This window comes from Scyliorhinus torazame, chromosome 13 (genome assembly GCF_047496885.1).
Source record: "Scyliorhinus torazame isolate Kashiwa2021f chromosome 13, sScyTor2.1, whole genome shotgun sequence".
Lineage (NCBI taxonomy): Eukaryota > Metazoa > Chordata > Chondrichthyes > Carcharhiniformes > Scyliorhinidae > Scyliorhinus > Scyliorhinus torazame.
In genome coordinates this window covers 64665341-64937099 of record NC_092719.1, presented here as the reverse complement: position 1 = coordinate 64937099, position 271759 = coordinate 64665341, and the positions used below count along the sequence as shown (strand labels likewise).

Sequence of the window (271759 nt, the reverse complement as noted above, 5' to 3'; positions counted from 1 at the left end):
TCCCAACTGGTGGCTTTACGGTTGAAAGACACTTCAAAGAATTAAGCTATAACAGGTCAAGGTTGTTCTGTTAGAAGCTAGTGGTGTTATTCATGGGGCTTGTCATACTTATAAGTCTGTAACAAGTTAATATACTGCATTGGAATTCAATGCGTTATGGATTTCATTCCATAGATCACAACCTAATTGGAAAATAAATGTGCTTCCTCTTTTATTGCACTGGTTGCGTCTGGCAGACATGAGTAAAATACAAAAAGTGATGAATTAATAAACCACTTCAGTAATTTTGTTTTGTCCCCGACAATTGGAAGGGTGACACGGGCAGCATGGTAGCACAAGTGGCTAGCGCAGTGGCTTCACAGTTCCAGGGTCCCAGGTTCAATTCCCCGCTGGGTCACTGTCTGTGCGGAGTCTGCACGTTCTCCCCTTGTCTGCGTGGGTTTCCTCCGGGTGCTCCGGTTTCCTCCCACAGTCCAAAAACGTGCAGGTTAGGTGGATTGGCCATGCTAAATTGCCCTTACTGTCCAAAAAGATTAGGAGGGGTTATTCGGTTACGGGGATGGGGTGGAAGTGAGGGCTTAAGTGGGTCAGCATACTCAATGGGCCGAATGGCCTCCTTCTGCACTGTATGTTCTAATAAATTTAGAGTACCCAATTAATTTTTCCAATTAAGGGGCAATTTAGCGTGGCCAATCCACCTACCCTGCACATCTTTGGGTTTTGGGGGCGAAACCCATGCAAACATGGGGAGAATGTGCAAACTCCACACGGACAGTGACCCAGAGCCGAGATCGAACCTGGGTATGTTCTATGTTCTGTGACACACAACAGTGAGCTGGCCCAGTGAGTGGGACAGATTAGACGATGAGATTTTGGGGATGTCGCTGGTGAGGCTGAAACATGTCTGGAATTTCTATCAAGAAGCAATCTGGTAACTAAGGTATTTTTTGTTGGTGAGCTGTTTATACTGTTTATACTGTTGACAAGGTTAAAGAAAAAAAGATAGAGAGGAAAAACTCAAAGGCCCCATTAGGAATTTTAGCCAATTGTATTAACTGTTTGGCACCTGGATCCTTTGGCATAATTTAAAATTCAGCAAGGTAGAAACAAGTTTTCAATTCGGATTTTTGAAGGCCTTCAATCCTCCAACTAGAGTGATCTTTAAGGCCCAGAAACCTTCAAGGACTGAAGCTTCCAAGTTTTCAAGCTTTGGGAGAAATGGAAGCCGGAAAATGAAGGCATGGAAATGGGCAGGAGCAGGTAAAAGGGAGATGGGATGAGTATGAAAGATATGAAGGAATTGACAAATATTTGAAGAAATACTTAATATTTCTCTGAATATACATTCACTTTTGGGATAAAACCCCCACTGGAATAGTGGTCTAAATGTGTCTAACTGGTAGAAGTTAATTGAACTGGCATTCAATTAAAATAGGGGCTGGTTTAGCACAGGGCTAAATAGCTGGCTTTTAAAGCAGACCAAGGCAGGCCAGAAGCACGGTTTAATTCCCGTTGCAGCCTCCCCGAACAGGCTCCAAAATGTGGCGACTAGGGGTTTTTCCACAGTAACTTCATTTGAAGCCTACTTGTGGCAATAAGCGATTTTCATTTCATTTTTCAAAAGAGAAAGCTTGCAATGTAAGCCTGAGGTTTGGGAGTGTTTTAAAAATCAGCAAAAGATGACCAAGGAACTGATAGTGAGAGAGAAAAGAATGGGAATAAACTGTTGTAATATGCCTTTAAGGCATTGCAGTAATATGCCTTTAAGGCATTGCAGTATGACATCATCAGAGGAAGTGTGGCATGTGATCAAGTTTTAGTTTCACTTTTGCTTTCAATAGAGCGGGCACACACACACGGGTCTGCAGCTCTGATGTCTTCAAGCTTTATATCCGTGTATATCTTTTCACACATGCCTCATCTTAATAAATAAGTCCACAGTGTGTCTACCCAATCCCTAATGAGTGACTGGTAACTTTCAATCATTATAAAAGCACAACATGGTGTGCAGCAGTGATTCCTTCTAAACAACATGGTGCTCAGCCTGGCAGCAAAATCAAGTACAGATACGAAATGGTGAACTGGTTTAGATCGTTCTACATAGCATGAGTCAAGCCTTGAAGTGATGAAAACACAGAATGGTGACTGCGCAGCAAATCTTTGCAGATATAATGCCCAAATACAAAGCTGATAATCAGATGGATACCTCATGGTGAGATTTCTGCACATAACCTAGCAATTCAGAAAGTCGAACAACACCTCACAGAATCGCTACGGTGCAGAAGGAGGCCATTCAGTCCATTGTGTCTGCACTGGTTCCCTGAATGAGCATTATGACTGTGTCATTCTCCTACCTGTACCCTTGCACATTGTTTCTATTCAAATAGTCATCTAATGCCCTCTTGAATGCCCCAACTTAACCTTATAGAATCACAGAAAGCCTACAGTGCAGAAGGAGGCCATTCAGCCCATCAAATCGACACTGAAAGAGCACCCTCCAGTTGCTTTTCCTCACCCTATCCCTATAACCCCAATTAACCTTTGGACACTAAGGAGAAATATAGCATCGCCAATCCAGCTAACCTGCACATCTTTGGAATGTGGGAGGAAACTCATGCAGACATGGGGAGAACATGCAAACTTGACAGTCACCAAAGGCTGGAATTGAACCCAGGTCCCTGGGGCAGTGAGGCAGCAGTGCTAATCACTGTGCCACCGTGCTGCCCAACCTGCCTCCATCACACTTCCAGGCAGTGCATTCCAGAGCCAGACCATTTGTTGTGTGAAAAAGATTTTTTTTCACATCACATTTTCTACATTTGCAAATCACTTGTAAATCCTGCCCTCTTGTTCTTGATTTTTTAATTATCAGGAACAGTTTCTCCCTATCTACTCTGACCAGCCTCCTCATGATTTTGAACATCGATAACAAATCTCCTCTTAGCCTTTTTCTCTCCAAGGAGAACAGTCACACCCTCTCCAATCTAACCTCATAACTTCTCATCCCTTGAACTATTCTTGTAAACCTCTTCTGTTCACATCCTTCCTATAGTGTGGCACCCAGATCAGTACCTAATATTCCAGCGGAAGTCTAACTAGTGTCTTGCATGAGTTCAGCGTAACCTCCTTGCTCTTGTACCCCATGCCCCTATTAATAAAGCCCAGGATACTATATACTTTAACTGCTCTCTCCACCTGTCCTGACAACATAGATTATCATAGAATTTACAGTGCAGAAGGAGGCCATTCGGCCCATCGAGTCTGCACCGGCTCTTGGAAAGAGCACCCTACTCAAGGTCAACACCTCCACCCTATCCCCATAACCCAGTAACCCCACCCAACACTAAGGGCAATTTTGGAACTAAGGGTAATTTATCATGGCCAATCCACCTAACCTGCACATCTTTGGACTGTGGGAGGAAACCAGAGCACCCGGAGGAAACCCACGCACACACGGGGAGGATGTGCAGACTCCGCACAGACAGTGACCCAAGCCGGAATCGAACTTCAATGATCTTTGCACATTTACATGAAGGTCCTTCTGCTCCCTTAAGAATTTTGCCCCTTGTTTGATATTTTCTGTACATGTTCTTTATACCAAAATACATATCCTCACTCGTCTCCACATTGAACTTCATCTGCCACTAGGGGGCACTGCCCATTGGCAAGGCATTGACCGGGCATGACCCTCTCTCTGCTTCTGGGGCTTGTTATTACTTGTGCGCTTCCAGCAAGTTCTGCTCACTGGGGACATGTTGTGGGGGACCTGTTGTGAATAGACAATTAACGTGAGGGGACTATCAGGCGTATAGTCCTGATAATGGCATCTAAATTGATGCAAATGGGGAACCTGACTTTTAAAGTCAGGATTCCCGTTACATCATATGGGGGGAGGGGGGAACAATGCAGGGAATATTCAGCAGGTTAGGCTGCATTTGTGGAGATAAAGAGTTAACGTGTGCGATTTAACACCAGCAGCGCAGCCGGTGTGATCCGTGAGAGCCGGTTAAATCGTGGGCAAACTGAAATCAGGATTTGCGCTTGGCGCATACTGGTTCACAATATAACAAGCCTGCTCTCATTGGCAGGTTCCGGACCCTGCCCAGATGTGACGAGACACCAATTGAGACCAATTAAGGGCAATCTCCATCTCATTAGCGGAACAGACGCCCAATCTAACGGCCTCCCGGGAATGAACTGGCTGACCAGCGAGAGTTTGGGATGGCGCCAGTTAGCACTCCTAGTTAAAAACGAGAAGCTAGCGCGATGGCTGCTGGGCTGCTGAGGGAAGCTGAGGAGGTGAGTAGCCATTTCCATTGCCCGGCATATATCCCAGGGGGACTTGAACTGCTGCCCCAGTGCTCAGGGAGGGCATGGGGTCCCCCCAGAGAGCCCCTCCTGGCCTGGTCGGGAGGCTGGGCGCCACAGGTCGGGGGTCGCCCTGGGTTGGGGGGGGGGGGGGCGCTCAGCATCTGTGGGGCCTACAGGCCATCCTCCAACATTGTGCATACCCCTAACAGGGGAAGCTACAACTGCTGACTCTCTGTCCTGCCCAACACTTCCAGGACAGAGGTTATTCATGATTATATGCTGACGATTATATGTGAGCACTCGCTGGGGAGCCGGTTAGTTCCCGGGAGGCCGTTAGATTGGGTGACCATGGAGCAGGTCTACGTGGTGCCATGGTCTTGTGCCACCTGGGAGTAAGATCGGAGAGAGCCTTTATTAGCAGCTCCCCCTTGTTGGTGTGGAGCTAACGGATGCAGTTCCAGTGATTCAGCTGACGGGACTGTCAGTTCCACTGTGAAGCTTGTCGGCATTGGCAATCATTTCTGGCACTAGGTGCCATTAAATACGGGTCATGGTCTCACCAATACGGCCGTTGGGAAGCACCCGGGAAGTCACACCTGATATAGCACTCAGAAATTTTCCCATTAAATCACGCCCAACATTTCAGGTCACTGACCTTCATCAGAGCCAGGAAAAGCTAGAGATGTAATAGGTTTTGAGCAAAGGGTAGATGGAAAAAGGGACAAAAAGGACTGTAATAAGGTAGAAGACAGGAAAGATTCTCTGAGAAAGCCCTTTCACCTCTATACATGATGGAACATGATGCCCTGGCAGTACCCCGGCACTACCTGGGCATTTCCCCGAAATGGCAGATGAAGTTCAATGTGGAGAAGTGTGAGGATATATATTTTGGTAGGAAGAACATGGACAGATAATATAAAATAAGGGGTAAGACTCTTAAGGGGGCGCAGGAGCAGAAGGACCTAGGTGTATATGTGCATCAATCATTGAAGGTATCAGGTCAGGTGGAGAAAGCTGTTAAAACATATAGTATTCTGGGCTGTATGAATAAGGGCATAAGACACAAGAGCAAGGAGGAGATGCTAAACATATAGAAGACTAGAGCATCTGGTGGGGTCAATGCTCACTTAAGTCACATATCGGGAATGGCCTCAAAATGGGGTCATACCTGAACCATCCCATTAAAACCAACTAAGAGCATAGTGACATTTTGAAAGGGCCAACTATTGGGTGCCTGACTCCAGCAGTAAGCTCCTTTTCTTCATACATTTGGATTCCAGGAGATAGTTGAAGTCTGAATTTGTCAGTATCAGTAGGTCCATTGGTCAACTGGTTTCATATGGATGTTACTGTAGAGTCCCAGTCACACTCTGTTCAGAATCTTTTACTTTTGTACGGCCCAGTGGAGTAGGATTATCATAACCTCGGCTGGAAACCCTCGTCTTCTGCAACCACAACAACCCCTTTACCCAGCTGGCAGCAGGAGTGATCAGAGCCCAAAGTCTTAGCCGTGCATGCAGTTGAAATGAACTCTAGCCTCTACTGATGTTTCAGCTCAACACTGAATGAATACTACACTGTCAGAGGTAGCAGCTTTCAAATGAGATGTTAAACCTTGCCTGCCCTGTCACAAATGATCCATAGTACTTTCCAAAGTAAAGCAGTAGTGATCTCCTCATGTCCTTACCAGCTTTTAACCCTCAACCAATTTCACTAAAATGAACTTTCTGCTCATTCATCTCATTGTTGTTCTTGGCTCCTTACAATAGTGTTGGTCATTCATGCAGTATAAATTGTTGCTCCCCTGTTACTGTCGGGAAAAATCTTGTGAGCTATCCTCTAATGAGTGCCAGACGAAAAGCTTTGATCGCATCTGTCCTTTTCCAGCAATACAGAGGTACTGTAATTCATTGTCGTTGAAACATTTTGTGTTGCTTGGAGATATTTCGCATTAGCCCACGCCTTCACAGCAACATCATATTTAAACATGCTTTAAGGGCTATTCGATTATGTTATCCTTGCTATTTGTTTATTGTGTTTAACAATTCACATGTTCGCATAAATCACAAATAATGGAATCATAAGATTATTTCGTGAATATGTTAGATACTCGTGAAAGGAAGGAGGTCATGGAGAAAATCATTATGGGCCAAGGGCAGGTATCTGAAGTTAGGCCACAGATCAGTCACAATCTCATTAAATGGTGGGGCAGGCCTATTCCTCTTCCTATGTCCTAATTAAGGAGAGCACTCTGTCTTACAGCAAGGTAGGATTTCCATTTCACTCCACTCATCCCCCTGTACTGTTTGACTGGAAATATAAATGTTTGTGCTGTAAAGTGACCTTGTCTTCGAAAAGGCCAAGTTTGTTTTACATTGGATCCTTCAAGCAAAGAGGGCTGGATTCTCTGTTATTGGGACTATGTCCCCACACCGGTGTCAGAACTGTGGACTGTCACGTCAGAAAAACTGCCGTGAAAGGGCCACATATTCCTAGCATTGCAGGGGGCTAGCAGGGACCCGACGTAGATCTAGCAGCATTTGTTACAGATACGGGCCCCCGCACTTCCAGGTCGGAGGCGGTGTATGCGCACAGCGGCCTCGCCGTGCTCCATGGCGGACTTGGACAGCAGAGCAGGACCCTGGAAATAAACCCCCGATTGGCTGCGCGCCCGACCCTCAACGCCCGTATACACATTTCCCGGCCCCCCCTGCCCTCCAATCGGCCCACCCCCGACCAGGGTGGCCGCAGACTGATAGTTTCCCGACTGGCTGGCCACATTAGATTCACGTCGTCGGGACTTCGGCCGGTCGGGGGCGGAGAATGTCGCAGCCGGCCTCCATCAATGGCCCCAGGTAGGTGCTCGGCGATGCTTTTCGGGGCGAGCAGAATCGGCGAACTGCCGCCGGTCCCGATTCCGTGCGGGGAGATGGATTCTCCGCCCCCGCGTCGGCCGCGATTTCAGCATCGGGGTGCGGAGAATCCAGCCCAGAGTTCTTCGTCCCACCAGTCAGGGCAGGTCTCAAAAACCAGTTCAAAGAGGTGAAAGAATCATATGCTAGATGCTAGCACCGCTGCATAACTTATCCTGTTACAACATGAACTTTATTTGTTTCAGGGTGGCGGGGGGTGGGATTACTGTATTGTGGAGTTTGCCCGACCACCGAACACACTGAAAAATAAGTAGATATGGATTCAATGAATCAAAAATTGCAGAGTTTGATGGTTGGAAAGCTATTGAAAGCACTAAGTACGTAAGCTATGCCACAATAAATTTGTCCATGAAAATCTTTGGAAGCGACTGAAATGTTCTCGTGCCAGCCTGGCTTACTTTGCAAACTAGCGGTGAAATCATGGTGCAGGAATGTGTCAATGTGTCTCCACAAAGAGCAAGTTATTTCATGCAACAATAGACATTGGAATGGGAGGGAAGTGATTTGCTGATGTGGCTTAAATGAACATAGTTGATTTATGTTGCTTCACTTCAGTAACTGTGGTTTAGCGAGTTTTATTTGAACAAGCTGGGTGAGATCTTTTACGTGCGGCAGAGGCTTCATCATCCAAAATATTGTGGAATCTCTAGGTGGTTCATTTTGAAATTTGAAGAATGACAATGTGAAAAATACTTTCAGATCTATTGTAATATTCTGTACTTTGCAATATCTGGATGAATATACGGATTCAGAATTATAGGCCCTTCTGGTCAGTGTTGGAACCCCGAACGGAATTCTCTGGCCCTTCCCGCTGCAGGGATTTTTGGGTCGCAACAAAGTGATTGGACACTTGAATAGCTCGCTGCATTTTCCAGTCCCGCCCCTGCTGAGACAGGGCCGGAAAACACCGCCCCTTTGCCTGTTGCTGATCAGAGAGAAATTTACCGACATACCTGCCTACGATTTATCGGTCCAAACTTACAGTGGATGATCCTGCAGAACTCCTTCAGCACAGGGGTCCACTGAGAGAGCAGCAAAGAATCTGTGTCGAAGCCATGACCCGTTTTCAAAGCAGCCATATTCTGGTAGGTGTTTAAAGGTCCCCCGAACTTTCAGTGTGTTAGTAGGTGAGCATATGAGTGAATGGGTGACTGTTTAGTGTCGGTGGGGGATGTGGGTAAAGCAAGTGGGCACATGAGTAGGGTGGAAAGTGGGTAGGGAAGCAGTTGGGTAAGACGGTAGGTGGGTAGGGTGGCAGCTGGTAGGATGGTAGCTGGGTAGGGTGGCAGCTGGTACAGTGGTAGATGGATTGAGCGGCATTTCGATAGGAACATAGGAGTGTAGGAGCGGGACCATTCAAACAGATCATCAACCTCGATGCAATTTTTCCCCACTCTCCCCATATCACCTGATATTATTCCAGATGTCTATTGATTTCTGAGTCAGATGTGCTCACTGATCGAGTTTCCACAGCCCTCTAGGGTCAAGAATTCCAAAGATTCAGCACCCTCTGGTAACAACTGGATAGGGTGGGCAAGTGGGTATGTAGGTTAGGGGGAGTCGTGGTTTGGGATGTTGTGGTGAAGGAGTGAGTCAGCAGGGAAGAGGGATCAGTGTGAGAGATTGAGGGGGAAGGGTTCAATTTTATAGTTACCCAGGAATTCAACTAGGATTTTCCGGTCTAATATTTCCTGGGTAACCATTCAGGTTAGGTAGTTGGAACTGTCCAAAGTCTCCGACTTTAACTCAGAGTTGGAGACCTTTTCAGAATGTCCCGGAGGGCAGGGAATTGCCCATCGAAAGTTGGTAACTTCCCAGGAAATTCCCACAGAGTCAGTGCATCGGGAAATCAGCTGATGACCGGGAGACGGGAAGATCTGGATCACTACCTCTTTCAACTTAAGTTTAGTTCAATTTGTTGTACATTATACATGTAAGCATATTATCATAGAATTTACATATACATATACTGACCACAGACCTATAGGATGGGATGTTACCCATTGCATGTGGTTCAAAGAGGGATAGTGGGATTGCGAGGTTAGTGTGGCAAAGGTTCGGGCCTGAGCCAAGTAACCCCCACTGAAGAAAGGAATCCTTAATCATAATATGCAACTGAGGCTTTGTTTCTCAGAGTTTGCCATTTACCTTTAAGAGCAGTGGCATGATTTCCCAAAACTCACCAAACCACTCCACCATCCTCCAATCTTCTCCGACTGCTGGGAACCACTGGAGGAAACACTGGTTTGGCCTTGAGCCACTCGCTTCCTTGCCCAGTAGATGGTCATCCCCAAGTATGAGGCTGTCCACTTGGGTAACAAAAACATGAAGGCAGCTTATTACCTGAATGGCGATAGATTGAGTGAGGGGAATGTGCAACAAAACGTGGGTGTCCCCGCACACCAGTCGCTGAAAGTAAGCATGCAGGTGCAGAAGACGGTCAAGAAGGCAAATGATGTGTTGGCCTTCATAGCGAGAGGATTTGAGTACAGGAGCAGGGATGGCTTGCTGCAATTATATAGGGCCTTGGTGAGGCCACACCTTGTATATTGTGTGCAGTTTTCATCCCTTCATCTGATGTTCTTGCTATAGAGGAGTGCAGCGAAGGATTACCAGACGCAATCCTGGGATGGCAGAACTGACATCTGAGGACAGATTGAGTCAGTTTGGATTCTCTGGAGTTTAGAAGAATGAGGGGGGCTGACATAGAAGTGTATAAAATTCTAACAGGACGAGCAGGGTAGATGCAGGAAGGATGCTCCTGATTGCCCGGGAGTCCAGAACCAGGGCTCACAGTCTAAGGACATGGGGTACACCATTTAGGATTGAGAGGAGGAGACATTTCTTTACCAGGGACTGGTCGGCCTGTACCACAGAAAGCTATTGAGACCAAAACACTCTGTTTTCAAGAAGGAGTTAGATATAGCTCTTGGGGATCAAAGGCTGTGGGGGTTACTGAGCTGGATGATCGGCCATGATCATAATGAATGGCAGATTAGAGTCGGAGGGCTGAATTGCCTCCTCCTGCTCTTATTTTCTATGTTTCTATCTACCTGACCAGCTGCTGGGAAGAAACAGAGTCAAAAAAAGTCTCTTGAGTTTTTGCTGTTCCAAATCAGCAAGAATTTCTAGAATTTTCTGATTTCTCATCACTCTCTCCCCACCATCGTATAAGTATCGGGATCACATGATCTAAGCATTTCTTTCTGCTTTCTGCAAGTGAATCTGATGTGTATTTGATATTGAATTTTTATTACCAATACCAGTCTTGGTTTGATAAAATGAATAGGAGGCCTGCTCCAGCCCGCTGCTAGCTCTCGTCATTCCTGTATCTGGGATCTTGCCGTGCTACACGTTGGTTCCTGTGTTTCCTACATTGGGACAGTGATTGTACTGCAAAAGTCTGTCATTGGCTGAAAAGCACTCCTGGATATCCTGAGGTCATGAAAGATGCTATATAAATGCAAACACTTCCTTCCTTTCAGAGAACCCCTACAGTGCAGAAGGAGTCTGCACCGACCCTCCAAAAGAGCACTCTATCCATGCCCACCCACCTGCTCTGTCCATGTAACCTAACCAACAGATCTTTGGACACTAAAGAGCAATTTAACACGGCCATTCCATCTAACCTCCACATCTTTGGACTGTAGGAAGACACTGGAGCATCCGGAGGAAACCCATGCAGGCATGGGGAGAACGTTCAAATTCCACACAAGCAGTTACCCAAGGCCGGAATTGAACCTAGACCCCTGACGCCGTAAGGCAGCACTGTTCCCCTCCTTCTTAATGTGGGCTGGTTTGGCCCACGTGGCTACACAGCTGGTTCGTGATGTCGAGCAAGGCCAGCAGCATGGGTTCGATCCCTGCACAGGCTGAGGTTATTCAAGAAGGCCCGCCTTCACAACCTTGCCCCTCGCCAGAGATGCGGTGATCCTCACCACCAGTCAGCTTGCCCCCTCAAAGGGGAAAGCAGCCTACAGCAGCTTTACCTAACCTTTATCTGCCCCTCATTCTTTAGCCAGTTGCTCGGAGATGTTCAAAGCTCAAAGGTTCAATCTCCTGCCACCTCCCCCACCCCAACCTTTTCCTGCGCCTTGTGGGACTAATCTGGGCCTTGCTCCTACAAAGGGAACCAGCCAAATGCATAAATTATGCTCTTCACAGCACAGGACCTTTCAGGGCTGCACCTGAAGTGAACTCACTGGTAGCAGTTTCAATAATGTGAAGGTAATGCACACTGAATAGCTACTGTACTGTGGTGTTTAGGAACGGTTCAGATACAAGGCAGCTTCATTTGGAGAATGCAACATGATATAAAGCTTAAAACCACAATCTGCTCTGAAGCATCAGTGGCTTGAGATGTGATTCTACACAGATAAGGTCTGATGATGGCCACCAGCCCTGCAGTACGATTGGTTGAGAAGCACGCAATGATTATGCTAATCAGCAATGACAGTTTGTAGGAGCCTTCAGCCAGCAAAAGCCTAATTAGAGCTGAAGTCGTTACCTGAACCAAATGTTCCTCCAAACAATACCAAGTTTAGCAATGAGCAGGCAACAGTTGCAGCCTTAGCACCAAGCGATGGTAATCCGTAGCATCTGGTAGAATAGGACTATGGCCGTTCTGTTTCCCCTTGCTTGTGATAGAAATGTTTTTAATTAACGTTTGTTTCATTTGTTCACTTTCACGGGAGTCCAGGAATCTAATAGCAAAACGTTTTTTTTTTGGTCATACCGCTCTGAGGAACAAACTCATGCTGGCTCAGGTTCACGGGGGCTTTTGGAAGCAGAAATGCACAAAGCGCAGGTTTCCAGCACTTGCTGGATTTTGTGACCTCCGCTGGGGAGGCAGCTCTGTGTCACACAGCCCAGGAACATAGTTTACCAACTTTGCATCTGTTAGCGTAAAGGTAATTGGTCTGGGTTGATCTCAGCAACAAACGAACATGAGGTAAACGAACATTAGGCATTCATCGCACTCAAAGACTTGCCCACAGGCTTTTGAGGTGCAGGAATGTGTTGCTGAGAAAACAATTTTCAGCAGGGTGGGGGTATGAAAGGGTGAGGGTTGGGGGTGTGGAGGGGGTGGGGGTGTGAAGGGGTGAGGGGATAAAGGGGTGAAGGGGTGGCGTTGTGGAGGTGGTGAGGGGGTAGGAGTGTGGAGGGGGGGTCGGGGTGAAGGGGTGTGAGGGGGTGAGGAGGTGGGGGTATGAAGGGGTGAGGGGGCGTGGAGGTGTGAAGGGTAGAGGGGGTGAGGGTGAGATGGGGTGAGGGGATGTGAAGGTGTGAGTGGGGGTGTGTGAAGTGGTGGGGTAAGGGGTGAGGAGTTGTGGGTGGGTGGTGAGGGGTTGGGGTGAGGGTGTGAATGGGGTGCGTTAGATGGGACCTGATCATTTCAAAAATCTCAAACTTGGCCGCAGCCCACCTCCAATCTGGCCGCTTCCGATTTAACAGAGGCCGGACGGAGCGACCGGAAATTCAGCCATTAAGCAGACAGGTCCCTCGTTTCAGTATTATAATGAGGCCATGCACCTTGGGCGGGATTGTCCGTTCCTATAACAAGTGTTGACTCCGACACAGGATCCATGGAGTTCCACCGACAACAAAATGGGTGCCGCACCTGGACAGGTTCAGGGACTGTTGAAGAATAACACCGGCACCACGTGGAACACAATCGATTCCAATGAGAAACGGTGTTGGATTCGCCAGATTTGTGATTGACACTCAGGAGGCTGACAAGCTGCAGCCGCATATAACAATTCTCCCCCCCACACACACCATCCCAGCTAACAAGATGGCAGAAGCACGCGCGACCCCACAATTTACAGACACCAAGCTGGAGATCCAGATGGACGTGGTGGAGGAGAGGCAGGTCACTCTGTACCCCGGCCTGGGAAGGAGATTGCCACCCACCACCATTCGCCGTGCCTGGCAGTGAGTGCCACCAACCACACTGTCCGGACACCCGTAACCTTATTCCCCCCCCCCCCCCCCCAGCTGCACACTCCAGGGCTGCATGTGTCGGACTGTCTAACACTGTTGTTTTCTGTTCCCCGCTGTCATGATATTCAAACACACATCACAACACACACATCATGATAGACAGACCACATAACACAACAGCCAATTACAGACAAGAGCAGACACAGTATAAGACAAGAAACACGACACCTGCTGGCCAGTCCATCTGGAGACAGGACAAGGCCAGGACCTCATTAACAAGACACTCACACAGTCACCACGTGCTGAGTACCAAGTCTGATGTGTAAATAACTAGTTGGAATAAAACTGCGTTGTACCAATCGCAACCGTGTTGGTTCGTCTGTACCTCAGAGCACCCAACACCACACCCGCCACCCAGGAGAAGGCCACCCATAACCGCCGGGAGCGGGAGAAAACTGGAGGGGGACCGCCGGACCTGGTGCCCTTCACAGTGGTGAGCAGACGGCCTGAGATTTGGCCGTCGCCCAGAGGAAAGGGAGGTCACTAGGGTGGTGATCGGCCGCGGGCAAGGAAGTGAGACCCTGCTTAGTTGTGATTCCCCGTCCCAGAGGGAGAGGGAGGTAGTGTAGTCACTGGCTGATGTGAGACAGACCCAGAAGATGGTGGCACAGTCAATGGGTGAGGCGGCGCAGTCCCAGATGGTGATGGTCCACTCCCTGTGCTCAATGGCCGCCAGCATACAGATCCTGGTCGAAATCAGAGCAGGCTTCCAGGACTGGCAGCGCCAGGTGGCAGAGGAGCCTCAGGGGATAGCTCCTCTTGCACTCCTGTCCCATAGAGTAGCCCAGTGGATATCGGGCACCCCGAAGGAGGATGAGGTAATGGGTCCCGTGCCGGTGACTCCCACAGGGGAGGTGTCGGAATACCGCAGGACCTCGGATTCCCCTCCCCCTCCTGTCCCTGGTGCACCTGGTGGGTAGCAGGCAGAACAGGGTGGCACCACACCACCTGGGACACCCAGCAACAGCCGAGCCCATCTGGGCCGGTCACCCTGGAGACGGCCAACAACAGGGACCCAGGTCACAGGGCAGGAAACACAGCAGGCCGCCTCCACTCCTGCTGTACTGTCTGGGGATCCACATAGACTTAGAGCGAGGGCCCGTAAGGCCAGAAAGTTAGACACCAGTTAAGTTGGCACAGATGCAGGGCACAGTTTAGTTATAGGGGCTAGGGCACATATCTGTAAATAGTTGTGCACATTAAACAGCTGTTACTGTTACAACCTGCCTCGGTGCTCTGTCAGATGGGTGTGAGGGTTGGGCTGGTCTGATCTCGCCAGAGAGGGGGTGCGGGAGGGGGGCGGGGGGATGTGCAGACATTGTGGGTGGGCTGGGCCTCCCGCCCTCCCCTGTAGTGCGGCAGGTATGTCCCGTCAATCTTCGCCTGCCCCCGCATCCTCCTCATTGGACAATGACTGGTGTTCATCCTCCTCCTCCAGCACATCGACCCTCTGCTGCTTGATGTTGTGGAGGATGCAGCAGGCCACCATCATGCAGGCAACCCTCTCAACGTAATACTGGAGGGCCCCTCCAGAGCAGTCCAGGCATCTGAACTGCGTCTTCAGGATGCCCAAGAACTACTCTATCACACCCCTGGTCACGGTATGGGTGTATTTGTAGTGGGTCTCGACGTCGGTCTGTGGCCTGCGGATAGGTGTCACTAGCCACGAATGCAGCGGATAGCCCCTGTTTTCCTGGAGCCAACCCTCCAGCCTGTGCATACCCCCGTGCCCAACCAGGTTCAACGGGCTACACAGTAGCCCCGGTTAGCACTGTGGGCTCTGCTCCTATGTGTCCCCTCATCTCTGCACCCCTGGCCCTGTCGGTGGGATGCCTCTGGCCTAATCCAGTCCCTAATCCCAGGGGTACTGTCGGCTGGCACTACCCTCACCAGGGGTATGCTCCACGGCCCCTGCCCGGCACCCCAATAGGGCCTACAGTGGGCTTTGCCCTTGAGTGGGCCATGTGATGCCCCGCCGGTAGGTAGCAATTGGTTGGGTGGTGGGGGTGTGTGGCAGGGGGTGCGGGGTGAGGGCTGGGGTGTGGGGTGGGGTGGGCGGAGGGGGGGGGGAAGGGGGACACCCATACTGCTGGTGTCACTCTGCAGAACCAGGGGTTAAGGTGGGTGGTAGGTGGGATGTGCAGCAAGATGGTTGCCTTGTAGGTCGCGGCAATGGTGGTCCGTACCTGGACACGGCCCCATTCCCGTGGGGGGGTCACCCCGGCCACTCTGCCCGCTCCCCTGTCACCCCCTCCCGGCACTGGCAGGGGCCCCCCACCACAACCAACCCAGCCGCACCCCCCACCACAGCCAACCCCCCTGACCCAAAAGCCCACAGTTGCGTCTCTCTGCTTCCTACCTCCTCTCTCTGCCTCATCAGCCACAATGCCGGTTTCATGACTTTTAAAAGCACATGTGAACTGCGTCAGGAATTCAACCCATAGGAGGCGGAGAATCACGGAGGGCCTGGAGAATACCGGGTCAGGCTCGCCAATAATATGCAAACGGTGTTTACTGTACAATGCGTTCCGGAACGCATTGGCGCCACTGTCAAGGTGACGGAGAATTGTGATCTGGCATCAAATTGGTGCCCGCCGCGATTACGGCGTCGGAACCGATTCTCCACCCAATCTGTTTCCTGATTTAGGCATCAGCCGACAGAGAATCCGGCCCCATGTATTATATGGGTTTTATTGAAGCCTCGGTGGGGGAGGCCTCACGGAGGCCTAACTCACCTCATTTTCTGCATCGACAAGCTCAGCTGGTGCGTGTAGGAAGATGACTCATAAATCGGGGCGGCATTTCAAAATGGCGGCCTATTGTTTCCACTCTTCTGCCCCTCCCCCCCCCCCACATTCCACCACAGCCTCCAGAACCTCCTGCCCTCCCCACTGCCCCGAAGTGCCTCCTAGAGGGTCCTCAAGCCCCCACCTTTCTAGGGCAGGGAACTCGTGGATCTGATCCCTGGCATGGGCAATGTGGCACCTGGGCACCTTTACATTGTCAGCCTGGCACCCTGGCAGTGTCTGTGCCAGCCTGTCAGTGCCATCCAGGTGCCCTGATAGTGGCAGGTGGCATTTCCAGGATGCCTGGGTGGTGGTGCAAGACTGGCAGTGCCAATGTGCCTGGGTGCTAGCGTGAGTGCCAGGTACCACCCTGCCCAGAACCTGACCACCCAGAAGCCTCCCCCCCACCAGGTGCCATTACACCTGGTCCACGTTTGTGTGAGCCTGTGCTAAATGGCACCATAGCGAGGTCTCCCAGGTGAGGCTGTTAATACCTGGGCCTCGGGAGGATCCGGCATAGGCATATTTAAATGGGCCTAATGGATCATTTAAATATGTTAACCTAGATCTCACCCAGTGAGGACAAGGTCCAAATTGCAACGTCTCACGAGAACTCGTTAGATCTTGCAAATCGCTTGGAGCTTCGTTAATCTTGCAAGATTAAACAACGTCTTTGCATCACCAATTCGGGCGTGATGAGGTCATTAAATCGCATCCAAAGGGGTGAACGTTTATCAGGTTTAGACAGGAGGTTATAATCAGATCAGCCAAGATCTTATTGAGTGGTGGAGCAGACTTGCGGGACAAAGGGACATGCTCCTGCTCCTGCTCCTAACTTGTATGTTCCTTGTGGGACACCTGCTGGAAAGATGGTACATGCTGTGGAGATAAACAAAAATTACACATAGATTTGTAGGATTCCCAACTCCGCAGAACTCTATTGTCAAAGCAAGACCTGAAAGTGAAATATAAGAAAGAAAGGTGGGACTAAGAGAGAGAAATAATAGTAAAAAAAGTGTTTTTTTTTAAAGATCAATTGTCAAAATCAAACTGGATGAAACTCAATGCTCATTACAGTTATTTTTTAGAATCAGATGGGTTGCTTGGAAATAATTATTACTTACTTTGGCTGGAAAAGACAAGCCTTAATGTTCTCTGGCAAATTAAGTGGGTATCTGGTAGATAGATGCAGCACTGACACATGTTTCATATTTGAATGCAGAAGCGTTGAGAAAGACAGAATTTGCACTTAATTTCTAAGGGAGGAGGCCAACTCGGACATTTAACGGCACATGTTTGGTTGCTGGAAGTTGTTGTCTGAATTAATCTTCAGTACTTTTGCGTGTTGACAGCCTCACAAGCGGCTTTACCGCAGCACTTGAGGAAGTGCCTGACACAATTGCTAGACACCAGCTATGTTTATAAGCAGTTGAATAGTCACTGCATCTTTCTGTGTCCATAATAGTCTCTCTCATTTCTTTAACTAAAACTATAAGCTCACTAGAATCATAGAATTTACAGTGCAGAAGGAGGCCATTCGGCTCTTCGAGTCTGCACCGGCCCTTGGAAAGAGCACCCTACCTAAGCCCATAACTCCACCCTATCCCCGCAACCCAGTAGCCCCACCTAACCTTTTTGGACACTGAGGGCAATTTATCGTGGCCAATTCACTTGACCTGCACATATTTGGACTGTGGGAGGAAACCGGAGCACCCGGAGGAAACTCACACAGACACAGGGAGAACGTGCAGACTCTGCACAGATAGTGACCAAAGCTGGGAATCGAACCTGGGACCCTGGAGCTGTGAAGCAACAGTGCTAACCACTGTGCTACTGCGCCACCCCACGATTTGCAAGGTATGATATGCATCCCAGTGGGAACTTGCTAAATATATTTGCAAACATGAATTCCTAGCTAGGGTTGTTCTTTTGTTGCATGTATAAAATGCAGACTTAGAAAATGCATTCATGAACAACAAACAACACATTCACTCTTCAGTAAATGTAAACATTGGCATAGTCCCAGAGGACCATAGGCTGCTCTCCCCTTTGGGAGCTGACTAGTGGTAATTGAACCTAAGGGTCACCATATCTCAGGCGAGGGACAAGGTTGAGCCTTCAGGAACAACCTCGGTCGGTACGGGAATTGAACTCATGCTGTTGGCATCACTGCATCACGAACCAGCCGTCCAGTCAACTGAACTGGAAGTAAATGGATATGTATTTGGCTTGAAGGCTCATTGGAGTTTTAAAATGCATTTGTCTACCCACCTTCACAATTATTGCAAAGATCTTTTTCACTTTGCACTACTGATTATCCTGTTGTATGGATATAAGATTAAAGTGCATCTCACAAATTTAATTTGACACAGTTTGGAGCTTAAAGGTAGTGCAGTATCAAACCAAGTTGAAAATGTATCCGAAGAGCCGTGGACCACTTGGATTCTGTTTAAATCTGACTATAGTTACCTTTTAATTTGGTAAGCATGGACATTGGTCCAATACTCTTTAAAACAAAAGTTTAACTGTTAGGAGAAGAGTGTATACGTGGTAGAACCATATTGGTACAGAATTCTCTCCTGGGTACAAGTCAGGTGATATTATAAGATATGAATACAGCAATAAATTAGTCTTAGAGTTTCTGTCAGTGATTGAAAGGTTGCAGCAAGGTAGATAGGTAGAATTGTCATTTCTTATTTTACCAAATTTCCAAAACCTACTATGATTTTAATAGTGTGGGTAAGATCCAGGATATTGGGTAACTGCTAAATTTTAATTACCCTTTTCGGGAAAGCAGCACAATTCGAATACTATTCCACTCTTTCTAGGAAATCTCACTCTTCTGTTCCCTTCATTGCAATGGTGGTTAAACATCAAAAGTAAGACTAGGAAAGAGGACCTGTTTGGGGATTATCAAACACTAGGGACTAAATTAACGAACAGGTCCTCCAGGGTTATAATCTCTGGATTACTACCCGAGCCACGTGCCAATTGGCATCGGGTTGAGAAAATTAGGGAAGTTAACACGTGGCTAAAGGAGTGGTGCGGGAAAGAGGGATTCCATTTCATGGGGCATTGGCATCAGTACTGGGGCAGGAGGGACCTGTACCGTTGGGACGGTCTTCACCTGAACCATTCTGGGACCAGTGTTCTAGCGAATAGGATAAATAGGTTGGTCACAAGGACTTTAAACTAGCAAGTTGGGGGGAAAGGAAGTGTAAAGCTATGGACAGGATAATGGTTAATGGAGATCAAGGCAGCAGGTTACGTGATAGGTTATTATGTAGAGATATAGGTTCAAAGACAAGGAAAATTAGGAGAAAGGGTAAGAGGAAAAGTAATTTGCGAAAAGTTACTGATCAAGGTGTTAGGATTTATAACAAAGACATAAAAAACAGCATAAGTGCACTTTACCTGAATGCTCGTAGTATACAAAATAAGGTAAATGAGTTGATGGTGCAAATCATCGTGAATGACTATGATTTAGTGGCCATTACTGAAACATGGTTAAAAGATGGTCACGACTGGGAGTTAAATATCCAAGGGTATCAGACTATACGAAAGGATAGAATGGACGGTAAGGGCGGTGGTGTAGCTTTGTTGTTTAAGGATGGCATCTGGGCAATAGTAAGGGATGATATTGGTGCTATGGAGGACAAGGTTGAATCAATTTGGGTGGAAATCAGGAATAGTAAGGCGAAAAGGTCACTGATAGGAGTAGTCTATAGGCCACCAAATAGTAACAGGATGGTAGGGCAGGCAATAAGCAAAGAAATAACGGATGCATGTAGAAATGGTACAGCGGTTATCATGGGAGATTTTAATCTGCATATCGATTGGTTTAACCAGGTTGGTAAAGACAGCCTTGAGGAGGAGTTTATAGAATGTGCCCGGGATAATTTCCTGGAACAGTATGTAATGGAACCTACAAGGGAACAAGCGGTCCGAGATCTGGTCCTGTGTAATGAGGCAGGATTGATTAATGATCTCATAGTTCGGGATCCTCTTGGAAGGAGCGACCACAATATGGTGGAATTTAAAATACAGTTGGAGGATGACAAGGTAAAATCAAACACTAGTGTTTTGTGCTTAAACAAAGGCGATTACAATGGGATGAGAGAAGAACTAGCTAAGGTAGACTGGGAGCAAAGACTTCATGGTGAAGCAGTTGAGGAACAGTGGAGAACCTTCCGAGCGATCTTTCACAGTGTTCAGAAAAGGTTCATACCGACAAAAAAGAAAGACGGTAGAAAGGGGAAAAATTGACCGTGGATATCTAAGGAGGTGAGGGAGAGTATCAAATTGATGGAAAAAACATACAAAGTGGCAAAAATTAGTGGGAGACTAGGGGACTGGGAAGTCTTTAGGGGACAACAGAAAGCTACTAAAAAAGCCATAACGAAGAGTAAGGTAGACTATGAAAGTAAACTGGCTCAGAACATAAAAGCAGTTAGTAAAAGCTTCTACAAATATAAAAGACAAAAAAGAGTGGCTAAGGTAAATATTGGTCCTTTGGAAGATGAGAAGGGAGATTTAATAATAGGAGACGGGGAAATGGCTGAGGAGCTGAACAGGTTTTTTGGGTCAGTCTTCATAGTGGAGGACACAAATAACATGCCAGTGACTGATGGAAATAAAGATATGATAGGTGATGACCTTGAGATGATTGTAATCAGTAAGGAGGCAGTATTGGGCAAGCTAATGGGGCTAAAGGTAGACAAGTCTCCTGGCCCTGATGGGATGCATCCCAGAGTGTTAAAAGAGATGGCTAGGGAAATTGTAAACGCACTAGTGATAATTTATCAAAATTCACTAGACTCTGGGGTGGTCCCAGAGGATTGGAAAGTAGCAAACGTGACACCACTGTTTAAAAAAGGAGGTCGGCAGAAAGCGGGTAATTATAGGCCGGTAAGCTTAACTTCGGTTGTAGGGAAAATGCTGGAATCTATCATTAAGGAGGAAATAGCGGGGCACCTGGAGGGAAATTGTCCCATTGGGCAGACACAGCATGGGTTCACAAAGGGTAGGTCGTGTCTGACTAATTTGGTAGAATCTTTTGAGGACATTACCAGTGCAGTAGATAACGGGGAGCCAATTGATGTGGTATATCTGGATTTCCAGAAAGCTTTTGACAAGGTGCCACACAAAATGTTGCTGCATAAACTAAAGATGCATGGCATTGAGGGTAAAGTGGTAGCATGGGTAGGGGATTGGTTAACTAACAGAAAGCAGAGAGTGGGGATAAATGGGTGTTTCTCTGGTAGGCAACCTGTAACTAGTGGGGTCCCTCAAGGATCAGTGTTGGGCCCGCAGTTGTTCACAATTTACATAGACGATTTGGAGTTGGGGACCAAGTGCAATGTGTCAAAGTTTGCAGACGACACTAAGATGAGTGGTAAAGCAAAAAGTGCAGAGGATACCGGAAGTCTGCAGAAGGATTTGGATAGGTTAGGTGAATGGGCTAGGGTCTGGCAGATGGAATTCAATGTTGCCAAGTGTGAGGCTACCCATTTTGGGAGGAATAACAGCAGAATGGATTATTATTTAAGCGGTAAGATGTTAAAACATGCTGCTGTGCAGAGGGACCTGGGTGTGCTGGTGCACGAGTCGCAAAAAGTTGGTGTGCAGGTGCAACAGGTGATTAAGAAGGCTAATCGAGTTTTGTCTTTCATTGCTAGAGGGATGGAGTTCAAGACTAGGGAGGTTATGCTGCCATTGTATAGGGTGTTGGTGAGGCCGCATCTGGAGTATTGTGTTCAGTTTTGGTCTCCTTACCTGAGAAAGGACATATTGGCACTGGAGGGAGTGCAGAGGAGATTCACTAGGTTGATCCCAGAGTTGAGGGGATTAGATTATGACGAGAGGTTGAGTAGACTGGGACTGTACTCATCGGAGTTTAGAAGGATGCGGGGGGGATCTTATTGAGACATATAAAATTATGAAGGAAATAGATAGGATAGATGCGGGCAGGTTGTTTCCACTGGTCGGGGAAAGCAGAACTAGGGGGCATAGCCTCAAAATAAGGGAAAGTAGATTTAGGACGGAGTATAGGAGGAACTTCTTCACCCAAAGGGTTGTGAATCTCTGGAATTCTTTGCCCAGTGAAGCAGTTGAGGCCCCTTCTTTAAACATTTTTAAGAAAAAGATAGATACTTTTCTAAAGAATAAAGGGATTCGGGGCTATGGTGCACGGGCCGGAGAGTGGAGCTGAGTCCACAAAGATCAGTCATGATCTCATTAAATGGCGGAGCAGGCTCGAGGGGCCAGATGGCCTACTCCTGTTCCTAGTTCTTATGTTCTTATAAAATAATCACCATTTACTAAATTTATCAGGAGTTTACAATCTCTGTCCTCGGTAAGAAATGTTGTGTGATGAATGTAGAAAATGTTAGATATTGTATTTTATATTTATTGCAGTAATGTATTGAAAGCCTGGGTTAAGGTATATATTTGCTGCAGTAATATTATTAAAGAATCTCCGTTGAGGTATCCAGACTGTGTGTCTTCTAAATCTGTAATTAAGAAGTCATAAAAGGTGAAGTCATGATTGATCCTAACCGTTTACTTGTTTACATATAGAGGGATAATGGAACATTTTTATGATTTCTCGAGCTTCCCTGGAGAATAGATCATTTATAAGGAGCTGTATTCAGTCCTAGCTAAGCAAATCATGTGACATCTTAGTGGGACAACTAAAAATGAGGTTCCAGCGTCGTGATGGTACAACACGGGACTACCTGCATGCCAAACAGCATTAGCAGCAAGTAATAGACAGAGTTAAGCGATCCCACAACCAATTACATAATAATAATAATCTTTATTGTCACAAATAGGTTTACATTAACACTGGAGGTTTCGAGATGCCAGTCTTCTGCCAATATGATTAGCCCCAAAATGATATCAAGAAACATCTGAAGGCACTGGATACCGCAAAGACTGTGGACCCTGACAGTATCCTGGCAATAATACTGAAGACTTTTTCTCCAGAAATTGTGACACCCCTAGTAAAGCTGTTGCAGTACAGCAACAACACTGGCATCTACCCAGCAATGTGGAAAATTGCCCAGGTATGTCCTGCACATGAAAAGCAGGACAAATCCAACCCAGGCATTTACTGCCCTATCAGTCTACTCTGAATCATCAGTGAAGTCATCAACAGTGCTATCAAATGGTATTTGCTTCGCAATAACCTGCTCAATAATTTGGGTTCCGTCACTTAACTCCTGACCTCAGGTTTGAACATGGACAAAGAAACTGAACTCAAGAGGTGAGGTGAGAGTGACTGTCCTTGACATTGAGGCAGCATGTGACTGAGTGTTGCATCAAGGAGCCCTAGCAAAACTGAAGTCAATGGCAATCGGGGGGAGGGGAGGGGATGAGGAAACTCTATTGGTTGGAGTCATGTCTAGCACAAAAGAGGATGATTGTGATTGTTGGAGGTCAATCATCTCAGATCCAGGATATCACTGCAGCAGTTTCTCGGGGAGTGTCCTAGGCCCAACTGTTTCAACTGCTTCATCAAAGACCATCTTAAGGTCAAAAGTTCTGATGATTGTACAATGTTGAGCACCATTTGCGACTCTTCAGATACTGAAGCAGTCCATGTCCAAATGCATCAATATCTGGGCAAAATCCAGTCTTGGACTAACAATTGGAAAGTAACATTTGTGAGACATAAGTGTCAGACAATGGCCATCTCTTGCTTGACATTCCTTGACATTCAATGGCATTACGATCACCAAATAGTAATAATCTTTATTATTGTCACAAATAGGCTTACATTAACAGTGCAATGAAGTTGCTGTGAAAATCCCCTAGTCGCCACATTCCGGCACCTGTTCGGGTACACAGAGGGAGAATTCAGAATGTTTAGTTCACCTAACAGCACGTCTTTCGGGACTTGTGGGAGGAAACTGGAGCACCCGGAGGAAACCCCCGCAGACACAGGGAGAACGTGCAGACTCCGCGCAGTGACCCAAGCAGGATTCGAACCTGGGACCCTGGAGCTGTGAAGCAATGGTGCTAACCACTGTGCTACCATGCTGTCCAAATCCCCCACTATCAACATCCTGGGGTTACCATTGACCAGAAACTTAACTTGACTAGCTGCATAAATACTATGGCTACAACAGCAGGTCAGATGGTGGGAATTCTGAGAAGAGTAACTCGCCACCTGACTCCCCAAAGCTTGTTCACCATTTACGAGGCACAACTCAGGAGTGTGATGGAATATTCTCCACTTGCCTGGATGAGTTGCAGGTCCAGCATCACTCAAGAAGCTTGATACAATTGAGGACAAAGCAGCCTGCTTGATTGGCATCCCGTCCACAAACATTCACTTCCTCCACCACCGATGCACAGTAGCAGCAGTGTGTACCATTAACAACATGCACTGCAGGAACTTACTGCAAAACTCGTTAGACAGCACCTTCCAAACCCATGTAAAGGGCAGCAGAGATACGGGAACACCAACACCTGGAAATTCCCCTCCAGGCCACTCACCATCCTGACTTGGATATATATCGCCGTTCCTTCCTCTTTTGTCAGGAAGCAGATACCGTCCTTTCCCCACCTGCCGTCCCAGGGACTACAGGACAATGTGGTGTCAAAAATGGGGGCAGGTGAGGGTAAAGTATCGGAAATTTATAAGGAATTGATGGATTGGGAGGAAGCCCAGATAGGGGTCGTGAAGCGTAAGTGGGAGGAAGAGTTGGCGAGGGAGGTGGAGGCTGGGATGTGGGAGAAGGTGAGGAGAGTCAGCGCATCCTCCTCGTGTGCTAGGTTTAGCCTTATTCAGTTCAAGGTGATTCACAGGGCACATATGACAATGGCCAGGATGAGCAGGCTTTTCAAAGGGGTGGAGGATGGGTGTGTGTGGTGCGTGGGTGGGCCCACAAATCATGTCCACATGTTTTGGGCCTGTCCGAAGCTTGGGGGATTCTGGCCGACGTTACGTTGAAGGTCTTGAAAGTGAAATTGGTCCTGAGTCAGAAGTGGCGATCTTTGGAGTGTCAGTATACCCGGGAGTCCAGGGGGCAAGAGAGACCGATTTCTTGGCCTTTGCCTCCCTGGTAGCCCGGAGATGGATCTCATTAGAGTGGCGAGACTCAAACCGGGGGTTTGAGTGAGAGAACTAGCAAAGATCCTCAGGCTAGAAAAAATTAAGTTCGTTTTGACGGGGTCTGTGGCGAGGTTTGCCAGGAGACGGCAGCCATTCATCGACTTCTTCAAAAATATTTAAGATGTCAGCAGTGGGAGGGCGGGTAAAAAGGAGGTAGGGGAGTTGGGGAGTGGGAAGCGGGATGGTGGGGGTGTTAGGTATTTAGTTGTTTTGATTTTTTGCAGCCCTGTCTGCTTGTTTTGTTTTATGGTTGTGTTTGATGTATATATATATATAAATGCATCAACAAAATCTTTTTCAGAAAATAAAATCCTGGAACACCCTCCCTAATAGCATGTGGGTGTACCTACACCACATGAGCTGCAGCAGCTCAAGGGCACCACCTTCTCAATGGCAATTAGGATTGGCATTAAATGCTGGCTTAGCCAGCAGTGCCCACATCCCTTGAATAAACTTTAAAAAAAATCTTGGGCGGGACTCTCCAACCCCGCACCGGGTCGGAGAATCGCCGGGGATGCTGTGCGAATCGCGCCCTGCCTCTGGGACGCGATTCTCCACCATTTGGGCCAGCGTGGTCGGCGCAGCGGCGGTCGGGGGCCGCTCTACGTGGCCCCCCCGCAATTCTCCGGCCCGGATGGGCCGAGCGGCCGTAAAAAATAAACCGAGCCCCGCCGGCGCCGTTTTAACCTCCTCTGAGACGGCGGGACCTCGCCATTGAAGGGTCAGGTGAGGGGGGAGGGGGGACCGACCCCGGGGGGGCCTCCGATGTGGCCTGGCCCGCGAACGGGGACCCACCGATCGGCGGGCCGGCCTCTCTGTCTCCCGGCCTCCTTTCTTCCGCGTCGGCACCTGTCCTGCGCCATGGTGGGTCGGGGCCGGCGCGGACAAGGGAGACACTGCGCATGCACGGAAATCGCGCTGGTGGGACTGCGCATGCGCGGGTTCGCGCCGGACACACTGCGCATGCGCGCATCCACCGGCGCCCATTCCACAGCCGGATCAGCAGCTGGAGCGGCGTGAACCGCTCCAACGCCCTGCTGGTCCCTTTAGGGGCCAGGATTGCTGATCCTCGGGCCATGTTGACGTCGTCGAGAAATGCGACGGTGTTTCCGACGGCGTCAAGACTTCGCCTCAGGATCAGAGAATCCCGCCCAATGATTTTTAAAATCTGGGCCGGGATCCTCCCCCAACCGGCGGGCAGGCCGTACCGATGCAAAGAGTGGCTTGAACCACTCTGGCGTCGGGCTGCCGGATGTTGCAGAATCCTCCGCACTTCCGGGGGGCTAGGCTGGCGCTGGAGTGGTTGGCGCTGCGCCAACCAGCGGCGAAGCGCCTACGCCGGCCAGCGCGATTTGGCGCATGTGCGGGAGCACCAGCGTGTTCTGGCACATGCGCAGAACCGCTGGCGTGTTGCCAGCACATGCGCAGGAGGTTTCTCCCCCGCGCCGGCCATGGTGGAGCTTTACAAAGGCTGGCGTGGAGGGAAAGAGTGCCCCCACGGCACAAGCCCGCCCGCAGATCGGTGGTCCCCGATCGCAGGCAGGGCACCGTGTGGGCACCCCCAGGGCCGGATCCCCCTGTGCCCGCCCGAGGACCCTGCTAACCGCCCTCAGAGCCAGGTCCCGCCGGTATGGGCCTTGCGTATTTCACGCCGGCGGGACCGGCCGAAAACGGTTTGCCGCTCGGCCCATCAGGGCCTGGAGAATCGCCGGGGGGGGCCACTGCCAACGGCCCCTGACCGCTGCAATGTGATCCCCGCCCTCGCCAAAAAACTGGCGCCGGAGAATTCGGCAGCCTGCGTTGGAGCGGCAGGGCAGAATTCACACCGCTCCCCCCCCCCCCCGGGGATTCTCCGACCCGGCGGGGGATCGGAGAATCCCGCCCCTGATATTTACTTTAAAGACCCTTCAGGGCCTTAGACCCACCCTCACCACCAACCCCTTGTCTTATTTCTGTAATCTTGTCCAGCCCCACACCCATCTGAAATGTCTGCACTCCTCCAATTTGGCCTTTTGTACATCCTTGATTTCTAAGCTTTAGAGCTCTATTCCTAGACCTCTCCATCTCCATATTTATCTTTGTTCTTTTAAGATGCACCTTATATCATTTCCCTTTGATCAAACTTTTGGTCAGCTGTCCTATATCTTCTTACGTGGCTTAGCATAAAATTTTGTTTGGTAACACTCCTGTGACGTACCTCAGAATATTTTACTCTATAAATGTAAGTTGTTACATCCCAAACAATCTTTACAGTGGTTATATTTTGCAAAGTACACTTAAAATGTGATAAGCACTTAATGTTGTCTTTGCTGGAATCAAGCACCCCAACTGGTGTCTTTGCTGTTAATCAAGTCTACATATATTTTTGAAGCACAAATAACAATTTTGATTATGAAAATAATTTAACTCCAAAAAAAGGATATGCATTTATATAGTGCCCTTTATGACCACAGGATGTCTCAAGGTGATATACAGCTAATTAAGCACTTTCAAAGGACAGTCACTGTTGTAATGTAGGAACGTGGCAGCCATTGTGTGCACAATGCCAATATTATCCCAGAAAATAGACCTGTCACGTTTTGCCAAAAATAAATACTAGTATTCTATTCACAAAGGAGATTGGAATTCAGTACAGGACCAGTTTCTGACTGCTATTTGATGTGATATTTATGTGTTAAATCCCAGTCCAAATGGTGGCTCAGTCTTTTGAAACTGAAGCAAGCCTTAAATTGGCATTGTGCACACAATGGCTGCCTCGATCTTAAATTACAACAGTGACTGTCCACTGCACTTTCTATGAGGATTAATCACCCTCAGTGAGTTAAACTTATACCAGAATAAAATGGTATGGATGATTAAAAGGTTAGGTGGAGAATATTTCATATCTAGATTCATTTTTAAATTTTACTTGTTACAGGAAATAGCACAAAGTGGTTCAGAGAGCCTGATTAATTTGAGATGTACAATAAAATATTTCTGAATCTTTGTCTTGCAAATTGACAAGCCTCCCCACATGTGGTGGGCAACTCAACTAGGTAATTTTTAAAAAAATTAAAGACTTCATTTGTTATCATAATGTATCCTAATTCATTGTATATGAAAATCCTTGGGACCTTTAAGAGATATACGTTAAGGAGTTATACCAAAAATGAATCAATATTCTTTGTAAAAGATTGGTATAATTCGAACAGAATGCAGAACTTTAAGTGTACATTTATATTTTTTTCTTCTTTCATTTAACTATAATCAGAACACTAAGCCAGCTCAAATGTTGTTTGTGCGTCAGGTTGAAATATTCGGGATAGAGTTTTGTTAAGTTGGGGTGTGACAGAATGATGGAGCAGAGCCAGGCCAATGGGATTGAGGTAGTAGAGCTGATAGTCTGACTGAATTTCTCCTCACAGGACAAGTCGGCCATTCAGGCTCCACAGTCTGCTCACTGATTTGTACCTCAATTCTATTTACTTGGATTGGCTCCATCACCTTTACCCAGAAAAAATCTATCCAATCAACCTCTGAAGAAGCCAGAAGAACTCTAAACGTTAACTCTTATTTCTCTTTTCACAGATGCTGCCAGACATGTTGAGTTTCCTCAGCATTTTCTGTTTGTATTTCATAATTCTATATCCCCCCACAAAAAGTTTTAATGGTCTGGTGATTCACAGCTCTTTCATGGGGGGGGGGGGGGGGGGGTAGTGGTCAGGACTCTAGGTTTCCTGATGGTGAAGATAATTTTATTGTTTGTTTTTGATTTCACTTCTGAGTACTTTGACACTAATTTGAAGAAAAGTGAAAAGGGAGGTTATCTAGGGGGCCTTAATTTAAGGCGATTAAGCAAATGGAAGGTTCGCCACCCAGGTCCTCCCCTCCAGCACACCACATTTCAACCGGGACCCGGCGATACTAGCTGCGAGAGTCTCTCGCACATTGACCCAGTCCAAACAGACAGCACACAGTGGGACAGCCCCACCGAGACAGATTAGACCTGGATCAGATCATCTCCACACACCCTGATCCTGCCCCTGTCCCAACATGGCAGATCGCGGGCGGCCAGAACCCGGTAGGTGTCTGCTTTACATTTATTGTCGAGGACAGAAAGGGGCGATGGGGTGACCTGGTGCAAATTGGGCTGGCACTTCTTGGAGATTGTGTGTGTTCGGCCAGTCTGGTGCAATGTGTTGTATGAGTTGTTCGGAATAAGGGTCAAGGTGAATAGTTCTTGCAAGTGGCTTAACACACGCTCAGTGGAAATTAATTCCAGATCCCTCTCCAAACACGCTGAGGCCCATAAATGTAACTTAACAAAAATAACATTTAAATATGTGCGCCTCTAATACGTGTGAAACGAATACATTTCTAACAGCATAGTGGGTTCTCTGCACTGAATTGCTTCAGACCGTCTGCAAAAGTGGCTATGATCTGTCGCCAGTATTTATTTGCCTTGGTTCCACACCAATCATATATTGGCTTTTAGTTAAAAACACTCCATTGCGTTAAGTGTGTAGATTCTCAGGGATTGCCTCAAGGCGGACAATATGCTGAGGTTACAGCGGGACTGTCCCACTTTCTAGTGACAGGAATTTGCACCGAGGTTTTGAGTTGCTTTCCCAGCGGGATGCCTGCCCTCAGTTGCTTGGTTGGTTTTCGCGCGTTGTGAGGGGGGGAGCAATGGACAATGACGGTGGGCTATTTTGTCTCTCAAACCATTCCTATTCGGATTTACAATGTATGTGTTCCGAAAAACTCGAAACAAAATAATGAAGTAAAAGTTTAAGCAGCAAAATTGAATTTGTTAATCATAGGGGTGGCACGGCGGCACAGTGGTTAGCACTGCTGCCTCACAGCACCAGGGACCCGGGTTCAATTTCAGCCTTGGTTGACTGTGTGGAGTTTGCACTTTCTCCCCGTGTCTGCATGGGTTTTCTCCAGGTGCTCAGGTTTCCTCCCACAGTCCAAAGATGTGCAGGTTAGGTGGATTGGCTATGCTAAATTGCCCCATTAGTATCCAAATAGTTGGGTTATGGGGATAGGGTGGAGGTGTGGGTTTAAGTAGGGTTTCCAAGGGCTGGTGCAGACTCGATGGGCTGAATGACCTCCTTCTGCACTGTAAGTTCTATGATTCTATTTAGATGTGAGCAGAGAAGGACAATATTGATCAGTTCATGATGGGACTGACTGTTAAACTGCTGATCGGCTTGTAACACTGCTGAGGTTGATTTTCAACCATGGTTCAACTGGGGACTTTCTTAACTTGAAGCTTGTGGCTTCAAAGCCCGCTTTTCAGACGCCAGGACATTATGTTCAGACTGATACAGAGGGAGTCCTGGCCTCTAACCGAGTCCCCAGCAATAGCTTCAGGTAGACAGAAACCACCCAGTTGAAGATGATCTGGGGAGTTAACTGGTATCCCGGCCAATATTTCTTCCTCACATCAATGGCTGAAACAGATTGTCTGATAGGGTTGCCAACCCCTCCAGGATTGGCCTGGAGGCTCCAGAAATTGAAGTTCAATCTCCAAGATGTGCAAACCTTGAGCAAAATAACCAGGACAATAAAAAATGATTTTTAAAAACGTTTCTTTGACCATTTCAGAGAGAAGAACGTTTAAAAATTGTTTTTTTTTTGGGGGGGGGGGATGCTGTTCGGCATCATCTAATTGGGTAATGAGTCTTTTTGTCTTCCGATTGGTGTGGGAAGGAAATGGATGTGTTGGCTGGTTGATGTCTGGAGTGGGGGAGGGGGGCAAATCATGTGATGAAACCTCCAGGAACATGTTTAATCACAGTTGGCAACCCTGTTATCTGCCCATTACTTTATTACTGTCTGTGGGACCTTATGTGAAAGTTGACTGCTTTGTTTCCTATATTAAGACAGTAACTGCTTTGCAAGACATCTTGTGCCTCGATGGGGCACCTTTGAATGTTGCTGTCAGCAGTGCTGCAGTATCACAGAGTGAGTTGGTACTTCATGGCACGGTGGGCAGCCTTGGTACCTCATTGGCACCACCTCTCCTGTACCATCACAGTGATATAGCTGTAGCCTGACTTACGGGAGACAAACCTATCGGGTAGTTCTCAGACATCAGGTGAAACCTGGAGGCTTGGGTTTTCATTTGGTACTAATATAAACAAATCTGAAAATATTGATTTGCAAATTTAGCCTCTGTTGCAAACATATCAGCAATAAGCATTTGTACTGATATTTTATAAAGGCCAAATTGATGCATACCTTCAATCCTTTCTATAGCTGACATAAAGACACAGTCATCTTTTCAAAGTGGACGGGACCCTGACCCGGGACACAGAGGTGAAGCAAACACAAACCCCATGTACCATACATTCACCCTCTGTTTAGAATGCTTGTTCCAACATTTCACTGTGTTTGAGGCTTACCTGGTTTGAATTGAATGTTGGTTGTGATTATGTTGTTCCTGTTAGTTACCCTGCTCATTTAAATATACTGTCATGCCATTCTCCCAAAGGTGACCTCCATAATGGCATTTAGATTTCTTACTTTCTTATCAATCTGCTAAAAATGTTTAATCCATGCAAAACTTATATAGACTTGATAATGAGGAGGATTGCATGCTAATATGCTCTTATTAAATGCATGCAGCAAATGTGGTGGCTATAAATAGATCTTTCTAATCCCTTAGCAAGCAGATAACCTTGTAATCCTTTTACATTGCCAGTACAAAGACTGCACAAGCAACAGGTGAAACACAATAGCAGGAGGCTCAAAATCTCCGTGTTTCTTCTCTAATATCATTGTCTTCCAAAGCAGAGTATTACTGAGCCACATGACGCAGTAATTACTCTAACTTTATACTTCGTCTACACTGACTGAGCTAATTTCATTAGGACCATTTGCCACTCTGAATTAGGGAAAATAATACAGAGCAGATTTTCTCATTCCTGATCCCTTGCCATATATGGGTAAACATGCTTGTCTGACAATGTCTGGTGAAAAAAACATGACTCGGAACAGCTTTAGTGCCCTCTGCAGTTGAATAGCTTAATAATTGCTGTCAGTTCCCACATTCACATGGCGAGCATTCAGTGAGCTGCAGGAGGGAACCCAGCAACATTGGAGTCAAAACCCAGCAATAAATGAACACCCTCTGAGGGGAAGGAGAGTAGTGAAATGGACAATTGATATATGAGCTGCTGCCCTGAACCACTGCAGACTATATTGCAATGCACCCACAGTGCTGTTTGGGAGGGAGTTCCAGGATTTTGACCCAGCGGCAGTAAAGGAACACTGATATATTTTCAAGTCAGAATGTTGTGTGACTTGGAGGGGAACTTGCAGGGGATGGTGTTTATGTTGTTCATGCCCTTTACTGAAGAATGACAAGCAAACCTGAAATAAGCAACTGATCGTCATTTGGAAAATATTTTAATTAAAAAATGTTGGGCTCTCAGTGCTGTGTTCTGCTGGTTTAAGTGATCATGTGGATTTTCATATGGGACATTTGCAGTTAGCATATTGAAGAACCTTTTATCACAAAGTGTATTGAAGGTGAAGAAACCTGTGGGACAGTAATGACACAATAGTCTTTTATGATATAAAGAAGAAGAAATACTTACATTTATAAAGCGCTTTTCATGACTACCAGATGCCACAAAGCACTTTACCGGCCATGAAATACTTTGGAAGTGTAGTCATTGTTGCAGTTAGTAGGGTCATTTGAGTGGGTGGTAGTTCCTGTGGTTTTATGAGACTTCCGAGGCTGGCATAAGTCTCCCATGCTCAGGGTCATAAGCCATGGCCTTCAGGGGAACCAGCAAAGTCTTGGTGATGATGGTTAAAGAGCTAGAATTGAGGGACAATGGCTGCTTACAGGCGGAAGATCCTTCAGGAAGAGGATCTGTATTTTCTTTGAGCACACACAAGGAAGTCAATACAAAATCACCTTATGTATCTGTTTCTCTCGACACATTGCTGGTTACTCACTAAAGCTGAATGTGGGAGGCTCATACAAGGAATTGAAAAGGAAAGAGATGAACCACGAGACATGGAGAAATGAGCAAAGGACCTTCCCTTAGGCAGACCACCACTACACACTGTTGTGATGTTGGAAATGCAACAGCCAATTTACGCTCAACAAAATCCCAACAACAGCACCACACACAGTAATTGGGGCTGAGCACCACACGGAACAAGATTGGGGTCAGGTAATTGAGGGATAAATATTGACCATGGTGACAGGGATCACTCTGGTACACTTCTTCATGGGATCTTTTATATCCACCTGACCTGACAAGTGAGGTCTAGGTCTAACACCTCATCCAAAAACCAGCACCTCCCAACGGTGGAGAACTGGACTGTCAGCCATGGTTTTTGTGCCCAAATCCTGGACTGGAACTTGAATCCAGAACCTTGGAACTCAGAGGGAAGAGTGCTTTCAACTCAACCATGGTAGATGTTGGTTAGTATACCGAGTGCAGTCACCGGCTTCATGTAGCTTTATGGGACCTTTGTTGTCACCTGTGATGGTCGCCAGGATCTTCATTTAGCATCATGCTAAAAGACAGTACCTCAACAGAGGAGGATTCCCTTAGTACTGCACAGGAGTAGGGCTGGGACCCTCAATCTTCTGACTTGGATGCAAAAGAACGACCAGTGAGGCAAGAAGTGGCTTTTTACAGGAAACAGTTATAAATGGGATTCTCTGGCATAAGCTATCGAAGAAGCATTATTCCAAAGTGCTTTAAAAGGGTATTATTCAAAAAAAGAACTATTTAAGGACATGGAAGAGATCAGAAGATTGGGATTGCATTTGGTCATGGAGAATGTAGAGAACAACTCTGGCGCAGGCTTGACCTGTTCCAGAACATTCTCAGATTCTACTTAACATGTTTTACATTCTTCCTTGAAGAAATTACCTAGTTTTTAAAATAGCTTTTATTTTGTGAATTTTTACAAACTTGCCTTTAAATAAATTAGTCTATACAAAACATTTGATCCTATAAAAAACGTGAAGGGTCATTTGGAAGAGATAATAACATAGACATAAAATGTGAAGGTTATTTTTTTGGAAGCACGTTGCGAGCACAGTGGGTTTTAAGAGACATTTGTACTTTCTCACTGGCAGGTACACCTATAATTATTTCACATCATTCATTTGAAGAGCCCAGAGAAGTAAAAAGGGGCAGACCAAAAGAATTTGAAAAATATCTTACAATTCCACGATATTTACCACGGGCAAATTTCAGCTTGGCCAGTGGCATTTTGGACAATTCAACATCAGCATCACGCAGTGACGAGGAGTCAGAAAGCCCAACAGTAAGTATGTGTGTGTGTCTGAGTTTAATGTGGGTGTGTGACTGAGTTTAACGTGGGTGTGTGAGACTGTTTTAATGTGTGTGTGTGTGCGACTGTTTAATGTGTGTGTGTGAGACTGTTTTAATGTGTGTGTGTGTGAGACCGTTGTAATGTGTGTGTGTGTGACTGTTGCATGTGTATGGTGCATGTGTGAGTATCTTGCTACCAGGGTTGTCATGGTGATCTTAACTGGAAGATTTCATCTCCCTGGGGCTGAGCACCACACACAGTAATTGGGGCTGAGCACCACACGGAACATGTAAGCCAGGACAAAACAATCTTTAACGTTTGGCTCCTCGTAACTTTAGGTGTTCCCTCTTTAGTCTGTTTTCTGTACCTAAAACATTGGTTAAAGTAAAAAAAAAAGGCAGTTACGTTGACCCACAGGCTGCTGGAATGAAGTGGAACATCTTCTTTACCAAGGATGAGATGCTAAATCTTTCTGTGCTTGCAATCTTAAAGTTGACTTTTCAGCAAACATTTTGAAGTTGCCTTATGGATTTTGTGATTTCTTTTGGTAAGTGAGTATCTCAGCAAAATGCTATAATTTAATTATAATGGGTAGTTTAATGATGAGGCAGGTCACAATTTTATTTGGACCTCTACCTATTGCTTGTTAAGCTCTTTGGGAACGTATTCGGTATTTACTGGGTGTTGAATTAAATTAAGTAAGTAAGTATTAAATCTATCTTTTTTTTGTGGATCCTAATATCAAAAATATTTGAACCATACCTACGGTTAATTTTGAGCGTACTGGGCAGCACGGTAACACAGCGGTGAGCACTGTTGCTTCACAGCGCCAAGGTCCCAGGTTCGATTCCCGGCTTGGGTCACTGTCTGTGCGGAGTCTACACGTTCTCCCTGTAGTCTCCGTGGGTTTCCTTCGGGTGCTCCAGTTTCCTCTGACAAGTCCCGAATGACGTGCTGTTAGGTGAATTGGACATTCTGAATTCTGCCTCTGTGTAAGCAAGACCATTTTCGTTCTCGATATTAGTTTGTAACAGTTATAAAACAGTCTAGAAAACCTAATGTATTTTACCGTTTTTGCTTCTTCTTAGGTTATTAACAACTACTTTGAAGGCGATGAAGAGGGAGACACCAAAAAAGGCTTGTATTTCAGTGATGGGAAGAGAAAGATAGACTATGTTTTGGTTTATCAAAACAGAAAACACGCTTCTCTGTCCACCTCTCAATGTTCTGGAGCTCCTCTCCCGAACGGCACTGCAACAGATCCTCACAGGAGTAAAGCCCGCAAGCAGGCGTCAGAGCATCAGCAGGACGTTGTGCTGGAGGTTGACAGCCCTCACGAATCTGTGGAGGAAGAATGGAGAGCCCGTCGAGAGGAGTTTGAGAAGAACGTCATGGAGAATGGACTAGAGATAGAGAAAGACAAAGAGGTGAGAAAGCAAACTGTCTTAAACTCTGCGATTATTGCTCATTGCCTTGTGGTTACCTTGCAAAGGACAACGTTGGAGTAAGTTTAACAGACAAGCAAATAATTAGATAAAGATAAAGCTTCTTTGACCAAGCTTTTGTTCACCTGTGTAATGCCTTCTTTGGCTGTTAGGTGTCAGTTGTCTGATTGTGCTACTGTGACATGCATCTGGATGGTTTACTCTGTTAGCAGTGATGTATGGATGCAAATTGATGTTGTTGTTAGTGTGAAGATGTATCTTGTATATATCATATCGGTCATTAAGATAAATAATTATATTTAAAGAAAACTGTCTTCGATTATTTCATCTCATCAGGTTTTAGTTTTACTTTTCCTTCCCTCCCTTGATTTTTCCACGATGCCTGTCCTCCGCTTTGCTGATAAAGCAGTGCAATCTTGATGTGGGAGCTGGCAGATCCCATTGCGAGCTGCAGCGACCACATCTGCAGTAAGTGTTGGCTGCTCGAAGAGCTCCGGCTCAGAGTTGATGAGCTGGAGTCTGAGCTTCAAACACTGAGGCACATCCGGGAGGGGGAGACTTACCTGGACACTGTGTTTCAGGAGGCAGTCACACCTGTCAGAGTAAGTAGTTTAAATCCTGCCAGTTGCCAGGGACAGCAGGGTGTGACTGCAAGTCAGGCAGGTAAAGGGAACCAGCAGTCAGGAACTCAGGAGCCTCAGCCCTTGACTCTGTCCAACAGGTATGAGGCACTTGCTCCCTGTGTGGATGGCGAACAGGGCTGCAGGAAGGATGAGTCAGCTGACCAAGGCACCATGGTTCAGCAGGCCATTCAAGGGGAGGGAGTAAATAGGCAAGTTGTAGTTGTAGGGGATTCTATTATCGGGGGATAGATAGTATCCTTTGTGAGCAGGATAAAGAGTCCCACATGGTATGTTGCCTGCCCGGTGCTAGGGTGCGGGACATCTATGACCGGCTTGAAAGGATACTGGAGAGGGAGGGGGAGGATCCAGTTGTTGTGGTCCATGTCGGTACCAACAACATAGGCAAGTCAAGGAAAGAGGACCTGTTTAGAGATTATAAAGAGCTAGGATTCAAATTAAAAAACAGGTCCTCAAGGGTCATAATCTCCGGATTACTGCCCGAGCCACGTGCAAATTGGCATAGGGAGGCAAGAATAAGGGAAGTTAACACATGGCTGAAAGAGTGGTGTGGGAATGAGGGGTTCCTTTTCATGGGACACTGGCATCAGTTTTGGGACAGGGGGGACCTATACCGTTGGGATGGTTTCCACCTGAACCTAGCTGGGACCAGTGTTCTGGCGAAAAGAGTAAATAGGGTGGTCAATAGGACTTTAAACTAAAGATTGGGGGGGAAGGGAAAGTCAGGGAACCAAGAGGTGAAGTAATCAGTGGGGAGCGTAGCTGCTTAGGAATACAAAAAAACACGAACAGACAAAACTCAAGAGTGGTTACGATTGTCCCCATCCCACAAAATATGACACAGTGTGTGGAAAGGCTCAGTAAACCAAGGTCCACCACACTAAGAAAACAAAAAGGGACGGTCAATAGAGAATTAAAGGTGCTATATTTAAATGCGCGCAGCGTACGGAACAAGGTAGATGAGCTTGTGGCCCAGATTATGACTGGCAGGTATGATGTGGTAGGCATCACAGAGACGTGGTTGCAGGGGGTTCAGGACTGGCATTTAAACATCCAGGGATTCACAACCTATTGAAAAGACAGAGAGGTGGGCAGAGGGGGCGGGGTTGCCTTGTTAATTAGGAATGAAATTAAATCAATAGCACTAAACGACATAGGGTCAGATGATGTGGAGTCTGTGTGGGTAGAGTTGAGGAACCACAAAGGCAAAAAAACCATAATGGGAGTAATGTACAGGCCTCCTAACAGTGGTCAGGACCGGGGGCACAAAATGCACCACGAAATAGAAAGTGCATGTCAGAAAGGCAAGGTCACAGTGATCATGGGGGACTTCAATATGCAGGTGGACTGGGTAAATAATGCTGCCAGTGGACCCAAGGAAAGGGAATTCATTGAATGTTTACAGGAGGGCTTTTTGGAACAGCTTGTGATGGAGCCCACGAGGGAACAGGCCATTCTGGACTTAGTGTTATGTAATGAGCCAGACTTGATTAAAGATCTTAAAGTAAGGGAGCACTTAGGAGGCAGTGATCATAATATGGTTGAATTCAATCTCCAATTTGAAAGAAAGAAGGTAGAATCAGACGTAAAGGTGTTACAGTTAAATAAAGGTAACTACAGGGGCATGAGGGAGGAACTGACGAAAATCGACTGGGAGCAGAGCCTAGTGGGAAAGACAGTAGAACAGCAATGGCAGGAGTTTCTGGGAGTAATTGAGGACAATTGAGTACAGAGGTTCATCCCAAAGAAAAGAAAGGTTATCAGAGGGGGGATTAGGCAGCCATGGCTGACAAAGGAAGTTAGGGAATGCATCAAAGCAAAAGAGAAAGCCTATAATGTGGCAAAGAGTAGTGGGAAGTCAGAAGATTGGGAAGGCTACAAAAACAAACAGGGGATAACAAAGAGAGAAATAAGGAAAGAGAGGATCAAATATGAAGGTAGGCTAGCCAGTAACATTAGGAATGATAGTAAAAGTTTCTTTAAATACATTAAAAACAAACGGGAGGCAAAAGTTGACATTGGGCCGCTCCAAAATGACGCTGGTAATTTTGTGATGGGAGACAAGGAAATAGCTGAGGAACTAAATAAGCACTTTGTGTCAGTCTTCACAGTAGAAGACATGAGTAATATCCCAACAATTCCAGAGAGTCAGGGGGCAGAGTTGAATATGGTAGCCATCACAAAGGAGAAGTGCTAGAGAAACCATAAGGTCTAAAAATTGATAAATCCCCGGGCCCAGATGGGCAACACCCTAGAGTTCTAAAGGAGATAGCTGAAGAAATAGTGGAGGCGTTAGTTATGATCTTTCAAAAGTCACTGGAGTCAGGGAAAGTCCCAGAGGATTGGAAAATCGCTGTTGTAACCCCCCTGTTCAAGAAGGGAACAAGGAAAAAGATGGAAAATTATAGGCCATTTAGCCTAACCTCGGTTGTTGGCAAGATTCTAGAATCCATTGTTAAGGATGAGATTTCTAAATTCTTGGAAGTGCAGGGTCGGATTAGGACAAGTCAGCATGGATTTAGTAAGGGGAGGTCGTGCCTGACAAACCTGTTAGAGTTCTTTCAAGAGATAACAAATAGGTTAAACCAAGGAGAGCCAATGGATGTTATCTATCTTGACTTCCAAAAGGCCTTTGATAAGGTGCCTCACGGGAGACTGCTGAGTAAAATAAGGGCCCATGGTATTCGAGGCAAGGTACTAACATGGATTGACGATTGGCTGTCAGGCAGAAGGCAGAGAGTTGGGATATAAGGTTCTTTTTCGGAATGGCAACCGGTGACGAGTGGTGTCCCGCAGGGTTCAGTGTTGGGGCCACAGCTGTTCTCCTTATATATTAATGATCTAGATGACGGGACTGGGGGCATTCTGGCTAAGTTTGCCGATGATACAAAGATAGGTGGAGGGGCAGGTAGTATGGAGGCGTTGGGAGGCTGCAGAAAGATTTAGACAGTTTAGGAGAGTGGTCCAAGAAATGGCTGATGAAATTCAACGTGGGCAAGTGCGATGTCTTGCACTTTGGAAAAAAGAATAGAGGCATGGACTATTTTCTAAACGGTGACAAAATTCATAATGCTGAAGTGCAAAGGGACTTGGGAGTCCTAGTCCAGGATTCTCTAAAGGTAAACTTGCAGGTTGAGTCCGTAATTAAGAAAGTAAATGCAATGTTGTCATTCATCTCAAGAGGCTTGGAATATAAAAGCAGGGATGTACTTCTGAAGCTTTATAAAGCATTAGTTAGGCCCCATTTAGAATACTGTGAGCAATTTTGGGCCCCACACCTCAGGAAGGACATACTGGCACTGGAGCGAATCCAGCGGAGATTCACACAGATGATCCTAGGAATGGTAGGCCTAACATACGATGAACGTCTGAGGATCCTGGGATTATATTCATTGGAGTTTAGGAGGTTGAGGGGAGATCTAATCGAAACTTACAAGATAATGAATGGCTTAGATAGGGTGGACGTAGGGAAGTTGTTTCCATTAGCAGGGGAGACTAGGACCCTGGGGCACAGCCCTAGAATAAAAGGGAGTCACTTTAGAACAGAGATGAGGAGAAATTTCTTCAGCCAGAGAGTGGTGGGTCTGTGGAATTCATTGCCACAGAGGGCGGTAGAGGCCGGGACGTTGAGTGTCTTTAAGACAGAAGTTGATAAATTCTTGATTTCTCGAGGAATTAAGGGCTATGGAGAGAGAGCGGGTAAATGGAGTTGAAATCAGCCATGATTGAATGGTGGAGTGGACTTGATGGGCCGAATGGCATTACCTCTGCTCCTATGTCTTATGGTCTTATCTCAGTCATACCTTAAGCAACATCATTAATTGTATATTTTGAAATGAAATATTTAACTAAAGTCTGACAAATCATGTCATTCCATTTAATTCAATTTTTCGCACAGCGCAGCAGCTTCTGTAATACACATTGTGTTTTGTGTATTGAAAAATAAAACATGCTTTGGAACCTTTTCTTCTTGCATTCACCAGGACAGAATGAAAGAGTATCAATTGTAAAAGGAACAACAATTTGTATTGCATGGGAAGAGATTGTCGATTGGTTGGCAAGTGGACTCTAATTGGTCAAGGGTTTGTCATGGCAAATGCACCAGGGAACATTTAACTGCCAAGCTTTTGTTTGAATTCCAACCAGACAAGTTGCATCTGATTGGCATTTTGATGGGCAATAAACCAGCGAGTGACTGCCTCCCAAGGTTTTGTTTCGTTGAAAAAGATTGAATGCGTAGACATGCTGTCTTCTGTTTGCAAAGGCAGGCCCTGTGTTTGAAAATATGTAGCTTCCAGGATGCATAAGTGAGCCATAATGCAGGCCTGCCTGTTAATCTTAAATTGGTTGACAGTGTAATTCTCGAGCACAATCAGGATTGTTTACCAAGTGCTGTCCAATCACAGAATCACTTATAATGTTGGGCACTATATCTTGAGCTTTGAAAGAATGAGCTGGTTGGATACGGTCAGTACTTTGCAGTTACGAACAACCAAAGGGTCATGCTGTTTGATATGATCTGCCAGTCATTGCTCAGAATCCATTTAACTGGTTAGAATTTAGACAAAAGCTGGGCAGTTAACTGTCCCCCTGTACATTCTCCATGGCAATGTCTCTACCAATCAGAGTTCACCTGTCAATCAATTAGCACTCTCTTCTCATGCAATATATATAAATTGCTATCATGGCCAATCCACCTAACCTGCACACCTTTGGACTGTGGGAAGAAACAAAGCACCTGAAGGAAACCCACACAGACATGAGGGAGAATGTGCAAACTCCACACAGTCACCTACGGTTGTTATGCAATTTTATTTTATTTTGCATTTGTTAATTTTAAACCATTTCAAAGAAGGTTGACACAAATTTCCCATTTTACAAACTGCTAAATAAATTGTTAATAAATTCCCAAATAAAAAGGCGAAACATCCTTCAAATGGTATTTGGTAATGATAAGGTCAATTTTTATGTGCCTCATTATGAAGTTATTCAATGGAAAATCAAGGTTCATATACATGTAGGTATGGGATTAGGTAATTTCGTCCATCAAACCTCTTCTGCCGTTCAATGGTATGATGGCGAATCTGACTCCACATACTGGCCTTTGCTCTATATCCCTTCCTATGCTTCAATCTCAACTTTACAACTCATTCAGCAACCAGTGGAAAGGAATTCCAAACCTCTACCAGCTTTTTATGAACAATCAAGTTTCCATTTCCAAATTTCAATCCTGAAATATCTGGCTCTAATTTCTGGGCATTTAAAAAAATTCTTTCACGGGATGTGGCCGTCGCTGGATAGACCAACATTTATTACCCATCTCTAATTTCCCTTGAGAAGGTGGTGTTGAGCCCCCTTTTGAACAGCTGGAGTCCATGTTGTGTAGGTACATCTATAGTGCTCTTAGGGAGGGAGCTCCAGGATTTTGCCCCAACGATAATGAAGGAACAGTGATTTAGGCCAAGTCAGAATAGTGAGTGACTTGGAGGGAAACCTGCAAGTGTTGTGTTCCCATGCATCTGCTGCCCTTGTCCTAGGTGACAGAGGTTGTGTGCTCATAAGGTGCTGTGTATGGAGGGAATGAATGTTGAAGGTGGTGGATGGGGTGCCAATGGGCTGCTTTGCCCTGGATGATATTGAGCTTCTTGGGTGTTGTTGGAGATGCACTCATCTAGGCATGTGGAGAATATTCCATTACACTCCTGACTTGTGCCTTGTACATGGTGAACCGGCTTTGGAGAGTCAGGAGGTGAGTTACTTGCTGTAGAATTCACATCCTCTAACCTGCTCTTGTAGCCACAGTATTTGTATGTCTGATCCAGTTGAGTTTCTGGTCAATGGTAACCCCTAGGATGTTGATAGTGGGAGATTCAATGACAGTAATGTCAGTTAATGTCTAAATTCCAAGGTATTGAACCTTAGTTTCTGTAATCGCTCCTCATAATATAACCCTTTAAGTCAAGGTATCATTCTAGTAGATCTATGCTGTATCTCAGGGAAGGCCAATATATCCTTCCTAAAGTATGGTGCCCAGAATTTCTCACAGTACCCCAGATGTGGTCTAACCAGAGGTTTGTATGATTCTAACATAACTTCTACCTCACCTAGTATTCTAGAGATATAAAAGCTGGCATTTCATTAGACATTTTGATTATTTTCTGCACCTGTTCATCGCATTTTTAATGATTTATATACCTGGATCTTCAAGTCTCTTTTGATTCCATTGTTATTGGTTTTTCAATATTGAGAAAGTACTCTGTTCAATTCCTTTTTAGGTCTAAAATGGATAACCTCATATTTGCCTACATTGAAATCAATTTGACAGTTTTTCCCGTTCACTTAAATGCTTCCATCTACACTCATTACAATCCCAATTTCTTAAAGCGCCAGCAAACCTAGATATGTGTTTTTTTTATTCCATCATCTAAGTCATTAATAAAAATAGTGAATAGTTGAGGCTCTATCACAAATCTTTGCAGGATGCTGTTCGTCACTTCCTGCAAATTAGAGTAGCTTCCCATTATCCCTACACTTTGTCTCCTGCCACTCAGCCAATTGCCTAACCACAGGTCAATAGTTTCCCTTCAATTCCATGAGTTTCACTTTAACTATCAGCCTCTTATGAGTGAGTTTATCAAAGGCCTTCTGGAAATTCATATGAATAACATCCATAGATGTTTCCCTGTTCACTATTTAGTTGCCTCTTCAAACATTTCAATCAGGTTCAACAGGCATGAACGACACTTTACAAATCCCCATTGGCTCTCTTTGATCAGCTGAACAATTTCGGTTACTCGTTCCTTAATTATACACTCTTAGAACATCCCGCCAAGAGACGTTACACTAATTGTTATATAGTACCCTGATTTCCCTCTTTATCTTTCTTAAATATTGGAGTGACGTAAACAATTTTCCAATCTATAGGAATTTCCAATCTATAGGAATCTTGAGAGAACTTGACGATTTTAGTTAGGACATTTAATATGTTCTCACCTCTTCTGATGGAAGTGTTCTACTCTCAGGGATTTTGTCAAACTTTAATGCCATTACTGACTTCATTGCTGTTATTTTGCTTACATTAATTTTGGTGAGTTCCTGTTCCTGATTCAATACTAGCTTCCTCTGAATGTAAGTGGTAAGTCATGATCCCAAAACAGAGCAACACAAGATGGGAAAAATAGGTGCAGAGAATGGATTATCTATTGTAACTGAATCCAGTTTTCCAATAGGGAGAATGTGCAATAGGCATTATACTCTATGCTCAATAATGTGACATGTGCTCCCAACATACAATGTTGAAGTAGATATTTCCCTCCAATTATTTCCATATCTACTTCATGAAATCAAATGGAGTTGCATTGAATTTATAGGCTCACTTTTAAAAATATGTTATTTAGGTATGACTGCTTTTTACTCATACAGGTCAGGACTCACATGTTGTGGTTATGTCAAGTGAAAGTAATGCTTCTTAAAAGTAGATTCAAGGCTTATAAATGCTCTGTTTTACTGAAAAACGTTTGATGATAATATCACTGGATTATTCTTTAAATACTTCCCATTACTTCAAACTAGATATTCATATGGGGGTTCAGCTCCACCAGTAGATGTGACTCCTTTGTACCTCAATCAAATAGACATTGTAGATGTGGGGTGCCAGAATATTCACAGTGGAACCCAGTCCTACACTCACCTGATCTCTATGTACTCCCACTTGATGTAGGTGTCACCGGAAAATAATGAGAACAGGAACCCAGTCTGATTTATTTTCCTGCCCAACCCCAAAATGTTTCTTCCATTAACCGAACCGTGAATGTTGAGACCATTTGTCGAACATCCCTTGGCTTGGCTAACATAGTGGAATTGTACAATGGACCAATTCCTGGTCTATACAGTTCAGAACCATGCCTGTTTGAGGGAATAGGTAGCACAATGCTTATTTGCTAATAAAAATGAAAAGCAGAATTAAAAATAGATTAACAGTTGGAAAAATAATGAGTTAAAACACTGAATTATTTTGGATTTATAGAAAATTCAGTACTCTGATTACAGTAGAATGGGAGGCAGTAATGCAATACTGGTGTTGATATTAAACCCTCCTGCAATCAGCAGGATAAATTTGGGGAGGTAAACGTTAAAAATAAAGAATGTGTCTCCAACATTTGCATTCTTTCCTTTGGCAGCAGGTTGCGAACCATTCAAGTGCCCTCTTTTGAGTTGTGGGACGCTTAAGATTGAGATGATCTACGTTATTTTGGGGAGGGGACTATGGTGGTATTCTGTAAAGAAGGCTCTGTGTGTGTGTGCGCCCATGGTTAATTAAACTGGGAAAGGTTAATGGAGATAACTTGGCTGTGAGAGCTGAGAGATAGAAGGGTAAGGTGTTCTCTTCCTGCATTTGTTATGAGAGGCTATGATGAGGTTGGATTTACACAAAATAGATTGGGGTTGAAATGTGCATTTGAAGAATAGGTAGGGGCTTGTTTTTTCAGCTATTCAATTTCAAAGGGAGTTTAGAGGTGACAAGGGACTTTTACATCTCACAAGGTTTTCATAAATAAACAGAGGAAGCTTTTTAAACGTATTGGCCTGGAAGTGGAGGAAATCAGAAAACCTGAAAATATTTTCTATTTTGGAAAAGTTGAGTTTAAACACGTGATTGAGGACAATGTAACCTGAGATGAAAGGGGACAACAATATATAAGGAAAGAAGTTGAGCTGAGTTACTCATGCTGCGTGGGTGAGATATCTTGATACCAGCTCAGTGCTGGGAGATGGTGTTAAATTTGAAACAGCCATCCTGTTGAGACAGAAAAATCATTGGCTGGAATTTTCTAGCAGCACCCCCCCCCGACTTTGCCGTGATCAGAAGATCCTGTTGGTGGGAAGGTTGAGAAGATTCTGATCTTTCTTGGATTTCCACAGCAGAGTGGAAGATGTTGTGAAGTGATGTAGTACACCTTTACTAAAGTGACAACGTTTTTTGCCTTGTATAATCTTACTGGATTTTTATGGTTAGAAATCTATAAAGGAATTATTAATACACGTGGTTTACTCGTGTGTTCTGACCAAGTGGATTTTTTTTTAGGGATGTTTTGAGAGACTGTTTTAACCGTCTAACTTTAATCTTAGATTAAATTTCTTCTTGTTTATAAATCTTTTCATTTTTAAAATCCTTAAGGTGTATTGAAGTTCTGTGCTTCTGAGATCAGTAGCAGTTCCTCCTCATTATCAAAAGACAAAAAAAGGTTATGATCAGTCAGAGGTATCCCTATGGGAGCACAGTTGCTCAGCAAATAACATCTGCTGTGGTTATAACAATATATAATCTAGGTTTACCCAGTGCATTTCAGTTTAACAGATGCCGACTGGGTTTCTCAGGGTTCTGGAAACCTGGGAGTGAAATAGAAACAGGAGCAGCCAGTTGCAGGAAGTAAGTGCTTTTTAGAGCACTCCTTGTGGGTCAGGAAGATTAGGAGTGTTCCCTCTGACTCCTCGAGCAAACATTTGGTTTCCTTAATGACAATTGCGGCCTCCCTTCACTGCTGCAATTGGCTGACCCCCACCTCTGTACACCCAATCCTTGACTGCTAGTTGTCTGCCCTCATGATCAATCAGCTACCTCAACTCTGCAAACCCCAACCTTTCTCTCGCAGTTTCTAATTCTGACTCCCGTAACCCCACCATAGTCTGATCTTTCTGGACGGCTTGGGAGAGTCCTCCACGATCCTTGGCTGTGGCCTCCTGCCATTGGTTTTCCGACCTGGAAGTTGGCCAATATATCAATTTGGCCTGATGCTGAGCAGGAAATAAAATGCATCCGTGATAACTAAATTTGGCTGAACCTTTCTGTCCTTAGGATTTCTGCACCTGCACCCTGCTATTGTGCTCCACTATTCCCTTCAGACCTTACTGTAAACACTTGGGGATCATGAGCTTCACAGATCAATCCTATTATTATGATACTGAACTAACTTAGTGGCCATCCAATCACATCAGTGTATATGCCTCCTCTAATAGGGTGTGCCCCATACACCTCCCCCCTCCTTCCTAACGCTCCCCAACTCCCAAGCCAGAAAAAAAAAGTTCTCCTGGCTCCTGACCATATGAACTTTAGCAGATTTAACAGGGTGAATAGCGACACCGTGGGACATGGAGATGCCATCACTAACACTGAGACTATCGTGTTCGAGTTAAAGCAATTCTGATTGACACATGATGCGAAATTTCCACGAAATGACACAAGGATTTTTACCTCAATTTGCGGCGTCCCTAGATTGGTCTGTTTGAACATCACAGATCATTTTTTAAGCTCTAATTAGCAATTCTACAAAGACTAAATGCTGCTGAAACTGGATTGAGAAATGTGACTGTGCTGCTAACTAATCCACCAACTGTTACATGTGATTAATATAAACAGGCTAGGTTAATGATTAGATTCCAGGACGACTCTTTATCGTCTCATCCCTGACAGCAGCTAGAGATAATTATTCTCTCCCTGTCAACAAATATCATGCAATATTTTTGTTACTGAAAATACATGGATTCGTATTCTTAGACACAAAGGGTTGAATTTTCCAGCTACCCTGTGGTGGGCTTTGCTGCAGCAGAGTTGACTGCCGGTGGGGGCCTTCTGATCCTGCCGTCCCTGCGGGAAGGGCTAGAGAATTCCACTCAAAGGATGACAGAATGGTTACAGCACAGAAGGAGGACATTTGGCCTGTGATGTCTGTGCTGACATTCTGCAAGAGCTACTCTGCTAGCCTCACTTATCCATCTCCTTGTAGCCCTGCAATTTGTTGTTTCTCTCAGCAGGCTTATCCAATTTCCTGTTGAAAGCCAGTATTGAATCTCCTCCACCACAACGTCAGATAGTGCACTCCACCTCCTAACCTAGGGGCAGCACGGTAGCATTGTGGATAGCACAATTGCTTCACAGCTCCAGGGTCCCATGTTCCATTCCAGCTTGGGTCACTGTCTGTGCGGAGTCTGCACATCCTCCCCGTGTGTGCGTGTGTTTCCTCCGGGTGCTCCGGTTTCCTCCCACAGTCCAAAGATGTGCAGGTTAGGTGGATTGGCCATGATAAATTGCCCTTAGTGTCCAAAATTGCCCTTAGTGTTGGGTGGGGTTACTGGGTTATGGGGATAGGGTGGAGGTGTTGACCTTGGGTAGGGTGCTCTTTCCAAGAGCCGGTGCAGACTCGATGGGCCGAATGGCCTCCTTCTGCACTGTAAATTCTATCTATGTAACCAATCGCTTCACAAGTCGGTGTCCTCTTTGCAACCCTTTCACCAATGGCTAAAGTTTCCTCAGTCTTTCCCGTCTGGACTCCTCATGATTTTGAAAACGTCAACTAAATCTCCTCTCAATCTTCTTTTCCCTTAAGGAAAACAGCCCTAGCTTCTCCAAACTATCCACATAACTGATATCTTCATCCCTGGATCTATTCTCGTGAATTTTTCTGCACCCTCTCTAATGCTTTCACATCCACCTGAAATGTGATACCCAGAACTGGATGCAATATTCCAGCTGAGGCTGAATCAGTGTTTTAAAAGGATCATCATAACTTCCATGCTTTGGTACTCCATGCCTCTTTTCAAAGCCCAGAGCCAAATGCCATTCAACCTGTCCGGCCACCTTCAATAATTTGTGCACATATGTCCCAGGTGCAGAAGGAGGCCTTTTGGCCCATCGGGTCTGCACCGACCCACTTAAGCCCTCACTTCCACCCTATCCCCATAACCCAATAACCCATCCTAACCTTTTTTGGTCACTAAGGGCAATATATCATGGCCAATCCACCTAACCTGCACGTCTTTGGACTGTGGGAGGAAACCGGAGCACCCGGAGGAAACCCACGCAGACACGGGGAGAACGTGCAGACTCCGCACAGACAGTGACCCAGCAGGGAATCGAACCTGGGACCCTGGCGCTGTGAAGCCACGGTGCTATCCATTGTGCTACCGTGCTGCCCTATTTTATATGTCCTCCTACTTATAGACTGTTGTGTTCCATGGGCGGCACTGTGGCACAGTGGTTAGCACCAGGCACCCGGGTCCGATTCCGACCTTGGGTCATTCTCTGTGCAGAGTTTGCATGTTCTCCCCGTGTCTGCGTGGGTTTCTTCCTGTTGCTCCCGCTTCCTCCCACAGTCCAAAGATGTGCAAGTTAGGTGGATTGGCCATGCTAACTTGCCTCTTAGTGTCCAAAGATGTGTGGGTTACTTTAGGGGGTTGCAGAGATAAGGCGGGGAGTGGGCCTAGGTAGGATGCTGTTCGCAGACTTGATGTACTGATGACCTCCTTCTGCAGTGTCGGTATTCTTTGGCATAAATGCACATAACTTCATTAAAAAAAAAAAATACTCAAAGCCCAGCTTGCTCAACAACGCTGAAGTTAAAAAAGCAAACTGCAATATTTTGTCTATCATGTAGAAATGTTACCTTTTTAAAAAATAAATTTAGGGTACCCAATTCATTTTTTCCAATTAAGGGACAATTTAGCTTGGCCAATCCACCTACCCTGCACATCTTTCGGTTGTGGGGGCAAAACCCATGCAAGCACGGGGAGAATGTGCAAACTCCACACGGACAGTGACCCAGGGCTGGGATTGAACCTGGGATCTCAGCGCCGTGAGGCAGCAGCGCTAACCCACTGCGCCACCGTGCTGCTTTAGAAATGTTACCATTTTAATATCATACTGAGCATTAGACAAGCCTAAGTAACTTACTAAGATTCTGGGGTAATCTCTTGCAATGGCTTCACACCCATATTGTCCTGAAAGTCTATACTCTGTCCCTTCTATTAGGCACAAACACTAAACCTTGTATACACAGTGGATCTATCCATTTTGATTCTGGTCTCGGGTGACTGTCTGTGTGGAGTTTGCACTTTCCGTGTCTGCGTGTGTTTCCTCCGGGTGCTCCGGTTTCCTCCCACAGTCCAAAGATGCGCAGGTTAGGTGGATTGGCCATGCTAAATTGCCCCTTAATGTTCAAAAGGTTACGTGGTTGTGGGGATAGAGTGGGGGTGTGAGCTTATGCAGGGTGCTCTTTCCAAGGGCTGATGCAGACTTGATGTGCTGAATGGCTTCCTTCTGCACTGTATATTCTATGATTCTGTGTGATTTGGAGGGGAACTTGGAGGTGATGGCATTCCTGCTCCATTTTATTCCAGGTTGTAGAGATCATGGATGGGATTCTCCGACCGTGTCCACCCGGTGACCAGAGAATCCCGCCCGAGGTCAATGGAGTTGTCCATTGTATGCGACTCGCCCGTGGCGATCTTGGAGCAGGAGAATCCAGCCCCATGGGTTTAAAGGGCGTTCTCAAAGCCAGCTTTGTGATTTGAAGCAGTCGTGTAAATATTATAAAGTGTAGTCACCGGTGTTGGGTTTGGAGGGTATGGATGTTCAAGTTGGTAAATGGGGTGCTGATCAAATGGACTGTTTCAACTTGGATATTATTGAGCTTCTTGATGTTGTTATTGCTGTATCTATCCAGGTGTATGCAGGGTATTCCATTACACTTTTAAATTGTGCATTGTCCATAGTGGAGAAGCTTTAGGGTGGCAGGATATGGACCACTCTCTGCAGAATACCTAACAAGTCTCGTAACCACAGCATTTATTGCTGTTTTGGTGGGCTGCTATGTCATTCACAATTACACTCTTTAGAAAGGTTTGAGGGTTGAGGAGGAAAATGTGTCAAAAGGTGAACCTCTTTGCCATACAAACATGAAGAGGACACAGCAAGGATGCAGATAGCTACTGAGAGCTTGGAGGCAAACTCACAAGAGACATTTTCACCGCAGCACTCTGGCACAGTGGTTAGCACTGCTGTCTCACAGTGCCAGGGACTCGGGCTCAATTCCGGCCTAGGCTGACTGTAGGTTAGGTGGGATTACAGGGATAGGGCGGGGGTAGGGCGTTCTTTCAGAAGGTCAGTGCAGACTCGATGGGCCGAATGGCCTCCTTCTGCACTGCAGAGATTCCAATACTGATCATTGGATAGCTACACAATATGCAATAAATGGGCCACTCTATTGAAATTAAATGCACAAAGCTGGTTTATCAGCTCATCAGATAAATGAAATAATAATAATCTTTATTATTGTCACAAGTAGGCTTACATTAACACTGCAATGAAGTTACCGTGAAAATCCCCTAGTCGCCACACTCCGGCGCCTGTTCGGGTACACTGAGGGAGAATTCAGAATGTCCAATTCACCTAACAAGCACGTCTTTCTGGACTTGTGGGAGGAAACCGGCGCACCCAGAGGGAACCCATGGGGAGAAAATGTAGACTCCGCACAGACAGTGACTCCAGCCGGAATCGAGCCTGGGACTCTGGTGCTCTGAAGCAACTGTGCTAACCACTGTGCTGCCGTGAGCAAAAATAACAATTGATCCTCCATCAATAAAGGGAAAATGCAGCACAGAGAAGCTCATAGTGCACAATGGAAACATTTATCCACAAAATTCACTAAGAATCTACAGTGTGTCCACTGAAATGCCTGCTTTTACTATTACCTAACCAAATGGGCAAAGTAAAGATAACAATACATAAAGGAGTTATTTTGTGAGGTGCTGTTACCTGCATAAAGACTTGCTAGCAATAGGCATGGTGAGAAAATCAGCTGCCTTCTATACACCACCATCCCTCTGATTTCCAAGAAGTAGCTATTTCTTATCCAAGTCTGTGATTAAGTCTCTGTTTCGAGAAACATTTTGCAGCAAAGTTCATCAGCCTTCTTCGGCACATGTTAAGCCCCTCCCTGCAGAATAGTCTTAAGCATCAGATGTGTTGGTGTGGCGTCCCGTTATTTGCTTAATGAGGCGCCTGGTCTGTATATGTCTGTTATTGTAACTGTTCCCTGCTGAGACATGGAAGTTATGCAGAGGAGTCTCTGACAACAACTGTACTACATAGCCCATATCTGTGAGGAACCAGCTACCCATTCTTTCTTCTTCTTTATAGATCTATGTTTGAGTGTCTCAGAATGGAAGTATCATTTGTACATTAACATGCATGATATTCTGTTTGGAGTAATAAACTCTTTGAAGTCAATTACTAGGAAACACATTGCACAGACTACCTTGGTGGGAAGAGGTCCACATAACTGGGATAAAATATTGTAAAATCTGGATATAACATTGCCAACACAAAGAGCCACACAGACACGTCCTATCATTACCCTAGTTGATATCAACTTTGCCTGATTTTATGTGCCTAGCTTTCTGTCACTCTCTCTGTTTTGTTGTGTGGTTGGGATGTAGACAAGAAGTTTTGGTGATTGCGTACTCTCCGAAAGTATGTTCCTCGAACCTGTAGTGTTTAAAAACCATTACTCTTTATTTACAGCATTATTTACACATTTAGACTGCTACACAAGGATAGAGCTTCTCCTCCTTCCAGCTCTCTCTTACTTCTCAGTCATATGATCTGACATCTTTGTTGCATGAGTATCATGCCCACATCTGATGTTAACCCTTTACTCTACATTTTCTCCAAAGTCTTTATCGTTACTATATTTACATCCTCTTCCATCTCCCCCAAAGTGTCAGACATCACAGGATTAGTTTCTGAGGTGCTTAAACCAACCTCATCGGTTTTCGTCTGAACTGTTTGGTTCTAAGTGGCATTTTCACAATTCCTTTCATGTTCAGAAGGGTGACTCTGAAGGCAAAAGGGCAGGTTAATAGGGTGGTGAAAAAGGCATATGGGACACTGGCTTTTGACAATCGGGGCATAGATTATAAAAGCAGGCAGGTCATGTTGGAGTTGTATAGAACTTTGGTGAGGCCACAGCTGGAGTACTGTGTGCAATTCTGGTCACCACATTATAGGCAGGATGTGATTGTACTGGAGGAGTGCAGAGACGATTCACCAGAATGTTTCCTGGGATAGAACTTTTTAATTATAAAGAGTGGTTCAATAGGTTTGGAGCAGAGAAGACTGAGGGTTAGCCTGACTGAGGTGCACAAGATTATGAGGGGCGTGGACAAGGTGGATAGGGAGCAGCTGTTCCCCTTCATTGAAGGGTCAGTCATGAGGGGATACAATTTCAAAGAGAGGGGTGTGAGGTTTAGGGGAATTTGAGGAAAAACATTTTTACCCAGAGAGTGGTGACATTCTGGAATGCACTGCCTGGGAGTCTGGTAGAGACGGGATGCCTCACATCCTTTAAAAAGTATCTTGATGAGTACTTGGCACACCATAACATTCAAGGCTATGGGCCAAGTGCTGGCAAGTGGGATTAGGTGGGCAGATTAGGGCCTTTCATGCATCAGTGCAGGCTCGATGAGCCAAATGGCCTCTTCTGCGCTGTAGTAGTCTATGATTCTGGTACTAGTGGCTGATGATCTGTTTCGATTTTGAAACGCAATCCCATAACAGAACATAAATTTCTCTTACGGCCACATTGCTGCCAGTACCTTTCTTTCTATCGCGGTGTATCGTTGTTCTGTTTTGTGGCATATCATTGTCCTGTTTCTAGAAGCATAGTAGACTGGCATTCGCTTGACATCTCTCTGAACTTGAAATAAAATGCCCCCAGCCCCCCACCTGCTACCACCATGGTCGGTAGTTCGGGTCACAATGTGCCAAGATTTCAGAAGAGATTAAACAGAACAGATTAAACATTGATTAATCCTTTCAAAAGCATTTTACTGGACCACATTTCTACACATTTGACCTTGACTCAACGGCTCAATGTATCAAGGGCTCAATGACTTCTGCTACATCTGGTAGGAACTTGTCTACTTGGTTGACCATCCCAAGGAATCTTTGAAGTGTGACGAGAGATTTTTATTTTTAATACTTTGTGGGTCTATTTTGTTTTTCTCTGAAGCAGGCCTGTGGGTCTGTGTGTGTATGAAACTGATTTAATTAAACATAAGACTGATTGTCTGCTAGGTTCAGGACATCAAAGGACTGTAGGTGCTGAAGGCACCTATTTTCCTGAAGGAAAATGGATTTCTGTAAGTAAATAAGCATTGGGTAGAAATTTGTGTTCGGAGACAGAGAAAGGTTTGGGTTTGCAGTTGTTAAATTTCAATGGAAAGTAAAATTCTGTACAACTTGCAAATGGTCATAAGCTAACGCACTGCTGCCTTACAGCGCCAGGGACCTCAGTTCAATTCCGGCCTTGGGTGACTGTGTGGAGTTTGCACATTCTCCCCCTCTCTGTGTGGGTTTCCTCCAGGTACTCTAGTTTCCTCCCACTGTCCAAAGCTGTGCTGGTTGGGTGGGGTTATGGGAATAGTGCAGGGGAATGGGCCTAGGTAGAGTGCTCTTTCAGAGGGTCGGTGCAGACTTGATGGGCCAAATGGCCTCCTTCTACACTGTAGAGTTTCTATGGAGGTGCTGAGGACAATGGAATTGGAGATAAAAAGGGAAAGGATATTTAAGGAGAGATGTTGAGCTCCGTTGGGTGGTGGCTATGTGAGACCTCTTGGGGTACAGCACTATGTTGGAAAAAGAGCTGTGAAGGTGCAAAGTTTGAAGTAGCCATTCCAGCCAAGTCAGAAGGTGTCAGTTTTTCAGAAAGCAAGATTTTGATTTTGAAATCTCTTGCATTTCCATGGCAGAAGTGGAAGGGAATTTTAAAAGTTCTGTGTTATATCTTTCCCACAGCAACATTTGATTTATTGTCACGAGTACTGAGGTACAATAAAAAGTATTGTTCTGCATACAGTCCAGATAGATTGTTCCATACATGAAAAAACAAAGGACATACATAAATACACAATGTAAATACATAGACACAGGCATCGGGTGAGCATACGGAGTGCAGTACAACGCAGTCGAGAAGGTGTGTGAAGAGATCAGTTCAGTCCAGAAGAGGGTCATTCAGGAGCCTGGTAACAGCGGGGAAGAAGCTGTTTTTGAATTTGTTAGTGCATGTTCTCAGACTTTTGTATCTTCTGTCCGATGGAAGAAGTTGGAAGAGAGAATAACCCGAGTGGGAGGGGTCTTTTATTATGCTGCCCGTTTTCCCAAGGTGTAGACAGAGTTGATGGATGGGAAGCGGGCTCATGTGACCGACTGGGCTGTGTTTACAACTCTCTGTAATTTCTCACGGTCTTGGGCCGAGCAGTTGCAATAACAAGCTATGATGCAGCCAAATAGGGTTCTTTCTATGGTGTATCTGTAAAAAGTGCCGAATTTCCTTAGTTTCTTGAGGAAGTATAGGCGCTGTTGCGCTTTCTTGGTTGTAGTGTCGATTCGGGTGGACCAGGACTGATTGTAGGTGATGTTTACACTTAGGAATTTGAAGCTGTCAACCATCTCCACCTTGGCACCATTGATGCAGATGGGGTGTGTACAATAATTCACTTCCTGAAGTCAATGACCAACTCCTTAGTTTTGCTGACGTTGACGGAGTAATTGTTATCGTTACACCATACCACTAGGTTCTTTATCTCCCTCCTGTACTCCGACTCATTGTTGTTCGAGTTCCGACCAACCACGGTCATGTCATTTGCAAACTTGTAGATGGATTTGGAGCCAAACGTTGCCACACATTCGAGTGTGTATAGGGCGTATAGAAGGGGACTAATTACGCAGCCTTGCGGGGCCCCAGTATTGAGGACAATCGTGGAGGAGGTGTTGTTTATCCTTACTGGGTCTATGGGTCAGGAAGTCGAGGATCCAGTTGCAGAGGGAAGAGCCAAGTCCTAGGTTTTGGAGTTATGATATGAGCTTGGCTGGGATTATAGTGTTGAAGGCGGAGCTGTACTCATTTAATAGGAGTCTGCTGTAGGAGTCCTTGTTGTCGAGATGCTCCAGGGATGGGTGTAGGACCAGGGAGATGCCGTCTGCTGTGGACCCGTTGTGGCGCTATGCGAATTGCAGTGGATCAAGGCATTCTGGGAGTATGGAGTTGATGTGTCTCATGACCAACCTCTCAAAACACTTCATAATGATAGATGTCAAGGCCACCGGGCGGTAGTCATTGAGGCACATCGCCTCATTTGTCTTTGTCACTGGTATGATGGTGGACTTCTTGAAGCAGGTGGGAACCTTGGAACGGAGTAGGGAAAGGTTGAAGATGCCAATGAACACATCCGTCAGTCGGTCTGCGCAGGATCTGTGTGCATGGCCAGGGACTCCGTCAGGACCCGTTGCTTTCCGAGGGTTCACTTTCAAGAAGGCCTATCTGACTTTGGAAGCTGTGACGTTAGGTATGGGCGTGTCCGAGACCGCTGGGCACTTGACAACCGTTTGATGGTTTCCAGCTTGAACTGAGCATAGAATGCATTGAGTTCATTGGGGAGGTGTGTGCTGCTGCCGGAGATTCTACTCAGCTTTGCTTTGTGGTCCATTACATTGTTTAATCCTTGCCACAACCGACGTGAGTCCATGTCGTTAGTCTGTGACTCTAGATTAGTCTAGTATTGTCTCTTGGCATCCCTGATGTCTTTGCGGAGGTCATACCTGGATTACTTGTGTAGGTCAGGGTCAGACCTGGCCTTCAGGAGGGAGTGAATCTCCTGATTAAATCATGGTTTCTGGTTGGGGAACGTACAAACTACCTTCCTTGGCACTCAATCTTCTACACACTTGCTGATGAATCTGTGATGATGGTGATATATCCATTTAGGTTGGCCGCTGAGTTCTTGAATATAGACTGTCCACTGACTCCAAGCAGTCACATAGGAGCTCTTCAGTTGCCTCAGACCAGCATTGCACGACCTTCTTAACTGGAGTCTCCCGCTTAAATTTCTGATTGTATGCCGGGAGAAGGATCACTCTCTTATGGTCTGATTTTCCGAACTGCGGTCAGGGAGTGGATCAGTAGGCATCCTTGATGTTTGTTTAGCAGTGGTCGAGGATGTTGGTGGCCCGGGTGGGTTAGGAGATGTTTTTGTGGAATTTTTGCACTCTTGAGGTTGGCCTGGTTGAAGTCCCCGGCCATGATGAAGAAGGCCTCTGGGTGTTCTGTTTTATTGTTATTTATAACAGTGTACAATTCGTCAAGTGCCTTCTTCACTTCCGCCTGGAGTGGGATGTAGACCGCCGTGATAACGGCAGAAGTAAATTCCCATGGAAAGTAGTATGGGCGGGACTTCAGCAGTCTAGTATTCCAGGTCCAGGTCCGGTGAGTTTGCCTTGTGGTAATATTATTGGCATTTTGTAGTTAAATATCAACAAAGGAGAGTTGCCTAGATGGTACTTAACTGTCTGTCTAACCAAGTGAAGTTCTTTTGAGTAATGTTCTGTGAAACAAATTTTAACTGTGTAACTATAATCTTATGTGCTTAAGTTTTCTTTAGTTAATAAATTGACTGTTTAAAATCCCATAGACATTGCTGAAATTTGTGGCTTCTGAATCCAATAGACCTTTCTTCTTGTTGTCAGAATGCAAAAAAAGCTTCTGATACATGGACCAAGGTTCCCTTTGGAGTTGTTTTGTGCAGCAATTAACAACTTTGGGGGCTCGTCCGAAATCATTAAAATTCCTTAATTGGTTTGGAGTTTTTAAATCCAAGTCTACGAGGAGAATACTGAACTCGGAACTTTTGTGTTCAGGGACTTTAAAGTGGTTTGATTGCGAAATGGCTTTGACAATTGCTAAGAAATTCTGAGTGTGGAACATTTGACAATGGAGTATTTGAAATCTCTAAATAATACTGCAAGAGTTAGCAGATTTAGTACAGGCGAAAATAAAAGTAGATTTTGGTAAGACTGATAGAGTTAAGGGGCGGGATTCTCTCAGCCCATGCCGGGTCGGAGAATTGCCGGGCCGGGCGCGATTCGCACGACGCCGCCCCGACGATGATTCTCCAGTCGCGATGGGCCGAGTGGCCGCCCAACAAAGCCCGAGTCCCGCCGGCGCCGTTCACACTGGTCTTACCCGGTGGGACCTCGCCATCCATCCAGTCTGGGGCGGCCTGGTGGGTGGGGGGGTTCCGACCCTGGGTGGGGGGGCTCCACCGTGGCCTGGCCCGCGAACGGGGCCTACCGATCGGCAGGCCGGCCTCTCGTGGTGGGGGCCTCTTTTGCTCCGCGGCAGCCCCTGTAGCTCTACACCATGTTGCGTCGGGGCCGGCGCGGAGAAGGGAGCTACCACGCATGCGCGCATTCTCGCCGGTTGCAGTGCGCATGCGCGCATTCACGCCAGTCGCAGCGCGCATGCGCAGACCTGTGGCGTCCATTTGACGCCGGTATCGGCTGCTGGAGCAGCGTGGGTCGCTCCAGTGCCGTGCTGGCACCCTGTAGGGTAGAGGATCGCTACACATAGCGGTCCAATGACGCCGTCGTTAAACTCCAGTTTTTATGATGGCGTCAACACTCTGCCTTCAGATGTGAGAATCCCGCCCAAGGTATTTACCCAGCATTTAGAGCTGAAAGAATGAAGTTTTTATGTCAAAGCTGAAAGTAGTAAAACTTCAGTTACAAATAAAACAGTTTGAAATAGGAAGAGGTACAGGAAGACACGACTGGAATTGGAAGAAAATGAAAAAGAAAGGGAAATGAGACAACTTGAATTGGAGAGAAAGGAGAAAGATAAGGATAAAATAATAGATGTAAATAAAGAAACTTGCATGGGAAAAAGCAGCAGGAGAAATAAAAGAAGAAATGCAAAAGCTTCAGAGAACTTCAGAGAGAGAGGTTAGTTAGGAAAGTGATTGAGAAAGAAATGGACCGATTCAGAGATAAAGAAGCTAAACAATATGAACTCGTGAAAGTGATAATTAAAATATAGGAAGAAAGGTGAAATAGTGATTCATATGATGACTTTGATATCTTTGATATCTTTGAGGAATTTGATTTCACTCAGAATCTAAGGTTAGTGCCGAAATTTACCAAGGAGAAGTTCACAGAATCACAGAATAATACAGTACAGATTGGCCCATCGCGTTTGCACCGACACATGAAAACACCTGGGGCGTCATTCTCCGACCCCCCAGAGGATCGGAGAATGGCCGTTGGCCGCCGTGAATCCCGCCCCCGCCGGTTGGCGAAGTCTCCGAAGGGAGAAAAGTCGGCGGGGCGTTAATGTCGCCGCTGCCGCGGAGAATGTCACGGGTCTGCGCAAGGCAGCCGATTTTCGGCCTGCCGATATTCTCCCTTCCGGATGGGCCGAAGTCCCGTCGACGTGATGACCGTTCACGTCGACGTAAATGAAACCTCCTTTTCATCGGTGTGACCCGGTGCTCCAGGTTCACGCCGACCAGCGTGGAGGTGAGTGACGGCCTGGGGGGTTGGCTCTGGGCAGGCGATGGCGTGGCCGCAGTCTGAATGCGTGAGGAGAGGTGTGTCTCGGGTTGTGTGTGTGTGTGCGGCAGGGGGGGGGGGGGTGGTTAGAGTAGGCTGGGCTCCGGGGAAGTGCCGGCAGGGGGTCCGTGCCGGGGAGGGGGATAGGGGGTCCGTGCCGGGGTGGAGGTTGGGGGGGGGGGTCCGTGCCGGGGTGGAGGTTGGGGGGGGGGGGTCCGTGCTGGGGTGGAGGTTGGGGGGGGGGGTCCGTGCTGGGGAGGGGGATGGGGGGTCCGTGCCGGGGTGGAGGTTGAGGGGGGGGTCCGTGCCGGGGAGGGGTTGGGGGGGGGGTCCGTGCTGGGGAGTGGGATGGGGGGTCCGTGCCGGGGTGGAGGTTTGGGGGGGGGGTCCGTACTGGGGAGGGGGATGGGGTCCGTGCTGGGGAGGGGGATGGGGGGGGGTCCGTGCTGTGGGGGGTCCGTGCCGGGGTGGAGGTTGAGGGGGGGGTCCGTGCCGGGGAGGGGGATGGGGGGGGTCCGTGCTGGGGAGGGGATGGGGGGGTCCGTGCCGGGGTGGAGGTTGGGGGGGGGGATTCCGTGCCAGGGAGGGGGATGGGGGGGGGGTCCGTGCTGGGGAGGGGGATGGGGGGGTCCGTGCCGGGGTGGAGGTTGGGGGGGTCCGTGCCGGGGAGGGGGATGGGGGGGGGTCCGTGCTGGGGAGGGGGATGGGGGGGGTCCGTGCCGGGGTGGAGGTTGGGGGGGGGGGTCCGTGCCGGGGAGGGGGATGGGGGGGTTCCGTGCCGGGGAGGGGGATGGGGGGTCCGTGCCGGGGTGGAGGTTAGGGGGGGGGGGGTCCGTGCCGGGGTGGATGTTGGGGGGGGTCCGTGCCGGGGTGGAGGTTGGGGGGGGTCCGTGCCAGGGAGGGGGATGGGGGGGGGGTCTGTGCCGGGGGGGGGGGGATGGGAGGGCAAGTGAGTTGGTCCAACTGGCCAGGTGTCAGCCTCCAACAGTTGAACCCATGCGGACCATACCACCTGGCTGGGGGGAGGAGGGGTTATGGGCAATGATGACATGTCGTCGTTTCCCTCCCCCCACCAGGCCGTCATGTTTTCAGATCATCCAGCGATGTTGGCTGCCGTGGCGGCAGCCGCTCATGTATATGTTGCCTTGGATGAGGAGGAGGAGGAGGAGGAGGAGCGTGCCAGAGAGGCGGCGCAGGCTGCCGCAGAGGGGCAGGCGGCAGCCGCCCAGGCTGGAGGGACACCTGACCGACAGGACGAGGAGGGGGAGGAGGACGTCGCGGCCCCACGGCAACGGAGGCACCCGAGGGCGCCCCGTGTGTACTGGCCCAGGCAGTCATACCAGGACCTCACGGACCGGGAATGCAGGAGGAGACTCCGGATGAGCCGGGAAACCGTGGCACACATCTGCCACCTGCTGGCACACCTGTCACCGCGTGGCACTGGCGGGGGACACTCTCTCCCCGTGTCCGTCAAGGTTACGGTGGCCCTGAACCTTTATGCAACGGGGTCATTCCAGGCACCGAGTGGGGACCTGTCCGGCATATCGCAGACATCGGTGCACCGGTGCATCCGGGCAGTGACAGATGCCCTATATGCCATGGCGCACCGCTACATCCGCTTCCCCGTGGACCGGGCCAGCCAAGATGCCCGGGCCGTGGGCTTCTCTGCCGTGGCCGGGTTCCCCATGGTCCAGGGCGCGATCGATGGGATGCACGTCGCCGTACGGCCACCTGCAGATAACAGGGCCGTGTTCACTAATAGGAAGGGGACCTATTCGATGAACGTACAGGGGGTCTGCGACCACCGCATGATGATCCTGCACGTCTGCGCCCGTCACCCAGGCAGTGTACACGACTCATTCGTGTTGTCGCAGTCATCCATCCCCGGCATGTACGAGGGACGCCATCCCCGGCTGAGGGGCTGGTTGCTGGGCGACAGGGGCTACCCATTGCGATCGTGGCTGATGACGCCTATACGGAGGCCACGCAATGAGGCGGAGAACCGCTACAATGATGCCCATGTAGCAACAAGGGGAGTGATAGAGAGGTGCTTTGGCGTGCTGAAGATGCGTTTCAGGTGCCTGGACCTCTCCGGGGGCGCCCTCCAGTATCGGTCAGGTAGGGTCGGCCGCATCATTGTGGTGAGCTGCGTCCTGCACAACATAGCCCAACAGAGGGGCGATGTGCCGCAGGCAGAGGAGGGCGGAGTGGAGGAGCAGCAGGAAGAGGCGCAGTCCTCCCCAGATGAGGGGGATGGGGGTAATGGTCAGGGCAGACGGGGTAGACACAGGCGGGTGGCTGTCCACCGTTACCGGCTGGCCCAGCGGGCACGGGACAGACTGATAGATGCCCGCTTCACTGACTAGATGGGCGTGGGAATCGGGTAGAATGGCCACAGACCGCACACCATGGCAACAGCCGACCACCCACACCCCCACCCATCCACCCACCCAGCACCCTCACTCCCCTCCCCAACCCCACCCACCCCACCCGCATGCACACCACCACCCCCCCCCCCATTGCCGATCCACCTGCGGCACAACGGGCCGGGCTCACACAGTTGCGGGTGGACGCGTGTCTATCGCAGGCCATGGAGGATGATGACAACCCGTCCTGCGGTGAGCTCCTGGCTCTACATCATTGGACTATGTCTGACTCATGGCCACAGTACCATCATCCACCCGGACCATCCCTGCATGCGGCTGTGACACTGCAGCGCACGGTCCCGTCCTCTGCCCGGGGGATGTTGATGGCGGCCCAGGGGGAAGGGGGCAGACTCACCTGGGGCTGAGGTAAGACTACCACTCACACACACACTTGCGCTCAACGTACATGACACCCCCGCACACTTTGGACAGAGCACAAAGGCAGCTTCTGTAGGTGTAACATTGACTTTAATAACCAAAGGAGTTCATGCACGTGCCCTAGCCCCTAAAACTCATCTGTGCCTTGCAACCGTGCCAACTTACTCAGTGTCTAATTGTTTGGCCTTACGGGCCCTTTGACTACGTCTACGTGGTTCCCCAGACGGTACAGCAGAACTGGAGGTGGACTCCTGTGATTCCTGCCCTCTGACACTGGATCCCTTTGGCGGCCGTTTCCTGGGGCGTCCTGGCCTAGATGGGCCAGGCTGCGGCCCGGGCGACTGGGATGGCGAGCTGCCAGCCTGTCCTGCCCGTTGCCCACCCAATGCACCTGGGACGGAAGGGGGGGGGGAGTCCGAGGTGTCGCGGTGTACCGGGACCTCCCCTACAGAGGGAGCCGGGACGGAACACACCACCTCCTCCTCCCTCGGGGTGCCCGATGGCCCCCAGGCCTCTACATGGGTGGGGGATGCGAACGGACTGGCCATCCGACGCCCTCCCGACATCTGGCGCTGCCAGTCCTGGAGGCCCGTGCTGGTATCGACAGGGGTCTGCAGGTTTGCAGCCATGGAGCCCAGGGGGTTGGCAAACCCTGTCTGTGACAGTGCGACGCCGGCTCGCACATGGCCACTGGCGCCGATGCCCTCAGCGATGGCCTGCAGAGACTGGGCCATGGCCTGCTGAGACTGAGCCATGGCCTGCTGAGACTGGGCCATGGCCTGCTGAGACTGGGCTATGGCGTTGAGCGCCTCTGCCATCTGGCGCTGGCACTGGCTCCTGTGAGAGGGCAGCCATTTGCGAGCCGGCTCAGAACACCACCTCCAGTTCTGCTGTACCGTCTGGGGAACCACGTAGACGTAGTCAAAGGGCCTTTGCATATAAAATATTTACATATCTCTGTAACCTGACCTTCAGAATTCCCTTGGGTAGGTTGTGAGCATATTCCCACTTCTCTAGCTCCTTTTCCTCCTTTTCTACTTGTACAGATGCTTTGTCTTGTCTTGCATCAATGCCTCAGAGCTCACACTACTCCTACTCACAGAACACTTCTGAGTCCCTATTACTGCAACAGGTTTCCTATTTAGCCTCCAACAATCTGGCCTTGTATATCCAGCCTTTTTACAATGATAACATGTTACCTTTTTTCCTTCAGCTTTATTTTTCACCGTTCCATCTTTAGTAGACTGGTGTCCTTTGGCTTGTTCCTCATGACTGGCAATTTTACCCTCATTAGGTTTCCTATATCTCCAATATCCTCCCTGAATTCCATATGACCTTTTTCCTGCACCCATCTGTCCGTGTGAAATATCATACATGTCAGCTAAAGCAGCAGCTTCCCGGATCTCTGTATTTTGTCTTTCATCTAAATATGTCTTGATGTTTACTGAAAGCCATTTCTAAACACTTCCATAATCATAACCTCGCTTACATTTTCAAAAATATATCCATGTGTGCAGTGAAGAACAGGAAAAGGTGTTAAGATTTTAAGGGACTCGGGGGCTAGTCAATCATTAATCTTCTGGGATAACGTTTTCTGTTGTCCAGAAGAGTTATTGCTGGAAAGAATATTAATTAGTGGAATTCACTGGGGAGTCAAACCTATTTCATTGTGTAAGGCAAATTTAAGAAGTCATTTGAAAACAGGAGAGGTGATTGTTGGGGTAGTAAAGAAATTGCTCATTGCAGGGGTTAATTTTACTCCAGCGAATTATATAGCTGGTGCACAGATGTGGACAATGCCTACTATAGTAGAGCAGCCAATTGAAACATAATCAACAGAGATTTTGCAGGAAGAACATCCTGGATTTTTCCAGGTTGTATGGGAACGAGATCCCAGGTACATAATCTTGAACAGGCCGAGGGGAGGATGTTGAAATTCAGTTGACTGGATCTGTCTTTAAGATTACTCAGGTGGAGAAGGTTGGAGAGAATGCAACTGAAGTGTTTAGTTCATGAAATGAGTAGAGTCACAGCAGTCAGATGCAGACCTAAGGCAGTTATACCAGACAGCTTATGCTGAAACAGAGGCAGAATGCATTTGCGAGTGTTATTACATTAAAAGTAAAATGTTAATGAGGAAATGGAGGCTGCCTCATGTGCTGGCAGATGAAAAGTGGGTGGTATACACCAAATAGCGATACCACCGAGTACCAGAATGAAATTTTGACAATGGCTCTTCAAATTCCAGTGGTTGGATATGTGGGAATTCGGAAAGTTCAAGTTAATATACAAAAACATTTTGATTGTCCTGGACTACGTAAAAATATAGTCAGATTTTGTCAAACATGTCACATATGTAATGTGATATAAAAACCTCAAGCAGTAATTAAACCTGCACCTTTAATTCCAATTTCAGCATTTCAGGAATGTTTTAACAGGGCCCTGGTTGACTGCGTAGGTTTGCTTCCTAAGACTAAAAGTGGAAATCAGTATTTGCTGACAATCATTGATATGCCCATCTGACTTCCAGAAACAATGGGCGGGATTCTCCAGTCCACCATCTGCATTTTCCTGCGCGGCATGCCCCCGTCAGCAGCGGGAGTCTCCATTCCGGCATCCAGCAAATGGGGTTTTCCCCACCCCACACCTTTGGGAAACCCACGGGTGTGGGTGCACTGCCGGCGGACCGGAGAATCCCACTGATGGAAAATTCCACTGAATACTTTCAGGAAAAATTATAGAAAAGGTGATTGTAGAGGAGTTGACCAAATTATTTACAAGATATCGATTACCAAAAGAAATGCAGTTGGATTAACTTTGTTATACCAAATCTGATGACAGAGGAATGTCAAATATTGGTAGCAGCCAAATGAAGGATCTGGGGCGAGATTCTCCGACCCCCCCGCCAGGTCGGAGAATCACCGGGGGCTGGCGTGAATCCCGCCCCCGCCGGTTGCCGAATTCTCCACCACCGGATATTCGGCGGGGGCGGGAATCGTGCCGCGCTGGTTGGCGGGCCCCCCCCCGCGATTCTCTGGCCCGGATGGGCCGAAGTCCCGCCGCTAAAATGCCTGTCCTGCCGGCGTAGATTAAATCACCTACCTTACTGGTGGGACAAGGCGGCGCGGGCGGGCTCCGGGGTCCTGGGGGGGGCGCCCACGGTGGCCTGGCCCGCGATCGGGGCCCACCGATCCGCGGGCGGGCCTGTGCCGCGGGGGCACTCTTTCCCTTCCGCCTTCGCCACGGTCTCCACCATGGCGGAGGCGGAAGAGACTCCCTCCACTGCGCATGCGCGGGAATGCCGTCAGCGGTCGCTGATGCTCCCGCGCATGCGCCGCCCGGAGATGTCATTTCCGCGCCAGCTGGCGGGGCACCAAAGGCCTTTTCCGCCAGCTGGCAGGGCGGAAATTTGTCCGGCGCCGGCCTAGCCCCTTAAGGTTGGGGCTCGGCCCCCAAAGATGCGGAGCATTCCGCACCTTGGGGAGGCGCGATGCCCGACTGATTTGCGCCGTTTTGGGTGCCAGTCGGTGGACATCGCGCCGTTTCCGGAGAATTTTGCCCCAGATATGTAAACGTAGATTTAAGAGGAAACACCATCGAAAAGATGCTTGCTACGTGCTCTGACTGGAAAAATCAGGAACAGTACAGAGGGCACTGTGAGTAACAAGTACCCTGCAACAATAGTTTAGACTGGGGATGTTCCAAAACTTCGAAAAAAATAGGCTGAGCTCAGAGCTTGTTTTTAAAAAGAAGCAAAGCAGTACTAAAGATTTTGTGGCACATTTTGTTTATGCCCTTTCCATCGTAAAAATGATCGGAATATTTGGTGCCATGGGACAGCATGAAGAGAATACTGAGCGGTGGAGCTAATTTACTGATAGTTTTGATTATTTTGTCCAGGTGAATAAAATTGCAGTAGATATTGCAGTCCCAACTTTTCTGAGTACAATTGGGGTTGGGGGGAGCGGTGCAGTGCGTGTGTGTGTGTGTGTGTGTGTGTGTGTGTGTGGAAATTTAACCTCCTGCAAACTCTGGTGCAGCCAGAAAAAACAGGCTTGAAAACCTATGATGAGATTGTGGAGATATTGCAAGGCCACTTCTCACCTAAACCTTGAGGCATTGCCGAGAGGTTCCATTACCAAACCAACAAGAAGATGAATCAATCACACAGTTTGTAGCTACTTTAAAAAAATTAGCGAAAATGCTGTGAATTAGAGAAACCTTGAATGACAACATTAGAGACAGACTAGAATGTGGGTTAAGAAGCAAAGTCATCCATTAAAGGCTGTTAACAGAAACAAACATAAACCTAAGAAGGCTTCAGAAGTCGCAATCTCGATTGTATTAGCAACTGAGGAAACTCAGCAATTAAATTTGAGCACTAAAATCCATAAAATGTCGGCTGAGACCCGAACATAGATAGAGGTTCGAAATTGCCGCCCGAGTGCAAAAACTGGAGGAATTGTGGCAAAAAGGGACATATCAAACATGCGTGCTGTGGAAAGAAACAACAAGTTCAAAACAAGAAATATTAAAAGCAAGAACCAAGTGTACCAAATGGAAAACCAAGTAGAGGGAAAAGGAGACACATGATACAAAATGGGCATGGAAAAGGACCAGAGTCAGTCAGATGACAAACTGTCAGTGAACGTACTGGTCATTGTGGCCGCAACAAATCTGATACTGGGTCACTCCTTTGCTGGATTGATAACCCGTGGAAACAGATGGACACTGGAGCAACAGTTTCGTTGGTACCAGAAATAGTTTTCCAAGAAAAACTATGACATACCACCTTAAAACCCTCAAAGGTAATACTAAAACCTATACTGGGGAGGTGGTTCTGTTGAAGGGCTGTATCGATGTAAATGTGCAGCTCAACAGACAGACCATAGACTTGTCCTTGCAAGTCGTTATAGGTAACAATTCAGCCCTATTGAGGAGGACCTGGCTGGAGAGAATCAAACTAAACTGGGCTGAGGTGAATCTCATGTCGGATTCCGAAATATGTCTACTGAAGATTTTAAATAAACATGACATTGTCTTTAATGGAGAGCTGGGAAGCATGAAAGAGATCTCAGTGTCAAGCTAAAGAGTAAGGATGAAAGTTTCTTTCTGTGTCTGGCCACCATGGGCCATCAGATTTAGTGGTCTCACCTCAGGAAGTTTGGCTAGAATTCCTGCTCATGCTGAGTCTGTACGAATCAACATGGCCTGATCCGGAAATATGGCCTCAACATGTGCCGCCAGTGCTTCAGACAATACACTAAAGACATCGGCTTCGTCAAGCTGAATTAAATTACAAAAGGAGCAAGAGTACATTCTATTGCAGTACGAAATGGAAATGTAGCATTTGTCGAACAACTCTGTCTGCATTTGGAAGAAGCAAACTTTCGTGATGCTCCATTTTTGTAAGCAAAATTTAAATGTCATTTGTGCTCAAAAACAAGAACGAAAAGACAAGCAAGATCCATAAAGGTGTGGTTAGTGCTGTTTGTCACCAGGCCCAAGGTTGAGGCAGAACAAGAGAGGCTGGTCAAGACTGGTGTCCTCGAACCTGTTAATGTGGGTAATTGGCCACATCAACACCCAAGATGAATAAAGATGGTTTGGTACGCCTATGTGGCAATTTTAATGTCACTATCAATCTGGTACTGTGTGCAGAACACTCCTCTTTGCCTATAATTGATGATTAATTTGCTGGGTTTGCTGGAAGCCAGCATTTCAGTAAAGTTGACCTTAGTCAAGCTTATCTCCAGATAATCATGAATCCAGATTCCCAACAATATTTGACAATTGTGACATACTAAGAACTATTCAGATATAAAAGACTTCCATTTGGCATCACATCTGCACCTGCATTGGCCGTGATACCATTCTAAGATCATTAGGAGTCCAGCCACACCCCCATCCCACGGCATAGCCCAGAGCCATTGGGCACCCGGAGGGGGCAGCAGATTATGGGACCTGTGCCAGTGACTCCCACAGGGGAGGTGCTGGAACACCGCAGCGCCTCTGAATCCCCCCACCTGACATTGGTGAATCTCATGGGCAGTGGGAAGAACAGGTTGGCACTTCATCGCCATTTACACCTGAAAGTCGGCCGGGCCCATCCAGGTCCAGGCCCTCCAGAGGATAGCTGCCAAAGTAAACCCAGGTCACAGGGTGAGATAGGCAGCAGGCTGCCTCCATATCTGATGTGCCATCTGGGGACCTACCTAGAAGGAGCATTAGACCATGAAAGATTAGAAAGTTAGACACCAGTTAAGCTGGCAGGGTGCAGCACACAGGATAGTGTTAGGGCACAATTATCGTATATAGCACTGTTACAGTTAAACACCTGTTTACCGACATTCCGAATCTCTATCTGAAGGGTGTGAGGGATGGGCCAGGCTGGGTGCAGAGAGGGTGTGCTGGAGGGGGTGCATGTGGGAGGCCGATGGAGGAAGGCCTGGGCCAGGCTGTCCGGCAGTCCGTTCCCGACCGGGGTTGCCCTCAGAGGTGGCAGAGGATGGGGCCAGAGGTGTGGGGGCCTACCTGACTCACCACCCCAAAACCGCCTCCCACCACCAGCCCCCTCCTCACCCCAACCTGCTCAGAGGGTCTATGGACCTGTGAGATGGAATGGCCAGCACACCTGCAGTGATCATCCGGGCAGATGTTAGAAAGTGATACCGAAGGCATTCCGTAGGGCGCATGGCGTCGGCCTCGATCTTTGGGCGATTCTCCGCCCGATTGCGTGTGTCGATTCCGGCACTGCTGGATGGAGAATCCGGCCCCTTGTGTTTGTCAGAGAATGGAATAAATGGAACTCCATCAACATTCATTGTAAGAATACAAAATTGGCTTTGTGAAGAACAAAGGATTTGGTCACCTCAAAGATCTGCAGGTGGGAGAAGGATTCAGACTGTGATTGAAATTACCACAGTACCTCACCAGGGACTACGCCTCAACACTGATGTGAGGTCACATGGTACAGTGGCCCACTTAGGAGACGGACTAAATTCCATCAGAGACAAAGGAGTCCAATCTACGCAGCTATTGGACTGCTGGTGTCAATTAGACAGCTAAAGTGCCGCACTGTAGTACCTTGAAAGAGAAATGAGGACCCTCTCTCCTATCATGCTCTAATTTTCAAGGTCACCTGGGAAACCAGCCTTCAGCAGATCAACTTTAGGAGCCAGCACAACTGCTGAGATACCTCTGCAATTTCAAAACTTCAGATAAATCATCGAATCATAGAATCCCTACACTGCAAAAGGAGATACGTCGAGTCTGCACCGACCCTTCGAAAGAACACTCTACTCATACCCACTCCCCTGTCCATCCTGCCCTGTCCCTGTAACCTAACTTGCACATTCTTGGACACTAATGGGCAATTTAGCATGGTCAATCCACCTAATCTATACATCTTTGGACTGTGGGAGGTAACCAGAGCACTCGGAGGAAACCCACGCAGACACGGGGAGAAAGTGCAAACTCCACACAGACAGTTACCGGAGGCCGGAATTGAACCCGGGTCCCTGGCGCTGAGAGGCAGCAGTGCTAACCACTATGCCACCCCAGTAGCAACAAAGTAGCAAGACAACTACAAAACAACAGGCCTGCAGCAAAACAGAGATCAAGTTAAATTATTTTTTAATAATTCTTGATCCTATGTTCATCTCTACCCAGTTTCAAGTGAGCGAGAGATTGAGTGAGATGTTGTCTTCTTTATTAACCTCCAGGGCAAGGGCGTGAAAAAATAATCTAGACTTTTCCTTTATAAGTACAAAAACCGTCTGCGAATTGAAGCTGACTCGATCACTGTGAGGGTACGAAATACACATATCCACAAACAAATATATATGATCATGTGCAATAAAAGGGGAACACCGTAACATTTCTGTGACAGTAACTTTATGAACTAGGAGGATGGGGGTTGTGAGAGTTAGGTAAATGATGAGCTAAAAGTCGTGACTTTTTTTTTCATTGATAGGATTTAAAAAACACTGTAACTGGTTTAAAAAAGTCAATTATATTTCCTTAATTTACTTCTTGCAATTTATCTTTTCTTTTCCAGACTAAAATACAAGGCACTGGTTATGTCAGGATACATGCTCCTTGGCATGTCCTCAGTCGAGAGGCTGAATTTCTAAAAATAAAGGTCCAGACCAAAAAGGTGAGTTTTAATCTGATGACAGCTCTACTGTCAGTTCCCCTGTTAAAAATAAGTATAACTATCGGAACTGTTTGGTTCTGTAGTGGGATGGCTAGTGACCCCGATTGTGTGAGGTTTTTGAATTACATACAGAGCTCATACAAGGGATTAAAGTATTCATGTAATTATCGAAATATTATAATTTTGGTATTGTAATGTAGCAATATATGATGGTGATATGTAATGTTGGTGTATTATGATATTGTAACGTTGGCTGTTAAGTGGGGTATTTTGATATTGGGATATGGCACATTGTATGATATTGTTTGGTTGGGGCTTGTGTTTGGTGTTGTGAAACTGAAATTTTGGAATATTGTGATATTTAAATGTGGGATATTGTGATTTTGGAGTATTGTGATCTTGGAATGTGGGATATTGTGTTTGTTGTAGATGTATTAGAATACTTGGGTATTGTGATGGGATTGCAATTTTAGGGTTTTATAATACTGGGATATTAGGACAATTTAAAAAATAATTCTGACACTATTATTAATTAGTGGAAATGGCATTTATTGTATTTGGAGATCTCCTTTGAGTGTATTGTTGTGTCATTTACTGTTGCAATTAGGAGTTAGATGTTTTTTTCATCATCTCAGAAAGGACAGCTGACATTACAGATCTCCACCATTGGATTCTTTTATTTTATGATGGCTAATTGTGATGACCAAATTCATTGTGGAAATAGATTTCTAGTTTTGCTAAAATGTCAATGTAAAAGAGTCTCACTGTATGGAATATTCATCTGATTTCACAGCTATTCTTGGGAATGGGTTGTTTGATAGTTTTCCTAAATTACGTCCATAGTGCTTTCAGAGAGAGTTTAATGGCTTTATTTTCAAAATGCACAATTACATAGAATTACATAGAATTTACAGTGCAGAAGGAGGCCATTCGGCCCATCGAATCTGCACCGGCTCTTGGAAAGAGCACCCTACCCAAGTCCATACCTCCACCCTATCCCCATAACCCAGTAACCCCACCCAGCACTAAGAGCAATTTTGGACACAAAGGGCAATTTAGCTTGGCCAATCCACAAGATATGTTACAATTTAGAAAGATACACAAGAATCGATTTCAAGATGTGTCACAATTGTTAATCTTATTATATTATTGTTGAATCCACGATAAGCAGGACGCATAGGTGATTGTAGAAATTAAAGAACAAGTTTTATTCCAACACACTTACAGTACTCCTCCACTCCCTTAAGAGTCTCCTTCCCCGGCCTGCAGCTCGGTCGGGGTTTTTATACAGCTGGGCTCTCCTTGTAAAGGGGAAACCCCTTAAAGGAGAAGTCTTGACTGCCTTAAAGGGGAAGTTCATATTCCAGGCGGTCATGGGAAATTGTGTGGTCCTGATCCCGGGAGATCCATTGGGGTTATATCAATTATATAAACAACGGTACAATTGCACTCACTTTTCACCCAACGTATTCCCTTTGTTGGGTGTTAGTGCTGAGTTCCCAGCTGTTGCTCAGTGATGGCGTGCTTGTCTTTGAGTTTGAAGGTTGTGGTTTCAAGTCTATCACCATATTCTTGAAAGCAAAAATCTAAACTGACAGTCCAGTGTAGTACTGAGGGACTGCGACACAGCCGGATGTGCTGCTTCTCAGGCATGTCTGCCCCTATAGATGGGCATAAATTGTTACTTTGAAGAAACAAATGAGAGTTATTCCTGATATTCTGACCAATTAACGTCACAAACAAAAAGATTTTCTGGACATTGTTACATTGCTATTTGAGAATCTCCATGTTTCCCACATTACATCATCACAGTGATGAAAGTACAAACAGACTTAGTTGGCTGCAAAGTGCTTTTGGACATCCTGAAGGGCACTGTATCACTGCGACTCTTTGGGACGGATCCTCTGGTCCCCCCGCTGCATGTTTCCCGGCAGTGCAGCATTCATTGGCGGTGGGATTCTCTACTCCGGCTGCTTGTCAGTGGGAATTCCGATTGAGTTCACTCCACGCTGCCAGGAAACCCACAGGCAGGGGGTGGGTGCACTGCCGGCGGGAAAGGGGTATCCCAACGGCCAAAGAATTCCGGCCTTCCTTTTATATGTATGATTCAATCAAATTTCATATTTAACATATCAGAAATCAACCGTTTAGTGGTACAACCAAAATGTACAAATAAATTAAAACAGAACTTTGCCAAGCCAGTCACTTAAATTTCCCAAACCATTTTACTTGCACCCAATCAGATCCCAGCAAACTACGAAACTGAACAAAAGCTATCAATCAAAAGGAAAGAAACTGAGCCAAGTAAATTTCTGTAAACTATGATTATTTTCCTTCCCCTTCGCATGCCAACTGAAATGAAAAATTAATGTATTTTAAAAATTTGCAAAAGCATTTTAATTTACTCATAAAGTTTCCAAACTCTTTTTTCAAATGTTGCCCCTGAGGCCTGGCCCCATTTAAAGGGGCCTAGGACTCAAATTGGGATCCATTCCCAATTATTGTGAACAGCCGCTGCTGGATGTTGTCAGGTTCCTGGCGCATATTGACTTATTAAAGCTCACAATTGCCCACACACTTTTCATTTGTCATTGTTGCCTACACATTTGTTCCTTCTGTTTCTCGCACTTTTACATTGAATAAATAAAAACCTGTTTAATGATGAAAAACCGCCTCAGAATTGTTCCGGCACAGAAGGAGGCCACTTGGCTCATCGCGTCTGCAAACTGTTATACTGATAGATTATTCATAAAGAGCAGAGGAACTAATTGTTATGCAAATATATATCCCAGGGTGCCACATTCACTGTCACATTGTGGTCATGTGTCGAGTAACAATGTATCAATCTATCAGTCCACCAGCCACATGGAGAGCAGGAAGACATGCACTCAGTGAAGTTCCAGTTTTTTGACTCTAAGGATGGAATCTTACCAGAAAATGGCCAAGTGTCAGTTCTGGCAAGCAAAATGGTGTGAATCCTGCCAACAGCATCAGTGGGATTTCTCACGGAACTTTGAGCATCTTTGCCAAAAGAAAAGTGTGGCCATGGCTTATGCCATCACTCTGGCAGACATGGCCAGTTAGAGTCAGGAAACGGCTACAGACAAATGGAGGTGCCATCTTAAAACAGGGTCCTGACTAGTGCTGCAGTGTAACAGCCCCCAGCCCACATTACGGAGGTCTCGGGGGCGCTCCCTTCCTCACTGCCCAACATTCATTGCCGGCATCCTCCTCACGACATTCATCGCCGGCAAACAACCCCCCGCCCCCCCCCCCCCACCTCTCGCCTGACATTCATTGCCGGCATCCCCCCAACAATGCACGCTTCGTTCAACACATATATATGCACCACCAGCCACATGGCATTCTCACAAGAGTCCACCCTGGCACTGCTCCCTGGCACAGTTTAACAGTGACAATCTGACAGTGGCAACCTGACAGAGCCATCTTATGCTGGGAGCAGGGCTAGAGCATTTCCCAGGAATGTCCATCTAGCCCCCAGGACTACACCGACCTCTGTGCTCCTGACGACGTTTCCTAAACTGCCTCACACCTGGCCAAACCTATTGTAAATGATGCCGGCGTGACACCCGATTAATATTTGGTCAGATGGGGAGGACTGGAAACAGTGCATGCTAAAGACATGCTCATGTATTATAATGAGGTTTCCAGGCTCACACAACACCATTGGACTACTCCACCGGACCGGGCAGGGCAGGTGGGAAAATTGCAAAACCTAATCATGGCGGAGAGATTCGCGTTTTTTGATTCTCTCCAGATTTTGAACCCGCCTTGATTTTCTCACGGACAGAGAGTGCGGGCTCAGAATCGTCTCCTAAAGCGTGCTTATTTCTAACTTACGGGAGCCAAAATAAAAAACATGGCAGTGAGCGTCTGTGAGTAAAAAAACAAACAGTTTAAACAAATGTAATGCTGAATTAGATTAATAGCCAACCCAAAGAGAGAGAGAATCTGAGTGAGTTGTGAGAAAATGAAATGGCCGCTGCAGTAATGAACACACAGCTCCAGCCCGTGATAAATTAGAAAGCTGATAATGTTGTATGGGCATTTGTAAAGTTTAAACAAATTCTGACATTCAGTAACTTTCTAAAAGGCACGAGTAAAGAGGAAAGGGTCAGTGATATCTTTCTGTGGCCAGGAGATCAATGTAATATTTGTTTAATTGCTGGGTGGTCAGTGAAGGTGACAGCAGAATCAGGTGAACCTGTTGACAATTTTATGACTAGATCGGAAAATGTGGCCTGAAAATGAAAATGTAAGATGAACGGTGCGAGATCAGCTTATCTGCGGCTCTTCACACCCTGAAGTAAGAAATTGATTGGAAAGGACAAGTTCACAATATCACAGGCTATATACAGTGCCAGAGTACATGGTGCTATGAGTAGACAAATGAAGATGCTGACTACTCAAACGGTTAAGTTTTACTTGAGTCATGAGAAAGGCATAGTTGGTGCAGTGGAACAGCAACCAAAGAATGGATTGGATTGGATAGGATTTGTTTATTGTCACGTGTACCGAGGTACAGTGAAAAGTATTTTTCTGCGAGCAGCTCAACAGATCATGAAGTACATGAGAAGAAAAGGGAATAAAACAAAATACATAATAGGGCAACACAACATATACAATGTAATTACATAAGCACTGGCATCGGATGAAGCATACAGGGTGTAGTGTTAATAAAATCAGTCCATAAGAGGGTCATTTAGGAGCCTGCTGACAGTGGGGAAGAAGCTGTTTTTGAGTCTGTTCGTGCGTGTTCTCAGACTTCTGTATCTCCTGCCTGATCGAAGAAGTTGGAAGAGTGAGTAAGCCGGGTGGGAGGGATCTTTGATTATACTGCCCGCTTTCCCCAGGCAGCGGGAGGTGTAGATGGAGTCAATGGATGGGAGGCAGGTTCGTGTGATGGACTGGGCAGTGTTCACCACTCTCTGAAGTTTCTTGCTGTCCTGGGCCGAGCAGTTGCCATACATGGCTGTGATGCAGCCTGATAGGATGCTTTCTATGGTGCATCTGTAAAAGTTGGTAAGAGTCAATGTGGACATGCCGAATTTCCTTAGTTTCCTGAGGAAGTATAGGCGCTGTTGTGCTTTCTTGGTGGTAGCGTCGACATGGGTGGACCAGGACAGATTTTTGGAGATGTGCACCCCCAGGAATTTGAAACTGCTAACCATCTCCACCTCGGCCCCGTTGATGCTGACAGGGGTGTGTACAGTACTTTGCTTCCTGAAGTCAATTACCAGCTCTTTAGTTTTGCTGGCATTGAGGGAGAGATGGTTGTCGCTACACCACTCCACTAGGTTCTCTATCTCCCTTCTGTATTCGGACTCATCGTTATTCGAGATCCGGCCCACTATGGTCATATCGTCAGCAAACTTGTAGATGGAGTTGGAACCAAGTTTTGCCACGCAGTCGTGTGTGTACAGGTAGTAGAGTAGGGGGCTAAGTATGCAGCCTTGTGGGGCGCCGGTGTTGAGGACTATTGTGGAGGAGGTGTTGTTGTTCTTACTGATTGTGGTCTGTTGGTCAGAAAATCGAGGATCCAGTTGCAGAGTGGGGAGCCAAGTCCTAGGTTTTGGAGCTTTGATATGAGCTTGGCTGGGATTATGGTGTTGAAGGCGGAGCTGTAGTCAATAAATAGGAGTCTAATGTAGGAGTCCTTGTTTTCGAGATGCTCTAGGGATGAGTGTAGGGCCAGGGAAATGATGTCTGATGTGGACTGGTTGCAGCGGTATGCGAATTGCAGTGGATCAAGGCGTTCTGGGAGTATGGAGGTGATGCGCTTCATGATCAACCTCTTGAAGCACTTCATTACGACTGAAGTCAGGGCCACTGGTCGGTAGTCTTTGAGGCACGTTACCTGGTTCTTCTTTGGTACCGGTATGATGGTGGTCTTCTTGAAGCAGGTGGGGACCTCGGAGTGGATTAGGGACAGGTTAAAGATGTCCGTGAATACCTCTGCCAGCTGGTCCGCGCAGGCTCTGAGTGCACGACCAGGGATCCCGTCTGGGCCCGTCGCCTTCCGAGGGTTCACTTTCAGGAAGGCCAATCTGACTTTGGAAGCTGTGATGGTGGGTATGGGTGAATTATGGGCTGCTGGGGCACTCGCCAGCGGATTGTTGGTTACCTGCTTCAACCGAGCATAGAATGCATTGAGTTCATCGGGGAGGGGTGCGCTGCTGCCAGAGGTACTGTTCGGCTTCGCTTTGTAGCCCGTTATGTTGTTTTGTCCTTGCCCCAACCGCCGAGAGTCTGTCTGTGACTCTAGCTTGGTTTGATATTCTCTATTGGCATTCCGGATGGCTTTGCGGAGGTCGTGCCTGGATTTCGTGTATCGGTCAGGGTCGTCTGCCTTGAACGCCTCAGATCTGTCCTTCAGTAGGGAGTCAATCTCGCGATTGAGCCATGGTTTCCGGTTGGGGAATGCACGTACTGCTTTCTTTGGCACGCGGTCGTCCACACATTTGCTGATGAAGTCTGTGACGGTGGTGGCATACTCATTTAAGTTGGTCGCTGAGTTCTTAAATATGGACCAGTCCACTGTCTCTAAGCAGTCACGTAAGAGCTCTTCTGTCTCCTTGGACCAGCACTGCACAACCTTCTTAGCTGGATTCTCCTGCTTGAGTTTCTGCCTGCATGCCGGGAGAAGGAGCACCGTCTTATGGTCTGATTTCCCAAAGTGCGGTCGGGGGATGGAACGGTAGGCGCCCTTGATTTTTGAGTAGCAGTGGTCAAGAGTGTTGTCGCCCCTGGTGGGACAGGAGATGTGCTGGTGGAATTTTGGCAGTACACTCTTGAGGTTGGCCTTGTTGAAGTCTCCGGCCACGGTGAACAAGGCCTCCGGGTGTTCTGTTTCGTAGTTGTTTATTACTGTGTATAGTTCGTCCAGCGCCTTCCTCACTACTGCCTGGGGTGGGATGTAGACCGCTGTGATAATGGCTGAAGTGAACTCACGTGGAAGATAATATGGGCGGCACTTCACGGTCAGGTATTCCAGGTCTGGGAGCAGTAGGTCGCCAGAGTCGCCACATCGAAGCACCAGGAGGAGTTGATGAGGAGGCAAACCCCTCCACCCTTCTCTTTGCCTGATGATGCCGTGCGGTCCGCCCGGTGAATTGAGAAGCCTTCAGGTTGTATGGCACAGTCCGGTGAGGCAGAGGTGAGCCATGTCTCTGTGAAACAGAGCACACAGCAGTCTCTTACTTCCCTCTGAGAGGTAAGTCTGGCGTGAAGTTCATCCAGCTTGTTTTCGATCGCTTGGACCACGAATGCAGACCAGACAGAGGGAAAGATACATAAGATTGTGGGCAGCCACACGTGTTCATAGATAGAAGGAAATGCCTCACGTATAGATCAAACAAGAGAGTTGTTGAAAGCCCAACCACTGGGAAAAGATATGCAGAATGAAGAAAGAAGATAACAAATGTGTTATAAAAGACAGAACAACAAAGCAAATGAGAGGAGAAATAAAGCAAAACATTCTTACCCTGGAAGGTGACAATGGGTTTGAGGACACAATGGGCACAGGGACCATAAAATGGGCCGATGCTTCATTTCCCAGAGAAATTCACACAACCATTCAGATCAGGAAGGGCTGTGGAAATAATCTCACAACCATAAATCTGAAGCAGAAACTTATAACACACAGAGTAATATCACCCTACTCACACTAAACCAGGGGCTGGATTCTCCGAGCCTCCGCACCAAAATCGCGTTCGGCGCAGGGGCGGAGAATGGACGTTCGCGTGGGAATCATGGCTGGCACCGCTCTCGCGATTCTCCAGTCCCCGGAGAATCATTCGCGAATCGCGGGCGCGCGGCCTACTCTGCACGGGTAGGGGGCTATTGACAGAGGCCCCCTCCCGCGATTCACCGAGGGTAACTGGCCACGTTCTCGACCGCTTGGTCCTAACCACGTATCAGCCATCGGGAACCTTGGGTGGCGGCTGCGGACTCAGTTTGCAGCTGCCCTGGTGGGGGCCGGGGGATCCTTCACTGGGGGGGGCCTCATGGATGGCCAGGCAAGCGATCGGGCGGCACCGATCCGCGGGCGCACGCGATCTCGGGGGGGGGGGGGACCTACCTCTTCCATCCCGGTCCGCGGTGCTAGTCCACCATGGCGCACGGGAGCGGGGCGCAAGTGATTTCTGGGAGGTAAGTTTCTCCTTTAAAAACATTTACCTTCACAGGAGCAGGCCTTTGGATTTCGGCGGGAGCGGGGCGCAAGTGATTTCTGGGAGGTAAGTTTTTCCTTTAAAAACACTTACCTAGTCCCGTTTCTGTTCTTCTTTTCTGTTTTATTTTTTTACTTTTATTTTTTCAATATAAGGCGGGAACCGAAAGTTCGACCCGCGGACCTCTGGGAAGGCCCCCCCCAAACCAATAAATTCTGGTGGAGAGGAAATCCGAGACACTACACGTGTAGTGTCTCCCACCCACCCTCCTCCTCTAACCTAATAATAAGATCCATTTGTGTGAGGTAAGTGCCATATTATATTATTATTATTAGCATTATTATATTATATTATTAGCATTGCGTAGGTCAAGGAGACACAGCCGGAGTGAGAGAGATACAGACAGTGAGAATTTGGTAGTTTGGTGCAGTGAGGTAACCAGGAAAGGTAAGTGGTTAATCTAATTGTGCTGTTTTTCAGTTAAAAGTGCAGTGTAGATTAGTGTCTGATTGGCTGAAGCTGCCCCCACCATAAACTTAAATTAAACTAATTAATTAATTAGTGATGGCTGGTCAGGTGATGTGCTTGAGCTGCTTGATGTGGGAGCTGGCAGATCCCATTGCGAGCTGCAGCGACCACATCTGCAGTAAGTGTTCGCTGCTCGAAGAGCTCCGGCTCAGAGTTGATGAGCTGGAGTCTGAGCTTCAAACACTGAGGCACATCTGGGAGGGGGAGACTTACCTGGACTGTGTTTCAGGAGGCAGTCACACCTGTCAGAGTAAGTAGTTTAAATCCTGCCAGTGGCCAGGGACAGCAGGATGTGACTGCAAGTCAGGCAGGTAAAGGGAACCAGCAGTCAGGAACTCAGGAGCCTCAGCCCTTGACTCTGTCCAACAGGTATGAGGCACTTGCTCCCTGTGTGGATGGCGAACAGGGTTGCAAGAAGGATGAGTCAGCTGACCAAGGCACCATGGTTCAGCAGGCCATTCGAGGGGAGGGAGTAAATAGGCAAGTTGTAGTTGTAGGGGATTCTATTATCAGGGGGATAGATAGTATCCTTTGTGAGCAGGATAAAGAGTCCCGCATGGTATGTTGACTGCCCGGTGCTAGGGTGCGGGACATCTCTGACCGGCTTGAAAGGATACTGGAGAGGGAGGGGAGGATCCAGTTGTTGTGGTCCATGTCGGTACCAACAACATAGGCAAGTCTAGGAAAGAGGACCTGTTCAGAGATTATAAAGAGCTAGGATTCAAATTAAAAAACAGGTCCTCAAGGGTCATAATCTCCGGATTACTGCCCGAGCCACGTGCAAATTGGCATAGGGAGGCAAGAATAAGGGAAGTTAACACGTGGCTGAAAGAGTGGTGTGGGAATGAGGGGTTCCTTTTCATGGGACACTGGCATCAGTTTTGGGACAGGGGGGACCTATACCATTGGGATGGTCTCCACCTGAACTGAACTGGGACCAGTGTTCTGGCGAAAAGAGTAAATAGGGTGGTCAATAGGACTTTAAACTAAAGATTGGAGGGAAAGGGAAAGTCAGGGAACCAAGAGGTGAAGTAATCAGCGGGGAACGTAGCTGCTTAGGAATACAAAAAAACACGAACAGACAAAACTCAAGAGTGGTTACGATTGTCACCATCCCACAAAATATGACACAGAGTATGGAAAGGCTCAGTAAACCAAGGTCCACCACACTAAGAAAACAAAAAGGGACGGTCAATAGAGAATTAAAGGTGCTATATTTAAATGCGCGCAGTGTACGGAACAAGGTAGATGAGCTTGTGGCCCAGATTGTGACTGGCAGGTATGATGTGGTAGGCATCACAGAGACATGGTTGCAGGGGGTTCAGGACTGGAATTTAAACATCCAGGGATTCACAACCTATCGAAAAGACAGAGAGGTGGGCAGAGGGGGCGGGGTTGTCTTGTTAATTAGGAATGAAATTAAATCAATAGCACTAAACGACATAGGGTCAGATGATGTGGAGTCTGTGTGGGTAGAGTTGAGGAACCACAAAGGCAAAAAAACCATAATGGGAGTTATGTACAGGCCTCCTAACAGTGGTCAGGACCGGGGGCACAAAATGCACCACAAAATAGAAAATGCATGTCAGAAAGGCAAGGTCGCAGTGATCATGGGGGACTTCAATATGCAGGTGGACTGGGTAAATAATGCTGCCAGTGGACCCAAGGAAAGGGAATTCATTGAATGTTTACAGGAGGGCTTTTTGGAACAGCTTGTGATGGAGCCCACGAGGGAACAGGCCATTCTGGACTTAGTGTTATGTAATGAGCCAGACCTGATTAAAGATCTTAAAGTAAGGTAGCACTTAGGACGCAGTGATCATAATATGGTCGAATTCAATCTCCAATTTGAAAGAAGGAAGGTAGAATCAGATGTAAAGGTGTTACAGTTAAATAAAGGTAACTACAGGGGCATGAGGGAGGAACTGACGAAAATCGACTGGGAGCAGAGCTGAGTGGGAAAGACAGTAGAACAGCAATGGCAGGAGTTTCTGGGAGTAATTGAGGACAATTGAGTACAGAGGTTCATCCCAAAGAAAAGAAAGGTTATCAGAGGGGGGATTAGGCAGCCATGGCTGACAAAGGAAGTTAGGGAATGCATCAAAGCAAAAGAGAAAGCCTATAATGTGGCAAAGAGTAGTGGGAAGTCAGAAGATTGGGAAGACTACAAAAACAAACAGAGGATAACAAAGAGAGAAATAAGGAAAGAGAGGATCAAATATGAAGGTAGGCTAGCCAGTAACATTAGGAATGATAGTGAAATACATTTAAATACATTAAAAACAAACGGGAGGCAAAAGTTGACATTGGGCCGCTCCAAAATGACGCTGGTAATTTTGTGATGGGAGACAAGGAAATAGCTGAGGAACTGAATAAGTACTTTGCGTCAGTCTTCACAGTAGAAGACATGAGTAATATCCCAACAATTCCGGAGAGTCAGGGGGCAGAGTTGAATATGGTAGCCATCACAAAGGAGAAAGTGCTAGAGAAACCATAAGGTCTAAAAATTGATAAATCTCCGGGCCCAGATGGGCTACATCCTAGAGTTCTAAAGGAGATAGCTGAAGAAATAGTGGAGGCGTTAGTTATGATCTTTCAAAAGTCACTGGAGTCAGGGAAAGTCCCAGAGGATTGGAAAATCGCTGTTGTAACCCCCCTGTTCAAGAAGGGAACAAGGAAAAAGATGGAAAATTATAGGCCAATTAGCCTAACCTCGGTTGTTGGCAAGATTCTAGAATCCATTGTTAAGGATGAGATTTCTAAATTCTTGGAAGTGCAGGGTTGGATTAGGACAAGTCAGCATGGATTTAGTAAGGGGAGGTCGTGCCTGACAAACCTGTTAGAGTTCTTTGAAGAGATAACAAATAGGTTAAACCAAGGAGAGCCAATGGATGTTATCTATCTTGACTTCCAAAAGGCCTTTGATAAGGTGCCTCACGGGAGACTGCTGAGTAAAATAAGGGCCCATGGTATTCGAGGCAAGGTACTAACATGGATTGACGATTGGCTGTCGGGCAGAAGGCAGAGAGTTGGGATAAAAGGTTCTTTTTCGGAATGGCAACCGGTGACGAGTGGTGTCCCACAGGGTTCAGTGTTGGGGCCACAGCTGTTCTCTTTATATATTAACGATCTAGATGACGGGACTGGGGGCATTCTGGCTAAGTTTGCCGATGATACAAAGATAGGTGGAGGGGCAGGTAGTATGGAGGAGGTGGGGAGGCTGCAGAAAGATTTAGACAGTTTAGGAGAGTGGTCCAAGAAATGGCTGATGAAATTCAACGTGGGCAAGTGCGAGGTCTTGCACTTTGGAAAAAAGAATAGAGGCATGGACTATTTTCTAAACGGTGACAAAATTCATAATGCTGAAGTGCAAAGGGACTTGGGAGTCCTAGTCCAGGATTCTCTAAAGGTAAACTTGCAGGTTGAGTCCGTAATTAAGAAAGCAAATGCAATGTTGTCATTCATCTCAAGAGGCTTGGGATATAAAAGCAGGGATGTACTTCTGAAGCTTTATAAAGCATTAGTTAGGCCCCATTTAGAATACTGTGAGCAATTTTGGGCCCCACACCTCAGGAAGGACATACTGGCACTGGAGCGGGTCCAACGGAGATTCACACGGATGATCCCAGGAATGGTAGGCCTAACATACGATGAACGTCTGAGGATCCTGGGATTATATTCATTGGAGTTTAGGAGGTTGAGGGGAGATCTAATAGAAACTTACAAGATAATGAATGGCTTAGATAGGGTGGATGTAGGGAAGTTGTTTCCATTAGCAGTGGAGACTAGGACCCGGGGGCACAGCCTTAGAATAAAAGGGAGTCACTTTAGAACAGAGATGAGGAGAAATTTCTTCAGCCAGAGAGTGGTGGGTCTGTGGAATTCATTGCCACAGAGGGCGGTGGAGTCCGGGACGTTGAGTGTCTTTAAGACAGAAGTTGATAAATTCTTGATTTCTCGAGGAATTAAGGGCTATGGAGAGAGAGCGGGTAAATGGAGTTGAAATCAGCCATGATTGAATGGTGGAGTGGACTCGATGGGCCGAATGGTCTTACTTCCGCTCTTTTGTCTTATGGTCTTATGGTTATCCAAGGAAAAGTGCTCAGAAACCGAGCAATGTCATGCTAACAGCATACGGGGAACTGAGATCCAACAGCTGTAAGCAGCCTAAATCAGAGGGATACACAACTGAAAAGAAGTTAACTGTCATGTTCCAAATCTCTGAAACCAGGTTCCGCTCTGTAGTGGTTGAGCAGTTGCAAAGAGCTGCAGTTTACCTCAGTAAATCATGAGGAGATAAAGGCAATATTAAGGGTTGAAGATAGTGCAGCCATTGAAAGTGCCCACTGTTCAGAAGGAAAGAAGATTTGGTCCAAATGTACACAGGATGTTTTGTAAGGTGGCTGGATGCTTTAAAGATTTTGTGTATCACTTCGCTATCAAACCAATGAATCGGCCACCGCATGAAGTACCGAAAGAACAAAAAGCAAAGCTTAAAAGAGAGCTCCCAGAGATCAAACAAAAGGTGATAGTACAGAGCCTACATTTTGGGCAAATGCTATCATAGAGAAAGAGAAGCCAAATGGACATCTAAGAATTTGCCTGGATCACAAAAGTCCTAATCAAGCAATAAAGAGAGATCATTTTTTTTATTGTTCTTGGGATGTGGGCATCACTGGCTGGGCCAGCATTTGTTACCCATAACTATTTGCCCTTGAACTGAGTGGCTTGCTAGACTATTTCAGTAGGGACAGTTAAGAGTCAACTGTATGGATCTGGAATCACATGTAGGCCAGACCGGGTAAGGATGGCAGATTTCCTTCCCTGAAGGACATTAACGAACCAGATGGGTTTTTATGACAATCGGCAATGGTTTCATTGTCATTGTTAGACATTTAATTCAAGATTTTAATTGAATACAGATTTCACCGTTTGCCATGGTGGGATTTGAACCCGGAATCCCAGAGTATCACCCTGGGTCCCATGATTACTAGTCCAGTGACAGTACCACTATGCCATCACCTCCCCATTACCCTATTCCAACACTGGAAGAGAGTACACGAGCACTGGCAGGGACCAAGGTTTCAGCAAGTTTGATGCCACAACCGGCTACTAGGATGTGAAGCTTGACCAGGAATCTTCACTGTTGACAACATTCAACACACCCTTTGGCAATTATGAATTCCTGCATTTATCTTTTGTCCTTAAAGTGAGCCAGGATGTGTTCTGGCAGGAAGTAGACAAAGCATACCGAGGCTATAAAAGAAAGGTCTACATAACTGATGATATCCTGGGTGGGATTCTCTGATCCTGAGGCTAAGTGTTGACGCCGTCGTAAATGCCGTCGCGTTTTACGACGGCGTCAACTGGCCCCCGGGAGCAGCGATCCTGAGCCCTACAGGAGGCCGGCACAGCACTGGAGCGGCTCACGCTTTTACTGCCGCCAATACCGGCGTCAAATGGGCGCCGTGAGTCTGCGCATGCATGCTGTGACCGGCGCGAACACCCGCATGCGCCATAGCTTCCTTCTCCGCGCCGTCCCCGGTGCAATATGGCGGAGAGCTACAGGGGCCGGCGAGGAGTAAAAGAAGCCCCCACAAGGAGAAGCCGGCCTGCCGATCGGTACGCCCCGATCGCGGGCCAGGCCATGGTGGAGGCCCCACCCTGGGGTCGGATCTCCCCCCCCCCCCCCCCCCCCCCCACCAGGCCGGCCCCGACAGGATGGAAGCAGAGGTCCCGCCGGGTAAGACCACATGTGAACGGCGCCGGCGGGGCTCGGGCTATCTTGGCGGCCACTCGGCCCATCCCCCACGGAGAATCGCTGGGGGGTGGGGCCCGCGTAGAGCGGCCTCCGACCAGCGCACCGCCGACCGCGCCGGTGCCAATGGCGCCGATTCTCCGGTCACCGGAGAATCGGCGGACCGGCGTCGTTGCTTGAATCTCGCCCGGCCCGGCAATTCTCTGACCCGGCCCCGGGGTCAGAGAATCGCTGCCCCCTATCTATGGTGTAAATGAAAAACGACATGACCACCCTCTGCAAGTAACCATGGAGACAACCGGGAAAACTGAGATCAAACTAAAAATAGAGAAAAGGATTGTGAAGATGGCAGAATGTCAGTCCTTTGGTGAACAGACCTGATGGTACAAGCCAAGTCCCGAATAGGACACAGTAATCTCTGAGCTGGAAGCTCCCAGAGGGAAGAAAGAGTTGAGAAGTTTCCTCCGCTCGATCCATGACTGCTTTCATACCTCACAACAAACATAGGGGAATAGGTATAAGGTGTAAAGTACCAGTGGTCTGAGTCACATGTAAAACGTTTAAAAAACCAAAGAAGTAGTATGCAAAGAGACAACTCTATCATACTACAACAGAGGGAAACCTATCACTCTACAAGTAGATGCTTCCACAAAAGGACTGGGAGAAACTCCTGGTATCACAGAATCACAGAACTGTTCCAGTGCAAACTGAGGCCATTCAGCCCATCATGTCTGCACTGGCTTTTCAAATGAGCATTATGACTTAATGCCATTCTCCTGCCTTTTCCCATAGCCCTACTATTGTTTCTAATCAAATAATCATCTAACGCCCTCTTGAATGCATCAATTGAACTTCCAAGAGTACGTCCCAGGCCCAAACCACTCGTGCGAAAATGTTTTTCACATGGTATTTGCTACTTTTGCAAATCATTTGAAGAGGAGGTGATGGCTCCTTCAGTACCATACTATGGTATACTTTGAACGTTGTCTTACTCACAACCAAGAATGGTGTCGCATTGTTGTGGAATTTTACTCAAAGTTTCCTTTTATCTGAAAGATGGAAGATTTGGGAGCTACAACAATCATCTCAGCAGTCCGAGTTCAGTTTTTCTTTGAGCAAGGGACGTCCTCTGAAAGAATAATATGTGACAGTGGATCCCAATTCACCTCCAGAAAATTCAAGGGATTTTCTGAACAGTACGTGTTCAGTGTCAAAGAGCAAAGAACAAAGAACAATAACAGCACAGGAACAGGCCCTTTGGCCCTCCAAGCCTACGCCGATTATGTGTCCTATGTAGATCAACCGTCTGTATCCTTTTATACCACATCTGTTCATGTGCCTATCCAGATAAATCTTAAAGTTCGCTAACGTATCTGCCTCAACCACCTCACTTGGCAGTGCTCCAGGCCACCACCACCCTCTGTGTAAAATATCTCCTCTGAGCCTTATCCTCCTCACCTTGAACTTGTGGCCCCCCTATAATTTTCAATATCGCCCTGAGAAAAGGCCTCCAACTGTTCACCCTATCTATACCCTTAATAATTTTATAAACTTCTGTCAGGTCACCCCTCAGCTTCCGTCTTCCTAGGGCGAACAATCCCAGTTTATTCAATCTCTCCTTATAACTAATACCCTCCATACCGGGGAACATCCTGCTAAACATTTCTGTACTCTCTCCAAAGCCTCCATATCCTTCTGGTAGTGTGGTGACCAGAATTGGACACAATATTCCAAATGTGGCCTAATCAACGTTTTATATAACTGTAACATAATTTTCGAGCTTTTATACTCTATACCCCCGTCATCAATGAAGTTCAAGATGTCCTTAGTGGAAGCTTGTCAAAAAAACAATAATTTGTTACTTGCTATTAGATTAAAAATTGAGCAGTAAAGATAAAAATGACAAACCGAATACCATTTTTAATGTAAAGCTTGCTCACAGAAATTGTTGCAGGCCTGAAATTGCTTGGGGCTACAGGAATGGCATTTGAAAGGATTGTGCACAGTACAAAACTTGGTGCCTGATCTCCATGGCAGCAACTATCCCATAATTTCAACCCAGCAATTGTTTATGCAAAAGAGAAAAATAATAATTAAATAAAATTGTCCCAGTCATTGGTTCCCTGGTATTGGGGGAAAAAACTTGTCAGAAATATCTTTTAAAATAATCATTGTCAGGAAAAACGCATTCTTCAGAGTAACCCCACTACAGAAAATAAATCTGGGATTTTCTAACCCCTGCCCCCCCCCCCCGCGCTGTGTGGTTTATGGTGGCGGAGGCAACCCTGTATTGGCCGGTGGCGGATCTTCTAGTCCCGCTGCTGTCAACGCGGTTTGTCGTTGTTCGCACCCTGGAAGTCACCGTCAGCGGGACCAGAAGATACTTCCAGTGGGAATGGCCAGAAAGGTCCATCCCTGGTCTCATCAACATTTGTTTCCTCTTCAGTCTCTCAATGCGTGTTTATCTTATTGGGATATTTCTGTCCCCTGTCACTGGTGGAATTCTGGATGTACCTACAGCTCAGATTAAATACCCATACTCCAGTGTATCCCGTCTATTTCAGTTTCATCCTGCAGACTTCAATGCAATCCTGTTTTACAATAGGCAAACTTTGGGAGCCTGCCTTGACTTTTTCAAAGCTGTTGTCAGCTGCTACAAATGTACAAATGGTCTCCTTCAGTGGTTTTCAAACATTTTTTGGTGAAGGAATCCTATATCGTGAAACTCTGTGCAGCTCCAACCAAAGTGAAAAACTACCACATATTTGAAATGTCGGTTGCGACTTACTGGCCTCATCACGCCCGACTTGCTGACGCAACGAGGCCCTTGAATCTTGCGAGGGGCCTCACTGGACGTGATGCAGATCAGCATATTTCAATGAGCCATCAGGTTAATTTAAATATGTCTGCGCCGGTTCTCCCGGCGCCCGGGACCTAATGGCCACACATGGGAGACCTCGCCAGGGCATCGTTTAGCACTAGTTTCCACAAATGTGGTCCAGATGCTACGGCACCTGAGGGGGGGGGGGTCTCCCAGGCCATGAGAGACCACGGGATGGTTGGGCATTGGGCAGGGTGGCACCCTGCCACTCCAGCTGTCATCTAGGCACCTTGGCACTGCCACCCTTGCTCCTTAGCACTACTATTATAACCTAGGGTTTAGAGAACACCAAAGTGTATCATGGAGTTCACCTGACCCACAACTTTTAATAGATTTTGGTTGTGGGGAGCACAAGGGCCCACTTTACAGGCGTGATGCAACAGAGATCTAAAGTATTTTTAAACAAAAACATTGTTTATTCTATGATTCCAGATAACATTTTATAAACACACAGTAAACACCTTATCAACCAGCAACACTGATTGCCCCCACAGATACTCTATAGTTAACCCTTAATAACTTTCCTAATAACATCCATAAGTCAAAAACCCTTTGTAACAAAGACAGTAGGTTTGCATTCCTTACAGAAACAGGTATTACATTGAAATCATCAAGTGATCTTGAGACATTCTTTAGCATGCAGAGAGAGAGACCTAAACACCTCCTTGGTTTGAATGCAGCTCCCCAACTTAAAAATGAAACTAAAACTCAGAGCCAAAAAACAGCTTCCAGCTCAAACCGAAAGTAAAAAGCCAGAAACCCAGCTCAGCTCCACCCACACAATGACATCACTGCAGCTATTTGATAAACACACTTTTCTTAAAGGGATCCTCACATGACACTACCACATTGGCATCCTGTCAGTGCAACCGTGACATTGCCAGGGTGCCTGTTTGGCATATCTAGGCTGGCAGATGCACTGGCAGGGTGCCAGGTTGGCAGTGCCAAGGCACCACGTTGTCCATGCCATGGTTTGGGCTTGTGGTGCCTTGCCCATAAGAGGTGGGGTTGGAGGAGGCTCAAGGACCCCAGAAGATATAAGTTGGATGCAGTGGGGGGGGGGGGAGGGAGCTTCAGAGGCTGTGGTGGGGTCACTTAGTAGGGTCAGAAAATCAGGATTGCCTTTATAAATATTGCCCTGATCTGTGAGTGCACTTCCTGTACTGGTGAGCTGAGCTCGTCAGTGCATGAAATTATGAAGGTTCAGCTTCGACGGGGCATTCTTTGCGGAGGCCAAAAAATCCAGCAAAATGCCACTGAATAGCGGGGTCCCCCTCGCCAGCTGTGCGCCCAAAACTGACTCAGTTTTCTTCTGGTTGAATTGCACCCATGCTATCATGGATTGTACAATGCTAGCATATTATGAATATTTTATTTTAGATATTAGTGTAAAGTTTGAAAACAAATTCTGCATTTCAGCAATTTTCAAATGATCGAGCAATTTCGGAGAAGCCTTGAGGGTTCCCTGGTTAGAAAACACAGTTCTATGTTGACTTGAATGCGAAAGACTCCCATATGATTCCTATGAATGAGAAGGTAAATTTTGACGCATAACTAATGTGCAAAGAGGTGGAAGCATCAGTTAACAAGTGCTTTCAGTTCAGGTGCTTTGCCAGGAATTGTTGTACTGTTGTGACATATTTTAGAAATCTCAGTTGGAATGGCTGTTCAAGTCCTGAGCTGCCGCTTTATTTGTTATTGGATCACAAAGGTAGACCTCTAAGCCGCTTGTGGCAATTTGTGCAATAAAGATGTAGGTCAGCTCTCATGGGCGATTATCTCTGGACTGAACCAGAAATCTGTTCCCAGAATCCATTGGGGAATTAGCTTCTGTATTACATAGCAATGACAAGCTGCAGCACAATGTTAATGGATTAAAGCTAAGTTGCCTCGCACATTTCAACCTCTTAAAATATTTTTTTGAAGTATTTGCCACCTAAAGGCATTGCTATGTTTGAGTTTGACTGTTTAAATGAGAGTGATAGACAGTAAAATACACCGTTAAAAATGACAGCCAATGTAAGGTTTATTGTGAATAGTCCTAGCTATTTGCACGACTTAAGAAGATAAGACCGTAAGAAATAATAGCAGGTGTAGGCCATGGAGCTGCTCAAGCCTGCTCCGCCTTTCAGTAAGATCATGGCCTCAAGATCTTGACTACTTTTCTGCCTGTTTCCGAGAACGTTTGACTTCCCTATCGTTCAAGAATTTGTCTGTTACAACTCTGAATATATTCAATGACTCAGAATGGGAATTTCCAGTCCAGCATGCCGAGTGCCCAGAAATTCTCATCCAAAGTCCCGCTCGTGATAATTCCAGGCTGAAAGGAATGGAAAGTCCCGCCCTCAGACTGCACAATGCTCTGGAGTAGAGAATTCCAAAGGTTCATGGCCCTGAGTGAAGAAATTCCTCATCTCTGAATGGGCGATGACTTATTTTAACATGGTGCCCTCTAGTTCTACATACCCCAGGTGCAACATCCTTTCAGCATCTAAACTGTCAAAGTCCCCATCTAACCTCAGCTCGTTCAACTTGGGAACTCATATTACAACACCCACGAGGAGATCAATCTGCGATTCCCCCGTTGTCTTCGTGAGGGTTATAACTTCCCTACCCCCTCATCCCCTTCACTCCCGGAGTGATGGGGCCTCTTCCGCATTTTGGCACTCGGTCACTGTGGCAGATGGAGTCAGATGGGGGAGCGTGAAGCAGACTAGGGACCTGCTCCTTCCTCACTGAGCACTTGAGGGTTAATGAAGGGGCCTCAAGAGACAAACCATCTCGGATACCTAGTCTTCGCTGTCAGAGGGAACAATCTTAGGGTCCCCCATGGGCGGGGGTCCTCTGCCGGAGGTAGGTGCGACTGACAGTGGGGACGTAATTTCCACAGATGGAGGTTCCCAACTCCTCAGATGTGCCAGGTACATTTTCACAGCCTTTTCTTGGACCATGACCTTATAGGAGACAGGTCCTGGCCTGGATTCTCCGAAATCCCGGCCAAGTGTTGACGCCGGCGTCAAAACCAGCGCGAGCGGCACTGGCGCCAATGGGCCTCCAGGCCCAGGCATTCACCCCTTCCTTGGGGGCTAGAACGGTGCTGGAGTGCTGTGCACTGCTCCCACGCTGATAGCCGGCCCGCCACGGCCGGCACGGGGGCTGGCGTGGGTCCGCGCATGCGCGCCACGGCCGCCTCCGTGCCGGCCTCCGGGCAATATGGCGGAGCCCTACAGGAGCCCGGTGCGGAGGAACATAGGCCCCCCCGCCCCGGAATGAGCCTGCCCGCCGATCGGTTGCCCTCCCCGATCGCGGGCCTGGCCACCGTGGAGGCACCCCCCAGGAGTCGGCTCACCCCCCTCCCCCACCAGGATAGCCCCCGCAGCCAGAACGCCGAGGTCCAGCCGGGTAGGACCATACGCAAACGACGCCGACGGGACTAGGCAGGCACTCAGCCTGTCGAGCGTGGAGAATCGCCTGTGGGGGCGCTTTCAACGGCTCTCGACTAGCGCCGTGGCGACTGCGCTGGTGCAATTGCCGCAGATTCTCCGGTTGCCGGAGAATCAGCGGCCCAGCGTCGGAGTGGCATGGAGGGATTTGTGCACCCCCCCCCCCCCCCGGCCGATTCTCCGACCCGGGGCGGGATCGGAGAATCCCAGCTCCTGTCTTCTCCAACACGACCCCAGGAATCCAACTGGAGCCATCCTTGAAGTTCTGTATGTATACAACATCTCCCATTTTAAATGTTCTCTTGGGCCTCCTGGCATCATAATTCTACTTTTGACTCTTCGACTTGGACTGCACCCTCTCAGCTAAATTAGGAAATAGCAAGCTCAGCCTGGTGCACAGTCGCTGTCCCATCAATAATTCCTTCGGGGAAACTCCCGTCGTGGTGTGGGGTATGGTTTGGTAGTCAATTGGAATTGAGCCAGCCTTGTGTCCATAGAACCTGTTGGCTGTTTCTTCATTCAAGTCTTGAACATCCATACCACCCTCTCTGCCATCCCTTTGGATGATGGGTGGTAAGGTGCCATCCGGATGTGCTTGATGCTGTTCGACTTCAAGAATGCCTGGTACTCCCCACTGATAATGACGGTTCCATTCATCGGATGCAAGGATCTCTGGCAAGTCGTGGGTACAAAAACTTTGTTGGGAGTTATAATTTAGTTACATAATGAGGCATGGAGGCCATGCAATGTACTTCCAGCCTTTAGAATGGGCGTCGACTATAATGAGGAACATTGATCCTATGAACAGACCACGATGTCGAGATGCACCCATATCCATGGTCTATCTGGCCATTCCCATGGATGTAAGGAGACTGATGATGGGAGCCTCTGATTCTCCTGGCACAAGGAGCATTGCTTCACCATGTCCTTGATACCTGCATCAAGCTCGTGCCACCAAACGTAGCTCCTCATGAGCATCTTCAACTTGGATACCCTGGGCTGAACATTGTGTAACTACATCAGAATTGGATTCCCACCTGGGCTGGGGGGTCGGGGGAGAAACGACCACTCAGGATTCGCAGAGGATAATACCATCTTCAACACTTAGTTCTTGTCTTTTGTTGAGGAAGGGCTCCATGTTGTCGTGGATTGCACTCGGATTCCGCCACTGAGGATCATGTGCCGTAACTTGGACAATGTTAGGTCTTTCTGGGTCCAAGCTTTGATCTGTTTTGTAGATATTGGCAGGGTATCTAAAGCGTTTAAAGCCATGATGACTTCTTCCAGAGCTAGCAAAGGGGCTAAGCTCGTGGGCAGTGGGAGGTGACTCAGAACGTCCGCATTGACAATATGCGCTCCAAGGGGGTGCTCAAGCGAGTATTCAGAGGCTGTCAGTAACACGGCCCAAAGTTAGATCCAAGCCAAGGTGATGGGAGGAATTGTTTTATCTTTTTTGAAAATGCCCAGCAAAGTCTTGTGGTCTGTTATGATTACAAAATGTCAGCCGTAGATAGAGTGATAGAATTGTTTGAAACAAAAAACAGCTAACGCTTCCTTTTCAATTTGTGAATCATGTCAGCCAGCGTCCACCAGGTCCCTGGACGTGTATGTACTGGACTTCTGCGTTCCATCATCCCATCAATGTGAAAGGACTGCCTCCAACCAGGCGGGGAGGCATCACAAGTCAGTATTAGTTATTTTCTGGGGTTGTAATGGGCCAGTATATTCAAGGACAGCATTTGTTGTGTTATGTTCACGAAGGCTTCATCCTGCGGTGCTGTCATGATCACCTTTGATGTTTTTTCAGTCACGTGCTGGGATGACAACAAAGTAGCCAATTGGGATGAATTTCTCATAGTAATTTATCAGGCCTAAGAAAGATTCAGCTTTGTTCTATTTCACGGGGATGGCACCTCTTTGATGGCCTTGACTTCATCCCCCACGGGATGTAGACCTTTCCTATCTACCCGGTACCTGAGATAAGTTACTTCACAAGCCTGGAATACACATTTCTCTCTCTTGAGATGTATGCCTGCTTTGGAAAATTACCTCTTCCAAGATCGGTCGGTGGTCTTGTTCAGTGGGCTCTGTAACTAATATGTCGTTGAGATATATTCCCACACTAGACAGCCCTTGGAGAATATTTTCCATGACACGCTGAAAGATGGCACATGCCGACGAGATTCCGAAAGGCAGGCATTGCAATTCCTCTTTTGGCTTTCCTGCTTGGACTTCACTTTCCCTGCCCAATTGGGAAAGAGAAGGTTCAGCTGCCCATTCTTGTTGCCAATGTAATAATTCCAGGAGGTGCAGGATAAAAGGCAAAGCAGTTTATTCTCCCACACAATTACGGCAAACACAGCAAATATTCCAGCCCGGGACTATCGGGAACTACTGGAGATCAACCAGCAATTCACCGTGGTCTTCGTGAGGGTTATAACAATTAACCCTCAATCTTCTGAACCCCACAATGACCAGATGACCAATCTGCTTAATCTTTCCTAATCTTTTCATAAGGCAACCCCAGGAATCGACCTTTTGGACCTTCTTTTAACAGCCTGCAATATAAGTACATCCGTCCTTATATCAGGAGAGCAAAACAAGTGCTCCAAGTGTGGTCTCACCAACACCCTGTATCATTGTAGGAAGACTCCCCTGTTATTATACTCTATTCCCCTTTGCAATAAACACCAACTTTCCATTTGTCTCACTAATTAGCTGCTGTAGCTGCATGCTAATTCTTTTCTGTTTCATCCATGAGGACACCCACATCTCCCTGTTCCCATAGCTTTCTGTAGTCTTGCCCTATTTAAATAATAGGGGTGGGAGGAGGTGGGGGTACATCAGGCATACAACCACCTGGAGGTCAGATATTTTGGATCAAGGTTCAGTTGCTCCCAGCTGGAGCAAGAAGAAGAATATATTTCTCGTCTATTCTGGAGAAATGTTGGCACAATTGCAGTCTCGATCTCTACTTTTCCCCTACATTGGTCTGCCAGTACACGGGAAATGTGTGTGGATTGACATGACCATATGCTAGATCTCAATAAATGATTGCAGTATAGGAACGTTGGTGTTTGGCGGTTCCTATGCCTTGTTATGATCACGGTCTTGGAGGAGGTGACTTGTGGTTTTAGCTCCAAAAAGCAATAAAGGTACTTAGAGGAATGGTTCATTCTTGGAATATTAAAGGGCAAGGCCCACTTTCAAATCAACCCAGCATATTCCCAACTGAATTAAAACAGGAGATCCTGAGAACAACAAGGATTTTGCTTAACAGCTGGGAAACACAGTGTGCTGGATTCTCCATTTGGAGACAGTGGGCGGGTTTCTCCGTCCCGCCCCCAACAGATTTCTGATTCAGCACACCATTGGGAATCTCCGTTTCGCCGGCTGGTCAATGGGGTTCCCCATTGTGGGGCATTGTGGAAACCCCCGGGCTGCCGGCAAAATGGAGAATCCCGACGGCGGAAAATTCAGCCCTGTGTTCTCCCGCTGGAGCTGAAGTGCACCAATTTTATGAACCCCTTGCGGTCGTAAAGCGGGGTGCAGTTCAGTGTTCCATGCCATGCAAATTTATGCACGGCGTGGAATACGAGGGATTACCAAGGTATTCCCACTCTTGGGCCGCCATCTTGAGCAGATGGCCCGATAGCGAGGTCCCGCAGTCAGCATCCCCTCGCACTGCAAATCAACCCCAACCTCCCCCCTACACCACAAATCAGCCTCGACCTTCCCCCCGCACAGTAAATTGACCCAAACCCCCTCACCACACGGTAACCCCCACCCCCAGATTATATAAGTGCCCCCCAACCACAAATACAGGGATGTCCCGATCCGCCCCCCTGCTTGGGTCCCCTGTAGTAGGGGAAGCACCCACAGGGACCCGCTGCCTAAAGGAACCCTCTCCACATAGGCCCCATGCATATAGATCCTTCCCCCTTGCCTGGAAGCTAGCGAGCAGGCCAGACAGAGGCAGTGGGAAACATTACAGCTGTAATACTTACCTGCAATTCCATGTTTCTATTCCTCAAAGAAGAGCAGATGTGCCACTATCTGCAATGTTCGTAAACATTGATCACATCAAAGAGAGGTAAGTACAGTGAAATCACATGATTGAATGATTGGAATGCACTTAGTGCACTTACATCTCTTTGATGTGGTCAATGTTTACAAACATGGGGTTTCATCATGTAGGCCGCTGAAGCATGAAAGAATATGAATGGATCAAAGCTGCAGATAGGTTTTACGAACTGTCAACCACAGACCACTAAAGCAATGAATGGCAGATAGTGAATCTGTGGACACAACTGCTCTCCTTCGAGTAATGGACATGTGGATCTGCAAGGTAATTCCTACAGTTATAATGCTTACCACTGACCTTGTCTGGGCTGCTCTATAGCTTCCAGACAACTGTCCTTCTACTGGAGGGGGGGAGGGGGTTACTTCAGGCAGGGGGTCCCTGTGGGGGGAGGGCATTCCCCCAATAAAGGGGTCCCTGGCAGGTCCCCCATTACAGGGGTCTGAGTGGGGGGGTCTCCCTATTTCAGGGGTCCCAGGGCAATGTTGGGTCACCCCTGTATTTGGAGGAGAGGGGCACCCAGGCAATTTAGGAGTTTGGGGCACCTGTGCAGTGTGGGGGGCGAGGGTCGAGTCTGATGGTGGTGCAGGGTGGGTGGGGGGTGCTGGTGTTGGGCCTCGGATAGGCTCGGAAGGTCTCTACCATCGTGGCCTTGGCGTGGTGGATCTTGCGGGTGTCCACCAAGTCGATCACGCAGGGACACGACTGTAGAGATTACAAGTGAACCGTGCCCACATGATTCCCGGCTGCGGGAACCGGAGCACCACGGGACGGTGGAGCATGAGGCGCTGGATCCACTAAATAGATGCAAATGGGTCATTACAAGTTATTTTCATTTATTTACATGATCCCACTGGTGTGCTGTGTGGAACTCATGCCATCATGGGGGGGGGGGGGGTCGGGGGTCGGAGCTTCGGTTCAATTTTGCCCCGTCGCCCGATTCTCCGTCCCATCGGGGAACACGGTCCAGGCATCCAGGGATTGAGTATCCAGCCCAACATATATGACTACTTAATAATAATTACATTGTGAATAACTGCAAGATTGTAGCTTAAACCCAACTTTGTTCATCACTTAGTCCTTTTGGTATGAGGGATGGGAGCACTTGTTAATGAAATATTTGCACCCAGTATCAATGTCCCGGACTGCATGCCGAGTTGGATATCATCGTAATGTGAAACTTTCTCTAATTGTGCAAATGCCATCCTTCAAGTGAAACTGGGAATAGTATAACCATTAAAATACTCCCGGCTGCTCTTTTTGGTGCGAGACTGTCGATTTCTGTAGAAATGTAAGGAATTTTAAGGTGTGGATTTATGCCCAACAAAAGCCAATTTGAGATTACTGTGACATATTTTAATGCAGTACTTTACAGACAGCAGAGAGAGATGTGTTTCATCCATTCCAATGAACTGGACCTCCCAAATACAAGTGATTGCACTGATTAGTGGTTTTTTTATTCTGCTGAAACTGAAATTATGTAACTGTTTACTTCTAGGATTATATGGTACCAAAGCATTCTGTGGTGCTTCAAGTATTTCAGGAAGTATGCATGTCGCAATAATTTAAAATTGTACCTGTAGTGCCAGGAACTTCTTCACTTAATGGAGAACCTTAGAAATGAATAAAAATCATACAATCTTACAGCACAGATGGAGGCCATGCAGACTCCCTGCACGTTCTCCCTCTGACTATGTGGCTTTCCTCCAGGTGCTTCAGTTGCCTCCCACAGTCCAAAGATGTGCATATTGTGGATTGGCCATGCTAAATTGCCCTTAGTGTTCAACGTTAGGTGGGGTTACTGGGTTGCAGGGATGGGGTGGAGATGTGGGCTTAAGCAAGGTGCTCTTTCCAAGGGCCGGTGCAGACACAATGGGCCGAATGGCCTCCTTCTGCATTGTAAATTCTATGATTCTATGACTACAGTGCCTGTGCCAGGTTTTTAGAAAGCGCTAACAATGACTTTCACTGCCCTGCTTTTGCCGTTATCCCCAAAACATTTTCATTTTCCAATTTATCTCAAGTTCCCTTTTGAAAATGATTATTGAATTTGTTTCCACCACCATTTCAGACAGAGCGTTCCCGATGGTAACTCACTGCAAACATTTTGTTTTCCTCTCATCTCTCCTCAGGCTCCTCTGCCAATGATCTTTAATCAATATCCTCTGGTTAACAACAGTCCTGCCAGTATAAACAGTTTCTCCTTAATAACTTTCTTAAAACCCCTCTGGCACATACTAGATATTATTGTGGCTATATTAGTACATCAAATGAAATAGTTAAACAAAATATTTTAGTTTCCACGATATATCAGTCATGTTATATGACTGTTGCTTTAGTTTAGCAGCCTTGCAAAGCCCTGGATACAGTTATTACTTTCTCAACTACCCCTTAGTTCAAAGTCAACTCATGTCAATCACTCTTTAAATAAAGAGCTTTAGGGAAACCTAAATATCCAAATACATATCGCAGAGACATCTGTCAGGGTGAATCACAGCACCTTGGTAAGTGGTTAGCACAGTTGTTTTACAGCTCTAGGGTCCAGGTTCGATTCCCGGCTTGGGTCACCGGATGTGCGGAGTCTGCATGTTCTCCTCGTGTCTGCGTGGGTTTCCACCGGGTGCTCCGGTTTCCTCTCACAGTCCAAAGATTGCGCGTTAGGTGGATTGGCCATGCTAAATTGCCCCTTAGTGTCCAAAAAGGTTAAGTGGGGTTACTGGGTTACGGGGATAGGGTGGAGGCGTGGGCTTGAGTAGGGTGCTCTTTCCAAGGGCCGGTGCAGACTCGATGGGCCAAATGGCCTCCTTCTGCACTGCAAATTCTATGATTCTATGATAGTTCCAGATGCTCTACAAGTTTTCTAACTAAACTCTCACACAAATGTCTAAAAGCAAAATTGTGAGGACTTCTGACAGTTCCCCTCCAAGTCACATACCATCCAAACTTGGAACTATATTGCCATTCCTACACTGTTACTGGATCAAAATAGCACTCTCATAATTCAAGATGTTGGCTCTCCACCACCTTCTCAAGATAATTAGGGATGGGTGATAGATGCTGATCTGGCCAGAAATATCCACATCTGTGAACAAATAATTTTTAAAAGTGTCAGGACCCTCACAAAAGTCCCATTTAATGTTTAAACAAGTTGCTGCTCAGACATTGTTTAGCACTGTTGCTTCACAGCGCCAGGGTCCCAGGTTTGATTCCTGGCTTGGGTCACTGTCTGTGCAGAGTCTGCACATTCTCCCTGTGTCTGCGTGGGTTTCCTCCGGGTGCTCCGGTTTCCTCCCACAAGTCACAAAAGATGTGCTGTTAGGTAATTTGGACGTTCTGAATTCTCTCTGTGTACCTGAACAAGCACCGGAATGTGACGTCTCGGGGCTTTTCACAGTAACTTCATTGCAGTGTTAATGTAAGCCTACTTGTGACAATAAAGATTATTATATTACTAATTCAGACCAAACCTCTGAATCTGTTTCTGTGTATCTCCAGGTAAGGTAAAGGTAAAGTCGCCATAGTCCCAGATGACCATAGGCTGCTTTCCCCTTTGAGGGTGGTGATTTAACCTGAGGATCACCAAACCTCAGGCGAGGGAGAAGGTTGAGAAGGCGCGGCCTTCATGAAGAACATTAGCCAGTATGGTATCTCTATCCACACAATGACAGACAGATAACATTGCCTTGATGCAATGATGCAACAAATTGTTCTGATCCCAGTTGATGTTGCACTAGACAAGTCACATCCCAGGGTGGAACCTGGCTTAATAGATCCTAACTTTTATTTTTTGTTTGGATATTTGGCAGGCAGTTACTGAACAGAGCCTCAAGAGTCAGCTGTTGAACTTTTAACAACATAATAGAACATTTATTAAACAAGAAAAAATAAACTATAATAAATTAAACTTTCACCCCAACTATACCTTTACAGCTACATACAGATTTATAAGGATAGCATAAGTTATAAGTACCTATCTTGTACTCTGAAGTTCTCAGTAAGTCCACAGTTTTTATAATCCAACGGGCAAACTGTGGGTAGATGCCCCACACTTTGTAACCAAGTGGCAGATGCCATCCAAATAACTCTATGAATTTCTCATCAATTCCCCCAGACGCTTATCACACTGTGAGCCAATCGGTCTCACTGGAACTCTGTCTTCCGCACAAGGGTTTATAATTTTCACTCTTGAAGTACACGTCCTGGAATCTTCCTCCAAATAACATTTTCTTTTGGTTTCCCTCACCAAGGACTTACCTCCAGGGTTCGAACTGCTCCTTCTGGTATTCCTCTGCCCTGGATTGCCAAGTGTGTTCAAGATTTGCCTTTCACCCACTCTCTCAGACAACCAGCCCTGCCCACAGAACACCATGTGCTGGATTATCTGCTATTGGGACTATGTCCCCACATCGGTGTCAAAACTGTGGAGTTTCACGCCAGAAAAACTGGCAAGAAAGGGCCACATATTCCTAGCCCTGCAGGGGCTAGCAGGAACCAGGCGTGGATCTAGCAGCTTTTGCTGCAGTTACGGGCCCCCGCACGTCCGGGTCGGAAGCCGCGCATGCGCATGGCGGTGGCCTCCAGCGGCTGCGGTGTGCTCCATGGCGGACTCAGACCGCAAAGCTGGAGTCGAAAATTAAACCCCCCAATTGGCCATGCGCCCGACCCTCAATGCCCGCGCAGACATTTCCCGGCTGTCTATAAGGCCCCCCTTGGCCTCCGATCGGCCCGCCCCTGACCAGGGCAGCCGTGGATTGAGTCTGAAGCCGCCATGCGAGTATCCCGACCGGCTGGAGCATATTAGATCCACGCCGTCCGGACTTCGGCCAGTCGGGGATGGAGAATGGCTGAGTGGGCCTTTGTCAATGGCCCCAGGAAGGTCCTAGGCGGCGTGGTACTCCCCGAGTACATCGCTGTTCAGGGCCCCGCAGAATCGGGGAACCGGTGCCGGTCCCAATTCCTTGCGGGAAAAGGATTCTCCGCCCCCACACCAGCCGCGATTTCGGTGTTGGGGTGAATTCAGCCCCATAGCTTCACAGGGCTGTAGTAATAAGTCAACAACCTTCTGGTCACCTTGAATATCTGGCTACAGTCATGAGACTGTCGCTTTAAGAAATGGTCAGCTGCTCATGTTACTGCAGTGATGTCAGAGTGTGGGTGGAGCTGAGCTCTGGTTCTGTTTTTAGTTTCACTTTGAGAAAAGCTTGGGTGTGTCTGTCTGTCTTTGGTATCGTTTTGCAGTGTGTTGCAGCTGAAGTCAGCCAAAGCAGCTGTACTGTTGATCTCTCTGCCATGAAGGACTATCCCTTGATCATTTGGTGAATTCAGAAATGTAAATGTTTTCAATATTGAATGTAAACCCTGATGTGCTTCTGTTTAAAGGTTATTAAGTCTTTTGGATGTTAAAAGGAGAGCTTAAAGGATTACTTAGTGTTGTATTCTTTGGGCATTATCTTTAAATTAATGGTTGCTAAGATATACACTGTTTTAAAAAGGTTAACTTGAGTTCATAGAATGAACATTGTTTTGTTTAAAAAAAATACTTTTCCATTTCTGCTGTACCATACCTGTAGAGTGGACCGTGTGCTCCCCATACCACAATCTATTAAAAGTTGTGGGTCAGGTGAACTCCATGATACACTTTGGGGGTTCTCTGAACCCTGGCTCATAACACTTCTCACAAACCAATGTCCCCAGGTCTGCTCCATGCAACCCTGTCTTTAACTGGGAGTCTCTCAGAACATTTGTTTCCTCAGTTTCCTGTTTTTTTGTTCCTTTGACAGGAAGCTCTTCTTGGAACTTGCTTCTGTCCCTCTTCTTGTTTTTTGAGACTTTCTTCTTCATTTCTGGGACTTGCTTTCTTGCATTGTTCTGGCAATGTCTGTGGAATTCTGCTTCCAACTTCTCTCAACTCATCTAACTGCTTTTACTTTTCTATGTGGGTCCCTGGTTGCTTATCAACAGCCCAATTTCTTTTATACTCCATGTTTGTTTTAGGGTTGTTAAAATGTCATTACAGTGCAGGTATCTAAACAAAACCACAGACTTGAAGCAACTTTTAATAATGAAACAAACACACAAAGCCATGGGTTATATCCTACACGCATAAATACAAATATAACTTTCTTAAAACTATATCTCGTTCCTAACAACATACATTTGTCAATAAGAAAAATGGATGTAAAACTTGAAGTAGGCAGACATTTGATTTTTATTTGGAATATATGAACAACATAAAAGTGTTAAAACTTAGCACGATACATTCAGTGGAAAGAATTACCTTAGAGGCTTATTACATACTCACATCTTTATAATTTTTTCAATAATTGTTTTCTCGCGAGACCTCAGGTTTTGGTAATTGTCACTTGATGGGGTGAGAAATGTACGATCCTGACGATATTAATGTGTTTACCACTATAGTGTAGCTCAAGTTTATCAAGAAGGTTCATAAGACTAACTGACATTGGCTCTATAGCAGTTGCCAGAAATACACTCTTTTGGTAAGAACTAATACCGAGATAATTTATTTACCACAGTCAAATAAGTGTGAGAATATGATATGAACAGCAAGTGTTTTGCATGAATTTGAGTTTATATAGCATGGAGCTGAAGAGAGGAAGGACCACAGAAATCAAATTTAGGGGCTGATTCTACTTGTTTCCTACCGATCGGGAGATGAGCATGGAATAATATTCTTGCATTATTACATGATGGCCTTTTGGGGATCAATGAGAAATGTGCCGGATCTTTAGCTGTAAAATTCAGCTTCATGGCATGTATTGTTTGTGTTCTATGGGTGTCAGCTTGCTTCTAAAATGGTGTCCGCGACAGGCATGCACACTCACAGTGCAGACTTTGTTAATGCAATATTAGGTATGGCATGAGTGTTGGTGTCGGGAGCTTTTACACAAATCATAAAAGAATCATTGGTGCAGAAGAGGCCATTCGGCCCATCGGGTCTGCATCGAACCTTTGAATGAGCAGTCTATCCATGTCAACTCCATTAGTAGCATTGTGGATAGCACAATTGCTTCACAGCTCCAGGGTCCCAGGTTCAATTCCGGCTTGGGACATTGTCTGTGCGGAGTCTGCACATCCTCCCCGTGTGTGCGTGGGTTTTCTCCAGGTGCTCCGGTTTCCTCCCACAGTCCAAAGATGTGCAGGTTAGGTGGATTGGCCATGATAAATTGCCCTTAGTGTCCAAAATTGCCCTTAGTGTTGGGTGGGGTTGGGTGAGGTTACTGGGTTATGGGGATAGGGTGGAGGTGTTGACCTTGGGTAGGGTGCTCTTTCCAAGAGCCGGTGCAGACTCGATGGGCCGAATGGCCTCCTTCTGCACTGTAAATTCTATGTAAAAAAAAAAACTCCCACGTCCACCCTGACCTATACTCGTAACCTAACCTGCACATCGTGGACACTGAGGGCAATTTATTATGGCCAATCCACCTAACCCGCACATCTTTGGACTGTGGGAGGAAACCGGGCACCCAGAGGAAACCCACGCAGACACGGGGAGAATATACAAACTCCATACAGACAGTCACCCAAGATCGGAATCGGACCCGGGTCCCTGGAGCTGTGAGGCAGCAGTGAATCATAGAATTTACAGTGCAGAAGGAGGCCATTCGGCCCATCGAGTCTGCACCTTGGAAATAGCATCCCATTTAAGCCCACACCCGCAACCCAGTAACCCCACCTAACCTTTTTGGACACTCAGGGCAATTTAGGATGGCCAATCCACCTTTCAGGACTTGTGGGAGGAAACTGGAGCACCCAGAGGAAATCCACACAGACACGGGGAGAACGGGCAGACAGTGACCCAAGCCGAGAATCAAATCTGTAACCCTGGAGCTATGAAGCAACTATGCTAACCACAGTAGTAGTCACTGTACCACTATGCTGCCCATGGGTTAGATACCTGCCTCAGAAGTATGCAGATTCGGCAGATTTTAACATTAATCAGAGTGTAATGCTAATTAATGCCAATGCTGCCATTTTGGAGCTCAATGCTCCAGCTAACACCTTCTCCTTAACTTGAGCATCTGAACATCTGCTGAGTAGCAAGAAGGAAACCCCAGGCGGGATTCTGTGATCCTGAGGCTAAGTGTTGACGCCGTCGGAAACATTGTCGCGTTTCTCGACGGCGTCAACATGGCCTCAAGATCAGCAATTCTGGCCCTTACAGGAGGCCAGCACAGCACTCGAGCGATCCACGCCGCTCCAGCTGCTGATCCTGGCATGAACTGGGCGCCGCAGGGTCCGGGCATGCGTAGTGGCAATGGCGGCAACGCACGCATGCGCAGTGGCTCCCTTCTCCGTGCCGGCCCCAACGCAACATGGCGCAGGGCTACAGGGGCCGGCGCGGAAGAAAGGAGGCCCCAGCCAGAGAGGCCAGCCTGCCGATTGGTGGGCTCCGATCGCGGACCATGCCACATCAGAGCCCCCCCCCCCCTCCCCCGGGGTCGGACCACCACCACCACCACCCCCACCACCCCCACAGTCCGCCCCCGGATCCTTCCACGCCGAGGTCCTGCTGGCTTAGAGCAGGTGTGAATGCCGCCAGCGGGACTCGGGTGTTTTTACGACGGCCGCTCGGCGCATCCCGGGCGGAGAATCGGCGGGGAGCGGGGGGCGTGCTCTACTGGCGCCGCGCCAACCACACCTGCGCCAATGGCTCCAATTCTCCGCTCTGCGGAGAATCGCTTCCCGGCGTCAGGACGGCGTGGAACGATTCGCAGAGGCCGCGCGGATTCTCCAGCCCGGCCCCGGGCTGAGAGAATTCCGCCCCCACCCCCTCCCCCACCAATGCCAATTAAAGGAATCATCAAATACTTTAAGTTTGGTTGCTGATTGATTTCTACTGGTTGTTGCTAAGTTTGGTTCTTTGTACTGTTATTTAAAGTTGCTGAAGTCAGGTGATGACTGGATTTTTCCCAGGCCTCAAAGATTCTGCACAAAACCCACTCTCCTCCTAATGCTGGTGTGGTAGGTTTTGTGTTCCCCTTGGCCTACAGCATGACAGGGAGAGTGAGCAGAGGTGTCCATCTGGAGATTGGAAAATCTGGGCCTCTGTATCTTCTTTGCCACTGTCCTTCTGTTCCTGTAGGACAGCCTGGCCAGGAGGCAGTTCTTGAAGATCCGAAAGGAAAAAGACACACGGGTCGGGTTGTGATGAGGGGAGAAGGGATAGCAAGAGGTGTATGCTGACACCATGTGCAACTTGTAAATCAGAAGAGATTGTGAAATAAGGGGGAACTGAGATGTTAGAAGGAGTATTGTGCATAAAGATACCATTATTTTTGGTAGTTTCAACTCTGCCACTGACCATGTCTTTCCTCTTGGTCAAACCAATAATGCTGAGCACCACCTCCTCCATGGTGGCTAAGGACATACATCCAATCTTGTTCCTTGCCAATTAGGGGGTGCTGCTGTCTAATTGTTGTTGTTGCAACTGTACAACGTACAAAGTCTTACAACACCAGGTTAAAGTCCAACAGGTTTGTTTCGATGTCACTAGCTTTCGGAGCGCTGCTCCTTCCTCAGGTGAATGAAGAGGTATGTTCCAGAAACACATATATAGACAAATTCAAAGATGCCAAACAATGCTTGGAATGCGACCATTAGCAGATGATTACATCTTTACAGATCCAGAGATGGGGTAACCCCAGGTTAAAGAGGTGTGAATTACATCAAGCCAGGACAGTTGGTAGGATTTCGCAGGCCAGATGGTGGGGGATGAATGTAATGTGACATGAATCCCAGGTCCCGGTTGAGGCCGCACTCATGTGTGTGGAACTTGGCTATAAGTTTCTGCTCGGCGATTCTGCGTTGTCGCGCGTCCTGAAGGCCGCCTTGGAGAACGCTTACCCGGAGCTCAGAGGCTGAATGCCCTTGACTGCTGAAGTGTTCTCCGACTGGAAGGGAACATTCCTGCCTGGTGATTGTTGCGCGATGTCCATTCATTCGTTGTCGCAGCGTCTGCATGGTCTCGCCAATGTACCATGCTTCGGGACATCCTTTCCTGCAGCGTATGAGGTAGACAACGTTGGCCGAGTCGCACGAGTACGTACCGCGTACCTGGTGGGTGGTGTTCTCACGTGTAATAGTGGTATCCATGTCAATGATCGGGCACGTCTTGCAGAGATTGCCATGGCAGGGTTGTGTGGTGTCGTGGTCACTGTTCTGAAGACTGGGTAGTTTGCTGCAAATAATGGTTCGTTTGAGGTTGCGCGGTTGTTTGAAGGCAAGTAGTGGGGGTGTGGGGATGACCTTGGCAAGATGTTCATCGTCATCAATGACGTGTTGAAGGCTGTGAAGAAGATGACGTAGTTTCTCCGCTCCGGGGAAGTACTGGACAACGAAGGGTATTCTGTCGGTTGTGTCCCATGTTTGTCTTCTGAGGAGGTCAGTGCGGTTTTTCACTGTGGCGCGTTGGAACTGTCGATCGATGAGTCGAGTGTCATATCCCGTTCGTACGAGGGCATCTTTCAACGTCTGTAGATGTCTGTTACGCTCCTCCTCGTCTGAGCAGATCCTGTGTATACGGAGCGCTTGTCCATAGGGGATGGCTTCTTTAATGTGTTTAGGGTGGAAGCTGGAGAAGTGGAGCATCATGAGGTTATCCGTGGGTTTGCGGTAAAGCGAAGTGCTGAGGTGACCGTCCTTGATGGAGACGAGTGTGTCCAAGAATGCAACTGATTTTGGAGAGTAGTCCATGGTGAGTCTGATGGTTGGATGGAACTTATTAATGTCATTGTATAGTCGTTTCAGTGATTCTTCGCCGTGGGTCCAAAGGAAAAAAATGTCATCAATGTATCTGGTGTATAACGTCGGTTGAAGGTCCTGTGCGGTGAGTAGGTCCTGTTCAAACTTGTGCATGAAGATGTTGGCGTATTGGGGTACGAATTTGGTCCCCATGGCTGTTCCGTGCGTCTGGATGAAGAACTTGTTGTCGAAGGTGAAGACGTTGTGATCCAGAATGAAGCGGATGAGTTGCAGAATTGCGTCTGGAGATTGGCAGTTGTCGGTGTTGAGTACTGAGGCTGTTGCAGCAATGCCGTCGTCATGGGGGATGCTGGTGTAGAGTGCCGAGACGTCCATTGTGATGAGGAATGTTCCTGGTTCAACTGGTCCATGGGTGCTGAGTTTCTGTAGGAAGTCCGTCGTGTCGCGACAGAAGCTGGGCGTACCTTGTACGATGGGTTTCAAGATGCCCTCGATGTAGCCAGAGAGGTTCTCACACAAGGTCCCATTACCTGAAACGATAGGGCGGCCTGGTGTGTTGGCCTTATGTACAACTGTACAAGGCATTGGTGAGACCACACCTGGAGCACTGTGCACAGTTTTGGTCCCCTTATTGGACGAAATATGTAGTGGCATTTGGGACAGTTCAGAGGAGGTTCACTAGATTGATTCCAGAGATGAGGGGTGAAATTCTCCGACCCCCCCGCTGGGTCAGAGTATCGCCGGCGGGCTGTGCAAATCACGCCACACCGCCCCGATGCCGGGGCGCGATTCTCCGCTATCGGCATTGGGGCCGGTGTGGTCGGCGTGGTGCCAGTCGGGGTATGCGATGACTCTCCGCCGTGGGCCAGCGCGCCGATTCTCCGGCCCGAATGGGCCGAGCGGCCGTCATCAAAACGACGAGTCCCACCGGCGCCGTTCTAACATCCTCTGAGCCGGCGGGACCTCGTTGTTGAAGGGGCCGGGGCGCAGCCTGTTGGGGAGGGGGGTGGTGGTCCGACCCCGGGGGGGGGGGGCCTCCGTAGTGGCCTGGCCCATAACCGGGGCCCACCGATTGGCGGGCCGGCCTCTCAGCCCCCCGGCCTCCTTTCCTCCGCGCTGGCTCCTGTAGCCCTGCGCATTTGGCGTCGGGGCCAGCGCGGGAAGAAGGCCACTGCGCATGTGCTAGTTGGCGCCAGCCCAACTGCTCATGCGCGGACCCCGCGGAGCCGGGTTCAGGCCGGGATCGGCAGCTGGAGAGGCGTGGACCACTCCAGCGCCGTACTACCCCACTGTGAGCTGCAGAATGGGGCCCTGGAACGGACGCTGATGCCGGAGTAAAACACTCCCATTTTTACGCCGGCATCGCCGCATAGCCGCCCGATGGAGAATCCCGCCCGAGGGGTTTGTCTAATGTCGGGAGATTGAGCAGTTTAGTTCTATATTCTCTAGAGTTTAGAAGAATGAGTGGAGATTAAATTGAGGTATATAAGATAATAGCAATGGATAAAGTAGATGTAGAGCAGATGATTCCTATTGTGGGGCATTCTAGAACAAGAGGTCATAGTCTCAGGATAAGAGGTAGCAAATTTAAAACAGAGATGAGGAAAAATATTTGTCTCAAAGGGTCGTGAATTTGTGGAATTTGCTACCCCAGAGTGCGGTGGATGCTGGGACAGTGAGTAAATTTAAGGAGGAGTTAGACAGATTTTAATTAGTAATGGGTTGAAGGGTTACAGAGAACTGGCAGGACAGTGGAGTTGAGGCCATGACGAGATTACCCATGATCGTATTGAACGGTGGAGCAGGATTGAGAGTCTAAATTGCCTACACCTGCTCCTAGATTTTTGTTCTAAGAAAGGACTATTCTGTCTAATTTCTAGGCGGCATGGTAGACCAGTGGTTAGCACAGTTGCTTCACTAGATCCAGGGTCCCAGGTTTGACTCCCGACTTGGGTCACTGTCTGCGTGGAGTCTGCACGTTCTCCCCGTGTCTGCGTGGGTTTCCTCTGGGTGCTCCAGTTTCCTCCCACACGTCCTGAAAGACGTGCTGTTAGGAATTCTCCCTATGTGTACCCGAACAGGCACTGGAATGTGGCGACTAGGGGCTTTCCACAGTAACTTCATTTCAATGTTAATGTTCGCCTACTTGTGACAATAAAGATTATGATACACTTTGAGTCAGATTGGTCTGTAAACTCAGAAATTAAGCCATCCAAAGGAAGCTTTTGACTGAAGATGCATTAACCCTGAAATCTGTTGTGGAAATCGCTCCTTCCATGCAATTTGCAGCATAAGAGGCTTTAGTGGTTGGTGACCGAGCAAAAATTCCTAAGATGGAGCCTGCTAAAAGTAGGTCTGAGAAAAATCCACCGTGCCATTGCTGTACTCAAGTGGGACATTCAGCAGGAGAAATTTTTTGGTAAGGAGAATAAATACAAAAAATTGTGGTGAAGTCGGCCATATTGTATGTTGGTCACATCAAATTTCACCAGCGCAAAAGAAACGTACCAAGAAAAATACAGCCATGTCTGCTGGTTGAGTTTATCAGTTAAGTGATAAGTAACCCACCAGGGGATAATGTGCCAAGTCAGCTTAAACAATTCATGCTTGGTGAATTCTTGGTATCAGCAACACTTTTGGCAGGAGTTTTTGGGGGTTATTCAGGAGGCACAACAGAAGTTCATCCCAAGGAGGAGGAAACATGCTAAGGGGAGGACAAGACATCCATGGCTGACGAGGGAAGTCAAGGACAGCATAAAAGCAAAACAAAAAGCATACAAAGTGGCTAGGATTAGTGGGAAATCTTTAAAAGTGAGCAGAGGACAACTAAAAAAATAATAACGGGGAAAAAGATGAAATATGAGTGCAAGCTAGCTAGTAATACAAAAGAAGATAGGAAGAACATTTTTTTATATATAAAAGGCAAGAGAGAGACAAAAGTAGACATTGGACCACCAGCATTGCTTAACAGCGATGTTACTCTTCAAGAGGAAATTGAGAAGGCAATTCGATCTCTTGACAGCACCTATAATTTTGGAAATTGTCAGGCCACAAGATCAAACACAAATGGTTAGAAGTGAGCAAAACTCAAAGAGTAGAATTTTCAACGGTGGAGGATGAGTTTTAGCTAGGAACTATACCATGAATAAAAAATGGACTCCAGCCATCATTCTAGCCAAGACAGGTCCGATACCTTACACAATTCAAACAGGCGACGAACGAGTTTGGTGTCAGCACACTAACCAGTTATTAGCTTCACAAAGTGTACACACAGAGTCTTCACCAGGAAAAATTCAAATCGGAATGAATAGACAGTAGTACATCAGAACTGATATCTATTACAGAAGAAATTATTAAATCCATCACTGCAGAATCTTCAGTACCAACAGAGACAGATGCTGAATTAGTTTCTCAATAAGTACAACCAGCAAGTGAACAGGAAGGCACTTCTGTGAAGAGCCAAATTCCTGAACATCGGACATTACCCAAACAAGCCAGACGTTCGCCAAAGAAACTGCCTTACTGATTTATATATGTATAAATATCATAGAATCATAGATTCCCTACAGTGCAGAAGGAAGCCATTTGGACCATTGAGTCTGCACCGAGCTCTGAAAGAGCACCCTAATCTAGGCCCAATTCCCCATCTTGCAACCCTTTATAGGGGCAGTTTAGCATAGCTAATCCACGTAACTAGCACATCCTTGGACTGTGGGAGGAAACCGGAGCACCCGGAGGAAACCCACGCAGACAAGGGGTGAACATGCAAACTCCACACAGACAGTCGCCCAAGGTAGGAATCAAACCCGGATCCCTGGTGCTGTGAGGCAGCAGTGCTACCTACTGTGCCACCGTGCTGCACCGAAATAACATGATGTAATGTACCGAGTTTAAAAGAAAAGTTGTTGGCACTGAAGGAGCAAAGAGAGAGGGGTTCTATATATTCAAGTAGCACTATTTGCTGATAAAATACCACATTACATGTAGTGACGTCAGCAAAGTGTTTGCACGGGCTTGGGGTGTCCACCATCTTACACTGAAGACGCAACATCTCCTAATAAACCCTGCATTTTGTTTTTCTGAAAGTAGAGCGTGGCACCTCTACTTCTTTTCCTCTTTTCGGCAACCGAAAATAAAGACAGTGTTGAAGGTATTTGTTTGACTGACCCATAAGAATGATGAGACATCCCATTTCACATCAAAATGAGCCAAGCTTCCTCACAACTAGATTTTTTTAAATTCAAAACATGGGCACCATTGTCTGGGCCTGCATTTGTTATCTACCCTTAATTACCCTTGAACTGAATGCGTGCGAGGCCATTTCAGAGTCAACCACTTTGGTGTGGATCTAGAATCAATATAATCTAGGCCGGGTAAGGGCGGCAGATTTCCTTCCCTAAAGGGCATTAGTGAACCAGATGGGTTTTTATAACAATTGACCTTGGCCACCATTAGACTTTTAATTCCAGATTTTTTTTTAATTGAATTCAATTTTCACCATCTGCCGTGGTGGGATTTGAACCCAGGTCCCCAGAGCATTACTTGGGTCTCTAGATTACTAGTCCAGTGACAATATCACCACACCACTACCTCACTGTAAGATAAAGCCTTATTAGAATTAACATAATATGCTTCTTATATTTTTCCTGAGTTAGTGATAAAACATTTTCAGCAATTTTGGTCATTTATGAGAATCCATTTGGATTAAATGCTGCAATCTCTCATTGGCAAAACTGAATTCTGGTGTACTTCAGTATTCCCTATCAGCACTCACTGATTTGTGCAATTCACCAAAATGCCAATGTTGGTATTTTAGATATATATCAGGGGTGCAATTCAGCTGCCTAACCCCCCCTTGGGGAGGCTCTGGATATCCCTCTTCTATTATGTAGCCCCCCCCCCCCAACCCAGCCAAACCCCTGGTAGTGTCAAGCAGGCACCTGGGCACCTTGGCACTGCCAACACAGCATGCTGGCAGTGCCACTGGCACCCTGGCAGTGCCAGGGCAGCACTGTCAGGGTGCACATGTGGCATTGTTCAGGGTGCTATGCTGGTGGTGCCATTGCACCCTGGTGCCATGGGCAGTGCCAGGGTGCCACCCCGCCCTTTCCCCAACCATCTGGGTGGGGGGTTTCCAATGGCATGGGAGTCTACGCTTGTGTGGACCGTACTAAACGGCGCCCTGGTGAGGTGCCCCAGTCACAGCTGTTGAGTCCCAGGCACCGGGTGAATCCGGAGTCCGAGTATTTAAATGAGTCATTAGGCTCATTTTAAATATGACGATCTGGATCTTGCCCAGCGAGGAAGAGATCCAGATCATGCCGGGTGGAATAAGTCAAAATGAAATTTCCAGTTTGGGAGAGGGTATCCATATTATGGAGGTGCTCTTAAAGGTGTTTGCAGGGAACAGGGAGAAACAAATTAAAATGAAAAAAATAAATTAAGGCCTGTTTTCATAACAGACTATTGGAAAGTGGTGGGCAAAGAAAAACACTTCATACTGTGGGGAAAGGGATAACAATTTTGGATGACCTGACTTGGCTGTCATTAATTTGAGGGTCGTGCTTTCATTCTTTCTCAGGCTTTTGAAGTCAATCAGGAGGATGGGATCACAGCAAAGGTGAACTCAATCTGGCAAAAGTTCACAAAGCCTTTACAGCCTCAGGTTGGACAGATGACCCAGACAGGCAAGCACCTGTCACATCCCTTCACCAGAGACAAAATGCATTTGTAAGTAGTTCACACAGAAAAGCATTATTTTGGAAAGCGCATAATTTAGAAAAGGTTAATTATTGCTTACTTTTAGATGTTCTGATGCATACATCAAAGGTTAGAGAGGCGCAAAAGAGTGACCATTGCACGAGTCAAATAATTCTGGAATCTATTATCAAACTCTATATTTAAAATCTGTGTCAAAATTTATCACGTTACCCCCTAAATCCTCCTGGAGTAGTAGAGCCAGGAACAGTTTTACATAAGTAATCAATCTCGGATGAAAACAATATTCCAAAAGGTCGCAACATTATATTTCTATGAATACTTTAAGAATTGTTTTATCATCACCCTGAATGACCCTGGAATCAAAATTCATAGTTTGCCATTTGTCTTGAAGTATCAGCTGCCGTGTATAAATAATTTCAATACATTCTTGACCTTGTAGGTTTATTAATTGTCTCTGGCTATTAAAATTGCATTTGTAGAAAACAATTGGGCCTCATTTCATCATAGGCAAAATGGGCTTAATTCAATATGCAGAGAATAGAATAGAATCAGACAAATTTTACAGCACATTCTTGTGGCGCCTTTCGAAAGGGTTCCTTGTCCTGTTCCCTCTCTGCACACCTGTTTTTTTTTCTCGAATATTTATTCAATTAAATTACAATAATGTATAAAATATTGCGAGACAATTTATGCAGGTGAAATAAAGTGAAAATAGAAGCTAAGATAGAAGCAATGAAGGAGTGAACAATGGAGCATGGGCTGGTTGAAATAATTTTTGTTGGAGTTGGTTAAGGATTTAAGCAGGGGTTCCCCAGAGAGTAGGTTTGAAGATTCTGTTCCAAATGAAATGGGTGGGGGGAGGGGAGGTTGAGTGAGGGGAGAATGGGGCAAGGGGAGTGGAGGGCTTGTAGGGAGACGTAGTAAAGCAATGTGTCGGAGGATGGGGGAGAGCACAGACAATTAACCCTGTCTCTATGTTTTTACAGGTACAACATAACGAATAAGGAAACCTTTTTCGACAATGCAACCCGCAGTCGAATAGTAAGTCAGACAGTCAAATTGTTAGGAGTGGAGTTACTTGTAATTACTTTGACCATGAAAACACCTATAGATGTGCCATCACAATATTCAGTTGAGGCAGCCACATGGTATCTGTAAGAACAAGGAGAAGTATGGCGGTGCAGAACCTTACGCCCTAGAAATCGGTCCCCCTTGAACTTGTTTAATGCCCAAAAAATCAAATGGGATACATACCAATTTCTACCCCAGCGTCTAAATAATTTTTGCTCAATGTGGCTCACAAAGAGTGACAGGATGATGGGCGGGCCCGCCATCCAACTGGAGTTTGACACTTCCTGGTACAGTGGTTTCCTGAGCTGCCATGAGGTTTAGCATTAGAAAAATTCTTCTTCCTTCTCTGTTCCTGTTTTCTTGAAATCCAATGTGTGGTTCTGCCAACTTAGTGATCAAGAATGGATTTTTTGGGGGGATCTTTATGAACAAATTTATTGTAATTGGTAAAAAAAAAGTGCTGCAAAAAGTACACATTATTTCAAAATGATTGAAACAAATTGAACCCCGCTTCCCCCATCCCGCTTACCTGCTGTACTGTGTACATCTCGTCAAAAACGCTGCACAAAGTCTATTCCTCTTTAAAAATGTCTTTGCACACAGAGGTTCCTTGTGGAAATGACAAATGGACTTTCAAGGGAAAATGTGCAACCTCCTGGAACTTGCGCCTACTATTTATTAACATTTACTTCCCTGCATTCTGGGGCCTCACTGAGGGTATAAAACATGTAAACATATTTAGGACTCAGTTGCCTGGGGTCCAAGGGTTGTTTGAGGTCCATGGATATCAGTTTACGACAGCCCTACTCTCTCACGTAGATGTTCAATTCTGGTTGTGATCCTTGACCCTTTATTTCCCCAATTTCTTTTACAGGTTTATGAAATTTTAAAACGAACCTCCTGTCCAACAGCCAGATACAATATGGGTAAGCTCACTTCACAAGCCATTACAGTGTCATTCAGGGTGGTTTTCAAACAATTCTTTAAGTATTTATAGAAATGTAACACTGCGACCTGTTAGAGTATTGGTTTCTTTAGTCAGATAGTGACAATTTACATTAAAACTGTTTCTGGCTCTGCTGCTACAGGAAGAGTTTTGGGGAAAAGTGATATTAAAAATGTTACTATTTAATTAAAAGGAGTTCTCAAGGGATTCAATTCATAGAACAGCAGGGCTGGAAAATGTAAATTAGGATTCCGATGAAGGATCTGAACTCGGGTAGTTTAGATAATGAAACTTAAGGGGCGAATATAACCCTGGCTGAAACTGGGCAGTTATAATCATCTGGGAGGCTTACCCATCAACAGTCTACCCCCGTCCTCCAGTTTTCAGTTAGTAGCTGAACCCCTGAGTAGGTGGTAAAAATACCTGCCTAATGCTGGCGAGGTTTACTTCATTTCATTTAACCTTTATTTAGATAGCTAAGTCAATTGAGAACCAATTCTCATTTACAATAGCAGCCTGGCCAAGAGGCTAACATCACAGCAACAGAAATTACACATCAGTATAATTCATTTAAACACTAAAAGCAATAATTAGCAGTCAAAAGAATTGACAGTTTAGCAAGTACAATTATCAGAGCCTTATCCCTTTGGCAAAAGGCATCCACGGTGGTAAAATTAATTAGCTTCAGCTTTCGTTGTAACTTGTCCCATTCAATGGTAGCCACAAACTGAAATGATTTATAATTGAAGACTGTGCTCATTCTTGGAGTGACCAATTTGATCAAGCACACGACCTCAGATTATAAGATGGGCGGGATTCTCCGATCTTGTCCATGGTGGTACCCGTTGCAAGCGAGAACAGAAGATTTTGCATTCCAGCCAAAACTCAATTCACTTTAAGGTTCCTGGAAAATCCCAGCCGAGAACGAGGCAGAAGACAGTGAAATGTAACCGACTTTTCAAATAGGTGCTTTCCCTCGCAAGGTTCGACAAATTAACAGAAGCCAGAGGAGTGGCGCCTTTCGTGTAATGAGATCCAGTTAACATGGTGTAGAGGCCACAGTGATGGGTGTGAAAAGGGGCTCCAGTCACAAATCTAATTGCAAAGAGAAAGAGGACCTTTAACTTCCCAAGAGCAGTTTTGGAATTAACTTGACAAATAAGGTCATCTTAATCAAAAATGGACAGGATAGGCATCTGAACATCGAATCATAGAATCCCTACAATTCAGAAGGAGGCCATTTGGCCCATCGAGTCTGCACCGATGCTCTGAAAGAGCACCCTACCTAGGGTCATGCCTCCACCCTATCCCCGTAACCCAGTAACCCCACCTACCCTTTTGGTTATTAAGGGGCAATTTAGCATGGCCAATCCCCTAACCTTCACATCTTTGGACTGTGGGAGGAAACCAGAGCACCCGGAGGAAACCCACGCAGACATGGGGAGAAAGTGTAAACTCCAGATGGACAGTCACCCGAGGCCAGAATTCAACCAGGTCCCTGGCGCTGTGGGGTAGCAGTGCTAACAACTGTGCCTCTATGCCGCCAAAAAGCACAAAAGCAATAATGCAATGATGACCCCAGTGAGCTATCGACAGCAATCCGCTCACTTACATTTAGTCATGGTGGTTGGTCAGGTTAATGAGGATAATGGGGCATGACTGGTTCTAGGAGATCAAATTAAATTGTCTAGAAATTTTAGAAATGGTCCACACAAGATCATCAGCAAGTCCAAAGATATTTTCCACAAAGAACCGGGAAAAATAAAAGGAGTCAAGGCAAGAATTCATGTGAACACTTAAGCCACCCAAGATTTTTCAGGGCGAGACCTGTGCCCTATGCGTTATTGGAGACGGTTGAAATGGAGTTGAAAAGGCTGGAAGATCGAGGCACAATTCAATCAGTGCGATTTTCAGAATGGGCAGCACCCATTGTGCCAGTAGTGAAACCAAATAAAAACATTTGCTTCTGCAGGGAATACAAGCTGACGGTGAACTAGACAGTGAAGCTGAACAAGTACCCCATCTCCAAAGTTGAAGATCTGTAAGCGAAACCAGTAGGAGGTCAATGCTAATCAGTTGGATATGAGTCATGCCTACCAGCAGCTGGAGCTGGACAATGCCTCGAGGGAATATATGACCATATACATCCATAAGGTGCTGTACCAGTACACATGCTTGCCATTTAGAGTTTCATCAGCTTGTGCTATATCCCAAAACACTAAAAAGTTCCATCAATATCTATACGGAAGACATTTCACTTTTGGGACAGACAACAGGTCACTTGTTGGGTTGATTCAAGGAAGATAAGGCAATTCCACCAATAGCTTTGGTCCATATGCAGCGTTGGGCGTTGTTCCTATCGACTTTTGAGTACACCATTGAACATCATCCAGGGTCACAAATAGGCAATGCAGATGCCCTGAATCATATTCCTTTGCCAGAGATTGGTGCAACCCCCACACTACCAGAAGAGATAAGAATGGCCATGAATTTTCTGGACGATTTGCCAGTGTCAGCTCAATAGGTTAAGTACTGGCCAAACAGAGACCCAGTGTTGCTGAAGATGAAACATATAATATTGTGTGGATGGCAGAATGAGAGAGCTTCAGAGGAAATGAAGCCTTACCAGATCAGGAAAGACGAGCTCAGCTATAAGGTCGTCCCCAGGCCAAGAAGAGAACTAATCCTGGAAGAGTTACATAGTACCCATCTGGGCATGTCTAAAATACAATTGCTAGCGAAAAGCTATTTCGTGGTGGTCTGACACTGACGCTGCAATTCAAACAGTGGTAAAGCACTGCGATCAGTGCCAATTTCAGCAGAGGTTACCTGCTACAGCTCCGTTACATCTGTGGGAATGGCCAGGTTGACCCTGGGTTAGGGTCCATGTCGAATATGAGGAGCCGTTACAGGCACTTGTGAATGCCATTCAGAGTGGATGGAGGCGTTTGAGATGAGAGCCACGACTGCTTAAGTGACAGTTGAGATGTTGGGACAGTGTTTTGCAAACCATGGGATACCAGAGGTCCTTATTTCGTACAATGGAACAATTTTTACCGGTGCCGGATTTCAGACATTTATGACTGTTAACGGAATAAAACATATCAGGCAAATAAACATGGGATACAGGGTAATTTGGTATGGTGGATTCAAAATTGGCTTAGTTGTAGGAGACCGAGGATGATCTCAGAAGGCTGCTTTAGAGACCGGAAGCCAGTGTCCAGTAGCGTACCACAGGGATAATGTGTTGGGTCCCCTATTATTCATCATTTATATAAACAACATTGATGACTATGTGGGGGGATAGGATCAGTATGTTTATGAATGACACAAAGATTCGTTGGGTGGTTAACAGTGAGGTTGAGTGTCTTGCGTCACAGGAAGATATAGATGGGATGGTCAAATAGGCAGAAAAGTGGCAGGAATTTAACCCTGAGAAGTGTCAGGTGACATATTATGGAAAGAGAAATTTGACAGGGAAGTATTCAATGAATAGTCTGACACTCAAAGGTTCTGAGGAAAAAAGGAGCCATGACATGTTTGTCCATAGCTCTCTGAAGGCAGAAGGGAAGGTTAATAGGGTGATGAAAAAGACATGGGACACCGGCTTTTATCAATTGAGGCATAGATTACAAAAGCAGGGAGGTCATGTTAGAGTTGCACAGAACTTTGGTGAAGCCACAGCTGGAGTACTGTGTGCAATTCTGGTCACCACATTATAGGAAGGATATGATTGCACTGGAGGGGGTGCAGAGGCGATTCACTAGGATGTTGCTGGGATGTAACATTAAAGTTATGAAGAAAGGTTGGATAAGCTTGGGTTGTTTTCGTTCGAGCAGAGAAACCTAGGGGCACTCTGATCGAGGTGTACAACATTATGAGGGGCATGGACAGGGTGTATAGGGAGCAGCTGTTCCCCTTGGTTGAAGGGTCAGTCACGAAGGGACACAGCTTCAAGGTGAGCGGCAGGAGATTTAAGGGGGTTGTGAGGGAAAGGGTTTTCACTTTTTAGGCTCAGGACGAGATTACGTTTTGTGTTCCCAAACATAGTGGGGCGGATGGAGACAAGCCAGAGGAACCAGAAGAGGAACCAAGATTTGTTTAAATATGCAAGGGCATCCGGGATCGAGATCCAGTGTTTGTGAAGAATTTTGGTAATGGACCAAATTGGGTTCCAGGAGATGTTGTGACCAGAACAGGGCTGGGGTCCTATGAAGTTAAAGCACAGGACCATGTGATGTGCATGTGATTTTAATATAGCATGTGATCAGTTTTGTGGGCGCGAGTCATCCCAAGAGCCAGTGTTGCGACCTGATCCGATTGTGCCAGCAGGAAGCATTGTGGGTTGCCCGAGGAGTGAACTGACAGATCAGCCAGTAACAGGCCAGTGTGTCATTCCCCCAGGAAACAGTAGAAACAGGAAGGTGAAATGCTGGTACATGGAGCGAGTCCTCGTGAAATAAGACCAACAGTAACTATCTCAACAGAAGAACCTCATTCACTTGAGCCACGTGGCTCTACGAGAAAGAATAGGTCACTGGCAGACTAAGTTATTGATGGACTAGTGTAAAAATGTTGATTATAAGTACTGTCTCGGCAATTGTGTAATTTTAGTTATTCCAATGTGTAAAAGGAGACATAAAGGAGAGGGATGCAGTAACTGGCCCCTTTAAGTGATGTTCTCTGAGGGAGGAGTCATGTGATTTGCTAGTCCAATCAGGGACGGAGTTGGGATTTGGCTGGGACGTGTTGGATCTTGTCCCAGCAGTTGGACTATAGAGCTGACAATGTAAAGACCATTTTCGGCACTGTAAATAATTGTTCATAGTTGTCAATGGCACTTTTTGTGGGTCTTGAAGAGTCTCTCCCCGGTCGAGGCCACACTTTGAAATTTTTTCCGGGGAGCTGAACCTGCCAGCAGGACTGGCACCTCACAGATCAAGCCACTATTTTGAAAGGCTTCCCCGATCACTACCCTCCCCGCCCCCAACACACTTTCAGGACCTCCCTCTTCACCCCCCACTGAACCTTTCTGAGGCTCCCTCAAATCTCCCTCTTTCATTGGCATGGCCCCCGATGCCAATGCCAACTTCACACCCATGCACTTTGGCAGTGCCTGGCTGGCACTGGGTGATCCCTGCGTCGCCGGCCACGCGGTGGGGTCTAATTGCTCCCGAGACTCCCGAGATGCCATCATGCTTGGTCCACGCTTATGGAAATCAGTGTTAACAGGTGCGGCTGTTTACTCCCGGGCGCCGGCTGAATGCGTTGGCAGATTATTTAAAGGAACCTAATGGCTCATTGAAATTTCATTATCTGGATCCAGATCACGCCGGGCATAGCAAGTAGGGTGGCTCGCGATCGGCCCGGCACAAAGCCCGATTTGGGCTCTCCCAGGATTTCCTCATCTCACCCGGCTCCGTGCCAGGCACAATGCAGTGACTGAGTAACGCCCAAGATTACTGTTGTAAGCTGGGACACTGGTAAATCTTTGACTGGGAGCTTTTGGTTATAAGATCAGATGCTGCTGAGTTTTTGACTCCATTATAGGCTTGAATGTGGTGGCGATTTTTGTCATTCTAACTATAAATTTGTTTTCAGGTATCACCACTTTAATAGCAAATGGAGTTTACGATTCAGCTTACCCTCTTCATGATGTAAGTCTGATATTTACTGTGGTATGTTGTTTTCTAAAGAGGGTAATGTAAAACTACACAACAATCTGTGGCTTGGTGCCAGATCATTGAGTTGCTCCAGTGAGTGATAGAACATCATTATAGGCAAACGACGATGAAAATAAGCAAGGGAACAAGATCAAGAGATATTTAATTGCAAATAATTCTGACATTGGAGAGAATGTAGAAGTGGTGTTTAGGGATTGATGCATGATCAATTGCACAAAGACTAAAGTTGGATACAACTGTGGCTTTATTACAGTCAGATGCGTGGCCTCCTGCTGCAGCTGGCGAAATGGCAGGGCATTGGAGGTCATGCATATTTATACAGTTCTCCATGGGCGGAGCCAGCCGGCAGGAGCTACCGGCGAACCTGTAGTGCAGGTCCTACCTTACAACTCCTATTACAGTGGTTCACCACAGGGATTATTATTTCTTTGAAGTGAAAGATCTGAAGATGGGCGGCACGGTAGCACAGTGGTTAGCACTTTTGCTTCACAGCACCAGGGACCCAGGTTCGATTCCCAGTTTGGGTCACTGTTTGTGCAGAGTTTGCATGTTCTCCCTGTGTCTGTGTGGGTTTCTTCCGGGTGCTCCGGTTTCGTCCCACAAGTCGCAAAAGATGTGTTGTTAGGAAATTTGGACATTCTGAATTCTCCCTCCATGTACCCGAACAGGCGGTGGAATGTGGTGACTCGGGGCTTTTCATAGTAACTTCATTGCAGTGCTAATGTAAGCCTACTAGTGACAATAAAGATTATTAAAAAAAAGAGATGGGGAAGCAAGAAATGAGACGGATGTATAATGGACAGTAGATTTGATATCGCCCATTTCACATTATCAGCTAAAGTCAGAATGATCCTCGGAGAGTCCAAATTAAGACCATGACTTGGCAGAGAAACCTAGGACAAATTATGAAATGGTGCATGATGCTTGGAGATTTAAAAAACTAAGAAAATGAAATTGTTTTGGTAAGGTAAGAATTATATATAGGGCAAGCAACAAACATTTACCCGGGCCAGTATGGCCATTAGATATATTGGGCGGGATTCTCCGCAAACTGGCGCGATGTCCGCTACCCGGCGCCAAAAACGGCGCGGATCTCTCCGGCGTCGGGCCGCCCCTTAGGTGCGTAATTCTCCGAATCTTTAGGGGCCAAGCCTTCACCTTGAGAGGCTAGGCCCGCGCCGAGTGGTTTCCGCTCCGCCGGCTGGCGGGAAAGGCCTTTGGCGCCACGCCAGCCGGCGCCGAAAGGACTTCGCCGGGCGACGCATGCGCGGGAGCATCAGCAGCCGCTCACGTCATCCCCGTGCATGCGCAGGGGAGGGGGTCACTTCCGCCTCCGCCATAGTGAAGACCATGGCGAAGGCGGAAGAAAAAGAGTGCTCCCACGGCACAGGTCCGCCCGCGGATCGGTGGGCCCTGATCGCGGGCCAGGCCACTGTGGGGGCACCCCCCCGGGGCCAGATCGCCCCGTGCCCCCCCCGGGACCCTGGAGCCCGCCCGCACCGCCTGCTCCTGCCGGTAAGGTAGGTGGTTTAATCCACGCCGGCTGGAGAGGGTTGACAGCGGCGGGACTTCAGCCCATCGCGGGCCGGAGAATCGCCGGGGGTGGGCCCGCCGACAGGCGCGATTCCCGCCGACCGGCGCGGCGCGATTCCCGCCCCCGCCAAATCTCTGGTGGCGGAAAATTCGTGAAACGGCGGGGGCGGGATTCACGCCAGCTCCCGGCGATTCTCCGAACCGGTGGGGGGTCGGAGAATTGCGCCCATTAACTCAGTTTAAGTCAGATACTTATGGCTAGGATTCCGATGGGCTCAAAGTGGTCACACCCACTGGTCAGAGAACCAGTGGGGCAGCCCCTCTATCAGTTCTGTCGGGAAGGCCCAAAGGAATCAACGACCCTTCGGGCACTTAACTAATCAGCTTCAGGAATCCCAAAAAGCAGAAGTCCCAAACATGAGGCTGGCAGATCTTTGTGCCTTCAACACCAGAAGGAGTGGTGGCAGCTGGAGCCAACGCACGCACCCGAGGTCCAGGATCTTTGTGGGTCTCCAGACCAGGATGTGAATCGTGGGAGAAGGAGGGGGGGGGGAGGGGAGGGAGGGGGGTGGTGGTTGGGGGGTTGGTGCCAAAGGGAGGGCGGTGAGTTTCAGTAGCTGCCACCCCCACTCCTTTCCTGGTGATGGGTCCCTTGATTGGGTGCAGATCAATTCCCCTCCCCAGGAGGCCATTGGCAAACTTGGGAAGCCTTCTGAGGGCCCAGGAAAGGCACGAGGTCCCCATTTAACCCCTTAGCCACCATTAAATTGTGGTGGGCTCATGGATAAGGGGTGGCAATCGACTCATCATGAGCCTAATTGACATCCCATTGTTGGTTACCAGTAATCGTGTGGCAGCCTGTTCATCCCTCAGACTTAATCAGGGGCATTTTTGTCATCAATGGGAGTCAGAAGCAGAACCTTTCCATGATTACTTGGGCCCATCTGCCATGTTTCTCATTGCAATGTGCTGCATTAAATCCAACCCAATATTTGGATGTGGAAGCCACGAGTGAATGTGAAACATACTCCCATGAGGAGTATGTAAGGTCAATACCATAGATAAGTTTAGTGGAAAGCTAGATAAATAAAAGAGGGGGGAAAGAGTCGAGGGTTTTACTGATAGGGTTAGTTGAAGAAGAATGACAGGGGGCTTGTATGGAGCAGTTGGGCTGAATGGTCTGTTTCTATACTGGACATTCTGTGTGATTTCATGTGACATTTGATTTTTTTCAAAGGGTGATTGTGAAGGCACTGATACAGAAGAGAACGAACGCAAGGTAAGGTAGCCAACAAATCAACTTAGTTATCATCACATCTCTAATGTGTTTTCAAAGATGCAGAGGCAAAAATATGGACGATATTTGAATCATTTTGTGCAGCATTTTGCTTTACAATACTGTGGAAGTATTTCGCCATTTAGTGAAAGACACCAGCTGAAAGAAGTCAGAATTATCTGAATTGTACCAGTGTTTGCTATTTCTGATGCCTAATTTTAGTCAGTTTTGATTTGCATCTGTTCTGAAGAGTATTTTAAGAAAACCTATTTTGCATGTGGATAACTACCAAATTCTCCTGAAATAATGAACAACTGTATGGAAGGCAAGTGTGGGTATTTAATTTGCAATCCTTTCCTCATCATTTTCTTCCCTGAACACTGGGTCCTTACCGGTGTTTAAGAATGGTCAGATAAATCTTGTGTCATTCAGTTATGATTTCAATGCTTTCCCATGTTTTATTTGGGAGTTTCTAACCTGTGCCAGAGATGCCACCAGCAATGTGCATCAAACACAGCCAGTATTATGGTTCTTTGGCACATGTTTCACTAACAACTTATTGTGGACAATTAACCTTTGAGTGTGTGAAGGCAGCAGGGAGACAGACACACAGAGAGAAAGTAAAATTAGAAAGAATATGAGAGGCATATCCAATTGGGAATTCAAAATAAACTTCTTAATCCAAAGAGTGGTGAAAATATGGAACTCACCACTACAGGAAGTGGTTGACATGAATAGTATAGTTGCATTTAAGGGAAAACTAGACACGTTTATGAGGAAGAAGACAACAGAGAGTTACATGACAGATTTAAATGCATGGGAGGAGGCTTAAGTGGTGCATAAACCTCAGCAGAGGCTGGTTGGGGCTGAATGGTCTTTTCCTGTACCATATATCCTATGTAATCCATAGAGAATAGGAGAAATACAATCAGTATTATATTTACAGACAAATAATGACGAGAGGAAATCAGAAGCCAGGCTCAACTTTAACTAGCAACATGTTTTAAAATGCCCATATTCAGCATCTCTCAGCCTGTCTAATGTTGAAGTAAGTTTTCACTTGGTTACTGTAACAGCTGATCCTTGAATGGGCAACTTTGTTCATCATTGTTCAACACAACTGTTTAGTACCCATTTATCAAAAATCATTTGGCTAATTGTTGCAATGTGTGGGCATTCAGTAGACATGGTCAAAATAGAATGCTGGCAATATTCAGCATTTCCAGCAATTTTAGATTTTGCTCCTGATTTCCGGAATCTGCAGTACTTTCGCAGCTGGTGGGTTTATTGGCTAATTTGGCCCTCTATGGTTATAATCCATTCTCTCACTCGCATTCCCATTTAATAAATCTCTATACCAGAAGCAAAGCCTCTCACAATTCAAACCTTTTTTACATTGGGCACCAAAGGGCCTGACCTCCTAAAACATCATCACCTGATAAATAAGGGCCGAGAATGGATTCATTCATTTTGGAAACTGGATTCAAACTAGTCAACAGCCAGAAACTTGAAAGTACCGACTTCGTGCAAATGGAGACATTGAGTGTTTCAATTGATCATAACTAGCTATTTGTGAAGGTACCAGAAATGTACTCTTATAATCTATTAATGTCTTTAATTTACCTTATAGCTGCTGTATCGAGAATGGGCCCGATATGGAGTGTTTTATAAATACCAGCCAGTTGACCTGATAAGGTAGTTTTTAAAATGTTATTCCTTTGGAAATAACTGAGAAACATTTCTTAATTCTAATGATTACATGGTTTTAAAGTATCACACAATGGTACAGTTGTGGAATATTGGGAAGGTAATAGTTTACTGAAAAGACATTGGCACAAAGGTTAGAATTAGATGTTTACACAGTGCTCTGTGTAACAGGAGCACAAACCCAGAACTCATTCATGGAGCTTAACTGATTACTGGCCTACATAAATTTCTGCCAACTAAAATTAATGACCCTTAAAAGTTGTGGCCAGCACTTTTTGCCCATCCCAGATTGTCCTTGAGCAGGTGCGGTGAGCCGCCTTCTTGAACCTCTGCAGTCCATGTGATGTAGATAAACCCACAGTGCAGTTAGGAAGGGAGTTCCAGGATTTTGGCCGAGCAACAGTGAAGGATCGGTTCTGAGTCAGGATGGTGTGTGGGTTGGAGGGGATCGTGCAGGTGATGGTGTTCCCATGCATCTGCTGCTCTTGTTCTTTTAGGTGATAGAGGTTGGGTCCAGTGGAAGGAGCCTTGGTGAATTTCTGCAGTGCAACTTGTAGATGGAACATGCTGCTGCCACTGTTCAACTGTGGTGGATGGGGTGCCAGTCAAACGGACTGCTTTGTCTTGGATGGTGTTGAGCTTCTTGAGTGTTGTTGGAACTGGCACTCGTCCAGGCAAGTGGAGAGTATTCCTTTACAGTCCTGACATGTGCCTTGTAGGCAGTGGACAGTCTTTGGGAGTTAGAGGTGAATTACACACTGCAGATTTCTCAGCCTCTGACCTGATCTTGTAGCCACAGTGTTTATATGTCCAATTGAGTTTCTGGTCAAGGGTATTGATAGTGGGAGATTCAGTAATGGTAATACCATTGAATGTCAAGAGGAGATGATTAGATTCTCTTTTGTTGGACATAGTCATTGCCTGGCAATTGTGTGGTGTGGAAGTTACTTGCCATTTACAACCCCACAGCTGAATGTAGTCCAGGTCTTGCTGCATACGGGCATGGGCTGCTTCAGTATCTGTGGAGTTGTGAATGGTGCTGACATTGTCCAATCTTCAGCAAATATCCCCACTTCTGACCTTATAATGGAGGGGATGTCATTGATGAAGCAGCTGAAAATGGTTGGGTCTGGAACACCACTCTGAGGAAGCCCTGCAGTGATGTCCTTGAACTAATATGATTGACCTTCAACAACCACAACCATCTTCCTTTGTCTCCAACCAGTGGAGATTTTACCCCGATTCCCAGTGGTTTCAATTTTTCCACAGCTCCTTGATGTTACACTTGGTCAAATGCTGCCCTGATGTCAAGGGCAGTCACTCTCACCTCACCTCTTGAGTTCAGTTCTTTTGTCCATGTTTGGACCAAAGCTGTAATAAGGTCAAGAGCTGAATGACCCTGGTCAAATCTAAACTGAGCATCAATGCACAGGTTATTTCTGAGTAAGTGTTGTTTGATAACACTGTCGATGACCCCTTCCATCACTTTACTGATGATCGAGAGTAGACTAATGGGGTGGTAATTGGCCAGGTTGGATTTGTCCTGCTTTTCACGCACAGGACATACCTGGGCAGCTTTCCACATTGCTGGGTAATTGCCTATGCTGCAGCTGTACAGGAACAGCTTGGCTACGGACGCGGCAAGTTCTGGAGCAAAATATTCAGTACTATTGCTGGAATATTGTCACGGCACAATGTACCCAATGCCTTCAGCATTTATTGATATCATGTAGAGTGAATCAAATTGGCTGAAGACTGACATCTGTGATGCTTGGGACCTCTGAAGGAAGTTGAGATGAATCATCCACTTGACACTTCTGGCTAAAGATGGCTGCAAATACTTCAGTCTTAACCTTTACACTGTTATGCTGGTCTCCCCATAATTGAGGATGGGGATATTTGTGGACCCTCCTCCTCCTGTTGGGTTCTTTCAAACTGGATGTGGCAGAACTGCAAAGCTTAGCCATCTGTGAGTTGTGGGATCACTTATCTCCGTCTATTGTATGTTGCTTCCTCTGTTTGACACAGACATAGTTCTGTGTTATAGCTTCACAAGGTAGACACTTCAGTTTTAGGCCTATCTGATACTGCTTCTGGCAAGCCTCCTGCATTCTTAATTGAACCAGGGTTGGCCCCCAACTTGATGGTAATGGTAGAGTGGAGGATATGCTGTGCCGAGAGGTTACAGATTGTGGTTGAGTAAAATTCTGCTGCTGATGGCCCACAACACCTCATAGATACCAAGTTTTGAATTGCTATATTTGTTCAAAATCTGCCTCGTGTAACAATGTGTTACTGCCACACAACACTATGGAGAGTATCCCCAATGGGAAGATGAGACTCTACCCCCACAAGGACTGTCACTCCTACCAATACTGTCATGGAATCTCAAGTAGGTTTTTCCCTTTTGTTGGTTCCCTCATCACCTGCTGCAGACCGAGTCTAGCAGCTATGTTCTTTAGGATTTGTCCAGCTCAGTCTGTAGTGATGCTACCGAGCCACTCTTGATAATGGACATTGAATCCCCCACCCAGAGAACATTATGTGCCTTTGCCAACCACTGTGCTTCCTCCAGATGATGTTCAACATGGAGTACTGATTCAGCAGTTGATGGGTTAGGGGCGGTGCTGGAGAGGGGGAAGTAGGTGGGAGGTTCCTTGACCAAGTTTGACCGAATGCCATGAGATTTCATGAGGTCTAGAGTTAATGTTGAGGATTTCCAGGGGACTCCCTCCCGACTTGAGATTCCATGACAGTATTGATAGGAGTGTCCACCAGACAATCCTTATGGAGTAAAGTCTCATCTTCCGACTTGGGATATTCTCCATAGTGTGTGGCAGTAACGCATTGTTACTTGAGCCAGAATTTGAACAAATATAGCAAATATAGCTACCTCTGGTGGATGGATATGGTGGTGCCTGGGTATTGCCTGGTAGGCAAGATTTTGAGTATAATGTTGTTTTCTTAATCTGTGGGACAGTTTTGCCAATTTTGGCTCAAGCTGCTGTCTCATAATAAGGAGGATTTTGTAAAGTTGCCAAAGTTGGGTATGTGCCATTGATGTGTAGCCATCTCAGATGGCCACCTGCAAAGGACCATGGGAATTATGACCAACCCAGGACTTAGACACACTCAGAGCTTGTGTGTGTATTTGCAACCCAGGTAGCTAGACGCGATCGAAACCCCCGCTTGTTTGCATTCTAATGGCCCATTTCCCCAGAACAAAAGGACTGGACTCAGGTAACCGATACAGATGCAGACTAACCGGCGCCACTCCCTTTGCTAAGAAAGCTCACACAGCCAAGGTCAATGACCGCTCAGGACACGCCCAGTCATCAAGGCACCCGGCCCTGTATTGGCCAAAATCGAAAGCAGTGATCAAAGCCTGCCGAATTATTGGGTCCAAAGCTAAGGACCGCCCCAAAGAGCGCGGAATCCCAGAGGGATAAAAAGAACCATGTGTTCGGTCTCTCTTGACCCCGGCCTACGCCTAAAACCAAGTGTAGCTTACAACCAGAAGACAAGTTCAAGACCAACGAGCGCTACGAGACGGATGAGCCCAGTAGAAACTAAGCTTCTACCCAGCCACGCAAGATCCAAACAAAGGCTTTGTTCATCTGCAAAGAGCCGGTTGCCCTGAAGTTAAGTATAGGTTATTGTAGTTGTTAGGTGAGTTTAACTTGTAGTGTTTTATGTTGCATGTCGAAGTAATCCTTGTGAGTGAGTAAATAAACTATCTTTGAACTTGAACTGACTAACTGGTTGTTTGGTCTTTGGTCGATATCCGGTAAAGCCTTGTGGTGGTGTCATTTGATAGCTGGCGACTCTGAAAAGCAATATTATCATTAATAACTGCCATATCTAGTTATTTGGCAACATTATTGGTGCCGATTGGCAACATTATTGGCGACGCTGGTGGGATAGTATTCCACTCATTAAAAAGAGCAACATTATTGGCGACCTCTGACGGGACTCGAATTAGAAGTGATTTTGTCACTCCGAGAGAACCCACAAACTTTGAAATCCAATTGAGGAAAATTGAAAGAAGCCACAAGTGTAAGACCCGTATCGGTCAAATCACCAAGATTCGGAAGTGTGTATTAACCTGCATGCATACTAACAGGAATATAAGGTAAACTTGTTAGATTTTGCGTAAAAATATTGGGAGTATTGTGAACCAGAAAATAGCCGAGGCCATACCCCTTGTTCGAATCACCGCCTTATTCCCCCTGTCCCAAATTAACGGTAGGAAAAGAGAAGTTAGAAGCAGAGAAAAAAAAAAACCTAGAAGTAGGAAAACAGAGATTAACGGTAGGAAAACAGAGATTAACGGTAGGAAAACAGAGATAATAGTAGCCACAAAACAGAGATAATAATGGCCACAAAAGCGATGGAACGCCTAATGAACTCGCAGGAACCCGAGGTCGCAGCGACCAACAGAGCAGAGCAGTGCCCCATGTGGGAAGAAGAGTTGAGAAAGTATTTGAAGGGGAAAGGATGGCCCCTTCGGTCCGAGTTTTGTTCAAATGATGAGTCAAGTCCAGGAAGCATAGGACAAACCTGGTGGGACAACCTAACCGAGGTACATAAGAAGAATGCATAAAAGTTCATAAGCCGATGGCAATAGTGTCCTGTTTGGCACAGTTGCGAGGCACAGAGGAGGTCGTGAGGACGTTCCGCAGACAGCTAGTTGAGAATGGGAGAAGAATGAGGGAAACTATAGTGAATGTGAAAAGATTAATGAGCATCTCCGGGAACAGTTGGCAGCTAAAGATAAAGAGATAGCTGATGTCAAACGGGTACACCAATCTTGTTTAGTTCACCTTAGCAGCTTTCAGACCCAGAATGATAAAGCCTACCAAGATACACAGCGCGCAGTCTTGCTACGAGAAGAGACGGAACAGCAGGTAGCACAGTTAACAAGACAATGCGCGGATTTAAAGGCAGCTTTACGCGTGCTCCAAAGCTCCACTACAGAACAAAAACAGAGCACAGTAGATCACGCGAAATGTAGACGACAAATAGAGAAGTTGCAGTCACTGCTGTCAGTGCAAAACGGATTCAGAGATACCTTTGGACAAGATTTAGATGAGGAGAATGGCCCCAATTGTCAAGAACTAAATGAAACCACCCATAGATATGTGGAGGATACCGAAAATCACAATAGAGCCCCCCCAGGCCCCGAAAAGGAAAGCACCCGCACCACCGGCTGCACAGGCAGCACACACCCCCATGAATCCGGTCACCACACAGCGCAAGTCATCAGATCGGGATGAGCCTGATTTCGTTTACACCACCCCACTAACCATCACCCAACTGAGAGATGCCTGCGCCAAAATTGAACCATTCAAACCCACCGCAGACCCACATAATTTTTTGAGAGAGTACGACAGCAAACTGTTATGTATGGTCTGGACGAAAGGGAGGGAGTTAAGCTTAGAGTCATGAGCCTTGACCCGTCCGTTAGCTCAGCTTTACCAGAACCCCAGAATGTAGGAGGAGGAACCCTACAGGAGATGAAAACGGCTATTTTAATTGCGATTGGGTACAACAAGTTTGTAGACCCCGTAGAAGGTTTGAACAGTTGTAGGCAAAAGAAGGGAGAGCATCCGACTGCATTTGCAGGTGGCCTTTGGATCCATTTCAAAGCAGTATTTGGGGATTTGAACCGCGCACACTTAGGTAATGACGACACAACTAAATGGGCCCGCACTTTAGTCTCCCACGCCACAGAAGCAGGTCAAAAGGCTTGTGTGAATTACGACAACGCAGGCGCCACACATAATGAAGTTTGGGTTTTAAAGTGACTCTCCAGAGCTTGGGAACAATCCCTACATAGGAAGGCAGGTCAGGAAAAGGCAGAGGCGAATATGCACCCAGTCAGGACTAATCAGGACCCAGAATGGGTAAATGAGGGCAGATATTAAGGACAGCACCCCAGAGCACAGGCACCAAGAGGTTTCTATAATTGTGGACACATGGGACATTACACCCGCGAATGCAGACAAAACACCCCCGAACCAGCAACGGCACCAGCAATCGAACGCCCCACCTAGGAACAATGTTATGCCCATACATAGCATTAGTGCCCGAACAAATAATGCAGTAATCAACACCACAGATTGATGGTGTTCCGACTCCCCAACTTGGGCCTGCGACACACTCTGGGACAAATCAGGCAGACCAGTAGTCACAGGCACAGTCCGGGACATCCAGTAGAGTTCCTTTGGGACACTTGAGGGTCCCGCACCACTTTAAACTCCTCCACAATGTTCCAGCATGACAAATGGCCCACCACAGTCACCACCACCCTTAGTGGATTTACCGGACACGTACAGCAGCGATACATTACAGCCCCGTATCCAGATAGGAACCATAAACACCAGGCACCCCGTTGTTTTAGTCGACTTGCCCCAAATAGCCTAGCACATTCTAGGAATCGACTTTATGAGCTCCCACAACCTTTCCTTTGACCCCGTGAATAGGTGTGTATAGAAAATGGCCAAAACAGCGAGAGCCCCCGCTATACTCACAGTAGGAGACTACGAATATAGGATTTGCTCAGTAGGAGACTATTGGTTTGATCCGCAAACAATTAGTACAGACCAGACAATTAGAGAGGTCCTCAGAAAACATAAAGCAGCCTTAGCCCAACACAAACGCGATTGTGGGAAGATCCCAGGCATGGTCACATTTTCAAGTCCCAATCCCAAGCCCCATAAGCAATACGGTTTCCCACAGTGAGCCAAGGGTGAGATCTCAAAAGTCATCAATAGCTTACTAGATCAAGGAGTAACTCGGCCCGTAGCCTCAACAACCAGTGGCCCAATTTGGCCGAAAAGAAGCCCGACGGTTCATGGAGATTAACCATTGACTACCGCGAGCTCAACAAGATCACCCCATTAGCTGGCCCCACCATTGCCATGAGTCCCGAAACCATGCTCAAACAGGGAGTACAAGCAAAGTACTTAACAGTGCTGGACATTAGCAATGGCTTCTGCTCCATTCTCTTGTATAAGGCCTGTCAATACAAGTTTGTGTTCACATTTCAAGGGCAACATGCCTCCCGCAAGGTTTCCACAACTCCCCCTCCATTTTTCACCGACAATTGGCCAACGGACTTTCCAAATTTTCCCGCCCTGAATGCCATATTCAGTATGTGGACGACTTACTCCTACAGACGGACACAAAGGAAGAGCATGTTAAGCTTCTTTCAGAATTGCTAGGTCTCTTACAGTCAATTGGATGCAAGGTTAACCCGAGAAAAGCCCAGATCCTAAAAGAAAAGGTCCTTTATTTAGGTACCATTATCACCCACGGGAAGAGTGACATTGAACACAAACAAATTGAGTCAATAGTTAAATTGCCCCTGCCCCACAATGTCACTGCACTCCGGTCATTCTTAGGATTAGTTGTATATTGTAGGAACCATATAGATGGTTTTGCCATAAAAGCAGCCCCACTCTCAGAGCTCCTTAAAAAGAACGCCCCATGGGAATGGCTTCCTCAGACGCCATCGATGAATTAAAAGGCGCCCTAGGCACAGCCCCTGCTTTACTAGTTCCAGACCCACACTCTCCCTACGCCATAGACGTAGCGACCACCGACCGAACCCTCCCAGAAGTACTCCTACAGGAAAGACATGACCGATTAGGACCCGTAGCCTATGCCTCACGAATTTTGGATCCCGTAGAGCAAGGATTTTCAGCCTGCGAATGGCACTTACTCGCAGTCTTTTGGGCAGTACAGTATTTTGCATACATCACAGGCCTTAACCCAGTAACGATTTTAACCGAGCACACCCCAACACAGCTATTGTTAGATGGTAGGTTAAAGGACTGTTCAGTCAGCCAGATTAGAGCAGCTCGCTGGACACTGTTATTACAAGGAAGGGACATTACAGTTAAACGTAGAAAGACCCACACGTTTTAGCAGACAACCTTCAGTCTGCAGGAACCCCACATAAGTACCAGATCATTGCAGCCAAGCACCACATAGGACCCTTTATTCCGAAGTCACTACACACACGAGCAGACATCCAGACACAGAATCCCCAGACCACGGGCAACGCTTTGAAGATTTATGTCGACGGTTCCTCCACCATAGAGAATGGAAAGAGAATAACTGGTTGTGGAATTTATGTGGAAGACACACAGGGACGCGCATTAGAGGAAATAGCTTTAAAATTGCCCGGCCACCTAGGATCACAAGCAGCCGAATTAGCAGCTATAGCATATGTAGTACAACACCCAGATTCCTTTCCAACACCTGCAGACATACATTCAGACAGTTTATATGTCTGCAATAGTTTGACCGAATTCCTGCCCCTGTGGGAATCTCGAGGATTCGTATCCGCTGATGGTAAACCCCTACCCTCAGCCCCATTGTTGAAGCATATCCTTAAGGCAGCAAAAGACCGCACATATGGCATAATCAAAGTGAGAAGCCATCATCGTTCCTCCCCACCCGGTAATGTAAAGGCAGACGCCTTAGCCAAGTCAGGGTCATGCCACGGACACTTTTGGCAGCCCCCCAAAAGTGAACCGATACACGCAGTCCAGGTTTCTCAGACCAATATCGAAGATTTAGCCCAGGCCCAAAAGGCAGATAACACTCTTAAGCAAGTTTTAGACGGTAACTCCCCAGTCCCCTACGACAATTTCAAGGACTCACTGATGGTACAGGACGTTATAGTTTTGAAAAATGGAATTTATGTGGTTCCCACCCAGGACAGAAACCAGGTAATTTACCAGTTTCATGACGGACACGGACATCAGGGGACAGACAATACCATTGCCCATTTCAGACCTTTGTGCTGGTGGCCCGATTTAAAAGCAGACGTCACGCATTATGTTGAGAATTGTTTAATCTGTGCACAGAACAATCCTGAAAGGTACTCCAAGAAAGGACAATTGAGACATACCCGACCTGTTAATGGTCCATGGACAAATTTACAGCTCGACTACATTGGTCCCCTCCCCCCCTGCAGAAATGGTTTTCAATATGTATTAGTAGTAATCGACACCTTTACAAAATGGGTAGAAGCATTTCCCTCCCGGACAAACACAGCGAAAGCCACAACTAAGATTTTGACCCAACAGATATTTACATGCTGGGGTCTTCCCCGCAGCATTCAGTCAGACAAAGGTTCCCATTTCACCGGCAGAGTCATGCAAAATGGCCGAACAGTTTTTGGAATCCAGCAAAAATTTCACATAGCGTATCACCCCCAATCCAGTGGCATTGTTGAACGAATGAATTGCACCTTGAAAGCGACCATTAGAAAAATGGTGCAACAGCAAAACACCACATGGGACATAGTCCTCCCATTCGCCCTTATGTTTATTAGGAACACAGAATCCAGTTCCACAGGTTTCACCCCCCACACTCTCATGACCGGACGGCCCATGAAAGGAACTGAATATTTATTAGGACTCGATTTGGCAAACCCCACAGTCACCGCCCTCACCCATGAAAAAGCAGACCAACAAGTCACGGAAAATATTAAAGCAGCACAGCTCGCTGCAGCTGTCCAACTAGGCGCTAGGAAAAAGCAAAGTAAGGCCTGCTTTGATAAAACAGTCCACCCCGTCGAGTATACAGTTGGTCAGCAAGTTATGGTTTCCCTGTACAATCCCAGTTCGTTCGTCTCCCCTAAATTTGCAGGACCCTACTCAATTTCAGCCAAAGTGAGCCCCTCTGTGTACAAGATAACGTATCCCAATGGTAAAACTGGTTGGTTCCACATCAACCAGCTCAAAGTCTATGGAACCCAATGTAACCACTCCCACCACATCTCCCTGGCAATAGCAGACGATTCTGCCCCGCCCATCGACAACCTAGTCCAACCCTCCCCCAGCCATGACAGCACGTCCACGCCCACAGACCCGACCTTGTCTCCGCCCACAAGTACAGCTTTCCACCTTGAGCTTGATTCAGACGATAGCGCCAGCCTCCCCGAATTGACCACGATCACTGACCACTGGTACAACCTCCCCGGTCCCAGTCACTCCAGCCCCTGGAACCACGACCAGGACATGTTTGGCCCCAATATCCCCTTCCACAGCCAGAGCCACCGCCACCGCACAACAACAGTAATTTTCCCTTCACTGCCACCGTCCCTACGCCTCATGACAAACGAACCCCTTTTTGGCACAGCGACAACTCTTGTAGATTGGTAAGACATGACGATTCAGATTCCACGACGGCCAACGCGGCCACGGCACAAAAACGGCAGACAAGAGTCTGGCAACCGGGAGATGGTGACGATTCCGAGTCTGACTCCCATTACGGTAACCCTTTACAACGCTTTTCGATACAGAATCCTGAGGTGTCCAGATGATGAGAAAAAGGAGCCGCATAAGAATTACGGTGTCCTACTTACTGATGGAGCCTGCTCGCCTTTTATTTTCTTCTTTCTTTCTTATTGCTACGTGGTTTTAATTAATGTCGGCCTGACACCCAATTTCTTGATACAGTCATAGTTACTCTCCGAAGCTATTTACTGACCAATGGCCGTTAAAGGAACAATTGTTGGATCTCACACGTGTTACAAATTCTTTCCGCTCGTTCAGGTCACCCAGGTAGGGAGTAACGGCACTGATCCCCGCCCTGCCTGAGGACCCCAAATGCATCCAGTCAGCTAAGCTCGGGTAGTGGAGCAACGGCACTGTTCACCGCCCTACCATGGAATCCCACCCATTCTTGCCCTGCCGCAAGAATGCACCTCATGTTCCCGTCACTTTGAGTACTCTGGAATGGTTCTTTACACTTTCCACTGTCTTTGGCAGGTCTTAGTTTTCCCTTCTCTACTCTTATTGCGGTTTAAAGAATGCCCTTCGCCACAGTCTGTACACTCATCCCTTTACCTTCCGCGACTCTTTGGTCGCTTCCCCACCTGCTATTTACATGTTGCATACTTGGTTGCCACATATATGCTGCTATACGCGAACTACCTCTGGTCCCTGGGACGAAGAAACTTTACAAAACCGGCTGCCCTAAAATTCGACTACTTAAAGATAAGCCTCAACCTTCCATGGTTGTGATTTAAGAAAGACTGGTCGAAGAAATTGTCCGCCTACTCCAAGCATTGACCACAAGCTGCGACAGTCTCTGTACTTGTCCTCCCTAAAAAAAGGTTATTTAAAAAAAAAAAATGAGGGAGTCACACATGTGTTGATTCTAATGGGTAATTGAAGTTAAGGAGAGAAAGACGAACAAAACAAGATGTTAACCAACGATAACAGATATTATGCTTGCAACCCCAGGAATATACGAAGAACGAAGACCAGAAGACAGGATGAAGAGAGAACTGATGATCTACATTATGATCATTGCTGAACTCCTACAACTGTGCGCGTTACAAGCCTCTGTATCCTACACCACACCAGCCCCGAACATGACCACAAAACATGATACCCCTAGCCCAGACAGCACGCCACACATAGAGATAAACACTGATACCCCCACTTGGTGCGAAAACATTGTTAAATGGTATTCCCTTTCCTACACAGTAGAGGCCCTTCTGGTAATAGCGATAATCTGCAGTGTCATCCAGACACTTAGACTCCGCAAATGGCAAAAAAGAGCCTCCCGCTCCCCGATATATACACTCCCAGCCCCCTTCTTTGGAATTCACCCAACCCAACAAACAATGTAACCACTAATAAAGTGGCAAATAAAGATTGTACACTTCTGTAATGCTGATAAGTTAAGTAGAAATGTGATGCTGCCATTGGTTTAAAACTTTTGCATTGTACATAAGTTCCTTTATATATTTGCCAGCAGCATGAGAGTAGCTTAGATAGTGATCGTTAGATATTCCCTTGTGCGAATAAGTTAAATGTGTACTAGTTGAATGTTTTATAGTGACCCCTTAGAGATTATGAATGTATGATGTGTTAATAAAACTTAGGTAAATGCTCCAAAACAAAGGACAGAGTAGTGTAGAACCTATCCTTGACCAAGGGTAACTGGCACACCAAGGACGGATGAGGATCAACAGTGTGATCCACCACGCTTCGCGTTCAGGATCAAGAAGACGGGATGTAGCCACCTCAGATGGTCACCTGCAAAGGACCATGGGAATTATGGACAACCCAGGACTCAGACACACTCAGAGCTTGTGTGTGTATTTGCAACCCAGATAGCTAGACGCGATCGAAACCCCTGCTCGTTTGCATTCTAATGGCCCATTTCCCCAGATCAAAAGAACTGTACTCAGGTAACCGATACAGATGCAGACTAACTGGTGCCACACCCTTTGCTAAGAAAGCCCAAACAGCCAAGGTCAATGACCACTCAGGACACGCCCAGCCATCAAAGCACTCGTCCCTGTATTGGCCAAAATCGAAGGCAGTGATCGAAGCCTGTCGAATTATTGCGTCCAAACCTAAGGACCGCCCTAAAGAGCGCGAAATCCCAGAGGGATAAAAAGAGACACAGCCATGTGTTCGGTCTCTCTTGGCCCCGGCCTACGCCTAAAACCAAGTGTAACATTACATAGAACATAGAAAATACAGCACAGAACAGGCCCTTCGGCCCACGATGTTGTGCCGAACCTTTGTCCTAGATTAATCATAGATTATCATTGAATTTACAGTGCAGAAGGAGGCCATTTGGCCCTTTGAGTCTGCACCGGCTCTTGGAAAGAGCACCCTACCCAAACTCAACACCTTCACCCGACACCAAGGGCAATTTGGACATTAAGGGCAATTTATCATTGGCCAATTCACCTAACCCGCACATCTTTGGATTGTGGGAGGAAACCGGAGCACCCGGAGGAAACCCACGCAGACACGGGGAGGACGTGCAGACTCCGCACAGTCAGTGACCCAAGCCGGAATCGAACCTGGGACCCTGGAGCTGTGAAGCAATTGTGCTATCCACAATGCTACCGTGCTGCCCTTGAGAACAAATAAATCTACACTATATCATTTAACCGTAATCCATGTACCTATCCAATAGCTGCTTGAAGGTCCCTAATGTTTCCGACTCAACTACTTCCACAGGCAGTGCATTCCATGCCCCCACTACTCTCTGGGTAAAGAACCTACCTCTGATATCCCTCCTATATCTTCCACCTTTCACCTTAAATTTATGTCCCCTTGTAATGGTTTGTTCCACCTGGGGAAAAAGTCTCTGACTGTCTACTCTATCTATTCCCCTGATCATCTTATAAACCTCTATCAAGTCGCCCCTCATCCTTCTCCGTTCTAATGAGAAAAGGCCTAGCACCCTCAACCTTTCCTCGTAAGACCTACTCTCCATTCCAGGCAACATCCTGGTAAATCTTCTTTGCACCTTTTCCAAAGCTTCCACATCCTTCCTAAAATGAGGCGACCAGAACTGTACACAGTACTCCAAATGTGGCCTTACCAAAGTTTTGTACAGCTGCATCATCACCTCATGGCTCTTAAATTCAATCCCTCTGTTAATGAACGCGAGCACACCATAGGCCTTCTTCACAGCTCTATCCACTTGAGTGGCAACTTTCAAAGATGTATGAACATAGACCCCAAGATCTCTCTGCTCCTCCACATTGCCAAGAACTCTACCGTTAACCCTGTATTCCGCATTCATATTTGTCCTTCCAAAATGGACAACCTCACACTTTTCAGGGTTAAACTCCATCTGCCACTTCTCAGCCCAGCTCTGCATCCTATCTATGTCTCTTTGCAGCCGACAACAGCCCTCCTTACTATCCACAACTCCACCAATCTTCGTATCGTCTGCAAATTTACTGACCCACCCTTCAACTCCCTCATCCAAGTCATTAATGAAAATCACAAACAGCAGAGGACCCAGAACTGATCCCTGCGGTACGCCACTGGTAACTGGGATCCAGGCTGAATATTTGCCATCCACCAGCACTCTCTGACTTCTATCGGTTAGCCAGTTCGTTATCCAACTGGCCAAATTTCCCACTATCCCATGCCTCCTTACTTTCTGCATAAGCCTACCATGGGGAACTTTATCAAATGCCTTACTAAAATCCATGTACACTACATCCACTGCTTTACCTTCATCCACATGCTTGGTCACCTCCTCAAAGAATTCAATAAGATTTGTAAGGCAAGACCTACCCCTCACAAATCCGTGCTGACTATCCCTAATCAAGCAGTGTCTTTCCAGATGCTCAGAAATCCTATCCTTCAGTACCCTTTCCATTACTTTGCCTACCACCGAAGTAAGACTAACTGGCCTGTAATTCCCAGGGTTATCCCTCGTCCCTTTTTTGAACAGGGGCACGACATTCGCCACTCTCCAATCCCCTGGTACCACCCCTGTTGACAGTGAGGACGAAAAGATCATTGCCAACGGTTCTGCAATTTCATCTCTTGCTTCCCATAGAATCCTTGGATATATCCCGTCAGGCCCGGGGGACTTGTCTATCCTCAAGTTTTTCAAAATGCCCAACACATCTTCCTTCCTAACAAGCATTTCCTCGAGCTTACCAATCTGTTTCACACTGTCCTCTCCAACAATATCGCCCCTCTCATTTGTAAATACAGAAGAAAAGTACTCGTTCAAGACCTCTCCTATCTCTTCAGACTCAATACACAATCTCCCGCTACTGTCCTTGATCGGACCTACCCTCGCTCTAGTCATTCTCATATTTCTCACATATGTGTAAAAGGCCTTGGGGTTTTCCTTGATCCTACCCGCCAAAGATTGTTCATGCCCTCTCTTAGCTCTCCTAATCCCTTTCTTCAGTTCCCTCCTGGCTATCTTGTATCCCTCCAATGCCCTGTCTGAACCTTGTTTCCTCAGCCTTACATAAGTCACCTTTTTCCTCTTAACAAGACATTCAACCTCTCTTGTCAACTATGGTTCCCTCACTCGACCATCTCTTCCCTGCCTGACAGGGACATACATATCAAGGACACGTAGCACCTGTTCCTTGAACAAGTTCCACATTTCACTTGTGTCCTTCCCTGCCAGCCTATGTTCCCAACTTATGCACTTCAATTCTTGTCTGACAACATCGTATTTACCCTTCCCCCAATTGTAAACCTTGCCCTGTTGCACGTACCTATCCCTCTCCATTACTAAAGTGAAAGTCACAGAATTGTGGTCACTATCTCCAAAATGCTCCCCCACTAACAAATCTATCACTTGCCCTGGCTCATTACCCAGTACTAAATCCAATATTGCCCCTCCTCTGGTCGGACAATCTACATACTGCGTTAGAAAAGCTTCCTGGACACACTGCACAAACACCACCCCATCCAAACTATTTGATCTAAAGAGTTTCCACTCAATATTTGGGAAGTTAAAGTCGCCCATGACTACTACCCTATGACTTCTGCACCTTTCCAAAATCTGTTTCCCAATCTGTTCCTCCACATCTCTGCTACTATTGGGGGGCCTATAGAAAACTCCTAACAAGGTGACTGCTCCTTTCCTATTTCTGACTTCAACCCATACTACCTCAGTAGGCTGATACTCCTCGAACTGCCTTTCTGCAGCTGTTATACTATCTCTAATTAATAATGCCACCCCCCCACCTCTTTTACCACCCTCCCTAATCTTATTGAAACATCTATAACCAGGGACCTCCAACAACCATTTCTGCTCCTCTTCTATCCAAGTTTCCGTGATGGCCACCACATCGTAGTCCCAGGTACCGATCCATGCCTTAAGTTCACCCACCTTATTCCTGATGCTTCTTGCGTTGAAGTATACACACTTCAACCCCTCTCCGTGCCTGCAAGTACTCTCCTTTGTCAGTGTTCCCTTCCCCACTGCCTCATTACACGCTTTGGCGTCCTGAATATCGGCTACCTTAGTTGCTGGACTACAAATCCGGTTCCCATTCCCCTTCCAAATTAGTTTAAACCCTCCCGAAGAGTACTAGAAAACCTCCCTCCCAGGATATTGGTGCCCCTCTGGTTCAGATGCAACCCGTCCTGCTTGTACAGGTCCCCCCTTCCCCAGAATGCGCTCCAATTATCCAAATACCTGAAGCCCTCCCTCCTACACCATTCCTGCAGCCACGTGTTCAACTGCACTCTCTCCCTATTCCTAGCCTCGCTATCACGTGGCACTGGCAACAAACCAGAGATGACAACTCTGTCTGTCCTGGCTTTTAACTTCCAGCCTAACTCCCTAAACTTGTTTATTACCTCCACACCCCTTTTCCTACCTATGTCGTTGGTACCAATGTGCACCACGACTTCTGGCTGCTCACCCTCCTCCTTAAGGATCCTGAAGACATGATCCGAGACATCCCTGGCCCTGGCACCCGGGAGGCAACATACCTTCCGGGAGTCTCGCTCGCGACCACAGAATCTCCTATCTATTTCCCTAACCATTGAATCTCCTACAACTATTGCTTTTCTATTCTCCCCCCTTCCCTTCTGAGCCCCAGAGCCAGACTCAGTGCCAGAGACCTGGCCGCTAGGGCCTTCCCCCGGTGTGGCATCCCCCCCAACAGCATCCAAAACGGTATACTTGTTTTGAAGGGGAACGGCCACGAGGGATCCCTGCACTTTCTGCCTGTTTGTTTTTTTCCCCCTGACTGTAACCCAGCTATTCTTGTCCTGTACCTTGGGTGTGGTTACCTCCTTGTAACTCTTCTCAATCACCCCCTCTGCCTCCCGGATGATCCGAAGTTCATCCAGCTTCAGCTCCAGTTCCCTAACACGGTCTTTGAGGAGCTGAAGTTGGGTGCACTTCCCGCAGGTATAGTCAGCGGGGACACCGGTGGTATCCCTCACCACCCACATCCTACAGGAGGAGCATGTAACTGGCCTAGCCTCCATCCCCTCTTACCTGACAGAATATAGCTGCCCTCTGGACTAACTAGATCTCCGCCCTCCGACCCTGCTCCCAGTCAGCTACACTTTCTGTAAACTCCTGGCTCTCTTCGCACTCTTTGCGGAAATGTCGGAAACAAAATGAAAGGAGCGCCTTACTCCCTCCTCACCTAACTCCCTCGGTCACCAAACTCTCACTATCGCACTCAAATGCACCAAATTCAGCACTCAGTGCAAATTTCTGCAGCTGTTATACTATCTCTAATTAATAATGCCACCCCCCCACCTCTTTTACCACCCTCCCTAATCTTATTGAAACATCTATAACCAGGGACCTCCAACAACCATTTCTGCCCCTCTTCTATCCAAGTTTCCGTGATGGCCACCACATCGTAGTCCCAAGTACCGATCCATGCTTCCACGGTACATTATGACCAGAAAACAAGTTCAAGACAAACGATCACTACCAGACGGATGAGCCCAGCAGAAACTAAGCCACTTCTTCTACCCAGCCACGCAAGATCCGAACAAAGTCCTTGTTCATCTGCAAAGAGCCGGTTGCCCTGAAGTTAAGTATAGGTTATTGTAGTTGTTAGGTGTAGTTTAACTTGTAGTGTTTTATGTTGCATGTCGAAGTAATCCTTGTGTGTAAATAAACTATCGTTGAACTTGAACTGACTAACTGGTTGTTTGGTCTTTGATCGATGTCCGGTGAAGCCTTGTGGTGGTATCATTTGATTCCTGGCAACTCTGAAAAGCAATATTATCATTAATAACTGCCATATCTAGTTAATTTGGCAACATTATTGGTGCCGATTGGCAACATTATTGGCGACACCAGTGGTATAGTATTCCACTCATTAAAAAGAGCAACAGATGTTTCCGGTGCCTTGATTGATTCCATGTAATTTATTTCGTTTCACAGTGGCTTGATACGACCAGGCCATTTCGGAGGGCAGTTAAGCGTTAGTCAAATAAAATCAGATAATTATTGGTGAATAAGTTCTCTGATCCATGTTCCTATCAAAGGACCACTCTTGACGGGTGGGTGAGTCAGAGACAAGACTACATTGTCATAGTGATAGAGTAATGGAAGTCTAAGCACAGAAAAGGCCCTTCGGCCCATCGTGTCTGCACCGGTCGAAAACAACCACCTAACTATTTAACTAACCATTTACCAACACTTCGCACATAGCCTTGTATGCCTTGACATTGCAAGTGCACGTCTAAATATTTCTTAAATATTATGAGGGCCTCTGCCTCCACCACTCTTCCAGGCAGTGAGTTCCAGACTTCCACCACCCTCTGGTGAAAAAGAGTTTCCTCACAGCTCCTCTAAACTCCTGTCCCTTACCTTAAATCAATGCTCCATGGTCATTGATCCCTCCACTAAAGGGAAAAGTTTCTTCCTGTCTACTTTATCTATGCCCCTCATAATTTGATATGTCTCAATCATGTCCCCCTCTGCTCCAAGGAAAACAATCCAAGTCTATCCAATCTCTCTTCACAGTTAAAGCTCTCCAGCCCAGGTAACATCCTGGTGAATCTCCTCTGCAATCTTTCTAATGCTATCAGGTCCCTCTTATAATGTGGATTCCAGAACTGCACACCATATGGCAACTGTGACCTAACCAGCATTTTGTACTTTTCCAGCATTATCTCCCTGCTCTTAAACTCTATTGACACAATAGACCCCGCCCGTGGGATCTACCTGGCTCGCAATTCCTCGCGAGATCCAATGCGATCTCGTGAGATGTTGCGCTGTAAATCACGCCCATTGTGGGCAGGATCACCTTTTGGCAAATCTGCATATTAGAGTGAGACTAACTGTCTCACTCTAATGTGCAGATTCCCGCGGTACCTGAGGCTTTGGGATTCAACCCTTTGCCTTGGAGACCTCAGGCGAGCACCATTCAGCAGTGTTCCTCACAAACATGGACCAGACAGAAAGGCACTCGTGGGGACTCCCAGGGGATTGGAGGCCCCCAGCTGCATGCCCTTTGGTCAGGGTGGTGCCCTGGCAGTGCCACCTGGGTGTCTTCCGGGAAATGTCAAGCTGCCCAGGTGGCACTGCCAGCTGGCATGGCACTATCAGGGTGCCAGGTTGACACTGCCAAGGTGCCAGGCTGCCAATTTTTGCACGCACGTAATTGGGCCAGTGGTGCTCTGTTTGGGTGTTGGGGGCGGGTTTGGGTTTGGGTTTGGGTTTGGGGCTGGTTCTGGAATCCACATTATAAGAGGGATCTGATAGCGCTGGAAAGACCGCAGAGGAGATTCACCAGGATGTTACCTGGGCTGGAGAGCTTTAACTGTGAAGAGAGATTGGATAGACTTGGATTGTTTTCCTTGGAGCAGAGGGGGACATGATTGAGACATATAAAATTATGAGGGGCATAGATATAGTAGACAGGAAGAAACTTTTCCCTTAGTGGAGGGATTAATGACCATGGAGCAGTGATTTAACGCAAGGTACAGGAGGTTTAGCGGGGATGTGAGGAAAATCTTTTTCATCCAGAGGGTGATGGAAGTGTGGAACTCACTGCCATTGTGTGTTTGGGCTGGGGGGTCGAGGCTCGCTATGGGGGCCTTGGAGATCGGGACACCATTTAAAAATGTTACCAGTCTACAAAACGGCGCTACGTGTGGCCTCGGCCATGCATTGCCCGCTGAGGCCCCGTATTTAATGCGAGTCGCTGCGAGCGCCGGGAAACACACGGCTAAACGTGCTCGCTTTGGGACTTTGTTCCTAATTGGTTAAATCCAGCCCTATGCCTCGGACAATAAAGGCAAGTATAATTTATGCCTTCTTCACCACTTTATCCACCTGCTCTTCTACCTTGAGGGACCAGTGTACAAGCACACCAAGGTTCCTCTAATCCTCGGTGCTTCCCATAGTCCTGCCCTTCATCATGCATGCCAGTGCCATGTTTGTCTTGCTCAAGTACATCACCTCACACTAATCCAGATTTAATTCCATTTGCCACTGATCAGCCCATCTGACCAGCCCATTTATATCCTCCTGGAGTCTAAGGCCATCCTCCTCATTATTTACCACCCCACCAATTTCCGTACCAGTCGCGAACTGTAGAATTGAGGAAGTGATCCTTCAGTGTGTGGTTACTTTGTGCACAGTTGCTTACTGGAGCTGTGGGGTTGGTGTATTTAATTCAGACTGTTTTGTCTTAACTCCGACTGAATTACAGAATCTTTATAATGCAGGAGTAAGCCATTTGGCCTATTGCGGCTGCACTGGTCCTCTGAAAGCCCATTCTACCTCGTCCCACTCCCCTCCCTTTACCAGTAACCCTGCACATTCTTTCTTTTCAGATAGCAATCCAATTCCCTTTCGAATACCTCGTTTTAACCTGCCTCCAACACCCTCTCACGAGGTCTGTTCCAAACTCCATCCTCCAATAAGTAAAAATGTTGTTCCTCACATCACATCTACTCCTTTCGCTCATTACTTTGAATCTACACCCTCTAGTTCTTGATATACTCTTGAGATGGAAAAAATTCTCACTATTTACCCTGTTAATACCCCTCAAGATCTGAATAACTCTATGAAGTCTCCTCTCAGCCTTCTTTCCTCCAAGAAAAACAGTCCCAACCTCTCCAATCTTCCCTCAATCTACAGGTATTTACCCCTGGCATCAACATTGGGAATCGCCTCTCTTCAAAGCTTTCACATCGTCCGCAAGAATGCCGCTCAAAACTGGATGTGGTATTTCAGATGAGGCTTAACTTATACAAGTTCAACATTACTTTCCTACTCTTGTACCCAATGCCCCTATGAATAAAACCTGATAAAAACAGATGCTTTATAAACAGCTTTCTGAACATGCCCTGTGACTTGTGCACATATACACCAAGATTCCTTTTTCCTGCACCTTCTTTCGAGTTCCTCAGTTTATTTTATACTGTACCTCCATGTTCATCCTGAATGGAATTTCATCTCCTACTTGTCAGCCCAATGCAGCAAATCATCTATGTTCTTTTGAAGTTCAAGTCTAACCTCATCAAAGCTGGGGCTAGATTCTCCAGGCACCCAGCCATGTCTCACTTAGTGGCTCGCCATTTGCTGGCAGAAGGATTCTCTGCTCCCACTGCTTGTCAATGGGATTTCCCATTGAAACCACCTCACAATGCCGTGGGGGTGCTCTTCCGGCAGGAACAGAGAATCCCACCGGCCGGAGAATTACGGCTCCTACAATGCTTCCAATTTTTGTATTATCCACAAATTGTGAAATCATGCTCTGAAAACCCAAGTCCAGATCATTAATATGTGTCAGGAAGAGCAAGGGTCACAAACTGACCCCTGGGGAACTCCACTTAAAAACCTTTGTCCAATCTGAAAAACAACTATTTATCACTCCTTTCTGTTACCTGTCACTCAGTCAATTTCTCATCCAAGTGCACACTTTCCCTTTTCTTCCATGAGCTAGAATTGTGCTCACAAGTCTTTTGTGTGGCACTGTATCGAATGTATTTTGAAAATCCATATACACCGCATCAACAGCATTGCCCTTATCAACCTTCACTATTACCTCCTCAAAAAACTCCAATGTTAGTTAAACATGATTTTCCCTTAATGAATCCACGCTAGCTTTTCAAAATTATCCTGCACTTATCCAAATGAATACTGATTTTGTCCTGAACTATAGTTTCCAGACATTTCCCTACCATTGACGTCAAACTGACCGGTCTGCAATTGCCAATATTATTCTTGTACCCGTTTTTGAACAAGGATGCAAATTTGCAACTCTCCAGTCCTCTAGCACCATTCCTGTGCATAAGGAAAACTGGAAGACTATCACCAGTGCCTCTGCAATTTCCACTCTCACCTCCCTCAGTATCCTTGATGCATCTCATCTGGCCTCGGTACCTTATCAATTTTAAGGAACAAAAACTTTTTGAACACTGCCTCCTTTTCGAATGCAAAGCCCTTGAGTATACTATTTACCTCCTCCCTCACCTTGGCCTGGGTAGCATCTTAGAAAGGAAGAAAGTGTTTAATGGTATTTTAATTAGAATAAATTGTTTACTAATATTTTTAACATTCTCGTATTTTATAGGAAGTACTTTGGAGAGAAGATTGGGCTTTACTTTGCATGGCTGGGGTTGTACACTCAACTGCTGATGCCAGCGTCACTGGTTGGGATCATAGTGTTTTTTTATGGTTGTGTTACGATAGACAAAGATATACCGAGGTAAAATTTTATTTTAATTAAAAAATGAGAAACTGTTTATAATTTATTATGTAATGACTGAAAATAAGAAATGCTAATTCTATAAAATAATGCAATTGCAATCTATTGTGTGGATTTAAAGCCCTACAGTTCTATAAGAATAATAATTCTTATGGTATCCACCAGGAAGTATTATTACATACAATTGCATATGGCTGAATCTTCCAGCTCTTCCCACCAGCAGGATCTTCCGGTCCTGCCAATGGCAATCTCCAGGTGGGGAGTGTGAGCCACGCAAAACACCATAGATATCGGCGGGAGTGGGAGCTCCCATTCGCGGCCAATAGCAGGCTGCCTCCACTGCTGGGAAGCATCACGCAGGGGGGGCTGGAAAATCTCACCAGTTGTATTTCTAGCAGAGAAATAGGCCACTTAGCCCAACGCATGTTTATGCTCCACCCAAGTCCCCTTCCATCCAACTTGATCTCATCCTATCAGCATAACCCTCTATTCCCTCATGTTCTTAGCCAGCTTCCCCTTAAACATATTTATGCTGTTCACTTCAACAGCTCATGTGTCAGAAGTTTCTACATTGGCATCACACTGTGGGTAAAGAAGATAGTCCTGAATTTCTCATGATCCCATATACCATTCACATTTCATGCTGGCTTTACTTAATGACCAAGAAACTGGTCTGCTCAGCCTCTATTTTTCAGGCCCTGCTTAGAATACTAAGGTCCAAGTATGGCAGACAGTAAGCACATGCACATTCCCAGTTGGAAACGTGCTGACTCCTATAATACCTGTGCCATATACTGCTACTAATTGCTAACAGCAATGAATTTGAAAATAGCAGTTTTAAGTACGGGCATTAAACTAGAACAAAGATATAACAAATTAAAGCCATCTTAGTCAAGATTGCAGAGAAGCAGAATTGGGTAGAATATTGGTGTATTTCTGCAATACAGGTTAGGCAGGCGAGGCAGCTATAAGATGTGTAATTGAGCCACTACAGTATTGCCAATGGCAGGAGATTGTAATTATAGCCTGAGCAGTTTAAAGAAGAATTTTTGGTATGGATATGAGCATATGCATTTATCATAGCAAAGTTGACCACAAGAAGTAAAGTTTTGTAGGAGGCAAAATATAGTCTTCTAATCTTCTGTAAAGTGTAATTTATCTAATACACATCTATTGTCTGCATAAATGACCTGTCTCCCAAAACTTACATTGTTACCATAGCTGTTATTTTCCTGTGAGAATATATTACCCTGTCATTGTGCAATCTGGCCACCCGATTCCCACAAATTGCTGAAAATTATTAGCATTTTTCTGCCGTCCGATTTTCACCCCCACCGTTGTATTCTTAACAGTAAGGTTGCACATTTCACAATTTAATTACAGTGAATTGTCTTTTGCATATTCTGATGCTGTCATATATTTTTTAATTGAGCTTCCTCAGCCTCTCTTAAAAACTCTCTGTTTAATCTTTGCGGGCTCCTCATGCCTTTCCTAATTGCCCTTTTACTGTTATGGGCAGCAGGTAGCACAGTGGTTAGCACTGTTGCTTCACGGCACCAGGGACCCGGGTTCGATTCTCAGCTTGGGTCACTGTCTGTGCGGAGTCTGCACGTTCTCCCCGTGACTGTGTCGGTTTGCTCCGGGCCCTCCGGTTTCCTCCCATAAGACCCGAAAGAAGTGATTGTTAGGTGACTTGCACATGGTGCATACTCCCTCAGTGTACCCGAACAGGCGTCGTAGTGTGGCGACTAGGGGATTTTCACAGTAACTTCATTGCAGTGTTAATATTTTAAAAACATTTTTTATTCTCCTTTTTCACATTATCTCCCAAATTTACACCCAACAATAAACAATAATCAGTAACGAATGGAATGTCAATCCCCATATTGTCATGATATCCATATTAACATATCATGGTGCAATCACACACACACACTGATGTAGTCTTCTAATCTTCTGTACAGTGTAATTTATCTAATACACATCTATTGTCTGCATAAATGACCTGTCTCCCAAAACTTACATTGTTACCATAGCTGTTATTTTCTTGTGAGAATATATTACCCTGTCATTGTGCAATCTGGTAGATGGACCAACCAACACACACACAACATCACAGCCAATCACCAGTGAGAGCACACGCAGTATAAAACAGGGAACACCACAGTTCCCGCTCATTCCACCAGGAGATAGCTCAGAGCACAGAGCTCACAGCGTGCCACTCAGACATACACCATGTGCTGAGTGCCTCAATAAGATAGGGCGAAGGCTGGGTCCACAGGTTAGCTGGTGAAGTACGAACCACAGCCAGAAGTTAATAGTTATTACTGTACAGAATAATAAAACAGAGTTGTACCATCTACAACCGTGTTGGTTCGTTTGTGTATCGGAACACCCAACACGACATGATACCAGGGCTGGAAACTCGCCAGCGACTGTGAGACCTACCTGCACCTCTTCAGAAATCTGCCATCCTGTGCCATGGACACCATCAGCGAGCCGCAACTGCTCCAAATCGCTGGAAATCTCGGCGTCAACTGGAAGCTGTTTATCAGCGCTTCCAGATCTCCCTAGAAGCCACAGACAGGGAGAATGCATCGGACACCAGGAAGATCGCCCTCCTCCTCCCCACGGCGGGGCAACACGCCATCCACATCTACAACTCCCTGGCATTCGCGGAAGGCGAGGGCAAGACGAAGTACAAGACGGTCCTTCTAAAATTTGAGGAACACTTCAGCGTGGAAGTGAATGAGAGCTTCGAGAGCTACCTCTTCCAGCAGCGCCTGCAGGGTAAGGATGAGCCTTTTCAACCTTATTTGACACACCTCCGTATCCTCGCACAGTCCTGCGGCTATGAGGCCACCTCCGACTCCATGATTCAGGATCAGATAGTTTTTGGGGTCACCTCGGACACCCTACGCCAGCAGCTCCTCAAAACAAAGCGCCCCGCCCAAGCCACCGCCATCAAAACCTGCGTCCTCCACGAAAACGCAACCAGCCGGTACTCCCAATACCACGCGGCCGAATCAGCACGGCAGGGGTCCTACGAGGCCGAGCGGGTCCAGTCGATCGAGTTCCTCCCGGCCCGCGGCCCGGACGAGGGCGGCCATTTTGCGCGCTTTCTGAGGCCTCCCGCGCTTGTACGCGCCAAAAGAGGTGACGTTGACACAGAGGGACGTGATGCGCAGGCGCGCTCTACGCAGGACCGCACCGCGCATGCGCGGTGGCGCAATGAACGGCATGACATCACGACGTGCGGCAACTGTGGATCCGCACACGTAAAGCGGCAATGTCCAGCCAAAACGCGACAATGTCTCTGCTATGGCAGGATGGGCCACTACGCTGCCTGCTGTCGAGCAGCTCAACCTGCCAACTCTCCACAATTCCACCAGCCTCGCAGGGACGTGCGGGCCATTCAGCCACCATACACCGAGTCATACCCTGACGATGTGCAGACCGGTGATACCGACGACCGGGAACCCTTCCGCGTTACAGTAATAGACGGGAACCGGATGTCCCCAAGTAGGACCCACCAGCCGATGCCAGTGCACAGCATTAATCCGTGTGCCACCCTAACGGTCAACCCGAATTTGTCACCCACCTAATAGACTGGACTTATGAGCCTGTTTGCACATTGGACTCACTGAATTGTTGTGCAATAATGTTAACGTGTTTCTTTCTTGTTGTTCCAGGAGTTCTCTTTCAATATTTGATGGTTGCACTTGTTTTGTTTGTGGTACAACCTCGTTGCTCTGTTGTACCTGACACCTTCCTATGTATATAGTTTAGCCTCATGTACATGTTGTAAATATTGTACACACATACTCAGATGCACTCAGTACACACCAATATTTATTACATGTAGGCACATATCCTTGTGAAAAGGGGGAATGTCATGATATCCATATTAACATATCATGGTGCAATCACACACACACTGATGGACAGGTAGATGGTCCAACCAACACACACACAAGATTATAGCCAATCATCAGTGAGAGCACACGCACTATAAAACAAGGAACACCACAGTTCCCGCTCATTCTACCAGGAGATAGCTCAGAGCACAGAGCTCACAGCGTGCCACTCAGACATACACCATGTGCTGAGTGCCTCACTAAGATAGTGCTAGGGTTGGGTCCACAGGTTAGCTGGTGAAGTACGAACCACAGCCAGAAGTTAATAGTTATTATTGTACAGAATAATAAAACAGAGTTGTACCATCTACAACCATGTTGGTTCGTTTGTGTATCGGAACACCCAACACGACACATATAAATAACAACGATCCCATCCTCCCACCAAACAGCCAAGCATTAGCCCACATGTTAATATAAACAAATGACAAAGAGGAATCACCCATAGTCACCATTAACACATACAGTCCCCGCTCCCCCTAACCCTCCCAGCACCCAACGCCCCTAATGTTTGATGTGATCCAATTCTCGAAAGTGCATAATGAATAACGTCCATGAATTATAGAATCCCTCCATTTTTTCCCTCAGTTCAAATTTGACCTTTTCAAGCGTCAAGAATTCCAGCAGCCCCCGCCACGCCAGGGCACAGGGTGGAGAGGTTGATCTCCTCCCGAACACAATCCACTTCGGGTGATCAACGAGGCGTAAGCTACAACATTTGCCTCCACGCCTGTTTCCAACCCCCGGCTGGTCCGACACCCCGAATATGGCCTCCCGAGGGCCCGGGTCCAGGTTCACGTGCACCACTTTAGAGATTACCATAAACACCCCCCCCCCCCCCCCCCCAGGCAACGTTCACACACATCTACCCCCTCAAAGAGCCGGCTCATCCTTGCCCTTGTAAGGTGCGCTCTATACACCACCTTCAGCTGTATCAGTCCCAACCTCGCACACGAGGTGGAGGCGGTCACCCTCCGGAGCACCTCACACCACAACCCCTCCTCCATACCCTCTCCCAACTCTTCCTCCTACTTTGCCTTGATCCCTTCTAGCGGTGCCGTCTCCTCCTCCAAAATAGCCCCGTTGACCGCCGATACTATCCCTTTCTCCAGTTCCCCTGTCGTCAGCACCTCCTCCAGCAATGTCGAAGCCGGCTCTACTGGAAAGCTCTGTATCTCCTTTCTGGCAAAGTCTCGAACCCGCATGTATCTTAATATTTCCCCTGCTCCACCCAATACTTCGCTCCCAGATCCTTCAATCCCGCAAAACGACTCCCAAGAAACAAATCTTTTAGTCTCCTAATTCCTTTCTCCTCCCATCTCTGAAAATTTACATCCCACTTCCCTGGCTCAAATCTATAGTTCCCCTGAATTGCCATTTTCCTTGACCCTGCCCCCAACCCGAAGTGCTGTCGAAACTGCCTCCAAATTCTCAACAAAGCTATTACTACCGGACTCCCTGAGTATCTCTCCGGGGCTGTCGATGGCGTCGCTGTCGCTAGCGCCTTCAATCCTGACCCCCTACCCAAACTCTCCTCCATTCTGACCCATTGGAAGTCAACTCCTCTGACCCAGCCCCGTACCTTCTCCACATTTGATGCCCAGTAATAATACATCAGGTTCGGAAGACCCAAACCCCCTACCTGCCTTCCTCTCTGTAGTAGTACCTTTTTAATTCTAGCCACCTTCCCTCCCCATATGAACGAGGTAATCATCCCTTCAATCTCTCTAAAAAATGCCTTTGGCAGGAAAATCGTCAGGCATTGAAAAATAAACAGGAATCGCATTTTAAGCGCGTGTACCCAACCCGCCAGTGACAGAGGGAGACCATCCCACCTTGCCAGATCAGCTTTCACCCTCCCCCCTAATCTCCGGCAACCTGCACCCCCAGGTATCTAAAGTGAGTCCCTGCCTTACGGAATGGCAACCCCCCATCCCTGTCCCCACCCCTGGCCAAGACACCACAAAATATTCACTCTTGTCGAGATATAATTTGGACCCTGAGAAAGACCCAAACACCCGAAGCAGCTCCAGTATTCCGCCTATTGACTCACTTGGTTCTGAAACATATAATTGTCATGTGAGAGTACCTTTAAGAAATGGGTGTTTATAAATAGATGTGTATATAAATATCTATAGTGAGTGTACCTTTAAGAAATTGGTGTTTACTACTGCAGTGATGTCAGAGAGTGGGTGGAGCTGGGCTGTCTGTCAGCTTTTTACTTTTGTTTTTGAGCAGGCTGCAGGGTGTGTTTTAGTTTCGTTTTCAGAGCTGGATAGCTGCAGTCACAGCCAGAAGGTGTATGAATCTCTCGCTGTAATCCAAAGACTGTAAATCGATCCTGGTGATTTAAAGCTAATAACAGTTGTGACTTTAACCTGATGTGCTTCTGGTAAAAGGTGTTTTAAGTCATATGGATGTTAAAAGGAAAGCTTAAAGGATTAGTTTGTGTTGTATTCTTTGGGGGTTGTATTGGAATTAATGGTTGCTAAGATGTTCATTGTATGTTTTAAAAAGGTTAACTTGAGTTCATAGAATAAACATTGTTTTGCTTTAAAAAATACTTTTATATTTCTGCTGTACCACATCTGTAGAGTGGGCCGTGTGCTCCCCATACCACAATCTATTAAAAGTTGTGGGTCAGGTGAACTCCATGATACACTTTGGGGTTGTCTAAAGCCTGGCCCATAACAAATTGAGGGATCGAGGGGGATAAAAGTCTATCTATTGGATTGGCTTAGTGAGCTTAAAGACAGTGAGGGGTGAGCATATTGTGGTTGTTTATCAGGTGTGGTATTTTAGTTTAAGTGGGGAGTGTGTTGTGGACAATGGCTCTTTCAGAGGCTCTGACGTTTTTGGGGGTGGAGACGGTCACACGCAGTACCTTACGGACAAGGACTAAAAGCAGACTGTTAGATTTGGCAAAAACATTGCAGTTAACATTACCTGACAAAATGCGAAAAGATGAGGTAATTATGGCGGTGACTAAGTATTTAAAGTTGCCTGAGATACAGTCTGACTCATTAGCAATGGCAAAGATCCAGTTGCAGATGAAGCAACTTGAACATGAAATGAGAGAAAAAGAAAGAGAAAGGGAGATACAGCTCAGGGAAAAAGAAAAGGAGAGAGAAGAAAGAAACAAAGAAAGAGATAGAGAGGAAAAGGAAAGGGACAGAGAGGAAAGGGAAAAAGTGAGAGAGTTTGAACTTCAAAAAATGGCTATGAAACATAACAGTCAGTTAAAATTGGCAGACATAAAGGGAAACATACAGTTGGAGGATAGTGATGAGGATAGTGAGAAAGAGCGTCATAGTCGAAGGCTTGGTGGGGATCTATTTAAATATGTCCAAGCACTGCCAAGGTTTGACGAGAAGGAGGTAGAAGCCTTTTTCATTTCATTTGAGAAGGTCGTGAAACAAATGAAATGGCCACGTGACCTGTGGGTATTACTGATTCAAACAAAGCTGGTAGGTCGAGCTAGTGAAGTGTTTGCATCACTACTGGAGGAGTATCTGGGACGTATAAGGACGTGAAAAAATCCATCTTAGGTGCATATGAACTAGTGCCTGAAGCCTACAGACAAAGGTTTAGAAATTTAAGGAAAGAATTTGGTCAAACATACAGGGAGTTTGAAAGGCTCAAACAGAGTAATTTTGACAGGTGGATAAGGGCTTTGAAAATAGACCGAACGTATGAAGCTCTCAGAGAAATTATACTTTTGGAGGAATTAAAAAATTCAATTCCTGTTGTAGTGAGAACTCATGTGGAAGAACAGAAGGTTAAAACTGCGAGATTAGCAGCAGAAATGGCAGATGATTATGAATTAGTTCATAAATCAAAGCTTGGTTTCCGACATCAGTTTCAGCCTGTGAGGAATAGAAACTGGGGGCATGAGAAACACTCAAGTGGGAAAGGAAAATGTGATCTGATGGGTGATAATAAGGAGGGTGTACCTCAGATGAAAAAATAAATCCAGGAGGGTGGAAGAGAAATTAAAAGTTTCAAATTTTTTCATTGTAATAAACTAGGCCATGTAAAGTCACAGTGTTGGTGGTTGAAGAAAAGCACTGGGAAGGCTGATGTGGTAAAACAGGATAAGACAGTGGGGTTTGTTAAAGTGGTAAAGGAAAGCCCAAGTGAAGCGAAGGAGGTGCAAAAGATTGTACAGCCTGATGAAGAGATAGTTGATAAGAAGGTGCCAGATCTCTTTAAAGAATTTACTTGTGAGGGTAAAGTTTACTCATGTGTATCGAGAAGTAGATAAAGAAGTCACAATTTTAAGAGATACAGGAGCTAGTCAATCTTTAATGGTAAGAGATGTGGAGTTACATAGTTTGGGAAGAATATTGCCAGAAAAGGTGGTTATATGTGGAATTCAGGGTGAGAGGAGCAGCGTTCCATTATATAAGGTAAGGTTGGAAAGTCCAGTGAAGAGTGGTGAAGTGGTAATAGGAGTAGTAGAGAAACTAGCTTGTCCAGGAATACAGTTTATCTTGGGTAATGATATAGCTGGATCGCAGATGGGAGCGATGCCTACTGTAGTTGATAAGCCAGTGGAAAATCAGACAACGGAAGTGTTGAAGGATGAATATCCTGGGATTTTTCCGGATTGTGTAGTAACAAGGTCGCAAAGTCACAAGTTAAGACAAGAGGATAAATCAAAGAGTGAAGATAAAGTTGAAGTGCAATTATCAGAAACGATTTTTGATCAGATGGTTGAAAAAGAACAAGAACAGGTGGAGGATGAGGCGGATATTTTTAGTTCAGGAAAATTGGTGGAGTTACAACAAAAAGATCTCAAAATAAAACGGATGTATCAGAAAGCATACACAGAAGAGGAATATGAGTGTATACCAGAGGGTTATTACCGTAAAAGTGCTGTCTTGATGAGAAAACGGAGACCGTTACATATGCAGGCAGATGAAAAGTGGGCAGAAGTTCATCAAGTAGTATTGCCGGTAGGGTATAGAAAGGAGGTGTTGCGAGTTGCACATGAGGTACCAGTGGGAGGTCATTTGGGAAAAGGGAAAACTCAAGCTAAAATACAAAATCATTTTTATTGGCCTGGACTACAAAAAGATGTAGTTAAATTTTGTCAATCATGCCACACATGTCAAGTGATAGGGAAACCTCAAGCAGTGATAAAACCAGCACCCTTAATACACATTCCAGCATTTGAGGAACCTTTTACAAAGGTCCTAATTGATTGTATAGGACCGCTTCCTAAAACGAAAAGTGGGAATCAATATCTTTTGACGATAATGGATGTGTCTACTAGGTTTCCAGAGGCCATTCCTGTATGTAATATTACAGCTAAAAAGATTGTGGAGGAGTTACTTAAATTCTTTACTAGATATGGACTACCCACAAAAATACAATCGGATCAAGGATCAAATTCTACCTCAAGGTTATTCAAAGAAGTTATGGATAGCTTAGGAATGAAACAATTTAAATCAACTGCATACCATCAAAAATCGCAGGGAGCGTTAGAAAGGTGGCATTAGACATTAAAGACAATGTTGATGGCTTATTGTCAAGATTATCCAGAGGATTGGGATAAAGGAATTCCATTCGTACTGTTTGCAATTAGGGATGCACCTAAGGAGTCAACCAAATTTAGTCCTTTTGAACTACTTTTTGGTCATGAGGTAAGAGGGCCATTTAAATTGATTAAGGAAAAATGGTGAGTGAGTAATCAGAACTTGCATTATTGGATTATGTGTCAAATTTCAGGGAACGATTAAATAGAGCAGGTGAATTAGCTAGACAACATTTGAACGTTGCACAAAATGTGATGAAATGGGTAGCGAACAAGAAATCCAAAGTTCATAGTTTTGCCAATGGAGCTAAAGTTTTAGTGTTGTTACCAGTGGTAGGTGAACTTTTAAAACCAAGGTTTTGTGGACCTTATCAGATTGAAAGGAAATTAAGTGAGGTTAATTATGTGGTACAAACATCAGATAGGAGGAAGAATCACCGAGTGTGTCATGTGAATATGCTTAAAAGGTACTTTGAAAGGAAGGAGAGAAAAAGGAGGTTTTAATGATTCTAACTCAAAGTGACGAACCAAATCCAGATGACTGTGAATTTGACATACCTCAAATTAAATTGGAAAACGAGGATGGTCTTAAAAATTGGGATAAATTGTTGAGTTATCTTCCAGAGGAAAAATGGACTGACCTGAAAGAATTATTGATATCACGTGGGCAAGTTTGTGGAGATAAATTGGGAAGTACTAAAATGGCTATACATGATGTAGATGTGGGAAATGCTCTTCCAATCAAACAACATCCATACAGACTTAACCCTTTAAAATTGGCACAGGTTAACAAAGAGCTTACAAATGGCATAATTGAAGTGGGTTGCAGCCAATGGAGCTCACCCATAGTGATGATACCAAAACCAGACGGTACCCAACGGTTGTGTGTGGGCTATAGAAAGGTTAATGCAGTTACAAGAACGGACTCTTATCCTATCCCACGTTTGGAGGATTGCATTGAGAAAGTGGGACAATCAACTTTTATTTCCAAACTGGATTTACTTAAAGGTTACTGGCAGGTACCTTTATACGAAAGGGCAAAGGAGATTTTAGCTTTTATGACTCCAGATGGTATATACCAATTCAAAGTTATGCCATTTGGCATGAAAAACGCACCAGACACATTTCAACGGTTAACAAACAAAGTTGTTTCAGGATTACCCAATTGTGCGGTATACATCGACGATCTGGTAATTTTCAGCTAGACATGGGAAGAACATTTGAAACATCTGATGGAGTTACTTGATCGACTTCAGGAGGCGGGTTTGGTGATAAACCTAGCCAAAGGTGAATTTGGAAAAGCCCAAGTCACTTTCCTTGGCCATACAATCGGACTGGGTCGAATGGTCACACGGGATGTGAAACCAACAGTTATTGAGGAATTTCTGATGCCCTCAAGTCGAAGGGAAATAATACGATTTCTTGGCATGAGTGGATTTGATCGAACATTTGTGCAAAGGTCATGCAGTGTGGTTGCTCCACTGATGGACTTGCTGAAGGAATGTCGAAAATTTCAATGGACAGCGTGCTTTCAACAGGCATTTGTCTGTGTTGGAGAATTGCAAGGGTCTCTGTGATCAGATTGAACTAAAGTATCTGACTTTAAAGATAAATGGCGAGGCGTAGAGAAATGGACAGATTGTACAAAGACCTTCTTGTTCAATGAGACTGCCAATTGAGACGAATTTCAGTTGGTGGAAGAAGAACAAAAATGGACTATATTATTGTACCTGTTTGCGTGTGTTGTTTTTTTTTTAAACAAAAAAGTATATTTACTATGTGCATTTCTTATAGGATAGTGAAAAGGTGAAAAATGAAACTATCTTGAAGTTGATGGTTTATTTATTTTTTCTTGGGGGCGGTTTCATGTGAGAGTACCATTAAGAAATGGGTGTTTATAAATGGGTTTGTATATAAATATCTGTAGTGAGAGTACCTTTAAGAAATGGGTGTTTACTACTGCAGTGATGTCAGAGAGTGGGTGGAGCTGGGCTGTCTGTCAGCTTTTTACTTTAGTTTCTGAGAGGCTGCAGGGTGTGTTTTAGTTTCGTTTTCAGAGCTGGGTAGCTGCAGTCACAGCCAGAAGGTGTATGAATCTCTCTGTAATCTAAAAACTGTAAATTGATCCTGGCGATTTAAAACTAATAACAGTAGTGACTTTAACCTGATGTGCTTCTGGTAAAAGTGTTTTAAGTCGTATGGATGTTAAAAGGAAAGCTTAAAGGATTACTTAGTGTTGTATTCTTTGGGGGTTGTATTGGAATTAATGGTTGCTGAGATGTTCACTGTATGTTTTAAAAAGGTTAACTTGAGTTCATAGAATAAACATTGTTTTGCTTTAAAAAATACTTTTCCATTTCTGCTGGACCACACCTGTAGAGTGGGCCGTGTGCTCCCCATACCACAATCTATTAAAAGTTGTGGGTCAGGTGAACTCCATGATACACTTTGGGGTTCTTTAAACCCTGGCCCATAATATAATAACAAGCCATTGGCATATCAGGACACCCTATGCTCTATCCGCCCCCCCGCACTATCCCTTTCCATACCCCCAAACTTCTTAATGCGATGGCCAATGGCTCAATTGCGAGTGCAAACAGCACGGGGGACTTAGGACATCCCTGCCTAGTCCCACGGTGGAGAGGAAAGTATTCTGAGCTGATGTTATTTGTGCGGACACTGGCCCTCGGCTCCTGATATAATAACTTTACCCAGTCCACAAATCTGGGTCCAATGCCAAACCACTCTAGAACTGCCATCAAGTACCCCCATCCTACCCGATCAAACGCTTTCTCAGCATCCAATGCCACAACCACCTCTGATTCCTTCCCCTCCACCAGTACCATAACCACGTTCAATACCTCCTAATGTTTGAAAAGACCTGCCTTCCTCTCACAAACCAAGTCTGATCTTCACCGATCACCTTCGGGAGGCACTCCTCTAGCCTACCTGCCAGTACCTTCGCCAATATCTTTGCAACCACGTTTAAAAATGATATTGGCCTATACGACCCGCACCCCATCTGCAGACTACAAAGATCCTTATCTTTCTTAAGAAACAGGGAAATCGATGCCTGCCCCAAAGTTTGTGGTAACACCCCCTTCCCTATCGCAGTGTAAGTATAAGCCTACTTGTGACGCTGTTAAAGATTATTATTATTAAAGTAGTGGGATTGAGAGTCAACAAGGCGACTGTCTCAGCCATCATTTCAGGCAAGGAATAGCCCACAGCCAAAGAGAATTCAAATGAGAATTAAACAACGTTTAAACTGGAGGAGACTGAAAAGAATGTTCTTTTTATTCATTTCCAACCTGTATCAGAGACTGCCTATTTAATTCAAAATCATATTTATAATTAAGCAGAGGTTTTCAATATTCTTTCCCTTTTTGTATTGTTTCAGTCTAGAGATGTGTGATGAGCAGAATAACTTCACCATGTGCCCGCTCTGTGACAGATCCTGTGACTACTGGTACCTCAGTACTGCTTGTGCCACTGCACGTGCCAGTCATTTGTTTGACAATCCCGCTACTGTCCTTTTCTCCATCTTTATGGCTCTCTGGGGTAAGAAAAATGTTTGTTCGTGTTCAACTTATGGCTCAGAGCGTGATGGCTGATGTTTGGACTGTCCTTTCCGTAAGACCATAAGACATGGGAGCACAAGTATGCCATTCGGCTCATTGAGTCATGTAGCTGGAAGTATATTTATTGGGCAGTCGTGGGAGAGCGCGTTTGCGATTTCCTAACACATCTTCACAGCGGGTGAGGTGGAGTTGGATGGTTGGTTTATCTATTATTACCATTAAATTGCTATTGATTAAAAGCATTAAGAGAGAGTATTACAGTTTCTCATACACCCACATTTTGCTTTCTTTACAAACTACTGCACAGTCAGTGATGTTGAAACCTATCCCATTGTAGTCTGCAGAATGCATGCACTGACTGACACTTGCTCATTTTTCAAAATCTCACCTGCAGCTTTGTCAAATCTATCAGTTTGGCTGGTTGAGTAATAGCCTTGAGAAGCTTCCTGAACTGTACGGAAGGAACGTCCTAAGATGGTTTGGTCTGAAGCACGGTGGCACAGTGGTTAGCATTGCTGCCTCACGGCGCCGAGGTCCCAGGTTCGATCCCGGCTCTGGGTCACGTTCCGTGTGGAGTTTGCACATTCTCCCCGTGTTTGCGTGGGTTTCGCCCCCACAACCCAAAGATGTGCAGAGTAGGTGGATTGGCCACGCTAAATTGCCCCTTAATTGGAAAAAATGAATTGGGTACTCTAAATTTATTTTAAAAAAGATGGTTTGGTCAAAGCAAATATTCTATTGTGTTCAGTCATGCTTCTGATTGAACTCAAGTTATTTGCATTCTGCCTCGGGTATTGTTGTAAACCAGGTAACAGAATGTCCTTCCTTACATTTTGGGTTCAGTTAGCCAAGTGACAGGCTCACGACCAGACATGAAGGTGTGCCAGTTTATCTTCTGAAATAATTTTCTATCTCCCCACCCCATTTCCTCCTTCCCCACTCCTCACCAGTTTGGTGTCCCACACGCATTGCAAGCCAACCAGAGGGGCAGGCACAAAGGTCATCAGTTCTCATTTGCGGCAGCATTCTTGCTTTTGCAGATCATAGAATCACAGAATGTACCATGCAGAAGAAGGCCATTTGGCCCATCGAGCCTGTACCGGCCCTTAGAAAGAGCACCCTACCTATGCCCACACCTTCACCCAATCCGTACACCTCCACCCGATCCCTGTGAACCCACCTAACCTTTTTGGACACTATGGGAAATTTAGCATGGCCAATTGACCTAACCTGCACGTCTTTGGACTGTGGGAGGAAACCGGAGCACCCGGAGGAAACCCGCGCAGACACGGGGAGAACATGCAGACTCCGCCCAGACAGTGACCGAAGCCGATGTTCATTTTAATGTCTGTAAACTCTGGAACACCAGGGGTGGGATTCTCCGACCCCCCGCCGGGCCGGAGAATTGGCAGGGGGCGGCGTGAATCCCGCACCGCCGCTGGCTGCCGGATTCTCCGGCGCAGTTTTTTTGGCGGGGCGGGAACCATGTCGCGCCGGTCGGGGGCTGGCAGTGGCCCCCTCAGCGATTCTCTGCTCCGTGATGGGCCGAGTGGCCACCCGTTTTCGGCCAGTCCCGCCGTGGTAAATCAAACAAGGCCGTTACCGGCAGGACCTGGCTCTGCGGGCTGTCTGCGGAGTCCTCGGGGGGGTGGGGGGGGGGGGGGATCTGGCCCCAGGGCTGGCCTGGCCCGTGATCGTTGCCCACCGATCTGCGGGCGGGCCTGTGCCGTGGGGGAACTCTTTCCCTTCACGCCCGCCACTGTAACGGTCCGCCATGGCCGGCGCGGAGAAGAACCCCCTGCGCATGCGCTGGGATCACGCCAGAACACGCTGGCGCTTCCGCGCATGCGCCAACTTGCGCCAGCCGGTGGAGGCCCTTTGGTGTCGGAGGATTCCGCACCTTCCGGGCGGCCCGACGCCAGAGTGGTTCACGCCACTCCTCGGCACCGGTACGGCCCGCCCCGCCGGATACCGGAGAATCCCGGCCCAGGTATTGGTCCTTCTGACCTCTGGGCCCAGATTCTCCTGGTGAAGTAAACTCTGCTCTTATTTTGTCTGAAAAGTCATCCCTCACCAAGCATAGTTATATTTCAAATGTTGTAATTACCACAGCCAGCCCAGTTCAAAATGAACTGCAATTAGTTAGCTAATTTAAAAGTGCAAGGCTGCAGGGTAGTGGTTGTCAGTTGAACACACATCTGCTTAGAGCACAAACTTAAATCATAATAATTCCCCATCAGTAATTTTGGTGTTTAAATATTGAAACCATATTGTAGCATCATATTTTCATAAGGTCTGTTTTTCATGCGTTCAGAGAGCGTGTTTAATACGCATTATTTATAAAGTTGACAAATTACAACATTACAAGAATAATCATTTGGTTTTGGAAGTCCAAAACTACATTTTGCCAGCACCCTTCTCCCAAGCTACATTTAGTTTGAGTTTTGACAGCCAGAGTCTCCCTCCATTTATATATTACTGTTCATTATCTTACCTTCCTTTCATAAACCCTTGAACATGTTGCTGTCTCCCAAATCACCTTTCATTTTCTCAGCCCTTCATGTTTGACTCTTTCGTACCAATTTCCCACTCCTGCTTAAATACTGAAATACCTCACTCAAAGATGAAAATGGAATCCTCTGTGACTGTGACCATTGTCCTTGTTTTTCACCATACTTCCGCTGTCTTGGACACGACTGATCTCCAGCCTTCTGCAATGCCTCTCTGCTATTGTCCACTTCAGTGAAACTGTTGTCTCTTAATTTCACTTCTACCTCTCCACTGACAGCATATCCAGTTTCTGTTGACAGCATCCAGATCTATACCTCCACCAACTCTCTTGATCCCTCCTTGGTTTCTGTGTCATCCAGCTCTGGATGAGCCACAACTTCTTTTGGTCCCTGCTGTCAAATCTACATCTTTTATTTCTCCTCCCGGCCAATGTCTCTGGTTGAACGGGATTGCTCACAAACTTGGCCTTCTCCTGGACCCCCATACCTTCTCCATCTCAAAGACCAGCCACATCCACCTCTGTAGCGTCATCTTGCTCCGCTGCCAGCATGCTCATCCATTCCAAGATCATCTTGAGACTCAACTATTCTAGTGCTCAAACTAAAACAGAAAGTGCTGGATAAATTCAGCAGGTCTGGCAGCATCTGTGGAGAGAGAAACAGAGGGTGGAATCTTAGCAGAATTGGGCAGAGTGTCAGATTCAGACAGAAAGCTGATGTGTACTCTACAGTTGCACAGACCAGTTTTCTCTCCAGATCTTGAGCCTCCTTAAAGAAAATAATAATAATAATCACTTATTGTCACAAGTGGGCTTCAATGAAGTTACTGTGAAAAGCCCCTAGTGTTGCTCTTTTTAGCCTTAGTTTATTAGCTCTGATTACGTCACCTTTGCTCACGAGTCGCCAGGTATCTTTCTGATACCGCCACATGGTTCAAGTTCAAGTTATGATTAATAAGTCAGCACACCGCTTAGTAAGATTGAAATCAACGGTCATTTATTATATACAACAAGTAATGTTTACACAATAATCCTACTATCTATATAATAAACCTATCACTACTGGCCAATACTTAACTTTAGGAAGAGCCCAACAGGTCAGGGAAACAAATGGCTTATCCAATCGGATCTGGCCCGTGGGATTCAAAAGGCTGCTACAGGTTGATGGCTAGGAGTCTTTACCGGATAGCGATCGCTGGATTCAAACTTACAGTTGCCGGTTGCTGTTCTTGCGAAGGTCTCGAGCAGGCGAGGAAGGGAGAGGGAGAGAGATCTGAACTTCGCCCCTCACTTTATAGGGTCCAGGGGCTTCCCGCCTCCCGGGTCGGCCCTTGACCCTGAGTCCCAAGTGATTGGACTTGTTCCCAATCACTGGGTTCGATATGTCCAATTGCGAGGCGATTCCCCGATCGGGAGTTGGTCGTTCACCTGCCTTTGTTTCGGCCACTGCAGGCGCCGACAGGTCTGGCCCGGTATTCAATTGCTAATATGTTGCAATTGTTCCCGGGGATAGCTGATTACACTGCAGATGTCTGGGTGGATGGGCTGTTAATAGCCCTGAGTATCGATCTGGGCCAACTTCCCCAGAGCCGAATATGCTATTTTGTCTGCAGCTGTCCGTTTCTGTCTTGTTACCTGCTTTTCCCAGCAGCCTTTCCGGTTAGCCATTTTAAATCGGGTTTTGGCCAAATTAATCGGGACGCAGCCATTTTACGTGGCTACACTAGTCACCACATTCGCCTATTCGGGGAGACCGGTACGGGAATTGAACCCTCACTGCTGCCTTGCTCTGCATTACAAGCCAGCTATTTAGCCCACTGTGCTAAACCAGCCCCTTAAAATACTGGACAAATCTCAGCAGGTCTGGCAGTATCTGTGAGCCATGATGTGAAGATGCTGGCATTGGACTGAGGTGGGCAAAGTAACCTGGTGTTTAAGACGTCTTGCAGCATCTGTAAGGTGAGAAAAGAGCTAACGTTCCGAGTCCAGATGACCCTTTGTCAAAGCTAAAAGACATAGAAAGTGGGCGATATTTATTCTATAGGGTGAGGGAATTAAAGATGAGTCATAGCCACAGAAACCAAGGGGAAAGAGTGTTAATGGCAGTCCCCAGAGAGAATAAAAGGTGTGAAAGGCCAAACAGCAGAGAAACTAAAATCAAAGCATAAGCTGTGACAGATGTAGATGTGGGGAGAGCGGGGACATGGGTGGGAGGGAGGTAAAATGAGAAAAAGGGGGGGGGAAGGGGGAAGAAAAGGGGAGAAAAGGTAAGGAAAGGAACACATTTTAGAAGCACCACTTTGGAAAGTGGCATCATCGGAATAAAGTGGTGCTTCGAAAATGTGCTCCTTCTTCCTCAACCGCGATTTCCCACAAGGCCCTCAACAGCGTGCGGTCCATCTTCCGCATCACTACCCTTGCCTCCTCGCCTCCCTCCCAGAACAAAGATAGAGTCCCCCTAGTTCTCACATTTCACCCCACCAGCCTCCATATCTTCCGCCGTTTTTGCCAACTCCAGCATGATGCCACCACCAAACACATCTTCCCTTCACCGCCTCTTCCAGCATTCTGCAGTGACCATTCCCTCTGGGATAATCTAGTCCACTCCTCCACCATACCCAACACCTCTCCCATTACCCATGGCACCTTCCCATGCAATCGCAGAAGGTGTAAGACCTGCCCCTTTACCCCTTCAATGCTTAACATCCCAGGCCCAAAAACATTCATTCCAGGTTAGGCAGCGTTTCACTTGCACCTCTTTCAATTTGGTCTATTGCGTTCGCTACTCCCAATGTGGTCTCCTCTATATTGAAGAGACCAAACGCAGACTGGGTGATCGCTTTGCTGAGCACTTTCAGTCTGTGCGCATTCAGGTCGCTGACTTTCCCGTTGCTTGCCATTTTAACACAAGATCCTGCTCCCATACCCACATGTCTGTCCTTGGCCTGCTGCAATATTCCAGTGAAGCTCAACAAAAATTGGAGGAACAGCATCTCATCTTCCTGTTAGGCACGCTACAGCCTTCCGGTCTCAACATCGAATTCAACAACTTCAGGTTCTACCCCACCTCAACCCCTTTGTTTTCATTCCATTTCATCTTAATTGTCTTTTACCTTTTATGTATTTCTTGTCTTTCTTTAAATATATATTTTCTCCTATCGTATCCCCCCTTTCCTTACCTTTTCTCCCCTTTTCTTCCCCCTTCCCCCCCTTTTTCTCATTTTACTTCTCTCCCACCCATGTCCCCACTCTCCCCACATCTACATCTGTCACAACTTATGCTCTGATTTTAGTTTCTCTGCTGTGTGGTCTTTCACACCTTTTATTCTCTCTGGGGACTGCCATTAGCACTCTTTTCCCTTGGTTTCTGTGGCTACGACCCATCTTTCATTCCCTCACCCTACAGTATAAATATCTCCCACTTTCTATATCTTTTAGTTTTGACAAAGCATCTGGACTCAAAGTAAGCTCCTTTCTCTCCTTACAGATGCTGCCAGACCTGCTGAGATTTTCCAGCATTTTCTCTTTTGGTTTCAGATTCCAGTATCCGCAGTCATTTGCTTTTATCCGGTATTTTATTCCAATACATTCAAACCTATTTAAATGAAATTCATGCCAGTTGTGGGTATGAACCTCATGGCGCTGCCGGCGAGGGGTGGGGGAAAATCAGGAAATGCGATTCTCTCCGGATTTTCCTCCGCATCGCCAGTCCCGCGCATGGCAAGTGCGTGTTCAAAATCCCCCCCAGAGTTACCTGTTCGAGCCCAGATAAACGTATTCTGGCTGGCCTTCTGGCTGGCCCTTCTGGCTGGCTCTTCTGGCTGGCCTTGTACCCGCCACTTTCCATAAACCTGAGCTCATCGAAACCTCTGCTGCCCACATCGTAACCTTCACCAACTTATCCCCCCTGTCCTTTATTGATTCCGGTTCTCCAGCACCTCCACCTGAACCCCACCACCACAGCTGCATTCCCAATTTTTGAGACTCAACAAACTGGAATTCCCTCCCAAACCTCTCTTTGCAGCTCCCCTTCCTCCTTTAAGATCCACCTCGAAACCAACTGCTTTCATCACTATTTAAGCTTATTTTACCTAATTACAGCTCTGTGAAGCATCATGAGCTGTTTTCGTAAAGTAAAGACGTTATAAAATTGAAAATGGTTGTTGTTTGTGATTACATAATGTTTGCGTTTTTGAAGTCCATGGAAAACACGTGTTAAAGCACAGACGCCTCAATAACATTTCTGCACCAGACACCACAGTGCAATCTGATGAAAACCAATGGAAGAAGTAGTATGAATTTGGACAATATGCGAGGCTGACATTTGAACCTCTGGTTTTCCCTAAGTTTGCCACTGCATTGAAAGAACCTGCATTTGGATAATGCTTAATCATGCCCTCAGTACACCAGAAAATATTTTAAAGAGTGACCCTCCGAGTTTGAAGTGCAACCATGATTGTTCAGTTAAATACAATGGTTAGCTTGCAGGCAGCAGGATACTTTGAATAGTAAACAAGATAAATCACAAGTTAGCCAATTTCTGGGGGAGGAGGGGCGGTGATAATTGAAAAAGGAATGTTAATGTAAAACAGATCTATTGAATATATTTTAAATTTGACTACTTACTGTTAACACCTTTCATTAAAAATCTTTCCTCCACAGCAACCTTGTTCCAGGAATCTTGGAAGCGTCGACAGACAAGGCTATGCTACCAATGGGATTTAACTGGCCTTGAAGAGGAAGAAGTGAGCAAACATTAGTATCTTTTTTTCTTTGACTAGATATATGTTTGAGACATCTACGAAGATATTTTATAATTCAACACCTTGTTTGACAGGACTTTGGCCTGTGATAGGGCTACAGCGCTATAACACGGAGTGCACCCAATTCAGCAAGATTTCCCATTGGAAAGATTAGTAAATAAAATAGGAGTGACCACATGCAGACCCTGTACCTCATAACTCATAGGGTGTCTTTATGTGCCAAATAATGAGGGTAAGAATAGCCTCAGTGATAGCTCCCACAGCTTTCATGGAAATTCAGGCTTCCTCTTGGCTCCAGTGTCTAGTATCTCCTCCGGTTTATAAAGATTAAAGGGCAGTGTGGATAGTAGCATTGAACACCACCAGGAACATATGCACTCCATTCCCACAAAGCGTGGTGGGAGTGCTGAGGTTTAGTGGCATTGCCGAGGTTCAGGCTGCTGAGAATGTCATTGGTTCCATGGTAGAGGTACCTGCTGTTCTCTCTCAGGATGGCAGTCCTCTTGCTCTCCCACCAGCCTCTTAATCAGTGGCCCTGATGGTGCCAGACAGCCCTGGCCAAACTGCGATCCATCAGTCTGCCGATGGTCAGAGGTTTTTGAGGTAATCAATTATCTATCTCAAGCGCCCTCAGTGGAAATTCTTCAATTTTCCATCTCCCAAACTACAGCTGCTTGAGCGATATGTCATAGAAACCCTAAGACAGGCACTAAGGCTTTTCACAAGATATATGACGATATACAGCAGTCATGTATCCATTTGTGAGATCAAGAATGGCATCTGTTGGAAGTAAAGATTTTTTGTTTTGGTATAGCCGTTGGTTTTCATAATTTTCATGATGTAACAGGAACCACCATAAAATTGTGTTGTTTAAGTGGCTGTCAGGATTGGATGAAATGGAAGGAAGCAGTGGTTGGTACTTTGAGTATGGGAGGGATTGTTCAGGCAAATCGCTCCTCAAGTTTCTGCCATACAGCTTGAGAAGCTTGAAGTACTGCTGTGTCCTCCTCTTCTGCATCGTACAGCTTCTCATCACTTTTATTTTAACCTTCCTGCTCCAAGTTGCCTTCTGATGCAGCGACAAGGCAACTCGCCTTAGGATAGCAAGACTGCGGAGCACTCAACAAAAGATAATGAATTCTGAGGATACTGAAGTGGTTTGTGTTAAGGGGACTGTGACAAGTGGGCGCATGAAGGTGCAGTGAACAAAAGGACTCTGGGAGGAAGGAATAACCCTCCTCCATGGGGGATTCCCCTTATGTGAGGTGGTGGTGGGGAGAGCCCCAATGTGTGCAAGGAGGGACGGGGACGGGATGCCCTGATGGTGGCATTGGAGGGGAGAGGGGAGTGCAGGGGGAGGACCTTAAATGTGACCTTGAGATTGGGGTGCTGTTTTCTCAGAATCTTCATTTTGCAGGTGCGTTTGCAGACACCACCCCCCCCCCCCCCCCCCCCCCCCCCCGCCAAAGTTGGCTGAGTGATCCTCGCCCGCACTTTGAAATTGCAGAGTGCTGTTTAATCAGATGAGAAAAGGCAGCTGATCCAGTACCCTGGAATCGTGGAAAAATTCCATCAAATCAACCAAATGTAGGTTTCAGCTATTTAAACATAGTTCAGAAATCTGAATGACTAAAGAGAACATTAACCTTTCACCTCTAAGAACTCCGATCCATTCCAGACTAATGGAATGAAAGCATCTTGTTACAATCAGTTAACAGGATTTCTATGCAAAATAAGAATTAATCCAATTCCTAATGGATGTTGATCCCCATCACACATCTAATCACAGTCCACTACCAAGTGATACTTAATTGACATTATCACTTTAGTTACAAGAGTGATGGTATTAGGAATATGAAGACTTTTGGGGAGGCAGTGACATAGTGGTATTGTCACTGGACTAATTAACCAGAGACCCAGAGCCGTGCTCTGGGGACCCAGGTTCAAATCCCGTCCCCTGCAGATGGTGAAATTAAATTCAATAAAAATCTGGAAATAAAAGTCTAATGATCACCACAAAAACATTGTCGATTGTCGTAGAAACCCATCTGGTTCACTAATGTCCTTTAGGGAAGGAAATCTGCTGCGATGCCCATGTCCCATGAACAAAAAAACCCCACAAACACAGGTTAAGTAAGGTGAGTTATTCCAGGATTTGGGTTAGGATATGTGCTGCAAAATGGATGGCTTTACTATGTGTCTTGCTATGCTGTACCTGAAGTTGGCAGATCTTGAGGGTGGCACGGTGACACTGCTGCCTCACAGTGCCAGGGACCTGGGTTCGATTCTGGCCTTGGGAGACTGTGTGGAGTTTGCAAATTCTCCTGGAGTCTGCATGGGTTCCCTCCAGGTGTTTGGTTTCCTCCCACAGTCCAAAGCTGTGCAGGTTAGGTAGACTGGCCATTCTAAATTGCCACTTGGTGTTCAAATATGTGCTGTTAGGTGGATTGGCCATGATCAATGCGTGGGATTACGGGGATAGGTGGGGGAGTGGGCCTCGGTAGAATGTTCTTTCAGAGGGCCTGTTCAGCCTCTGTGGGCTAAATGGCTTCCTTCTGCACTGTAGGAATTCAATGGATTCTTCCATGTACAAAGTTATGCCTCAAACAGTTGCTCATCATAGTGCGAACATCTGTCCATCAGGCCTGATATTCACATCAAAGAAGAAAAAAATCCATCAAAAATTAACATACAAAAGTCTCTGAGAAACTGAAAGAACGTTTGCATTTCTCTTTTATTCTACTTTGCAAATCTGTGTCCTGATCTCAAGACATAAATAAACGACTATGCTGCGATTAGTACTAAGAATGTCAGCTGGAGTATAACTCGTGATAGCAAGTGTCAATTAAGTATTACAGAGAATTTAAGAGTCAATTACAACATAAATTAAAATTCAGGCAAAAAACAGATGAGTGGAAATTAGTGAAACTCCGCATGTTTGTGCGATATTTCTCTGTACAGTTGATTTTCACAAACCATCCAGGTTAAATATTGGCTGAAAATTATATATGTGGGATGATAGTATTAGTGCATGAACTTTATCAAACTTAATTCCTACTCTTTGTGGCCTGTTTATGCAATGTCAGTGTTGTAGCTGTCACAACTAGTCTAACCCATCATGGTGCTCAAAATGGGGAATTCTATTTAAATGTTTGAAAGTTGGTTTTAATGCATTTCCCTTCCTTCTTTTGTTGACAATAATACATCAAGGAACGCATGCAGGTTTGACATCTTTTGAATGCAGCTATCAAGATTGGCTTTTTTTGCACCTTAATGCTTATAAGAGAAGAAAAATAGTATTTTGCAGCATTACACTGTTAATAACATGCCGGAGTATCTATGCTGCACTCCTTTCTAGGCTGATATACCCTTTCTGAGGTGCATACCTGGAATTGTATTAAGTACTCCAGATGTGATCTAACGAAGGCTTTGCGTAGCAAAACTTTCTCTCCTTTATAGTCTAGCTCTTTAAATGTAACGTTACATTAGCCTTTTTGAATCTGACCACTATATTTTAGTGATCTTTATACATAGACCCCTAATTCTCTTTCGATCTTCACTATGGCCAGCTTTTCCTCATTGAATGTATGCAATTTTTAAAAATCCACTCTTTTATGGACCAAAATGGATAACCTCACACCCGCCTGCATTTTGATCCAGGGTTACTGTGCATGTAGAGTTTGCACATTCTCCCCGTATCTGCATGGGCCTCACCCCCACAACCCAAATAGATGTGTAGAGTAGATGAATTGGCCACAATAAATTGCCCCTGAATTGGATACTCTAAATTTATTTTAAAAAAGTACTTGCTGCATTGAAGTCCATCTGACACCAATTTGCTCAGTCACTTAATGTATCAATGTATTTTCATATTTTGATGATGCTATTTACGTTAATTACTACGCCCCATATTTTGGTGCCATCAGCAAACATGGATACATAGCTCTCTATTGTGTATCTATAATTATTCAATAAAGACATTGAATCGTTGAGGCTCATGACAGAGTCTAATGGGATACCTGTAGCCACTTTGAGCACATTTGCATTATTACTAATCTCTGCCTTGTATCCCCGAACCAATCTCCCAAAAAGGTCAATAATGTGCCTTCAAATTCCATCAAATTTATTTTTAGTTCTACTTTGAAACCTTATCAAATGCCTTCTAAAAACCTGTTAAAAATGCTTCAACTGTCTACTGTTTCAGTTATTTCCTTAGACATGACCAAATCTTTACAAATCCATGCTGTATCTCTCATCAGCGCCAATCTATTTAAGTGCTCAGCCATTTTGCTCTCAATTTTAGATTCCAGTAACTTCCCCACATTAGATGTGAGAGTAATGGGTTAATAATTTCCTGGTGTCTCTCGCTCCCCTTTCAGAAATGATTGAGTTATCTTTCCAGTTTTCCAATCCAAAGGGATAATCCTGAATCAAACGATTATAGCTAAAGCATTGCAATTTTCTCACCTACTGTCCTTAAAATCCTAGGGATCTTCCAGTCTTTAGTGAGATTGCTTTCCCCAATTCTTTGTCTTGCTTACATTGTAAGTGCTTTTACCAGAAGAGGCATAGCATTTGACAGAATTTTAGTACGTACACCAGAAAAAGATTTCATCAGTTGAGTCTTCTTGTGCTGTCCTTACCCATGTTGTCTGTTTCTAGGAGCATCCAAGACCAGAATATGAAACCAAACTTATGGAGAAGAAACTTTTAAAAGAAGAAAAGGATCGAAACGTAAGTTAGTTTATGATATTTGGACCATAATTTTTTTATGGTCTTTGTAGGTTCGACATCTGTACATTGGGAAAATTAATATCCATATTATTGTCGAACGATAAAATGGATCATCGGGTGGTTACAGTACAGAAGGAGGCCATTCGGCCTATCATGTCCGTGCTGCCTCTCCACAGGAACAACGCAACGAGTCCCACTCTCCCTCCATTTCCCCGTGATCCTATTGAAATCAGTGCTTATCTTATTGTGATCAAGGCTTGTCCAGTTGCAATAAATACTTGTCTTTTTGCAACTAATATTTAATGTACTTTTACTTGTTGTTATTGTGATCACAGTTTCTCCTATTATTTATACAGCAAATGGAAGAGCAGGAGAACCATGAAAAAGGCAAAAACAAATGGAAAGACAAAGTCTTGTCAGCCATAGGTGGAGGAAACGTAGTAAGTAGAATCCTTTATAAAGACCATACTCTGTGCTAAGCCACAAACTTAATTTACTATCATGTCTATTGAGTCATATTTCGGATCCTATGTTTTAGAGAGTAAAGGCCAGGAAACTGGAAATTTGATTTTGGTTTACGAAAGACTCACCCATGATAACAATCCAAGATGCATTGAGATGAACAGTTATGTAATTACACCAGTGCTCTCATGTTTGGGGCTGTCATTTTTTTGTCTTAATTTTAATCAAATCAAGATAAAAAGAAAGCACAAAATTTGACGTTCGAGGGGACAGAAGAAAACGTTCAATGAGGCTGGACTACCAGAATAGTGGCCTGGATTTTCGCTGAGTTGGGGTTCCTCGAGAACCCTTTCAAAATGGCGGTTGGGTTCAAATCCCAAGCCCATTCCCAGGCTGTACGATTTTCAGGAGTGTCTTTTAATGGTGTGGGCTTGTTTGGATCAAAAGTCCACAGCCAGCATTCCTGACCTAGCCAGCCCTCTTGTGGAGATAGGTATGTCCTAATCCTTCTCCATTTTCAAGGAGTTGGGTCAAATTTTTAAGTAGTCTCGTTTATGGCAGGTCAGAGGTGTTGTAAACCATAGTCTGCATTAGGGGACTTTTAAAAAGGTGTCACCAGATGGCCCTCCTCATGTATCCCTGGGTTAAGTGTACATAATGAGACTTGGCTGAGAGCACAGACACCCATTACTCTGATGAAGCACCTGACCTCAGCAAAAACATTGCTTGATTAACAGTTCTGGCTCTCTAATCTCTGCTGTCAATTGCACAATTTATTTTCAAAAGGTTAAGAGGTTTCAAGCACTTGCAGTTGCAATTACTAGTACTTTAAATGATCTGAATGGTTGATCTTTACTGGGCTATTATGTAAAATATTTATTTTTAAAATCATAGTGGAAAGCAACAAATGAATGTTAGTCTTTAAAAAAATACTTAATTACACTCCCTATTGTCATTGTGTGGTTCGTTGGTTCTATACAGTATATAGTGGATTAATGACCATGGAAGTGCCATAGCTTGGCATTGGGAGTATGAAGGTGGGTGGGGGGCATAGGCTGGAACGGCTTGGATGGGACATTGGGAGTGTGTCAGGAGGTGTGAGGGTTGGAGAGCCTGTTTTTATTTTAACTGGGACGGTTCCCCAGCACTGAGTCGGACATTTTAAACAGCATGCCTCTATACCCAGCAGCTACCATGGCTGCCTCTAATCTCTTTCACGGATCTGCTGGCCCAACTTTAGCCCACAGCACCCCCTTCTACCCCCTCCCGCCGCCCGGAAGGAAAAAGCAGTTTAGGTCAGTATTCGTATTTCTCTGTTTGACTGTTCATTCCTTCCGGACGCCCCCTCCCACCCAGAATGAAGATCCTGTCATTGCGGGCACTTTCACCCAAGGTGGGCGAGCCGAGCACTTCCGCTACCTCTCTCCGTGATGCAAATCCAGGGCAGTGACTCGTTGGATGCGAGCAGGTTTCGGAGAAAGGCCTATAAACACCATACTTGGAGCTGTGCACTCATCCAGCCAGGCTCAACTCCAGCAGTACTGCCACTGTGATTTGCAGATCGGAGGTTAGGACGGAAATGTTCCTTTCTGGTCCATGTGCAATTAAATTGGAATCCTCTCCTTTATGATTTTACTTAGGTTGAAATTCACAGAAAAATTTCAAGGCAGCCTGTTAAAGTTTGCCTGAGGACCTTCACTGACATTTGCTTTGTAAAAACCCCCACGAGGGCTACGGGGTACCTAGTTTGGTCTCCCAGTGGGACTTGTGGAATATGAGTTTCCCACTAGTGGGCGGAGGCCTGCCCAGCTGGGGCTCATCATAATCTCGTATAAAGGCCGACTCAGGCAGGGACTGGCATTTTGGTTGTCCCAATGGAACTTATATGTGTATTTACTGCCCGAGGCAGATTTCTAGTGGCCATGAATAAACCAGCATTCATCCTACCGTTCAGCTTCCTGGGTCTTTATAGGCTTCTTTTGTTCCCCCTCATAAGTATTACCCTTGGGGTTATTTAGTTCACTGCCTCCACATTATAAGATCTCAATCTATTTTCATGATGTTCTAGGTTTACACCCATCACCCATGAAGCATTTGAATGACGTGGTGTGTTACAGTTTAGTCAGGTAGTGTCCGGGTTTCTATGGCAACATACACTTATCCTGCTCTTACCACCTGCCATTGGCGTACGTTGGAAGGATTTGCAGGTTGATGCTCAATCTTAATTAGCCGCGTTATGAATGCACCTTCCTTGGTCTTCCAGCCCTGGGATGGGAATTAAATCTGGAGCTTCTGGCTCAGAGGCAGGGATGTTACTTACTACACCGCAAGTCTTTTTTGAGTGGTATAAATGCCAAATAAGCGGCATCAAAATAGATTTCATTAATCAAAGGGCCTCTTTCTGTGCTGTAAAACTCTTATGTCTGTATGCCTATGTATGAGGTTGGGAGACGGCCATTTTGAAGGTCTGAAGCAATGGCTGAGGAACAGATATTTTTTAAAAGGCCTGCATTTATACAGTAACTTTCACAACCTGAGGACTTCTCAAAGTCAATGAAGTTATTTGAATATGCAGACATTGTTGTAACATAGTAAACACCAGGAACTCATAAAACCTACAATCTAACTTCTTGAGCACAACCCCCAATTAGGGAAACAGTGCTGTAACCTTTGCCTAGTTTTTCCTTTGATGACGTTGTGATGCACACAGTTATTCAAAGGTTGTGGGAAATATTCCACCAGGGAATAGGCCTCACAGCCGAAGAGTGAAAAAAATCACCTGCAGATTATGTAGCCAGGTAACTTGTGTATTGTTTTCAATATTTTTAAAATCTAATTTCTAATGCAAATACAAGCAGCCATATGTGGCTGTGGCCACTCCAACTGAGAGAGTCAGACAAAATTTGCTGTTGTGGTGAGCCACTTTCTTATTCAGAACAGCCTTTGAGGGTTATAAGGTTGTCAAAGCCCAAGAGCTTGGCTAACATTCTTCGTTAGTTCGGAAGCCGCAGAGAATAGATGGACTGTCTCCTCCAGGCAGCAAGAAGCTGGGAGCAGATGGCATGAAACTGTGAGTATTATGGGGAAGGGGACATAGGTGAAAGGAAATGGCCCAGCAAGAAGCCTAAGAGAGTAACCTCTACCTACGCCACTTAGTGGGGCAGCTAGGTTGCAATTTAGTCGAGTAGATCATCTGCCCATACTGGAACCAGGCTAATTATTTCTGTGCCCCCCCCCACCTGCAGTATTATTCTTGAAGCTCAGCAAAGAGGTAAATTTTACGATTTAATGCACTCTGCCGCAGGAGAAATTTGGATATGGAGCTGAACTGTTTGATGTTCATCCACTGGCGGGTGAAAGCAGAACTAGGGGGCATAGCCTCAAAATAAGGGGAAGTAGATTTAGGACTGAGTTTAGGAGGAACTTCTTCACCCAAAGGGTTGTGAATCTATGGAATTCTTTGCCCAGTGAAGCAGTAGAGGCTCCTTCATTAAATGTTTTGAAGATAAAGATAGATAGTTTTTTGAAGAATAAAGCGATTAAGGGTTATGGTGTTCGGGCCGGAAAGTGGAGCTGAGTCCACAAAAGATCAGCCATGATCTCATTGAATGGCGGAGCAGGCTCGAGGGGCCAGATGGCCTACTCCTGCTCCTAGTTCTCATGTTCTTATGAAAAATGAAATCTCATCAAGATGTACATTTTACTGGTATTTATGCCTGTATTACATTCCAAGTCTGCATTTTGTCTACTGTCGCTCTGTACTGGGAGCACTAAGTTACAACGTTCACCCCAATAAAGCAGCCATCTAAATGTATAAAACATTGTAGTCAGGAGAAATGTATTTTAGGTCTGAGACAATGGGTGGGATTTTCCCACATATTTTCAGAGCGTCAGACTCTGACTGGAACCCGGTGTGTAGTTCCCCAGCTGCATAGCTGAGTATTTAGTCCAGAATTTGAGCCTCTCGGAACAAAAATCCAGGGGGGGGTGTTTTATGCCATCACTGTGGCTTGCTCCACGGCACCCCAATCAGCAAAGAAAATAAAAACCCCACAGCACCATCCCCCCTTCCAATGTACATGGGGGACCCACCCCCAATAAGCATCAGGTGCTCCTCCACCCAACCCCACTGCCAGCCCCTCTCACTCCCATCAACAGTGGGGCTCTACCCCTCACCTCCCACCACCATCCGCATCGGGGATTCACGCCTCCCCACCACCATCAATATCTGGGCTCTCAATTACCCCTCCACCACAAGGATCAGCATCAGGGGTTCCGCCTCACCCCTGCCCTCTCCACTACCATCAGCATCGGGGGCTTCTTCCCACCGCTGCCCCCTCCATGGCCATCAGCATCGGGGCTCCTCCCCACCTTTCCCCCAACACCACAAGCATCAGGGGCTCCTCCTCCTCCCCAACAAACATAACACAAACCCCAACTCCAATGGTTCACCACAGAGGGTCCACCCTTGGCACTGCCTCATGGCACAGGTTGGCACTGCTGCATTTACCTTTATGCCTCCGGGGATGGGGAATCCCCCCAGCTGATTAACGCTTTTTGGAACCCGTTGGAAACCCTGTCCACGTGTCGTTATGTTGGCACGGTATGACTATTCAGTGACGGGGGACCGTGTGGCGCGGGTGCCTGGCAAGTATGTTAAAAAGTATTTAAAGATCTCTGCCCTTTCTGGGCGTGAACCTCGCACATAACCGGCGAGGGGGGTGGAAATTCGGAAAACGAGATCTCCCCACCAGTTTCCGATTCTCATGGGATTTTCTGTCCACGGCGCTGTTCTCGCTGACAGCTAACGCGGGGTGAAAATCACAGCCCCATGGTGATGAAAGAAAGCTCCCCTAGATTGCTTTGCAGGAAACTGAAAGTATGGTGCCCTACACAAGGAAATTGTCATGATATTCAAACACACACATCATGATGGACACACTAACAGGCAAATCAGAGTACACAACACCACAACCAATCACAGACAAGAACACCAACCACATAAAAAGCACGAGCACGACACCTGGAGGGCAGTAGGTCTGGGGAGAAGGAAACAAGAAAGAGCTGTTGAAACACCACAAGCAGGGAGCCCCCCACGTGCAGAGTGCAAAGACCAAGTTGTAAATAGTGAGTTTAAATAAAGAAGCGTTGTACCATATGCAACTGTGTTGGCTCTTCTGTGTGTCAGAACACCCAACACCACATGGTACAGGAGTGGATCGATACCTGCCTACCAACCTGCCATTCTGGACATGGACCACACCGGCAAACCGCAGCCGATGCAAGTCACGGGGAACCTAGGCACCAACTGGAAGCTCTACAGGCAGCGATTTGACCTGTACATCCGTGCCACCGAAAAACAGAATGTCTCGGATGATTCGAAGATTGCAATGCTCCTATTCTACACAGGCCCCCACCCAAACGATGTCTTTAATTCACTGGTGTTCGAGGAAGGCGAAAACCAGGCCAAATATGACACGGTCATCCTTAAAATGGACCAGCACTTTCAAACTGAAGTAAACGAAACTTTCGAAAGATACATCTTTCAGCAACGCCTGCAAGGTAAGGAGGAGCTTTTTCAACCCTTTTTGACGCACCTCCGGATTCTAGCGCAGTCCTGCGGTTACGGCACCACCACAGAGTCCATGATCAGGGACCAGATTGTTTTTGGCGTTGCCTCTAGTGGCCTACGCCAGCAGCTTCTTAAAATAAAGAGCCTCACCTTAGCGTCTGCTGTGGAAGCCTGTGTCCTCCATGAAAATGCTGCCTGCCGTTTTGCCCGATTTCAGGCGTCCGAGTTGGCACGGAGGGGGTCCCCAGCCGTCGAATCGGCAAGCCAGGCCGCCCACGACGTTGAACGCATCCAGGCCGTCGATTTCTTCCCGCCCCACGGCCCGGCCGACAGCGGCCGCTTCCCGCGCTTTTCGCGGTCTCCCGCGCAGGTGCGCGCCAAGAATAACTGCCACAACGAGGGACGCACTGCGCAGGCGCGCCCACCGCAAGATCGCACTGCGCATGCGCAGTGGCGCAACGAACGTCGTGACGTCATGACGTGCAGCAAGTGTGGAGGTCTACACTTAAAAGGGCAATGTCCTGCAAAATACCGACAGTGCAACAGATGTGCCATGATGGGCCACTACGCAGCCCGCTGTCGTGCGGCTCAACCCATGGATCCGGCGCATCCTCGACAACCTCGCGCACGAGTCAGGACCGTCCAGCCCACGCATCACGACTTCCAGTTAAGTGATGCAGATGACCAGGATGACTTCCGAGTTGCCGTCATTGATGTCAACAAGGTCAATGCCATCAATCCATACGATGAGTGGTGTGCCACCCTGACGGTCAACCGATCGCGCGTCGCCTTCCGTCTGGACACCGGCGCATCCGCCAACCTGATTGCTTACTCTGCAGTCCAGGCCATGAAGGTCAAACCACTCATCACACCATCCCGGCTTAAGATGGTTGACTATAACGGGAACGTTATCCCGTCCGTAGGATCTTGCCAGCTACAGGTGACTCACAAGAGGTACACGGCCACACTCCCCTTCGAAGTTGTGGGCTCATCAAAGGACTCGTTACTGGGCGCACAAGCGTGTAAGGTCCTTCACCTGGTACAGCGCATCATGTCTCTCTCTCCAGATGAGATATCCGACTTCCCGGATGCTGAGTTCCACGCGAATCTCCATTCCCTCCTTGCTCACAACCAGGAGGTTTTTGAAGGCATGGGGACATTGCCACACACGTACAAGATTCGACTCAGACCGGACGCCATCCCTGTCGTTCACGCACCTCGCAGGGTTCCTGCGCCTCTCAAAGACCGCCTCAAGGCACAACTGCAGATTCTTCAGGACCAAGGGGTCCTATCCAAGGTCACGGAGCCCACGCCATGGGTCAGCTCCATGGTCTGTGTAAAGAAGCCCTCTGGCGAGCTCCGTATATGTATAGATCCAAAAGATCTGAACAACAACATCATGCGGGAACACTATCCCATCCCGAAACGAGAAGACCTCACCAGCGAGATGGCGCGAGCCAACATATTCACTAAATTGGATGCGTCCAAAGGATTCTGGCAGATCAAACTGGACCCGGCCAGCCGAAGACTATGCACATTCAACACCCCTTTTGGCAGATTCTGCTACAACCGGATGCCATTCGGCATCATTTCGGCATCTGAAGTATTCCACCGCATCATGGAGCAGATGATGGAAGGCATCGAAGGGGTACGTGTATATGTGGACGATATCATCATTTGGTCCACCACTCCGCAGGAACACATGCATCGTCTTCGACGTGTCTTCACCCGCATACGGCAAAATGGCCTGCGTCTCAACCGTGCGAAGTGTGCTTTCGGCCAGACGGAGCTGAAATTCCTCGGGGACCACATCTCAAGGTCCGGGGTCCGTCCCGATGCAGACAAGGTTAGCGCCATCACAGCCATGCCACGACCGGCTGACAAGAAGGCTGTCTTAAGATTCCTGGGCATGGTCAACTTCCTTGGGAAGTTCATTCCCAACCTGGCTTCTCATACAACAAACATGCGCCATCTCGTAAAAAAATCGACGGAATTCAACTGGCACCAGTCGCATCAGCGGGAATGGGAGGAGCTCAAGCACAAACTGGTCACGGCACCAGTGCTGGCCTTCTTTGACACGACTCGCCCTACAAAGATCTCAACAGACGCCAGCCAATCTGGTATTGGAGCGGTACTCCTGCAAAAAGACAGCACGTCATCATGGGCCCCGGTTGCGTATGCCTCACGAGCCATGACCCCTACCGAACAGCGCTACGCGCAAATCGAAAAAGAATGCCTGGGCTTGTTAACTGGACTGGACAAGTTCCACGACTATGTGTATGGCCTGCCACGATTCACGGTCGAAACTGACCACCGCCCCCTGGTCAACATCATTAACAAAGACCTGAACGACATGACTCCTCGCCTCCAGCGCATCTTACTTAAACTCAGGAGGTACGATTTTGAACTGATCTACACTCCGGGGAAGGAACTCATAGTGGCGGACACTCTTTCCCGAGCAGTGAGCACACCACCAGATGCGGAGGGGTTCGTGCGTCAAATTGAGGCACACGTGACTCTGACAGCAGCAAATATGCCAGCTGATGATCCTTGTCTGGCCCACATACGCGCAGAGACGGCGACTGACCCTCTGCTGCAGCGAGTGATGCGCCACATGACGGAAGGGTGGCTAAAAGGGCAGTGCCCCCAGTTTTATAATGTGCGAGATGATCTCACCAATATAGACGGGGTCCTTATGAAATCGCATAGGATCGTCATTCCACACAGTGTGCGCCAGATGATTCTTCGTCAACTACACGAAGGCCACTTGGGCGTCGAAAAATGCAGACGAAGGGCCCGGGAGGCGGTATATTGGCCGGGTATTAATGAAGACATAGCCAACATGGTGCTCAACTGCACAACCTGTCAGAGGTTTCAGCCAGCGCAACCTCCGGAAACACTTCTACCACACGAGATGGTGACGTCCCCCTGGGCGAAGGTGGGTGTTGACCTATTTCACGCGCTCGGCAGAGATTACATTGTTATTATAGACTACTTCTCAAACTACCCGGAAGTCATGCCTCTCCATGATCTGACGTCGTCCGCAGTCATTGGGGCCTGCAAGGAAACGTTTGCTCGCCACGGCATTCCAAGGACTGTCATGTCAGACAATGGACCTTGTTTTGCCAGCCGTGAATGGTCGTCCTTTGCCGCAGCATATGGTTTCACTCATGTGACATCCAGCCCTCTGCATCCACAATCGAACGGGAAGGCTGAAAAGGGTGTCCACATCGCAAAGCGGCTCCTGTGCAAGGCGGCTGATGACGGATCGGACTTTAACCTTGCCTTGCTGGCCTATCGATCGGCCCCGTTGTCCACGGGCCTCTCGCCAGCGCAGCTACTAATGGGTCGCTCCCTCAGGACGACGGTACCTTCCGTCCTGGCACCGACAACAGACCATGAGGCGGTTCTTCGGAACATGCAACTGCAGCGTGATCGCCAGAAAGGTCGGTACGACACACGAGCGACGGACCTGCCCCCCCTGTCCTCCGGAGACAAAGTACGCGTCCATCAACCGTATGGTGGCTGGTCAGCACCGGCCGAAGTCCTCCGACAAGTGGCTCCCCGCTCGTTCCTGGTTCGCATGCCGGATGGTTCCGTGCGTCGCCGCAATCGGCGCGCCCTTCGCCGACTTCTACGCTCACAGCCACACAACACGCCAGATCCTCAACAGGCTTCCGAGGATGACTTTGTGGAGCTGCCGCACATCACGCCCTTTCCATCGCCACCCATGGCCATGCCTGCACAGCAGCCGGTGGTTCTTGATCCACCCTTAAGGCGGTCAACCCGAATTCGTCGCAAACCCATTAGAATGGACTTATAATACAGTTCATATGTTTAATAAGTTGGACAATTTTACATGATAACCTGTTGTTGTTTATCGTTCCAGATGTCGTCTGACTGGACAACTGTTCAAATTTTTTTTCTTCTTCTCTCGTTCGCATTTCTGTTATGTTATGGTACAACTGGATTCATGTGACGCACTCGACATCGCCCCATGTACATAGTTCCGTCATAGACACATGCTGCACACGACACACACACACTCTTAGATGCACTCACGTCACGATCATATTTATTACCACGTAGGCACATATCTTTGTAAAAAGGGGGGATGTCATGATATTCAAACACACACATCATGATGGACACACTAACAGGCAAATCAGAGTACACAACACCACAACCAATCACAGACAAGAACACCAACCACATAAAAAGCACGAGCACGACACCTGGAGGGCAGTAGGTCTGGGGAGAAGGAAACAAGAAAGAGCTGTTGAAACACCACAAGCAGGGAGCCCCCCACGTGCAGAGTGCAAAGACCAAGTTGTAAATAGTGAGTTTAAATAAAGAAGCGTTGTACCATATGCAACTGTGTTGGCTCTTCTGTGTGTCAGAACACCCAACACCACAGAAATCATTTGTCAGTAGGTTTTTGATTGGCATGTGAGATACAAGGTTGTCAGAAAGGCATCTTTAACCTTACATTTGAAATGGCAATACAACAATGAAAGCAGTGAACCTGTTATCAAGTCACAAACTAGTGAACTGGAAAAGCAAACGTGGATCAACTGAAAGTATCCATGAAACTTCACTAGTCTGCATAAGTGCTGCAAGCAACCTGCTCCCAGAAAGCACATGTAAAGAGAGAGAAGTCTTTATTTCCCCAATACCTCCTATTTACACTCATCAGAGAAGTGAGCGTCTATAGACAAACTCACACAGTGAACTAATATATAACTTAGTGCATGAAATATATAGCACGGTGCTATAGGGAGAACAATGACCACTTTCACTTTGGGGGAACAAGAAATCACAAAGCCTGCCCGTATGGTCAGATCGCTGGGTGATAGAGCTAAACAATGTAGCTCAGGCCAAAAGCTATGATGGATGTGACTAAGGGTAAAATGATACAGCGGCAAAAGTAGATAAGTGATCTTATGGTGATGCTTTCTGAATTTCTGAATCCATTCTAAAGATTTCAAGGCTTTAGTGTCCTTTTAACAAACTATTACCAGTACTTTCTGGAAACTTAATTATTGGCACTTCTTGCTCCATAAGGTCTCACCAACATATCCAAATCAATGTGGAGTTAAACAGAGAACTCATGAATTGAAGAAATTGGCAGCAGGTCGTGCACAAGCTCTTGCTCAAGCTGAGGTGCCTTTGGTGACAGAACTGTCCACGTTCAGAACAAAGACACAATAGCAGGGCAGACTCCCATACCATGTTGATAGACAACGGGCTGGATTCTCCGCCCCGCCACGCCACTTTTCAGCCTTGACCCGCCAGCGGGATTCTCCGTTACGCCGGCCGGTCAATGGGGTTTCCCAGTGTGGGGCGTCGGGAAACCCCCGGGCTCTGGCAAAGTGGAGAATCCTGGCCAACTAATTTTGGCATCCGCTCAAACTAGTGATGTCAGTTCCAAAATATTGCACAGCTATTAAGGGCCGAATGAGAAGTACATGTCCTCTTCAAAGGACACTGGTAGGTTTGGAAACGTTTCTCAATTCGTAAAGCCCACAAGCCGTGTTTCAGAAACCTCAGTGCCGAAAATTGCTTCTGAGTAAAACCAGCTGCACGTTTTAAACATGCAGCTGCCTCTGTGAACTGCAGGTTTGTGAAATATACCCCTAGTCTTTCCACCCATCCGGCCAAAATGGTGGGTGCCGAATACAGGGGCGGGACTTCTGCTCTGGTGCCATTTTGGCTAAGATGTGGAGACGGTCGTGTTCTGCTATACAAACGAACCAACACGGTTGTAGATGGTACAACTCTGTTTTATTATTCTGGATAACAACAACTGTAAACTTCTGGCTGTGGTTCGTACTTCACCCGTGAACCTGTGGACCCAGCCCTAGCACTAACTTAGAGAGGCACTCAGCCCATGGTGTATGTCTGAGTGGCACGCTGTGAGCTCTGTGCTCTGAGCTATCTCCTGCTGGAATGAGTGGGAACTGTGGTGTTCCCTGTTTTATAATACGTGTGCTCTCACTGGTGATTGGCTGTGATGTTGCGTGCGTGTTGATTGGTTCGTCGATCTGTCCATCAGTGTGTGTGTGTGTGATTGCACCATGCTATGTTAATATGGATATCATGACATCCCCCCTTTTTACAAGAATATGTGCCTATATGGTAATAAATATTGGTGTGCACTGAGTGCATCTGAATATGTGTGTGCAATATTTACAACATGAGGCTAAACTATATACATAGGAAGGTGTCAGGTGCAACATAGCAACGAGGTTGTACCACAAACAAAACAAGTGCAATCATCAAATATCGAAAGAGAACTCCTGGAACGACAAAAAAAAAGAAACACATTAACATTGTTGCACAACAATTCAGTGAGTCCAATGTGCGCACAGGCTCACACGTCCAGCCTAGTAGGTGGTCGCCGAATTTGGGTTGACCACCTCAAGGGTGGGTCACGATCCACCGGCTGAGGAATGGGCCTGGCCACGGGCGATAGAGGAATAGGCATAGTGACAGGAAGCTCCACAAAGTCGACATCAGGGACAACAGGAGGGCATGGCACCGCTGCATGATCATGTAGCGAGCGCGGAAGCAGCTGAAGGGCCCGCCGATTACGCCGGCGAATGGAGCCTTCAGGCATGCGAACAAGGAACGAGCGGGGAGCCACGCAGCGGAGAACTTCGGCAGTTGCCGACCAGCCACCCTCTGGTAGGTGTATGCGGACGCTGTCTCCAGGCGCCAGGGCATGAAGATCAGTTGCCCGATTGTCATGTGCCACCTTCTGCTGAGCATGCTGCTGTTGCATCCTTTGCAGTACTGGAGCATGGTCGGGTTTGGGACATGAATGGACGGTACAGTGGTCCTGAGGGCGCGACCCATCAACAGCTGGGCTGGTGAGAGGCCTGTGGACAGTGGGGCCGAGCGAGAGGTCAGCAGGGCTAAACAGAAGTAAGATCCGGCATCAGCAGCAGAGGAGCCGCTTCACAATGTGGATGCCCTTTTCCGCCTTGCCGTTTGACTGGGGATGCAGAGGGCTGGACGTCACGTGTGTGAAGTCGTATGAAGCGGCAAAAGAAGACCATTCTTGGCTCGCAAAACAGGGCCCATTGTCCAACATGACGGTAAGCGGAATGCCGTGGCGAGCAAAGGTTTCCTTACATGCTCTGATTACAGCTGATGATGTCAAGTCATGCAGGCGTATGACCTCCGGATAATTGGAAAAATAGTCAATTATGATGATGTAGTCCCTGCCGAGCGCAGGAAAAAGGTCTACACCCACCTTCGCCCAGGGGGACGTTACCAACTCATGGGGCTGAAGCGTCTCAGGGGGCTGCGCCGGCTGAAACCTTTGGCAGGTGGGGCAGTTGAGCACCATGTTGGCGATGTCATCGCTGATACCCGGCTAGTAGACAGCTTCTCGGGCCCTCCGCCTGCACTTTTTGACCCCGAGATGGCCTTCATGCAATTGTTCGAGGACAAGCCGGTGCATGCTGTGTGGGATCACAATCCGGTCCAACTTTAGGAGGACACCGTCAATGATGGCCAAGTCATCCCGGACATTGTAAAATTGTGGGCACTGCCCATTGAGCCACCCTTCCGTCATGTGGCGCATCACACGTTGTAGAAGGGGGTCAGCCACAGTCTCACGGCGAATACGGGCCAGACTTGCATCAGTAGCTGGCAGATTGGCTGATGTGAAGGCTACATGTGCTTCGACCTGACAGACGAACCCCTCTGAGTTGGGCGGTGTGCTCACTGCTCTGGATAGCGCGATGATGAGGTCCTTTCCTGGTGTGTAGACCAGTTGGAAGTCGTACCTCCAGAGCTTGAGCAGAATGTGCTGGAGGCGACGGGTCATCTCATTGAGGTCCTTTTGTATGATGCCGACCAGGGGGCGATGGTCGGTTTCCCCGGTGAACTGAGGGAGACCATACACATAGTCGTGGAATTTATCTATGCCGGTTAACAAACCCAGGCACTCCTTCTCAATCTGCGCATAGCGCTGTTCTGTGGGGGTCATGGCCCGTGAGGCAGAGGCATCCGGGGCCCATGATGCAGTGTCGTCCCGTTGCAGGAGTACCACCCCAATGCCGGACTGGCTGGCATCAGTCGAGATCTTTGTATCTTGAGTAGTGTCGAAGAACGCCAATACCAGGGCTGTGGTGAGCTTGATCTTGAGCTCCTCCCATTCCTTCTGGTGTGCGGGCAGCCACTGGAACGCCGTAGTCTTCTTCACCAGGTGGCGAAGAGCCGTTGTGTGGGAGGCAAGGTTGGGAATAAACTTCCCCAGGAAGTTGACCATCCCGAGAAAGCGTAGCACTGCCTTCTTGTCTGCTGGCTGTGGCATGGCTGCAATAGTTGTCACTTTGTCTGCATCCAGCCGCACCCCTGACTGGGATATGTGGTCCCCCAGAAACTTTAGCTCAGTTTGGCCAAAAGAACACTTGGCTCGATTGAGGCGCAGGCCGTGTTCTCGTATCCGTGCAAAGACGCGCTGGAGACGACTGATGTGCTCCTGTGGTGTGGTGGACCAGATGATGACGTCGTCAACATAGACGCGCACCCCTTCGATGCCCTCCATCATCTGTTCCATGATTTGATGAAACACCTCGGATGCCGAGATGATGCCAAACGGCATCCTATTGTAGCAGTATCTGCCAAAGGGAGTGTTGAAGGTGCACAGCTGTGTAGTTCGGTTCTGCGTAGAGTGCGCCTGCACGTCACGTCGCTCTGCGTCGACGTCTATTTTGGCGCGTACAAGCGCAGGAGGCCTCGGAAAGCGCGCGAAATGGCCGCCCTCGTCTGGGCCGCGGGCCGGGAGGAACTCGATCAACTGGACCGCTCGGCCTCGTAGGGTCCCTGCCGTGCCAATTCGGCCGCCTAGAATTGGGAGTACCGGCTGGTCGCGTTTTCGTGGAGGACGCAGGTTTCGATGGCGGTGGCTAGAGTGAGGCTCTTCTTCACAATAGTGCCATGAGAGGGGCTGCTGGAGTAGGGTGCCCGAGGTGACCCCAAAAACTATCTGGTCTCGAATCATGGAATCGGAGATGGCCTCATAGCCGCAGGACTGCGCGAGGATACGGAGGTGTGTCAAAAAAGATTGAAAGGCTCATCCTTACCCTGCAGGCGCTGCTGGAAGAGGTACCTCTCGAAGCTCTCATTCACCTTGATGCTGAAGTGTTGCTCAAGTTTTAGAAGGACCATCTTGTACTTCGTCTTGTCCTCGCCTTCCGCGAATGCTAGGGAGTTGTAGATGTGGATGGCGTATTGCCCTGCCGTGGAGAGGAGGAGGGCGATCTTCCTGGTGTCCGATGCATTCTCTCTGTCTGTGGCTTCTAGGAAGAGCTGGAAGCGCTGTTTAAACAGCTTCCAGTTGACGCCGAGGTTTCCAGCGATTTGGAGCGGCTGCGGCGGGCTGATGGTGTCCATGGCGCAGGATGGCGGGTCTCTGAACATGTGCAGGTAGGTCTCACAGTGGCTGGGTTCCAATCCTGGTACTATGTTGTGTTGGGTGTTCCGCTATACAAACGAACCAACACGGTTGTAGATGGTACAACTCTGTTTTATTATTCTGGATAACAACAACTGTAAATTTCTGGCTGTGGTTCGTACTTCACCCGTGAACCTGGCTGTGGTTCGTACTTCACCCGTGAACCTGTGGACCCAGCCCTAGCACTAACTTAGAGAGGCACTCAGCACATGGTGTATGTCTGAGTGGCACGCTGTGAGCTCTGTGCTCTGAGCTATCTCCTGCTGGAATGAGCGGGAACTGTGGTGTTCCCTGTTTTATAATGCGTGTGCTCTCACTGGTGATTGGCTGTGATGTTGCGTGTGTGTTGATTGGTCCGTCGATCTGTCCATCAGTGTGTGTGTGAGATTGTACCATGATATGTTAATATGGATATCATGACCGAGACCTTCCGTCTTTGCGAAAACCCAAGCCTTAGCTTTTTGAAAAACAAGTTATTTCTGATCGACCTGCGAATATCTGAAACGATGACACCTCCTTTCACGGTGCCCATCTTATATACCTGAACAAATTACAGTCCAAAGATATCTGACTGACCAACCTAGATTTTGCAGAACAACTGTTGGCAAGAAGACAAAAAAAGACTTGCAAGTGCTCCCACACAACACCACACACACACACACACACACACACACACACACACACACACACACACGTTGTTTTAAAATTGTTACATTTTCCTGGCTCAGCAACAAATTTCTATTGAAATAGATAATGCATAAAATATTGCACCGAGGAACCAGACATATTCCTGGGTCCGTTGCAAAGTCCTTTAATAAATCATAAGCCCCCAACGGATGTGGATGCTAAATTCTACATATTTAAGATATGAAGGTCAATGTGCGTCAGTGGTTGGGTAATGTTTGGAAGTAGAATACGGCACTTTCCCCAGAATGAACCGCAATGTGCATTCAACTCCATGAAAACAGGAATTCCTCAACACTGAAGTTGCACTGAATAGCTTTGACCAATCTGTTTAAAGCTCTGTTCCAGTGCAGACATGACAGTTATTCCAGAATCCCAATTTTCTCGACAAGATGGTAAGTGCGCGAGAGGATTTGATCAAAATAAGCTTTATTAGCTTGTCCAAATTCTCAGATCAGTGTGTCTGATTGGTAGATAACATCTTAAACCCGGCTAGGAACAGTAAACCTTAAACTTTTGGCTTCTTTTGTTTTTAGAATTCCTACAGTGCAGAAGGAGACCATTCGGCCCATCGAATCTGCACCGACCCTGTGAAAGAGCATCCTACCTAGGCCCACTCCCCCGCCTATTCCCATAACCCAACCTAACCTACACATTCTTGGACACTTAGGGGCAATTTAGCATGGCCAGTCCACTTAATCTACATATCTTTCGACTGTGGGAAGAAACCCACGCAGACACGAGGAGAAAGTACAAACTCCACACAGTCAACCAAGGCCAGAATTGAATTCTTGCGCTGTCAGGCAGCAATGTTAAGCACTGTGACTCCATGTTAGAAGTACCGCTGCCGTTATCGCCATCATAAAGCTGTCAGCCATCACTCATTGATAGCACTTTTGCCTCTGAACAAAATGCATGGGGGGGGGTTTAAGTATTCATTCCTGAGACTCAACCCCAAAACCTGCCTCACATGCCAGGGTAGTACCGAAGAGTGCTACACTTTCTGCTGAGACATTAGCATTGGAACCCCATTCGCCCCTCTCATGGCACTATTGTGAAGAAGAGCATGGAAGTTCTCCCAGGTGCCTTGGTCAATATTTGTCCCTCAACCAACATCAATGAAACAGATTACCTAGTTACTATCTCATTGCTCTTGGGTCTTGCTATGTGCAATTTGACTGCCCTGTACCCTACACCACAACAGGGGAGACATGTCAAAAAGCACTTAATTGACTGTAAAGTTCTTTGAAACATCCTGAGGTTGTGTAAGACGCTATTTAAATGCATATCTGATATATGAACAAAATCTTTTACAACGAGGAATGGAAATAAGGGCAGAGACAGACCTGGAAAATTCCACTCCCAACCAGCCTGGGGGTGAGTTACATTCCAGCCTTAGTGAACACTTAAGAAGCTTAAAAATAAACCAACTCAACAGCTTGAATTCAGCTCAGAGCATTTATCCCTCCACCTCCAATCCAATTCTCTGTCTGCACGCCTACTGTACCTGATCATTTGTGGCCCATTTCAGCTTTTCCTTTATGCCCTGTCAAACTTGTCTTCGGCGCCAAAGGTATTCTTTTTCACAGAAGTTCACATTATAGGTTTTGACGAGGGAAGTGCTTTCAAAATGCCTTTTAAATTGGCAATGGGTTATGACAATCAGACCAACTATCCTCACTCTTTGAGACATAAATACTGTTTTTCTGATTTATAAATGTAATCCATTTTGATACCTACATACAACTTATCACAATTCTAGCTCCTTGAATAGGTGTGAATTAGCCAGACTCTATCTGATTACATTTGTAAGCAGTCAACAGCTCTGCAATGGCTTTTATTTTTACTTTATTTTTTTATAATTTAGAGTACCCAATTGATTTTTTTTCCAATTAAGTGGCAACTTAGCATGACCAATCCACCTACCCTGCACATCTTTTGGGTTGTGGGGCCGAAACCCACGCAAACACGGGGAGAATATGCAAACTCCACATGGACAGTGACTCAGGGCCAGGATCGGACCTCGGGGCTTTTATTTTAAACTGCTTCCTTTGTGTGTGTTTTTCTTTCTCTGCTGTTGAACTGAGAATCCTTGCCAGGTGCTTTCACACCCAAGAACAAATTAATTATGGGAAAATTTTCATTGCGTTGAGGGTATGGGGCCTATTGCAAGAACAGGGGGCGAAATTCTCCCCCAACGGCGGGATGCCCGCCGACTGGCGCCAAAGCCGGCGCCAATCAGACGGGCATCGCGCCGGCCCAAAGGTGTGGAAGTCTCCGCATCTTTGGCGGCCTAGCCCCAACATTGAGGGGCTAGGCCGACGCCGGAGGGATTTCCGCCCCGCCAGATGGCGGAAATGGCGTTTGTTGCCCCGCCAGCTGGCGCGGAAATGCGGCGCATGCGCGGGAGCGTCAGCGGCCGCTGTCAGTTTCCCGGCGCATGCGCGGGAGCGTCAGCGGCCGCTGTCAGTTTCCCGCGCATGCGCAGTGGGGAGAGTCTCTTCCGCCTCCGCCATGGTGGAGGCCGTAGCGGAGGCGGAAGGGAAAGAGTGCCCCCACGGCACAGGCCCGCCCACGAATCGGTGGGCCCCGATCGTGGGCCAGGCCACCGTGGGGGCACCCCCCAGGGTCAGATCGCCCCGCGCCCCCCCCCCAGGACCCCGGAGCCCGCCCACGCCGCCTGGTCCCGGCGGTAAATACCAGGTTTGATTTACGTCGGCGGGACAGGCAATTCCTGGGCGGGACTTCGGCCCATCCGGGCCGGAGAATCCAGCGGGGGGTCCCGCCAACCGGCGCGGCCCGATTCCCGCCCCCGCCCAATCTCCGGGAGCGGAGACTTCGGCGGGGGCGGGATTCACGGCGGCCAACGGCCATTCTCGGACCCGGCGGGGGGTCGGAGAATGACGCCCAGGGATTTTAGTGGAAGGAAATGTTAGAAATAATTGTTAAATCAGATCTTGCGTCCTGTCATGTCCCCTCCCCCTGCCTCCTGGCACTCCATGAAATCATGGCATCTTTATTCCTATCCACTTCCAACATCATGCCTTCAGCACCACATTCATCACAGTCGGGCGGGAGCTGTGCTGCTGGCTTGGGAGGCCTCTGCGAGGGCTGGGAAGGCTCGTGGAGGGTGGACATTACCAAATCGGTGTCAGGGAATGGAGAATCTCGCCAATAGTCTCCCATACGGAGAATTTTGCAGTACGTTTTCCTGGGTGAGCAAATCAGAGGCAAGTATCCACAGGGGCACTGTGAATCACATGGAAAAAAAATCACTTTGTTAAAGAGGGGGTAGCGAGTGGGTGGCCAAGGGGGCAGTATCTCGCAGGTCGGGTCTGCTCACGGCCGGCCCCATGTTTTATGGCGCGACCACCATTCTCAGGCCGTTTACATTGTGGAGGCCGGGAGTTTTACGTGGCACGACTGCTAGCCCCTCACCGGTAGCAGGATCAGTGAGGGGGGCGCCGCCAATTTTTTTACACATAAAACACCACAGATCCTCCGCACTTAGCCTCAGAAACGGAGAACCTGGCCCTATGTTCTACCACTGGAGGAGGATTACAACTGATTTACATTCCCCCTGGGAGTGCAAATCAAGAAGCAATCCCTTATCACTTGCCATGCAGATTTATGCATGGTGAGGAATATGAGGGATTCCCGAGAGAATCCTGCTATTGGTCCACCTTTCTGAGCACGCAGTCCGATAGCGAAATTCCGCGGCTGGCCACTTTTGCTCCCCACCCCGCACCGTAAGGCAGCCCCCAGCCCCGCATTGCCGGTGCTCCCACCTTCCCCCAAGTACGGTGGTGACCCAACCGCCACCCCCCCCCCCCCCCCCTCATCCGGGAATCCCAAACAAGGGAGATACCCCTTCCCAGGACTCACAAGAAAAGGAAGACCCCTTAGGGACCTCAACTATAGTGCATCTCTCCCCATCACCCCTTGAATTGGGAGACCCTCCTTGAGGGAATCCCTTTTTAAGGGAGACCCCCAAGGATTCTTTAATGGGGAGATTCCTCCCATATAACCTTTAATGGGGAGCCCCCCCCCCCCCAAGGGACCCAATGATTAGGGAGAAACCCCCCCAGGTCCCCCTAACTGAAGTAACCCCTCACAGAGACTCCCTAACTGAAGGGACCTCCCACAGGGACACCTTTACTAGAGGGACCGCCCACAAGGACCCACTAACTAGAGGGATCCCCAATGGGATCTCCTAAGTAGAGGGACCCCCCACAGGGATCCCCTAATGAAAGGGACACCCCACAGGGACACTCTCATTAGAGGAGCCTTCCCTACAGAGACCCCCTAACTAAAGGGATTCTCCACAGGGACCCAAAGGAGCTACAAAGACAGTCGCGAGAATTAGGAAGGGATGACAGCATTCCTTCCTCAGGATGCAAAGCCGAAGTGGAGGAGTCCCAGTGCCTTCAGTCCGAGGAGATGGTGTTGTCACTCCTACACTAAGATGCCAATACTGTGAGGGTGGCAACGCAGTAGAGACCATGGTGCAGGATGCCCACCCCACGGTGCGGGATGAACACCCCACGGGGCAGGATGCCCACCCCACGGGGCGGCATGCCCACCCCACGGGGCGGCATGCCCACCCCACGGGGCGGCATGCCCACCCCACGGGGCGGCATGCCCACCCCACGGGGCGGCATGCCCACCCCACGGGGCGGCATGCCCACCCCACGGGGCGGCATGCCCACCCCACGGGGCGGCATGCCCACCCCACGGGGCGGCATGCCCACCCCACGGGGCGGCATGCCCACCCCACGGGGCGGCATGCCCACCCCACGGGGCGGCATGCCCACCCCACGGGGCGGCATGCCCACCCCACGGGGCGGCATGCCCACCCCACGGGGCGGCATGCCCACCCCACGGGGCGGCATGCCCACCCCACGGGGCGGCATGCCCACCCCACGGGGCGGCATGCCCACCCCACGGGGCGGCATGCCCACCCCACGGGGCGGCATGCCCACCCCACGGGGCGGCATGCCCACCCCACGGGGCGGCATGCCCACCCCACGGGGCGGCATGCCCACCCCACGGGGCGGCATGCCCACCCCACGGGGCGGCATGCCCACCCCACGGGGCGGCATGCCCACCCCACGGGGCGGCATGCCCACCCCACGGGGCGGCATGCCCACCCCACGGGGCGGCATGCCCACCCCACGGGGCGGCATGCCCACCCCACGGGGCGGCATGCCCACCCCACGGGGCGGCATGCCCACCCCACGGGGCGGCATGCCCACCCCACGGGGCGGCATGCCCACCCCACGGGGCGGCATGCCCACCCCACGGGGCGGCATGCCCACCCCACGGGGCGGCATGCCCACCCCACGGGGCGGCATGCCCACCCCACGGGGCGGCATGCCCACCCCACGGGGCGGCATGCCCACCCCACGGGGCGGCATGCCCACCCCACGGGGCGGCATGCCCACCCCACGGGGCGGCATGCCCACCCCACGGGGCGGCATGCCCACCCCACGGGGCGGCATGCCCACCCCACGGGGCGGCATGCCCACCCCACGGGGCGGCATGCCCACCCCACGGGGCGGCATGCCCACCCCACGGGGCGGCATGCCCACCCCACGGGGCGGCATGCCCACCCCACGGGGCGGCATGCCCACCCCACGGGGCGGCATGCCCACCCCACGGGGCGGCATGCCCACCCCACGGGGCGGCATGCCCACCCCACGGGGCGGCATGCCCACCCCACGGGGCGGCATGCCCACCCCACGGGGCGGCATGCCCACCCCACGGGGCGGCATGCCCACCCCACGGGGCGGCATGCCCACCCCACGGGGCGGCATGCCCACCCCACGGGGCGGCATGCCCACCCCACGGGGCGGCATGCCCACCCCACGGGGCGGCATGCCCACCCCACGGGGCGGCATGCCCACCCCACGGGGCGGCATGCCCACCCCACGGGGCGGCATGCCCACCCCACGGGGCGGCATGCCCACCCCACGGGGCGGCATGCCCACCCCACGGGGCGGCATGCCCACCCCACGGGGCGGCATGCCCACCCCACGGGGCGGCATGCCCACCCCACGGGGCGGCATGCCCACCCCACGGGGCGGCATGCCCACCCCACGGGGCGGCATGCCCACCCCACGGGGCGGCATGCCCACCCCACGGGGCGGCATGCCCACCCCACGGGGCGGCATGCCCACCCCACGGGGCGGCATGCCCACCCCACGGGGCGGCATGCCCACCCCACGGGGCGGCATGCCCACCCCACGGGGCGGCATGCCCACCCCACGGGGCGGCATGCCCACCCCACGGGGCGGCATGCCCACCCCACGGGGCGGCATGCCCACCCCACGGGGCGGCATGCCCACCCCACGGGGCGGCATGCCCACCCCACGGGGCGGCATGCCCACCCCACGGGGCGGCATGCCCACCCCACGGGGCGGCATGCCCACCCCACGGGGCGGCATGCCCACCCCACGGGGCGGCATGCCCACCCCACGGGGCGGCATGCCCACCCCACGGGGCGGCATGCCCACCCCACGGGGCGGCATGCCCACCCCACGGGGCGGCATGCCCACCCCACGGGGCGGCATGCCCACCCCACGGGGCGGCATGCCCACCCCACGGGGCGGCATGCCCACCCCACGGGGCGGCATGCCCACCCCACGGGGCGGCATGCCCACCCCACGGGGCGGCATGCCCACCCCACGGGGCGGCATGCCCACCCCACGGGGCGGCATGCCCACCCCACGGGGCGGCATGCCCACCCCACGGGGCGGCATGCCCACCCCACGGGGCGGCATGCCCACCCCAGGGGGCGGCATGCCCACCCCAGGGGGCGGCATGCCCACCCCAGGGGGCGGCATGCCCACCCCAGGGGGCGGCATGCCCACCCCAGGGGGCGGCATGCCCACCCCAGGGGGCGGCATGCCCACCCCAGGGGGCAGGATGCCCACCCCAGGGGGCAGGATGCCCACCCCAGGGGGCAGGATGCCCACCCCAGGGGGCAGGATGCCCACCCCAGGGGGCAGGATGCCCACCCCAGGGGGCAGGATGCCCACCCCAGGGGGCAGGATGCCCACCCCAGGGGGCAGGATGCCCACCCCAGGGGGCAGGATGCCCACCCCAGGGGGCAGGATGCCCACCCCAGGGGGCAGGATGCCCACCCCAGGGGGCAGGATGCCCACCCCAGGGGGCAGGATGCCCACCCCAGGGGGCAGGATGCCCACCCCAGGGGGCAGGATGCCCACCCCAGGGGGCAGGATGCCCACCCCAGGGGGCAGGATGCCCACCCCAGGGGGCAGGATGCCCACCCCAGGGGGCAGGATGCCCACCCCAGGGGGCAGGATGCCCACCCCAGGGGGCAGGATGCCCACCCCAGGGGGCAGGATGCCCACCCCAGGGGGCAGGATGCCCACCCCAGGGGGCAGGATGCCCACCCCAGGGGGCAGGATGCCCACCCCAGGGGGCAGGATGCCCACCCCAGGGGGCAGGATGCCCACCCCAGGGGGCAGGATGCCCACCCCAGGGGGCAGGATGCCCACCCCAGGGGGCAGGATGCCCACCCCAGGGGGCAGGATGCCCACCCCAGGGGGCAGGATGCCCACCCCAGGGGGCAGGATGCCCACCCCAGGGGGCAGGATGCCCACCCCAGGGGGCAGGATGCCCACCCCAGGGGGCAGGATGCCCACCCCAGGGGGCAGGATGCCCACCCCAGGGGGCAGGATGCCCACCCCAGGGGGCAGGATGCCCACCCCAGGGGGCAGGATGCCCACCCCAGGGGGCAGGATGCCCACCCCAGGGGGCAGGATGCCCACCCCAGGGGGCAGGATGCCCACCCCAGGGGGCAGGATGCCCACCCCAGGGGGCAGGATGCCCACCCCAGGGGGCAGGATGCCCACCCCAGGGGGCAGGATGCCCACCCCAGGGGGCAGGATGCCCACCCCAGGGGGCAGGATGCCCACCCCAGGGGGCAGGATGCCCACCCCAGGGGGCAGGATGCCCACCCCAGGGGGCAGGATGCCCACCCCAGGGGGCAGGATGCCCACCCCAGGGGGCAGGATGCCCACCCCAGGGGGCAGGATGCCCACCCCAGGGGGCAGGATGCCCACCCCAGGGGGCAGGATGCCCACCCCAGGGGGCAGGATGCCCACCCCAGGGGGCAGGATGCCCACCCCAGGGGGCAGGATGCCCACCCCAGGGGGCAGGATGCCCACCCCAGGGGGCAGGATGCCCACCCCAGGGGGCAGGATGCCCACCCCAGGGGGCAGGATGCCCACCCCAGGGGGCAGGATGCCCACCCCAGGGGGCAGGATGCCCACCCCAGGGTGCAGGATGCCCACCCCAGGGTGCAGGATGCCCACCCCAGGGTGCAGGATGCCCACCCCAGGGTGCAGGATGCCCACCCCAGGGTGCAGGATGCCCACCCCAGGGTGCAGGATGCCCACCCCAGGGTGCAGGATGCCCACCCCAGGGTGCAGGATGCCCACCCCAGGGTGCAGGATGCCCACCCCAGGGTGCAGGATGCCCACTCCAGGGTGCAGGATGCCCACTCCAGGGTGCAGGATGCCCACTCCAGGGTGCAGGATGCCCACTCCAGGGTGCAGGATGCCCACTCCAGGGTGCAGGATGCCCACTCCAGGGTGCAGGATGCCCACTCCAGGGTGCAGGATGCCCACTCCAGGGTGCAGGATGCCCACTCCAGGGTGCAGGATGCCCACTCCAGGGTGCAGGATGCCCACTCCAGGGTGCAGGATGCCCACTCCAGGGTGCAGGATGCCCACTCCAGGGTGCAGGATGCCCACTCCAGGGTGCAGGATGCCCACTCCAGGGTGCAGGATGCCCACTCCAGGGTGCAGGATGCCCACTCCAGGGTGCAGGATGCCCACTCCAGGGTGCAGGATGCCCACTCCAGGGTGCAGGATGCCCACTCCAGGGTGCAGGATGCCCACTCCAGGGTGCAGGATGCCCACTCCAGGGTGCAGGATGCCCACTCCAGGGTGCAGGATGCCCACTCCAGGGTGCAGGATGCCCACTCCAGGGTGCAGGATGCCCACTCCAGGGTGCAGGATGCCCACTCCAGGGTGCAGGATGCCCACTCCAGGGTGCAGGATGCCCACTCCAGGGTGCAGGATGCCCACTCCAGGGTGCAGGATGCCCACTCCAGGGTGCAGGATGCCCACTCCAGGGTGCAGGATGCCCACTCCAGGGTGCAGGATGCCCACTCCAGGGTGCAGGATGCCCACTCCAGGGTGCAGGATGCCCACTCCAGGGTGCAGGATGCCCACTCCAGGGTGCAGGATGCCCACTCCAGGGTGCAGGATGCCCACTCTAGGGTGCAGGATGCCCACTCTAGGGTGCAGGATGCCCACTCTAGGGTGCAGGATGCCCACTCTAGGGTGCAGGATGCCCACTCTAGGGTGCAGGATGCCCACTCTAGGGTGCAGGATGCCCACTCTAGGGTGCAGGATGCCCACTCTAGGGTGCAGGATGCCCACTCTAGGGTGCAGGATGCCCACTCTAGGGTGCAGGATGCCCACTCTAGGGTGCAGGATGCCCACTCTAGGGTGCAGGATGCCCACTCTAGGGTGCAGGATGCCCACTCTAGGGTGCAGGATGCCCACTCTAGGGTGCAGGATGCCCACTCTAGGGTGCAGGATGCCCACTCTAGGGTGCAGGATGCCCACTCTAGGGTGCAGGATGCCCACTCCAGGGTGCAGGATGCCCACTCCAGGGTGCAGGATGCCCACTCCAGGGTGCAGGATGCCCACTCCAGGGTGCAGGATGCCCACTCCAGGGTGCAGGATGCCCACTCCAGGGTGCAGGATGCCCACTCTAGGGTGCAGGATGCCCACTCCAGGGTGCAGGATGCCCACTCCAGGGTGCAGGATGCCCACTCCAGGGTGCAGGATGCCCACTCCACGGTGCAGCGCATTAGCTCCATGGCTGATAGCATCAGCCCCATGATGCAGGGCTTCAACTGCGCGGTGCTGACACTTGTGGGAATCCAAGAATGTCAGCGCCCGAGGATTAATTAATTATTTAATTAATTAAGGCTGGCGGCTCTTCTGGATCTCACTCCAGCTGCCCTTCCATCCCATGCAGGATCCCTGGGTCCCCCGGGCACTCTAAGGGAAGAGGTCGGCAGGAGTGCAACCCATGGGGAGGGCTTCTCTGAAAATGGGGCTATGGCCCCACGCTGGCGGGAAAACCGGCACCAACCACTCCGGCGTCAACAGCTCCCCAAAAGTGAGGAATTCTCCAATTTCTCGGGGGCTAGGTTGATGATGGAGTGTTTCCCGCAGCTCCAGCCGGCGCCGAAGGGCTGGCGCGAGTTCCGGAACGGCCGGCGTGATTTGCGCATGCCAGGACCGCCCGGCGTATTTCCGCGCATGCGCAGACCGGCCGGCGTATCTCCGCGCTGGCCCCCGGGCAATATGGCGGAGCCCTACAGGGGCCCGCGCAGAGGAAAGAAGGCTCCCCACAGAACTAGCACAGTAGGGCAGCATGGTAGCAAAGTGGGCAGCATGGTAGCACAAGTGGATTGGATTGTACATTCACAGCGGCAGGGTCCCAGGTTCGATTCCCCGCTGGGTCACCGTCTGTGTGGAGTTTGCACGTTCTCCCCGTGTCTGCGTGGGTTTCCTCCGGGTGCTCCGGTTTCCTCCCACAGTCCAAAGACCCGCAGGTTAGGTAGATTGGCCATGCTAAATTGCCCTTAGTGTCCAAAAAAGGTTAGGAGGGGTTATTGGGTTACGGGGATAGGGTGGATGTGAGGGCTTAAGTGGGTTGGTGCAGACTCGATGGGCCGAATGGCCTCTTTCTGCACTGTATGTTCTACGTTATATGTAACCAGCCCGCCCGCAGATCGGTGGGCCCCGATCGCGGGCCAGGCCACCGTCGAGGCCCCCCTCGGGGTCGGATCCCCCCGCGCTCCCCCCGCCCCCGCACACTTATCTGCCAGGTCCCGCCGTGCGTGAGGTGAGTAATTCACGCCAGCGGGACTGGGCAAAACTTTACAGCCACGCGGCACATCGGGGCCCGGAGAATGGCCGGGGGTGCCGCTGTCAGCGGCCCCCGACCGGCATGGCGGGAATCCCGCCAGCCCCCGAGACACGGCGCCGGAGAATAGGGCAGCCGGCGTCGGGGCGGGATTCGTGCCTCCCCCCCCCCCCCCCCCCCCGGGGATTATCTGACCTGGCGCAGGGTCGGAGAATCCCGTCCCAGGTCTTTCCACCCAGGAGACCCTGGGGGTGTCCAGCCAATCTGACCCCCCCCCTCTCCCTGTGCATGGCACACTCCAGCCCTGCACACCAAGGAGGGCAGCACTGCAACACCTGTGCAGCCCGAATGCAGGCCAGGACTCTCATGGTCCAGGCCCCCTGGGAACTCCAGCCAAGGTCATCTCAGGCAACAGAGCGTCGAAGTCAGCAGGCCACCTCAGATTCATCTGTGGATCCCTGGGATGTAGTGAGAGGGTGAGGAAGAGTAAGAAACGAGAAGCATGTAGTGGGCATGGGTAAATCTAGGCACTGTTGGAGAAAAGTCTCCATTGTAATAGCGCACTGTAATAAAAATTACTTTTTGTTCACCCATACAGACCTTCCACGATATCATGCCATGGCGCCATGCTCCTCAAATCCCCGTGCTACCGCATCACTTCCTCTCTGCTGAGTGTGGGAATGGCAGTGCTACGTCTGTCCGACCTACCACATTGATGCGGTAAAGCTGCGTCACTGCTGGCACGGTCCCCCTCAGTCACCCCCTCAACCCCCCTATCCATGGAAGGTTCAGCCCCCAACATCAGTGCTTAGGCCTCTCATGTCAGCCAGTATTCTCTAATTATGAGGATGCCAAGAGCTAAAAACATGTAGAGAGTCTACCTACCTCGTCAGTGGGTGGAGAAAAGCACCGGGAGCCCTGACCTTGGAGGAGGTAATGGCAGCTTCGATGTGTCATTCAACCTCTCTGGGCCCCAAGATAAGCCTGTACATTAGCAGGCCGCTTTCAGCTCTCTGTCAGGCAGGAGTCAGACACAGCGCGGAGGATGAGGAGTATCGCTTGTTCCTCACTGCTAGTCATCAACATTCTTCTGCAGTGTCCAGCCAATCACTTTAGTGCCCTAACCATTAATGTAGCCACCATCACGATGTCCTCTCGCAAGCACCACAGTAGTAAGCGGATGTCAGATGCCATTGTGGCACATCCTAGTCCTGGTTGTCACAAAATTGAAAGGCTATGACAGCTACCCTAGCCCTGCGTCACATGTGAGCCCTTACCATAGCCTGAGGTCCTTTTTCCGCCTGCTCCGCGAGTGGCCCCTCACCACCCTCCTTGACATCCTCCTCATCCAAGAAGATGTTGTACTCATCCATTTCCTCCTGGTCCATCTGCTTGCCCTGCTGTAATGCCAGGTTGTGCAGAGAACAGCAGACCACTATGGCGCGGGACACCCTCAGGCCCCATGACTGGTCCAGGCACGAGAACCGCATCGTGAGCAGGCCAATCACCTGCTTGACCAGTGCACGTATTGACACATGGATCTCATTGTCGTGAGCCTCAGCGGGTGTTTGTGGCCTCTACATTGGCGTCATCAGCCATCTCCTGATTGTGTATCCTTTGTCCCAAGGAGCTATCCCTCCAATCGCTGTTCTCCCTTAAAGATGACTGGGATCTGTGAGCATCTCAAGATGTAACTATCATGCACACGGGTCAGGAAATGGGCACACAACTGCATGATGCACATCATGTGGTCACAGACGTGCTGGACATTAATGGAGTGGTATCCCTTGCGGATCATATGTGGCATCCCATGCTGCCATGGGGAGCATAGAGCCATGAAATGAAAAATGAAAATCGCTTATTGTCACAAGTAGGCTTCAAATGAAGTTACTGTGAAAAGTCCCTAGTCGCCACATTCAGGCGCCTGTTCAGGGAGGCTGGTACGGAAATTGAACCGTGCTGCTGGCCTGCCTTGAGCTGCTTTCAAAGCCAGCGATTTAGCCCTGTGCTAAACCAGCCCCTGGTTTAGGGGGCTGTACCCCTGTGGGTACAATCGATGACACCCTGCATGTCCATGTCCCTGGCATCCGGCTAACCTGGTCCAGGTGCAAGTTGATTTAAATGTGGACCCTCGCAAATAGCACATCTGTGGCCTCCCAAATGCACTTGTCCACGGCTCACTGGGAAAAGCCACACAGGTCAACGGTGCAGCCCCGAAACGAGCTGCTGGCGTAGAGGTTCAGAGTGATAGTAACGTCTGGGGCCACAGGAAATGGGTGACCTCCCAGTCCATATGATGCAAACTCTTGCATCATCTGGTAAATAAGGCCCACCATACCCAGGACAAATGCAGTCTTCTCCAGCACTGGACCTCTGACACCTGGAGGTAGGAAGTTCTACAATGGTATACCCATAGCCGGTAGTGTCTCCTCCGAGGCTCCACCATTTGTGGTCCTGTTCCCAGAAGATCAACTGGCCCAGCCTCCATCTCCTCTGCAGGGCGCTGGTCCTGGCCTCATGCAGCGGCACGTTGACATGGCTGCTGCTGCTCAATAGCAATCAAAAGAATTGCCAGCTCGACTGGCTCCATAATTCTCTTGTATCAAAAAACTGGAAGGAAGAGCACATCAAAGTGAACGATGAGGAGCCCTGACAATGTTCTGATCCTCAGCCATCTCTGGATCTGGGACATCCACCTAGTGCTTCCCCCTATGCGAGCGCCTTTCCAATGAGCCTCACTCTTTCCCCTGTAATACAATAGCCACTTCCCTACAGTTGCCCCTCTCAACTCCACCTGATGAAGTATTTTGACCTTTGAAAGCCTCAGTGGTCTGCTTGCTCCACGCCCCCAAGGGTGAGGGGTTAGGGTGATTGAGTGCATTCAATGGACATGCATTCTAACCTTATGAAGGAAGAAGATGTGACCACCCGTCGTCTCCTGAACGGGGTGACTGATGAACACCTTCACCATAACGCATTGCATTGGGGGCCACCTCTGTGTAGTCTCTTTGTCAGGGAGATGTGAGTATTTGCCTTGGTGTTCAATGCTTAGTGGCTATGCTTGAAAAGGTTTAACAATTGGGTACCAATCACTGGCACACTCATTCATTGCAGTGCTGACTAAATTGGCGCAATTGACTTGTCAAGGAAAGGTCAGGGAGCTAATTGGTCAACTGGCAGGTGAGGCACACCTGATGCATGTGAAAATTGCAATTTTCAGTTAACTTCATCTGTAGACAGTGCCCTCATTCCCCCAGCTCTCATGGGCTGCAGATTAAATGAACTTTCAAACATGAACAGCCAACCACTAATCCCAGACAGCCTGACCTCCATAATCAGTGACCTTGAACTTCCAGATAGCTCATGCCCTGACTTCAAATGCAGTCTGAATGTGGGGTTTCATTCTGACTGCACTCATCCTCCCTCCTGTGTGAGGGTCTTCATCCCTAATGAGTCTGGAAACCACACCTTATCAGAGTCCCCCAATCACAGCACCCCACCAGGGACCACATAGTCGCCCCCTGTGCCAACCCTGTGGACTCACCTGCTCCTGCCCACTTTCCAGCTGCCACTCTGGAAGGGCAATCCCTCAGTGGTTACATCACCACAAGCCCAGCAAGGAGAACACAGGAAGTGATGCCTGCATACCAGCCATCAGGCCCCTTCAAACATCGAGGCTAATGGACATGAAGGGCCCTTAAGGCCTGCTCAGCGACCTCACCCACCGAGATATCGGACCGAAAACTCCCCCGGCACCGAGTTGCACTTATCTGAGTCCACCACGTCTTCCCCAGTGCCCCCTCCCCAATTGGCAACTGGGGGCGATGGCGACCTGAGTGTTCACTCCCGATATCCCCTTCAGAGGTGAGGTGCCAGTCTTTCGTTTTTCTAAAGCTGTTGTAAATCACCCTGACCTGACGTTGTGCTAGCGCCCAAAGAAAAGTCAGTGGGGGGAGTCCTGCCCGGGCGAATAAGATGCTAATGTCTTTAAATGATGTCCCCAGCCTTAATTGGGGGGATTCTCGTTGCGTCACAGGCCAGGGGCCTGGAAAATTGGAAAACACGATCTTGCCGGCAGGAATCGTGTTTCCCGATTCTGAGCCTGTGTCGCCGTTCTGGCTGATGGCTGAAAATCGGCCAATGTGTGTGTGAGACTCACAACAAATAACAGCAACAAACTGGCATTGGATCGACGCTCCTCTCAACACATTACACCCTTCACATGTCCCAGGAGCAGGTTAGGCTGCTTCTCTCGTGCTCTGTGCCTCAGCTTCCAAGTTATTTGATTGCTGCTGTTTACAACGTGAGGCAGCGAATTGCCAAATTCCAAACGGAATATGCAGCGAGCTAGCTGTTTAGTTTTTAAGGGTCTTTTTGAATTGCCAATCGACAAAGCAATCAACAATAAAGCAAAAGCGTCAATCTGACACAGAGGTTCCTTTGACAGAAACAAGTTTGATTCGATGAAGTGAGAAGCATTTTTGTTTCAAAACAGCTGCGTTTATGCTCACCGGTTAAGACAAATTCAACGTGTTTATGACATGAATTGGCTCATTGCAATAATACTACCCAACCCAGTTTCTGTAGGTTAGCAGCTGACTGGGAGACCTGGCCAAATCTGCTCATATTCTGTGGAGACTGTATGACACACTATAAACACCAGGTGCTAGTGAAATTCGAACTGAAAGACCAATGGAAAAGCAGACTTTAATCTTTTTATTTTGTGAGGCCATATTTTCAACAGCGGCCTCACCTGTCCAGAGCGGCCATTTGGAAATTCAGGCACACACTGCCCTTGATTTTCAAACCAATGGATTTGGAAAAGGAATGTAAGTGGGGATCGAATCCCCGGTCAGTGCCAGTTTGAAAGAAACTCCAGAGTTTCACACCCCAGAGACAGGGGGCGTCATTCTCCGACCCCCCAGAGGGTCGGAGAATGGCCGTTGGCCGCCGTGAATCCCGCCCCCGCCCCCGCCGGTTGGCGAAGTCTCCGAAGGGAGAAAAGTCGGCGGGGCGTTAATGTCGCCGCTGCCGCGGAGAATGTCACGGGTCTGCGCAAGGCAGCCGATTTTCGGCCTGCCGATATTCTCCCTTCCGGATGGGCCGAAGTCCCGTCGACGTGATGACCGTTCACGTCGACGTGAATCAAACCTCCTTTTCATCGGCGTGACCCGGTGCTCCAGGCTCGCGCCGACCAGCGTGGAGGTGAGTGACGGCCTGGGGGGTTGGCTCTGGGCAGGCGATGGCGTGGCCGCAGTCTGATTGCGTGAGGAGAGGTGTGTCTCGGGTTGTGTGTGTGTGTGTGTGCGGCGGGGGTGTGTGGTTAGAGTAGGCTGGGCTCTGGGGAGTGCCGCGAGGGGGTCCGTGCCGGGGTGGAGGTTGGGGGGGGGTCCGTGCCGTGCCGGGGTGGAGGTTGGGGGGGGGTCCGTGCTGGGGTGGAGGTTGGGGGGGGGGGCTCCGTGCTGGGGTGGAGGTTGGGGGGGGGTCCGTGCTGGGGTGGAGGTTGGGGGGGGGGTTCCGTGCCGTGCCGGGGTGGAGGTTGGGGGGGGGGTCCGTGCTGGGGTGGAGGTTGGGGGGGGGTCCGTGCCGTGCCGGGGTGGAGGTTGGGGGGGGGTCCGTGCTGGGGTGGAGGTTGGGGGGGGTCCATGCTGGGGTGGAGGTTGGGGGGGGGGGGTCCGTGCTGGGGTGGAGGTTGGGGGGGGGTCCGTGCCGGGGTGGATGTTGGGGGGGGGACCGTGCTGGGGTGGAGGTTGGGGGGGGGTCCGTGCCGTGCCGGGGTGGAGGTTGGGGGGGGGTCCGTGCTGGGGTGGAGGTTGGGGGGGTCCGTGCTGGGGTGGAGGTTGGGGGGGTCCGTGCTGGGGTGGAGGTTGGGGGGGGGGGTCCGTGCTGGGGTGGAGGTTGGGGGGGGGGGTCCGTGCTGGGGTGGAGGTTGGGGGGTGGGGTCCGTGCTGGGGTGGAGGTTGGGGGGGGGTCCGTGCCGGGGTGGAGGTTGGGGGGGGGTCCGTGCTGGGGTGGAGGTTGGGGGGGGTCTGTGCCGTGCCGGGGTGGGGGTTGGGGGGGGGTCCATGCTGGGGTGGAGGTTGGGGAGGGGTCCGTGCCGTGCCGGGGTGGAGGTTGGGGGGGGGTCCGTGCTGGGGTGGAGGTTGGGGAGGGGGTCCGTGCCGTGCCGGGGTGGAGGTTGGGGGGGGGTCCGTGCTGGGGTGGAGGTTGGGGGGGTGTCCGTGCTGGGGTGGAGGTTGGGGGGGGGGTCCGTGCTGGGGTGGAGGTTGGGGGGGTCCGTGCTGGGGGAGGTTGGGGGGGGGGTCCGTGCTGGGGTGGAGGTTGGGGGGGGGTCCGTGCTGGGGTGGAGGTTGGGGAGGGGTCCGTGCGGGGTGGAGGTTGGGGGTTAGGGGGGGGGGGTCCGTGCCGAGGAGGGGTATGGGAGGGCAAGTGAGTTGGTCCACCTGGCCAGGTGCCAGCGTCCAACAGTTGGACCCATGCGGTCCATGCCACCTGGCTGGGGGTAGGAGGGGATATCGGCAATGATGACATGTCGTCCTTCCCCTCCCCCCCACCAGGCCGTCATGTTTTCAGATCATCCAGCGATGTTGGCCGCCGTGGTGGCAGCCGCTCATGTCTATGTTGCCCTGGATGAGGAGGAGGAGGAGGAGCATGCCAGAGAGGCGGCGCAGGCTGCCGCAGAGGGGGAAGCGGCAGCCGCCCAGGCTGGAGGGACACCTGACCGACAGGACGAGGAGGGGGAGGAGCACGTCGCGGCCCCACGGCAACGGAGGCACCCGAGGGCGCCCCGTGTGTACCGGCCCCGGCAGTCATACCAGGACCTCACGGACCGGGAATGCAGGAGGAGACTCCGGATGAGCCGGGAAACCGTGGCACACATCTGCCACCTGCTGGCACACCTGTCACCGCGTGGCACTGGCGGGGGACACACTCTCCCCGTGTCCGTCAAGGTTACGGTGGCCCTGAACTTTTATGCAACGGGGTCATTCCAGGCACCGAGTGGGGACCTGTCCGGCATATCGCAGACATCGGTGCACCGGTGCATCCGGGCAGTGACAGATGCCCTTTATGCCATGGCGCACCGCTACATCCGCTTCCCCGTGGAACGGGCCAGCCAAGATGCCCGGGCCGTGGGCTTCTCTGCCATTGCCGGGTTCCCCATGGTCCAGGGCGCGATCGATGGGATGCACGTCGCCGTGCGGCCACCTGCAGATAACAGGGCCGTGTTCACTAATAGGAAGGGGACCTATTCGATGAACGTACAGGTGGTCTGCGACCACCGCATGATGATCCTGCACGTCTGCGCCCGTCACCCAGGCAGTGTACACGACTCATTCGTGTTGTCGCGGTCATCCATCCCCGGCATGTACGAGGGACGCCATCCCCGGCTGAGGGGCTGGTTGCTGGGCGACAGGGGCTACCCATTGCGATCGTGGCTGATGACGCCTATACGGAGGCAACGCAATGAGGCGGAGAACCGCTACAATGATGCCCATGTAGCGACAAGGGGAGTGATCGAGAGGTGCTTTGGCGTGCTGAAGATGCGTTTCAGGTGCCTGGACCTCTCTGGGAGCGCCCTCCAGTATCGGTCAGATAGGGTCGGCCGCATCATAGTGGTGTGCTGCGTCCTGCACAACATAGCCCAGCAGAGGGGCGATGTGCCGCAGGCAGAGGAGGGCGGAGTGGAGGAGCAGCCGGAAGAGGCCCAGTCCTCCCCAGATGAGGGGGATGGGGGCAATGGTCAGGGCAGACGGGGTAGACACAGGCGGGTGGCTGTCCACCGTTACCCGCTGGCCCAGCGGGCACGGGACAGACTGATAGACGCCCGCTTCACTGACTAGATGGGCGTGGGAATCGGGTAGTATGGCCACAGACCGCACACCATGGCAACAGCCGACCACCCACACCCCCCACCCATCCAACCACCCAGCACCCTCACCCCCCTCCCCAACCCCACCCACCCCACCCGCATGCACAACACCCCTACCCCCCATTGCCGATCCACCTGCGGCACAACGGGCCGGGCTCACACAGTTGAGGGTGGACGCGTGTCTATCGCAGGCCATGGAGGATGATGACAACCCGCCCTGCGATGAGCTCCTGGCTCTACATCGTTGGACTATGTCTGACCCATGGCCACAGTACCACCATCCACCCGGACCATCCCTGCGTGCGGCTGTGACACTGCAGCGCACGGTCCCGTCCTCTGCCCGGGGGATGTTGATGGCGGCCCAGGGGGAAGGGGGCAGACTCACCTGGGGCTGAGGTAAGACCACCCGTCACACACACACTTGCGCTCAACGTACATGACACCCCCGCACACTTTGGACAGAGCACAAAGGCAGCTTCGGTAGGTGTAACATTGACTTTAATAACCAAAGGAGTTCATGCACGTGCCCTAGCCCCTAAAACTCATCTGTGCCCTGCACCCGTGCCAACTTACTCAGTGTCTAATTGTTTGGCCTTACGGGCCCTTTGACTACGTCTACGTGGTTCCCCAGACGGTACAGCAGAACTGAAGGTGGACTCCTGTGATTCCTGCCCTCTGACACTGGATCCCTTTGGCGGCCGTTTCCTGGGGCGTCCTGGCCTAGATGGGCCAGGCTGCGGCCCGGGCGACTGGGATGGCGAGCTGCCAGCCTGTCCTGCCCGTTGCCCACCCGATGCACCTGGGACGGAAGGGGGGGGGGGAGTCCGAGGTGTCGCGGTGTACCGGGACGTCCACTACAGAGGGAGCCGGGACGGACCACACCACCTCCCCCTCCCTCGGGGTGCCCGATGGCCCCCAGGCCTCTACATGGGTGGGGGATGCGAACGGACTGGCCATCCGACGCCCCCCCGACATCTGGCGCTGCCAGTCCTGGAGGCCTGTGCTGGTATCGACAGGGGTCTGCAGGTTTGCAGCCATGGAACCCAGGGGGTTGGCAAACCCTGTCTGTGACAGTGCGATGGCGGCTCGCACATGGCCACTGGCGCCGATGCCCTCAGCGATGGCCTGCTGAGACTGGGCCATGGCCTGCTGAGACTGGGCCATGGCCTGCTGAGACTGGGCTATGGCGTTGAGCGCCTCTGCCATCTGGCGCTGGCACTGGCTCATGGCCTCCTGTGAGAGGGCAGCCATTTCCTGGGCCACAGACGCCGCCTGCACGGAAGGCCCCAGGCCTCGCAAACCGTTCCCCATGTCTGACACCGTCGCACCCATTGCCTCCACCGCGGACGCCACCCGTGCGGTGTCAGCCTGGGTGGCACGCATGACCGGGACCACTCCCAGCTCCTGGACGCGGGTGGACTCCTCCACCTGCGACCGCAGCCGCCGCAAGCCGCCCGTCACCCTCTTCGCTCGTCTCCGGGTCGGTGGTTGCATCGGATCTATGTGTGGGTGTGGTAACTGCAGGAACCCGGGATCCATCTGGGCGGCAGATGTTCGCTTGGGCTGGGCTGCCCTCCGACCGCCCAGTCCCTCTGCTGCTCCTACCTCCACCTGCTGTACCGGGACGGCTGTGTTTTGTGCACCAGTGAGTGTACCAGACGCCTCATCACTAAAGTGCCCAACCGTGGTGAGTGTTTCTGCGATGGTGGAGGGTGTTGGTGACAGCAGTGGCGTTGTGTCGTGCTCTTCGTCCCACTCTGAGTCCATGGCACTTTGGGGTGGGGGTTCGTCTCCACCCATCCACTCTGAGTCACTGTCCGGTATTTCGTCTTCCTGGGTAGTGCTGTCCCGGGTAGGGGTGTCCTGGGTAGTGCTGTCCCGGGTAGGGGTGTCCCGGGTAGGGGTGTCCCGGGTAGGGGTGTCCCGGGTAGGGGTGTCCTGGGTAGTGGTGTCCTGGGTAGTGGTGTCCTGGGTAGTGGTGTCCTGGCTCGGATGTGACGGGGGCCTGTGGCTGCCCCCCTCGTCGCTGGGTGGTCGCTCCAGCACGTGACGGGGGTGTCGTCTCCCTGTTGCTCCAGGTCTCTCCGGCTCCCGTGGTGTGCGAGGGTCATCCTGCGGGCGTCGCATGCTGGAGGGTCCGGGTCTCTCCGTCTCCCGTGGTCTCCGAGGGGCATCCTGCGGGCGTCGCATGCTGGAGGGTCCGGGTCTCTCCGTCTCCCGTGGTGTGCGAGGGGCATCCTGCGGGCGTCGCATGCTGGAGGGTCCGGGTCTCTCCGTCTCCCATGGTGTGCGAGGGGCATCCTGCGGGCGTCGCATGCTGGAGGGTCCGGGTCTCTCCGTCTCCCGTGGTCTCCGAGGGGCATTCTGCGCGCGTCGCATGCTGGAGGGTGCGGGTCTCTCCGTCTCCCGTGGTCTCCGAGGGGCATCCTGCGGGCGGTCTGCATCTGCGGGGATGGGTGCCTGGACGTTTGGTCCTGCGATACACAATGAAGCATGCATGGTTAGACATCAGGCAGTGATCAGGTGATACGGGGGAGGGGGATATAGGGGAGGGGGGATATGGGGGATATGGGGGAGGGGGGATATGGGGGATATGGGGGAGGGGGGATATGGGGGAGGGGGGGATATGGGGGAGGGGGGATATGGGGGAGGGGGGGATATGGGGGAGGGGGGATATGGGGGAGGGGGGGATATGGGGGAGGGGGGGATATGGGGGAGGGGGGATATGGGGGAAGGGGGATATGGGGGAGGGGGGGATATGGGGGAGGGGGGATATGGGGGAAGGGGGATATGGGGGAGGGGGGATATGGGGGAGGGGGGATATGGGGGAGGGGGGATATGGGGAGGGGGGATATGGGGGATATGGGGGAGGGGGGGATATGGGGGAGGCTCACCCTGCCTGCCCTGACGAGGTCGTTCACCTTGTGGCACTGGGTGCCTGTCCGTGGTGTCAGGGCCACAGCGGTGACGGCCTCTGCCACTTCCCTCCACAGACGCCGGCTGTGGCGTGGGGCAACTCTGCGGCCGTGCCCGGGATACAGGGCGTCCCTCCTCTGCTCCACTGCGTCCAGGAGCGCCTTCACATCGCGTGACTCGAACCTCGGGGCTGAGCGACGGCCAGCCATCCAGTCGGGTGTTGCGGTCGGGTGTTGCGGTCGGGTGGGGGGAGCAGCGCGGCCTTATGAGCCGTCACGCCGTGCAGCGCGTATGACGCTGCACGGCGTGAACCACTGCGCAAGCGCGAATCCCGTTACGTCGCTGCTAGCCCATTTCGGGCCGGAGACTATCGACCCATTTTTCCGACGTGACGCAAGTCGGATTTGCGCCGTTTTTTGCGCCGATCGCCGGACTTTCCGCCGATAACGGAGAATTTCGCCCAGGATTCTCACTCTACTTTATTCATCGAGTCAAAACCAGCCTTGATATTGGGTTTACAATCATAACAGCTGTAGTTTAATGATGTGAGACTTGCCTGTACGATATTGGTTTGTCGTTTGATTGGCTATTCTGTCATGAAGTTCCTCGGTGATTGACAAATCGTGGAATAATGATTAGCTCAAGACATTAACCTGTACCTCATGCATCAGGTGACAATTTCACAACCTAAGCCAGCTGAGTTTTGCCGTACAGCAGGCCTACATTTGTACTTTAGGTTTCTTTGTGCAGGGGCATCCCACCAGTAGGTGGTGTGCATGTGCAGAAGATCGATCTGTTTTGTGTGGCAACTTAAAACAAAACTGAACTGCTTTTAAAACAGCTCCTTTCAGATTACCGCACTCTGAGTGGCTCCGTCTTTTTGATGAGAAGTTTAAGGCCCTTTTTGCCTGACTGGATAGATGTAAAAGATCCTCTGTGACAGCATTTGAAGAAGAGAATGGAATTCTCTGGGTGTTCAGGTCAACCTCTCAAAAGAGCCAACAAAATATTAGCTGTTAATGGCATTTGCTGGGTGCAAATGGACAATCTTGTTTTCCCAAAGAACGACACAGGCCGCCCTGCTGGTGTTAAGTGAAGTGGAACATCAGAGGGCGATGGGAACATGCCGCAATCCAGGACGTGCACACACAATGCAATGAAAGAGGTTCTGTCAAGTTGGAGATTCCATTTTCCAGATGAGATGTTAAACCCAACATCCGCTCAGCGAATAAACGGCAAGGAGAATAGACCACAAGGAGCGGGAAGTGCACTGTGAGACTGAGAAGGGCAGACCATGAGGAAAAATCAGCGGCTGGATTCTCCGATCCTGAGACTAAAGGGCGGGATTCTCTGGCCACGTTCGCCGGCAAGCGGAGATACTCGAGGTCAATGGAGTTCACCCGTGGCATTCTGACGGCGGGCGTGGTGGGAGAATCCAGCCCTAAGTTTTGACACCGGGGCAGGATTTGTGGAGTTCCATTACAGCAAAACTGGCGCCGCACCTGGATCGATTCAGCAACTGTTGAGGGGCTAGCACCGGTGCCATGAGGAAAATAATCAATTCCAATGAGAAACGGTGTGGGATTCGCTGGACTCATGACTGACACTCAGGAGGCTGACAAGCTGCAGTCGCATATACACACTTCACTCCCCACACTCACTATTCCAGCCAAAAAGGTGACACTGGTTACACTGGAACGCACCCATACGGCTGATGGGTCGAGGGGGGGAGGATCCATACGAACCGTGGCCTTAAGTTCACAGTGTGCTGTCAGTGACATGCGCAGCTGAATGGCTGCCATGTGCACTACGGCAATGATGTTCTGTGCCTGTCCACCCCAATCCCACAGCCCACCTCCTGCCACCCCCTGCTGCTCCCCCCAGCCCTGGCAGAAGCTTCCCGATCAGCAAACTGTGGCAATGTTGGACACTTTCCGTACTCCCTCTCTCTCCCTCAGCAGCCACGTTTCACAATTTTTCAAAGCACAAGTGAACCTGTTTCACAATTTTTGAAAGCACAAGTGAACCTCGCCGACGGGAATTCAGCCAATTGGAGGATGAGCATTGGGGAGGCCACAAAGAATACCTGGTCGGGCCCATGAATGATATGCCAGCGGTGTTTCTTGTACATGCGTTCTGGAACACATTGATGCGGCTGTCACGGCGACGGAGAATTGCGATTTGGCGTGAAATTGGCACTTGCCAATTTCGACATTGGAACCGATTCCCCGCCCAATTGGTGTTTCCCGATTCCGGTGTCGGCCGACAGAAAATCCCGCTCCAGGTATCTGCTGAGGAAAACTAAGGATCATAGGATGGTTAGAGGGGTTCGAAATCATCAGGGGGCTGGACAGAGTAGATAGGGAGAAACTTCTCCACAATCGTGAAATGAGAGGGCACAGGTTTAAAGTGATGTGAAGCAAGTGAGATGTGCGAAACAACCGTTTCACGCAGCGAGTGGCTCGGGACTGGAATGCATTGGCTGGAGGTGTGGTGGAGGCATTCAAGAGGGCATTAGATGATTATTTGACTACAAACAGTGTGCAGGGGTATGGGAGAAAAAGCAGGAGAGTGACACCAGTCATAATGCACATTCAGAGGGCCAGTGGGAACACGATGGGCCAAATGACTTCCTTCTAGGCTGTAACAATTCTGTGATCTCCCTCTTTGCTCTTTCAAAATCCCTCATAATTTGAAATACCTCCATTATGTCTCCTTAAACTTCTCTCTCCGAGGAGAAAAATCCCAGCTTCTCTCCTCTGTACCCTCTCCAAAGCCATGACATCCATCCTAAAGTGTACTGCCCAGAATTCTACACACTGCAGCAGCTAAGGTCTCACCAGAGGTTATGAAGGTTCAGCGTGACTTCCCCATTTTTGTATTCAGTGCCACAATTTATAAAACCGGGAGCTGGATTCTCCGGTCACTGACGGCAAAATCGGGTTCGGCGATCGGCCGGAGAATCCAAGATTACGACCGAATCGGGGGTGGCACTGCTTTTGCGATGCTTCGCCCCCTCCAAAGCAAATACGCCACGTATCAACAGCCGCAGGACATTGCCTGAAGCACGCCCCCCAATGCTCCGCCCCCGACCAGCCGAATTCCTGATGGCGTGGGTCGCTCATGGTGTCATCCATCGGGAACTCAGCGTGGCGGCTTCGAATCAGTCCAGTGCCGCCACAGTCAGGGGGAAGGCCGATCCACGGGTAGGGAGGACATTATTCGGGGCTGGGGGCACTGTGGGGGGTTGGGTGGTCTGGGGCGTGCAAGCCGGTCAAAGGGGGGCACTATTTTGTAGGCCGCGTCGGCGGGCTGTGTCTGCCATGTAGCACGGCACGGACGCTCCAGGCCGCCGCCTTGCGAATGCGCAGCCACGGACCTGGCAATTCTCCAGGGCATATTGGCAGCTAGAGCTGGGTGCTCTACGCTGCCGTCTTGCTAGCCCCCAGCAAAACGGGGAGTCGGTGGCCGTTTTGCGCCATTTTGTCTCAACGTCCCCACGTCGGCGTGGGGACAGAGTCCCAGAATCGGAGTATCCAGCCCCATGTGCCTCATACATTAGTCACTCTTTCACCCTCCCCCTGCCCCTCCAAATAGTATCATGTAGATTATACTGTCTCCCTGTTAGCATAGGTGCAACGACCAGGCAATTCCTTTGGTCAACTAGTCTGTTGGGTGCATCATCTCATATTTATCCACGTTTAATTGTACCTGACATTTGTCTGCCCATTTCACCAATCTGTTAGCATCATTCTATCATCTGCTTACTGTCCTGCCCAATATTTGCAACAGTCCCATGTTTTATATCATGCAACGATTTGAAAAATGCACTCCCTAGACCAAAGTCGAGATCACTTACAAACAGTATAACGAGGACAGTATTGGTCCTCATACCAATCCCTGGGGGGATCCCACTGCATACTTTCCACCAGTCAAAAAATATCTGCTCACCCCTACTCTTTGCTCTTATCTCATAAACAATTATATACCCAAGTTACAATCATCCCTATAATATTTGAGAAGGAATGCTTTTCTGGACTGTGAAGAAAGAGCAGGGATGCGGGACAATTGGTGAGCTCTTTCAGAGACCTTACAGACACGATAGGCTGAATGGACTCTGCTTTGTAAAATCAGCGCTGCATTCATTCCCCTCTACCGGAACATGTTTGATCAAAGAGAACAACAGACTATTAATGGTTGACCAAAGGAATTGTCTGGCCGATGAATCTATGCTTTACTCAATGCAAAATAACTTGCAGTGGTGAATAATGAGATTTTTACATGGTCGAGAGACCAAGGGCAGAATTCTCCCAAACCCTCGCTAGTGTATTTGGCAGGCATGATGGGAGAATATGGTGGGAGGGCCATATTACATGGTCAGAGAATCGCCGGGGGGGTCGCAAATCACGTGCCGGCGACCGGAGAATCGGCGCCACTGCCACCGGCGCGGCGGCGGTCGGGGGCCGCTCAACGCAGCCTCCCCCCCGCTGATTCTCCCTGCGCGATGGGCCGAGTGCCCCCTGATTTCGGCCGAGTCCCGCCGGCGTCGTTCTCGTGTGGTCCTACCCGGCGGGACCTCGGCTTTCTGGCTGAAGGGGGCGGTCTAGTGGGTGGGAGGGGGGATTCGACACCGGTGGGGGGGAGCCTCCACAGTGGCCTGGCCCGCGATCGAGGCCTACCGATCGGAGGGCAGGCTTATCCCGGTGGGGGCCAATGTTCCTCCGCGCCAGGCCCTTGTAGGTCTCCGCCATGTTGCGCTGGCCGTGGTGCGCATGCGCGGACCTGTGCTGACGCCCATATCGGCAGCTGGAGCAGCGTGAGATTCTCCAGTGCCGTGCTGGCTTCCTGTGCGGCGCAGGATCGCTGCTCCTGGGGGCCAGATGACGGCGTCGTAAAACGCTCCGGCGTCAACACTTAGCCCCAGGATCGGAGAATTACGCCCCAGGTTCACGCCGGCGTGAATTTACAGCAGGATCTTCCACTGGTGCCCGCCGTGGCAGGTCGGACATCCCGCCAAAGGATAGCTTGAATCTCATTTGCATCCTGTTAATGAGATGCCTATGAAGGCCTGATTTCCCCCCTCCCCTATGTCAGGTTCTCCACGATGCCAGCGTGAAACACGTTCATACAACGTGGCGTGCAGATGATTCAACTGAACAATGCTTTGGGCTGCCTCTGGTGTTCAGGATGAAGGCTGCCCACAACCCTGGTACCTGGAACTCTACGGCAGGGTTTGCATCTGCAGGTGGATCTTCCTGCTTCGGTGTTTTGGATGGCGTCTAACTTCCGGTTTCAGAATGTTCTTGGAGATCCATCTTCCTTCTCAAGAGGTACATCTTCCAGTCTCAGAGTGCCCCCGGAGATCTACCTTTATTTTGAGGTGGTCCACCTTCAATGGTGGGTCAGTAACATTGAACGTTTTTTCGTTATGGCACCCAGACAGGTTGGCGGACTAGGCGGCATCCAATCCAGCGCAGCAAAGGAATACAACATGATAAACACCCGGGCACATAATTAATGAGGTCAGGACCAGAAAACTTGTCATGTTTACCCACCAGCTGTCGCAACAGGAAACACTCAATGTTCCTGTACCCGCCGCGGGACTTAGTCTGAAATTGGGAGAATTCTCCCTCAAGACAAATCTTGCTTTGGTTCTGTGTTGGAAGAGCTTTACTTGTGAGTGAAGAGCAGTGAAAGTAACTCATGCTGTTTATTTAACCAGAGCACATTGGCCATGATTCTCCGGTATCCGGCGGGCGGGACGTACCGGCGCCAAGGGGAGGCGTGAACTACTCCGGCGTCGGAATCCTCCGCACCTTCAGGGGCTAGGCCGGCGCTGGAGTGGTTGGCGCCGCGCCAACAGGCCTCCGCCGGCCAGCACCGGCCAGCGCATGTTGGCGCATGCACAGATGCGCCAGTGTGTTCCCAGAACCGCTGGCGTGATCCCTGCGCATGCGCAGGGGGTTTCTTCTCCACGCCAGCCATGGTGGAGTTTTACACAGGCCGGCGCTGAGGGAAAGAGTGCCCCCACGGCATAGGCACGCCCACAGATCGATGAGCCCCGATCGCAGGCTAGGCCACCCTGGGGGCCCCCCCCAGGGGCCGGATCCCCCCACACACCACGAGGACTCCGCAGGCCGCCCTCAGAGCCAGGTCCCGCCGGTACGGACCTGGTCTAATCCATGCTGGCGGGGCTGGGCGAAAACGGGCGGCCGCTCGGCCCATCGGGGACAGGAAAATCGCCGGGGGGGGGGGGTCACTGCCAACGGCCCCCGATCGGCGCGGCGCGATCCCCACACCCGCCAAAAAAACGACGCCGGAGAATTCGGCCCATTATTTCCGTGGATCGGATTTTTAATTTTGCCTGGCTTTGCAGCTTCCTTTTAGGCAAGTGTCTTTAAAATGAGATAGGCTGAAGGACAAGCAAAACATTTTGCTTGGTGTTGCGTTGTTTATGAATTTCTGCTGAGCACATTGTACAAATGTATTAAACAAATTTAACCAAGTATCAAATCATTGCAACCTTCCTTTGTGTAACCATGTGCATACTCAGGTTATCATTGTGTAGTGTCTGGAAAGATAAGGCAGATATGTTCCTTATCGGAAGGAGGTGTTTAGGGTAATCTCTAAAGTGGTGTGTGTGAAACTGGACCCGGGTCCTCAGGAAGCCATATTGGGGGTGTCGGATCAGCCGGGGTTGGAAACGGGTGCGGAGGCAGATGTTGTAGCCTTCGCCTAGTTGATCGCCCGACGGCGGATCCTATTAGGGTGGAGATCAACCTCTCCACCCTGTGCCCTGGCGTGGCGGGGGGACCTGCTGGAATTCTTGATGCTTAAAAGGTCAAATTTGAACTGAGGGGAAGGATGGAGGGGTTCTACAATTCATGGGCGTTATTCATTATGCATTTTCGAGAATTGGATCACATCAAACATTAGGAGGGGGTGCTGGGAGGGTTGAGGGGAGGGGGTCGGCGTGTGTTAGTGGTGAGTATGGTGATTCCTGGGGCAAAATTCTCCCCCAGCGGCGCGATGTTCGCCGACTGACGCCAAAAACGGCGCCAATCAGACGGGCATCGCGCCGGCCCAAAGGTGCGGAATGCTCCGCATCTTTGGGGGCCGAGCCCCAACATTGAGGGGCTAGGCCGGCGCCGGAGGGATTTCCGCCCCGCCAGCTGGCGGAAATGGCGTTTGTTGCCCCGCCAGCTGGCGCGGAAATGCGGCGCATGCGCGGGAGCGTCAGCGGCCGCTGACAGTTTCCCGCACATGCGCAGTGGGGAGAGTCTCTTCCGCCTCCGCCATGGTGGAGGCCGTGGCGGAGGCGGAAGGGAAAGAGTGCCCCCACGGCACAGGCCCGCCCGCGGATCGGTGGGCCCCGATCACGGGCCAGGACACCGTGGGGGCACCCCCCCGGGGTCAGATCGCCCCGTGCCCCTCCCCAGGACCCCGGAGCCCACCCGCGCCGCCTTGTCCCGCCGGTAAATGCCAGCTTTGATTTACGCCGGCGGGACAGGCAATTTCTGGGCGGGACTTCGGCCCATCCGGGCCGGAGAATTGAGCGGGGGGTCCCACCAACTGGCGCGGCGCGATTTCCGCCCCCGCCCAATCTCCAGTACCGGAGACTTCGGCGGGGGCGGGATTCACGGCGGCCAACGGCCATTCTCCGACCCGGCGGGGGGTTGGATAATGACGCCCCTGATTCCTTTTTGTCATTTGTTTATGATAACATGCGGGCTAATGTCTGGGGTTTGGTGGAAGGATGGGACATGGGGATTGACATTACATTTGTAACCGTTTATTGTTTATTGTTGGGTGTAAATTTGGGAGAAAATGTGAAAAAAGAGGAGAATAAAAAATATTTTTAAAAAATACAGATATATTCCTTCATGAATACCATGTCATTCTTCGTGGTTCTTGAAAAGGGAAGGTAAACGAGGAAAGCCTTTGGACTAACGAGCCTGTCAGATCAAAGTTAAACATCAATGGGATTTGATTGCTAAAGGCATCTACAATTATAGAAGCCACTTTCAGTGTGTAATAACTTTCTGTGTAATAAAAATTCCATCAAGCATCCTAATTTCATGTTGTACATAGGCCCGTCTACGCTGGTACAAACGTTCACAATTTGTCTGTTATCTGTCAGTCTCATTCCCTACATGTCCCTTTCTACATCTCTTTCTGCCTGACACTCTCTTTTGTCCTTGTCCACGCCCCTCGAATGAGGGGCGTCATTCTCCGACCCCCCGCCGGGTCGGAGAATGGCCGTTGGCCGCCGTGAATCCCGCCCCCGCCCCCGCCGAAGTCTCCGGTACCGGATCGGGTTGGCGGGACCCCCCGTTCAATTCTCCGGCCCGGATGGGCCGAAGTCCCGCCCAGAAATTGCCTGTCCCGCCGGCGTAAATCAAATCTGGTATTTACCGGCGGGACCAGGCGACGTGGGCGGGCTCCGGGTGTCCTGGGGGGTCGCGGGGCGATCTGACCCCGGGGGGTGCCCCCACGGTGGCCTGGCCCGCGATCGGGGCCCACCGATCCGCAGGCGGGCCTGTGCCGTTGGGGCACTCTTTCCCTTCCGCCTCCGCCACGGCCTCCACCATAGCGGAGGCGGAAGAGACTCTCCCCACTGCGCATGCGCGGGAAACTTTCAGCGCCCGCTAACGCTCCCGCGCATGCGCCGCATTTCCGCGCCAGCTGGCGGGGAAACAAACGCTATTTCCGCCAGCTGGCGGGGCGGAAATCCCTCCGGCGTCGGCCTAGCCCCTCAATGTTGGGGCTAGGCCGCCAAAGATGCGGAGCATTCCGCACCTTTGGGCCGGCGCGATGTCCGTCTTATTGGCGCCGTCTTTGGCGTCAGTCAGCGGACATCGCGCCGTTGGGGGAGAATTTCGCCCGAGATTCTTAAATTGAAATGTTGCTGTTCTTTCATATTCCTATTGCTTATTTACCTCAGTGCTTCCTTCACTTCTCATCTTCTAAACGCAGTCAAGGTGCCCATCCATTCTGCCAGCACAACAGGCACTTTCATTTATTTTGTACGTTTTAGCATTTCAAAATGTCCTCATATTTTACAGTTCAAAAAAAAATACCAATAAAAGGTAATAGTGAATGGACCATGATGCTGAGAAGGGAGGCAGTGGAAAGCCAGATTGAAAAGAGAGTTTGTGGAAGATATCAGAAGGAAACACGGGCTTGGAGGGCCGAAGGGCCTGTTCCTGTGCTGTACATTTCTTTGTTCTTTGTTGTTCTTTGAAAGAGATATGGCAGAGTCAACTTTTGAGGAAGAGAATTCCTTTATTTTGATGAAATAAATAGGTGTTGCAATATTCTCTCTAATATTATTCCACTTTTGTGTTAATAAAATTTATTCTATTTTCCCCATATGTTTGTATTTGCTGCATTGTTTTGATGTAATTAATTAATATTGTTAATATGCCAGTTATTAAAATGTATTAAAGACAGTGTCGGTGATAAACAGACAAGCAATGATGGAACGCAGATAGTTCTAAAAGCTATAGGCAGACAGAGATTTAGTGTAAAACGCACAACCAATGTTCGACAGACACAGTGATAGACATAGACAGTCAGGGGAAGCTCAGCAATTAGACCTCTCATACGTTGCTTGTAACCGTGACTGTCATTAAATTTCTTAATTAACCCGTGAGCAGAAATAGTGCAGCACTGCTGGCAATGTGGAGTCTTTCCCAGATGTGAATGTGAACTGGAGACGGAGTTATGCCACTGTAACCCCGGTATGGTATCCATAATCATCCTTAACATGGCCCCCTCCCGGCAACAGCATTGGCTCTCAATCTCTGCCCCTTGCTGTGTTCGATACCAGCACGATAGCACAGTGGTTAGCACTGTTGCTTCACAGCACCAGGGACCCGGGTTCAATTCCCGGCTTGGGTCACTGCATGTTTTCTCCATGTCTGCGTGGGTTCCCTCTGGGTGCTCCGGTTCCCTCCCCAAAGTCCCGAAAGATGTGCTTCTTAGGTGAATTGGACATTCTGAGTTCTCCCTCAGTGTGCCCGAACAGGCGCCGAAATGTGGCGACTGGGAGATTTTCACAGTAACTTCATTGCAGTGTTAATGTAAGCTTTTTTGTGACACTAATAAAGATTATTATTATCACTAAATGATTGCTTTATTTCTTCCCCTCCCCCGCACCATGCAGGCCGAAAATGAAAAGCTGACCTGGAGGGATCGAGTTCCTGGCTACCTGGGGAATTTTGTGTCAATTCTGTTCATGGTAGGTTTGTTTATTCTAGTTAAGGATCGTTGGTGGTGATGAGGCAGGCTGGGGGGGGAGGGTGTGTGTGGTGTTGGTGCATGTGATTGAGGGCAACCTGGCATTCAGCAAGGTTCAGGTTTTCAATGATACACCTGATCATGTAGCAATAGTCTGGAGGCCGTGCACATTGAAATTACTTATCTCAATATCACCGATAAAATCTAAATCTATTTCTTTTAAATAAGCCCCTCAATATATGCAAGGGAGATAAATTTAGAAATGCACCCCGACAACCACAAAATTCAAAATGGACAATGACAGGTGGGCACGCAGTCATGTAAAATCCAGAGATCACATGATTGTCACAGATCTATTAACTTTACTGAAGAAGATTAACAGGCAATTATTTTGCAGTGTCAATTTTGAACGCACTAACTTTTCTTGGTGCATAAATTGAGTTTCGCTTTTTGATAAATGTACAAAATGAGAAGCAACCTAAAGGCTATGTTATTAATAGCCATTATCGAATAGAGAGATATGTGCATGTAGCTAATGCAAAAATGACTTCTTTGCAGATTGGTCTGACATTTTCTGCTGTCTTTGGAGTGATCATATATCGAATCTCCATAGCAGCGGCCATGGCGATGAGCACAAATGAGAGCACAAAGTCAAACATCCGGGTCACGGTAACTGCGACAGCTGTCATCATTAACCTTCTGGTGATCATCGTCTTGGATGAGATCTATGGTGTTGTGGCCGAGTGGCTGACAAAAATGGGTAAGCCTGTGTTACTAGGTAGTGGTAAGCGTCCAGCAAACAGCTGAAAAATCAATGCTGTATCAATGGAACACAGCACCTGGTAGGCGTGTGGTTCTAGTGAACTTTCCCTTTATAAACTCCTGACAGCTAGTTGACGAAGGAGGAGACCAGAACCTTTATTCATTTTAGATTTATTTGCAAAGTGAAATATTATAAGTGTATAGCACCAGTGTCAATGGTGTCTCTTTATATGTGCTCAAGCAGTTATTTATCCATTGGTTGTGAAGAATTGGGATGTCCTGAGTGTTTTAAGGTTATTTTCTGTCTCTAAGAGGTCCGGAGGCTTGTGTGGTTAAATGTAAACAGATCTCATTCATGTGACGTTCGGAAGAGCGGTAGTCTCAGTGACTTTGTGCAGGTTTTGTTGATTCGCTGTTGAAATCATAGTCTTCGATGTTTCCAGTACTTGGGTGTCTCCATCTGATTCACTTCCTTGTACTCCTTCAAGTTGTGTTTCTTTTTATCAAGAACCTGTATGCTTTATTGGGGTACCATAGGTTTGTCTCGTTCCTTCCAGAGGGAATGGTCATTCCGATCATTCCTAGGGCAGGCGCAGGTTGTCATTTTTCTGTGGGGTCCACTACGTTCTTCCTGGATGTTGACTTTCTCAAAATGGAATCTTCATTTGCACCTGTTCACAATACTAGCCAAACATTCATTCACTCTCTTTTTTTCCAATTATTTTTCAAGCTTATTAATCTTTTCATTCAGCTCTGTAACTACTCTGATGAGTTCAGGGGCGTCATTCTCCGACCCCCCAGCGGGTCGGAAAATGGCCGTTGGCCGCCGTGAATCCCGTCCCCGCCCACGGCGAAGTCTCCGGTACTGGAGATTGGGCGGGGGCGGGAATCGGGCCGCGCCGGGTGGCGGGACCCCCCCGCTCAATTCTCCGGCCCGGATGGGCCGACGTCCCACCCAGAAATTGCCTGTCCCGCCGGTGTAAATCAAAGCTGGTATTTACCGGCGGGACCAGGCGGCGTGGGCAGGCTCTGGGGTCCTGGGGGGGGCGCGGGGCGATCAGACCCCGGGGGGTACCCACACGGTGGCCTGGCCCGCGATCGGGGCCCACCGATCCGCGGGCGGGCCTGTGCCGTGGGGGCACTCTTTCCCTTCCGCCTCTGCCACGGCCTCCACCATGGTGGAGGCGGAAGAGACTCTCCCCACTGCGCATGCGCGGAAAACTGTCGGCGGCCACTGACGCTCCCGCGCATGTGTCGCATTTCCGCGCCAGCTGGCGGGGCACCAAACGCCATTCCCGCCAGCTGGCGGGGCGGAAATCCCTCCGGCGCCGGCCTAGCCCCTCAATGTTGGGGCTCGGCCCCCAAAGATGCGGAGCATTCCGCACCTTTGGGCCGGTGCGATGCCCGTCTGATTGGCGCCGTTTTTGGCGCCAGTCGGCGGACATCGTGCCGTTGGGGGAGAATTTCGCCCCAGTTGTCTTTATTTCAGAATTATCTGTGAAACTTTTGTACAAGCTTCACAGCTCCACCTGGGCATACAGTTCCTCTCAGAATGTTTAATGCATGCTGACTCCTTGTTTTCTGTGTCTATAGTTCATGGTGCTGGCTGCACTGAAGAAAACCATTAAGATGTTATTGTTAAATGTGTAAGTGGGGTTATAAAATAATCTGCACAACTTTGTTTGTTTATTACTGAACAATACCTCGTTTGCTTTGGTTAGCACAAGAAGTTCTGTCTGTGTTGCTCAACTTTCATCTTAACAACACAATGTTGTGAAACTCGAAAAGCTAATAAAGGAAACTTTCATAGTTTCAGGCGCACTTTTCTTTAATTAATGTTTTTGGTTTAAATGGAAAACATACTTAGAGTTCTTTATGTTATTTTTTGCAGAGGTTCCCAAAACAGAGAAAATCTTTGAAGACAGATTAATTCTGAAAGCATTCCTATTAAAATTTGTCAACTCTTATGCTCCTATTTTCTATGTGGCCTTTTTTAAAGGACGGTAAGTCCCAGCAAGTTAGTATCTTCAGAGAGGACTAAGACATATAGCTTCTTTTGAATGCTAAACATAATAAGTAGATGAATTTCCTTGGGACAATTCTTGATCAGTCCCTTGACGGGGGATCAGTGAAAGACCCATCCATGTGGTGTCACCAAGATTTCCGCCAATTTTTCAGTGGAGCTAATCCGGATAACTATTGAGGAAATTTTGAGCAATAAAGTTAGACGAATGAGAAGCCAGGTAAAGCATATTAATAGTCATATCTGCTCTGATAACTGGGATCTCGAGTTTTTCTACTATTCTGAAGTATGTGAGCTGTCATTTCAAAAGGAAGTTAAGGGGACAGTTCAGTTAGCTTTAATCCAATGAGCAATCATTCTTCTGTTACCCAAACTTGTTGTTTTCTCCGATCTTCCGGAAATACAAAAAGTACTGAAATTACAGATGCTTTCAACAATAAGAAAAAAGAATTAACTTATTGGGAGTATAAATTTGCCTCAGGAAGGTTACATGAGCAGTAATGCATGGGCCACCCCTGGTGCACCACATTTGATATTCAGCCTTATTGAGATCCATGGAAATGGATATTAGGCTTGGAGTAAAGCAGGCAGTCAACATGATACCACCCATTTTGCACTACGGGCCAAGATCAACATCTACTGCGCGGGGTAATATTTTTCACTTTCAGAAAGAATATAAATCTTCCTGAAATTCACTCTAAATTGTCAGTCTCACTGAGGGGTTGTGTGGGGAGAGGAAATGTCAAGTTGACATAGTCGGAGTTGGTCTGATCTCAAAGGAAAGACCCACGATTGGACCTAAGAGGGAGACCTTTGCATGTGGCCTTCCTCCAATCGATCTGTCAGAAGTATCAGCAACTTTCAAAACTCCTAAATTATATTAAAATCAATAAATGACAAGTTTATTGACATGGCCCAGGATTATGTTGAAGGATGTGATGTATAAGATCCATGAATGGTCCTTTTTCTTGGCAGGTTTGTTGGCCGACCTGGGAGATATGTTTACATATTCAATGACTATCGTATGGAGGAGGTAGGGTGAATAATCAGAATCAAGCATACAAGTCAATGCACCACAGAATTTCTATTTAATTTAATAAGTTTTCATATTTAATGGTTTACTAGACCTGTTGTTCACTTCTTCTTCATTTCAGTGTGCCCCTGGAGGTTGCCTGATGGAGCTCTGTATCCAGCTGAGCATAATTATGCTTGGTAAACAGCTCATTCAAAACAATCTCTTTGAAATTGGAATTCCGTAAGTATCGTAACTAGTTCTGTTTATCTTTTGAGTGATTTTTGACTAAAGAGTTCCATCGGAATGGGTTTCCCTTACATACTGTAACTTCCACTTAAATGCTAATTCATGCATCTTTTTCATCACAAGCAAAGAGCCGAGGTGATAGGTTGGTGAGTTTACCCAGTTGAATCATACAGGACCGTTTCTCGTTTGGTCTTGAATGTTTGTTACTATGTCTAATTTCAGCTAGGACAATACAGGGGGATGGTTTCAAACACACTTTGGATGTCAGTTGGAAATGCATAAATGAAAAAGTTAATTGTCTCATTAAAATGCCTTATTGTGAGCAAAACTTTCTCTCACAGTTTACCAAAGCGTTTTAAGTCACCCAATGCTGGATAAGCAATGCTGATCTCCACAAATGATTTTCATTCATCCAAATTCAATATTAACCATAACTGGCTTTCCAGCAGCAAACTGAAATGACCGAGTAAATCACTCAGTTTCAGGATGGGCAACAAATGCAGGTCCAGCCAGTGACACCCACATTACTAGAATAAATTGAAAAAACCCAATCTCAATGGATGGGCAAATTACTAATAAATACCACAGTTCTATTCCATGTGGTCAGTTTATTTTTGCACAACCTATGGACAGAATTTAATGCACCATTTGGAGGTGGTCTGAGTGCAGAGACTGGGCCATATAATGGGCAGAAGGGTGCGGGGTAAAGACCTTGCTGCCTATACATCTCTACAACCCAGTCCCCTGTGGAGCTGGGAATCCTGACGGCAGCCAGCGGGCTACCTAATTGGGACTTAATGCCAATGAGGTTCCCAGAAATGACTGCAGCCCTGTTCTCCGGTTGATGGCTGGGCCCACCGCTAAATTCCACTCCCAAGTAATTTAGAAGCAAAGTTCCATCTATGGATGGTACACAGTTTTCACTCAACATTTATGGCCAGAATACCGCAGTAAGAGACAGATTCTCTGGCCTCCCAGCCGCGTGTTTCTCAGCGGCGGGAGGTGGCGTTCGCTGGCAGCAGGATTCCCTGATCCCGCCGCTGACAATGAGAATTCCCATTGAAGCCACCCCGCGCTGCCAGCGGGTACGGAGAATCCTGCCGCCAATGAACGGCCAGAGAATTCCAGCCAAGAGCTTGGAAATGGATACTGTTGAATGTATTCATACAGGTTTTGACAACAATTTGGAGAAAATACTCTGATTAATTATGTAGCAACATGGAAAAAAATGGGGATGTGGGACTAAGCTACACTTTGAAAGTGCCAGCAGAGGCACGAAGGCCCGAATAATTTCCTGCTGCACTATGAGTTTCTCTGGCTCTTAAGGCTCAGACACCCTGGGTTAGGGGGAGCAATTTGACTCTGGTTCTACTCTTATTTTCCACCTGATGACTCATACTGGAAGTATTTTATATACGGATGTTGGGTAAAGAGAGGACTGGACTCTTAAATGATGCACACAGCAGTTGAATATACTGTCAATAGTTATGGTGAGCACAGCAACATCAGCAAAACTGGGAAATGAAATGAAATGAATTGAAATATGACATGGATAAGGATGATGGAGAGCAGCTCAAATAACAGCTCACGTAGGAATGAGAAAAGCATTTCAAATGCTAGCTGTGACTCCTGCATTTTTATTTCCACACTTTACAGGAACAGCATACTTTGGGGATGATTTTGACATTGCGTGAGATGAGCAGTAGAAAATTGGCAACCTGCATTTTCTAATTTTCAGAACTGTTGAATTCAATTGAAATACAATTGGGAATAGATGCAAAATGAGCTGCCAGTTCACTATTGATCCTTTTACTCAAAGTCATAATGGCCCCCTTGGATTCCAGCTGGTGAATTTCATGTGGATTCTCACTGTTTCTTACTCAATACACTCTGCATGTTCTAACTAACTCCGACGGGTCAATCTGACAGCAATCTCTGGCATCCATGCTGAACATGTAAATGCAGAAATCCAGAGTTTTCTGCCAGAAATACCTTGCTCCTCCATAGAGTGCAATGTCTGCACTGATAGACTTATTAATGGAATCACTGTAATGCAGTAGAGCTGAGGTACTTTCTAGTTCTATGTTAGAAACAACCAAAAAATGTCAAGGCTGGTACATTTTGAAGTAAGTGATTTTGTAACGATGCGATAAGTTATAGCTACTCTTGAACAACTTCCCTGGCCCTGAAAGTTCATGTTACAAGTTTCAGGTGGGATTTTCTGGCTCTTCCAGCCTTCAAGAGCTTCTGGTTCCTTCCCCCCTCCCCCCCCCCCCCCCCGTCACTCCAACAGCGTTTTACTTGGCGGTGGACGGACGAGCCATGCAAAACCCGCAAGACTTTGGCGGGACTGGACGATCCTGCTAACGATCATTGGTTCACCACATCCACGGTGGAGGGGCTGGAAAATCCCAGCCATAGAGCTCCATTCACTCAGAAAAAAGCCAACAGGGGCTGTTTAGCACAGGGCTAAATCGCTGGCTTTGAAAGCAGATCAAGGCAGACCAGCAGCACCGTTCAATTCCCGTAACAGCCTCCCCGAACAGGCGCTGGAATGTGGCGACTAGGGGCTTTTCACAGTAGCTTCATTTGAAGCCTACTTGTGACAATAAGCGATTTTCATTTTCATTTTTAATTTCATTTCATTTCATAATGTTTTAAAAATTATTTTGCTTTTTGCTGTTTGTTTCATTTATCTCTCTCCCTTAATGGTGACTGTATTTCCAAATCTCTGTTTTACTTCCTGTAACAATTAATGCAAGTTACATTTCTTTTTTAATTGCTGGTTCGGAGTCTGCATGCCTTGGTATGGGTACTTCAGTTTGATTTGTTAAAGGGGCTTGCTGTTGCTTGCCCAGTTCACAGATGCCACAGAGCACATATAAGAGAGAGAAGGACTGAAACAGAAATTTAGAATAGTGGAAATCCCCACTGACAAATCCATTAAATCTCTGGGCATTTGCTACTGAGAACAAAATCAGGTCCTATAATAATAAGCTATTTAATAAGAGTGACAAGAAAAGTAAAGAACTTTCACAACAAGCTACACTCAATAATTGGAAGAGTGTTTGCATTATTGCTGCAGTCTCTAAGAGTGAAATTAGTTGTTTGGTTCCATCATGGGATTTTATACTGCTTACTGAAAAATTATTGCAAACTGATCCCTTATTCCTTTGACATTAAAAACTGTTTAGATCATCAAAATAAAAGTCTCAAAGCTGAGTTGACATTTCTGCCACTTCAGGTATTGTTTATTTTAAATGTGATCTTGTCAATAAGCGCGTTTCCATATCCTGGCTACGATGTGATTAAATTGGGTTTATTTTACAGGAGAATGAAGAAATTGTACAGGAAGTTGAAGGACAAAAGGACTGAACCCAAAGAATCTAATGATTCCAGTACCACTAAGCAGCCACAACAATGGGAGCTAGACTATAATTTGGAGCCTTTTACTGGCCTGACACCTGAATACATGGAGATGAGTATGTTGATATAGTATTAAATTTTTTAATGGATAGCCTGAAATAAGATTTTTTTAAGTCAAAATTGTGGAAAGAATGCTGTTCACAAGATTAATCTTTTTGTTCCCTGTTATCAGGATGTGAGCATCACTGGCTAGGCCAACATTTATTGCTCCGCCCTCATTGCCCTTGAACCACAGAAGTCCATGTGGTGTAGGTACACCCTCAGTGCTGTTAGGAAGGGAGCTCCGGATTTTTATCCAAAGACAGCGAAGGAACAGAGATTTCATTCCAAGTCAGGATGATATGTTACTTGGAGGGAATCTTGCAAATGGTGGTGTTCCCAAGTATTTGCTGTTCTTGTCCTTCCAGGTGGGAAAGGCCATGGGTTTGGGGGTGATGACGGTAATCTCGGTGGGTTGCTGCAGTGCATCCTGTAGATGGTACACGCTGCTGCCACTGTGCACCGTTGATGGATGGAGTGAATGTTTAATGTGTTAAATGTCAGAGCTTTCTGAAAAAAAAGATTGAGACCCATGATCAGGAAACATGGCCAAATTATTTTTTTAAATCAATTTGTGTAAATTTATGGAAGAAAAAAATGCAGCTTTTTGAAATTGAAGGTGATTTAAGGTACAAACTAAGATGTGGGCATAAAATGGGTCAGTGCAAACGGATTGGCTGGTTCTATGAATCTGATTCTGCAATCTCTCTCCAGTATTGTTCTAATTGGCTTGATTGGAAATAAAATTTGCAGGGGGTGTAAAATGGGCTGTTGATTCATTGTCATTCAGTTTAGATGAACAAACAAAAATCAAATTACCCCCAAAGAAACAATGAGACACCACTTTGTGAAATTGAAATCATTTTATTGGAACCTCAAAATAAATCATGCTTAGTTTTGTTATCCTTTAACATAACAAAAGTGTCCAAGTTTGTGAATCACAAAAGGCTAGTATACAAATGCAGCATGTAATTAGAAAATATAATAGAATGTTATAATTTATTGTGAGGGGAATCAAATACAAAAGTAGTGAGATTATGCTTCAGTTGTATAGAGCACTAATGAGACCACATCTGGAGTTCTATGTACAGTATTGGTCTCCTTTTTTAAGAAAAGATGTAAATGTATCAGAAGTAGTTGAGAGAAGGTTTGATTGATATTTATGGTCACATGTACCGAAGTACAGTGAAAAGTACTTTTCTGCGGCCAAGGGAATATACGCAGTATGTACATAGTAGACAAAAAAAAAATCAACAGAGGACATTGACAGTGGTGCATCAATAAATAGTGATTGGTTACAGTGCCAAACAAGAGCAGCATAGGGCATCATGAATAGTGTTCTTACAGGGAACAGATCAGTCCAAGGGAGAGTCATTGAGGAGTCTAGTAACTGTGGGGAAGAAGCTGTTCCTATGTCTGGATGTGCGGGTTTTCAGACATCTGTATCTTCTGCCTGATGGAAGGGTCTGGAAGAGGGCAAAGCCTGGGAGTGAGGGGTCTCTGCTAATGCTGCCTGCCTTTCTAAGGCAACGAGAGGTGTATACTGAATCAATGGGAGGATGGCAAGCTTGTGTGATGCATTGGGCTGAATTCACCACACCCTGTAATTTCTTATATCTTGGGCCGAGCAGTTTCCATACCAAGCTGTAATGCAGCCGGATAGGATGCTCTCTATGGCACATCTGTAGATGTTTGTGAGAGTCGATGCAGTCATGCCGAATTTCTTTAGCTTCCGTAGGAAGTAGGGCCGTTGTTGGGCTTTCTTGACTGTTGCATCAACGTGAGTGGACCAGGGCAGACTGTTGGTGATGGTGACCCCCAGGACCTTAAAGCTATTGCCCATCTCTTCTTCGGAGCCATTGATGTAGACGGAGGGGTATGTCGTGCGCCGCTTCCTGAAGTTGATGATCAGTTCCTTGGTCTTTCCAGCATTTAGAGAGAGGTTGTTTTCGGTACACCGTGCAACCAAGTGATCTATCTCCCTTCTGTAGTCTGATTCGTCGTTGTTTGAGATATGACCCACCACAGTCGTATCATCTGCAAACTTATAGACTGAATTGGAGTTGAGTCTCGCCACACAGTCGTGTGTGTACAGGGAGTACAGTAGAGGACTGAGCACACATCCTTGCGGGGTCCCGGTGTTGAGGAGGTGTTGTTACCTATCCTGACAGATTGCGGTCTGTTGGTGAGGAAGCCAAGGATCCTGTTGCACAGGGAGGGTTCAAGTCCAAGGTCGCAGAGTTTGGTTATTAATCTTGTTGGGACAATGGTGTTGAAGGCAGAGCTGTAGTCTATGAACAGCAGGCTGACATAGGTGTCCTTGTTGTCGAGATGTTCGAGAGTTGATTGTAGGGCCAGAGAGATAGCATCTGCTGTGGATGGATTGCCGCAGTAGGCGAACTGCAATGGATCAAGACGAATACCTGGAATGAGTGGGTTGCTTTCTGAGGAAAGCTTGGATAGGTCAGGCTTGTATATGCTGGAGTTGAGAAGAGCAAGAGGCGACTTGATTGAAACATATAAGATCCTGAGGTGTTTTGACAGGGTTGATTTGGAGAGAACATTTCCTCTTGTGAAAGAATCTAGTATTAAGGGTCACTGTTAAAAAGTAGGGGGTCAGCCATTTAAAATTGAGGTGAGGCAAATTTCTTTCTTTCAGTGGGCTGTGAGTTTTTGGATCTCTCGTCTTGACAAGATGGTGGAAGCAGAGTCTCTGAATGTTTTTAAGGCAGTGGTGGACAGATTCTTGATAAGCAACGGAGTGAAAGGTTATCAGGGATAGGCAGGTTACAATCAGATCAGCCATCATCTTATTAAATGGCGGAGCAGGCTCAAAGAACTGGATGTCCTACTCTTGCTCCTTCTTTGTAAGTTCACATGTAAAGGCTGAAGGTTTGGGAACATCATTTCTCTTATGATTTATTTATCTGGGTTTAATTTTAAGTCAATCATTGCATTTGGGTTTGGATTTTCAAGACTCGGGAATAGCGGGCGGGATTCTCTGACCCCCCGCCGGGTCGGAGAATCGCCGTGGCAGCGGGAATTCTCCGGCGCCGGGGTTTTGGCGGGAGCGGGAATTGCGCGCTGCCGGTCGGCGGCCGCTGGTAATGGCACCCCCCCCCCGGCGATTCTCCGGCCGCGATGGGCCGTGCGGCTGCCTGTTTTCGGCTGGTCCCGCCGCGTAAATCAAACCAGGCACGTACCGGCGGTACCTGGCTCTACGGGTGGCCTGCAGAGTCCTTGGAGGGCGTGGGGGGATCTGGCCCCAGGCGGTGCCCCCACGGTGGCCTGGCCCGCGATCAGGGCTCACCGATCCGCGCGCGGGCATGTGCCCTGGGGGCACTCTTTCCCTCCGCACCGGCTGCTTTCAATCTCTGCCATGGCCGGCGCGGAGAAGACCCCCCTGCGCATGTGCTCGGCTGACGCCAGCACACGCTGGTGCTCCCGCGCATGCGCCAACTCGCACTGGCTCGCGGAGGCCCTTCGGGGCCAGTCGGCGCGGCATCAAGCCCTTCGGCGCCAGCTGGCGCGGCACCAACCTCGCCGCCGCCGGCCTAGCCCCCGAAGGTGCGGAGGATTCCACACCTTCCGGGTGGCCCAACGCCGGAGTGCTCCACGCCACTCCTCGGTGCTGGTATGGCCCGCCCCGCTGGGTAGGGGAGAATCCCGCCCAGCATGCCTGGCCATTTCTCAAAGTTGTGTTCCTGAGTTTTGAAGAACTGATATTACATTCTCCTCGGGGTGGACTGGAGTCAGAACTGACGCAGGTCCAAGGTAGGAACAGAAGAAGTCGCTGCTAAGACTGGCAAGTTAGAAGGCCCACCTCCGTTCACTGGGTCATGGACCCAGTTCTGGGGATAACTGTTAGGTCCCATTGCTCTCATTCGTTATCCCTTCTCTCACCCACACAACATCTCCATGCCCCTCCATACTTTCCATGCCCCTTCCATACTCACTCGTATCTACCATTCCTCCTCCATGCTCGCTATGCATCCTTTCCATGGATTCACCCAGTTTCCCAATGGACAGGGCAGCACAGTAGCATTGTGGATAGCACAATTGCTTCACAGCTCCAGGGTCCCAGGTTCAATTCCGGCTTGGGTCACTGTCTGTATGGAGTCTGCACATCCTCCCCGTGTGTGCGTGGGTTTCCTCCGGGTGCTCCGGTTTCCTCCCACAGCCCAAAGATGTGCAGGTTAGGTGGATTGGCCATGATAAATTGCCCTTTGTGTCCAAAATTGCCCTGAGTGTTGGGTGGGGTTCCTGGGTTATGGGGATAGGGTGGAGGTGTTGACCTTGGGTAGGGTGCTCTTTCCAAGGGCCGGTGCAGACTCGATGGGCCAAATGGCCTCCTTCTGCACTGTAAATTCTATGATAAAACTCAAGAGCCCTGTAGTAATGCTAGGAGGTCTTTGAAATAGTAATGAAATAAATAAACAATGATCTTTTCAACCTGTACTTGAAAAAGATTGCTTCCATTTGGAGCTCACAAACCTGCCAATCAAGCACACACCATTCAAACTCAATTTTAAAAAAATCCACTTCTCTGAAATGCTCCCAAGTCTGTCAAAGTAAACAAACAGCCGTTCAAAAATGTCTTTGAAGCATTGTAACTTAACATGTAACTGTCAATTAAACACTGATCACAGTCCCCTTCCCAGCTGTGTATATAACCCTTGCTGAGCTTAAATCCAGGTAAGCATACATAGTGAGATTCCATTGCACAGCTGAGGCGGGATTCTCCCGAATCCCTGCGATGGCCCGACGCCGGCGTAAAAAGCGCCGTGAACTACTCCGGCGTTGGGCCGACCGGAAGATGCAGAGTCCTCCGCACTTCCAGAGGCTAGGCTGGTGGTGGAAGGGTTGACTCCGCACCAACCGGCGCCGAAGGGCCGGCGCGAGTTAGCGCAGGTGCAGAACCGCCGCCGTGGTTCCGCGCATGCGCAGGTCGGACGGCGTATTCAAGCGCATGCGCGGAGGGGTGTATTCTCCGCGCCGGCCATGACGGAGCACTACAGAGGCCGGCACAGAAGGAAGGAGTTCCCCCATGGCACAGGCCCACCCGCAGATCGGTGGGCCCCGATCGCGGGCCAGGGCACCATGGGTGCCCCCCACAGAGCCGGGTCCCCTGCGCCCCCCGACGACCGCACCAACCGGCCTACCAGCCAGGTCCCGCCGTGTGGGACCATGTCCAATCCACACCGGTGGGACTGGCCAGAAACTGACCGCCGCTCGGCCCATCGGGGTCCGGAGAATTGCTGGGCGGGCCGCTGCCAACGGCCCCCAACCGACGCGGCGTGATCCCCGCCCCCGCCCGAAAACCAGCACCAGAGACTATGGCAGCCAGCGTCGGAGCGGAGGGGCAAGATCCATGCCGCCTCCTGAGGATTCTCCGACCCGGCGGGGGGGGTCGGAGAATCCCGCCCTAGGTGTTCAGTCAATGGTGCCCTTGAAGTCGACAAAGCTTTTTAAAAGGCTCAACCAGTGTCTGGATTTTAAGTCAATGATCAATCACAGCATTATTAACATACTTAACTTTTTATATGTACCTTCCCTTCTTCCATCCACAAAGATACAAATGACTGCGCTCTGGAACTCACCATAAGAGTGCAGCTGAGGTCAGGAACTCAACTGAGCATTTGATGAAGCATAGCTCACCATTCTGTTCCATCATAATTAGATATTCCAACATGCTTCAACAGCACTTGAACTACTTTTACCAAAGTGTATGTGCTTCAAACCTGTAGGAACATTGCCACATACCAATATTGCCAGACTAAAGCCTTTTTTCAGAGGATCTGTGGATTATCATGCGATTAAAGCTTCCAAATTATATTTGTGTCTTATAGTGTGTGTGATGTCAATTGAAATAGCCCATTAGCTATTGGTGGTTATGTATCTGACAGGCTTGTGAACATCCCATCACAACCACTTGTCTATCAATGTAAATGATTCAGAGTTTAGTCACTGTCTGCGTTGCGAGCAGTAATTAGTGCTAAAAGCAAATGACTCAGAGACTGATTAAAAACCATCCAATTTGTTTCAGACCATGAAAAATGAACAGCAACTTGCATTTATTTGGGGCCATCAATGGTTAACACTGCAATGATCAATGTGACCCCTGAAGTGGTTCCAATCACCTAAAAGAGAACATTTTCAGAGATTTTTAAAAAACCTTTATTCTCCTTGATTATTTTTCCTTCTTTTTCACCCACTCAGGTTATTACACGGTGAGGGTGGGGTTAGAGAGTGTCTCACCCTGAAGCTCCAGGCATTGTGAGTGAGGGATATGCTTTGATGAACCAACAGTCTTTCCGACACACTCCCAGTGGGAAAGCTGTGGTTGAATTGAGCACGGATTTGTCCTCCTTTCAAGTGTGGCTCACTGTCGAGAGAGTGGGATGGTAGAGTTTGCCCACCAGATTTCATCATAGGATCTTGTGAAAGTAACAAATGATTTAAGTCTTGGTTTTGTGGTTTGTAATGTGGTCTGTGCCTCAATTAAAATTGTTGTGTTCATTCTCAGGTGCCTATTATTCTCTCTCTAATCACATGCGGTTGAACTATGGACAGAGCTACTTATATTACATGGAGAACTGTGCCGTTTGTTCCTGATGGCATGTTTTAATGAATGTTCCTTTCCCTCCAGTTGTCCAGTTCGGCTTTGTGACACTCTTTGTTGCGTCCTTTCCCTTGGCTCCTTTGTTTGCTTTTCTGAACAACATCATTGAGATACGGCTGGATGCAAAAAAATTTGTTGCTGAACTCAGAAGACCGGATGCAGTACGTGCAAAAGACATAGGTATGTCAGCAACCTGAAAACGTACACCAGCAATTCATTCCGACTGGCTTACTTGTGGAGTTGACTTGCATCAAATGACTTACACCTTAAGTGTGTCTTCTTTGTCCATTAGGAATTTGGTGCAACATTCTCAGTGGAATGGGGAAATTCTCAGTAATCATCAATGTAAGTGCATAAGCTTTCTGTTACCTTCTCTAAATGTACAATATCTCGATAATATGCAGGGTTGAGCCATAACTGAAGTGACACAAAGAGCAGAATTTAGTTACTGTTATCGGAGTCCCCCTCTCACTGATTAGAGAATCAGTGAGAGCCCCGCATAACTTCTGACCAGGAGCCCTGCCTCAATTTAAATCCAATCAGGCACTTAGCCAGCCAGCACAGGTCCTCCCATGTGATCAAGGCCTCTGTAAAGTGGAAATCCCATTGCTGGCAGTGCCAATGGGAGAGGTGGTTGCTTCTGGTCATTTACTGAAGCCTTTGGCAGGGGTTAGAGCTAAATCCATGGAAAGAGGTGAGTGTGGACAGGACAGGGGTCATTGTTGAGAGAAGGGGGAGTTGGGGGGGGGGGGCAGAGTCAGATGCAAGGGTAGGAGCGTGGTTTTCAGTGGTGCCCTCTTCTCGTTATCAGATCCCTTGATCAGGCACTGAGTGTTTGTCAAGAGGGAACCCCCCCCCCCAACTGCAAAGTCACAAGCAAATCTGGCCTTCAGGAGCCATGGGAGGCCTGTGTGAGTTCTGTTAAATCCCTTGTCATGATATTCAAACACACACATCATGATAGACACACCAACAGACAAATCAGAACACACAACACCACAACCAATGACAGAAAGATATAAAAGCACAGACACGACCCCCGGTGGTCAGTATTAGCTGCAGAGGAGGACCAGGACACATCTGTTACCAAACACACTCAGGGAGACAGCACGTGCAGAGTATCCAGAACAAACTGTATTATAAGAGTTAAAATAAAATAGAGTTGTACCACATACAACTGTGTTGGCTCATCTGTGCACCAGAGCACCCAACACCACATGGTACAGGAGTGGATCGATACCTGCCGGCATACCTCAGTGTACAGAGACAACCAGCAGTGCCCAGGCAAAATGATAGAGCTCCCGGTTCCGCAGCCGCTCCAGTGCTACGGCGACCTCCGCGAAAACTGGCGGCGATTCCGGCAATGGTTCGAATTGTTCCTGGTGGCAGCTGAACTCCAAGACCTGGATGATAGCGAAAAAATTGAATTTCTCCTCACCATCGCCGGTGCAAGGGCAAGAGAAATATTCACAAGGTTCAGGTTCTTCAGGAGGCAGCAAAGGTACGATTACCAGGCAGTCCTGGACAAATTCTCCAAGTACTGTGAAGAAAACGCAATCCAATCGGCAAGTACAGGTAAGAAAAGCTGCAGTACTCACCTCGTGGCTGGGATCCCGGAGCCCGAATTCCCAGAGGCCGAAATCCCGGGCCTGAGAGAGGGCTGGGTCGAGGTTGGTGGCCATCTTGCTAAAGGTATCACGCTAGCACAGTTGCGCGAGCAGTGCGCAGAACCGGAAGTTTCGTTTGCGCATGCGCGAGATGCTGCGCATGCGCAGTCAAGAAAACGGCCATCGGTAAAGGAACAGCGATCTGAGCATGCGCAGTCGCTTCCTACGTGCTACATACCGAGCGTCAGGATGTCAGAGGCCCCAGACTGCACCAATTTAAAGGGGAAATGTCCCAAATCCAATTTAAAAGGGAAACGTCCCAAATCAAAAAAACAAAAATCTGTTAAAGCTGTAAAACAACCTTCCCTCACCTGGAATGACAGCACATTGCCGCAAATTGACCCAGGAGATGAATTTGACCTCCGAAGAACCCTCCGACAAGCAGTTACCTACGCACAAGCCGATGATTCCGACCTCGAATACTTCGATGACGATCTTCACAGTGTTTCCGGACCTCGCGAGCCCAATGATAGCTCCGTGGTCCTATACGACTATGACTCGGACGAACCTTTCGTGTTGCACATTGGCGGCCCCCACATTGAATCCGACGCAGATGCGGATTCATTTTTCGGATTTGAGGATCTTCAATCCAGCAGATATGACGTTCCAACTTATCAGTACCGGATGATGCTGCAGCCTGACATTAACAGACAGGGAGCAGTGCAAGCACACGGAGAGCGCCCTGCTGCCACACAGAGCGTGGTCCACGTCCCGCTCAACGTTCCCGACTCTATGAAAGAAGACATGCAAGACTCCAGAGTGCAGTCCTCGCATGAACCAGAAGTGACTCCAGTGTCACAAGCTTCCACAGCAAGCTCGTGGACAGACTCCACAATTGCAGAAATGCAAGACTCCAGAGCGCAGTCCTTGCACGGACAAGAAGTGACTCCAGTGTCACAAGCCTCCACAGAGAGCTCGTGGACAGCCTCCACGATAGAAGCAACGCAAGACTCCAGAGCGCAGTCCTTGCACGAACAAGAAGTGACTCCAGTGTCACAAGCCTCCACAGAGAGCTCGTGGACAGCCTCCACGATAGAAGCAACGCAAGACTCCAGAGCGCAGTCCTTGCACGAACAAGAAGTGACTCCAGTGTCACAAGCCTCCACAGAGAGCTCGTGGACAGCCTCCACGATAGAAGCAACGCAAGACTCCAGCGCGCAGTCCTTGCATGAACAAGAAGTGACTCCAGAGTCACAAGCCTCCACAGGGAGCTCGTGGACAGCCTCCACGATAGAAGCAACGCAAGACTCCAATGTGCAGTCCTTGCAGGAACAAGACCATGAGGGTCTAGCAACCTCTCCTGACCAACCAGCGGCAGATGATGCAAGTCTGCCATGCTCACGTGAACAGCAAGAAGGCTATAACAGCCTACCATGCTCCACTACACAGCAGCATGACCATGACGGTCTCTCATGCTACAATGAAGGGCACAGCGCTGAAGACTGTTCAAGCCCAACTGAAGACAAGCCAAAGGAATCGCCTCGTCCAAGCCCGAAGAAAAAAGGTTTATGCGCTGACCTTCAGGATCATTATAGCCGAACAGAGATTAATAATGCTGCACGGCCACAGAAGGATGCTGAGGATTTGCTAAAGAAATTAATTGAATGTTTAACTTGCAAGGAGCAGACTGAGAATTGCCAGTGTTTTAGTACGGATCGAGAAAATGGACAAGACATTGATCCTCAGGTAATGGAAATAACACAACCTGAATCATATCTACAGCAGGGACAAATGTCTCCCTTCAACACAATGCCGCAAAATCCCAACTTCGGAGACCAGCAGTTAGTCAGTAATGACTCTTCAAACCTTGAGGGGAACATTAATTGCATTGAACCTATACACACTCCACTGATAAATGAGCAGAACATTGGAGCAAGAATCCTGAGGACACCGACATCGAGTAGCCAGATAACGAATTTAAAACCCACAGCAGTTTCACGTGAACCAAGTGTGCTTTCCACTAATGGTGAAGATGCAGATAAGGTCGACCCGATTATCCATTGTACCACACTAACCCCAGTGATTAAGCAGTTATGTATGGGGAATATAATGTGGGCAATTGAGAACAGTAAAAGAGAGACTGTGACCATGCCAGTCCCAGCAAAATCAGACCCAGAGACCATACATATGGGAGAATTTGGGGGTAAGAAACAAGGGGCGAAATTCTCCGTTATCGGCGGAAACTCCGCCGATCGGCGCAAAAAACGGCGCAAATCCCACTTGCGTCACGTCATAAAAATGGGCCGATAGTCTGCGGCCCGAAATGGGCTAGCAGCGACGTAACGGGATCCGCGCTTGCGCAGTGGTTCACGCCGTGCAGCGTCATATGCGCTGCACGGCGTGACGGCTCATAAGGCCGCGCAGCTCCCCCCCACCCGACCGGAACAGCCGACCGCAACACCCGACTTGATGGCTGGCCGTCGCTCAGCCCCGAGGTTCGAGTCACGCGATGTCGAGGCGCTCCTGGATGCGGTGGAGCAGAGGAGGGACGCCCTGTATCCCGGGCACGGCCGCAGAGTTGCCCCACGCCACAGCCGGCGTCTGTGGAGGGAGGTGGCAGAGGCCGTCACCGCTGTGGCCCTAACACCACGGACAGGCACCCAGTGCCACAAGAAGGTGAACGACCTCGTCAGAGCAGGCAGGGTGAGCGTCCCCCATATCCCCCATATCCCCTCTCCCCCAAATCCCCCCCTCCCCCATATCCCCCCCTCCCCCATATCCCCCCCTCCCCCATATCCCCCCCTCCCCCATATCCCCCCTCCCCCATATCCCCCATATCCCCCCTCCCACATATCCCCCCTCCCCCATATTCCCCATATCCCCCCTCCCCATATCCCCCCTCCCACATATCCCCCCTCCCCCATATCCCCCATATTCCCCCCTCCCCCATATCCCCCCTCCCCCATATTCCCCATATCCCCCCCTCCCCATATCCCCCCTCCCACATATCCCCCCTCCCCCATATCCCCCATATCCCCCCTCCCCCATATCCCCCCTCCCCCATATCCCCAAGTGAATCCAGCCCTAACAACCTCTGCAATGCACGCGCAACCGATGGCGTGCATTCATATACCTGCCTAACACTGTTGCCTTTTACCCCTGCCACCACCCCCCCACCCCCACCCCCCAGGAGAAGCGCGCACACAACAATAGGGAGCATGTGAGGACTGGAGGAGGGCCCGCTGATGAGAGGCCACTGACCGTACACGACGAAAGGGCCCTGGAACTGGCTGGCGGACCTGAGGACCGGGAGGTTGCTGATGCAGAGGTCGGGGCCCCACGAGCAAGTGAGCCACCAACAGCCCGTCCCCATATCCCCCCTCCCCTATATCCCCCTCTCCCGTATCACCTGATCACTGCCTGATGTCTAACCAGGCATGCTTCATTGTGTATCGCAGGACCAAACGTCCAGGCACCCATCCCCGCAGATGCAGACCGCCCGCAGGATGCCCCTCGGAGACCACGGGAGACGGAGAGACCCGCACCCTCCAGCATGCGACGCCTGCAGGATGCCCCTCGGAGACCACGGGAGACGGAGAGACCTGGAGCAACAGGGAGACGACACCCCCGTCACGTGCGGGAGCGACCACCCAGCGATGAGGGGGGCAGCCACAGGCCCCCGTCACATCCGAGCCAGGACACCACTACCCAGGACACCACTATCCAGGACAGCCCTACCCGGGACAGCACTACCCAGGACACCCCTACCCGGGGCAGCACTACCCGGGACAGTACTACCCAGGACACCCCTACCCGGGACACCCCTACCCGGGACACCACTACCCGGGACAGCACTACCCGGGACAGCACTACCCGGGACACCCCTACCCGGGAAGACGAAATACCGGACAGTGACTCAGAGTGGATGGGTGGAGACGAACCCCCACCCCAAAGTGCCATGGACTCAGAGTGGGACGAAGAGCACGACACAACGCCACTGCTGTCACCAACACCCTCCACCATCGCAGAAACACTCACCACGGTTGGGCACTTTAGTGATGAGGCGTCTGGTACACTCACTGGTGCGCACAACACAGCCGTCCCGGTACAGCAGGTGGAGGTAGGAGCAGCAGAGGGACCGGGCGGTCGGAGGGCAGCCCAGGCCAAGCGAACATCTGCCGCCCAGATGGATCCCGGGTTCCTGCAGTTACCACACCCACACATAGACCGATGCAACCACCGACACGGAGACGAGCGAATAGGGTGACGGGTGGCTTGCGGCGGCTGCGGTCGCAGGTGGAGGAGTCCACCCGCGTCCAGGAGCTGGGAGTGGTCCCGGTCATGCGTGCCACCCAGGCTGACACTGCACGGATGGCGTCCGCGGTGGAGGCAATGGGTGCGACGGTGTCAGACATGGGGAACGGTTTGCGAGGCCTGGGGCCTTCCGTGCAGGCGGCGTCTGTGGCCCAGGAAATGGCTGCCCTCTCACAGGAGGCCATGAGCCAGTGCCAGCGCCAGATGGCAGAGGCGCTCAACGCCATAGCCCAGTCTCAGCACGCCATAGCCCAGTCTCAGCAGGCCATGGCCCAGTCTCAGCAGGCCATGGCCCAGTCTCAGCAGGCCATAGCCCAGTCTCTGCAGGCCATGGCCCAGTCTCTGCAGGCCATGGCCCAGTCTCAGCAGGCCATCGCTGAGGGCATCGGCGCCAGTGGCCATGTGCGAGCTGGCGTCGCACTGTCGCAGACAGGGTTCGACAACCCCCTGGGCTCAATGGCTGCAAACCTGCAGACCCCTGTCGATACCAGCACGGGCCTCCAGGACTGGCAGCGCCAGATGTCGGGGGCGCGTCGGATGGCCAGTCCGTTCGCATCCCCCACCCATGTAGAGGCCTGGGGGCCATCGGGCACCCCGAGGGAGGAGGAGGTGGTGTGGTCCGTCCCGGCTCCCTCTGTAGGGGAGGTCCCGGTACACCGCGACACCTCGGACTCCCCCCCTTCCGTCCCAGGTGCATCGGGTGGGCAACGGGCAGGACAGGCTGGCAGCTTGCCATCCCAGTCGCCCGGGCCGCAGCCTGGCCCATCTAGGCCAGGACGCCCCAGGAAACGGCCGCCAAAGGGATCCAGTGTCAGAGGGCAGGAATCACAGGAGTCCACCTCCAGTTCTGCTGTACCGTCTGGGGAACCACGTAGACGTAGTCAAAGGGCCCGTAAGGCCAAACAATTAGACACTGAGTAAGTTGGCACGGGTGCAGGGCACAGATGAGTTTTAGGCGCTAGGGCACGTGCATGAACTCCTTTGGTTATTAAAGTCAATGTTACACCTACCGAAGCTGCCTTTGTGCTCTGTCCAAAGTGTGCGGGGGTGTCATGTACGTTGAGCGCAAGTGTGTGTGTGAGGGGTGGTCTTACCTCAGCTCCAGGTGAGTCTGCCCCCTTCCCCCTGGGCCGCCATAAACATCCCCCGGGCAGAGGACGGGACCGTGCGCTGCAGTGTCACAGCCGCATGCAGGGATGGTCCGGGTGGATGGTGGTACTGTGGCCATGGGTCAGACATAGTCCAACGATGTAGAGCCAGGAGCTCATCGGAGGCGGGTTGTCATCATTCTCCATGGCCTGCGATAGACACGCGTCCACCCGCAACTGGGTGAGCCCGGCCCGTTGTGCCGCCGGTGGATCGGCAATTGGGAGTGGGGGGGTGGTGTGCATGCGGGTGGGGTGTGTGGGGTTGGGGAGGGGGTGAGGGTGCTGGGTGGGTGGATGGGTGGGGGGTGTGGGTGGTCGGCTGTTGTCATGGTGTGCGGTCTGTGGCCATACTACCCGATTCCCACGCCCATCTAGTCAGTGAAGCGGGCGTCTATCAGTCTGTCCCGTGCCCGCTGGGCCAGCCGGTAACGGTGGACAGCCACCCGTCTGTGTCTACCCCGTCTGCCCTGACCATTGCCCCCATCCCCCTCATCTGGGAGGACTGGGCCTCTTCCTGCTGCTCCTCCACTCCGCCCTCCTCTGCCTGCGGCACATCGCCCCTCTGCTGGGCTATGTTGTGCAGGACGCAGCACACCACAATGATGCGGCCGACCCTATCTGACCGATACTGGAGGGCGCCCCCAGAGAGGTCCAGGCACCTGAAACGCATCTTCAGCACGCCAAAGCACCTCTCGATCACTCCCCTTGTCGCTACATGGGCATCATTGTAGCGGTTCTCCGCCTCATTGCGTGGCCTCCGTATAGGCGTCATCAGCCACGATCGCAATGGGTAGCCCCTGTCGCCCAGCAACCAGCCCCTCAGCCGGGGATGGCGTCCCTCGTACATGCCGGGGATGGATGACCGCGACAACACGAATGAGTCGTGTACACTGCCTGGGTGACGGGCGCAGACGTGCAGGATCATCATGCGGTGGTCGCAGACCACCTGTACGTTCATCGAATAGATCCCCTTCCTATTAGTGAACACGGCCCTGTTATCTGCAGGTGGCCGCACGGCGACGTGCATCCCATCGATCGCGCCCTGGACCATGGGGAACCCGGCAATGGCAGAGAAGCCCACGGCCCGGGCATCTTGGCTGGCCCGGTCCACGGGGAAGCGGATGTAGCGGTGCGCCATGGCATAAAGGGCATCTGTCGCTGCCCGGATGCACCGATGCACCGGTGCCTGGAATGACCCCGTTGCATAAAAGTTCAGGGCCACCGTAACCTTGACGGACACGGGGAGAGGGTGCCCCCGCCAGTGCCACGCGGTGACAGGTGTGCCAGCAGGTGGCAGATGTGTGCCACGGTTTCCCGGCTCATCCGGAGTCTCCTCCTGCATTCCCGGTCCGTGAGGTCCTGGTATGACTGCCGGGGCCGGTACACACGGGGCGCCCTCGGGTGCCTCCGTTGCCGTGGGGCCGCGACGTCCTCCTCCCCCTCCTCGTCCTGTCGGTCAGGTGTCCCTCCAGCCTGGGCGGCTGCCGCCTGCCCCTCTGCGGCAGCCTGCGCCGCCTCTCTGGCACGCTCCTCCTCCTCCTCCTCATCCAGGGCAACATAGACATGAGCGACTGCCACCACGGCGGCCAACATCGCTGGATGGTCTGAAAACATGACGGCCTGGTGGGGGGGAGGGGAACGACGACATGTCATCATTGCCCATATCCCCTCCTCCCCCCAGCCAGGTGGCATGGACTGCATGGGTCCAACTGTTGGAGGCTGGCACCTGGCCAGGTGGACCAACTCATTTGCCCTCCCATCACCCACCCCGGCACGGACCCCCCCCCCCCCCCCCAACCTCCACCCCGGCACGGACCCCCTCCCCAACCCCCAACCTCCACCCCAGCACGGACCCCCCCCCAACCTCCACCCCAGCACGGACCCCCCCCCCGACCTCCACCCCGGCACGGACCCCCTCCCCAACCTCCACCCCGGCACGGACCCCCTCCCCAACCCCCAACCTCCACCCCAGCACGGACCCCCCCCAACCTCCACCCCGGCACGGACCCCCTCCCCAACCCCCAACCTCCACCCCAGCACGGACCCCCCCCAACCTCCACCCCGGCACGGACCCCCTCCCCAACCCCCAACCTCCACCCCAGCACGGACCCCCCCCCGACCTCCACCCCGGCACGGACCACCTCCCCAACCTCCACCCCGGCACGGACCCCCTCCCCAACCCCCAACCTCCACCCCAGCACGGACCCCCCCCCAACCTCCACCCCGGCACGGACCCCCTCCCCAACCCCCAACCTCCACCCCAGCACGGACCCCCCCAACCTCCACCCCGGCACGGACCCCCTCCCCAACCCCCAACCTCCACCCCACTACGGACCCCCCCCAACCTCCACCCCAGCACGGACCCCCCCCCGACCTCCACCCCGGCACGGACCCCCCCCCCCCCAACCTCCACCCCGGCACGGACCCCCTCCCCAACACCCATCCCAGCACGGACCCCCCCCCAACCTCCACCCCGGCACGGAACCCCTCCCCAACCTCCACCCCGGCACGGACCCCCTCCCCAACCTCCACCCCGGCACGGACCCCCTCCCCAACCCCCAACCTCCACCCCAGCACGGACCCCCCCCAACCTCCACCCCGGCACGGACCCCCTCCCCAACCCCCAACCTCCACCCCAGCACGGACCCCCCCCAAACTCCACCCCGGCATGGACCCCCTCCCCAACCCCCAACCTCCACCCCAGCACGGACCCCCCCCCGACCTCCACCCCGGCACGGACCCCCTCCCCAACCTCCACCCCGGCACGGACCCCCTCCCCAACCCCCAACCTCCACCCCAGCACGGACCCCCCCCCAACCTCCACCCCGGCACGGACCCCCTCCCCAACCCCCAACCTCCACCCCAGCACGGACCCCCCCCAACCTCCACCCCGGCACGGACCCCCTCCCCAACCCCCAACCTCCACCCCACTACGGACCCCCCCCCAACCTTCGCCCCAGCACGGACCCCCCCCGACCTCCACCCTGGCACGGACCCCCCCCCCCCCAACCTCCACCCCGGCACGGACCCCCTCCCCAACACCCATCCCAGCACGGACCCCCCCCAACCTCCACCCCGGCACGGACCCCCTCCCCAACCTCCACCCCGGCACGGACCCCCTCCCCAACCTCCACCCCGGCACGGACCCCCTCCCCAACCCCCAACCTCCACCCCGACACGGACCCCCCCCCAACCTCCACCCCAGCACGGACCCCCCCCCGACCTCCACCCCGGCACGGACCCCCCCCCCAACCTCCACCCCGGCACGGACCCCCTCCCCAACACCCATCCCAGCACGGACCCCCCCCCAACCTCCACCCCGGCACGGACCCCCTCCCCAACCTCCACCCCGGCACGGACCCCCTCCCCAACCTCCACCCCGGCACGGACCCCCTCCCCAACCCCCAACCTCCACCCCAGCACGGACCCCCCCCAACCTCCACCCCGGCACGGACCCCCTCCCCAACTCCCAACCTCCACCCCAGCACGGACACCCCCCCAACCTCCACCCCAGCACGGACCCCCTCCGACCTCCACCCCGGCACGGACCCCCTCCCCAACCTCCACCCCGGCACGGACCCCCTCCCCAACCCCCAATCTCCACCCCAGCACGGACCCCCCCCAACCTCCACCCGGCACGGACCCCCTCCACAACCCCCAACCTCCACCCCGGCACGGACCCCCTCCCGGCACTCCCCCGGAGCCCAGCCTACTCTAACCACCCCCCCCCCCCCGCCGCACACACACACAAGCCGAGACACACCTCTCCTCAGGCAATCAGTCTGCGGCCACGCCATTTCCTGCCCAGAGCCAACCCCCCAGGCCGTCACTCACCTCCTCGCTGGTCGGCGTGAGCCTGGAGCACCGGGTCACGCCGATGAAAAGGAGGTTTGATTCACGTCGACGTGAACGGTCATCACGTCGACGGGACTTCGGCCCATCCGGAAGGGAGAATATCGGCAGGCCGAAAATCGGCTGCCTTGCGCAGACCCGTGACATTCTCCGCGGCAGCGGCGCCATTAACGCCCCGCCGACTTTTCTCCCTTCGGAGACTTCGGCGGGGGCGGGGGCGGGATTCACGGCGGCCAACGGCCATTCTCCGACCCGGCGGGGGGTCGGAGAATGACGCCCAAGGTTCTGCAATGTCTGGGGGAAGATTTAAAATTCCAAAGAAGAAAAGCCCAAATGAAGGACAACGGCAAGACAATGACAGTCCACCGACATGGTGTGCACCACCAGATGAAAACTCTGACAATTTACCCAACCCTAGTGAACAGCAAGCTGCTAATGAGGATCTATCCACGGGATGTGAGACGAGTGACGACAGCATCCCACTTCCCATGCAAAAGGTGCAAGGTGACAGACCTCGCCTAGTGCGTACCGAGGCACTCGACGATCACGGTGGGACCACTGACGACTGCGGTGGCGGCGCACCGCTTCCACCCTCGATGGCTCGAGCCTCTCCACTGGTTGGTGCATTCCTGCATGTTCCGACTCCAGAAGTGCAGCTTCAGGGAATCTCGGCTGCCTCCAGTGAACCTGTTGGGACTCCGGACGGGGGGCATCGACGGAAGGCAGACCGGACTCCAGATGGGGAGCAGCCAAGCGCCAACTCTGATTCGCGCACGCCAGACCTTGCTCCGGACGGGCGGTGTCGCGGCCTCGGTGATGGCACGCTCAGGGTGACGGCGGATGCCACGGCGACAGGGAATGGATCGCGTGGCAGTCCCACTGGGTCGGCAGTGGCAACCAGCACCGGCGGTCCAAGATGGACACACCAATTCGCGCCATCACCAGACGTTGATGCGAGCAACAATTCTCTCTCCAAGGCGACATGCTTCGACGTTTCTCTGCGGAGTCGCCCTTCCGGCACAGCAGGTGGCCGGAACCAGCGTGCACGGTCTCGGCCAACTTCCACATCTGGCACCGTCATCGCCTTGCATGATATTAGTGATGGTGCTACTTCGATGGCAACGACCCATCGGCTACAAGATGCCGTCCACCACAAACATAAAAAGAAAACAGACTCCACCTTGTTCCTGGCATGCAGGGCGGATGGATTGGTGCGTAGGCGCAATCAGCGAGCTTTGCGCCGCCTTCCACGCTCGCAACTGAACCGTACGCACACGCCGGATCCTCCACTGGTTCCCAAGGATGACTTCGTGGAGATGCCACGGATCATGCCCCTTCCATCGCCACCAGAACCAAACCACAGCCAAGGCAACAATAACAAAGATGTTGAATGTTATATTTGCACGAATGAAAAACCAAGCACTGCACGAAGTACAACAAATGGTAAAGTAGAGACTTCGGCAACAGCATCACCTCCAACAGTCCAAGGTGAACCAGTGTGACCACAAATCTCCACAGCTGAACCGGCTTGAGGACCAGCCCATTCTTGAGGCGGTCACCCATTAGACTGGACTTATAACGCTGTTCATACGTTCAAAAAGTCAAACACTTCTGTATTATAACCTGTTGTTGTTTATTGTTCCAGATATCGTCTGACCGGACCACTGTTTAAGTTTTTTTCTCGCATCCATGTTTTGTTATGGTACAACCTTGTTAGTGTGACGCACCCGACATCGCCCCATGTAAATAGTTACGTCATATACACACGCTGTACACAACACACACACACACACTCTAGATGCACTCACGAAGGCACATATCTTTGTAAAAAGGGGGGATGTCATGATATTCAAACACACACATCATGATAGACACACCAACAGACAAATCAGAACACACAACACCACAACCAATGACAGAAAGATATAAAAGCACAGACACGACCCCCGGTGGTCAGTATTAGCTGCAGAGGAGGACCAGGACACATCTGTTACCAAACACACTCAGGGAGACAGCACGTGCAGAGTATCCAGAACGAACTGTATTATAAGAGTTAAAATAAAATAGAGTTGTACCACATACAACTGTGTTGGCTCATCTGTGCACCAGAGCACCCAACACCACATCCCTGTGCCATCATAAAATTCTAGTGGATTCAGAATTCCCATGTTGGACCCGTCTCCCCTCGTCCCACTAAATTAGTGTCCGTTTTCCTGACATTGGGAGTCAGACACTGGTAGGCCTGCCCACTCCCACCCAAATATTTACTTATGTTTTGATCATTTGGAAAAGAAAATCAGATTATTTATTGCTTTTTTTCTATTCTGTGATGGGAAACTGATTTTCTTTTGCTTTTAGTATTCACTTGCATAGCAGCTTTAACTTAACACATTTAGAGGTTTGAGCCTTTTATTGCAGCAATATTTAAAATGGGATGTTTTCTTCAATTTTCTCTTAGGTTAAGTTTTATTAAATTTAACACATGTTTAACCTGCTGAGAGTTCTACAGCTTTGGTATTACTTCCTCATGGTTAGAATTTTATGTTCCTCTGGTGGGCGTGCGACTCACTCGAAAGTGCGTGAAATTGGACAAGAAGACATCTGTGCACGTCCCAACGTCATCACGCACTCGTGCAATACTCTAGTCATCGGGCACGTGCCCAGCGACAATCAAGCAGAATTATTTAGCCCATTAGGGGGCCAATTGAAAGGATTTTACGTGGCCCATCTGCTTTTATGGCTGGCGAGTAGGTGGCTTTTACGTTTTAGCTGAAATCTTGATCCGGCGCAAGATGAAATGTCAGGGCTTAAGTAAAATTTTAAAAGATATCTGGGGACTGAGGTTTGTCTTTGAATGTGTTGCCTGGACACTGTTCACTCCGTAGCGGCTGTCACGCTGGTGCACATTGCAAGCACCAGCCTGCAATCTCCCTTTTTTTGGCGCCCTCCCCGGCTGCTCTGAGCCTTTCCCAGCATGTCTTTCATGCTGGCTGCCCGTTAATTGACCAGCCAGCGCTGGCCAACCGCTGTCAAAAGTATGTTTAAGACCCTCTTCTGGGCCCGCCCAGTGCACATGCCCAATGGACGGATAATTCACACACATGGTTTTTCATAACTGTGGTTATCACACTCCAAAAATACCCCCAGTGAAATTGTAGAGTGGGCTTTACTAATCTAAAGTAGTTACCAAGAGCTGCCTTTGCACCTGAAGTGTTGAGGCAATTCTTTGTTTGTCTGTTGGTTTAAGCCGTGCTGTAAGGAAATTTTCAAATTTAGAACACAATATCAACAATTCGGCAGAGCTTCTTGTAAATTTTCCTGTTGAAAAGCGAAGCACATTTGGTTCCTCTGGCAGATGGTTGAGAAATCCCATGGCAGCTTGTACTTTGGGAGGTCTTCCTTTATTGCCAGGTCAACCACATGAGTCAATTGAGAGGATACACCTTTTCCCCTCAGATTGTGGCACTGATATTTCAAGACAGAAGAAGCTTATTTGAAGCTGAGCGATGGCATGAATCCCAGGGTTTTCAGGCAGTCAGGCTCTGTATAAGACCTTTCAAGGTCCACAGAATTTCCACATCATAATTCTAGACCATTGAACTAGTTTCACAGGAAACCAGATGCCCCACTAACAATTAGAGGAAGAGTTTGTAATTCCCAGGACAAAATTTCAAAAGCTGTGAAATATCAAACATGTACTGTTGAAATGTAGATTCTGTCACTAATTGTTGTGACTTGGATCTGCAGCGTAAGGGTCAACTTAAAATGATTTATGCATTGCGCAGATTTTTATGCCTAATAGCAGAAGGAATTGCAAAGCTGTGGCTACTGGTGATATTCACACCTCTTGTGACATTAGTGAACAATCTCTTCATATGTTTGCATGGCCTTCCTCTGTCCATCATTTAGTAAAATTATTAACCCAATGTATTTTAACAGTAGAATTTATTTCAAGCCTCTTCATTTTCAATGTTAATACATCTTTGTGTGCCACCCAGGCATTTGTAATCGCCATTACGTCAGACTTCATCCCACGCCTTGTTTACCAATACATGTACAGTGATGATGGAAGCATGCATGGGTTTATGAATCATACATTGTCATACTTCAATATCAGTGAATTTCAAGAGGATACACATCCCCAATCATCGTATTTTAACAATATTAAAGTCTGCAGGTAATTATACGTTCAGCTATTGCTTCAGCATGATTACTGTCATCTATCTGTGATAAAGGATATTTGGACTGTTGATTTCAAGCAACTATATTCCTATTTTTCTTTCTGGTGCAGAAAGACAGGGTCCCCACTTGAGCTGGCAGAAGCAATGCTTCTGTACAATATTTTAGATGCAACTGGGCTATAGTAGTATTTCTTTGGCCAAATTATTTTGTTGCAATCCATGATCCAAGTTGGTAATAACAGCTCCCTTACTAAAACGCAGAGTGATTTGAAACAAAACCTGGGTCCAGAGAAACATCAGCTTGCTCAATTGGAAATAACAGCACTTGTGGTACATCATCTGATCTTACTGAACACTATTTGTGGTTTTCTCTGCAATTCGATTGTTTACAGCTGTAGAGCCTTACTCCATCAAAAAACCTCATATTTGGTGTAACTTTAAGAAGCATTTTTCTGAAAGCTAATATGATTTGGAAAGTTTTCTTCTTTGCTATTTAGCACACTTGAACGATCTGCCATTTCTTTTCCTCCAATTACCCTATTCCACCTCCACTCCCCACCAAATTACCAAAGGTACAAGGATTACAGGGAACCACCATGGTCTGATCATGCCTATGATTACTCCAAGCAGTATTGGGCTATTCTGGCCGCACGCCTGACGTTTGTCATTATCTTCCAGGTGAGTACTGGGCATTGGGATCTAATGGCGCAATTTGGTAAGTGGAGCAATATCTGTGAAGAGTTCAATGGAGTTGAATTTAAAATGTACTTTGACAGGATCAGGTTCTTAATGAATTGGACCTTGGATTAAACATACTGCTTAATAGAAGGTCAAAACACAATTCTGGTGAGTGGTGGAAGATTCAGCAATTGTGAAGTTAAAGCACAGCAGTGGTGTAGCTAAAGAGCAGATCATTTTGGAAACAGAAAGAGAGATGGAATGGATTAGGGAAAGCACCAATCAGCACGATCAACACTTAACTAACTGTGTGTGATTGTAACAGAAGTCCAATTTTCCACTGCTAACAGCATGCTATAATCCGAAGGAGACCAACTTTGCATTTCTCCATTGTGCCCAGGACTCAATGAAGGTGCAGCTTTATCTTCTTATTATCCCTTCAAGAGGCAGTAGGACATCCAAAAAGGGCTCAGCAATGTTTGAAAGCCTTTCCAGTGGAAACTGAGCATCAATATAAAAGTATTTAGCAATAGCCTACTGTAAAAGATCTGGAACATCACATAGAACACTGAATTTTTAACCATTATTGTGGTTCATTGGACTACTTCTCTACATCTAGTGCTGCAAAGTGTTGCCACCATTTTACCTTCCAAATGGGTCAGTCCTGAAAGATTCAGACTCGTTTAGCAAGAATTGACATGAATGAGATGAAGAGAAAGGATTTAAGGCAAAACTGGATGAGATGGTATAAAACTGCCACGGCTCTAACATATGCAAGGGTTGTGTTACGAGTTAAGTTTTCCTTGTGTCAAAAGAAGGACATTGGGATTAGAGTGGGAGTGGAAAATCCCACGAGTATCCCGTTTCCTGCCAATGTAAAGGCGTGAAGTCATTGTCCCAGTCTCATGCCAGTGACATAACAGGAATCCCGACATTCGATGTCGGGAAGTCCATTAAGATAAATTAGCATTGAATTATGAGGTGTCTGCATCTGATAATACGCCCCGTTACATTACCCATTCATATCAGTGAGCGGGCACACAACTGTGAATTACGACTGATCTCCCCCAGTGCACATCTGACGAGCAAAACCTCTCAGGCACTCAAATGAGTGCATCGCTCAGGGGTGCGAGGGTCATGCCTGGGCACTGCTCCCTAGCACCGCCTCCAGCACTGCTCCCTCCCCCTGCCCAGGAACTGTCCCAAGACTATGCTTGGGGCAGCGCCATGAGCAGTGCTTGGGAAGTTGGGGGAGGTGTGTTGTGTTGGGGTTATTGCAAGGCCGGGACAGGGGGTGGGGTAGGGGGTTGTATTCTATTTTTAATTCTTTGGAGCAGCGCGACCTGGGGCGGGATTCTGCGGGAATCGGTGGGGTGGGCAACTCCGGCGCCGAGGAGTGGCGTGAACCACTCCGGCGCGGGCCACCCCAAAGGTGCGGAATCCTCCGCACCTTCAGGGGCTAGGCCGGCGCCGGGGTGGTTTGCGCCGCACTGGCCGGCGGGGAAGTGTCTTGGCGCAATGCCAACCGGCGCCGAAGAGCCTCCGCCGGCCGGCGCGAGTTGGCACATGCACGGGAGCACCGGCGTGTGCTGGTGTCAACCCAGCGCATGCACGGGGGGGGGGTTCATCTCCGCGTCGGCCATGGCGGAGGACCACAGTGGCTGAGACGGAAGAATAAAGTGCCCCCACGGCACAGGCCAGTGGGCCCCGATCGCGGGCCAGGCCACTGTGGGGGCACCTCCCGGGGCTAGATCCCCCTGCGCCCCACCGAGGACCCCAGAGGCCGCCCACGCAGCCAGGTCCCGCCGGTAAGTATCTACTGTAATTTACGCTGGCGGGCGGCCACTCGGTCCATTACGGGCCGGATAATCGCCGGGGGGACGCTGCCAGCAGCCGCCAACCAGCGCGGCTCTCCAGCCAAATCCCCGGCGCCGGAGAATTCGGCAGCTGGCGGGGGCGGGATTCACGGCGCCAATGGCGATTCTCCGACCCGGCGGGGGATCTTTAAAATGCTAAGTTGCACTTGGCAGTATGGTTCAATCAGAGCCCACTCTGCTAGCATGACATTGTGGGACCTATCCATTGCAGTTTTTATTCTCAATCAGCCAAACGATATAGCAGAGAAAGTCCCCATTGGGACTTCTCCTTCTCCCTGTGATGCTCTGCATATTTTTAGGGAAAATTCCACCCATTAGTGAATGAGGTGGGTTTCTACAACAATCAATATTAGCTTCATGGCACCATTCCTGAGACTAACTCCAATACATTCATCCAATATAGACTGCCACTGCGATAGTAACAGATGGGCGGTACGGTAGTACTATGGTTAGCACCGTTGCTTCACAGCGCCAGAGTCCCAGGTTTGATTCCCGCTTGGGTCAATGTCTGTGCGGAGTCTGCGTGTTCCCCCTGTGTCTCTGTGGGTTAGCTCCGGGTGCCCCGGTTTTCTCCCTCAAGTCGCGAAAGATGTGCTGTTAGGTGAAGTGGACATTCCAGATTCTCCCTCTGTGAACCCGAACAGGCACCAGCCTGTGGTCACTAGGGGATTTTCACAGTAACTTCATTGCAGTATTAATGTAAGACTACTTGTGACAATAATAAAATTATTATTAGGTGTAGGTGACATTTATTCCACACAATTCCAGTAATGCTGCCTTTTGATGATTTCCTTGTGCGTTCTGCTATTTTTAATAAAGTAATGCAAACTGTATTAATATTGTGTAAAATGAACAATATTATTTTTTTCAATGAATGGGAAAGGATCCTTCTTTGCATAGTGTCAGGTATATTTCCTTTGCATTACAACCAGTACACCATTTGATAGTGACTGCTATTCACTCATTCCTGACCCTCGTTTTTGTCCCCACCTTTCTCAATGCACCCATTTCCAAAGGGTCCCTGATCGGTGCTTTCACTTCCTCTTTTCTAACCTTGTGGTTAGGATCAATGGATGGCACTTCAGATGCATTCAAGCGTGAAGGGAAAGATAAATAAACCTCCCGCCTGCTGTGTTTAAACTATTAAGTTGTCAATCTAATTAAAGGTACTGCACTGTGAACTTGAATGAATGCTAAACATTTCAAAGGACATGGCCCTCCACCCACCCCATGGCTCTTTTTAGCCATTATGCCAACTTATGCACCTCCCCCTATGCCCTAAATGCTCAATGCCAGTTCAACCAGCATCCACCTTCGATGGACCTCAGGAGCCATGCAAGGATAAAATGAAATAAAGTAAAAGACTACTTAAAAAAAACACTCCCAATGATGAAAACCATTCACTGCATTAGAATTCCTTCAACTACTTAATCCCTTAAAAGCAAACATTTCATTCAAGTACTTAATTGTTTATAAAACAAGCATTTGTATTTGCAGCCCCACATCAAAAACTTGATAACCATGTGATCTGTCAGTCAAACTGCAGGCAGCCTGTTTGACAATATGTTGTAGAATTGGTCACACAGCACTTATCCTTCAATGATGATCGTCAGACTTATTCATAGAATCCCTACAGTGCAGAAGGAGGCCATTCGGTCCATCAAGACTGCACCAACCCTCCAAAAAAGCACTTTATCTAGGACCACTCCCGCGTCCTATCCCCATAACCCCATATCCTCCGTATCTTTGGACTGTGAGAGGAAACCGGAGCACTCCGAGGAAACCCATGCAGACACAGGGAGAACATGTAAATTCCACACACTCAGGCACTCAAGGCCGGAACCAAACCCAGCTCCCTGGTGCTGTGAGGCAGTTGTGCTAACCACTGTGCCACTCGTGTTATGTCAACAGATAGCGTGAACGAGCAAGCATTAACTGCTTGAGGGAAATTTAAATGCCTTGACATTCCAGTGAGATTTAAATGCATTGACAGTTTGACCTTTGCAATGAGTTTATCCACTTTTGTTTCCACTTATTCATGCCTACTTTTGACAATCCCAAGAGCACATTACTCTCTCAAAGGGGTCCCTGAATCCTATCCTACCTCTCCCATGAACTCTGGTAAGTTTAGACTTACTCCTGAGAAGTGTAAAACATCTAAAAAACCTGGGTGACAAAAGTCACATCTGACTGAATGTATTTGCACTTTTACATGTGCACTGCCTCCGTGCATGTTCAAACTACAACCCGCCCCTATTTCCCCGCCCAATGGGAAAATGGAGTGCTGGTTTTGGATGGCAAGGGAAGATGGAGGAGGTTTTGGGCACAAACCAAAATCTTGCGTTCAGCAGAATTTGTGCCGATACTGTTTACAACTCATGAGGGGAAACAGAATTAATTATCTGTGCTTTCTGTCTTCGTACAAGGGACATTAGGGAAGAGGAAATTCTAACATGTTGTTTCCAAGTAAATGACTCACCAAACACCACTGCTGTTCAGTGTGTATGCCCAACTGGCACAACTGATTAAGTACATGTTTGCATGCCTAGTGGCTAAAGACTGTCTTGATCTTTGGCATTCTTCAAAGAAACCTGCTTCTGCTTCAAAGGAAGTCAGATTATATCCTCGGAGGTTTAGCCTTTTGTTTCTTTGCCAGTTCCCAAATGGCAAAGGGAAGGGCCCATAAAACTGAAGTACGCACTTTATATATGTAAAAGATTTAAGATGCTTGGATCTTGAGCCTTTATTGTTTTCAAGAAAGTTTAAAATATTGTGTAAGCTGAGTTGTTTTACTGATTATTAGCAGCATTTTTCCCCCGATGTTATCAGGTTTCTTGTAAATAAATATGATCTAGTTTTGATCTGAATGTAACAACGCAGAAGTGCGATGTTTTTCATCTTTCAGGGTGCACAGGAGATGTAGTGGGCAAACCAATACTCTCTCTGAGTTTCCATTTATACTCTTTTCAGCGGCGCAATCTATACTGTGGCAGATCATAATTAGAGGGGTAATTCTTCATTCAATGGCACACCATTCAGATCATCGAAGTTAAATTGTGCACAGCAAACTCCCACAAACAGTAAAGTGATGATGGCCAGACAACCTGTTTAAGCGATGTTGTAAACAGTATCGGCACAAATTCTGCTGAACGCAAGATTTTGGTTTGTGCCACGTATTAGATTCTTTTCTCTCCCTCTTCAGATCAAAAAATGTTGAGAGCCGATAATGAAGTGGTGATGTCAAGGGGCAGCTGGGATCTTGGTGGACAATATTATCTACAACCTATGGCCTGAATCTTCATGGGGACACAAGAGATACTTGCTCTTCAGATTAGTTCTGTGGTATCTTTTCTGCTTCCTAAGAGGGCATAGACATCCTTGGTTTAATGTCTCACCTGAAAGATGGTAGCTCTGACAGTGCTACCTCCGTACTACACTGTATTATCAGCTGGGGCTCCCCCACAACCCTCTGACATAAGAGGTGAGAGTGCTGTTAACTGAACCACAGCGGGCCCAGAAGATGTCGCAGTGTCTCGGAAAGCCTTGTTTTCAGTGAGTGAGTGATAGTGAAACCCATTTGAAATTGGTACAGTGAAGCGAGAATACTTCAGCTTCTCCCCCTGGTGAAGAATTGCCCTGCTCACAGTATTGTTTTAACCATTCAGCAATGCACATTTCTTCAAGTGGCTTTGTTAAACTGCGGCATTGGCAATCTTAGGAGCAGTTTGACCATTAAGCCAGTAAGCTGCTCCTAGATGTTCAGTACAAGAAATGATGAGGACTTTCACCACAGTTAACAGTCAAATGAAAGGCAGAAAAGCTTGTCATTTGGTTGAGAGTTGATGTCAGAGAAAAATAACACTTGACCATATTCCATTTGCTTTCTATTTACAGAATTTTAAGGAACGCTACTCCAGCGTCAGTGAATAGTGATGAGATGCTAGCGATACTAGATAGCAGCAATGAGTTTCCCTGCTTGGCTTGGCTCTGTTGTGGTTCAGTGCTGTTCCATTCTCTGGTTGCTCATTAAGTCATGTTCCACTTTCAGTAGAGGGAAGAATCACACCCAAGTGACTATTATTTCAGGAGCAATGTCGCAGGCAGTTGCTTAAAGGGCACTTAGTCAGAATGCTTCCATTACATTTTAAAAATCTAATTGTGGAGTGACAGCTTCACAAATTACATATACCCCTTCTTCTAGGAGCTTCGGAATTAAAGGCAGCTATTTAGCCCCGCAAGCCTGTTCTGTCATTCAACGAGATCACAGCCGATCTATGATCTAACTCAGTATATACCCACCATTGCTTCATATACCTCAAGACCTTCAGTTCACAAAAGTCTATCAATCTCAGATATACAATTAGCAATTGACCGAGCATCAATTTTTATTTGTCTAAGTGAGTTCCAAACTTTTAGCAAGCCGTGTGTGCTGAAGTGTTTCTTTTCATCACTTTTTTGTTAATTAAAAATAAATTCCAATTAAGGGGAAAGTTAGCGTGGCCAATCCATCTACCCTGCACATCTTTTGGTTTCTGGGGGTGAGACCCACGCAGACACGGGGAGAATGTGGAAACTCCACACGGACAGTAACCCGGGGCCGGGATCGAAGCCGGGTCCTCGGCGTGCTGATGCAGCAGTGCTAACCACTGTGCCACCCTTTTGTTTCATAACTTTAATCCTGAATGGCCTGGCACTAATTTTTAGGCTATACCTCTAGTCCTAGACTCCACATCCCGTGGAAATAGGGTAGATACTGAGAAATTGTCAGTTCCCCTTAATATAAGAACATACAAAGAAAGGTACAGCACAGGTCCTTCGGCCCACCAAGCCCATGCCGACCATGCTGCCCGACTAAACTCCAATCTTCTACACTTCCTGGGTCTGTATCCCTCTATTCCCATCCTATTCATGTATTTGTCAAGATGCCCCTTAAATGTCACTATCGTCCCTGCTTCCACCACCTCCTCCGGCAGCGAGTTCCAGGCACCCACTACCCTCTGTGTAAAAAAACTTGCTTCGTACATCTACTCTAAACATTGCCCCTCGCACTTTAAACCTATGCCCCCTAGTAATTGACTCCTCTACCCTGGGGAAAAGCCTCTGACTATCCACTCTGTCTATGCCCCTCATAATTTTGTAGACCTCTATCAGGTCGCTCCTCAACCTCCGTCATTCCAGTGAGAACAAACCGAGTATATTCAACCGCTCCTCATAGATAATGCCCTCTTTACCAGGCAACATTCTGGTAAATCTCTTCTGCACCCTCTCTAAAGCCTCCACATCCTTCTGGTAGTGTGGCAACCAGAATTGAACACTATAGTCCAAGTGTGGCCTAACTAAGGTTCTATACAGCTGCAACATGACTTGCCAATTCTTATACTCAATGCCCCGGCCAATGAAGGCAAGCATGCCATATGCCTTCTTGACTACCTTCTCCACCTGTGTTGCCCCTTTCAGTGACCTGTGGACCTGTACACCTAGATCTCTCTGACTAAACTTCAGTCAGATCTTCCCTTAATCTTCTAAGATCCAGAGGCTACAACTCTATTTTGTCTATTTTCTTCTTATTATTCAACCGTTGGAGTCCAGGTATCATTCTGGTAAATCATAATAAAGTGGATGAATTAATCGTGCAAATACATGCAAATGGTTATGATATAGTTGGGATTACAGAGACATGGCTGCAGGGTGACCAGGGACAGAAATTGAACATTCAAGGTATGCAGTATTTAGGGATGACAGACAAAAAGGAAAAGGCGGTGGAGTTGCATTTCTGTTTAAAAGGAAATTAGTGCAATAGTGAGGAAGGATATTAGCTCCGATAATGTGCAATCTGTATGAGTAGTGCTAAGAAACACCAAGAGGCAAAAACGTGAGTGGGGTTATATATAGACCCCCAAACTGTAATGATGTTGTTGGGATTGGCATTAAACAGGAAAATAGCGACACTTACGATTAAGGAACATCTATCATCATGGGTGATTTTAACCTGCATATAAAATACATAGAAAATAATCATAGAATGCCTACAGTGCAGAAGGCGGCCATTTGGCCCATCAAATCTGCACTGACCCTCTGAAAGAGCACCCTACCTAGGCCCACTGCCCTGTCTGTCCCTGTAACCCCACCTAACCTGCAAATCTTCAAACAATAAGGGTCAATTTAGCATGGCCAATCCACCTAACATGCACATCTTTGTACTGTGGGAGGAAACCAGAGCACCTGAAGGAAAAACACGCAGACAGGGGAGAATGTGGAAAATCCACACAGTCACCCCAAGGCTGGAATTGAACCCGGGTCCCTGACATTGTGAGGTAGCAGTGCTAACCACTGAGCCACCGTCCCATCATTGGGCAAATCAAATTAGTCACGATGCTGTAGAGGAGGAAGTCCTGGCGTGTTTAAGGGCTGGTTTTCTGAATCAGTATGTTGAGGAACCAACTGGAGAACAGGCCATCCTAGATTGGATATTGTGTAATGAGAAAGGAATAATTGGCAATCTAGTTGTGCGTGATCCCTTGGGGATGAGCAACTATAATACAATAGAAATTTTCATCAAGATGGAGAGTCATGTAGTTCATTCTAAGACTAGAGTCCTGAATCTAAATAAAGCAAACTATGATGATATGAGGTGTGAGTGGGCAGCACGGTAGCATAGTGGTTAGCACAGTTGCTTCACAGCTCCAGGGTCCCAGGTTCGATTCCAGGCTGGGTCACTGTCTGTGCGGAGTCTGCACATTCTCCCCGTGTCTGCGTGGGTTTCCCCCGGGTGCTCCGGTTTCCTCCCACAGTCCAAAGATGTGCGGGTTAGGTGGATTGGCCATGCTAAATTGCCCTGAGTGTCCAAAAAGTTTAAGTGGGGGTTACTGGGTTACAGGGACAGGGTAGATACGTGGGCTTGAGTAGGGTGCTCTTTGTAAGGGCCGGTGAAGACGTGCTGGGCCTAATGGCCTCCTTCTACACTGTAAATTCTATGATTCTATGAAGAATTGGGAAATGTTACTGAAAGGCAAACATTCAAGGAGCGAATGAGTGAACTTCAACAATTGTTTATTCCTACCTGGTGCAAAAGTAAAATAGGAAATGTGTCCAAACCATGGCTTACAAGGGAAATTAATCATAGTATTAAATCCAAGGAAGAAGCATACAAATTCGCCAAAAAAAAACCAACAGACATGAGGATTGAGAGCAGTTTGGGATTCAGGAAAGGAGGACCAAGGGATCAATTAAAAACGGGAAAATAGAGTACATGAGAAAGATTGCAGGGAACATAAAAACTGACTGTAAAAGGTTCTATAAGTATGTGAAGAGAAAAAGATTTGTGAAGACAAATGTAGGCCCCTTACAGTCAGAAATGGGAATTCATAATGGGGAACAAAGAAATGGCTGACCAACTAAATGCATACTTTGCTTCTGCCATTACAAATGAGGACACAAATAACATGCCAGAAATGTTGGGTAACACAGAATTTAGTGAGAGGGAGGAACTGAAGGAGATCAGTATTCGTAGAGAAATGATATTGGGGAAATTGATTGGATTGAAGGCCAGTAAATCTCCATTGCCTGATAAATCTACATCCTAGAGTGCTTAAGGAAGTGCCCCGAGAAATATTGGATGCATTGGTGGTCATCTTCCAAGATTCTATAGACTCTGGAGCAGTTACTACAGATTTTATGGTATCTAATGTAACCCCACTATTTAAAAAGGCAGGTAGAGAGAAAACAGGAAATTATAGACCAGTAAGCCTGATGTCGGTAGTGGGGAAAATTCTTGAGTCCATCAGAAAAGATTTAATACCAGAGCACTTGGAAAACAGCGGCAGGATCAGACAGAGTCAGCATGGATTTATGAAAGGGATCGTGCTTGACAAATCGACTGGAATTCTTCAAGGATGTAATTAGTAGAGTTGATGAAGGGGAACCAGTGGATGAGGTTTATTTGGATTTTCATAAAGATTTTGACAAAGTCCCACAGAAGAGATTAGCATGTCACATTAAAGCGCATGGGATTGGGATAGTGTATTGAGGTGGATCAAAAACTGGTTGGCAGACAAGAACAAAGAATAGGAATAAACAGGTCTTTTTTTCCAATGGCAGGCAGTGACAATTGCGGTACCGCAGGGATTGGTGCTGGGAACCCAGCTATTCACAATACATATTAATAATTTAGATGAGGGAATGAAATATAATATCCCCAAATTTGTCGATGACATAAAGCTGGAAGGGGGGCTATAGGATCTCTTATTTTATCTTCTAATGAGAGTCAATTGTCCGATTGATTGGAGGTGTCAAAAATACAACTTTATTGCTAATTATTCACTTTAATATACTTGCATACAAACCACATCAAAACGTAGAAACAAAATATCAAACAATATATGAGTTGGCCAAATACATGGCAAAGAAAATCATTAAACATAAAAGTATAAAAAATTACTTTTAAAATAAATAAATAGGATGCTTCAAGAATTCAAGAGGCAGGGACTCAAGAGACCAACCTTGGCCATGAGGTCTTACATTAAGGGAATCTTTATCGATGGTCTAATACCTCATTTACTCTCATTGGTTTCTAATTCTCAGCCGAGGCCTCCTGATTTGTTCCAATAGATGTCTGTTACTTAGAGGATGATTTATTAATCAAACATTGGCCATAACTCAAGATTTACTGGCGTCCATCAGGAATAATTCAGTGTCTACGTTCGCAGTCTCATGAGAATAGGTTTCTCACGCCACTGCTGGTCATACACCTTGCTGTAACTAATTAGTTGATAGAATCTTATTGCTAAATGCATTGAAATACAATAGTCTATTCATTAGATGAAACATTCATTGAAACAAGGTCTAAATTTCTACAGACAAGACACTAGAGTTCAATAATTAATTCATTATCAAAAACAATGACTGTCTTTTCACAGTCATGGCATTTTGAATAATTCCACACTTTAGCTATGCATTCAATTAGCACTTAAAAACATCAATAAATCAATTTATCAATAATCTATCGGAGGGTGAGCTGAGAGGACTCAAACATTGGAACAGGGATGTCACGCTGGAACTATACAGGGCCTTGGTGAGACCACACCTGGAATATTGTGTGCAGTTTTAGTCTCTATCTGGGGAAGCTGTAGAGGGAGTGCAGAGAAGATTTACTAGATTGATTTCTGGGATGACAGGATGGACTTATGAGGAGAATTGAGTTGGTAATAAGGGAGGATCTCATAAAAATCTACAAAATTCTAAAAGGAGTAGACAGGATAGATGAAAGAAGGATGTTCCCAATGACAGGGGTGTCCAGAACCAGGGGCAACCATCTGAGGTAGACCATTTACGACTGAGATGAGAAATTTGTTCACCCAGAGAGTGGTTGGCCTGTGGAATTCATTGCCACAGAAAGCAGTGGTTGGCCTGTGGAATTCATTGCCACAGAAAGCAGTTGAGACCAAAACATTGTGGGCAGGATTCTCCAATAATGGGGCTATGTCCCCATGCCGGCGTGAAAAGTGGCGCCAACCACTCCAACGTCAATGGTCCCCGATAATGGGGAATACTCCCGTTCCTAGGGGGCTAGGTCAGCGGCGGAGTGGTCCCCGCAGCTCCAGCTGGTGCGAGTTCGCGCATGCGTGGAACGGGCGGCGTGATTCCGCGCATGTGCAGCGGTTCCCTTCTCCACGCCGGCCCCCGGGCAATATGGCAGAGCCCTACAGGCGCCCCAGCGTGGAAAAATATTGGCCCCCACGGAACCAGCCCACCTGCCGATCGGTAGGCCCCGATCGCGGGCCAGGCCACCGTGCCCCCCACCCTCACCCCCCCGGGGGTGGTTCCCCCCCGCGCCCCCTCCAGGACGGCCCCCGCAGACATACCTTGGGACCTGAGGAACCCACGCCGGCGGAACTTGGCGGCCACTCGGCTTGTCAGGGCCCGGAGAATCGCCGGGGGGGGGGGCGCTTTCAACGGCCCCCGACCGGCGCGTCGGGAATCCTGCGGGCGTCCGAGAATCGGCGGGGGAGAATCGGGAAGCCGGTGTCGGGGCGGCGTGGTGCGATTCTTGTGTCCCCCCCGGGGATTCTCCGAGGCCTTCCAGTTGGCAGTTAATGACCATTTCCCACCTGGCCTCAATTTTGAGGCTGACAGGATACTACATAAAGTTCCCAGTCTGAGGGCAGCGATCAAGGAGGAGACATTTGTGATAATGGACTGTAAAGATTGGGATGATGTTTAGCTTCACGGTTTGGACAGTAAGCTGTGAGAATGGATTGTCCGCCCATTGTAGAATCCGCCTGATCTGCGCAAGAGTTTACTGCCATTGCAGTGAAGGTTAGAATTACTTTGCGGACTGTATTCACTGGAGCAACAAATGTTAAAGCACTATTTAATAGAGGTGTTCCAAGTTTTCCCAAGAGGTAAATGATTATTATAAACAATTATTTTCACTCGTCAGTGAATGACTGACAAAGGGGAAAATACTGAGAATTAGTACAAAAAGCAAAAAGACAGAAATTGGATTATATTACTGTAAAGGATTTTTTATTATTATTGCTACAACTGCCCATTGATCAGTCACTCCACGCCAAATCCATTCTTCCAACATGGATTTGACCTCAAGGGAAGCATGGATCACGTAGAGAGCTGAAAGATTGTAATGCTCAGTTCTTTGATCAAACTTCCGCAGCTTTCTAGCGAGAATGCCAGACTGGAATTAGTGCTTCAAAAGATGAAGAGGAAAAATATCAAACAGTGTGGGAAAAGAACAAGGAATTGGGATTTGTGGAGAGAGTTTCAATATAAAAGTCACAACAGCATTGAGTGCAGTGGATGAAGCCGTTCCCTTCTGTGCTAAGATTTCTGTAATTCTACAATTGTAAGAAACTAATAATAGGTCAGGGGGACAATAGAACATCAAAACTGAGCCCAGATAACTGGACTGAAGGATCAAATTCATTCCTTCAGTCAGTCTGCTTGCCTCTCCACAATTTCATACAATTACTTCTACATTCCATTATTACTGATTACTCCTGATGGTTATCTGGGGCCACAGTTGATTTTATAAAGAATTGCAGGCGACCATCTGATACCATTTGAAGATTGATGGAGTGCATGTGCAAGGTGATTATTCATCCCTGGAAGAATAGGTATTAACATTTCACAAGATGTCCTTTCATGTGCTACTCCAGAAGTTTAGATAATCATATGTGAATGATGATACTTTGGCTCAGAGCATTGCGAGTGCAGTGTACAAGTTGGTGAAGTTACTTCCTTGTTGTTCTTCCAATATGAGCTTCTAAAGTTTGCATTTTTCTAGCCAGACACAGACACTTGCACAATCTGTACTGTTCACATATTCTCTCAACCTCACCGTCAATCGTTTACACCTGTCCACGCAGCTGGAGGCACAACACTGATTAATGACTGTTTATCACATAGGGCGGGGATGTCAGATGGTTTGCGAAAACTACCCGGGATCGCAGTCTTCCTCCCAGCATCTGGAGTTTATTCAGAAATCTGTTATTCAAAATATAACAAACCTGGTTTTAATTTCTTGAAATGCTTCTATTTCATTTGATTCAAAATGCTGCAGCCTTTATTTGTGAATGCAATGTTCTGTGCTTCCCTGGGCAGATTAGTGATGGAGAAGGAGTTTTATATACTTAGGTTACTGATCTGGGCTTCCTCAACACTTGAAGCATGCAACAGGCTAAGTTGCTGCTACAAAGTGCATGTCCAGGAGCGTACGCGAACCTTGGCCAAGTGGGGAATAGAAAAACAAGGCCAGGGCAAGGTATAAGTTATCCCACCAAGAATAGTAAAAGTTGGAGGTCAGGAAATTGAAAAATGAAAAATAAGTAGGTGTATTTTATTCTATCCCTAGGATAGATCCTGGGCAGGTGAAGTTGATGTTGATGCCCAAGTAAATTCTGTCCATTGGAAGTTAGAATGTGAAGTGCCACCAATACATATCTATATTTTTATGCTTTTGTACTCAACCTTGGGAATATGCATACTCACAGCCTGACCCTCCTTAGTGAGTAGACATTATAGAGCACAGTGGTTAGCACAGCGCCAGGGACCCTGGTTCGATTCCAGCTTGGGTCACTGTCTGTGTGGAGTCTGCACGTTCTCCCCATCTGCGTGGGTTTCCTCCGGGTGCTCCGGTTTCCTCCCAAAAGACGTGCTTGTTAGGTGAGTTGGACATTCTGAATTCTCCCTCCGTGTACCCGAACAGGCGCCGGAGTATGCCGGAGTGTTTTCACAGTAACTTCATTGCAGTGTTAATGTAAGCCTACTTGTGACACTAATAAAGAATATTATTATATTTGCCAGTGAAAGGGCAGCTTTAAAAACAGCTCATTCAGATGTGTACATGTAGCGCACAAAGACTCCCGAGAGACGAATAGAGGTGAAGTCGATGAGGCTTTATTAAGCGTGACTCGTTCCCCGCAGTTCAGCAACAGACTGAAGCTGCGGGGAGAATTCCTGGTTCTTATACTCCGCCTTCAGGGCGGAGCTAGAGATCAACAGCCAACCAGGACCCGGGATCTGTCAGCCAATGACATCACGGCTTCACAGTCCCACATGATCCCTAATGCATACTACCACAGTACAATAAAAAATAAGCAAGTAGAGTGACAGCGAAATGCACGATAGCAGCAGACAGTGGTGATGCACAAGGGAAAGCATCATTCATGGGAGGAAAAGCAAAGGCTTGTGGCCATAGACTGGAAACCTTTGAGCTAGATTTGGAGAAAATTTTAAAAATGAAGGGTGGTGAGGGAGGAAGATCAAACACCAGCAGTGGGTGCAGCTTTGGTTTTGCACTGCACCTTAATCACCAAAGGCAGGAGCAGAACTGTCAAGAGGAAAGAGTGGGCCCGATCGAACGGCCTCGTTGTCTCTGATTCAGTGATGCGACAAGGCCGTTAAATCTCGCAAGAATTATGATGCTCAGGACGTTGTGATCTGGATCTCGCCCTCACTGGGCGGGATCCAGATTTGCACATTTAAGTGTGCAGTTAGCTTCACTTAAATATGTCTATGCTGGAGTATCCCAAGGCCCAGGATCGAATGCCTGTGCATGGGAGACCTCACAGTGGTGCCATTTAGCACTGGTTTATACAAATGTGACCAGGCATAACGGCACTTGGGGGATCTACCAGGCAATCGGAGGCTTCCGGGTGGTCGGCCTCTGGTCCGGGTGATACCCTGGCACCCCTGATGCCAACAGGGCACCGTGGCACTGCCAGCCTAGTGGGCACTGCTAGGGTGCCAGGCTGGCAGTGCCAAGGTTCCCAGGTGGCAGGTTGCCCGTACTGGGGATCTGGCCCAGTGGTGCCCTGCCCTTATGAGGTGGGGTGAATTGAGAGGGGCTCATGGACCCCCTAATCGGTAAGTTGGGGAGTGGGGGGGTCCAGAGTTTGAGGAGGAGGAGAGGAGGGGGGTGGTCTCTTCCTGTACTGACGCAGGAAACGAAGGTAAGCTTATCCTCGGCAGGGCATTTCTCACAGAGACCCTCCAAAAACCCACAAAGTCTTGTTTGATAGCGGGATCATTCTCGGAACTGCAGGGTCCAACAGACAGCCCACTATTCGCACCCAAAAAGGGAGACTTTTTTTCATTAAATCGTGCCCAGTGGCAGAGGATGAACCCCAGTGAGCCACTGTTCATAAGCACCTCACTCAGCCTACGGTTTACAGATGGCGCTTGGCATAACTGTAGATGTACTAGAATCAGTGTTGCCAAAGACTATGCATGTCCAAGGAACCAGTTGGTCACACCTGCCATCTGCTACACGATTTGGTGCCACAGGGATTTGGAGGGTATTCACTGTCAGTGTCACTGAAAGTGACTGCAGCGCTCAATCTTTATGCCAGTGGCTCCTTCCAGGACTCCATAGGTGAACTCTGCAGGATTTTCCAAGCCTCCATACAAACGTGCATCCAGGAAGTCATACCTTCATGAGGGCTCACGGGAGAGCAGCACGGTGGCGCAGTGGCAAGCACTGCTACCTCATGGCGCTGAGGTCCCAGGTTCGATCCCGGCTCTGGGTCACTGTCCATGTGGAGTTTGCTCATTATCCCTGTGTTTGCGTGGGTTTCACCCCCACAACCCAAAGATGTGCAGGGTAGGTGGATTGGCCACGCTAAATTGCCCCTTAATTGGAAAAAATGAATTGGGTACTCTAAATTTATTATGAAGAACAAATGAGAGAACATGGTGGTGCAGTGGTTAGCACTACTGCCTAAGGCACCGAGGACCTGGGTTCGATCCTGGCCCCGGGTCACTGTCCGTGTGGAGTTTGCGCATTCTCCCCGTGTCTGCGTGAGTTTCACCGCCACAACCCAAAGATGTGCAGGGTAGGTGGATTGGTCACGCTAAATTGCCCCTTAATTGAGAAGAAATAATTGGGTACTCTAAATTTTAAATTTAAAAAAACAATCAGTCAATAAATAAACAAATAAACTGAGCCCAGAGGTTCATCTTCTGACTCAGCAAATTCCTGGCCTCCAGCAATACTCAATACAGAATGCTGGCATCCTTAAATGCCCCTGCCTCCGTTCTGCTGTGGATCAGACATTGTGATGTGCTCACCAGATTGTGACCCCGAGGCTACTGTAGAACTAGGCCCCACTGAGATGTGAGTCTCTGCGATGTTGGAGGTTGTGGGTGAATGCTGTGATGGTTCTTCAATGTCAGGGTCTGTGAATGGTATTGATTCTTCTGTGCTGCTGTTGGGGGTGGAGTCAAGGACTTGGCTCAGCTGCTTCCCAGATGTGCCTGAAAAAGCAAGGGAAGGTCATTAGTGCATGGCAAGGGTCTGAGAAAGGGGGACACCATTCACAGCACGGTAGTCTGATAGATGTTGCAGTGCTGGATCCTCACTTGGTTGACTGCCACCGACCTCACCATCAATCCAAGAATGGTCCACATCCTCACTGGCCAGCTGAATTACTCTCTCTTCAAAGTTCGTGAGGGCCTTGAGTTCTGGCATCTCTCAACAACCTCAAGTTATGTGCCAGCTTGTCCTGCATGAAGACAGGTGGAGAGAGTGTAAGCAGGATGCATTTCAGGGCAAATAAGGATGACTGACGTGTGGATAGTGAGTGGGACCAGGGAGGTACTGAGGGCATGACCCACTGTGAAGGTGAAGATGTGTGTGGGAGAGCGAGTGGTGGTGTCCCTTGAGCTGGCAGTGAGTGAGATCCCTGTAGATGTTTGATGGGTATGTGAGTTTGAGAGTTAAAAGTTATGAGAAGAGAGACTTACCCTTGCAGAACAGAGAAGATCATTCATCTTCCTGCACTGGATGGCTGTCCTCTTCTGCACGAAGTTAGTGGCGATCACCACTGCCAACCCTTCCCATGTTGGAATGGTGACCATGGTCACAGATATTAACCCAGCGAAGTGAGTAGAGTACACCTCGGTGGGCTTCCATTGTGTCCATCAGATGCTCAAGGGACAATATGCTTCTGAGATTTGGCAGCCATGACTTCCCAGTGGCTTTCTCGAACCTGGGCTGTGCTAGCTGTGTGCAGGATGGCCTTTAAATATGGTGTTTGGATCACTGAAGTGCTAAGGTGATGGCGAGGCAGGTGAATCAGAGGCCACCTGCCAAGCAATACTTTGTGGAAGCCATGCCTGGAAATCCTTTTGATATCGTGCCACACAATACGGTGGAAAATACCTCCGCCTCTCAAATTCTCTTTCCTCCTTTAATTCATTCCTTAAAATCTACCTCTTTGGCCAAGTTTTTGAATATCTGACATAAAATCTCCTTATGTTGCTTCATATCTAGTTTGGCTTTACAACACTCCCGGAATATTTTAGAATGTTAAAGGCACCATGCTGCAGAGTTAAGCCAATTAATACCTTCCAGTCATCAGACAAAAATCAATCTGACCAGGAACGCCAAATGTAGTCAGCATGAGTCCGGAGAGTGCCTTGCATAATAGGACTGGGGTATCTCCTCGAACAATGGAAAATCCATCTCTAAATCCTGTCTCAGTTGGTCAAACATGCTGCAGATATAAGGCACAGTTAAGGGTACAACCCCTTAAGATGGGCACATATTAACTGTTAATGTATTATTTTTAAGGAGGCAAGACTGTACTATTGTGGTTATTACTGCATGACATACTTTAGGGACGATGCCAAGGCCTTGGTGAGAATGTAAAGTAAATTTAACAGGAATTCAGGTTATGAGCAGAAATTAGGGAAACAGATTGTTCCCCTTAAAGATCGCAACTGGGTGTGCTGAGTCAGGAAGTGTTTTGATAAAAGTAAACAAAGGAAAACTGTTTTCACTGCCAGGAAGGTCCATAACCAGAGGACACCAATTTGATATAGCTGGTGGGGAAAAAACACAGCGGGGCGATGATGAGATTTTTATTTACACAACAAGCAATCCTGATGTGAAATGGTTTGCTCGAAAGGCCAGTGGAAGCAAAGGCGAAGGTAAATTTCAAAAAGGAATTAGCTATCGTTACTGATTTATTTATTTCGAACATGACAAAATAATAAAATACTACATTACATCAAAGAAATGCAACACATGCATGATTGCAAAAGAGTAGGGAGAATCACAAACTTATAAATTGCTACCCCTTTTCGCAAATGCAATTCAAGTATTGAAGCTGGGACATTCCGGGTGCCCCACCCCCGATGTATTTTCTAGCAGCGGAGGCAGTTCGGCATTGGCCACCGGCGGAATCTTCCGGTGTTTTGTGTGGCTCGTCCTACCCACTGCCAGGGAACCCACAGCAAGCTGTGACCTTTAACGGGATGGTAAGATTCCGCTGGTGGACAGGGCTGGAAAATCTTGCCCTTAATAATTTTCTAGCTCAAAGGAAAAATCTGAAGGACCAAGGGGAAGGAACACAGAAGCAAAACTAATTAGATAGATCGTTCTGAGAGCCACCACTGAAATGGTGGGTTGGATGATTAACTACTGTACTGCCTGATTACTTTCCACAGTACTTCAAGAGATAATATTCTGCCCTCAGTAATAATAATCTTTATTATTGTCACAAGTAGGCTTACATTAACATTGCAATGAAGTTACTGTGAAAACCCCGAGTCTTCACACTCCAGCTCCTGTTAGGGTACACTGAGGGAGAATTCAGAATGTCCAATTCACCTAACAATATGTCTTTCGGGACTTGTGGGAGAAAACCGGAGCACCCGGAGTAAACCAAGCAGACACAGGGAGAACGTGCAGACTCCGCACAGACAGTGACCCAAGCTGGAATCTAACCTGGAACCCAGGCGCTGTGAAGCAACAGTGCTACCCACTGTGCTACCGTTCTGCCTTGGCAGTATTATGCAAATGAAAACTAATTTGTTTTGTAACCTTTCCCTCTCCTTTATCATCACAAATGAACCTTGTCATCATTCCATGTTCCATTCATTGCATTTCAGAATCTGGTGATGGTCTTAAGTGAGGTCCTAGTTTGGCTGATATCCGATGTTCCCAAGGACATCAGCGTACGAATGAAAAAAGAGAAAACTCTGCTGGTGGATGTGTTCCTGAAGGAAGAGCAAGAGAAAATTAACCTGGTCGAGAGCTTTCTCGTGCCGGACAGGCCGAAGCAGAAACCCAAGAATAAAGCACAGAAGGCCCGGGCATCCAGCTTCACTCAGATGGCCAGAGGTCAGCGGAGCAGCTTCACGTCGTTTAGCTCACAGCACACAGACGTCTGAGTTTCCCCAGCTGCAGAGGACTAACCACATGTGCCCTTGATACCAGCAGGAACAAAACCAAAAAGCTCACTGCTTGAAGTAAGCAGCAACTGCTGATGTTCTTTCCCAGAAAGCAAAGAAAATATGAGCTATGCCGTGTACAAGTAGGACTTCGAAACCACAGATCAAAAAAAAAATGATTGCAGTGAAATGCGGATTAACTTGCACTTATGTAAAGAGCAGGCCATTTTCTGGGTTAAAACCCGTTTGAAGAGTAAGATGAAGGTCTGAATGTAAGCGGGGGTCATCCATTGACTGTGACTGAGAGACTAGACAGGGACCTAATGGAAGCTTGATCTAATCAGAACTGTTAGGTTTAGTTGAGCTCAGCCATGTGATGTATGTAAATGTTTGCTACATCTGTAATATATTGTCGATTGTTAAAATAATGTGAAAAACTGCTGTTTTTAAAGAAGAGATTTGGATATTCAATGTTCAGTTTAATATTTTATGCATTCGATACAGTAACTGTAATCATAAGATTGGGTGTATGTGTTATATGCCTGCTGGAGAGAGTCGATGCTGGGTAAAGTAAACACATTTTATGTCAAATTACATTTTTTTGCAGCTTTATTTTGGAAAGGTCAAGATTGGTAGGTGTAATGTTCAAAATCATTTAGAGCTGAGCACACTGGTGAATTGTGCTCTCCGTCAGATGAACATGTTAACTGTTTGTACATTACTGCCCCACAGTAAAACATCAGGAGGGTTGGTGTAACATTGTTACAGCATTTGAACGATTCAGGAGAGGCTCATAAATAGGGGGTTGGATTCTCCGATTTTGAGGTTATGTCCGGAGGAAGTGTCTCGTTTTACAACGAGAAATTCGGCGAGGCCCCAGATCCGATCCTCCGACCAGATAGTGCTTCCCTCACGCCCCGGGGCCACCCCCCACCAGTCCTGCCAGCCCTCGCCGAAGCCCCCCCCACCCCCGGTCAGCAGCATGGCTCTCCCACAGACTGTAGCGGCGCTGGACACAGTCCGCAGCCGCCACACCGGGTTCATGAAACTGAGAGCACACTTGTCCCGCGCCGTCGGGAACTCAGCCTATCGGAGGCGGAGCATCAGGGAGGACCGTCAGGTAATGTCCTGAGTCCATCCCAATGGCATGCGGCGTACTCCTCGATGACGCCGTTTTGGAGGGGTGGAGCTTCCGAAAACAGGCAGCGCCCCCGATTCAGTCTTAAACAGGGATTCTCAGCCCGATTGCCGATTACGATATCGCCGTTGGGCAATGGAGAATCCCGCCCAGGGACTCCATACTTCGGTGTTTTTGTCGAAAATAAGGCTCAATGAAAGAAGTTTTTATTTAAACATTCATTTCGCTGGGGTAAAGTTTTGTGACAAACATTACATCTGGTTACTCCTGCTTCCTGTTTGCAATTTATTTCTCATAGCTTAGCTCAGAGGTGGATTTACAGTTCATGGGCCCTGTGCTCAGCTTCATTTGTGGCACCCCGCCCCCTACAGCAGCATCTGAAGGCTGAAACCTGCCCCTCGCTCACACTCCCTCTTTCCCCACCCCTCACACACACTCCCCCTTTCCCCACCCCTCGCACACACTCCCTCTTTCCCCACCCCTCGCACACACTCCCTCTTTCCCCACCCCTCGCGCACACTCCCTCTTTCCCCATTGTTGCTAATTTTCTCCTTGGTTCAATTGCTTTGTTTTATTACCTTTGCTCTCGAGTCGCCAGGTATCTTTATGATACCGCCACAAGGTTCAAGTCCGAGTAATGATCAATAATCCAATACACCGATTAGTAAGATTTAAATCAAAGCACATTTATTATACACAGTAATCGCTACTCATGCACAAATTCTACGTCTAAGCTACTTCTACAACTAACAGGCCTATACTTAACTTTGGACTGGCCCACCAGGTCAGGGAAACAAATGGCCTTTCGTTTGGGTTCTGAGTCTGCGGGATTAGAAGTTGGTACGGAATGGTAGCTAGGAGCGCCTATCTCGTAGCGAGCGTTGAATTTTGACTTACGAGTTCGATGATTACTGGAGTCACTGCACCGGTCACGGTCAATGTTGGTTCGTTGTTGCTGGGTGACCCGGGCAGGAAGAAGAGCGTGAAGAGAGCGAAGAGGTGAAGAAGGAGAGAGCGATTTGAACTTGGGGCTCAATTCTTATACTCCCAGAGACCCCCATATCAGAGACCTTCCTACATCATAGACCACCCCTTATCAGAGACCCCTCCATCATATCAGAGACCCCCCCCTCCACCGTATCAGAGACACTCATATCAGAGACCTGCCATCAGTAACCCCTGCCTGGAAGCTAAAGAGCAATCCAGGCAGAAACAGTGAACAATCTTTTTCACTTTCCAGTCCCTTACACCTGCTGCCTCACACAAATGTCTTGAAAGCAGCAACTGTTACTTTATAGAAAGCCAGAACACATCACAAACCTTTAAACAGCGCCCCCCCCCCCCGAGTCTTTGACCTGCGAGGCATGTATTTACTTTCAAAGAAAAATAGCTATTAGTTGGCTGTAATTGAGGGTAATAGCTTCCAGATCGCCAGGTGTCTCGATTGTTTGTTGTCATTTCCATTCAAGCTTTAATGAATCTCAATGACCCTGCTGTGAAGCGAACCACAATGTTCATAAACATCCAGATATGATTGACAGGTCCTCACCACCTCAAAAGCAGTTAAGTGCTTTCTGCTGAGCAAAAGAGGAAGTGAAAGCACTTGTCACCTAGATGTTTATAAACATTGTTGGTTAGTTTCACAGCAGGTTACTTGAGTTTCAGTCAAGCTCCTGCATGCGATAATACAAAGGAAGAAAGAACATTATTCAAAAATCAGAATGCTCTGTACTGTCTGAGGGAATGCAGCTTTAAAGTGGACTGACTTAGCCTCACCTCAGTGAGAAGGTGAGGGACTTACTCACAGAATGTGCTTAATTCTACAGTGAGCTGGTGGTGCATTCCAGTTTGCTACATCCTACTTTGATGGTGGCTTCTCTTTGAACACTTACAGTAGTGTATTGCATCATAAGGCCAAATGGCACCTCCCTGGGTGGAAGCCATTGTCAGGGTATGCTTATCTTAAAGGAGCCTGGATACAGACAGGCCTCCCCAACACACACACACACACACACACACACTCACTCTATCCCACATAATCAACATTTCCAACTGGGGGATGGAGTGAATTGGAAGGAGATGAGATGGGGTAGGTGACGAAAATGGGGAGATGCAGGGTGAGGGATATGGATGAGGGACGAGGGGTGGGGAGGTGAAGGAGGGGGATGCAAGGTGAAGGAGTGGATGGGAGGTCAAGGAGGGGGATAGGGGTTGAGGGGAGGATAGAGTTGAGGGGCGGATGGAGCAGAGTGGGGGTTAAACAGTTGCGATCCAGGATAACATTGCTCAGGGCTGGAGTTTACAGGTGCGCAACTCCATTTCCAGCACTGTCCACTTAACAGCCGCTCAGGCTCCCGCTTTCTCAAATTCAAACTCTCCAACAGCCAGGGTGTGCCACCACCACCATTGTGCCCCTGGCACCAGCACCCATCCCACACATCCATAGCACCGACCCCCCACCGCCTCTCCACCTCTCCACCTACCTAGAGGACAAATTCAAACTCTCAAAGTGCCAACCACTGCTGCCCACAGTAGGACTACAACTACCATCAGGTACTGTGGGCTGGGTCTCCCTGATTGCATATTGCTGCTCCTCACTGTGCATGCACACTGCACCAGAAGCCGCATGGGTAATATAGCTCCGAACGGTGATTGGTTCAGCAGAGTGATGGAC

General features: G+C 48.7%; 1 protein-coding gene and 1 pseudogene across 1 annotated transcript; both read left to right on the top strand.

Moving 5' to 3' along the window:
• The first annotated feature begins 29096 nt into the window (after nucleotides 1–29096).
• On the top strand, nucleotides 29097–268538 carry LOC140388072 (anoctamin-1-like). The gene is made up of 26 exons (XM_072471680.1): nucleotides 29097–29214; nucleotides 34252–34442; nucleotides 35540–35878; nucleotides 69620–69718; nucleotides 110905–111053; nucleotides 112031–112085; nucleotides 112990–113041; nucleotides 118663–118718; nucleotides 121516–121557; nucleotides 123185–123249; nucleotides 145094–145228; nucleotides 158085–158245; nucleotides 165437–165519; nucleotides 170200–170271; nucleotides 170628–170711; nucleotides 218393–218467; nucleotides 219025–219226; nucleotides 221120–221231; nucleotides 222227–222284; nucleotides 222406–222506; nucleotides 225843–225994; nucleotides 232627–232779; nucleotides 232892–232944; nucleotides 247519–247697; nucleotides 248274–248379; nucleotides 267666–268538. Exons 1-26 carry the CDS (start codon nucleotides 29187–29189, stop codon nucleotides 267945–267947), a joined length of 3084 nt encoding a protein of 1027 aa, XP_072327781.1. The 5' UTR covers nucleotides 29097–29186; the 3' UTR covers nucleotides 267948–268538.
• On the top strand, nucleotides 66688–66855 carry LOC140388073 (small ribosomal subunit protein uS14-like; annotated as a pseudogene).
• Nucleotides 268539–271759: the final 3221 nt, after the last annotated feature.

Excerpts from the sequence above, each read along its gene's own strand:
- LOC140388072 (XM_072471680.1), top strand. The coding sequence starts at position 29,187 with ATGGCAGATCGCGGGCGGCCAGAACCCG. Across the intron at positions 35,879-69,619 it reads AGATAGAGAAAGACAAAGAG|ACTAAAATACAAGGCACTGG; the intron begins GTGAGAAAGCAA and ends TTTCTTTTCCAG. Across the intron at positions 121,558-123,184 it reads CAGAAGAGAACGAACGCAAG|CTGCTGTATCGAGAATGGGC; the intron begins GTAAGGTAGCCA and ends TTTACCTTATAG.